We start from the raw sequence: 282,599 nt of genomic DNA, 5'->3' as shown, positions 1-282,599 counted from the left end.
GCAGGAGCTTCTCTTTGCCATTCAGACATGTGCTGGGCTGGCCAAATGGTTAGGTGACAGCACAAAGCATCTTTATCAGGGGGCCTGAAGTTTGCCCAGGGAGCAAATTCTTGACAGCCATCCTCTAATTTCAGTCCTATGACATTTCTGCCGCAAAACAGACATAGATGGCAATAAGATTTATGTAGAGAAGCAAGGTTATTCCATTCAAAATCCCTTGCTTGTCATTACCCTTAGATGCTGCCCATTTCCACCTGTGTTGAAAGCTGCCACCCTGGACAGAGTATGTTTGCCCAGCAGGGAAAACAAATCTGTTGCTATGACTGTGTTCAGTGCCCTAAAGGGAGGATTTCAGTCCAGAAGGGTAAGTGAAGGAACCCAAGTCAACTGGAAATCCCATCGTCCTCTCCAACACAGACATTCATGTCTTAGTCTTATTATGTCTGCTTATTTTCTGTCATAGATCCCAAGCACATGTGTTTATATGTTGCTGATACATATTGTTCTTTCCTCTCCTTCCCATTTGGACAGACGCTCAAGAATATATTGTGTGAAATAAAGTTCACATGGGATTAAACACCACTGAAATCAGGATAACATCCATCTGGATAGAAATGGTTAGGATTGCATGTCATAGATTCCCATTTCTCACCATTGAAACTGCAGCCAACAAATTTTCATCTTCTGTTAGTCCTCTATTATATCCACATATTTTCAATCCTTAGAAACAGTTCATTTTTGTCAAATATAGATTTTCCTGATGATAGGCTATCTGGCAGTTTCATCCACTCCCAAGTTCCATTATGGAAAAGAAACACTTGGGCTACAAGCTTAGCAATGCAAAAACATGGGGCTGGGTGCAGATATAGACATGTTTAAGGGGAAAACGCTTAAATCAACCCGTATAGAGCATAATAGACAGTACCAATAATATTAATAATTACTGCTTCAAGAAATACTAAAAGCATGCTTTTCACTTTCAGATGCAGATCAGTGTGAGAAATGCCCAGATGATCACTACCCAAATGCCTTTCAGGACCAATGCATTCCAAAAAAGTTTAGCTACCTCTCCTATGAGGAGCCCTTGGGGGTGATTCTGGCTTCCTTGGCTCTCCTTCTTTCACTGATCACAGTTGTTGTGATGGGGACCTTTGGTCTGCACTGGAACACTCCCATTGTCAAAGCCAACAACTGGGGCATCACCTGCACCTTGCTCTCTTCTCTGCTTCTCTGCTTTCTCTGCTCCTTCTTATTCATTGGCAGGCCTACAAAGGTGACCTGTGTCTTGAGGCAAACCATCTTTGGCATTGTCTTCTCCATTGCTGTTGCTTGTGTGTTAGCCAAAACAATCACTGTGGTTTTGGCATTCATGGTGACCAAGCCTGGAAACAGCCTGAGGAAATGGCTTGGGAAGAGGCTGGCAGGATCCCTTATCACCTTCTGCTCTCTCATTCAAGCTGGCATCTGTGTTGGGTGGCTGGCATCCTCTCCCCCATTCCCAGAGTTTGACCTGCACTCCCAGGATGGGCAAATCATAGTGCAGTGCAATGAAGGCTCAGACGTCATGTTCCACCTTATTCTTGGCTACATGGGTCTTTTGGCCATTGTGAGCTTCTCTGTGGCTTTCTTTGCCAGGAAGTTGCCTGATACTTTCAATGAAGCCAAGTTGATTACCTTCAGCATGCTGGTCTTCTGCAGTGTTTGGCTGTCCTTTGTCCCCGCTTATCTGAGCACCAAAGGGAAATACATGGTGGCTGTGGAGATCTTCTCCATCTTGGCCTCTACTGCTGGCTTACTGGGTTGCATCTTCCTCCCTAAAATCTTCATCATTATATTTAGGCCAGATATGAACAGTAAAGAGAGGTTAGTAAGGAAGAAGGATGACCATAGTTGAGAAGGTGAAAGAGCCAGGGACCTTATGTTTTGGCAAGGAGATGTTAAATTTGTCTTTATTTCCCTTCTTCCATCCCATCCAATGAGTTCCTGGTGGAATAGACTGCGAGATGGTATCTGACCCATAGTTGAATGGGGATTTGAACCCAGTTTTCCTAGCTCGTAGTACAACACAATAATCACCACATTTTATGTTGAGACCATTTTGTTAATAATAATCTCTGGTAACAATAACATCAGTTAGAAAGCTACGGAATGCAATGCCTAATAAAAATGGATTTGACCCCTTTCCCTATTAGAAACCCAACATTAAAAAATCAGGAAAAGATGGTGGTATGCTGGAATGGGTTACTTCCAGGTTTGGAAATCCCCACATGCGCAGACGCGCCGAATCGAACAACAAGCATGTGCAGATTCGGCACTTCAGGTTGCGTACTGCTCTGGATGCGTACGGGGCTCCAGATCGGATTCTGTTCGCATCCAGAGGTACCACTGTACTGATTTGCTGATTGAAGTAGATTATAAATTCAAATTAAAGTCTTATGAACAGCTTAAAGATAAGTTTAGCGATTGGTTACAAGATTATCAGATAAATGAAATGTTTAAGGTGGATAATAAGAATATAAGCTTCCAAACAGATAAATCTAAATTGGAAACGGAATTCTTAGATACAAAGGGTAAAAATCTTTCTAAGATGTATAATTTGTTGTTGGAGTGGCATACAAAGGATGCGCAAGTGAAATCAGTTATGATAAGACTAGGCTAAATCTTTTTTATTCAAGCAACTCCATATAAGCAGAACTGGAATGATATTTGTCAAAGGATAAAAAGAATAATGGAATCATTTAGAGGAAAGAAAACAAAAAGAAGAGATAACAATACCAACCTTTGAAAAAAATAAGGTTAAAGGAAAAAATATAATGAAAAGTATTGGAAGTGTGATGTGAGATAATCTGTAATTCAGAAACGCTTTCATTTGGATTTTTTTTCTTCCTTTTTGTCTAATTTTTCTTAATTTTTGTTGTTCTTCTATGTAAAGTTTAAAGATATGTTAATGTGAAGGGTGTATATAAGTTTTTTTTTACGTGTGTGTGATTTTTTAAAGAATATTTAATAAACAATATTTAATAAACGGAAATGTAAAGAAAAGGAAGGAACCTTCTACCACATGTGGTGGACCTGACACAAAGTAAAAGACTTATGGGAAAAGATTTATAATGAGATGAAAAAAGTGTTGAAAGACACTTTTATTAAGAAACCAGAACCCTTTTTACTGGGAATAGTGGGGGAGGGAATCCCCAAAAAGGACATTATATTCTTCTGCTTCGAAGTTACTACTTGCTAAGAATTGGAAGAGTCAAGATATCCCAACAATAGATGAATGGCAGATGAAGATGATGGACTTCATGGAACTTGCCGAGCTGACTGGGAGACTCCATGACCAGGGAGAAGAAACTGTAGGGGAAGATTGGGAAAAATTTAAATTATATTTGAAAAAAATTGTAATATTTAATATTGTTTAAGGATGTAATTATAGATTTTTGGCATAAAAGTAGGATATAGATAAATATTCTTTTTAGAAGGTAATAGAACAGAAATCTGTTGAGGGTATAAGTATATCTTTTGAAACTGCCAAAGATGATCAGAAATGGAATTCAGATGGGGGGAACCAGCGGAAGTCATTATGATGTTAAGAAGTTATAAGAGTATAAGAAGTATTTCTGTGTTCTTTGTTTTGTTTTGTTTTTGTATGTTGGTGCTTTTTTCCTATAAAATGAATAAAAATTATGTAAAAGAAAAAGAACGGTTTCAGGTTAAGAACGGACCTCCGGAATGAATTAAGTTCGTAACCAGAGATGTACAAAAGAATATAAGCCGTACCACACCACCCCTCCTCTCTACACCCCTCTTCTTCCCCAACCTTATACTGTGCTCAACACTAATGTCTCACAACAAATGTAACTGCTTTGTAAGAAAGACTGTACAACCTGGGGAGAAAGGCAAGGCATGTACTTTTGTAAACCAATGAAATCTTTAATATTTATTTAGAAAGACATCTGAAGGTAGCACTATATCAGGAGGTATTTAACGCTTTTTGTTTTATGTTTTAAGGTATTATTATTTATACCCCAGCCAGATGGTTGGGGTATAAATAATAAAATTATTATTAATAATAATAAGATTACTAGTTTCAGTAGAGAAAACTGAGCGATTTGCACATTGAAGTACATAGAGATGCTGCTTCCACTGGAGTGCTCACTACAGCACCAAAAGACTGTCAAAATGAATAACACCAAGTATTTTCATATTATTTTACACTTCCCATTCATTTCAGCGCTTCCTGCAGAATGTTCTTGTTGACTGGGCTTACTGAGATCTGTGTGTCTCCTGTTCACTCATCCCTAGTGACATCTCAATCCACCATCTGCAGTGACCATATGATATCCCAACCACCACCCATTGGGCTGTCTCTGATGGCATTGGACATCACACCTGTATGTTAGGATTGGAGTCATGAAATGAAAAGAGGTTAATGGCATAAAAATAGGTAGTGTCCATGGAATAGATCACTCTTATATTATCCAATATTATCAAGAGACCCAGTGAAGAAGATGCTATGGCTTCTATGGGGAGAGACAGGAACCACATGTGTGAGGGAATCGGATGGAAGCAGGAGGGAAGGGATGCCTGGCATGCTATTATTCTTATTTTTATTCCTATTCCTATTCTTATTCTTATTATTCTATTCCGCCCTTCATCTGAGAATCACAGGGCAGTTGACAATATAAACAATGCAGGAGTGCGTAACCATCTAGCTAACAATGAGTGGATATAGCTCAGTAACAGAGCTCAGCTTTCCACGCATAAGGACACAGTTTAATTGCTAACATTTCCAGTTAAAAGAGCTCCAGTTGCTGGCACGTAGCAAGGGAGGGGTGTAGGGGTCGGCCCGCCCCTACCTCCATTCTGACGTGGCAGCACGGGGCCAGCACCCCCGGCCCCTGGCCCGTCCCTCGCCTCCTCCACCCGAGCAGGAAGAAGCAGAGAGCGCTACAGAGTGGGTTGTCAGGCGGAGGCGGAGGCAATCTGCTCTGTAGTGCGCGCTGCTTCAGAGTGGGCTGGCCGAGCGGAGCAGCAGCGCCAACCCAGACTGTGCATGTGCAGACATGCGCAGTTTGTCCTGGCATGCGTGCCAACCCAGACTGCACATGTGCAGACATGCGCACAGTTTGTCCTGGCATGCGCGTCGTGCTTCATGAGGTCAGGACACATGCGCGCTGCAGAGCGATGCCCCGGGGGTGACGCCCCGGACAGCCAAGCAGCACCGTTCGCCCCTGTCCAGTTGAATGAGAGAAAAACACTTTGATGGGCAGGAGAGAATTTTTCCTACTCAGGGTAGACTGTAGTTAGATAGAAGGGCTAATGGTATGAGTCAAAGGAAGGGATATGTACATCCACAATCCCCTTTCTATGCTCTGGCCAAGTTTCACATATTAATTCAGAATGTTAGACCAACTGTCCAAGGCACTGCTTCACAAGGGAGCAGATCTTGGGCTATAGTGAGATGACACTGAAATAGCACTTTGCTTATTCTGAGACTTGAGGACTTTAGCAAAACAGTTCACCCACCCTGTAATTTTTATAATTATTGATCAGCATCACTACTTCTAAATATCCCATGGGAAATCAGCTGCCAGGCACAATATCAGTGACAGAAACAGCCCTTTCCGAATGTGGTGATCCTGTGTTGTGCTCTATATAGGCGGCTGTCCAATCAACTCACCTGAATCCAGTTAGGGAGGTGGATTTGAGGCAGGTGCATGCCTCCCTGCAGCCAGGTTTTCCTATAACTTTAGCCAAGACTGAAATGCTATTGGTAACTAAATGTAAACATGATGGCCTCCAGCTGCAGTTCAACCCAAGAATGGTTAGCGCTCCACCTGCTTTTCCTGATGTTGCGGCTGCATTGTTCTTCTAGCAAGAGTTTGAGCTCTTGCAGATTGAGAAAAACAATTCAAACCAATTCATATGGTCCTTCATCAGACATGATCATTGGTGTATTTGTATCCATCACACAAGCGAACTTCAGAATGCAAAAATTAACAGAGGAACCACAAGCCTCTTTGTTAGATGCTTAGTAAGTAATTATTTCTTTATTGGGAAACTGTCTACTGGGCCCACTGATCATTCTTGACTTGATGAAATAAACAACTGCATCAGCTTCTCCTTTAAGCCTTCTAGGATACATTCAGACTTATGTCCCACCACTCAAATTAGCTTTTGTCATTCCTCCATGGCCTCCTCATGGGACCACTGGTGCCAATGCAGAACACGTGACCATTTAGGGAAGGCTGGAATGAAGTAGAGGGAAGAGAACCAGCAGCAACCACCACCACCACTCTTAACTTCACTCACAATCACACACACAGAGAGAGACATACATGTACCCCACAAGGACACTGAAGGATAATACAGCATGCAAACTAAGGTTCCCCCTTCTCTTATCTGAAAGTGCAAAAATCTGCACACATGTGGTACACATTTACTTGAAAACAAGTCCCTTCATTGTGGTCAGTGAGTTTCTTCTTAGGTAAAAGAGTAGAGGACCTTCAACTCTTAAGGATGGGCTTCAGAATCTTGTTGAAAACCATGGGGATTTCAAAGAGCTTAAATTTGGAATGCTAACTTGCATAAAATATGGGGGGGGAACAGGTAAGCTCCTCCCCGCATAACCGATCAAATTATTTATTTATTTATTTATTTATTTATTTATTTATTTATTTATTTCCTGCCCATCTGGCTGGGTTTCCCCAGCCACTCTGGGCGGCTTCCAACAGAAATATTAAAATACACGACACAGTCCATGCACACCATTTGAATGGCAATGCTTTCGGGGGAGAGGCTTTCTCCAATATTTTGGGGGGTCCGAAGACCCTTCAGCCCCTAGGTGTTGGATCCTATGCCTGTAATCCCATGCATGCTTACTGGGGAAACAAAATGCACTGGGGGGGGGAGAAAAGGAGGGGTTTACTTCCCAAGTATATTTCTTTAAGGCATGCAGCAGTATAAGGAAAGTTTGGATTGAGCTGAGCTGGTTTGCGAAGAGCCTAGAGCAAATGGATCATCATCTCCCAACAGAATGAATGGAGCCTGGGTGACACAGACCTTGCATTTCCCAGAAACAATCTGTTATGTCACTTGCTTTTTTTGGGGGGGGACCCTTTATTGAAGTTCATTAGTATCATACACAATGGTAAATTCACACATACAAGTCCAAAGAAAGAAAAACAATCTTTAAAAAATATAATGTTAAAGATTCATTTAGACGTATACGTTCTCTTTCGACATAAATTCTAACTAAAGTAAAATAGAATATAATAACATAGAATACATAACAACATAACATAACATAACATAACATAACATAACATAACATAACATAACAACATAACAACATAACATAAACTTCCCATCATTTCCCGATGTAATTGACAATGTACTTATTATTTGTACCTTACTCTTAATATGTTTTCTAATACTTTCTTACAACAGACCGTATCTTTTTTTCTTATTTCTCAATGTTTTATATTCCCACAGGTCATTCAAATGGTGCCATAGATAGTATAGTATATCACTGTGTATTTTATAGATATCTCTTGAACATATCCCATTTTTGAATAAATGATTGTTTTGTGTTACCTCTTAGCCTACTTGTTAATTGAGCCATTTCCACAAATTCTGGTAGTTTGTTTTGCCATTCCCTTAATAGTCGGGTGGCAGCTGTTGCGTATAGGAAGATTTCTCTTATATTTTTCGGGATATCGCTACATAGGGTTCTGAGCAGAACGGCATCTAAACTGCATTTTCATCATATATTTTTTTAATTGTGTGACATGCAGTAAAGTTCATATTAATTTTCCAGAGAGGTTCCCATTTACTCATCATAATAGTAAGCCCAATGTTCTGTGTCCATTTAATCATAACAACCATCGCCGCCGCCTCCTTGACTTCCCATGATGGAAATGGTCTTAGTTCATTAGTTAGCAATTCTCTTTTAAAATTAAGAGGGCTCATTGGCAAATCCATTTATTTTGTCTTGTCTGAACGTCACAAAGAGTTGGTAATACTCCAGCTATCCTGATAGTTGACCCTTTACTTCTTCATAATTCTTTAGTCTTAGATGGTTACCATCCTCTGTTAGTAATGAGTTATGTCAGCCAATTTCCTTTCATAATTTTCTTTTTAACCACCTTGGCCTCTAAAGGAGATATCCAACGTGGAGTTTTAGGTTCTAGCAGGTGTTTGTATTTTGTGTATACCTTAAACAGCACGTTTCTTATTATATGGTTGGTAAAGCTTTTATGTACGTTACACTTGTCATAATTGAAATAAGCGTACCAACCATTCTGTCACTTGCTAATGGCTTGGAGTTGCATTAAATCAGCAATTTAGAAGACTTAGCGTGCAGAAAGCAGCGAGGGGGAAATACAGAAGATATTGCTCATATGCTGTTTCTCTGTCTGTTCCTGGAGCTAAAAAGCCCTTGTGTATTGGAGCACACTGGTATACTAAATGGTTGTTCTACAGGTGGAATTGAGAACATATTCCAATGAATAGTTCATGGTTCAGAAATGGAAGGGAGGTGGTGGACAAAGAAGAAGAACAAGAGACAGGCATGGAGATTGTGTTGAAAGAGAGAGGGGAAAGTGTTAACAGAAGAATTTAACAGCTTTTTGTTTCTGGGTTTCCCATATCCAAACCCACCAATTCATCCATAGCACGAAAATGAATCTCTTTCAATTCACCATTTACCTAAATCTAATCAAAATCTATAAGGAGACTGCTCTAGTTTCATTAGTTGGAATAAAATGTTCCTGTCTTATGGGTTGCAAAATTCAAGGTACATAGATTCACAAATCAAAACTGAAACACACTTGTTTCTCTTCCGCCAGTGTTGCAATCATTCTTTGTCTCATTGCAGTGTGATACCGAAAAACTACCAGCATGTTCTTGCCTTCATCTTTGCCCTGCAAGAGATCAACAAGAATGCCAAATTCTTATCCAACATCACACTGGGATCAACATTTTATGAGAATGCTTTTCATCCTTTGCAATCTTGTTGGAACACTCTTGCTCTTCTTTTCATGGGACAACAAAATCCCCCCAATTTCTGCTGTAATGGGGAAGATAAATTAATTGCCGTCGTTGGAGGGCTCACCTCCCAAAACTCCATTCAGATGTCCAATATATTAAACACCTACAAGATTCCACAGGTATGTGTGTAGATAGATACATAGTGTAATGATTTCCAGGAAGCCTTCCAAGCCCCAATAAGAATTAACGAGTCATTGACAGTTTTTATGGTTGCATTTATTTATTCAGTTAATCACAACAGGAAAAGCATGAAGTAAAAGCCTTTCCCCTTTTGCACTTCCATTCCAATCTGACCTTTTCAGCTCTTCAGGATATGGGGAGTAGGGATCTATGCTTTCAAAAAAAAAAAGGTCTGTCAGTCCAATCTAATCCAATTAAACTTTTATTGCACTAGCCATAGGCCATGGCATCATTCAGAAAAAGAACTGAAACAAAAACAAAAAACAACAATAACCATAAAAATCATCGGGCACAGACATCCAATAAAACCATGGTCACGGCTACTAAAATTATTTGTTGCATTAAATAGAATCGAATAGCAGAAGATTCTTAGGTTAGATGTGCCAAATTAAATATCCGAATCCCCTTTGCAGTTGACCACAATCTTGTCTAGTTCCTTCCTCCTGATCTTCTTAGCTGCCAGTGCTTAGAGTGCTACTTTGTAAGCAACAAAGTTGTCGCTGTAGCTCAGGGGTCAGCAAACTTTTTCAGTGGTGGGCCGGTCCACTGTCCCTCAGAAGACCTTGTGGGGGGCGGACTATATTTTGGGGGGGGAAATATGAACGAATTCCTATGCCCCATGAATAAACCAGAGGTGCATTTTAAATAAAAGGACACATTCTACTCATGTAAAAACATGGTGATTCCCGGACTGTCCATGGGCTGGATTTAGAAGGCGATTGGGCCGCATCCGGCCCCCAGGCCTTAGTTTGGGGAGCCCTGGTGTAGCTCTTAGAACGGCAAGTGGAAGCTTTGTCAGGTATCTGGCTCGGGCATGCTCCATTTTGATAAGTGGGAACCATGGTGAGCTCTTGGTAGAAGCAATCATGGTTTGATCCCATTCTGCATCGGACCTAAAGAGACAGTCTCTTAAGTGCCTCTTGTCCATCTTCATGGTCGCCTGAAGATCTTGTAATTGATATTGGGACAAGAGGAGTTGGATGCCAGCCTTCCAGCATTTGGTATGTTCCCTTTCTGTGTAAGACATAGCAGGGAAACTCTCCTCTGAAAGAGATTGAAGTCTTTTCACATATTTTAGGCACAGTCCTGTCAGTCCTCTGTCTATCTGATGTTGGTTGCCTAGCAAACCCCCCACCCCACCCCACTATCTTCCACTCCCCCTTCTTGTGAACTGTCTGTGCCTGCTCTATCTCAGTGAACTCTTGTTGGAGAAGGGGGGGCTGGGCCTGCTTCCTCCAGCAGACTGTCAAATTCAGAGTCAGACTCTATCTCTCATCCCTCTCCTTTGTCGAGCTCCTCTTCCTTACTTGACTCTGCCATGCTCCTGACACATAGATACAGCCACAAAGGCAGACATAAACAGGAAAACCCCAAAAGAGCATCCATCTTAGCTTTCAATCCCATTACGTTATGCTTTCTACACTTGTGTCTACATTAGACTTGGTATGGGTACGAGACTATATTAAAGCCTCCTAGCAATGTGTTGCCTACACTGCCAACTCAATTAGCATTGGGATTTTTTTTGGGGGGGGGGTTGGCAAAGGAAGCCATAATACTAATAACCAAAGTTCTGATTCTTCCAAACCTGACAATGCCACAAAGCATGTAATCATGGGAGCATCCAGTCTCCTATTTAGAAACTTCTCCTAGTTTGAGACTTAATAATGCAAGGGGTGTAGACTTTTAAAAGTAAGAGCAGGTGGTTAACCACCACAATACAGAAGTATTCTTTCTAGGAACAAATAAATGGTCTTCAGATTCTTAAAAATATGGTGCCTTTCACTTTAGCTCAGCTATGGCTCCTTGGATCCAGTGCTGAGTGACCAAAGGCTCTTCCCTTCCTTCTTCCAAATGGTCCCCAGTGAAGAAGCTCAGTATGATGGCATTGTGTGGCTACTCCAGAGGTTTGGGTGGAACTGGATTGGCCTCCTTGTTTCAGATGATGACAGTGGAGAAACCTTCCTTCGTACTCTCAGACCAAGGCTTTTCCAGAATAATCTTTGCATTTCCTGGACCCTGGTGATCCCACTAGTGACAAAATGGTTACCTAATGAGCTACTTCAACATAAATTGAGACCAATTATGTTTGCTCTCACACAGAGGCAAATGAATGTGATTCTTGTCTACGGAGACAGTCAGTCTCTAGAGGCTTTGAGACTGGTTTTAGTCTCCTATGAGGTATACTTAATGTACCCTTTGGAGAGGGTGTGGATTACAACAGCTCAATGGGATTGCACTGCAGTGCTGGTAGAAGACAAATTCCCATCAATATCCTTCAATGGCACCTTGACATTTACACTCCACTCAAATCCAGTTCCAGGATTTCAGGACTTTCTACAGACCATAAATCCATGGCAGCCAAATCTTTATTTCATCCAGCAGTTCTGGGCCAGTGCATTCCTCTGTTCGTTCCCAGATCACAATCTAATTCTGACAACTCAGAAACACTGCACTGGGGAGGAGAAGCTGGAGAAACTCACTGGACCTGTGTTTGAAATGGAAATATCCAGCCAGAGCTACACCATCTACAATGCTGTCCATGCAGTAGCACATGCTCTCCATAGAATATATTCATCAAGAACCAAACAGATAGTACTGGGTGAGAGACGGACGCAGCCCTGGCAGGTACTGTCAATTACTCTCCTCAATGTTAGAAGCAAAGATTATTATTACTGATTTGTATGTTTCACAACCAAGCCCTGGCATGGAGGAGAGGCCTTGGGGATTTTCCCTGGTGAGCTCTATCATTGGGTGGGAATTTATCTCTTATGTTTTGCAAGCTGCACATTCAAACTCTTGAAATTAATCCATCCCAGGATTCTCCAACTTGGGCTGCGCAAGAGGCAGGGGTGTCCTCTGGTATCAAAAATGGGTTGAAACCTCGGATGTATGCCATGTAGCACTATGGCAATTCAAAGTAGACAGTTCTGGGTTACAGAGACCAATGGTTTGTCTCAGCACATGACAGTTTCACATGTTAATGGGTTTGTTTGTTTTTTGAAGTACCCAGTATATATGATAAATTGTAGTAAGAATCCAAAGGTACACTTTGCAAATGGAAGAGAATGAACATATTAGCCTCCAAGGATTGTGTCGTTGTTTTCTCCTGCAATCTAGCTCCACTCCTTCCTGAAGAACATCCACTTCAACAACAGTGCTGGGGAAGAAATCTCTTTTGATGAGAAGGGGCAGCAGGCAGGTGGCTATGATCTCCTCAACTTGGTCACATTTCCCAATGAGTCTTTCCAGAGAGTCCGAGTGGGGAGGGTGGACCCTCAGGCACCCCCAGGAAAAGAGTTCACAGTGGATGGAAGTGCCATTGCATGGAATCCCAAGTTCAAGCAGGTGGGTGGGACAATTTCTTGTTTTCATCATAATCTTTTATGAGAACATCAAGGGATCCAGGAAAGCAGAAGTGGCGTCAAACGAGAAGGGTGAGGAGGCAAGCGCTGGTACTCACTGATGAAATACTATCTTTGTTTCTTTGTTCAAATTTGTTTATCCAGAGCTAGTTTGGAGCTAATTTGGAGTTCATGGTTAAGAACAAGTTATTTATGAGTAAAGAATCTGCAAGTGTTTAAAGCTCTTGAAAAGGGGCTGTTGTGCTCCAAAATGCGTTGTTGGCAATCATCTCCGCCATGCGGAGCCCAGGCAAAAAGAAAATTACCTACCATTACCTACCAGTGTGTGGTCACTAACGTTGATGGACGGAGTGGCTGGCGATAACCTGTACCATCAGGCTTATGGTGGGGTCAAACTCCATGCAGGCTTGGCCATAATGTGTGGGATGAAAGCATCCAAAATGCTCAGGAAAGTGCTGATGCTCAGAAAGCTATGGAAGGCTATATGTGCTGTCATATGCCTGAGGCGATTGATTGATTGATTGATTGATTGATTGATTGAATATACCTAGATCTCTTGTGTTTTGCTTTGATCATTATCCATCATCATCATCTTTTATGGATGGATGGATGGATTGAATGAATGAATGAGTTTATATACTGCCATGTAACTGGAGGTCTCAGGGCACTTCACAGAACAAAATTCACATATAAAACCACAGAATACATAATGAATCCATACATAATACATAATGAAAATACAAAACCCCTACAAACAAACCCTGCACACCTAAGAAGGAGAAGAAGCATCTGCTGCTGGCTCCTTATTTCAGCTCTCCTCTTACTCCAGGAGGGAATCAGCATTGGGTTATGTGGAATCAATCTATCAAGAAGGAGAAGGTTGGCACGAGCTTCTCTTTGCCATTCAGGCATCTGCTGGGCTGGCCAAATGGTTAGGTGACAGCACAAAGCATCTTTGTCTTCTGATGCTTGCCCAGGGAGCAAATGCTTGACAGCCATCCTCTAATTTCAGTCCTGTGACCTTTCTGCCGCAAAGCAGAAATAGATGACAATAAGAATTATTCCATGCAAAATCTCTTGCATGTCATTACCATTAGATGCTGCCCATTTCCACCTGTGTTGAGAGCTGCCACCCTGGACAGAGTATGTTTGCCCAGCAGGGAAAGCAAATCTGTTGCTATGACTGTGTTCAGTGCCCTAAAGGGAGGATTTCAGTCCAGAAGGGTAAGTGAAGGAACCCAAGTCAACTGGAATTCCCATCTTCCTCTCCAACACAGACATTCATGTCTTTGTCTTATTATGTCTGCTTATTTTCTGTCATAGATCCCAAGCACATGCGTTTATATTTTACTGATACATATTGTCCTTTCCTCTCTCCTCCCCTTTTAAGAGTATATTGTATGAAATTACATCCACATGGGAGTAACCACCATTGAAATCAGGATAACATACATCTGGGAAGAAATAATTACACTCCATAGATTCCCTTTTGTCAGCATTCAACCTGCAGCCAACAGATTTTCATCTTCACTTATTTACTAGTAGAGCTAGACATGTTTAATGGGAAAAGACTGAAATCAATCAGTATACTGCAACCATGACAAATAAATATGAATGGATTAATTAGTACAGCTGAGATGCTCAGAGAGCAACCATCACTTATTTGAAAAAATAGGCTTTGGTTAATCAGCTCAGTAATATGTTGTATGTACAGCATAATAGACAGTACCAATAATATTAATAAGTATCACTTCCAGAAATGCTAAATGCATGCTTCTCACTTTCAGATGCAGATCAGTGTGAGAAATGCCCAGATGATCACTACCCAAATGCCTTTCAGGACCAATGTATTCCAAAAGAAATAAGCTACCTATCCTATGAGGAGCCCTTGGGGGCAATTCTGGCTTCCTTGGCTCTCCTGCTTTCTCTGGTCACACTTGTTGTGATGGGGACCTTCGGTCTGCACTGGAACACTCCCATTGTCAAAGCCAACAACTGGGGAATCACCTGCACCTTGCTCTCTTCGCTGCTTCTCTGCTTTCTCTGCTCCTTCTTATTCATTGGCAGGCCTACAAAGGTGACCTGTGTCTTGAGGCAAACCGTCTTTGGCCTCGTCTTCTCCATTGCTGTTGCTTGTGTGTTAGCCAAAACCCTCACTGTGGTTTTGGCATTCATGGTGACCAAGCCTGGAAACAGCCTGAGGAAATGGCTTGGGAAGAGGCTGGCAGGATCCCTTATCACCTTCTGCTCTCTCATTCAAGCTGGCATCTGTGTTGGGTGGCTGGCATCCTCTCCCCCATTCCCAGAGTTTGACCTGCACTCCCAGGATGGGCAAATCATAGTGCAGTGCAATGAAGGCTCAGACGTCATGTTCCACCTTATTCTCGGCTACATGGGTCTTTTGGCCATTGTGAGCTTCTCTGTGGCTTTCTTTGCCAGGAAGTTGCCTGATACTTTCAATGAAGCCAAGTTGATTACCTTCAGCATGCTGGTCTTCTGCAGTGTTTGGCTGTCCTTTGTCCCCACTTATCTGAGCACCAAAGGGAAATACATGGTGGCTGTGGAGATTTTCTCCATCTTGGCTTCTACTGCTGGCTTACTGGGTTGCATCTTCCTCCCCAAAATCTACATCATTATACTTAGGCCTGAGATGAACAGTAAAGAGAGGTTAGTAAGGAAGAAGGATAGCCATAGTTGAGAAGGTGAAAGAGCCAGGGACCTTATGTTTTGGCAAGGAGATGTTAAATTTGTTTTTATTTCCCTTCTTGCATCCCATCCAATGAGTTCATGGTGGAAGAGACTGAGAGATGGTATCTGACCCGTAGTTGAATGGGGACTGGAACCCAGTTTTCCTAGCTCGTAGTACAACACACTAATCGCCACACTTTATGTTGAGACCATTTTGTTAATAATAATCTCTGAAAACAATAACATCAGCTAGAAAGATATAGAATCAATGCCTAATAAAAATAGATTTGACCCCTTTTCCTATTAGAAACCCAACTTCAAACAAATCATGAAAAGATGGTGATATGCCGGAACGGGTTACTTCCAGGTTTGGCAATTTGCGCATAAAATGAATAAAAAGTATTTTTTTAAAAAAAAGAATGGTTTCAGGTTAAGAACGGAATATAATAATATAAGCCTTACCACCCCACCCCTCCTCTCTACATCCCTCTTCCTCCTCAACCTTATACTGTGCTCAACACTAATGTCTCACAACAAATGTAGTTGCATTGTGATAAAGAGTGTACAACCCGGGGAGAAAGGCAAGCCATGTAGTTTTGTAAACAAATAAAATCTTTAATATTTATTTTAAAAAACATCTGAAGGCAGCTCTATATTAGGAGGTATTTAACACTTGATGCTTTATGTTTTAAGGCAGACATCCCCAAACTTCGGCCCTCCAGATGTTTTGGACTACAATTCCCATCTTCCCCTACCACTGGTCCTATTAGCTAGGGAGCATAGGAGTTGTAGGCCAAAACATCTGGAGGGCTGCAGTTTGCGGATGCCTGTTTTAAGGTATGCTGTAAGCTGACCCAGAGTGGCTGGGGGAACCCAGTCAGATGGGTGGGGTATAAATAATAAAATTATTATTATTATTATTATTATTATTATTATTATTATTATTATTATTATTTTCAGCAGTGAAAAGTAAGCCATTTGCACATTCAAGTACATAGAGACGCTGCTTCCACTGGAGTGCTCACTACAGCAACAAACGACTGTCAAAATGAATAACACCAAGTATTTTCATATTATTTTACACTTCCCATTCATTTCAGGGCTTACTGCAGAATGTTCTTGTTGACTGGGGTTAGCATATGAGATCTGTGTGTCTCCTGTTCACTCATTCCCAGTGACATCTCAATCCACCATCTGCAGTGACCATATGATATCCCAACCACCACCCATTGGGATGCCTCTGATGGCATTGAACATCACACCTGTATGTTAGGATTGGAGTCATGAAATGAAAAGAGGTAGATGACAGAAAAATAGGTAGTGTACATGGAACAGATCACTCTTCTTCAACCTTGTGTCTCCAGAGGTTGTTGAACTACAACTACTTTCATTCTCAGCAAGCATGGGCAATGGCAAGAGATGATGGGAGCCGAAGTCAAATATTATCAAGAGACCCAGTGAAAAAGATGATTTGGCTTCTATGGGGAGAGACAGGAACCACATGTGTGAGGGAATCGGATGAAAGCAGAAGGAGGGAAGGATTGCCTGGAATGCTATTATTCTTATTCTTATTCTTTTTCCAATTCTTATTCTAATTCTTATTAATCTATACTGCCCTTCATCTGAGAATCACTGGGCACTTGACAATATAAACAATGAAGGAGTGTGTAACCATCTGGCTTACAATGAGTGGATATAGCTCAGTAACAGAGCTCAGCTTTCCATGCATAAGGACACAGTCTAATTGCTAACATCTCCAGTTAAAAGAGCCACAGCTGAATGAGAGAAAAGCACTTTGAAGGGCAGGAGAGAATTTTTGCTACTTGGGGTAGACTGTAGTTAGATAAAGGGCTAATGGTTTGAATCAAAGGAAGGGATATGTACATCCACAATCCTCTTTCTATACTCTGGCCAAGTTTCACATTACAGTGGTACCTCGGTTTATGAACACAATTGGTTCCGCAAATCTGTTCATAAACTGAAGCGTTCATAAACTGAAGCGAACTTTCCCATTGAAAGTAATGGAAAGTGGATTAATCTGTTCCAGACGGTCCGCGGAGTACTTAAACTGAAACGTTCATAAACTGAAGCGAACTTTCCCATTGAAAGTAATGGAAAGTGGATTAATCTGTTCCAGACGGGTCCGCAGAGTACTCAACCTGAAGCGTACTTAATCCGAAGCATGGGTGTAATTGGTTCCGGAAGTCTGTTCATAAATTGAAGCGAACTTTCCCATTGAAAGTAATGGAAAGTGAATTAATCCGTTCCAGATGGGTCTGCGGTGTTCGTAAACCGAAAATTCGTAAACCAAGGTGTTCATAAACTGAGGTTCCACTGTGTATCAATTCAGAATGTTAGACCAACTGTCCAAGGCACTGCTTCACAAGGGAGCAGATCTTGGGCTATAGTGGGATGGCCTTGAAATAGCACTTTGCTTGTTTTGAGACTTGAGGACTTTAGCAAAACAGATCCCACTCCCTGTAATTTTTATAATTATTGTCAGGCTGATTCAGAGGAGCAATGGACAGAAGAGGCAGAACAGGGGCTCAGGGATACTGAAGAGCCCCACAACCGCCCAGAAACAGAGGAAGTGGAAGAAATGGCAGAGAGTAGCCAGGGAGAGCAGGGGCTCAGGGATGCTGAAGAGCCCTGCAGCCACCCAGAGGCCCAGGAAGGAAGCTCAGACTCAGGAAGGGAGCGGGCTTTTTATTCTTCTTTTTAAAAAAATTAATTTTAATTTAATCTTTATTGAAATTTCAAACAAAATCATACAAATAAAATGCACGCAGACAATAAAATATAAACAATAAAATATGTATGCAAAACGAACAAATCATACATACCTCTTTTTGCAGAAATCTACTAACAAATATCAAAATCATATATTTAAATCAAATAAACCTGTCTTAATATTAATGGCTTCTATTAATTTTAGATAGATTCTTTTTCAGATCGACTTCCACTCATCATCCTCCCAGGCTGATGAATTTACTTCTTTTTGCACTGCTTTCTTTTAACTTTCATCTTGGGATCTCTACAGAATATTTGACGTAAATCCAAGTCTTTTCAAATAATCTCTGAATTTCCCCCAATTATATTTGACCTTTGAATACTACCCCCTCTGACAGAATTTGTTAATTTGGCCAATTCTATGTAACTAATCACCTTTTCTTGCCATTCCCTAATGCTGGGAATTTCTTGTTCTTCCCAATATTTGGCAATTAATATTCTTGCCACTACCGTTGCATAGAGGAAAACCTTTTCATCTTGTTTAATTTTGTCTTCCTCTACCATTCCTAGTAGAAAAGACTCTGGGTATATTCATTTTTACCACCGAGATACGACCCCATAGTGACAGATGCAGTTTATTCCAAGTTTCCATGTTCTTCCTAATTTCTTTCCATGCCTTATTATAATTATCTTCGAACAGATTTAGATTATTGCTTGAAATCCAAATTCCTAAATATTTTACTTTCTTTTTTATTTCCAATTTTGTTCTATCTTGAAGTTTTTCCTTTTCCTCTCTATTTAAATTTTTCGTCAATATTTTCGTCTTTTGATAATTTATTTTTAAACCCATCGAACTTCCAAATTCTTTAATTGAGTCTAAGGCTGCTGGTATACCGTACTCTGGATCTTGCGTTGTAACGATTAAGTAATCCGTGAATGCTTTGACTTTGTATTTGTTTTTCCCCAATTTGATTCCTTCTATTCTTTCCTCATTCCTGATATGTTGGAGAAGCGGTTCTAATGCCATGATAAATAATAACGGGGAGAGGGGGTACCCCTGTCTGGTCCCTTTATTTATTGTAATTTTATCTGTTAAGTTACCATTTATTAGGAGCCTTGCTGTTTGCCGATCGTATATGGCCTCAACTCCTCTCCTTAACTATGTTCCCAACTCCATCATTTCCCACTGTTTTTTCATATACTTCCAGGAGACATTGTCAAATGCCTTTTCGGCGTCAATAAGTAGAAGCACAGCTTTTTATCATTATTCACTTCTAAATATTCTATAATGTCTATGATGTTCCTTGTGTTATTAGAAATCTATTTCCCTGGGAGAAATCCTGCTTGGTACAGATGGATGATGTCTTTTATGGCTTCTTTCAGCCTATTAGCCAGAATATTTGTGAAGATTTTGTAGTCACAGTTTAGTAATGATATAGGACGGTAATTTGCCATCTCTTCAGAGTCTTCTCCTTGTTTTGGTAGGAGCTCCAGTCTGGCGGAGCAGCATGGGGTCAGCGCACAGAGTCAGAGCACTCGGCCCCTGGCCCATCCCTCGCCTCCTCCACCCAAGCAGGAAGAAGCAGAGTGCACTACAGAGCGGGTTGTCGGGTGGAATGCTCTGCTTCAGAGTGTGCTAGCCGAGCAGAGCAGCAGCACCACCCCGGACTGTGCATGTGCGGACATGCGCAGTTCGTCCTGGTGTGCGTGTTGTGCTTCGTGACATCAGGACACATGCGTGACGTCAGGACTCATGTATGACATGTGTGACGTCAGGACACATGCGTGCTGTGGAGCGATGCCGCAGGGGTGCCTTCCCAGGCAGCCAAGCGGCACAATTCGCCCCTGCCCAGTTGAATGAGAGAAAAACACTTTGAAGGGCAGGAGAGAATTTTTGCTATTCAGAGTAGACTGTAGTTAGATAGAAGGGCTAATGGTTTGACTCAAAGGAAATGATATGTACATCCACAATCCTCTTTTTATACTCTGGCCAAGTTTCACATTATATCAATTCAGAATGTTAGACCAACAGTCCAAGGCACTGCTTCACAAGGGAGCAGATCTTGGGCTATAGTGGGATGACACTGAAATAGTACTTTGCTTATTCTGAGACTTGAGGACTTTAGCCAAACAGTTCACCCACCCTGTAATTTTTATAATTATTGATCAGCATAACTACTTCTAAATATCCCATGGGAAGTCAGATGCCAGGCACAATAACAGTGACAGAAACAGCCCTTTCCAAATGTGATGATCCTGTGTTGTAATCTATATAGGCGCCTGTCCTGTCAACTTACATGAATCCAGTTAGGGCGGTGGATATGATGCAGGCACATAGCTCCATGCAGCCAAGTTTCCCTGTAACTGCAGCCAAGACTGAAATTGTGACTACAGGCAAACATGATGGCTTCCAGATGCAGTTCAGCACAAGAATGGTTAGCGCTCCACCTGCTTTTCCTGCTGTTGCTGCTGCATTGTTCTTCTAGCAAGAGTTTGAACACCTCCTCATGCACATTGAGACAAACAATTCAAATCAATTCATATGGTCCTCCGGCAGACATGATCATTGGTGTATTTGTATCCATCACACAAGCGAACTTCAGAATGCAGAAATTAACAGAGGAACCACAAGCCTCTTCGTTAGATGCTCAGTAAGTAGTTATTTATTTATTGGGAAACTATCTACTGGGCCCACTAATCCTTCTTGACTTGATGAAATAAAAAACTGCATCAGCTTCTCCTTTAAGCCTTCTAGGATACATTCAGACTTATGTCCCACCACTCAGATTAGCTTCTGTCATTCCACCATGCACTTCCCAACATTTCCCGATGTAATTGACATTTATAATAGTGAATGTATTTATAAATATTACCTTACTCTTAATATATTTTCTAATACTTTCTTACAACATATCGTACCTTTTTTCCTTATTTCTCATGTTTTATATTCACAAGTGTCATTCAAACGGTGCCATATATGATATATCACTGTTATTTTTTTTTATAGATACTCTTGAACATATCCTATTTTTGAATATATTATTATTATTATATTTATTTATTTATTTATTTATTTATTTATTTATTAATAAATACCCCGTCCATCTGGCTGGGCTTCCCCAGCCACTCTGGGCAGCATCCAACAAAATATTAAAATACAGTAATCCATCAAACATTAAAAGCTTCCCTAAACAGGGCTGCCTTCAGATGTCTTCTAAAAGTCTGGTAGTTGTTCTCTTTCACATCTGGTGGGAGGGCAGGCGCCACTACTGTGAAGGCCCTCTGCCTGGTTCCCTGAAACTTGGCTTCTCGCAGAGAGGGAACCACCACAAGGCCCTCGGCACTGGACCTCAGTGTCCTGGTAGAATGATGGGGGTGGAGATGCTCCTTCAGATATACTGGACCGACGCAGTTTAGGGCTTTAAAGGTCAGCACCAATAACTTTGAATTGTGCTCGGAAATATACTGGACGTCGCAAAGAGTTGGGAATACTCTAGCCACCCTAATAGTTGATCCTTTACTTCTTCATAATTCTTTAGTCTTACTTGGTTACCATCCTCTGTTAGTAATGAGTTATATGGCAGCCAATCTCCTTTCATATTTTTCTTTTTAACCACCTTGGCCTCTAAAGGAGATATCCAAAGTGGTGTTTTATGTTCTAGCAGGGGTTTGTATTTTGCCCGTACCTTAAACAGCACATTTCTTATTATATGGTTGGTAAAGCTTTTATGTACTTTACACTTGTCATAATTGAAATAAGCGTACCAACCGTTCTGTCACTTGCTAATGGCTTGGAGTGGCATGAAATCAGCAGTTTAGAAGACTTAAGTGTGCAGAAAGCAGCGAGGGAGAAATACAGCAGATATTGCTCATATGCAGTTTCTCTGTCTGTTCCTGGAGCTCACTAAAGGTAAAGGTAAAGGGACCCCTGACCATTAGGTCCAGTCGTGACCGAATCTGGGGTTGCGCGCTCATCTCGCATTATTGGCCGAGGGAGCCGGCGTATAGCTTCCAGGTCATGTGGCCAGCATGACAAAGCCGCTTCTGGAGAACCAGAGCAGCACATGGAAACGCCGTTTACCTTCCCGCTGTAGCGGTTCCTATTTATCTACTTGCATTTTGACATGCTTTCGAACTGCTAGGTTGGCAGGAGCTGGGACCAAGCAACGGGAGCTCACCCCGTCACAGGGATTCGAACCGCCGACCTTCTGATCAGCAAGCCCTAGGCTCAGTGGTTTAACCACAGCGCCACCTGGGTCCCCCCTGGAGCTCACTACTGGCAGTCAAAATGTAGCAGGGAGAGAAGGAGAGAAGGAGAGACCATCCCAGTCCTACCCTCCCATCTGTCTGTTGTGATTTTGTCCACCGAGCTTCTACAGCACAGGGTGGTATGATTTGTGTGTCTGGAATTTTACAATGAGAAAGGACTGTGTGTTATCTGCCTTTCTCCCCATGTGATGTTACTGTTCTTCTTTACTTCTTTATTTTCGCTTCTGGCTCGAGACGTGCTGGACGCAACTATGCACAACTCTGAGTATCTGAGCTGCACAGCAGAGATTGATGTTGTGGATAGCCTACAATAAAGCAGTTTAGCCCTACTGTATGGCTCTTTATTACTTGTGTGTGTTGTTCTTCACAAATGAGGACAATCACATATTTTTCTGCCACTGGTCTGTCCTTACAGCCAGGAATGTGCACAGGGCATTGCTCCAGCTCTGGGCAGTCTCATCCTGTCCCCCGGGCACAAATGCTGACACTGTCTCCCTCTCTTACACTGTGATTCAAGGGCCGCTCAAAAGCCCTTGTGTGTTGGAGCACACTGGTATACTAAATGGTTGTTCTACAGGTGGAATTGAGAACATATTCCAATGAATAGTTCATGGTTCAGAAATGGAAGGAGGTGGACAAAGAAGAAGAACAAGAGATAGGCATGGAGATTGTGTTTAAGAGAGAGGAAAACATGAATCTCTTTCAATTCACCATTTACCTAAGTGTAATCAAAATCTATAAGGAGATTCCTCTAGTTTCATTAGTTGTAATAAAATGTTCCTGTCCTATGGGTTGCAAAATTCAAGGTACATAGATTCACAAACCAAAACTGAAAGACAGTTGTTTCTCTTCCTCCAATGTTGCAATCATTCTTTGTCTCATTGCAGGGTGATACCGAAAAACTATCAGCATGTTCTTGCCTTCATCTTTGCCATGCAAGAGATCAACAAGAATGACAAATTCTTATCTAACATCACACTTGCATCAACATTTTATGAGAATGCTTTTAATCCTTCCCGAACTTGTTTCAACACTCTTGCTCTTCTTTTCATGGGACAACAAAATGCCCCCAATTACCACTGTAATGGGGAAGATAAATTAATTGCCGTCGTTGGAGGGCTCACCTCCCAAAACTGCCTTCAGATGGCCAATATATTAAACACCTACAAGATTCCACAGGTATGTGTCGAGATACATAGATACAACCACAAGGGCAGACATACACAGGAAAACCCCAAAAAGCATCCAGGTTAGTTTTCAATCCCATTACATTATGTTTTCTACACTTATGTCCTACATTAGACTTGGTATGGGTACATGATTATGTTAAAGCCTCCTAACTATGTGTCACTGGAAGGACCAATCGTGAAGCTGAGGCTCCAATACTTTGGCCACCTCATGAGAAGAGAAGAATCCTTGGAAAAGACCCTTATGTTGGGAAAGATTGAGGGAAGAAGGGGAAGGGGACGACAGGGGATGAGATGGTTGGACAGTGTTCTCGAAGCTACCAACATGAGTTTGACCATACTGCGGGAGGCAGTGGAAGACAGGAATGCCTGGTGTGCTAGGGTCCATGGGGTCACGAAGAGTCGGACACGACTAAATGGCTAAACAACAACAACAACAACAACAAAAGCTATATGTATTCTACACTGCCATCTGAATTAGCATTGAGATTTCGGGGGGGGGGGAAGGAAGCAATAATACTAATAACCAAAGTTCTTATTCTTCCACATCCAGCCTCCTATTTAGAAACTTCTTCTAGTTTGAGACTTAATGATTCCAGGGGTGTAGACTTTGCAAAGTAAGACCAGGTGGTTAACCACCACAATACAGACGTATTCTTTCTTTGAAGAAATAGATTGTCTTCGGATTCTAAAAAATATGATGCCTTTCACTTTAGCTCAGCTATGGCTCCTTGGATCCAGTGCTGAGTGACCAAAGCCTCTTTCCTTCCATCTTCCAAATGGTCCCCAGTGAAGAAGCTCAATATGATGGCATTGTGTGGCTACTCCGGAAGTTTGGGTGGAACTGGATTGGCCTCCTTGTTTCAGATGATGACAGTGGAGAAACCTTCCTTCGTACTCTTAGACCAAGGCTTTTCCAAAATAATCTTTGCATTTCTTGGACACTAGTGATCCCACTAGTGACAAAATGGTTACCTAATGAGCTACTTCAACAAAAATTGAGACCAATTCTGTTTGCTCTCACACGGAGGCAAATGAATGTCATTCTTGTCTATGGAGACAGTCGGTCTCTGGAGGCTTTGAGACTGGTTTTAGTCTCCTGTGAGGTTTTTTCTAAGTACCCTCTGGAGAGGGTGTGGATTACAACAGCTCAATGGGATTTCACTGCAGTGCTGATAGGAGACAAATTCCCTCCGATATCCTTCAATGGCACCTTGGCATTTACACTCCATTCAAATCCAGTTCCAGGGTTTCAGGACTTTCTACAGACCATAAATCCATGGCAGCCAAATCTTTATTTCATCCAGGAGTTCTGGGCCAGTGCATTCCTCTGTTCATTCCCAGATCACAATATATTTCTGACAAGTCAGAAACACTGCACTGGGGAGGAGAAGCTGGAGAAACTCACTGGACCTGTGTTTGAAATGGAAATGTCCAGCCAGAGCTACAGCATCTACAATGCCGTCCATGCAGTAGCACATGTTCTCCATAGCATGTATTCATCAAGAGCCAAACAGAAAGTACTGGGTGAGAGACGCATGCAGCAAAAAGTTCAGCCCTGGCAGGTACTGTCAACTACTCTCCTCAATGTTAGAAGCACAGGTGTTATTATTACTAGTTCATATGTTGCACAGCTGAGACCTGGCATGGAGGAGAGGCCTTGGGAATTGTCCCTGGTTAGCTCTAACATTGGGAGCAACTATATCTCAGTTAATGGGGAAGGTTTTTGAAGTTCCCAGAATCTATGCCAAGTCCAGAAGCATACAAAGCCATGTCTCCTAATACAGTGGTACCTCGGGTTACGAACTTAATTTGTTCGGGAGGTCCGTGCTTAACCCAAAACCGTTCTTGACCTGAGGCACGCTTTCACTAATTGGGGCCCCCCACTGCTGCCGCAATGCCAGTGCACAATTTCTGATCTCATCCTGGGGCAAAGTTCACAACTTGAGGCACCACTTCCAGGTTAGCGGAGTTTGTGACCTGACACGTTTGTAACCCAAAGTGTTCATAACCCAAAGTACCACTGTATTGGAACTGGAAAGGCTTACAGCTCAATGGCAGAGCATTTCTGTTCATTCAGAAGGTCCCATGTTCAACCCCCAGCATCTCAAGATCATGCTGGGAAAGACTCTGAAACCCTAGAGAGTCAATAACAACCAGTATAGAAATGACTGAGCTATATAGAGCAATGATTTCACTCACTGTAAGGCAGCTTTCAGTGTCCTATAACATACCGGTGAATGGTAGTAAAAAGCCAAAGGTCAAACTGGCAATAGAGAGAGCACATTAGCCTACAAGGTCTGTCTCTCCCCCTCCCCTTGCAATCTAGCTTCACTCCTTCCTGAAGAACCTCCACTTCAACAACAGTGCTGGGGAAGAAATCTCTTTTGATGAGAAGGGGCAGCAGGCAGGTGGCTATGATCTCCTCAACTTGGTCACATTTCCCAATGAGTCTTTCCAGAGAGTCCGAGTGGGGAGGGTGGACCCTCAGGCACCCCCAGGAAAAGAGTTCACAGTGGATGGAAGTGCCATTGCATGGAATCCCAAGTTCAAGCAGGTGGGTGGGACTATTTCTTGTTTTCATCATCATCTTTTATGAGAAGATCAAGAGATTCAGGAAAACAGAGATGGCTACAAAGGAGAAGTGTGAGGTGGCAAACTCTGGTACTCACTGAATAAATACTATTTTTTTTACTTTGTTCAAATTTGGAGCTCAGAGTTAAAGAACGAAGTATTTCTGGGTGAGGAGTTGGCAAGTGTTTAAAGCTCTTGAAAAGGGACTGTTGTGCTCCAAAATGTGTTGTTGGCAACAATCTTTGTTTGAGACTGTGTCCCAACAAGTGGAGTACAGGTAGAAAGAAAATCACCTACCTCCTGAAGTGTGTGGTCACTATTGTTGATGGATGGAGTGCCAGTGATATCCTGTCCCAGGATGTTGGTCTCCATCAGGCTGATGGTGAGGCCAAACTCCGTGCAGGCTTGGCCATAATGTTTGGGATGAAAGCATCCAAAAGTCTAAGGAAACAGCTAATGCTCAGAAGGCTATAGAACCCTTTGCTTTCATATGCCTGATGCAATGGGTGGGTGGGTGGATTGAATTTATATACCACCCTATGCCAAGAGGTCTCAGGGCGATTCATAGATTGAAATAAACATATAAAACCACATAATACATTATCATAATAAAAACAACAACTCAATAGCCCCTGTTAAAAAAATCCCACATTTTAAAAGGGCATAGTTCTGTTGGTTTGTACAGTTATGGCAGTTATTGTAGCAGGGGCCCAAAGGGCCACAATTAAGGTGACAATGTAAATCCTTATGAATCTCAGAATATGCTTATATTAGAAAAGTTATGGTAACCTGATGCTTTAAAGAAACTGATGATTCAGCAAGATGCCGTTCTTTTACTAGAACAGAAGGTCAGCTAATACACAAAGATATAATTCATAAGCTAGAACATAAGTTGTTACATCCACATGTAACACAGGTTCCCATGCATGTAAACTAACAATATGTAACAGATCACGGTGAGAATCAAAGTTTACTTAGAGATGCTTATTGCGCATGCGTATTAAACATGAAATGAGGTAATGATGAATATTGAATATAAAATGAGGTAATGATTTATGTGATTGGTTAAATCGAAATCCTTTGTCTGAAATGTTATAAATTCCTCTGCCCCACCATGGGCGGGGTTGCAGTTTTGCGAAATAATTCGACTGTAGCCTATTGCTTTGCAATAAACAAAATGGACTTCTAACTCCTATTTTCTCTGAGTTTTATTTAACTCAGAAGATGAGCAATTTTTTGGCTTGCAACATTATGAGCAGTTCAAACAGTTAGAGCAGCAGGAAATAATAATAATAATAATAATAACAATAATAATAATAATAATAATAATAATAATAATTTATTTATTTATACCCCGCCCATGTAGCTGGGTATCCCCAGGGACATTGGGCGGCTCCCAACCGAATATTAAAAACACAATACAGCAGAATGTTCTGTTGTGCTGCTGTCAGTCTGTAACAACATTTATCTTAGATAAAAATCTATATAAGATGTATCAGCAATGTAAGTAACACCTGCCTGCATTGTATATTTTAATCTGCAAGTAAAAGTACACTAAGTATTTTTATTAGCTTTATTAATAGTCTTGCAGAGCATTACATCTATAATACATCTCTTAGAATAAATGAAAATTCCAGCTATTTACACAAAGAAGAATAAAAAGAAAAAGAATTTTAAAAAGAATAACCTGTTTTTGTCCTTCCTTACATACTTATGAACAAAAACTTAAAATGTATTCCTACTAGTTTCTATTTGATAATTTACAAAGGCTATAACATAAAAGAAAATAGATTTCCTGTCAAATCCCGTTGTATAATTTAATTCTTATACTGAATGTAAAAGTAAAGGTAAAGGGACCCCTGACCATTAGGTCCAGTCGAGACCGACTCTGGGGTTACAGCGCTCATATCGCATTATTGGCCAAGGGACACGGCGTACAGCTTCCAGGTCATGTGGCCAGCATGAGAAAGCCGCTTCTGGCCAACCAGAGCAACGCACGGAAACGCCGTTTACCTTTCTGCTGGAGCGGTACCTATTTATCTACTTGCACTTTGATGTGCTTTCGAACTGCTAGGTTGGCAGGAGCTGGGACCGAGCAACGGGAGCTCACCCCGTCGCAGGGATTCGAACCGCCGACCTTCTGATCGGCAAGCTCTAGGCTCTGTGGTTTAACCCACAGCGCCACCTGCGTCCCAACCTCATTTCTCCATTCTCTATCCTTTATATACTACATTCTTACAACGATTTATCCCCTTAATCTTATTTTCCTTATCTTTCCTAATCCAAGATCAGTCAAAAGCTGCCATAGTACACTAAGTAAAAATTAATTCTTATTTAAACTTTAAAAGAGAGCGTCTCCAGGAGAGAATCAGCATTGGGTTATGAGGAATCAATCTATCAAGAAGGAGAAGGTTGGCAGGAGCTTCTCTTTGCCATTCAGATGTGTGCTGGGCTGGCCAAGTGGTTAGGTGACAGCACAATGCATCTTTGTCTTCTGATGCTTGCCCAGGGAGCAAATGCTTGACAGCCATCCTCTAATTTCTATCCTGTGACCTTTCTGCACATAGCAGACATAGATGACAATAAGATTCATGTAAAGAAGCAAGCTTATTCCATTCAAAATCCCTTGCTTGTCATTACCATTAGATGCTGCCCATTTCCACCTGTGTTGAGAGCTGCCACCCTGGACAGAGTATGTTTGCCCAGCAGGGAAAGCAAATGTGTTGCTATGACTGTGTTCAGTGCCCGAAAGGGAGGATTTCAGTCCAGAAGGGTAAGTGAAGGAACCCAAGTCAACTGGAATTCCCATCTTCCTCTCCAACACAGACATTCATGTTTCAGTCTTATTATGTCCGCTTATTTTCTGTCATGGATCACAAGCACATGTGTTTATTTTACTGATACATATTTTCCTTTCCTTTCCCCAACCCTTTGGACAGCTATTCAGGTATATCTTCTGTGAAATTACGTCTGCATTGGAGTAAGCACCATTGAAATCAGCATAACATACATCTGGGTAGAAATGGTTAGAATTGCATGCCATAGATTTCCTTTTCTCACCATTGAAACTGCAGCCAACAAATTTTCATCTTCTGTTATTAAAATTGTAAATTATCTCTTTTATTGTATTCACACAGTTTCAAGCCTTAGGAACCGTCAACAGTCTTGTCAAATATAGATTTTCCTGATGACAGGCTACCTGGCTGTTTCGTCTACTCCCAAGTTCCATTGCAGAAAGTGTAAAAAAGAAACACTTGGACGACAAGCTTAGAAATGCAAAAACATGGGGCTGGATTCAGAGCTGGACATGATTAAGGGGGAACACTGGTTGATCACCTTTGGTTCATCAGCTCAGTAATATGTTTCGTGTACACCATAATAGACTGTATCAATAATAATAAAAAAATTTGCTTCCAGAAATGCTAAAAGCATGCTTCTCACTTTCAGATGCAGATCAGTGTGAGAAATGCCCAGATGATCACCACCCAAATGCCTTTCAGGACCAATGTATTCCAAAACAAATAAGCTACCTATCCTATGATGAGCCCTTGGGGGCCACTCTGGCTTCCTTGGCTCTCCTGCTTTCTCTGGTCACTGTTGTTGTGATGGGGACCTTTGGTCTGCACTGGAACACTCCCATTGTCAAAGCCAACAACTGGGGAATCACCTGCACCTTGCTCTCTTCTCTGCTTCTCTGCTTTCTCTGCTCGTTCTTATTCATTGGCAGGCCTACAAAGGTGACCTGTGTCTTGAGGCAAACCGTCTTTGGCATCATCTTCTCCATTGCTGTTGCTTGTGTGTTAGCCAAAACCCTTACTGTGGTTTTGGCATTCATGGTGACCAAGCCTGGAAACAGCCTGAGGAAATGGCTTGGGAAGAGGCTGGCAGGATCCCTTATCACCTTCTGCTCTCTCATTCAAGCTGGCATCTGTCTTGGGTGGCTGGTATCCTCTCCCCCATTCCCAGAGTTTGACCTACACTCCCAGGATGGGCAAATCATAGTGCAGTGCAATGAAGGCTCCAACATCATGTTCCACCTTATTCTCGGCTGCATGGGTCTTTTGGCCATTGTGAGCTTCTCTGTGGCTTTCTTTGCCAGGAAGTTGCCTGATACTTTCAATGAAGCCAAGTTGATTACCTTCAGCATGCTGGTCTTCTGCAGTGTTTGGCTGTCCTTTGTCCCCACTTATCTGAGCACCAAAGGGAAATACATGGTGGCTGTGGAGATCTTCTCCATCTTGGCCTCTACTGCTGGCTTACTGGGTTGCATCTTCCTCCCTAAAATCTTCATCATTATACTTAGGCCTGAGATGAACAGTAAAGAGAGGTTAGTAAGGAAGAAGGATGACCATTGTTGAGAAGGTGAAAGAGATGGCATTAGCCAGGGACCTTATATTTTGGCAAGGAGATGTTAAATTTGTCTTTATTTCCCTTCTTGCATCCCATCCAATGAGTTCCTGGTGGAATAGACTGAGAGATGGTATCTGACCCATAGTTGAATGGGGATTTGAACCCAGTTTTCCTAGCTCATAGTACAACACAGTAATCGCCACATTTATGTTGAGACCATTTTATTAATAATAATCTCTGGAAACAATAACATCAGCTAGAAAGATATAGAATGCAATGCCTAATAAAAATAGATTTGGCCCTTTTTCCTATAAGAAACCCAACTTCAAAAAAAGATCAGGATTACTTCTGGGTTTGGCGATTCACGCATAAAATGAATAAAAAGAATTTTAAAATAAAAAAAGAACCATTTCAGGTTAAAAACGGAATATAAGCCTTACCACACCACCCCTCCTCTCTACACCCCCTCTTCTTCCCCAACCTTCTACTGTGCTCAACACTAATGTCTCACAACAAATGTAACTGCTTTGTAAGAAATACCGTAGAACCCAGGGAGAAAGACAAGGCATCGAGTTTTGTAAACCAAAAAAATCTTTAATATTTATTTTAAAAGACATCTGATGGCAGCCCTCTATCAGGAGGTATTTAACGCTTGATGTTTTATGTTTTAAGGTATGCTGTAAGCTGCCCAGGGTGGCTGGGAAAACCCAGCCAGATGGGTGGGGTATAAATAACAATAATAAAAATTATTATTATTATTATTATTATTATTATTATTATTTATTTATTTATTTTCAGCAGACAAAACTGAGCCATTTGCAGATTGAAGTACATAGAGATGCTGCTTCCACTGGAGTGCTCACTACAGCAGCAAAAGACTGTCAAAATGAATAACACCAAGTATTTTCATATTATTTTACACTTCCCATTCATTTCAGCGCTTCCTGCAGAATGTTCTTCCTTGCTGGGGTTAGTATATGAGATCTGTGTGTCTCCTGTTCACTCATCCCTAGTGACATCTCAATCCACCATCTGCAGTGACCATATGATATCCCAACCACCACCCATTGGGCTGCCTCTGATGGCATTGGACATCACACCTCTATGTTAGGATTGGAGTCATGAAATGAAGAGAGGTAGATGACATGAAAATAGGTAGTGTACATGGAATAGATCACTCCTCTTCAACCTTGTGTCTGCAGAAGTTGTTGAACTACAACTACTTTCATTCTCAGCCAGCGAGGGCCAACGGCCACAGATGATGGGAGCTGAAGTTCAATATTATCAAGAGACCCAGTGAAAAAGATACTTTGGCTTCTATGGGGAGAGACAGGAACCACATGTGTGAGGGAATCTGATGAAAGCAGAAGGAGGGAAGGATTTCCTGGCATGCTATTATTCTTTTTTTGTTCCTATTCCTATTCTTATTCTTTTTATTCTATACTGCCCTTCATCTGAGAATCACAGGGCAGTTGACAATATAAACAATGAAGGAGTGCGTAACCATCTAGCTTACAACGAGGGGATATAGCTCAGTAACAGAGCTCAGCTTAATTAGCAGTTTAATTGCTAACATATCCAGTTAAAAGAGCTCGAGTTGCAGGCACATAGCAAGAAAGGGGCATAGGGGGCAGGCCGCCCCTAGCTCCAGTCTGGTGGGGCAGCGCACGGGGCCAACGCCCCCGGCCCCTGACCCGTCCCTCGCCTCCTCCACCCAAGCAAGAAGAAGCAGAGCACGCTACAGAGCGGGTTGCCAGGCGGAATGCTCTGCTTCAGAGTGTGCTAGCCGAGCAGAGCAGCAGAGCAGCAGCACCAACCTGGAGTGTGCATGTGTGGACATGCGCAGTTTGTCCTGGCGTGCTTTGTGACGTCAGGACACATGCGTGGCGTCAGGACACATGCGCGCTGTGGAGCGATGCCCCAGAGGTGCCACCTCGGGCAGCCAAGCGGCACCGTTCGCCCCTGCCCAGTTGAATGAGAGAAAAACACTTTGAAGGACAAGGGAGAATTATTGATACTTGGGGTAGACTGTAGTTAGATAGAAGGGCTAGTGGTTTGAATCAAAGGAAGGGATATGTACATCCACAATCCTCTATCTATACTCTGGCCAAGTTTCACATTATATCAATTCAGAATACAGGTAGGTAGCCGTGTTGGTCTGGATCGAAGTAAAAAAAAAAAAATTCCTTCAGTAGCACCTTAAAGACCAACTAAGTTTTTATTTTGGTATGAGCTTTCGTGTGCATGCACACTTCTTCAGATATCTGAAGAAGTGTGCATGCACACGAAAGCTCATACCAAAATAAAAACTTAGTTGGTCTTTAAGGTGCTACTGAATCAATTCAGAATGTTAGACCAACTGTCCAAGGCACTGCTTCACAAGGGAGCAGATCTTGGGCTATAGTCGGATGATATTGATTTAGCACTTTGCTTATTTTGAGAGTTGAGAACTTGAGCAAAACAGTTCACCCACCCTGTAATTTTTATAATTATTGATCAGCATCACTACTTCTAAATATCCCATGGGAAATCTGATGCCAGGCACAATAACAGTGACAGAAACAGCCCTTTCCAAATGTGATGATCCTGTGTTGTGCTCTATATAGGCGGCTGTCCTATCAACTCACCTGAATCCAGTTAGGGAGGTGGATTTTGAGGCAGATACATGCCTCCCTGCAGCCAGGTTTCCCTATAACTTTAGCCAAGACTGAAATGCTATTGTTAACTGAATGTAAACATGATGGCCTCCAGCTGCAATTCAACCCAAGAATGGTTAGTGCTCTACCTGCTTTTCCTGCTGTTGCTGCTCCATTGTTCTTCTAGCAAGAGTTTGAACTCCTCCTCATGCAGATTGAGACCAACAATTCAAACCTATTCATATGGTCCTCCGGAAGACATGATAATCGGTGTATTTGTATCCATCACACAAGCGAACTTCAGAATGCAGAAATTAACAGAGGACCCACAAGCCTCTTCATTAACTGCTCAGTAAGTAGCTATTTATTTAGTGGGAAACTGTCTACTGGGCCCACTGATCATTCTTGACTTGATGAAATAAACAACTGCATCAGCTTCTCCTTTAAGCCTTCTAGGATACATTCAGACTTATGTCCCACCACTCAGATTAGCTTTTGTCATTCCACCATGCCCTCCTGATGGTACCACTGGTGCCAATGCAGAACATGTGACCATTTAGGGAAGTCTGGAATGAAGTAGAGGAAGGAGAACCAGCAGCATTCACCCCCACCCTTAACTTCACTCACAATCACACACAGAGAGAGAGACATACATATACTCCACAAGGACACTGTAGGACAATGCAGCGTGATAAATTGCAGCTCCCTCCCCTTACAAGTGCAAAAACCTGCATGCATTTGGGACACATTTGTGTGTCCCAAATGCATGCAAAAAAACTGAAAGTGCAAAAAACTGCATGCATTTGGTACACATTTACTTGAAAACAAGTCCCTTCATTTTGGTCAGTGAGTTTCTTCTTAGGCAAAAGAGCAGAGGACCATCAACTCTTAAGCATGGGCTTCAGAATCTTCATGAAAACCATGGGGATTTCAAAGAGCTTAAGTTTGGTTCCTAGATTTCCCCTGCTTTCCCCCCATATGGGCCACAGATACAACCCAGCTGAAATTTCGAAGCTACTTGAAACCCATAGATTTTGCAACCCATCCCTATGCCAAACTTTACCCGCAAGTACACCTCACTTCCCACCAGCATGCATCGGCTTTTAACCGAAATGGGCAACCCTATCCATGTCTACTCTGAAGTAATCACCACTGACGGGTAAGTGGCTGCAACTGGATTGCTGCTTAAATCATGTTTCTGAGAGCGCCAGTTCAGCCAATGGGATGCTTCCTCTCAAATATTTGGAATCAAGGGCAGCTTTCCTTAACTCATGTATACTTGGGAGGAGGCAATTTCAAATGAAAGCTTTAGCGATCAAACCCTGTAATCAACGATGCTAACTTGCATAAAATATGGGGGGAGCAGGTAAGCCCCTCTCCGCATAATGGATCACATGAAACAGTCCATGCACACCATTTCAATGGCAATGCTTTTGGGGGGAGAGGCTTTCTCCAATATCTGGGGGGGTCCGAAGACCCTTCAGCCCCTAGGTGTTGGATCCTATGCTTGTAATCCTACACATGCTTATTGGGGATGCCAAATGCATTGAATAAAAAAAGAAAAGGAGGGGTTTGCTTCCCAAGTATATTTCTGTAAGGCATGCAGCAGTATAAGGAAAGTTTGGAGTGAGCTGAGCTGGTTTGCGAAGAGGCCTAGAGCAAATGGATCCTCATCTCCCAACAGAATAAATGGAGCCTGGGTGACACAGACCTTGCATTTCCCAGAAACAATCTGTTCTGTCACTTGCTTTTTGGGGGAAGAAACCCTTTATTGAAGTTTATTGGTATTTTACACAATGCTAAATTCACACATACAAGTGCAAAGAAAGAAAAATAATCTTAAATAAATTTAACGTTAATGATTAATTTAGACTTATATGTTCTCTTTCCTCATAAATCATAACAAACTAAAATAGAATACGATAACATGACATAACATAACAACAACATAACATAAAGTAAACTTCCCATTATTTCCCGATGTAATTGACATTTATAATAGTGAATGTACTTATATTTATTACCTTACTCTTAATATAGTTTCTACCGTACTACTTTCTTACAACATATCGTACCTTTTTTCCTTATTTCTCAATGTTTTATATTCCCAAGGGTCATTCAAACGGTGCCATAGATGGTATATTACTGTTATTTTTTATAGATATCTCTTGAACATATCCTATTTTTGAATAAATTATTTTTTTATTATTATTAATAATAATACCCCGCCCATCTGGCTGGGCTTCCCCAGCCACTCTGGGCAGCATCCAACAAAATATTAAAATACAGTAATCCATCAAACATTAAAAGCTTCCCTAAACAGGGCTGCCTTTGGATGTCTTCTAAAAGTCTGGTAGTTGTTCTCTTTCACATCTGGTGGGAGAGCGTTCCACAAGGCAGGCGCCACCACCGAGAAGGCCCTCTGCCTGGTTCCCTGAAACTTGGCTTCTCGCAGCGAGGGAACCACCAGAAGGCCCTCGGCACTGGACCTCAGTGTCCTGGTAGAATGATGGGGGTGGAGATGCTCCTTCAGATATACTGGACCAACGCCGTTTAGGGCTTTAAAGGTCAGCACCAACACTTTGAATTGTGCTCAGAAATGTACTGGACGTCGCAAAGAGTTGGGAATACTCTAGCCATCCTAATAGTTGATCCTTTACTTCTTCATAATTCTTTAGTCTTACTTGGTTACCATCCTCTGTTAGTAATGAGTTATATGGCAGCCAATCTCCTTTCATATTTTTCTTTTTAACCACCTTGGCCTCTAAAGGAGATATCCAAAGTGGTGTTTTATGTTCTAGCAGGGGTTTGTATTTTGCCCGTACCTTAAACAGCACATTTCTTATTATATGGTTGGTAAAGCTTTTATGTACTTTACACTTGTCATAATTTAAATAGGCGTACCAAGTATTCTGTCACTTGCTAATGGCTTGGAGTTGCATGAAATCAGCAGTTTAGAAGACTTAGCGTGCAGAAAGCAGCGAGGGGGAAATAGAGCAGATATTGCTCATATGCAGTTTCTCTGTCTGTTCCTGGAGCTCACTACTGGCAGTCAAAATGTAGCAGGGAGAGAAGGAGAGAAGGAGAGACCATCCCAGTCCTACCCTCCCATCTGTCTGTTATGATTTTGTTCACCGAGCTTCTACAGCACAGGGTGGTATGATTTGTGTGTCTGGAATTTTACCGTGAAAAATGACTGTGTGTTATCTGCCTTTCTCCCCATGTGATGGTATTGTACTTCTTTATTTTCGCTTCTGGCTCGAGACGTGCTGGAAGCAACTATGCACAACTCTGAGTATCTGAGCAGCGCAGCAGAGATTGATGTTGTGAATAGCCTACAATAAAGTAGTTTAGCCCTACTGTATGGCTCTTTATTACTTGTGTGTGTTGTTCTTCACAAATGAGGACAATCGCATATTTTCATGCCACAAGTCTGTCCTTACAGCCAGGAATGTGCACAGGGCATTGCTCCAGCTCTGGGCAGTCTCATCCTGTCCCCCGGGCACAAATGCTGACACTGTCTCCCTCTCTTACACTGTGATTCAAGGGCCGCTCAAAAGCCCTTGTGTGTTGGAGCACACTGGTATACTAAATGGTTGTTCTACAGGTTGAATTGAGAACATATTCCAGTGAATACTTCATGGTTCAGAAACGGAAGGGAGGTGGTGGACAAAGAAGAAGAACAAGAGACAGGCATGGAGATTATGTTTAAAAGAGAGGGGAATGTGTTAACCGTAGAACTTAACAGCTTTCTGTTTCTGGGTTTCCCATATCCAAACCCACCAATTCATCCATAGCACAAAAATGAATCTCTTTGAATTCACCATTTACCTAAATCTAATCAAAATCTATAAGGAGACTGCTCCAGTTTCATTAGTTGTAATAAAATGTTCCTGTCCTATGGGTTGCAACATTCAAGGTACATAGATTCACAAATCAAAACTGAAACACACTTGTTTCTCTTCCTCCAGTGTTGTAGGTAGGTAGCCGTGTTGGTCTGGGTCGAAGTAAAATAAAAAAATTCCTTCAGTAGCACCTTAAAGACCAACTAAGTTTTTATTTTGGTATGAGCTTTCGTGTGCATGCACACTTCTTCAGATACAGTGAAATGGGAGTTTCCAGGCACATATGTAGAGAAGGAGTGGGGAGGGGTGGGGATGGGGTTGGGGGATCACTCAGAAGGGTGGTGGAAATGGGTGATTGACTGACTGATAGCTGTTGATGACTGGAAACGACTGCAAATGGTTTTGCATGAAAAAGCAAGGGTTGAGATGGCTGAAGATCGCTTATCATGTATAATGAGATAAGAATCCGATATCTCTGTTCAAACCAGGTCCCTCCATGGTTTTGAGCTTGGTGATAAGTTGTAATTCAGCAACTTCTCTTTCCAGTCTATTTCTGAAATTCTTTTGTAGTAAGACAGCTACTTTGAGATCTTGTATAGAATGTCCTGGGAGATTGAAGTGTTCTCCTACTGGTTTTTCTGTCTTCTGGTTCCTGATGTCAGATTTATGTCCATTTATCCTTTGGCGTAGGGTTTGGCCTGTTTGTCCAATATAGAGAGCTGAAGGGCACTGTTGGCATTTGATGGCATACACAATGTTAGAGGATGAGCAATTAAATAGTCCTGAGATGGTATGTTGGATGTTGTTGGGGCCAGTAATGGTGTTGTCTGGGTGTATGTGGCAGCAAAGTTGGCATCTGGGTTTATTGCAGGCTCTGGTACCAGTGTCCATGTTAAGTCTGGTGGTTGTATTATTGTGGGTGAGGAGTTGTTTAAGATTGGGTGGCTGTCTGTAGGCAATGAAAGGTCTTCCTCCCAGAGCTTGAGAAAGGGAGCTGTCATTGTCCAGGAGAGGCTGTAGATCTCTGATGATGCGTTGTACTGTTTTAACTTGGGAGCTGTATGTGATGACTAGTGGTGTTCTGTTATTTTCTTTTTTGGGTCTGTCTTGCAGCAGGTTCTCTCTAGGTATCTGTCTGGCTCTGTTGATCTGTTGTTTAACTTCATCAGGTGGATATTTTAGTTCTAAAAAGGTGTTGTAGTCATTCTTTGTCTCATTGCAGTGTGATCCCGAAAAACTACCAGCATGTTCTTGCCTTCATCTTTGCCATGCAAGAGATCAACAAGAATGCCAAATTCTTATCCAACATCACCCTGGGATCAACATTTTATGAGAATGCTTTTAACCCTTTGCGATCTTGTTTCAACACTCTTGCTCTTCTTTTCATGGGACAAAAAAATCCCCCCAATTACCACTGTAAGGGGGAAGATAAATTAGTTGCCGTCGTTGGAGGGCTCACCTCCCAAAACTCCCTTCAGATGGCCAATATATTAAACACCTACAAGATTCCACAGGTATGTGTGTAGATAGATACAACCACAAGGGCAGAAATACACAGGAAAACACCAAAAAGCATCCAGGTTAGCTTTCAATCCCATTACATTATGTTTTCTACACATATGTCCTACATTAGACTTGGTATGGGTACATGATTATGTTAAAGCCTCATAGCTATGTGTTGCCTACACTGCCGTCTCAATTAGGATTGGGATTTCGGGGGGGGGGCAAAGGAAGCAATAATAGTAATAACCAAAGTTCTGATTCTTCCAAACCTGACAATGCCACAAAGCATGTAATCATGGGAGCATCCAGCCTCCTGTTTAGAAACTTCTCCTACCCTGAGACTTAATAATGCCAGGGGTGTAGACTCTGAAAAGTAAGACCAGGTGGTTAACCACCACAATACAGAAGTATTATTTCTTTGAAGAAATACATGGTCTTCGGATTCTTAAAAATATGGTGTCTTTCCCTTTAGCTCAGCTATGGCTCCTTAGATCCAGTGCTGAGTGACCAAAGGCACTTCCCTTCCTTCTTCCAAATGGCCCCAAATGAAGAAGCTCAATATGATGGCATTGTGTGGCTCCTCCGGACGTTTGGGTGGAACTGGATTGGCCTCCTTGTTTCAGATGATGACAGTGGAGAAACCTTCCTTCGTACTCTCAGACCAAGGCTTTTCCAGAATAATCTTTGCATTTCCTGGACACTGGTGATCCCACTAGTGACAAACTTTTTTCCTAATGAGCTACTTCAACAAAAACTGAGACCAATCATGTTTGCTCTCAGACAGAGGCAGATGAATGTGATTCTCGTCTATGGAGACAGTCAGTCTCTGGAGGGTTTGAGACTGGTTTTAGTCTCCTGTGAGGTTTTCGCTATGAACCCTCTGGAGAGGGTGTGGATTACAACAGCTCAATGGGATTTCACTACAGTGCTGGCTGGAAACAAATTCCCATCAATATCCTTCAATGGCACTTTGTCATTTACACTCCATTCAAATCCAGTTCCAGGGTTTCAGGACTTTCTACAGACCATGAATCCATGGCAGCCAAATCTTTATTTCATCCAGGAGTTCTGGGCCAGTGCATTCCTCTGTTCATTCCCAGATCACAATCTAATTGCCACAACTCAGAGAAACTGCACTGGGGAGGAGAAGCTGGAGAAACTCACTGGACCTGTCTTTGAAATGGAAATGTCCAGCCAGAGCTACACCATCTACAATGCCGTCCATGCAGTAGCACATGCTCTCCATAGCATGTATTCATCAAGAGGCAAACAGAAAGTACTGGGTGAAAGATGGATGCAGCCAAAAGTTCAGCCCTGGCAGGTACTGTCAACTACTCTCCTCAATGTTAGAAGCACAGGTGTTATTATTATTACTGATTTGTATGTTGCACAGCTGAGACCTGGCATGGAGGAGAGGCCTTGGGGATTTTCCCTGGTGAGCTCTATCATTGGGTGAGAATTTATTTCTTATGCTTTGCAAGCTGCACATTCAAACTCTTGAAATTAATCCATCCCAGGATTCTCCTACTTGGGGCTGCATAAGGGAAAGGGGTGTCCTCTGTCATCAGAACTGGGTTGAAACCTCAGATGTATGCCGTATAGAACTGTGGCAATTCAGAGTAGACAGTTCTGGACTACAGAGACCAATTGTTTGACTCAGCACATGACAGTTTCATATGTTAATGGGGAGTTTTTTGAAGTACCCAGTATCTATGCCAAGTAAAACAAGAGCTTACAGCTCAATGGCAGAGCATCTGCTTTGAATTCAGAATAGACTAGAGCAACCTTAGAGAGTCAATAACAACCAGTGTAGAAATTACTGAGCTATATAGAGCAATGATTTCACTCACTGGAAGGCAACTTTCAGTGTCCTATAACATACCGATGAATGGTAGTAAAAAGCCAAAGGTCCAACTGGCAAAAGAGAGAGCGTATTAACCTACAAGGTCTGTCTCCCCCCCCCCCCTTGCAATCTAGCTTCACTCCTTCCTGAAGAACATCCACTTCAACAACAGTGCTGGGGAAGAAATCTCTTTTGATGAGAAGGGGCAGCAGGCAGGTGGCTATGATCTCCTCAACTTGATCACATTTCCCAATGAGACTTTCCAGAGAGTCCGAGTGGGGAGGGTGGACCCTCAGGCACCCCCAGGAAAAGAGTTCACAGTGGATGGAAGTGCCATTGCATGGAATCCCAAGTTCAAGCAGGTGGGTGGGACTATTTCTTGTTTTCATCATCTTTTATGAGAAGATCAGGAGATCCAGGAAAACAGAGATGGCTACAAAGGAGAGGTGTGAGGAGACAAGCTCTGGTACTCACTGATGAACTACAATCTTTGTTACTTTGTTCAAATTTGGAGCTCAGGGTTAAAGAGCAAAGTATTTCTGGGTGAGGAATTGGCAAATGTTTAAAGCTCTTGAAAAGGGACTGTTGTGCTCCAAAATGTGTTGTTGGCAACAATCTTTGTTTGAGACTGTGTCCCAACAAGTGGAGTCCAGGTAGAAAGAAAATCACCTACCACCTGAAGTGTGTGGTCACTAATGTTGATGGATGGAGTGCCAGTGATAACCTGTTGCAGGATGTTGGTGTCCATCAGGCTGATGGTGAGGCCAAACTCCGTGCAGGCTTGGCCATAATGTTTGGGATGAAAGCCTCCAAAAGTCTAAGGAAACGGTGAATGCTCAGAAGGCTATAGAACCCTTTGCTTTCATATGCCTGATGCAATGGGTGGGTGGATTGAATTTATATACCACCCTATACCAAGAGGTCTCAGGGCGATTCATAGATTGAAATAAACACATGAAACCACATCATACATAATCATAATAAAAACAACAACCCAATAGCCCCTGTAAAAACAAACAAACCACATTTTAAAAGGGCATAGTTCTGTCGGTTTGTACAGTTATGGCAGTTATTGTAGCAGGGGCCCAAAGGGCCACAATTAAGGTGATAATGTAAATCCTTATAAATCTCAGGATATGCTTATATTAGAAGAGTTATGGTAACCTGATGCTTTAAAGGAACTGATGATTCAGCAAGATGCCGTTCTTTTACCAGAACAGAAGGTCAGCTAATACGCAAATCACAATGATATAATTCATGAGCTAGAACATAAGTTGTTACATCCACACGTAACACAGGTTCCCATGCATGTAAACTAACAATATGTAACAGATCACGGTGAGAATCAAAGTTTAGTTAGCGATGCTTATTGCGCATGCGTATTAAACATGAAATGAGGTAATGATTAATATTAAATATAAAATGAGGTAATGATTTATGTGATGGGTTGAATCGAAATAATAATAATTTATTTATACCCCGCCCATGAAGCTGGGTATCCCCAGGGGCATTGGGCGGCTCCCAACCGAATATTAAAAACACAATAGAGCAGAATGTTCTGTTGTGCTGCTGTCAGTCTGTAACAGCATTTATCTTAGATAAAAATCTATATAAGATGTATCAGCAATGTAAGTAACACCTGCCTGCATCGTGTATTTTAATCTGCAAGTAAAAGTACACTAAGTATTTTTATTAGCTTTATTAATAGTCTTGCAGAGCATTAAATATATAATACATCTCTCAGAATAAATGAAAATTCCAGCTATTTACACAAAGAAGAAGAAGAAGAATAAAAAGAAAAATAATAAAAAGAAAAAGAAAAACCTGTGTTTGTCCTTTCTTGCATACTTATGAACAAAAACTTAAAATGTATTGCTGCTAGTTTCTATTCGATTATTTACAAAGGCTATGACATAAAAAATAGACTTCCTGTCGAATCCCGTTGTATAATTTAATTCTTATATTGAATGTACCCAACCTCATTTCTCTAATCTCTATCCTTTATATACTACATTCTTACGATGATTTATACCCTTAATCTTACTTTCTCTATCTTTCTTAATCCAAGATCAGTCAAAAGCTGCCATAGTACACTAAGTAAAAATTAATTCTTATTTAAACTTTAAAAGACAGTGTCTGCAGGAGGGATTCAGCATTGGGTTATGAGGAATCAATCTATCAAGAAGGAGAAGGTTGGCAGGAGCTTCTCTTTGCCATTCAGACATGTGCTGGGCTGGCCAAATGGTTAGGTGACAGCACAAAGCATTTTTATCAGGGGGCCTGATGCTTGCCAAGGGAGCAAATGCTTGACAGTCATCCTCTAATTTCAGCCCTGTGACCTTTCTGCCGCATAGCAGACATAGATGACAATAAGATTTATGTAGAGAAGCAAGCTTATTCCATTCAAAATCCCTTGCTTGTCATTACCCTTAGATGCTGCCCATTTCCACCTGTGTTGAGAGCTGCCACCCTGGACAGAGTATGTTTGCTCAGCAGGGAAAACAAATCTGTTGCTATGACTGTGTTCAGTGCCCGAAAGGGAGGATTTCAGTCCAGAAGGGTAAGTGAAGGAACCCAAGTCAACTGGAATTCCCATCTTCCTCTCCAACACAGACATTCATGTTTCAGTCTTATTATGTCTGCTCATCTTCTGTCATGGATCCCAAGCACATGTGTTTATTTTACTGATACATATTTTCCTTTCCTTTCCCCTACTCTTTGGACAGCTATTCTGGTATATCTTCTGTGAAACTACGTCCGCATTGGAGTAAGCACCATTGAAATCAGCATAACATACATCTGGGTAGAAATGGATAGGATTGCATGCCATAGATTTCCTTTTCTCACCATTGAAACTGCAGCCAACAAATTTTCATCTTCTGTTATTAAAATTGTAAATTATCTCTTCTATTGTATCCACACAGTTTCAAGCCTTAGGAACAGTCATTTCTTGTGAAATATAGATTTTCCTGATGACAGGCTACTTGGCTGTTTCGTCTACTCCCAAGTTCCCTTACAGAAAGTGTAAAAAAGAAACACTTAGACGACAAGCTTAGAAATGCAAAAACATGGGGCTGGATGCAGAGCTGGACATGATTAAGGGGGAACACTGAAATCAATCAATATACTGCGACCATGACAAATAAATATGCATAGATTGATTAGTAAATCTGAGATGATCAGAGAGGAACCATCACTTTGGTTCATCACCTTTGGTTCATCAGCTCAGTAATATGTTTCGTGTACACCATAATAGACTGTATCAATAATATTAATAATTTTTTGCTTCAAGAAATGCTAAAAGCATGCTTCTCACTTTCAGATGCAGATCAGTGTGAGAAATGCCCAGCTGATCACTACCCAAATGCCTTTCGGGACCAATGTATTCCAAAACAAATAAGCTACTTATCCTATGAGGAGCCCTTGGGGGCAATTCTGGCTTCCTTGGCTCTCCTTCTTTCGCTGATCACGGTTGTTGTGATGGGGACCTTCGGTCTGCACTGGAACACTCCCATTGTCAAAGCCAACAACTGGGGAATCACCTGCACCTTGCTCTCTTCTCTGCTTCTCTGCTTTCTCTGCTCCTTCTTATTCATTGGCAGGCCTACAAAGGTGACCTGTGTCTTGAGGCAAACCGTCTTTGGCATCGTCTTCTCCATTGCTGTTGCTTGTGTGTTAGCCAAAACCCTCACTGTGGTTTTGGCATTCATGGTGACCAAGCCTGGAAACAGCATGAGGAAATGGCTTGGGAAGAGGCTGGCAGGATCCCTTATCACCTTCTGCTCTCTCATTCAGGCTGGCATCTGTGTTGGGTGGCTGGCATCCTCTCCCCCATTCCCAGAGTTTGACCTGCACTCCCAGGATGGGCAAATCATAGTGCAGTGCAATGAAGGCTCCAACATCATGTTCCACCTGATTCTTGGCTACATGGGTCTTTTGGCCATTGTGAGCTTCTCTGTGGCTTTCTTTGCCAGGAAGTTGCCTGATACTTTCAATGAAGCCAAGTTGATTACCTTCAGCATGCTGGTCTTCTGCAGTGTTTGGCTGTCCTTTGTCCCCACTTATCTGAGCACCAAAGGGAAATACATGGTGGCTGTGGAGATCTTCTCTATCTTGGCCTCTACTGCTGGCTTACTGGGTTGCATCTTCCTCCCTAAAATCTTCATCATTATATTTAGGCCTGAGATGAACAGTAAGGAGAGGTTAGTAAGGAAGAAGGATGACCATAGTTGAGAAGGTGAAACAGATGCTGTTAGTCAGGGACCTTAAGTTGTGGCAAGAAGATGTTATTTCCTTTGTATGTATTTTCATAATAATTTCTTTGTTTTTATGTTCCATCTTCTATGCCATCCAAGTGCCAGCCACTCTCCCTCTCACTGTTGTCTTCTCAACAACTCTGTGAAGAAGCTTACATTGAGAGATGGCACCTGACCTATGGCTGAATGGGGATTTCAACCCTAGTTTCCCAGGACCTAGGACAGGCATCCCCAAACTGTGGCCCTCCAGATGTTTTGCCCTACAACTCCCATGATCGCCAGCTAACAGGACCAGTGGTCGGGGAAGATGGGAAGTGTGGTCCAAACCTCTGGAAGGCCAAAGTTTGGGGATGCCTGACCTAGGACAGCACATTATGCTGGGACCATGGGGTATTTGTGCATCTTTTGTAAACTTTGCTGAATATCTGCATTTTTGGCCTGCCTGTCTATACCCTCAAAAGACAAACACAGGCCAAATAAAGAAAATTCACCCTCTGCTCACCTGCTGCTGAGCCGAATGTGAAATGCTGTTACTTACTGTGCTCTACTTCTCCAGGGTGCTGTCTGTGTGGAGAAACATGAGAATTGATCTGGGCCCAAATCCAGGTCAGGCGTTCCTCAGGTCATGTTGTGGCTAATGTTTTCAATATCCGTTCATTTTTAAATGCAACCCTTATTTTCCCTTTGTTTATAGATTTGTACATTAAATTCATGTTACAGTAATCACAACGTTCAAATATTGTATGTGGGTTCCATGATGTGAGGGACAAGGGATACAGGGAAGTCCCTCCCATCTTAAGTTCCAGCCCATCCCCAAGAGCTGGAGAGAGTAGGGAGAGCTCTGCCTCTAACGGAGGGTCAGGAAGTGGGGTCCGAGGCTCAGGCAAGGTTGCGGAGCCCATGCACCAGGTGGGACAGGAAGTGGGGGGCCCGGGGGGAAGGCCAATCCCCCCAACTCCCGAATTGCGACGCAAACGTAGGGGGAAGAGGTTGGGTCTACCAAGGCTTCTGTGCTGGAAGAAAACGCGCCAATCGCCATTCGGAGGTTCTGACACCTCACCTTAAGGATGCATATTTACCGCTCTGAACACTGTAAATAATCAGCACTTAATAAAAGCCTAAAAAGACCATGCTGGAGTCGTTACTCTAGAGTAGCCATATCAGGCCCTCTGACAGCAACCTCCGAATCTTTTTTTGGCTACTTTGGAGTGCCGCGATGAGCGCGCAGGAGGCTGAGCATTGGAGGCTGGAGGCCGAAGCAGCGAAGCAGGAGCTACGGAACCTTACAGCGCAGGCACAGCAGCAATTGCATGCCGCTCAGGAGGAAGCGCGAGGGGCGCAGGAGGAGCTGGACAAGCTGGTGGACCAGGTGAGGACAAAAGAGGAGACTGAGAAACAGCTAAGGGTGATGGTATTGGACCTGCAGAAGAAGTTGGAAGAGGAGAAAGCCGCTAGAGGTGGGGGGGCGCCCCAGCCGCAGCTAGTCCAAGTGAGGAGGGGACAGAGCCTAGTCACCAAGTTTAGCGGCGACACTAGGGAGTACCTAGGATTTGAGACAGAAATAAATTATGCGCTGGAATTGCATGCAGCAGAATTCCCAGATGACGCGCACAGAGTCTCCTTTATCATAGAGCATTTGACGGGGGCCGCCCGAGAATGGGTAAGACCGCTCATCGCGCAAAAAAATCCTTGCATGAAGAACGCAAAACTATTTCTAGAAGCTTTAAAAATAATGTACGCTAGTGACAGTGAAATGGAGGCCACTAAAGAGGAGCTTCATAACTTAACACAAGGAATATCGACAGTTAGGGACTACTGGGCGAGATTCACCATGCTGGTGCACAAACTGGGGTGGGATCTGCAAAGTGAGCCAGTGAAATCAGCCTTCTACCTAGGTTTGCACGCAGACGTTAAGGATGAGCTGGCGAGAGGTCCTAAACCGCGAACTATGGATGATTTAAGCAAAGCGGCGCTAGCGGTGGGGGTGAGACAGGAATCCAGATGGAATGACAAACAAGCGACGCGCGCAGCAAAACCTTGGTTCCCACGCTCCCAGGACAGACCACATCACCAAACCCCACCCCAGGGCCCGCCCCCAGACCCGCCCAGACCAAGCCCAGAGCCGGAACCGATGGAGATCGGTGGAGTGCGCGCGGGGGCTTTTCAAACCCCGGCGGCGCCAAGACGCAAGGAGGGAAGAGGCGGGAATTGCTTTCTCTGCAACTCCCCCCGGCATCGCATCAGAGACTGCCCTCATCGCAGGGAGTGGCAAGGAAAGGCGGGAACGGTTGTACCTTCCCCCACTGAAGCAGCACCACAGCAGGGAAACGAGACAGCCTGGCTGCAGGAGACAAGGGGCAGCAGCCAGGCACAGTTAGCACAAACCGGCCCCACCCCACCCACCCGCACAGCGAGGAGCAGCGACAGCCCACCCACCCCCCAGAGCAGGGGTGGTTCTAGAAGTGACGTTAACGCTCCCAAATGGCTATCCCCTGACGGTACTCGCGTTAATTGACAGTGGTGCATCAGCCAACTTCTTCTCGAGAAACTTTGCAGAAGAGCACCAGATCCAACTTCTGCAGCTGGATTTCCCCCTGCACGTCTCCACCATTGACGGCAGGGAGTTACTGGGGGGGGGCATCACCCACCAGACCCCCCCCCATGAGAATGACGGTGGGATGACACTCAGAGACACTGGCATTCAACGTCACCACCATCTCCGACCCCCCCATCATCTTGGGCATGAGCTGGCTGGAGCAACATGACCCCTCTATCAGTTGGCACCAGAGATGCATCACGTTTGGATCGGACTTTTGTCTGGAGCATTGCATGCAGCGCCAACCTGGGGAGGGGCCTCCCATCGCCACAGTGGCCACCATGCACATCAAGGGGGGTGAGGCAATACCCAAGCCGTACTGGGACCTGCAGGAGGTCTTCAGCGAAGCGGAGTCCGACCACCTACCCCCACACAGGTCCTTTGACTGTCAAATCAACCTGGTGCCAGGGGCCACGCTACCCCCAGCCAAACTGTACTCCATGTCAGATCAGGAACTGGAGGATCTGAGGGAGTTCATCGACAAGAACCTCAAGCGGGGGTTCATCAGAGAAAGCAAGGCAGCAGGGGGCAGCCCGGTCTTCTGGGTGGACAAGAAGGACACGCAACAGCGCCGTCTGGTGGTGGATTTTAGACGGCTCAACTCCATGACGGAACCGGTGGCTTTCCCAATGCCCAGAGTGGACGATCTGCTGACAGCGGCGCACAGGGGCAAGATCTTCACCAAGCTAGACCTGAGGGGGGCGTACAACTTGATCAGGATCCGGGAAGGCGATGAGTGGAAAACCACGATGTTCACGCCACTGGGCTCTTTTGAATATCTGGTGATGCCCTTCGGTTTGCAAGGGGGCTCAGCATGCTTCCAGGCCTTCATGCACCACGTCCTGGGGTCCCTCCTTTTCAAGAACTGCTTGGTATTCCTAGATGACATCCTTATCTATTCCAATGACCCAGTACAACATGTGAAGGATGTCAGGGAGGTGTTGCAGCGCCTGAAGGAGAACCACCTGTATGTGAAGCTGGAGAAGTGCAAGTTTCACACCAGGGAAGTGGACTTCCTGGGCTACAAGCTGTCAGACAAGGGGCTGGCGATGGACAAGGACAAGGTGCAGGCCATCCTGGACTGGCACAGCCCCAGGACGCGCAAGGATGCCCAACGCCTCCTAGGCTTCGCCAACTTCTACAGGAAGTTCATCAAGAACTTCTCTCGCGTTACGGCTCCCATCACTGACTGCCTGAGAGGCAAGCAGAAGTTCAGGTGGACACCAGAGGCGCAAGCAGCGTTCGAAAGCCTCAAGAGGGTATTCGCCTCAGACCAGAACCTGTTCCACGTGGTACAGGATGCGCCCCTTCGCGTGGAAACAGATGCTTCAGATAGAGCTGTGGGCGCCATTTTGTTGCAACTGGACGCCAACAGAGAGTGGAGACCCTGTGCCTTCTTCTCCAGGAAGCTGACCCAGCCAGAGCGCAACTACACGGTGTTTGATAGGGAACTTCTTGCGATCCACTCTGCATTCCAGCACTGGCGACACTTCCTGGTGGGCGCCAAGCACCCCATTCAGGTGTGCACAGACCACAAGAACCTGGAGTTCTGGAGGACGGCCAGGGTGCTCAACCAGCGGCAGATACGGTGGGCAGAGTTCTTCTCGAACTTCAACTTCTCCATCCACTACATCCCGGGGGAGCAGGATGTCAGGGCGGACGCCCTCTCCCGCAAACCAGAGTACATGGAGCAGGAGTTGCCACCAGCACCCAGGCACATTTTCCCCCCATCAGCATGGTCCTGCGGAGCAGCAGTGGTGAGCGAGGCAGAACTCACAGCACTGACGGCAGCAGATGAGTTTGCCACCCACATCTTCAGAGAGCTGCGAGGGGGGAGGGAGCAGGCAAGAGACTTTGCAGAATGCAGGGGGCTGCTTTTCTACAAGGGTGCACTGTACCTGCCCACCACCCAGCTTAGACGTAAGGTCCTCAAGCAGATGCACGACAACCCAACGGCGGGTCATTTTGGAAGGGACAAAACCGCTCACCTAGTCATGAGACACTTCTGGTGGCCAGGGGTGCGGGAAGATGTTCGAGACTATGTAAGGGGTTGTGACACCTGCCAGCGAGCAAAGGTGGTCAGAGCAGCGCCAGCAGGGTTGCTGGAGCCCTTAGCCACACCGCACAGGCCGTGGGAAGTGGTGTCCATGGACTTCATCACAGACCTGCCTTCATCCAGGGGCAAGACCGCAGTGTTGGTGGTGGTGGACCTTATGTCCAAAATGTGCCACTTTACACCGTGTGCCAGAGCGGTCTCTGCAGAAGAGACAGCCAAACTGTTTGTTGACCACGTATTCAGACTGCATGGATTACCTTTAAGAGTTATTTCGGATCGTGGCCGCCAATTTGTTTCCAGGTTCTGGCGGCGGCTCATGAACCTCCTGCAGGTGGAGGTCAGCTTGTCGACGGCTAGACACCCGCAGACCAACGGACAGGCGGAGAGGGTCAACGCCATTCTGCAGCAGTACCTGAGATGCTACGTCAGCCAGAGGCAAACGGACTGGGTGGATCGCCTGCCACTGGCAGAATTTGCCTACAATAATGCAGTGCACGTTTCCACAGGGGTGTCGCCCTTTAAAGCCAACTATGGGCGCGACCTCAGATCTTTCCCAGAGAGGGAGGGGGAGGAGGGGGAGGAGGGCCCACAGGCAGAGGATTGGGCAGAGGACCTGGAGACGGTGCACCAGCAGCTCAGAGAACACTTGGAGAGGGCCAAGGAAGCGTACAAGAAGGGGGCAGATCGCCACAGGCGACCGGGGGAGGTCATCAGGGTGGGGGACAAGGTTTGGTTGTCCTCGGAAGGTCTTCCCACCAGGGGGCGATGCAAGAAGTTAGCACCCAGGAGGCTGGGCCCCTTCACGGTCACGCAACAGGTCAACCCGGTAGCCTTCAGGCTAGCACTGCCGGAGGACATGAGAGTGCACCCAGTGTTTCATAGATCCCTGCTGTCGCCGTACAGAGAAAGCACCAGGTTGCGGGACAGTGATCAGCCTCCAGAGGGAGGGGGGGAGACGGGAGACGCCCGACGACTCAATGAGGCAACTGAGATTTTAGACTCAAGGAGAGGGGTGAGAGGGGTGGAGTACCTTATAGCATGGGAGGACACTCCGCCGTCCCACAATGAGTGGATACCGGCCACGGAAGTACCTGAGGAATTTTTAGTGGAAGAGTTCCACGCCCTTTTCCCCCACAGACCCAAGCCCTGGAACATGGAAAGGGAGGGGGAGGGGCGGGAGTAAGGGATAGCAGGCAGCAGCTCTCCATGGAGATGGGAAGCGGAATTTGAGGATACGGAAGAAGAGGTGTGGGTTTCACCAAGGTCGACTACGTCAGAGGCAGGAGAAGATTGGCAGAACATTTTTACTCCCACCAGCTCTGACGCCACAGACTTTTTGGGATTCCAGTCTTCTCAGGGGGAGAGGGAAAGATCGCCAGATTGGGGGGAAATTTTTACACCCACAGGCTCTGACACCACGGACTTCTTGGGGTTTCACTCGTCCCCAGCAAGCGGAGAGCCCTTAGGGAGGGGGGGAGAGGAGCCTGGGAGGGGGGTGGATGTGAGGGACAAGGGATACAGGGAAGTCCCTCCCATCTTAAGTTCCAGCCCATCCCCAAGCGCTGGAGAGAGTAGGGAGAGCTCTGCCTCTAGCGGAGGGTCAGGAAGTGGGGTCCGAGGCTCAGGCAAGGTTGCGGAGCCCATGCACCAGGTGGGACAGGAAGTGGGGGGCCCGGGGGGAAGGCCAATCCCCCCAACTCCCGAATTGCGACGCAAACGTAGGGGGAAGAGGTTGGGTCTACCAAGGCTTCTGTGCTGGAAGAAAACGCGCCAATCGCCATTCGGAGGTTCTGACACCTCACCTTAAGGATGCATATTTACCGCTCTGAACACTGTAAATAATCAGCACTTAATAAAAGCCTAAAAAGACCATGCTGGAGTCGTTACTCTAGAGTAGCCATATCAGGCCCTCTGACACATGATTGTACCAATATTCCACATACACAACACTGTTGGGGCCCTTGTTGTGTGTGCTCTTAAGAGCTCTCTGGCATATTAGAGAGGGAGGTTTGGAAGAGAAATTCTTACTCTCTCTTTGCATAGTTGACACAATGGGGATTGCTCCAAGCACATTAACATTTGTTTTGATTTGCATCTGCCCTCATCCATCTTCAAACAGATATTCCCCATAAAAATACTGCCTGTCCACGCAATATACTGGTGAAACACAACTCTACTTTCCCTTTACATCTGCAGGTGTGGCTGTGGATGTCTTGCCTCACTAGTGGACTAGTTTAGCACCAATAAACATAAGTTCAATCAAAATATGACTGGTAACTGTTAGTGCACATTTCCCCAAACTGCATGGATGAGAGGAGGCCTGCTCTTGATTGGGTCCCACTCCCTCTGAAGGAGCAGGTATGCAACTTGGGGGTATTCTTGATCCGTTGCTGTCACTTGAGGCTCAGGTGGCCTTGGTGACATGGAGTGCTTTCCATCACCTTTTGCTGGGGGCCCAGCTGCAGCCTTATCTGGACAAGGATAGCCTAACTTTATCAGCCTGGATAAGTCAGTTGCTTAGAGTGTGGTGCTGATAGCACCAAGGCTGCAGGTTTGATCCCCATGTAGGAGGCAGGTGGTTGGACTAGATGATCCTCAGGGTCCCTTCCAACTCCACAGTTCTATGATTATATTAAACTTCTTTTTCCTGTGCTGCTGGAACCTCTAGGTTAGATTATTGCAATGTGTTATACCTAGGGCTTCCTCGAAAGACATTCAGAATCTTCAGCTAGTGCAGAATTTCATGACTAGGTTGCTTACCGTGGCAATACATTTTAAGAATATAACACCAATCCTGGCCCAACTGCACTGGCTGCTGATTACTTTCCAGGTGCAATTCAAAGTGCTGGTTTTGACCTGTAAAGCCTTAAAGCGCTCAGGACTGCAGAACCTGAAGGACCTCTAAAAACCAATTCAGACGCTGTGATCATCATCGGAGGCCCCTTTTTTGTGCCTCAGAGAGTGGCAACACAATAGTGGGCCTTTTCTGTGGTGGCTCCCCACTTGTGGAATGCTCTATCCAGGGAAGCTCACCTGGGAACTTCACTACATATTGCTGTACACCGTCCCTATCTCCTAGCATTGTGAGATTCCAGGGATTCCAGATGTGTTTCCTTTGGAATGAGCTACCACAGAGACTGTGGTGTCCTTATGATATATGGTTTATTTACACATATATACAACCTGGAGGGGTTCAGAGCATTAACACCCCAAGAAGGCCTTGTTTCTCTCATAGTCACACCCATGGATTCAAACAGAAATCAACCACCGCCCTGCCTCTCTGACTTCCCGGCATGAGAGAGGGAGGCCCACACCTTTGCTGTCCCACACAAAACCACTCCCGCTTTGGGGGGGGGGACGAGAATCTCATGTGGGATGGCATCTGATGGAGGTAGAAGAAGGGAAGAGTTACCTGGGATGCTGTTATGAGGGAGAGCTTAACCAAATGGCTTAGAGTAAGGGGCTATTGCTCAGTAGCAGAGTTCAGATTGGATACATAAGGGCCAAAGTTTTAAAAAGCCCAAGTTGCATGACAGAAACATCTCCTTGATACACCATGGATCATAATTGGCAGTACATGGGGGGAAGGGCTGGTTGTCTCGACCAGAAGAGTTTCACGTTGTATCCATTCAGAAAGTTAGACCAACTGTCCTAGGCACTGCTTCACTAGGGAGCAAGTCTTGGGCTATAGTGGGATGGCCTTGAAAAGACCACGTGTATGAGGATATCTGATGGAGGCAGAAGGAGAGAAGGATTGCCTGGCATGCTATTCCTATTATTATTATTATTATTATTATTATTATTATTATTATTCTAATTCTTATTCTTATTCTTATGAAGGAGTAATGAAGGAGTGCTTAACCATCAAGCTTAGAATGAGGAGATATAGCTCAGTAACATAACTCAGCTTTGGTTGCATTAGGACAGGGTTTCCCAAACTAAGGCCCAGGGGCTGGATGCGGCCCAATCGCCTTCTAAATCCGGCCCAGGGACAGTCCGGGAATCAGCATGTTTTTTACATGAATAAAATGTGTCCTTTTATTTAAAATGCATCTCTGGGTTATTTGTGGGGCATAGGAATTCGTTCATTTTTTTCTTCAAAATATAGTCCGGCCCCCCACAAGGTGTGAGGGACCGGCCCCCTGCTGAAAAAGTTTGCTGACCCCTGCATTAGGACAAAGTTTAATTGCTAACATCTCCAGTTAAAAGAGTTCCAATTGAATGAAAGAAAAATGCTTGATTGCTCCTCAGGGTAGACTGTAGTTAGATAGAAGGGTTAATGGTTTGACTCAAAATAAGGGATATGCACATCCACAATCCTCTTTCTATGGGTTGGCCATGTGTAAAATTGTATCAATTCAGAAAGCAATACTCAAGGTGAGAGGCACTGCTTCAGAAGTGAGCAGATCTTGGGCTACAGCTGGATGGCACCGACATAGCACTTTGCGTGTACTGAGAATTGAGAACTTGAGCAAAACAGATCCTCCACCCTGTAATTTTTTATAATTATTGATCAGCACCACTACTTCTAAATATCCCCTGGGAAATCAGAGGCCCGGCACAATAACAGCCACAGAAACAGCCCTTTCCAAATATGATGATCCTGTGTTCTAGTCTATATAGGCGCCTGTCCTATCAACTTACATGAACCCAGTTAGGAAGGTGGATATGATGCAGGCACATAGCTCCATGCAGCCAAGTTTCCCTGTAACTGCAGCCAAGACTGAAATTGTGACTACAGGCAAACATGATGGCTTCCAGATGCAGTTCAGCACAAGAATGGTTAGCGCTCCACCTGCTTTTCCTGCTGCTGTTGCTGCTGCATTGTTCTTCTAGCAAGAGTTTGAACTCCTCCTCATGCACATTGAGACAAAAAATTCAAATCAATTCATATGGTCCTCTGGCAGACATGATCATTGGTGTATTTGTATCCGTTACACAATCAGACTTCAGAATAAAGAAATTAACAGAGGACCCCCAATTCTCTGCATTATATGCTCGGTAAGTAGTTACTTATTTATCAGAAACAATTCCACTGGGCCCACTGATCATTCTTGAGTTTATTAAATGAACCACTGCATCAGTTTCTGTCTTTGCTTCTCCTGGAAGCCTTCTAGGATACATTCAGACCTATTTCCCACCCCTCGAGTTAGCAGAAATAAAGCCATTAGCAGGCTAAGGCGCCAGATGTGGCTGATCAAATCCCTCTCTAATACTTGGGATCAAGAACAGCTTTCATTACCACACGTTTACATGGAAGGAAAAAAATTCTAGTGGAAGCTTGAGTGATCACAACCTTTAAGCTGTGCATGATTATTGGGGAAGCAAATCTCGCTGAATAAAAGAAGAAGAGGAAGGTTTCACTTCCAAAGTTTTTTTTTTTAAAAAAAAGGCATGCAGCAGCATCAGGGCTACAAGCTGCACTTTTCATCTGGCAGGAGGACAGAGCTTAGCTGGTTTCCACAAATATATCATCATCTTCCAATAGGACAACTCTGAACCTGGGGGACACAGGCATTGCATTTCCCATAAAATAATCACTCTTGTCAGTTGCTATTGGCTTGGGATTGCATTAAAGGAACCATTGAAAATACCAATCATGCAGAAAGCAATGAGGGAGAAAGGCAGTAAAGAAAGAAAGGGAGAGAATGTGAAGGAACATCCCACTCCTACTACCCTCCCTCTTTCTCCCTCTCTTAGGCTCAGATTCCAGGGACACTAAAAAAGGCCTTGTGTCCCGCAGGTAAGACCACCCTTGTCTAATGTTTAGTTCTTCTCCAGGTTCAATTGGGAATACATTCCCATGAAAATTTCATGTTTCAGAAATGGAAGACAAAGAAACTAAACAAAAAGTAGGCGTGGACTCTGTATATAAGAAGTTGGGAACATACAATCAGCTTCACTCGATTTTATATTCCATTGCATTTGTGGTTTTGAACCTAGTTAAATAGGAACAGAATTAGAGCTTGACTGAACTTGGCACATTAAGAAATTTTGGTTCGAAGGTTCCCATATCCAAACCCACCAATTCATCCATAGCACAACATGGGATTTCTTGGACTCCACCATTCACATACATCTAATCAAATTCTATTAGGAGACTGCTGTAGTTTCATTAGTTGGAATAAAATGTTCCTTTCCTATGGGTTGCAAAATTCAAGGTACATAGATTTACAAATCAAAACTGAAACACAGTTGTTTCTCTTCCACCAGTGTTGCAATCATTCTTTGTCTCATTGCAGTCTGATCCCGAAAAACTACCAACATGTTCTTGCCTTCATCTTTGCCATGCAAGAGGTCAACAAGAATGCCAAATTCTTATCCAACATCACACTGGGATCAACATTTTATGAGAATGCTTTTAATCCTTTGCAATCTTGTTGGAACACTCTTGCTCTTCTTTTTGTGGGACAACAAAATCCCCCCAATTACCACTGTAATGGGGAAGATAAATTAATTGCCGTCGTTGGAGGGCTCACCTCCCAAAACTCCCTTCAGATGGCCAATATATTAAACACCTACAAGATTCCACAGGTATGTTTGTAGATACATAGATACAACCACAAGGGCAGACATACACAGGGAAACCCCAAAAAGCATCCAGGTTTGCTTTCAATCCCATTATATTATGTTTTCTACACCTATGTCCTACATTAGACTTGGTATGGGTACATGATTATGTTAAAGCTTCATAGCTATGTGTAGTCTACACTGCCATCTGAATTAGCATTGGGATTTCGGGGGGGGGGGCAAAGGTAGCAATAATACTAATAACCAAAGTTCTGATTCTTCCAAACCTGACAATGCCACAAAGCATGTAATCATGGGAGCATCCAGCCTCCTATTTAGAAACTTCTCTTACCCTGAGACTTAATAATGCCAGGGGTGTAGACTTTGAAAAGTAAGACCAGGTGGTTAACCACCACAACACAGACGTATTCTTTCTTTGAAGAAATAGATGGTCTTCGGATTCTAAAAAATATGATGCCTTTCACTTTAGCTCAGCTATGGCTCCTTGGATCCAGTGCTGAGTGACAAAAGGCTCTTCCCTTCCTTCTTCCAAATGGCCCCCAATGAAGAAGCTCAGTATGATGGCATTGTGTGGCTCCTCCGGAAGTTTGGGTGGAACTGGATTGGCCTCCTTGTTTCAGATGATGACAGTGGAGAAACCTTCCTTCGTACTCTTAGACCAAGGCTTTTCCAAAATAATCTTTGCATTTCTTGGACACTGGTGATCCCACTAGTGACAAAATGGTTACCTAATGAGCTACTTCAACAAAAACTGAGACCAATCATGTTTGCTCTCACACAGAGGCAGATGAATGTGATTCTCGTCTATGGAGACAGTCAGTCTCTAGAGGGTTTGAGACTGGTTTTAGTCTCCTGTGAGGTTTTATCTATGTACCCTGTACAGAGGGTGTGGATTACAACAGCTCAATGGGATTTCACTGCAGTGCTGGCTGGAGACAAATTCCCTTCCATATCCTTCAATGGCACCTTGACATTTACACTCCACTCAAATCCAGTTCCAGGGTTTCACGACTTTCTACAGACCATAAATCCATGGCAGTCAAATCTTAATTTCATCCAGGAGTTCTGGGCCAGTGCATTCCTCTGTTCATTCTCAGATAACAATCTAATTGAGACACTGCGGGAACACTGCACTGGGGAGGAGAAGCTGGAGAAACTCACTGGACCTGTGTTTGAAATGGAAATGTCCAGCCAGAGCTACACCATCTACAATGCCGTCCATGCAGTAGCGCATGCTCTCCATAGCATGTATTCATCAAGAGCCAAACAGAAAGTACTGGTTGAGAGACGGATGCCGCCCTGGCAGGTACTGCCAATTACTCTCCTCAATGTTAGAAGCAAATGTTATTATTACTGATTTGTATGTTGCACAGCTGAGACCTGGCATGGAGGAGAGGCCTTGGGGATTTCCCCTGGTGAATTCTATCATTGGGAGGGACATTATCTCAGTTAAAGGCCACATGCTTTGCAAGCTGCACATTCAAACTCTTGAAATTAATCCATCCCAGGATTCTCCTACTTGGGCTGCACAAGAGGCAGGGGTGTCCTCTGGTGTCAAAATTGGGTTGAAACCTCGGATGTATGCCCTGTAGCACTGTGGCAATTCAAAGTCGACAGTTCTGGGCTACAGAGACCAGTTGTTTGACTCAGCACATGGCAGTTTCACATATTAATTGGGGAATTTTTTTGAAGTACCCAATATATATGATAAATTGTAGTAAGAATACAAAGGTCCACTTTGCAAATGAGAGAGAGAGAGCGTATTAGCCTCCAAGGATTGTGTTGTTGTTTTTCCCTGCAATCTAGCTTCACTCCTTCCTGAAGAACATCCACTTCAACAACAGTGCTGGGGAAGAAATCTCTTTTGATGAGAAGGGGCAGCAGGCAGGTGGCTATGATCTCCTCAACTTGGTCACATTTCCCAATGAGTCTTTCCAGAGAGTCCGAGTGGGGAGGGTGGACCCTCAGGCACCCCCAGGAAAAGAGTTCACAGTGGATGGAAGTGCCGTTGCATGGAATCCCAAGTTCAAGCAGGTGGGTGGGACTATTTCTTATTTTAATCATCATCTTTTATTAGAAGATCAGGAGATCCAGGAAAACAGAGATGGCTACAAAGGAGAGGTGTGAGGAGACAAGCTCTGGTACTTACTGATGAAATACTATCTTTGTTACTTTGTTCAAATTTGTTGATGCAGAGCTAGTTTGAAGCTAATTTGGAGTTCAGGGATAAGAACAAAGTATTTATGAGTAAGGAATCTGCAAGTGTTTAAAGCTCTTGAAAAGGGCCTGTTGTGCTCCAAAATGTGTTGTTGGGAACAATGCGGAGCCTAGGTAGAAAGAAAATCACCTACCACCTGAAGTGTGTGGTCACTAATGTTGAAGGACGGAGTGGCTGGCGATATCCTGTGCCAGGATGTTGGTCTCCATCAGGCTGATTGTGAGGCCAAACTCCATGCAGGCTTGGCCATAATGTGTGGGATGAAAGCATCCCAAAGGCTAAGGAAAGAGCTGCTGCTCAGAAGGCTATGGAAGGCTATATGTGTTGTCATATGCCTGAGGCGATTGATTGGTTGATTGATTGATTGATTGATTGATTGAATTTATATATAACCCTATACCCAGAGATCTTTTTTTTAATCATTATCCATCATCATCATCTTTTATGGATGGATGGATGGATGGATGGATGGATTGAATGAGTTTATATACTGCCATATAACTGGAGGTCTAATACAAAGATGTATTAGCAATGTGAACGAAGCCTACGTGCATTGTAGATTTTATATTTATTAATTCTTATTTGAACTTTTAAAGAGAGTGTCTTGCATAGTTTTATAGGAGGAAAAGGGGAACTTCTTAACGGGTCAAATGACCAGGGCTATCTTCCGCATAACTTTAAAAATGGGAACGAGAGTTTAATTCCCACAAAATGGTTGGTGAAAACTTCCTTGGAGAGGACTGTCAAGGTTGTGTGATCTGCAGAGAAAATATGTATAGCAACCATATTAAATATCTTTCATCACCAACAACCAGAACTAACTCATGATGGTCCTTCATTCCCTACTCCTGCACACCTAAGAAGGAGAAGAAGCATTTGCTGCTGGGTCCTTATCTCAGCTCTCCTCTCCCTCCAGAAGGGAATCAGGCTTGGGTTATGAGGAATCAATCTATCAGGAAGGAGAATGTTGGCACTAGCTTCTCTTTGCTATTCATGCATCTGCTGGGCTGGCCAAATAGTCTGGGGACAGCAGAAAGAATCTTTATCAGGGGGCCTGATATTTTCAGTCCTGTGACCTTTCTGCTGCATATAGATGACAATAAGATTTATTCCACTCAAAATCTCTTGCTTGTCATTACCATTAGATGCTGCCCATTTCCACCTGTGTTGAGAGCTGCCACCCTGGACAGAGTATGTTTGCTCAGCAGGGAAAGCAAATGTGTTGCTATGACTGTGTTCAGTGCCCTAAAGGGAGGATTTCAGTCCAGAAGGGTAAGTGAAGGAACCCAAGTCAACTGGAATTCCCATCTTCCTCTCCAACACAGACATTCATGTCTTAGTCTTATTATGTCTGCTTATCTACTGTCATGGATCCCAAGCACATGTGTTTATATTTTACTGATACATATTGTCCTTTCCTCTCGCCTCCTCTTTCAAGAGTATATTGTGTGAAAGTACATCCACATGGGAGTAACCACCATTGAAATCAGGATGACATACATCTGGGAAGAAATAATTAGGATTGCACTCCATAGATTCCCTTTTGTCAGCATTCAACCTGCAGCCAACAGATTTTCATCTTCACTTACTTACTAGTAGAGCTAGACATGTTTAATGGGAAAAGACTGAAATCAATCAGTATACCGCAACCATGACAAATAAATATGAATGGATTAATTAGTACAGCGGAGATGCTCATGGAGGAACCATCACTTAGTTGAAAAAATAGGCTATGGTTCAACAGCTCAGTAATATTTTTTGTGCACAGCATAATAGACAGTATCAATAAAATTAATTTTTATCACTTCCAGAAATGCTAAAAGCATGCTTCTCACTTTCAGATGCAGATCAGTGTGAGAAATGCCCAGACGATCGCTACCCAAATGCCTTTCAGGACCAATGTGTTCCAAAAAAAATAAGCTACCTATCCTATGAGGAGCCCTTGGGGGTGATTCTGGCTTCCTTGGCTCTCCTGCTTTCTCTGGTCACGCTTGTTGTGATGGGGACCTTCGCTCTGCACTGGAACACTCCCATTGTCAAAGCCAACAACTGGGGAATCACCTGCACCTTGCTCTCTTCTCTGCTTCTCTGCTTTCTCTGCTCCTTCTTATTCATTGGCAGGCCTACAAAGGTGACCTGTGTCTTGAGGCAAACCGTCTTTGGCCTCGTCTTCTCCATTGCTGTTGCTTGTGTGTTAGCCAAAACCCTCACTGTGGTTTTGGCATTCATGGTCACCAAGCCTGGAAACAGCATGAGGAAATGGCTTGGGAAGAGGCTGGCAGGATCCCTTATCACCTTCTGCTCTCTCATTCAAGCTGGCATCTGTGTTGGGTGGCTGGCATCCTCTCCCCCATTCCCAGAGTTTGACCTGCACTCCCAGGATGGGAAAATCACAGTGCAGTGCAATGAAGGCTCCGACATCATGTTCCACCTTATTCTTGGCTACATGGGTCTTTTGGCCATTGTGAGCTTCTCTGTGGCTTTCTTTGCCAGGAAGTTGCCTGATACTTTCAATGAAGCCAAGTTGATTACCTTCAGCATGCTGGTCTTCTGCAGTGTTTGGCTGTCCTTTGTCCCCACTTATCTGAGCACCAAAGGGAAATACATGGTGGCTGTGGAGATCTTCTCCATCTTGGCCTCTACTGCTGGCTTACTGGGTTGCATCTTCCTCCCCAAAATCCACATCATTATATTTAGGCCAGATATGAACAGTAAAGAGAGGTTAGTAAGGAAGAAGGATGACCATAATTGAGAAGGTGAAAGAGATGCCATTAGCCAGGGACCTTAAATTTGTTTTTATTTCCCTTCTTGCATCCCATCCAATGAGTTCATGGTGGGATAGACTGAGAGATGGTATCTGACCCATAGTTGAATGGGGATTTGAACCCAGTTTTCCTAGCTCATAGTACAACACAGTAATCACCACATTTATGTTGAGACCATTTTATTAATAATAATCTCTGGAAACAATAACATCAGCTAGAAAGATATAGAATGCAATGCCTAATAAAAAATAGATTCGACCCCTTTTCCTATTAGAAACCCAACTTTAAAAAATCAGGAAAAGATGGTGATATGCAAAAATTGGATGGAAGCGGGTATATTGACTTTGGATCAATTGATAGATGATGAAGGTGAATTTTTAGCATGCTGTGTTTTATGAGATAAATATCAGCTAATGGATGTAACCAAATAGTAACACCTACAGCTTCAACATTTGTTAGCAGCTTTGTTTTGGCCAGCAGCATTTTCAGCTTCTGAGACACTTTTTTTAGAAACCTCTCTCTCTCTCTCTCTCTCTCTCTCTCTCTCTCTCTCTCTCTCTCTCTCTCTCTCTCTGTGTGTGTGTGTGTGTGTGTGTGTGTGTGTGTACACACATACACACACACACATAAAAACAAAAATCAATTTGATATGCAGATATTGATATATATAAATGAAATAAAGGAGGCTCCTAAACTACTGGGCAGTGTTTAAACTTATGTTACAGGAGTGTCATTGCACCTTAAATGATGACTTGTTCAACAGGAAATATTTGATTTGTATTAACTAAAGCAGCATTTTGTTTGAGATGTAATAAGGATAATGCTTCTTTAAAAACACATGTATTTACAATGTCCTACACTTGGGAGAAGGCAGTGGATTGTATAAATATGACTGTAGAGAGAAAGCTGAAGTTCTCAGAGGATTATACTCTTTAGAACTGCATATCTACCATATGGAATTTGCAGTTGGACAATGTGAATGGATTCTCTGTGCCCTTACTATGGCCAGGGTTCAAATCCCCATGCAGCCATGAAGCTCACTGGGTGACCTTGGGCTACTATCTTGCAGCAAAACCTACCTAACAGGGTTGTTGTGGGGATAAAATGGAGAAGGTAGATAACCACATGTGCCACATTTGTGCTCCTCGGAGGAAACGTTGGATATACATGTAATACTAAATAAATAAATAATAACCCACACCATCCTCCTTGGGCCCAGAGGTCCCCAGGCAATCAGAAGCAATGATCCTAATTCTCCTTGGTGGCAGCCTTACATCCTTAGACTATTCCTAATTTGACTCCCTCTGAGGGTTTTGTCCCTACGCCACCAACACTGCACTTGAACCATTCGCTCACTATTTATGTTTGCTGTCGGTTTCTCCACTTGATTCTTCCATTCTTCTCTGGCTTAGCAGAAAGGGGTGGGGATCATCATCAATGAGACAAGTTTCATTTTGCCTCACATCTTCAGGTATATGGAGCATTTGAATCCTGCTGCTGCTTCCAGGTGAGCTAATTTTAAACCTAAAGCAGAAGATTCTGGTACAGATGTTTTCTTTATTATAAGGGGAAATGCTTTGTCTACATGATCAGCATATGCAGTACAAACTGGCATGTGTTTTTACTCATAAGTAAGAGGGACCCAGGTGGCGCTGTGGGTTAAACCACTGAGCCCAGGGCTTGCTGATCAGAAGGTCAGCAGTTTGAATCCCTGTGACGGGGTGAGCTCCCATTGCTTGGTCCCAGCTCCTGCCAACCTAGCAGTTCAAAAGCACTTCAAAATGCAAGTACATAAATAGGAACTGCTACAGCGGGAAGGTAAACGGCGTTCCCATGTGCTGCTCTGGTTTGCCAGAAGCGGCTTTGTCATGCTGGCCACATGACCTGGAAGCTATACGTCGGCTCCCTTGGCCAATAATGCGAGATGAGCACGCAACCCCAGAGTCGGTCACGACTGCACCTAATGGTCAGGGGTCCCTTTACCCTTTACCTTAAGAGGAAGTAGGTGTCAAAGATCAGATACTGTTGACATGCTATAAAATAAGTTGATAGCCTTGGCCAGAGCCCAGAATCAGCTGTGGGTCAATAGTAGTCCTAAACCAGGATTTCCCAAACTTGGGTCTCCAGCTGTTTATGGACTCCCACCATCACTAGCTAGTCAGGGATAATGAGATAATGAGAAGTATAATCCAAAAACAGCTGGAAATCCATGTTTGGGAAACCCTGTCCTAGACTGTTACTTATGTGCCACCCACATCACCAACTTACTATGAGACATGTCTGGAGTGTAGGTTTCCACAGAACTTTTGGCAGGAAGGGGCAGGAAATATGCGGCCCTCCATGTGCTGTTGGACTTCATCTCCCATCATTCCCAGCCAGTGTAGCCAATGATCTGCAATGATGGGAGTTGTAGTCCAGCAATACCTGGAGAGCCACAGGTTCCCTATCCCTGACTTACAGCGTAACAGGGTAGGGGATGTGGAGTGGCTGGAGGCGGCAAGAGACTGCTAAATTCACACCTCAAAGGCTTCTATTTGTCTTTGTCAGCAGTTTTTGACTGTCTTGCAGCAGTTGACAGCCATGCAATTTTGTGTGACCTATTTCTTATTTCCTTCTGATCCCACTGGAGATGTGTGAATATACTGGAAAATGTCCTGTTTCTGAACATGGGGGTTCCAGATCATGGTTCATCCTCTATGAATTTGTCTTCATGAATTTGACCTTTGGTTAACACCCAATAAATTTATTCATCTGGACAAGTCAGCACTATCAGACACATGGAACTGAAGAACCAGTCAGCACTTCAAGATTTTATTTTGGTCGGCTTATCCAGCTCCCCTGAACATCAGAAAATCATATTTTGGGGGTTCACTTTAATCTATGCAACTGCTTTGTCAGCCAACTTCCTCTTCATCTTCACTTTAAGCACTTGCCGCAAGCTCCACACCCCCATGTATTTCCTGCTCATCCATTTGTCCATAGCAAACATGTTTTGTATCTCGGTGACAATTCCCAAGATGCTCCAGACTACTTTGGCCTCCAGGAAGACCATCTCATTTCCCGGCTGCATAGCCCAGGTCTACTTTTTCTTGTGGGCTCTGGGAACAGAGATATTGCTGCTTTCCTTTATGGCCTTTGATCGCTTCATCGCCATCTGCCACCCTTTGCAGTACACAGTCATCATGAGGAGGGAAATGTACATTGGGGTGGTGGCTGGAGTGTGGGTGGTGGGGATGATAAATTCTGCCGTTCACACAGGGCTTGTGCTGCGCCTTTCCTTCTGTGACTCCAACGTCATCAACCACTTCTTCTGTGACTTGCCTCCTTTGCTGATGTTGTCTTGCTCAGACATCAGCCTCAATGAAACCATGGCTTATGTAGCTGATGCAGTCTTCTCCATGGGTAGCTGTTTGCTGACGTTAACATCATATTTGTTTATTCTGACAACCATCTTTAGAATTAAATCTACTGAAGGGAAGAAGAAAGCCTTCTCCACTTGCTCTTCCCACCTCCTTGTTGTCAGCTTCTACTTTTCCACCATCATCTACACATACATCAGGCCTACCTCAACCTCATCCCCAGAAGAAGACAAGGTTGTTGCTATCCTTTATTCAGTGGTGACTCCTGTGCTCAACCCTGTCATATATTCCTTGAGAAATAAAGAAGTTAAAGAGGCACTGAAGAAGCTCACAGGTAGATCCCTGCTGAGAGTTAGTGTTGGATAGTGGTGAGTGCTGGACTTTGACTGAGAGGGACTTGGCTTTAAAGCCTCACTCAGCCACTGAGTGCTTTCTCTCATCTAAACCTATCACATTGGATAAGGTTGTGAGAGTCATGTACATTGCCTGAAGCAGCTTGTAGTTTAAAAGAAAAAAAGCAATACCTAAATAGATAGAATCATAGAATCGGATAGTTGGACCTGGGATCTTTGGTATGGAAAGCCTATGCACTATCACTGAGCCATAGCCCTTCCTAATACTAATTGGGAAAGTAACAAAACTAGACTTGGTGGGTTGCTGTAGGAATATTCCTAAGTGTGCAGTATAAATAATACTATGATTAATCATACCACAGAACCAAGGGATATAAAACCCAGACACAGCAGTGTCTTCCTGAGGGAGATTCATTTGGCCAATGTGACTGATGCCTGGGGAAAGGCCCAACCGGTTACAATAGAGCAGTGTTTCCCAACCAGTGTGCCTCCAGATGTTTTGGGACTACAACTCCCATCATTCCTGACCACTGGTCTTGCTAGCTAGGGAAGATGGGAGTTGCAGTCCCAAAACATCTGGAGGCACACTGGTTGGGAAACACTGCAATAGAGAGCATGTCCCTGTAAATCTGTATCCGTAAACTAAGCTTCAATGTTTATTAGAACATGGCTGTGCAATTTCTTAGTTACTTAGTAGGCAGGGTGCAATTTCCCTACATCCCTGCTTACTAAGTAACCTTCAACACAGCTCAACACAGAGCTGGCTCATTTACTGTCGTGTATGTATTTAATTAGGTAGGCAGGCAGATCATTTTATATACCGTTCTATATTTCAAAGAAACCTCTGAATGATTTACATGATCATAAAAACATTATCAAAAAATAATAATTACTCCACATTTTATAGAAGTGCAAAACACTTGGATAAAACAACCTCTTAAAACAATAGTATAAATGAAAACAACTAATATAGGTGGACCAGAATAAGTACTAATAGTTCCAAAATGTAGCAATACAACAAAGATAACAGTCCCTACCAACCAGGTATGCAAGAGTGTAGCTTTTAATGTTTGGTGTTCTTGTTGTTGTTGGGTTGTTTCCTGTGTTTTTGTTGGAAGCTGCCCACAGTGGCTGGGGCAACCCAGTCAGATGGGTGGGGTATAAGAAATAAAAAGTTGTTGTTGTTGCTGTTGTTGCTGTTGTAATGTTTAAAGGGAGCAGTAGCACTCGAATCTTCTGTCAACTCCCCAACTTAAGCTCACACTACATGGTGAGGCAAAATTACACACTCTCTTCCCTTAGAGCTCCCTGCTCTCACCATGGAGCACCCAGAGTCATTTCTTCCCCCCCTTTGCTGCCTCCAGGTGACCATTCTTGTTAAATGCATCTATTTACATGATTCATGAAAAACATAAATAAACAGTGATGCATGGTGATGTGGCAGTTGTAGGACTCCAGAAGATGCAGCTATCAAAAAGGTATATGGTGGAGAGAGAGAGACCTTGACAGAGAGATAAAGGTGGCCAGAGGATTGTTGAAGCTGGGTGGATGAGAAAGAAACACGAATGGCTCTCCCCATATCACCCCTTGCCTTCAGCCTCTCCCATTTTTTCTCATCATTCTTTTTTGATACCCCTTTTATGCAAGCACCTTCCTTTCACTACATCTGCTGTTTTTCTCATTTAGATAGTGCTTTAACATGAAAATGCAGCACACATCACATCAGCAAATAACAGAATAAATGTCATTAGCACCACTTCAGGAATTTTAACCAGAACACTTGATCCCATTGGCGTGTCATAAACATAGCCAGGCTCTGGATCTGGGTCATGCACTCCTTTCTACATAGGTTTCCACAGCACGCGCACTCTCTCACACACATATTATTGGTGGGAATCTGATCGGTCAATACAAACTTGAACCCACAGTGGACTGAAGTCAAAAACCAACGTTCAGCACCATGGAGAGCTGCCCAGGAAGATTCACAGTTCAACCATCATATTTGGCAAGCTGCTTCGCTCAAGTGAAGGTCACCTCATCATCTAAATTAACGAACCTAAGTTGTCTATGTCCCTTAATTTCAGTAGGTCTACTCTGACTAGCATTGGACACAGTCTATTGTTATTATTATTATTATTATTATTATTATTATTATTATTATTATTATTATTATAGCTTCAATATAGGCTTACATTCGTTAACTTAATAGATGTCTGGTGGATTTTCTAAATGAAGCACCCACACTGCAACTTGCACAATGAATGAAATGCAAACTTTGGGCCACCACACCACATACCCACCTACACACATGAACCTCAGCTGTAGGGTCCAAATAGGATAGCCCAGTCTTCTCTTAGAGTTTTCCTAAGCTACACCTCCTCTGCAGCTACATCCTCTATCCCAGACCACACCACTCACCAGCCCTATTTTTCACCCTTGTTGGGTGTGTTTGCCTGGCTGGAATGTGTCTTTCTATTTTGATAAAGCTCCTTGCATCCCTGGATGGATGATAGATAGGCGTGTAAGAGTGTTCATCGTAACCAGCACACTGTCCAAAGGCAAAATTAACAATCATTGCTCCAACCACTTTTACCCACCACTGGCATGTAGGCCCTGGAAGGTTGCTTGGGAGGGAATGTGACCTTGGGTCTGAAAAATATTCCCCAGCCCTACACAGAATATGTCCAATTCTTCCCTTGCCTGGCTTAAATCAGTGGCATTCATTCTCCTCTTTTGTCATTTCCATGTGGGAATTCTTGCTGGAAACTGCATTTTTCAAAGCATGCCTAAAAGGACCCATTAGACTCGTATTGGAATTACAAGAAAGTTATTTGCATCTCTTCATTTAATTTCTCTAGAGGTTAATTAAAACTCCCCATTGATTCCACAAGGACAGTGCTCAATTGATCACTTTGGAGCTTCGTCCCTGTAGTGTTCAATTTTAGATCAGAAATCAACTTGGAACAGAGAATCACTAATGCAATCCCTCGCAGCCTATCAACTATGAGTACCATATGGTAGTAATGACTCCTGCTTATGTGTCCTTACACTGTTATGCCAGAGTTAGGACACGTAAGCAGAAGTGCTTGTCTAATTAAACATGCATTTGTGAATTTGAAAACCCCACATCAGTGTTCCCATCTGCATAGTTGCCAAGTTTTCCCTTTTCTCGCGAGGAAGCCTATTCAGCATAAGGGAATTTCCCTTAAAAAAGGGATAACTTGGCAGCTATGCATCTGTGAAATACCCATCCACAGGATCACCTTACACGGACTGCCTTTAAAGATGGTTGAGAAAGTACAGGAGCTCAAATACTGATTTGGGGCCAGGCTGTTTGAATATATTACGCAAATATTGTACCATTTGCGGCCAATATGAGAAGAATAAAGGACTTACTTTATGTCAAACTAAAAGACAAATGGTTCCATCCCCTTTTCAGAATGAGTTGTGCCCCTTTTCCCAGAAGTTTCACCTTTTCATATAAATTTTATCAGAGTTCAAGGAGACATTTCAGCCAAGCAAAAAAACAGTTGTGGTATGAAGTAGGACCATAAGCAGGGAGGGCTGGAGGAGGGTGGCCCAGAGAGGGTCCCTGGGCCTGAGGTTCCCCACATCTGACCTAAACTCTTTTAAGGACAGAAGATTACAGAGAGAGACATTTTCAAGACTTTATCAAATGCCATAACTGAAGGTGTCAAACCAATATTAATTGAATGAGAGTTCCACAATTTGGGGCCACCACTGATATGACCCCCATCTCTCACACTCACCAATCTAACGAATTCCAATGATACAGTATGAGTGCACTGGACTGCTGGATAGCTTAAGGTTATTGAGTGTTTAAAAGTTTTAAATTGTGTTCTTTTTGTAATGTCTCTTATATTGTTTAGTTTACATATATTACATTTGCAATGATATTTCCCTGAAATGCCAAATAAAAGATCTGTGTCATCAATTAATTAAACAGCTTGGAATTTAAGTGATGGGAGCAGCGGATAATATCAAAGACATGGCAGTGAAAAAGAGACCTGACAGAATTCAAATACAAAAGATTGGCTTTCTGTAGCTCCAAGCATGGAAAAAAATGGAACTCTGCCCATCAATTTTGTATGGTTCATCATCACAGTGGCAGGATGTCTGCTCAGAAACCAAATACTTAATGGATTCCTTCCCCAATCTTCCCCCTGCCATTTGTTTACCAAATCCTACTGCAATTAACAATGCCTTTGCCTCATGGCTTTGCCAAGAGAAAATCCACCAAGTCCCTTTAGAATTCTGGACCTAATGGGGATTTAAAAGCCCCTTTTCTAACCATGCTTAGTACCATGATGTTAGCAACCAACAAAGTATCTGAAGAAAGATCTTCTCCAGATATAGTACTAACTGAAGAGGCATTGCAGCAAAAGAATCTTCAGTGCTTGGACTTCCCAATGAATGGTGCAGAAGTTCCAGTTTTTTTATTCAGTGGACATTTGTCATCTACCTGAGAATTATCAGAAAGCTAACAGAAATGTAAGGTCTATCTACCATAGGTTACCTAAGGGTGTGGTTGTTTGATCAGCTGGCTGGCTGGTTCCTTCGCTCATAAAAGGAAGGAGATGGTGTTTACATGGTTTTTAAGTAGAAAATTGGTCAACGTATTGTGGGGGGCTTTTTGTTATGTTGTAGGGAGCTATTGTGTAATTTGTTTGTGGAGATGGTTACACATTACATGCCCGAGAGGACTGTACATTAGTGGAAATTTCCATTGTTGTGTCAAGGAGATGGTATAGAAAAAATGTTTTTGGTTTACGAAATATTTTAGCACATGACCTCAAAATTCTCCAACAGGGATCCCTACTCAATCGATAGATCAATCGATCAATCAATTATTTATTAGGTGATCACAGGCTTACAAAAGGCGTGAACCTGGAGTTCATTTGAGTCTTCCTCACTATCTGAACCAAGCACTGATAGATCAGGATAGTTCAAATTATTTTAAAGGTGCCTAGAATTCCAGAGAAACCACATTTAGACTTGAAAGGAGCAATTCTGACATATAAGCCTGAGATCCAGACAAAAGGGAATACAGTACTTATTCACACAGTGCATTGCTAAGCTATGGAATTTCCTACCACAAGGTGTGGTAACCTGGGTGGCTTTCAAAGGGGCTCAGACAAATTCATAAGGCTCTCCACACTGACCTTATGGGTTGTATGGCTCTAAATACCAGTTGCTGGGAATCACAAGTGGGGAGAGCTCTGCCGTGCTCATATGCTACTTGCAGGCTTCCCGTTGGCTGGTCACTGTGGGAACAGGATGCTGGATGAGAGAGGCCTTTGGTCAGATCCAGCAGGACTCTTCCTATGTTCGTATGTCCAACAAGAGTTGATCTTAGGTTAGTTGCAAGACTGCGAAGTCACACAAAATGCATTGTTCACAAATACTAAAACTATTATCCCTTGCATACTTTTCCAAGGGATTGGCTCCATTGAACTCAGCGGGACTTACCGGTAGGTAAAGGTAAAGGGACCCCTGACCATTAGGTCCAGTCATGACCAACTCTGGGGTTGCGGTGCTCATCTTGTGTTATTGGCCGAGGGAGCCGGCTTACAGCTTCCGGGTCATGTGGCCAGCATGACCAAGCCACTTCTGGCAAACCAGAGCAGCACACAGCAACACCGTTTACCTTCCCGCTGTAGCGGTACCTATTTATCTACTTGCACTTTGACGTGCTTTCGAATTGCTAGGTTGGCAGGAGCTGGGACCGAGCAACGGGAGCTCACCCCGTCGCAGGGATTCGAACCGCTGACCTTCTGATCGGCAAGCCCTAGGCTCTGTGGTTTAACCCACAGCGCCACCCGCGTCCCTCAACGGGACTTACCTCTGAGTAAAAACAGAAAAATCAGGATGTAAATCTTCTATTTGACATAGCTAAGGTACTTGAATTACAGGTTGGTACTCATTTTGCAAGCATTCAGTTGATGCGTGACCTCCAACATTTTGGACCCAGAAGAGGGCAGAATGGGGCGGAACAGGGTGTAGCAGGGCGGGTGGGCTTATGTGCATTCCACCAATGCACACGGGGGCCACAAACACGATCGCACACAAATCAGGGGTTGCCTGTAATTCTAACCCTCGTCTCTTTATCTGCAGCTCTTGTTATGTCTCCAGGATCCCCTCTGGATGATGACATGAAAAGAGGCAACCAGTCCTGTTTGACCGAGATTGTGTTTGTGGGCTTCTCAGACTTCCAGAGCATGCAAGCTCTCCTTTTTTTGCTGGTACTCATATTCTACTTGGTGGCATTGATTGGGAACAGCCTGATATTGATCATCACGGTTGCCGAGCCTACCCTTCACACACCAATGTACTTCTTCCTCTGGAACTTGTCCTTTTTGGAAATCGGCTACACCACATCCATCATCCCAAAGACGCTTGAACATTTACTGTCAGAGAATCAGACCATATCCTTTGTAGGCTGCGGGATTCAGATGTATTTCTTTATTTTCTTTGGTATTACTGAGTGTTGCCTTCTTTCCGTCATGGCATTTGACCGCTACGTCGCCATCTGTAAACCTCTGCAATATACCTGCATCATGAGCCCTAAGGAATGTGCTCTGCTGGCTTCTATTTCATGGGCCATTGGTAGTTTGGTGGCTTTGGGCCAGTCCATTTCTATATTTACTCTTCCCTATTGTGGCCCTAACAGAATCAACCATTTTTTCTGTGATATTCTGCCCGTTTTGAGACTGGCTACCACTGACACCTTCAAGAATGAAGTGGCAGTTGCTACGGTAACTGTGTTCTTTATCCTGGTACCATTTTTGCTCATCCTGTTGTCGTACATGCTCATCATCGCCACCATCCTAAGGATGCCTTCAGCCAAGAACAGACGCAAAGCCTTCTCCACCTGCTCCTCACATCTCATTGTCGTTTCTCTTTTCTACGGAACTGTCACTTTCACCTACGTTCGACCCAAATCAGTCTATTCCCTGGACAGCGACAGGATCCTTTCTCTCCTCTAAACAGTAGTGACACCATCATTCAACCCAATTATTTACAGTCTTAGGAACAAAGAGATAAAAGCTGCTTTCAAGAAATCAATGGCAAGGAAGGGAGGTGTTCCTTAGATAATAATCAAGCTGTATCAAACCAATTCCATTTATCTGTTGCACTACAGCAGGAATCCATTGATAATGTATTTTTAAATTGTTATAACCTGCCCAGGGACTTTATAGTGAAGGACAGGTAAGAAATTGAGATGATAAGAATAACAATAACATTTAAGGCGTTTATATACTACCTAATCATTAGCATCTGTAAGGGGTGTATATAAAATAAATCACAGAGAATCTATATATATATAAATGTAAACTGGGTATGTTCCTTCATCTCCTATGTTCTACAAAACCGCTTGCCCAATACCATTGAAATTTGGACACAAAGTCAAATGTGACTGCGCGACTGTCCCCAGACTGTTTTCAAACACAGATGTGTCAGCTACGCCAGGTAAAACCCCAAAAACTCCGTGTTCCAGAACTCACAAATCATCCACAAGTGCATGCTGGGAGCACAGGAGAGATTGCAACACCCTCTAGTGACGACTACACTGGTAATACACCTAGGAAACCTACCCTCTCCACAGGCTCGGCTTTATAGACTAGGCCGCTTTCCAGACTAGGCTGAGTGGAGGTAGGGCGTTGCCTGGGGGGAGAGAATAGGGGCCAGGAATAGGTAATGGATTGGAACAGGGTGTGGGGGGGAGACACAGGGATGAAACCTGCCCTCTCCACAGTATCTAAGCTCGGCTTTGCAGACTAGGCCGAGTGGAGGTAGGGGCCTGCCTGGGCGGGGGATGGGGGGCCAAATAGCTCATGGGTCGGGACAGGGTGGGCCCAAGAGCAGGGATGAACCAGGGGAGGGGGGAGGGGGACAGGGATAGGTAATAGGTCGGAACAGGGTGGGGGAGACACAGGGATGTGCCTATGTAAACATAACACACGAAAAACAGGGGGATTCTGAAGGTGAGGGGAGTCTAAAGTGGGACTCTGAGGCTCCATTTAACAAACTGAGCCCCCACAACGCGTGGCAGGGCCAGCTAGTAAACCAATAAAACTGAACAGATGCCTGAACATTCTCTTAAGACACCTGCAGGAATAAGGATATCTTTGTCATGCGGTTGAGGTTCAGCATGGAGGGTGGCTAAATAATAATGGTGGGCGGGTGGGCAGGTGTGTTGCAATGCATCTTTATTCCCTTTCCTCCACCTCCCAGTGGTTGCCAGTGATGACTCCAGGCTTTGGGGAGTCCTGGGAGAAGATGCTCTGAATGGATCCGTCGCCCCCTCACTGATATCCTCATTGCCTACTCACTTGCCTCCTCTCACCTCCAGCCACACAACCACCCAGAAACAGCATAAGGCAAGTGGAGGTTGCTGCCCTATTGCTTCACTAGTGTCCCTGTTTGCAGAGTGCTGGTGGTGACCAGGAAGTGACAGTGAGCAACAAGGTTTGGGGACATCAAGGGTTACCAGTGCCTCCTCCCTCTGGAATGTGGGCCTCAGTAGAAGCCCAGGGATGCTGACCTCTGACACCAGTCCTAAGAGTTTCTCTTGGATTTAGGAGTGGGTGGGTGATACTTCCTTTGTTGGTTGGTTTTTGTTAATTACATTTATATCCATCCTTTTGTATCCAGGTGGTATGCATGGCTGGACCCATCAAAGAAGCATTTCAGCTAAACACATTGCAAACTTTGTATGAGAAATCAGGTTAGCAAAAATGGGACTCCACAACGCCATCCGGTGTCACGGTGTTGGAATGCATAAAGGGACCCCTGACCATTAGGTCCAGTCATGACTGACTCTGGGGTTGCGGCGCTCATGTCGCGTTATTGGCCAAGGGAGCCGGCGTACAGCTTCCAGGTCATGTGACCAGCATGACTAAGCCGCTTCTGGTGAACCAGAGCAGCACGCAGAAACGCCTTTTACCGTCCCGCTGTAGCGGTACCTATTTATCTACTTGCACTTTGACGTGCTTTAGAACTGCTAGGTTGGCAGGAGCTGGGACCGAGCAACGGGAGCTCACCCAATCGCGGGGTTTCGAACCGCCGACCTTCTTATCAGCAAGCCCTAGCCTCTGTGGTTTAACCCACAGCGCCACCCGCGTCCCCCTGTTGGAATGCATAAACAACACATATAAAGAGATGTTTCTTTGTCAGTGTAGCTGAGTCCCATGTTTCTCCCACTTCCTCATTTTATCCTCACAGCAAACCTGTGAGGTTACGTTAGAGCCCAAAGTCACACAGTGAGCTTCATCACTGAGTGGCGATTTGAACCCTGGTCTCCCAGGTGTTAGTCTGGCACTCTAGCCATTACACCACTCTGCTGTACAGTATAGGCGGTGACCATTCTGCATGTGTTCAATTGACATGTGACCACCAACGTGGGTCATTTTGGGCCTGGAAGAATGGGGGCAGAACAAGGGCTTATGTGCACTCTCCCGATGCATGGGGGGGCTAGGAACACAACCCCCATGCAAATTGGGGCTTGCCTGTATTATTTATTCCCTATGATGCATAAGAGCATAACTACATGTTAGGGAGAATTGAACTCAAAGAGGGTATGCTGTTGGCTTGGTTGATTCCTCAGTTCAGGAAGGCTCTGCATTGGAGCTGGGAATATGAGAGCTGTGTCTCCAGCAGTTAAGCAGCTCAGACTATTAAAAATTGTCACCAACCTTATTATAGATGGAATAGAAAGAATTCTGGTTTCACTAATATACCAACAGAAGTATTTATACCACTGAGATGCAGTGCAGCTCTTTAATAAATAGAGGTTGATGGGGGGATGACTCAATAAATATCATCATCCATGCTTTGTTCCACACGCAGTAGGATCCAGCATGAGCTTGTACACACATGTGTCACTGCATATGTAACCCTGATCAGAATAATTTCTTCCACTCTCCGCTGCAAAACAAGTATGGGGTTTCTGCATGACCTTCCATGTAATGTGATGTAATGTCTTGCCTGTGATGTGATGCCAAATATCACAAAAGCTTTCAGGAGGAATGTGGTAGACATTGGAATGTGTGCTCAAGAATAAGAATTGAAATTGGAATGAAGAAATCTGCTAAGATTAGTAAATAGAAATTATGAACAACCAGGAAGAGGGGATATGAGGAAGTCACTAAGATATTACCAAGGGATTAAAAATAAGATGAGTGTCTTTCTTCTTTTTTGGTTTTCTTATTTTCCTTTTTGTTCTTTTTTCTTCTTTTTTTGCTTTTCTCTCTCTCTTTCTTTTTCTTTTTAGATTTTAAGGCAATTATGGAAAACTAGTTGGGTGGATACCCGCCTCTACTTTTCCTTACCATCCTGGGGCCTCTAGTGGCAGGGGGGGCTCGGGGGGGAGGAGTGGGGGGAACTCAATTACATAATGGATTGCCTTTGACTGTTCTCTGTTCATGGGGCTCTCTTGTGGCAGAGGGGGGCTCGTGGAGGGGAGAAAGAAGAAGGTAGAATGTGTTTTGTATGTCTTTCTTTGCTATATAAAATCAATAAAAATTATTTTATAAAAAAAAGCTTTCATGTTCCCGAGTTGCTCCTTTTAGTTTTTTGGGTTTAGTTAATCTTCTCAAACTATATTTGTTTATGTCACAAATTGTGTTGTATTTGTGCATTTTTTTCACAATTATCAGCAAAATATTGTTACGTGCACCCCAATCTCTCCAAGCAGTGAGAGATTTCAGAAGTGCCAGTGGATCCCTCAGCCTTCTACATACATAGGTGCCAGCTCCCTGGGGCCCTGGGTGCTCAATCACCCACAAAATTCCTCATGAAGGGATCGAGCACCCACAAATTTTAGTATCAGGGCCATGCACACTTCATGACACCCATGGCCCTGGGCACCCACAGTCACGGGGCCAAGCTGGCACATAAACACAGCTCAAAGAATTTTGCTGCACTAATAAGTGTTCTTCAGTCAGCTCCAAACTTCTGAGTCTTTTTCCACATCTAGAATAGGGGTTTGTTTGGTTTCTTAGCCAATTAAATGAAAGTTTCTGAAATGCTTCTTCTGCTCTCAGAATCAAATCAGTGGATTGTACCTATTTTCAGACCTGAAATGTAGAATTTCATCTTGAATGAGCACAGTCAATTTCACTCCAATCCCACGGAAGCACTAGAATGATAAATGACACATCATATTTCAAAAGAAACAAGATAATTTTGAGATGCAGGTGAATTAAGCTCCAGCCTCATAACGCTTTGCCCAAACCTGGGCCTTCCAAAGGAACATGATATCTTTTAAAGGAGAGGTCAGAGAGAAAACTTTTTTCAGCCAAAGGGCCACATTTCATTGTGGGCAACCTTTCAGGGGGCAGGTGCAAGTGATAGGCAGGTCAAGAGATGAAAGTGATCTGCGTAATGGATATGAATCTTATATTTGCACAGTAAGTGGCATTCTAGTCACACAAGGCATAAAGGTTTCTTCTACACACATACACACCACATTCCAGCCAGCATTATCATTACACTTCAAGGTCACATTCTGGCCAGGCAAAAGTGCTTGAGAGGGTACAAACATGGGAACCTGAGCCAAGTGGCCTGGGGAGGGATGGATGTCCTGTATATAGAGATGCCTGAGATTCCACACTCCTCTCTTCAAGACAAATATAAGGGTTGTATCTAGTGCTGGTCCGACTCAAAGCAGAGCCATTGTGGCCAGTGGACATGACAGACTTTGGTTCCTTCATTTCAATGGGTCTACTCTGAGTAGGACTTAGGTGGCCACAGTCCTAAGTAGCCAGACGTCTTAAGCTACAGTTCTGTAAGTGGATAATTTAAGAAGCACTTTACTCAAAGCATTCTGCACCTCCCTGTTTCTCAGGCTATATATGAGGGGATTGAGCAATGGAGTCAGGACTATGTAGAAGAGAGAAAAGACCTTGTTCCAATCTCGCATTGCGTCCGTTCTTGGTAACAGGTAGACAATAATGATCGTGCCATAGAAGATGGACACTACCATGAGGTGAGAGGAGCAGGTAGAGAAGGCCTTTTGCTTTCCAACAGTGGACGGGATTCTCAGAATGGCTCGTATGATAGAACTATAGGAAGCCAGAGTTAAAACAAAGGGTGGCAGGGAGCACACTCCCGCCAGAAGAGTAGTTACCAGCTCCATCATGTGGGTGTCATTGCAAGACAGTTTTAACAATGGGCTGTAGTCGCAAAAGAAATGGTCTATTGTGTTGGGACCGCAGAAGGTTAATTGCTGGGTTAAACATATTGTTAGGTTAATAACCAGCAAACTGATTACCCAAGCCCCTGCCACTAGCTGAACGCAGGTTTTGCCATCCATAACAATCACATAGAGCAACGGCTTGCATATTGCCACATACCTATCGTAAGACATGGCAGCCAAGAGATAACACTCTGAAACTACCAGGAAACCAAAAAAATAAAACTGCATCATGCAGCCTGCCACAGAAATGACTTTGCCCTGGTAGAGGATGAGGCCAGCAAGCATCTTGGGCATAATGTTGGAACTGTAGCAGATCTCTAAGCAAGACAGATTTCCCAAGAAGAAGTACATAGGTGTGTGGAGGTTGTGGTCTGATACCACCAGCACAATGAGGAGGATGTTGCCCACCATGGTCGCAATGTAGATCGCTAGGAAGACGAAGAAGAAGAGGAGATCCAGATGGCCCAGATTCCCAAATCCCAGCAAGATAAATTCAGTAAGGATTGTATGGTTTCCGAAGTCTGTTGGGTTCATGGTAGTAGCTTGAACCTAGGAAGATCATGTGAACATATGAACGTAACCTAGACCAGGGGCAAAGAACCTGTAACTCTCCAAATACTCCTGAACTACAACTTTTATCAGCCCTGACAATTGGCCAAGTTGTTTGGGGATGATAGGAGTTGGAGTCCAACAGCATGACACTTTTAAGAGAATGAGTGTGGGACTGGAGAAGAGAGAAGGCAAGCCTTCAGCTATGAATAGGACTGTGTCGTGGTTCAACACTTGCATTGCATAGGCTCTGACTGCATATCAAAGGAATGAGTAAGTGGGTTAACATAATGTAGAATTATTCAAGGTCCGTGTCCTAGAAGACAAACAAAATGAGCTCATGTTCAGAATCATTCCATTGGCCAACCCACCTGGTTTGCTCTGTACCTAACTGAGACACTCTACCCTCCCCATAACTAGCAGTAGTTAAATAACCTACCCAAAAATTATCAAGCAGCCACAAATGTACTTGATTAACAGAGGCTGCAGAATTCAACCTTACTTGCTGTGGAAGAATGTCCAGCCCTGTTTACAAGATTGGAAGCAAAAAACTTGGAAGTCAGGACCACCCAAACATCAGATCACATAATGCGGTCTGCTCTATGCTAGTTTGTTCCATTTCATCAAGATCCTCTTTCACCCTTGACTCTTCATTCACCATATATGTCCTTCCTTTCAAGGAAAGTCTACAGCTGAGTCCTTCCCAGTCATGGATTCCAACTAATTCTGCATTCCCTTCTCAAGCCACACAAACACCGTTCTCCACCACATATGGAGCCAGTGGTGTAGTGTTGGGCTAGGACCTGAGAGCCCAGGTTTCAAATCCCCATTCAGCTATTAAACTCACTGGTGACCTTAGGCCAGTCACCAACTCTCGGTCTAACCTACTGCACAGAATTGTTGTCAGGATACTATCGAGAGAGGAAGAGCCATGCATATCACCTTGAGCTCTTTGGAGGACAGGTGGGAAGATGGTAAGACTTTCTGCATCTTAATATGGTTGATGATTGGATCTTGGAGTGTAGGGGGAGAAACTCACCCACATCAGAGTTCTTTTCCCATGTCTTTGCCTGATGTGCTTGACTTCAGCTCATACCTCAAGATCTTAACCATTACACAAGGAAATGAAAAGCATGTGGGGGGGGATAGAGGTTCTTAGTTGTCCTTTCCTGCTCAGATGTACTTTGTGGAGAAGATTGAAGATAAATTTCACCAGAAGTCAAAAAAAGCACAAATGCCTTAGACAGATGCAAATGGGATGAGAGGCACAGGCGGTGACAAAACAAGGCTGTGCATTTTTCAAAGCCCTCCAAATGATTCACTCACAATCTGTAAATATCCATTCCTGCCTGCTTTTGCCATGGGTTCCTGTGACATTATCTCCTTATGGAGCCATTAGCTATATCTTCCTTCAACAACTTCCTTTCTTTCCCAGTTCTGTCCCTAATTTCCAGATCCTTCACCAGCCCGATCTTTTTGTCTGCTACTATATCCTCCAGGGTGCAATTTTCATCTTCCTGGTCTTAGAAGTGCGGCTCTCGCTTACTGCAAAAGGACTTCTCCAAGCTTCGCCAGTCTTCTTTAGGCTTCAATCTCCTTAATGGTCTCAAGAAAGGGAAACTGCTTGTATTTCTTCCCCTCAAGCAATTCTTCCTTCTGACTCATTATTTCCCTCGCATTCCACAGGGGATATGAAAGCACACTTTAAGGGCATTTCTAGAACACAAGGAGAAAGAACTTCTTTTCACACAAGGACTATTTCCCCTTGTGAGAAACCTTCCCATGACTGCAGTGGCGAGAGGCGAAAAATAGGCAGAGCAACTGATGGGACTTTGAACTTTCTGCAGTCTGCTGCATTCCAGCAATGCAATCAAAGGTTTTGAATACAGACACATCCATGCAGGCAAACAACAGAGATTATCACTGTTCAAGAACAAACTTGAGTCTGGAAACAGCATTCAAAGCGGATGCAGAGCATATTATTACTATTACTATTATTATTATTATTATTATTATTATTATTATTATTATTAATACCCCGCCCATCTGGCTGGGTTTCCCCAGCCACTCTGGGTGGCGTCCAACAAAATATTAAAATACAATAGTCTGTTAAACATTAAAAGCTTCCCTAAACAGGGGTGCCTTCAGATGTATTCTATTTTTTTAAAAAAATAAGTTTTTATTGAGCATCAATCTTTATACAATTCAACATAAACAATAAACAAATAATCTATAAACCAATGAACATAAAGAATAATCCGTAATATCCATAAATAATAATAGTAACGATAAAAGCAAACAAACCAACAAAAATTTCACCAAATACCAATCACCCCTCATCACCTTCCCCCCTCCCCCACAAACTTCCCTCCTTTATTTACCCGACTTCTGTTTTCACTTCAGTTTCAATTTTATAAATATAATCCATCACTTACATATATTCTCTGCATGCATTCTGTCTTTCCTGTATTCCTCTGTCACTCTTATCTTATATCTCCACTCTTTATCTTTTATATCCCTTCATATCTTTTTATTCTAAGCATGTGAGCATGCCCTCTTTTAGAAAATTTTTTTTTATGTATTCATCATAACTTTCCCATTCGCTTCTTAATTTTAGTTTCGGTTGATTTCTCAAGGCTGCTGTCAGCTTGGCCATTAATAGATACTCACTAAGCTTGTTTATCCACTCTTCTTTTGTTGGTATTTTGGATGTCTTCCAATATGTAGCTATTAGAACCCTGGCTGCTGTGCACGCATACAAGAACACTGTCTTATTCTTTTGGGGGATCTCTTCACTTAATAAACCTAATAGGTAGATCTCTGGTTTTTTCTTTATCGATTTTTTTCATCATTTTCTTTAATTCTTCATGAATCATTAACCAAAACTTTTTTATTTCTTGACACGTCCACCACATATGTATAAATGTGCCAGGTTCCCCATTGCATCTCCAGCATAAATTATTTTTTAATTTATATACTTTGGCCATCTTTACAGGTGTTAAATACCACCTATGATACATTTTGATAAAATTTTCTTTTATATTATAAGAAGCCGTAAATCTTATATCCTGCTTCCACAATTTCTCCCATTGGTCAATTTGTATTGTCTGACCGAGATCCTGGGACCATTTAATCATAGATTCTGTTGTCTCTTCTTGAAATAAATCCCACACCAGTAGAAGATTATATGTTCTGGATAGCAGATTGCTTTTATTTTGAATGACTTCTCTTTCAAATCTGCTCTAAATATACTGACCAACTGTATATACTGCCAATTACTGATACCATAACATTTTAATTCTTCATATGACTTTAATTTATACTCCTCTTGGTGCTCTTCTATTAACTGTTTATATACAGGCCATTTTCTCTCAGTAGTTAATTTTTTAATTGCATAAGCCTCTATGGGAGAGATCCACGACGGCGTTTTCAATTCAATATACCTTTTATATTTGACCCATACCTTGTATAATGCCCCTCTTAGTATATGGTTGGTGAATTCTTTATTTATTTTAGCTTTTCCATAATTCAGGTATGTGTGCCAACCCTAGCTAGAGTTAAAGCTCTCAAGATCCAAAATTTTTGTATTTTCTAATTTCATCCAATCCCGCATCCATATTAAGCATTCTGCCTCATAATATAATCTTAAATTTGGTAATGAGAGCCCCCCCTTTTCCTTCTTTTGTGTCAACAATTTAAATTTTATACGAGGTTTTTTCCCCTGCCATATAAATTTAGTTATGTCTTTCCTCCAGATGTCAAAGCAATCCTCTTTTATTATAACCGGTATAGTTTGGAATAGATAAAGCATTTTTGGTAATATGTTCATTTTGATAACTGAAACCCTTCCCCACAATGATAATTGCAATTTGTTCCACCTATCCAAATCTCTTTTAACTTCCCTCCAAACTCTCTCATAATTATTTTTAAATAAATTGATATTCTTCATAGTGATATCTATTCCCAAATATTTAGCTTTATTCACAATTTTTAACCCCACCACCTCTTCTAATTTCTTTTGGTCTTTTTCCTGTACATTTTTTATTAATAATTTGGTTTTTTCTTTATTTAATTTGAATCCCGATACTTCCCCAAACTTTCTGATTACCTCCAATGCTTTGCTAATGCTCTTCTCTGGATCTTCTGTAGTTATTAGGATGTCATCCGCGAAGGCTCTCACTTAAAAAATTTCCTTTCCTAATGTTATTCCAGTAATTTCCTCTTCAGCCCTTATCTGATTCAACAGTACTTCCAATGATAAAATAAACAATATCGGTGAAAGAGGACACCCCTGCCTAGTTCCTTTTTCCACTACAAACCCATCTGTTTTATCTCCATTTATAATTATATTTGCGATTTGCTTTTGATATATTGCTTTAACTCCCCTACAATAATCTTCCCCTAGCCTTGCCATCTCCAAAACCTTATAAAGAAAGCATCTTGATAGGCTATCAAATGCTTTTTCCGCGTCCACCAATACAAAACCCGCCCTTTTGCTGGGTCTAAGTTCCAAGTATTCTATTAAATCAATAAGTACTCTCATGTTGGTTTTTATATATCTTCCTGGCAGGAACCCTGACTGATCTGTATTTATTACATCTTTCATAACCCTTTTTAATCTATTAGCTAGGATTCCCGCAAAGATCTTGTAGTCATTGTTTAACAGAGAAATGGGTCTGTAGTTGTTTACCAATTCTCCATCCGTTCCTGGTTTGTGTATTAGTGTAATAGAGGCTTCTTGCCAGGATTCTGGAATTGAGCCTTCTTTCATAATTTTGTTCATTAGGATTTTCAGTGGCAACACTAGCGATTCCTCAACTTTTTATAATGTACCGCAGCTAGCCCGTCCGGGCCAGGTGCCTTTCCTATTTTCATCTTTGCAATTGCCTGGTGTACCTCCATTTAAATACTTCATCTTTTCCTGACTTACCATGGGGATTTTCTTCCCTTGTAGATATTTCGTTACCTCTTGTTCTGTTTCCTGGCCTTTGTTATATAATCCTTTAAAGAATTTCAAAAAACCCTCTTTAATTTTCTCCTCTGTATCTAATGCCTGCCCTTCATATACTATTTTGTTCACATATCTTTCTTTCTGTTTTTTCTTTATTTGCCAAGCGAGTAGTTTTCCTAGCCTGTTCCCGCTTTCAAATGTTTTTTGCTTCATCCACTTTAATTTATTCTCTAACTCCTCCGACAAAAGTGTAGATAGTTGAGACTGCAATAATTTGGCTTTGTTTTTTAATTCCTTATCCCTTGGATTCTTGTTTAATAGCCCCTCATTTAGTTCTATCTCTTTCTGTATCTGTTTTAACTTAAACTCCTTCGCTCTTTTCTGTATTATATTCTGTTGAATGTAGAAGCCCCTTATGTATGCTTTCCCCGCATCCCAAACCGTTCTTATATCTATATCTTGAGTCATATTTATTTCAAAATATTCCTTCATTCTTTTTTGTGCCTCTTTTACTATTTTTTCATCATTTAATAACCACTCATTCATCCTCCAACTTTTATTCCTTCTATTACTCCCTTTTAACTCCAGCTTTATCGGATTATGATCTGTGATGGATTTTGGCATTATTTCTACTTTAGAAATTTTTGTCATTAAAATTTTTGAGACCCATATGGCATCGATTCTGCTGCAAGATTTGTTAGCCTCCGAATAGAATGTATACTGTCGCACTTTATCATTTTTCACCCTCCATGCATCCTCCAATCCGTGATCGTCCACCAATTGGAAAAAGGCCACTGGTAACCTTCCTGATTTTAATCTTGATTTAGCATTGTTTGGGGATCTGTCCCACTCTACTGATGTCACCCCATTCCAATCCCCCATTAATATCATGTCATCATTGTTATAATCAGCTAATTTCTTTTGCAATTTCTCAAAAAAGGGTCCTTGGTTCCCATTTGGGGCATATATTCCTACTAGGAGTAATTTCTTATTTTCTTTAGTTACTTGTACCCCCAATATCCTTCCCTCTTGATTTTTAAATTTACATTCAGCTTTTAATTTGGGATTTATATACATGACAACTCCCCTTTTTTTTACCTTATCTGAAGTTATATATTCTTCCCCCAATCTTTTGTTAATCAAAATCCTTTCATGTTTTTGTGCGATATGTGTCTCTTGCAGACAGATCACATCCCATTTTTTCTTTTTTAATATATGTTCTATTTTGTTTCTTTTTTTCTTATCATTCAGACCATTTACATTCCAGGATATTATTCTAAGCTCCATTTCTTATACTCACTACAATCGAAGATATTTAATCACTTTATTTGATTACCTTACAGAGTCACCAACAGAAATTCTAAACCAAAAAAAAGCAAAGTCAATTATAAAATGGTTCTTCGTTTTATGTTCGTTTTACGTTGTTTCCCCCAATCTCTCTACCTCCTCCTCTCCTACTCCTTCCTCTTCCTCTCTTTCCGGATCCCCCTCCTCCCCCAGTTCCTTTTTGTATGTTCTTCTAACCTTCTCCATCGTGTCCACTGATCTGATAACCTTCCTTGTATCTTTAATGGTGAAGGACAGACCTTCCGGGACTAGCCATTTGAATCTGATACCTTTCAATTTCAGCGCATCTGTTAAATCCTTATATTTTTCCCTCTTCTTCAAGATGCGCTTTGGAATTTCTTTATATATAATTACATTGTGGCCATCTATTCTCAATCTCCGTTTTTGCAATATCTTATCCTTTAGCAATCTGGAATTCAGATACACCAGACAATCTCCTGGACCCCTATATTGTTTTTTCCCCTCCGGTCTTACTCTAAATATTTTATCCACATCCATGATCAGATCTTCTTCTTTTACACCTAGCCATTCCGCTAGTTCTTTTATCAATTTACTCATGATGTCCTCTCCCTGCACCTCCGGAACGCCCCTAAATCTCAAAATTAACTCCCTCTGATACATTTCCAAAATCGCAATTTGGTCCAGGATTTCTTCCTGGGCCTGCTTCAATTGACTCATTCCCACATTAGTGGTATCTTGGTATTTCTTTAAATCTCTGTTCTCTTGCTGGATTTTCTTTGTAATGTCTTTCATCATCTCCTCTTGTTTCATCACTTTTGTATTTACTTCCACCACTGATTTTTCAGTCTCCATATTTTTGATTGTTAAATCCTTTATCTGTCCTGATAAGTCCGTAATTATTTTCGAATTTTGTTCAATTAATTTAGAATTCTGTTCTATTTTGAGTCCCATATTGTCCAATTTGTCATTCAATGTTTTATTCATGTTTATTATCAGTTCTCTAATATCTGCATTAAGGTCCATTTCCGGAGTGGATTGTCTTCTCGCCAGAGCTGCTGGGATTGTCATTTGAGATTGTCCTTTTTTGGTTGATGTCATGGTTCTTCCTCTATATACACAATGTACAGAATTAATCAATTGCTGTCCCCACCCTATATTGATTAATTAAATACCACCTTATCCTTCCCCCCTTTTTGAAGGTATCAAAATCCCCCCTGCAGCTAAAACACACAATATCCCACCTTAAATCAAACCACAAATTTAATTAACTGATCTCTATCATTAATTGATTAATTGATTAAATAATCTTTAATTAATCCAATCTAATTATCCAATCTAATTGATCCAATCTAATTAACCTTTCAAACTTTTAATTTTATAAAAATAAAATAATTTTCCTTTTTATCAGTTAAAATTCTTAATTATACACATTTAATTATACACCTTGATTCCTGGGAGTTTAGGGGTAATCACACTCTTAATTCATCCTTTTCATTCCGATATATATAAAAAGAAGAGAGAGAGATACATTCAATACATTAGATTCAATACATTCAATTCATTTTACAGCTCATTCAGTTCCCTTGTCCCTCCACTGGGTGTCTCTGTGAGAGCGTTTCTCCAAGTTTCTGTGAGATTCCTATTGCGTACACTAGACGCCACTGTGTTTTCCTTCCACGTCTGTAGTATGTATAAACTCTATCGTTCCTCTAAGCAAGAAGAAGGCGGAAGTGTGCTCAGCACTTTTTAACTCTCTTTCATCGCCATTAATCCTTTATTTATTTATTTATTTATTTTCTCGGCGCTCTCCTGCGCTCTCCCTCGTATTCCTGATTTCTCCCCTCTTCGATCCCGTCTTCTTTCTCCTCCTCTTGCTTCTCTTTTTAGCTCTCCTTTTATTGCATTTTGGTTTTATTTTCAAAAGCCCTCTCGTTCTTTCTCTCTCCCACCGCCGTTCCCGCTCTTGTTTTCTGCCTTTTGCTATGGTACGCGTGTATTTTAACTTGTATTTCAGCCTCCCCTGCAATCTCACAGTTCCTTTGTTTTGTATATATTTGGCTATTAGTTTCTCTGCCTGGGATTTTTATTTTTGTTTTGTTTTTAAAACACAGTTTTTTCAACGCAGTTCTCTTTAAGCGCTGGGGATTTAAATCCCCTCCTCCGCTTAATGCTCTCCCTAGGCAGTCGCTTACTTTGTCCTCCCGGTTTTTGGACTTCTGCACACAGCGTTATAAAAAGTATGTATTTACCGATATGAAGATCTTTCCTGCACTCCAGCCCATCGAGTAAACACGGAGCTCCGGTATGCTTTAAATCTTTTATTTCAGCCACCGCTTTCTCTTGGTTCAATCTTATCTCTGCCCCCTTTTGTTCTCTTATATTGTATTTCCGCTTCTTAATTAAGTCTCTTATTAGTGTTTATTGATGTTTATAGCCTTATTTGGGGGTCAGCTATGCGCAGCCTTAGAAACGGAGAGTTCAGCACCACTCACCAGATCGTCGCGGCGTCACTTGGCTGAGGCGGCCCTTCTTCCATGTGCTGGGGGGGTCTTCTTTTCCCTTCCACTTTTCAGTGCCGGGAATTCAAAAAAACCCTCATTTTTTGCGCTGCTCTGGTCACCTCTGGTCTGAACTGTCCTCTCAGACCTTTTCTGGGGGGCAGGGGTCCGCCGAAACTGCCCCCCTAGTCCCCAGCCAGGAGCGGAGAAAATTTCCCTGATCTGCCTCGTGAGAGTGCCTCGCTGGAAGTCGCCTTCAGATGTATTCTAAAAGTCTGGTAGTTGTTTTTCTCTTTGACATCTGGTGGGAGGGTGTTCCACAGGGCAGGCGCCACTACCGAGAAGTCCCTCTGCCTGGTTCCCTGTAACTTGGCTTCTCGCAGCGAGGGAACCACCAGAAGGCCCTTGGCACTGGACCTCAGTGTCCGGGCAGAACGATGGGGGTCCAGTATACTCCTTCAGGTATACTGGACCGAGGGCCAACCAAAACTGTGGCCTGGAGGAAAGTCATGGGGATAGTATAATAGTACAACTAAGGGTACAAGAATATTCCAGAGATGTGGAAGACCATGTTGCTTGAGCAAAGTTCTGTTGAAATAAGAAGCCAGTTATATGTCTTCCTGCCATGCAGGATCCAGTGGCCTGGAAATAAGGAGTGAGTCTAGGACCTCAGGGTGCATCACTGAGAAGCTGTTACCTGCAGCTCAGTGGCTCACCACAGATCCCAACAGCTCCTAACCCAGTATTAAGGTATTTCTTCCCGTTGCAGTGGCCTGGCTCCTAAAAGATGAAAAGTTAAATACAGTGGACACTCGGGTTTCGAACGTGATCCGTGCGGGAAGCACGTTCGCAACCCGCAGCATTCGCAATCCACATCTGCGCACACGCGGGTCGCAATTCAGCGCTTCTGCACATGCGCAAAGTGCTATTTAGTGCTTCTGCACATGCACGCATGCCAAAACCGGCAAGTAACCCATTCCGGTACTTCTCGGTTCACCGCAGAGCGCAACCCGAAAAGACGCAACCTGAAGCGACTGTAACCCGAGGTGTGACTGTACATAACTGGTTACCATTTGCAGCAAGTTTCACGGTGACTAGGCTCCCCTGTGTAATCCAGTTCTTGTATGAATGAAGGAGTGTTTTGACAGACGTGTGAACAGGAGTCACCCATGGAGTTGAATGATTGTGTAAAAGTGTCATTATTGTTTCACTGTACCTTTAAGAGTCAGGAAAGATTTAATGACTGGGGCTCTGCAGCTGTGAAGCAGCTCTACAGGTGTTGCTGTGAAGCTGATGATGCAGGGTATATCAGGGGTGTTGTGTGTTGCCTCTGTGCTGGGCGTTTTCCCAGTGTGCTCTTGGTGGGTGGTTTGGTTGTGCGGGTATTTTGTGCAAGCTTAATTTAATTTTTGTTATTTTTACTTTCTCCATTAAACCAAGCATTTGTTTAAGTCTTGGTCTCTATGTGTAAGTTTCTCAACCAGTTTCTGCTGATTTTGCTTTTAACCCTAACATCTTGGTTATGGGCCCAGTGGTTGAGTGTGGAACTGCACATGTTAGTTTTTGGAGAAAGGTTTAGAAAGGTTTTTTCCTCTTTTCTGCTGCAACGGTTTTGTGGGCTGGTGGTTGAAAAGTTCCAGCATGGCAGACCGTGTTGCTGAGGCTGAAAAGGCTTTAACATTCCCGCAGCTAACGGCCGAGAACTACAGTTTATGGTCCTTTCGCATGGAAGCACTTCTAACTTCCCGTGATGTGTGGAAGTACGTGACCGAGGACCCTCCTGCTCCTATGACCGATGCCTGGTCGAAAGGTGATGCTAAAGCAAGGGCATTAATTAACTTGTCTGTTAGTGATCAGCAAGTTGTGTATATAAGAAACAAGAAAACTGCCAAAGAAATGTGGGACAGTCTTACGGCAGTGCACATTAGAAAGGAGTCAGCGTCTGCTCTAACATTTTTTAAACGCCTGTACCAGACAAGGCTGCAGCCTGGAGGCGACCTGGCAGCACATTTAAGACGTCTGGAGGCGATACGCGGCGAACTAATTCAAAGAGACGTAGATATAACTGACATTCAATATGTGTTTATTATTCTTTGTTCTCTTGGTGAAGACTATGATGCCATAGCTAGTCAGATATCTGCTGTACCTCCAGCAAAATTAACTGTGGAAGGGGTAACAGCAAGATTGATGGGCGAGCTGGACAGAAGGGAGGCTTGTGGGATTAGCACTCCTATTTCTAAAAATGAGGAACGCCGCATGCAAGTCTGTGGTGATTTATCTGCTTTCAAAACTTCCAAACATTGCTGGTTTTGTAAAAAGCAGGGGCACCTTGCGAGGGACTGCAGATTTAAAAAGCAAAATGCTTCAGGGTCCGTTCCATTTCGTAAATCACAGACAGCAACCCAGCAGTCGGCAGCACATCGTAAAGATGGACGTGAGCCGCGAGCGTTCCATGTTCGTGAATTAGGTCGTAAAGTAATTAAAGATGACACGTGGAAATCGTTTATAGTAGATTCCGGGGCGTCAATTCATCTTTGTAACGACTGAAGTCTGTTTGTTTCTTTCGAAGAGGAAATTGGCACCATTCATCTGGCCAACTCCGACGTTCTACAGTCGCTTGGCAGAGGTACTGTGAAACTTGACTCCTTAAACATCACAATAGCAAATTGCACTTACTGCCCATCAGTGGACAATTTATTATCAGTAAGTTGCTTTGCACGCCAAGGAGTAACTGTGTGCTTCACAAAATCACTATGTGAGTTCTACAAAGGGGGAAAGCATGTATTGTATGCCAGAGAGTCTGAAGGTTTATATAGACTATATTTTAAAAAGCATTCACAGCCACCTGTGAACTGTAGAGTAACCCAGCCAAGTCAGGGGCTGAGAAATGTAAAGCCTCACTCCGGATGCATTCATGAGGCGCATAGACTTTTGGGACATTTAAATTTCACAGATGTGATAAAGACAGAGAGCCATTTGAACGTGTGCATTGTGATTTAGTAGGGCCACTCCCTCCTTCCTTAGGAAATTCAAAATATTGGCTTACTCTTATTGATCAGTACAGCAGATATTGTTTTGTTTACACCATTGCTGAAAAGTCACAAGCACTTGAGAAGTACAAGATTTTTTGCAACTGGGTAAAAACCCACTTTAACAAACCTATAAAGCATTTGTTTTCTGACAGGGGGGGAGAATTTGTTTCTGAGGAATTTTCACATTTCCTGGAAGCGCAGGGGGCTGTTCACGAGTTGTCCTGCCCTAGAAGTCCTTGGCAGAATGGGATTGTAGAAGTAGTGCAACGTGATTTGCAGGCAGGTGTTAAAACTTACTTGCATGATGCTAATTTGGGGAAAGAATATTGGGCGGAATCTTTTCATGCCTATCTTTTTGTTAAAAACAGATCCTATCATTCTAGTTTAAATGTTACACCCTATGAAATGTTGTTTAAAAAACGCCCTAATTTAAAATACCTGCGAATTTGGGGTTCAGACGTTATTATTCACTACCCTGCTAGACACAAGTTGGATGAGCGTAGTGTTCAAGGAAAGTTTATGGGCTACCAGCAGGGGGCATACAGAGTTTATGTACCAGCAACTGGTAAATTTCATATTACCAGAAGCATGATTGAAACTGTAAATTGGAATAGAGTTGCTATTTTTCAAGATAGTGATGGTTTAGAAAATGCTGATGAGGAGGAAGTAGAAGTAGAAGAGGGAGAAGCTGGAGCAGGGGATACTAGTGAATCTGAAGACGAAAAGCCTGTTGTGTCTGGTGATTTGTTTGAAAATTTAAAGACACAGACACCTAAAGAAAGGTTAAGTTCTTCTGAGTTTTCTAAAAGTAAGAAAAGCCCACAAGAGTCTCATCAGTCTGATGATAGCAATTTACAGTCTGAAGCTAGAAGTCCAAATAGTTCTACTGATTCTGAAGGGCCTAGCTCTTCTTCAGGACTAACACGTTCAGACAGAAAGAGACAGGAACCAAGACGGTTTTCAAAAGAGCAGTTATATACTGTGTATGCCAATAAAGCAGTTTTTGAGCCAAAATGCTAAAACGATGTTCAAAAATTACCTTTGCATGAAGCTGTAAATTGGTACAAAGCTATGGATGCTGAAATAGCTTCTTTAAAAGAGCATAACACTTGGTCTCTTGTACCACAAACCCCAGACATGAGAGTTATTGATTCAAAATGGGTTTATAAAGTGAAAATGAATGATAAAAACGAAGTTGTAAGGTACAAGGCTAGGTTAGTAGCCAGAGGTTTCCAGCAAATCCCAGGTGAAGACTATGATTTGTGTTACTCACCAAGCATAAAGTATGAAACTGTTAAACTTTTGTTAAAAGATGCATCCCAGCGTGGACATTCTGTCTATCATGTAGATATAAAAACTGCCTATTTGTTTGCAGATTTAGAAGAACAAATTTTTATGCGTGTCCCTGATGGCGTAATCGCCACTAAAGGAGTAGTGTGCAAACTTTATGGTTTGCATCAGAGTGGTAAAAACTGGCATCAGACTTTAGTGAAGGAATTGCTGAATTTTGGCTTTACACAAGGCAAGGCAGATAACTGTGTATTTACAAAAGAAAATGGAAATTCTGTGACCAAATTATGTGTGTTTGTAGATGATATACTAATTTCTACAAAAACTAAACATGAATATACACAGATAACAAAATAATTTTTGTTATTTTTACTTTCTCCATTAAACCAAGCATTTGTTTAAGTCTTGGTCTCTATGTGTAAGTTTCTCAACCAGTTTCTGCTGATTTTGCTTTTAACCCTAACAGGATCCAGTGGCCTGGAAATAAGGAGTGAGTCTAGGACCTCAGGGTGCATCACTGAGAAGCTGTTACCTGCAGCTCAGTGGCTCACCACAGATCCCAACAGCTCCTAACCCAGTATTAAGGTATTTCTTCCCGTTGCAGTGGCCTGGCTCCTAAAAGATGAAAAGTTAAATACAGTGGACACTCGGGTTTCGAACGTGATCCGTGCGGGAAGCACGTTCGCAACCCGCAGCATTCGCAATCCACATCTGTGCACACGCGGGTCGCAATTCAGCGCTTCTGCGCATGCGCAAAGTGCTATTTAGTGCTTCTGCGCATGCACGCATGCCGAAACCCAGAAGTAACCCATTCCGGTACTTCTCGGTTCACCGCAGAGCGCAACCCGAAAAGACGCAACCTGAAGCGACTGTAACCCGAGGTGTGACTGTACATAACTGGTTACCATTTGCAGCAAGTTTCACGGTGACTAGGCTCCCCTGTGTAATCCAGTTCTTGTATGAATAAAGGAGTGTTTTGACAGACGTGTGAACAGGAGTCATCCATTTGTCCAAATAGATATCCAAATGGGACTGTTGGTGATGAGATACATGTTCAAATGTGGAAAGGGCAGTAAAATATTCAGACCACTGAGTAAAATAGACAATGAGGATTTAACTTTCCAACACTGAAATATAGATCTCTTTGTTGTAATATATAGTAACCAACTCATGCTTGTATGCATGAAAGGGTTAACCTAAGCCCTGAGCTCAGGTCGCCAGTGGGTGGAGTTTAACAGGCTCCCAGCAGTACAGTGGTACCTCGGGTTACAGACGCTTCAGGTTACAGAGGCTTCAGGTTACAGACTCCAGTGAACCGGAAATAGTACCTCGGGTTAAGAACTTTGCTTCAGGATGAAAACAGAAATCATGTGGCGGCAGTGCGGCGGCAGCGGGAAGCCCTATTAGCTAAAGTGGTACCCCAGGTTAAGAACAGTTTCAAGTTAAGAACAGACCTCCAGAACTAATTAAGTTCTTAACCTGAGGTACCAGTGTATTTGCTTCCTCCCCGCCCACCCCTTTGTCACTTTCTACTGTTGCCTCGAAAAAGGAGCCATGTGGTTTGGGCTCCCAGCACAGCAAATGCTACACGTGAATGAAATGTCTCTCTAAAAGGGCATTTTTACAACCTGAATCTTTGCTAATGCAAAGGAAAGGATTTTGTAAGGAAGCCACTTTCTTTCTTTTTTAATCATTTGGTACATTTTCTTCTTCATTCTACTGCTAACAGATGGAGACTTGTTTGATGTAACTTTTCAAAATCTGTGAGTAAAATCTACACTTGTTTGCAAAGCTTAGTGTCTGCAATTTATTCTAGCCTGACATGACATAAAGTTCTCTAATTACTTGTACGTGATTCTAGGGATTCATACCCTGCTCCTCATGTAGCAGCCTCCAAGGGTAGCCAAAAGAAAAAAGAAAAATAAGTAATATAACATAATTGGGAAAGCGTTCCAGAGCCATAGAATAGGTCCTAGCAAAAGTCGCCAAGTACCTGACCTCTGGTCTGTGACACGTATCTTAGACTCCACTTGGAGGGCTCAGGACATAAGACTCCATGCAGTGTTGCTGGGGGGTGGAGGGACAATGCTTGCATGGTAAAGGGGAAACTTGCAGTGCAATTGATTCACATAATTCAAGTATGGGGAACTGGATGGAGAACTACCCAATGGTGTATGGGTCATTGTACTGTAATGTCAGGTGACAGCATCAAAGGGGCTCATGGTCAGTGCTGATTGATCGTAATTTAAAATAGATTGTCAAATTCTGTTCTTTTTCAGAGTATGGGTTACTTTAGTAGAGAATGGTGTAGGATAGGATCATTGTATCTTAGCCACATCTCCAAACCCCACCCCCCACCCTTCCAGCTTTAGTGGCGTTTAGGAATGATGACCCTCATCAAAGCCCCTTTAACCTCCTTGTTCCTGAGACTGTAGATCAAGGGGTTCAACATGGGGGTTATCACCCCATACAACATGCTCACCAGCCTGTCCTGATCTGAATGGTGGCTGGAGGAAGGCCTTAAGTAAGTGAAGAGGGTTGTCCCATAGAAGAGGCACACCACCGTAAGATGGGAGGCGCAAGTGGAGAAGGCCTTGCGCTTCCCCTCGGAAGAACGGATCTGAAGGATGGTGGAGATGATGTGGATGTAGGAGACTAGCGTCACCAGAAAAGCCCTCACACCAAAAATCACACCAACAATGAAGACAACCATCTCAGCCGCATAGGTGGAAGCACATGATAAGGCCAAGACTGGAGGGATGTCACAATAATATTGATTGACTCTATTAGATTTACAATAAGGTAGAGTAAAGGTCATGACTGTGTGCAGCAAGGAGTTGAGGAACCCTGTGACCCATGTACCACCAACCATCTGAAGACAAAGCTTCTTGCTCATGATCGTGTATCGCAGAGGGTTGCATATGGCCACATAGCGGTCATAAGCCATGGCAGCTAAGAGGAAGGAGAGGTCAGAGAAAACTTTTTTCAGCCAAAGGGCCACATTTCATTGTGGGCAATCTTCCAGGGGGCAGGTGCAAGTGATAGGCAGGTCAAGAGATGAAAGTGATCTGCGTAATGGATATGAATCTTATCTTTGCACAGTAAGTGGCATTCTAGTCACACAAGACATAAAGGTTTCTTCTCCACACATACACACAACATTCCAGCCAGCATTATCATTACACTTCAAGGTCACATTCTGGCCAGGCAAAAGTGCTTGAGAGGGTACAAACATGGGAACCTGAGCCAAGTGGCCTGGGGAGGGATGGATGTCCTGTATATAGAGATGCCTGAGATTCCACACTCCTCTCTTCAAGACAAATATAAGGGTTGTATCTAGTGCTGGTCCGACTCAAAGCAGAGCCATTGTGGCCAGTGGACATGACAGACTTTGGTTCCTTCATTTCAATGGGTCTGCTCTGAGTAGGACTTAGGTGGCCACAGTCCTAAGTAGCCAGACGTCTTAAGCTACAGTTCTGTAAGTGGATAATTTAAGAAGCACTTTACTCAAAGCGTTCTGCACCTCCCTGTTTCTCAGGCTATATATGAGGGGATTGAGCAATGGAGTCAGGACTATGTAGAAGAGAGAAAAGACCTTGTTCCAATCTCGCATTGCGTCCGTTCTTGGTAACAGGTAGACAATAATGATCGTGCCATAGAAGATGGACACTACCATGAGGTGAGAGGAGCAGGTAGAGAAGGCCTTTTGCTTTCCAACAGTGGACGGGATTCTCAGAATGGCTCGTATGATAGAACTGTAGGAAGCCAGAGTTAAAACAAAGGGTGGCAGGGAACACACTCCCGACAGAAGAGTAGTTACCAGCTCCATCATGTGGGTGTCACTGCAAGACAGTTTTAACAATGGGCTGTAGTCGCAAAAGAAATGGTCTATTGTGTTGGGACCGCAGAAGGTTAATTGCTGGGTTAAACATATTATTAGGTTAATAACCAGCAAACTGATTACCCAAGCCCCTGCCACTAGCTGAACGCAAGTTTTGCCATCCATAACAATCACATAGAGCAACGGCTTGCATATTGCCACATACCTATCGTAAGACATGGCAGCCAAGAGATAACACTCTGCAACTGCCAGGAAACCAAAAAAATAAAACTGCATCATGCAGCCTGCCACAGAAATGACTTTGCCCTGGTAGAGGATGAGGCCAGCAAGCATCTTGGGCATAATGTTGGAACTGTAGCAGATCTCTAAGCAAGACAGATTTCCCAAGAAGAAGTACATGGGTGTGTGAAGGTTGTGGTCTGATACCACCAGCACAATGAGGAGGATGTTGCCAAGCATGGTTGCAATGTAGATCACTAGGAAGACAAAGAAGAAGAGGAGATCCAGATGGCCCAGATTCCCAAATCCCAGCAAGATAAATTCAGTAAGGGTTGTATGGTTTCCGAAGTCTGTTGGGTTCATGGTAGTAGCTTGAACCTAGGAAGATCATGTGAACATATGACCTAGACCAGGGGCAAAGAACCTGTAACTCTCCAAATACTCCTGAACTACAACTTTTATCAGCCCTGACAATTGGCCAAGTTGTTTGGGGATGATGGGAGTTGGAGTCCAACAGCACCTAAAAGGTGGCAGACTCGCCAGCCTTAGACCATCAGTCCATCTAGCCCGGTATTATTGACTGACAGTGGAACTCTAAGGTCTCAGGTACATGCCTTTCCAACTATCTTACAAGCAGTCATTTGTAACTGGCGATACCAGTTATTGAACCCGTAGCCTTCTGTATGCAATGCATGGATTCTGCAAGGATTAGGCACACAAAACGGTGGTCCTTGCCTATCAAATACATGACACCTTTAAAAGAATGAGTGTGGGGCTGGAGAAGAGAGAATGAATGAAGCTGTCTCTTGCAAGCCTCTTCAGCTATACATAGGACTGTGTCATGGTTCAACACTTGCGTTGCATAGGCTCTGACTGCATATCAAAAGAATGAGTAAGTGGGTTGACATAATGTAGAATTATTCAAGGTCGGTGTCCTAGAAGACAAACAAAATGAGCTTATGTTCAGAATCATTCCTTTGGCCAACCCACCTGGTTTGCTCCGTACCTAACTGAGACACTCTAGCAGTAGTTAAATAACCTACCCAAAAATTATCAAGCAGCCACAAATGTACTTGATTAACAGAGGCTGCAGAATTCAACCTTACTTGCTGTGGAAGAATGTCCAGCCCTGATCACAAGATTGGAAGCAAAAGAACCCTTAACTTGGAAGTCAGGACCACCCAAATGTCAGATCACATAATGCGGTCTGCTCTATGCTAGTTTGTTCCATTTCATCAGGATCCTCTTTCACCCTTGACTCTTCATTCATCATATATGTCCTTCCTTTCAGGGAAAGTCTACAGCTGAGTCCTTCCCAGTCCTGGATTCCAACTATTTCTGCATTCCCTTCTCAAGCCAAACAAACACCGTTCTCACAGCATTCTGAGTCACACATATGGAGCCAGTGGTGTAGTGTTGGGCTAGGACCTGAGAGCCCAGGGTTCAATTCCCCATTCAGCTATTAAACTCACTGGTGACCTTAGGCCAGTCACCAACTCTCGGTCTAACCTACTGCACAGAATTGTTGTCAGGATAATATGGAGCGAGGAAGAGCCATGCACACCACCTTGAGCTCCTTGGAGGACAGGTGGGATATATATTTTCACATATATATAAGGTAAAGGGACCCCTGACCATTAGGTTCAGTTGTGACCGACTCTGGGGTTACGGCGCTCATCTCGCGTTATTGGCCGAGGGAGCCGGCGTACAGCTTCCAGGTCATGTGGCCAGCATGACAAAGCCACTTCTGGCAAACCAGAGCAGCACATGGAAACGCCGTTTACCTTCCCGCTGTAGCGGTACCTATTTGTCTACTTGCACTTTTATGTGCTTTCGAACTACTAGGTTGGCAGGAGCTGGGACCGAGCAATGGGAGCTCACCCCATCGCGGGGATTCGAACCGCCGACCTTCTTATCAGCAAGCCCTAGACTCTGTGGTTTAACCCACAGCGCCACATGTGTCCGACTCATATAGAGAGAGAGAGCATATTGCTTATTCAACAACTGTCATTTCTGAAAGGAGGATGGTAAGACTTTCTGCATCATAATATGGTCGATGATTGGATCTTGGAATGTAGGGGGAGAAACTCACCCACATCAGAGTTCTTTTCCCATGTCTTTGCCTGATGTGCTTGACTTCAGCTCATATCTCAAGATCTTAACCATTACACAAGGAAATGAAAAGCATGTGGGGGGGGGATAGAGGTTCTTAGTTGTCCTTTCCTGCTCAGATGTACTTTGTGGAGAAGATTGAAGATAAATTTCACCAGAAGTCAAAAAAAGCACAAATGCCTTAGACAGATGCAAATGGGATGAGAGGCACAGGCGGTGACAAAACAAGGCTGTGCATTTTTCAAAGCCCTCCAAATGATTCACTCACAATCTGTAAATATCCATTCCTGCCTGCTTTTGCCATGGGTTCCTGTGACATTATCTCCTTATGGAGCCATTAGCTATATCTTCCTTCAACAACTTCCTTTCTTTCCCAGTTCTGTCCCTAATTTCCAGATCCTTCACCAGCCCGATCTTTTTGTCTGCTACTATATCCTCCAGGGTGCAATTTTCATCCTCCTGGTCTTAGAAGTGCGGCTCTCGCTTACTGCAAAAGGACTTCTCCAAGCGTCCCCAATCTTCTTTAGGCTTCAATCTCCTTAATGGTCTCAAGAAAGGGAAATTGCTTGTATTTCTTCCCCTCAAGCAATTCTTCCTTCCGACTCATTATTCCCCTTGCATTCCACAGGGGAAATGAAAGCACACTTTAAGGGCATTTCTAGAACACAAGGAGACAATAACTTCTTTTTGCACAAGGACTATTCCCCCTTGTGGGAAACCTTCCCATGACTGCAGTGGCGAGAGGCGAAAAATAAGCAGAGCATCTGATGGGACTTTGAACTTTCCAGCAATTCAATCATCAAAGGTTTCAAATACAGACACGTCCATGCAGGCAAACAACAGAGATTATCACTGTTCAAGAACAAACTTGAGTCTGGAAAAAGCATTCAAAGCGGATGCAGAGCATATTATTATTATTATTATTATTATTATTATTATTATTATTATTATTATTACCCCGCCCATCTGGCTGGGTTTCCCCAGCCACTCTGGGTGGCTTCCAACAAAATATTAAAATACAATAGACTGTTAAACATTAAAAGCTTCCCTAAACAGGGCTGCCTTCAGATGTATTCTAAAAGTCTGGTAGTTGTTTTTCTCTTTGACATCTGGTGGGAGGGTGTTCCACAGGGCAGGCACCACTACCAAAATGGCCCTCTGCCTGGTTCCCTGTAACTTGGCTTCTCGCAGCGAGGAAACTGCCAGAAGGCCCTTGGCACTGGACCTCAGTGTCAGGGCAGAACGATGGGGGTCCAGTATACTCCTTCAGGTATACTGGACCGAGAGCCAACCAAAACTGTGGCCTGGAGGAAAGTCATGGGGATAGTATAATAGCACAACTAAGGCTACTAGAATATTCCAGAAGACCATGTTGCTTGAGCAAAGTTCTGTTGAAATAAGAAGCCAGTTATTTTTGTTATTTCTGTTGAAATAAGAAGCCAGTCTTCCTGCCATGCGGGATCCAGTGGCCTGGAAATAAGGAGTGAGTCTAGGACCTCAGGGTGCATCACTGAGAAGCTGTTACCTGCAGCTCAGTGGCTCACCACATGAGGCAGTATCCACAGATCCCAACAGCTCCTAATCCAGTATTAAGGTATTTCTTTCCGTTGCAGTGGCTTGGCTCCTAGAAGATGAAAAGTTAAATACAGTGGACACTTGGGTTGCGAACGTGATCCGTGCGGGAGGCACGTTCGCAACCCGCAGCGTTCGCAACCCACATCTGCGCACATGTGGGTTGCAATTCAGCGCTTCTGCGCATGCGCAAAGTGCTATTTAGTGCTTCTGCGCATGCACGCATGCCGAAACCCGGAAGTAACCCATTCCGGTACTTCTGGGTTCACCGCAGAGCGCAACCCGAAAAGACGCAACCTGAAGCGACTGTAACCCAAGGTGTGACTGTACATAACTGGTTACCATTTGCAGCAAGCTTCACAGTGACTAGGCTCCCCTGTGTAATCCAGTTCTTGTATGAATAAAGGAGTGTTTTGACAGACGTGTGAACAGGAGTCATCCATTTGTCCAAATAGATATCCAAATGGGATTGTTGGTAATGAGATACATGTTCAAATGTGGAAAGGGCAGTAAAATATTCAGACCACTGAGTAAAATAGACAATGAGGATTTAACTTTCCAACACTGAAATATAGATCTCTTTGTTGTAATATATAGTAACCGACTCATGCTTGTATGCATGAAAGGGTTAACCTAAGCCCTGAGCTCAGGTCGCCAGTGGGTGGAGTTTAACAGGCTCCCAGCAGTACAGTGGTACCTCGGGTTACAGACGCTTCAGGTTACAGACTCCGCTGAACCAGAAATAGTACCTCAGGTTAAGAACTTTGCTTCAGGATGAAAACAGAAATCATGTGGCGGCAGTGCGGCGGCAGCGGGAAGCCCTATTAGCTAAAGTGGTACCTCAGGTTAAGAACAGTTTCAAGTGAAGAACAGACCTCCAGAACTAATTAAGTTCTTAACCTGAGGTACCAGTGTATTTGCATCCTCCCCACCCACCCACCCCTTTGTCAGTTTCTACTGTTGCCTCGAAAAAGGAACCATGTGGTTTTGGCTCCCAGCACAGCAAATGCTGCACGTGAATGAAATGCCTCTCTAAAAGGAGATTTTTACAGCCTGAATCTTTGCAAATGCAAAGATTGCATGATTCTTTTGTAAGGAAGCCAAGTTCTTTCTTTATTAATCATTTGGTACATTTTCTTCTTCATTCTACGAATAACAGATGGAGACTTGTTTGACGTAACGTTAGTAAAATCTACACTTGTTTGCAAAGCTTAGTGTGCGATTTATTCTAGCCTGACATGAAATAAAAGTTCTCTAATTACTTGTACGTGATTCTAGGGATTCATACCCTGCTCCTCATGTAGCAGCCTCCAAGGGTAGCCAAAATAAAAAATAAGCAATATAAAATAATTAATCATATACAAGCGGAACGGAGCAGGGAGAGAATGACCACCAAATAAAAATTAAAAAGGGATCTAAAATGGCTGGCAGAATAAAAAAGGGAGTCAAAAGGCATCAAGGTTGGCTTCCCTGGGGAAAGCGTTCCAGAGCCATAGAATAGGTCCTAACAAAAGTCGCCAAGTACCTGACCTCTGGACTGTGACATGTATCTTAGACACCATTTGGAGTGCTCAGGACATAAGACTCCATTCAGTGTTGCTGGGGGGGGGGGAGGGACAATGCTTGCATGGTAAAGGGGAAACTTGCAGTGCAATTGATTCACATAATTCAAGTATGGGGAACTGTTTTCAGCCCAAGGACTGGATGGAGAACTACCCAATGGTGTATGGGTCATTATACTGTAATGTCAGGTGACAGCATCAAAGGGGCTCATGGTCAGTGCTGATTGATCGTAATTTAAAATAGATTGTCAAATTCTATTCTTTTTCAGAGTTTAGGTAACTTTAGTAGAGAATGGTGTAGGATAGGATCATTGTATCTTAGCCACATCTCCCCACCCCCACCACCCTTCCAGCTTTAGTGGTGTTTAGGAACGATGACCCTCATCAAAGCCCCTTTAACCTCCTTGTTCCTGAGACTGTAGATCAAGGGGTTCAACATGGGGGTTATCACCCCATACAACATGCTCACCAGCCTGTCCTGATCTGAATGGTGGCTGGAGGAAGGCCTTAAGTAAGTGAAGAGGATTGTCCCATAGAAGAGGCACACCACCGTAAGATGGGAGGCGCAAGTGGAGAAGGCCTTGCGTTTCCCTTCAGAAGAACGGATCCGAAGGATGGTGGAGATGATGTGGATGTAGGAGACCAGCGTCACCAGAAAAGCCCCCACACCCAAAATCCCACCAACAATGAAGACAGCCATCTCAGCTGCATAGGTGGAAGCACATGATAAGGCCAAGACTGGAGGGATGTCACAATAATATTGATTGACTCTATTAGATTTACAATAAGGTAGAGTAAAGGTCATGACTGTGTGCAGCAAGGAGTGGAGGAACCCTGTGACCCATGTACCAGCAGCCATCTGAAGACACAGCTTCTTGCTCATGATGACCGTGTATCGCAGAGGGTTGCATATGGCCACATAGCGGTCATAAGCCATGGCAGCTAAGAGGAAGACCTCTGTCCCTGCCAAGGCTACCAGGAAGTAGAGCTGCAGCACACAGCCAACAAAGGAAATGGTATGTCTCTCCGACAAGAGGTTCTCCAGCATCTTGGGCACCGTAGCTGTGGGGCAGAAGATGTCCAGCAGGGAAAGGTTAGTCAGGAAGAAATACATGGGGTTGTGCAGGTGAGAGTCAGCTCCTATGGCAAGGAGAATGGTGCCATTCCCCACCAGGGTGACCAGGTAGATGAGCAAAAAGGCAGCAAAGAGGGAGAAGCGGACAGCTGGGAGATCAGAAAGGCCCATTAGGATAAATTCTGTCACCACGGTGATGTTCTCCATTTCTCCTCTGTGAGAGGAACTTTCCTGCAAGCATTTGAAAGCAAAAGTGTGAGATAGTAAGCATGTTGGAGGCTACAGGCATACACAAGTTAAGGCATTCTTTGCTTTTCAAGGTGTTAGGCATATAGCCTTTAGTCATGCTAAGCAGGAATAGAAGGTCCCTGCTTTAGAATTCTGAGAAACAAATATTAGTTCCTAGCGATCACATTCATACATAGAATCATAGAGTTGGAAGAGACCACAAGGGCCATCCAGTCCAACCCCCTGCCAAGCAGGAAACACCACCAAAGCATTCTTGACATATGCCTGTCAAGCCTCTGCTTAAACACCTCCAAAGGAGACGATTCCACCACACTCCTTGGTAGCAAATTCCACTGCCAAACAGCTCTTACTGTCAGGGAGTTCTTCCTAATGTTTAGGTGGAATCTTCTTTCTTGTAGTTTGAATCCATTGCTCCGTGTCCACTTCTCTGGAGCACCAGAAAACAACCTTTCTCCCTCCTCTATATGACATCCTTTCATATATTTGAACATGGCTATCATATCACCCCTTAACCTTCTCTTCTCCAGGCTAAACATACCCAGCTCCCTAAGCCGTTCCTCATAAGGCATCGTTTCCAGGCCTTTGACCATTTGGTTGCCCTCCTCTGGACACGTACCTGGACGTACCTGGACATGTACTTGGACACATACCCTGTAGCTGAATTTCTCAGAGACCAATGTTGGGCCCGTGTGAGAAACACAATGCTTAATTAGATGGTTCTTAGATCAGATCATCTGACAAAGTCATTTTTGGGTCCTTAAATTGCTGAGACTCGTCAGAGCTTCTTTGTACATTACATGTACGGTAAGTGGTGATATTGTCAATGGTGAGCACCCAGTGTGGAAGCTGGAACACGTGTACAGTACTGTAGCTACGGGGCTTGATGGAGGGTTGTTAACTAACTGAGGGTCTCATGGACGCTGCCACAATGCCACTCCACCTATCAGGGTAAGCAGATTTCCATGGGGTGGGAAGGGGAAGCAAGGGGAATGGCAAGGGGGTGATCAAGAAAAGTGAGAGGGGACAAAATCCCTAGCTGAGCAAATTTGTGCCTTCTTTTTACTGCAGGAGGACCAATCTGCATGCAGTAATATTGTCTCAGAAAATCCTGTCCACATCTGTCAGTTCATGTGAATGTCCTCCCTCATTCTATCTGGTGCCTCTCACTAGATGAAGACTTTGTGGCTTCACCCTCAGCCGGCTTTATTCATCCTCCCCTTCCCTCCCTTTGTTTTCTATTCAGCCTGATTAAAAGCTCTGAAAAGCTCATTACATTGTGGTTGTCTTGATAAAATATTGCCCTCATATGGATTTACAAATGTTTTTATACCACTCTCATCTAAACCATTTTTCTGTTCATCTGAGCATCCCTTCTAGATAGCGCTCCTTTCATTTTAAGGAAGAAATGTGCCAGTACTCACTATGAAGTTGTTACTGTAAATGCCACACTTTCAACATTGGGAGGGGGGAGGAAGGCCCCAGTACCCAGTACCCTTGAGTACCCCTAGAAAAGAGCACTGCTTCTAGAACATTCAATGTACCACTCTCATTCCATGTACACTTGCTTCAGTTTATGAGTCTCATTTCTTCGAACTTCAATAGAAACATCACTCTTCCCGTTTTCCCTAAGCCTTGATCTTTGTCACAAGGATAGCCCCATTAAGCTAGTATCTAATAATACTCACTGTCAATGACTGGCGTGTTTCCATTTCTCCAAACAGTCACTCTTAAGAATGCCTCTCATCTGCCTTGAGATCAAGGAAGGATTGTCTGTTCCTCCGGCAGCTCAAAACGCTCCTTTCAACCTCAACAGCAGCTCAAGGGAATAGAAGGCCTCAAAGCTCCTAAGCAATGTCAGGAAACATCTCTGCTCACCACCTATGGCCAATGTCAAGACCAAGAGTGATGGGTGATTTGCCACCACAATAAACTACAGTGCTGTGAATAATTCAAGATATCACTCCCTAGAGGTTAAGGAAATCAGGTCAATGTTTTATGTACTCCAGCTCACCAGAGTAAGGAACTGTTTTAGTCCAGTGTTTACACAAAGCTCAGAAGCTTTAGGGACGACCGTGTTTTCCCGAAAATAAGACACTGTCTTATATTTATTTTTCCTCAAGAAGACACACCATGGCTTATTTTCAGGGGATGTCTTAATTTTATTATGCGTCCAGCCTCGCCTCTTCCTTGGTGCCCTCCAGAACTGCGCCTATCACTATGTCTTATTTTCGGGGTATGGCTTATATTGCACAACTGCTTAGAAATCTTGCTACGGCTTATTTTATGGGTATGTCTTATTTTCGGGGAAACAGGGTAGGTCCTTTTTGGTGGGCTTTGCTCATACCTCATGCATACCCTCCAACACCTTGAAGACAAAATCCAGGATACCATCTTCCCAGACACCATCTTCCTGTTAGTTATCGCGAGACCACGGTGGCCATTTTTGTTACTGTGATCTTGTCACCAACCTCCAAGGTGACTTCCATTCCAAGATACTTGCAATGTGAGCAGTATTTAAAATGTTTTAAAAATGGGGTGGGTGAGTGGATCAGTTCTGAGTGACGCCAGCAGGGAACGGGAGCTAAGAAGATCTGGTTTGTTTCAGTTTTGCATATAGTTTGGTAGCAACGCTGCTAAGTAAAGTTTCCTCCTTATCTATTCACTGTGGATCATTTGTAATCTTGCGAATGCTACAGTGCCAGAGCAGGTCACACTTTTTCTGTGAGTGGAACGGAAATAGTAAGAGAGTTCAACCACGGAGCGGTCGCCCACGGGAGGTTGTGAACTCTCGTTCCTTGGAGGTTTTCAAGCAGATGTTGGGTGGCCATCTGTCATGGTGGATGCTTTAGCTGAGATTTCTGTATTGAAGGGGGTTGGACTAGATGACCCTCGGGGCACCTTCCAACCCTATAATTCCATGATTCTATACACTGGAGTGGTAAAAGGCAGGGGCATAGGAAGATAGGGGCAGTGGGGGTGGGCCGCCCCAAGCGGCGGGCTCCAAGGGGCGCCATTGCGGGCGCCCACCCTGGGAACGTGTGCCACGCCCCTCCGGGAGGCGTGCCATGCCCCCCGGAGGCACGCCACGGCCCTGGAACACGTGCCCAGGCCCTCCAGGAGGCACGCCCGCCCCTGGTGCCGGAGCATGAAACTCCGCCACTAGCATTGCATGAAACTCCGCCCTGACCATTAGGTCCAGTTGTGAACGACTCTGGGGTCGCGGCGCTCATCTCACTTTACTGGCCGAGGGAGCCGGCGTACAGCTTCCGGGTCATGCGGCCAGCATGACTAAGCCACTTCTGGTGAACCAGAGCAGCGCACAGAAATGCCATTTACCTTCCCGCCGGAGTGGTACCTATTTATCTACTTGCACTTTGACGTCCGTTAGAACTTCTAGGTTGGCAGGAGCAGGGACCAAGCAGCAGGAACTCAACCCATCGCAGGGATTCGAACCGCCGACCTTCTGATTGGCAAGCCCTAGGCTCTGTGGTTTAGACCACAGTGCCACCCGCGTCCCACACTGGAGTGGGGAAGTGATTAAAAACTATAGTAATTTACATCAGAAAACTTGTGTGCAACTCGCATTTTCTGGGGTTGGAAATGGAGTGGGTTTTCCCCGCTAGAAGTTGAAAAGTGATAAATGAAGAGGGGAAAGTTGAAGAGACGTTCATGTTCACAGATCAGAAGTAAGAAACACAACTATATATAAAAAAAAACAGTGGTGTGGCAGATTTTATTGAAAGTGAAACTGGATTACACAACACATCTCAACATGTTAGAACAAAAGTCCAAACAGATAATTAATAGTGGCATCTATTTATGTTTGTCATTCCGCTAACATTTCAGTGTGAAGAATTAAGATTACATATATGATTTCATGTTTCTATGATTTATTTACTTCATTTTTATGGCACCCTTCAATCTTAAGGCAATTTACACAAAACCACACAGACACACTTTACCCCCACAATAATCCTGTGAGGTAAGTTGAATTGTGTGATTGGGTGAGTGGGGCTTTGAAAGTGGATTTTCCTGGACTTCATCTGAAACTCAAACTGTGATATCATGCTTGGATACAGCAGAGTTGGACGGTAGCCTGAGGGTCATCTAATTCAACACCCTCTCCTGTAATTCAGGAATCTCAAAGCATCCATGGCAATTTGTCACCCTGTTGTTGTTTAGTCGTTTAGTCATGTCTGACTTTTGTGACCCCATGGACCATAGCACGCCAGGCGCTCCTGTCTTCCACTGCCTCCTGCAGTTTGGTCAAACTCATGTTAGTAGCTTCGAGAATATTGTCCAACCATCTCATCCTCTGTCGTCCCTTCAGCCTCTCCTTTAAACACTCCAGTGAAGGAGGGTCCACCCCCCTCCACTGTTGAACAGCTCTTACCATCAGGAAGATCTTCTTGACAATTAGTTTGACAGTCCTGTCTTGTAATTTGAATCCATTTGTTTCAGTCCTACCATCTGGAGCAGGAGGAATCAATCTTCCTGCATCTTCCATGTGACAGCCCTTTAGATAATTAAAGATAGCTGTCATGTCTCCTCAGTCTTCTCTGGCTGAAGATAGGCTAAACATAGGAGACGGAGAGGATATCTATCTTCAAATATCTAAAGCACTGACAACATAGAAGATGGAGCAAACTCATGTCAGGTGACAACTTCAAAGCAGGTCATTGTCAGTTGATCACTCATAATTTAAAACAGATTAAATTCTGTTCTTCTTTTTCAGAGATTGGGTTAGTTTAGTAGATAATGATATTGTTGTTGTTGTTTAGTTGTTTAGTCATTTATTTCTCCCAAGAGCAAGTATCAGACACAAAGAGAAAAGTAGCAGAAAGCATGCCTCAACCCATCCTGAATATATTGGCCACAGTATCTGAGCAGCATTGGAGAAAGGGACTGCCAGATGGCGACACCTGTTTATAGACCCTATGGGCCAAACTGCATGTTACATCAATCACCTTAAAAGAAAAAACATGACCAACACCACCTCTTGTCCATTGAAAGGGAAAGCTTCTAGCAAGTGTCTTCCATATTTACCTGTATATGTTTCCTGAAAACGTCTCTTTGCTCTCAGGCTTATGGAAGCAATTAAGAAAAACATTTTCCATAATAGCTAGTAATCCTTTTTTAAAAAAATTGTGTGTATACAATTGCTATAAACTGCTTTGGGATGATGATGATGATGATGATGATGATGATGATGATGATGATGAAATAGCATCTTACATACCAGCATGTTGTTGTTTAGTCGTTTAGTCGTGTCCGACTCTTCGTGACCCCATGGACCATAGCACGGCAGGCACTCCTGTCTTCCACTGCCTCCCGCAGTTTGGTCAAACTCATGTTCGTAGCTTCGAGGACACTGTCCAACCATCTCATCCTCTGTCGTCCCCTTCTCCTTGTGTCCTCCATCTTTCCCGACATCAGGGTCTTTTCCAGAGAGTCTTCTCTCCTCATGAGGTGGCCAAAGTATTGCAGCCTCAGCTTCAGGATCTGTCCTTCCAGTGAGCACTCAGGGCTGATTTCCTTCAGAATGGATAGGTTTGATCTTCTTGCAGTCCATAGGACTCTCAAGAGTCTCCTCCAGCACCATAATTCAAAAGCATCAATTCTTCGGCGATCAGCCTTCTTTATGGTCCAGCTCTCATTTCCATACATCACTACTGGGAAAACCATAGTTTTACTATACGGACCTTTGTTGGCAAGGATATAGGATAGGATAATTGTATCTTAGCCATATATCTCACCCCCTTCCAACTTTATTGGCATTTATGAACGATGACCCTCATCAAAGCCCCTTTAACCTCCTTGTTCCTGAGACTGTAGATCAAGGGGTTCAACATGGGGGTTATCACCCCATACAACATGCTCACCAGCCTGTCCTGATCTGAATGGTGGCTGGAGGAAGGCCTTAAGTAAGTGAAGAAGATTGTCCCATAGAAGAGGCACACCACCGTAAGATGGGAGGCGCAAGTGGAGAAGGCCTTGCGTTTCCCTTCAGAAGAACGGATCCGAAGGATGGTGGAGATGATGTGGATGTAGGAGACTGATGTCACCAGAAAAGCCCCCACACCCAAAATCCCACCAACAATGAAGACAACCATCTCAGCTGCATAGGTGGAAGCACATGATAAGGCCAAGACTGGAGGGATGTCACAGTAGTATTGATTGACTCTATTAGATTTACAATAAGGTAGAGTGAAAGTCATGACTGTGTGCAGCAAGGAGTTGAGGAACCCTGTGACCCATGTACCAGCAGCCATCTGAAGACACAGCTTCTTGCTCATGATGACCGTGTATCGCAGAGGGTTGCATATGGCCACATAGCGGTCATAAGCCATGGCAGCTAAGAGGAAGACCTCCGTCCCTGCCAAGGCTACCAGGAAGTAGAGCTGCAGCACACAGCCAACAAAGGAAATGGTATTTTTCTCTGACAAGAGGTTCTCCAGCATCTTGGGCACTGTAGCTGTGGGGCAGAAGATGTCCAGCAGGGAAAGGTTAGTCAGGAAGAAATACATGGGGTTGTGCAGGTGAGAGTCAGCTCCTATGGCAAGAAGAATGGTGCCGTTCCCCACCAGGGTGACCAGGTAGATGAGCGAAAAGGCAGCAAAGAGGGAGAAGCGGACAGCTGGGAGATCAGAAAGGCCAATTAAGATGAATTCTGTCCCCACGGTGATGTTCTCCATCTTTCCTGCAAGTATTTGAAAGCAAAAATGTGAGATAATAAACATGTTGGAGGCTACAGGCATACACAAGTTAAGGCATTCTTTGCTTTCAAGGTGTTAGGCATTTAGCCTTTAGTCATACTAAGCAGGAATAGAAGGTCCCTGCCCAGACACTTTATAACTCTGAGAAGCAAAGATGACTTCCTAGTGATCACATTCATACCCTGTACCTGAATTTCACAGAGACCAATGTTTGGCCTGTGTGAGAAAACACAATGCTTAATTAGATGGTTCTTAGATCAGATCATCTGACAAAGTCATTTTTAGGTCCTTAAATTGCTGAGACCCGTCAGAACCTCTTTGTGCATTACATGTATTTTTTAATAATAATATTTATTCATTTTACAAGCAAAAACAAAGAAACAAACATAAAAACAAACAAACACAAATATTACTAATAAATTCATAATTTTTCTTGGACAGTGGTGTGTGACTCCCCCTAATCCCCTCCATCTGAATTTCATATCAAATCATCTTTGGCAGTTCCAGAATTCAATACCTCATCAAAATCTACCTGTAAAAAAGGATTCTTTAAACTTAAGCTATTATCTATATTTACACCGACAGCCTCTAACACTTTCACTAAAGGATATTGAATATTACAATATTTTCCAAGATATAACTTAAATTTCTTCCAATCTTCCTCCACCTCCTCTTCTTCCCGGTCGCGGAGTCTCCCAGTCAGTTCGGCAAGTTCCATAAAGTCTATCATCTTCATTTGTCAGTCATCTATAGTTGGTATGTCTTGACTCTTCCAATTCTTCGCAAGTAGTAGCCTCGCAGCAGTTGTGGCATGCAGAAAGAATGTAGTGTCCTTTTTGGGGATCATTGTGCATTACCTGTAAGTGGTGATATTGTCAATGGCCAACACCCGGTGTGGAAGCTGGAACACGTGTACTCAAGCTACAGGGCTTGGCAGGGAGTTGTTAACTAACTGCGGGGAACATGGAGACTGATAGTTTTATATACTCACTGCCAGATCCTCTTCCTCCTGGTCAACTGCTGGGTCATTATTTACAACTGGATTCACATTCTCTCTTGTGCGCCTGTCACCACATGAAGACTTTATTGTTCGACCATGAACCTGATTTATTTGTCCTATCCCTGCCGTTATTATTACCTGATGAAAAGTTCTGAAGAACTCAAAGGCCTCCACACCATTTCATTGCATTTTGGTTGGCCTGATCATAGTATTGCCCTTATATGGATTTTCACCTCATCTAAACCATATTTTTATTCAGCTGAGCATCCCTTCTACAACATTCTGTGTACGGCCCCCATTCCATGTACACCTGCCTTGATATATGAGTCTCATTTCGTCAAACTTATAAAATTACCAAACATATATCTTCCTCTCTTAAAAGGTAAAGGGACCCCTGACCATTAGGTCCAGTTGTGACCAACTCTGGGGTTGCGGCACTCATCTCGTGTTATTGGCCGAGGGAGCTGGCGTACAGCTTCCAGGTCATGTGGCCAGCATGACTAAGCCACTTCTGGCGAACCAGAGCAGCGCACGGAAACGCTGTTTACCTCCCCGCTGGAACTGTACCTATTTATCTACTTGCACTTTGACGTGCTTTCGAACTGCTAGGTTAAGCCTTTAAGCCACAAGGATGGCCCCTTTAAGCTTGTATCTTCTAATACTCACGGTCAATGATTTGTGCGTTTCCATTTCATCAAACAGTCACTCTTAAGAATGCCTCTCCATCTGCCTTGAGATCAAGGAAGGATTGCCTGTTCCTCCGACAGCTTCAACCTTCTCTTTTAAGTCTCGACGTGAGGAGCTCAAGGGAATAGCAGGCCCCAGAGCACACCAGCAGTGCCAGGAAGCACCTGTTTCCCTCCCATGACCAATGTCTTTTTTATGAAAACAGTTTTTATTAAATTTTTCAATTACAAACCAATTATATCATATCAATTATTCCAAATTATACAAATGCATATTAATTAAACCAAATATTATGCCAAATCATTAAAAAAATTGACTTCCCATGCTTCAAATTCTGGGGATTCTGGATAACGGTACCTGCTGCCATCCTAGTCCAAATTTCAAAATCTTATCATTATAGTCCATTATATTCCCGATCTTTTCCAACAGTTCTTTCTTGTTTTAATCTTCCTCTTTATCACAGCTTCTGAGATAAATATCAAACAAGATTAAACACAAAGACACTTTTCCTGTGTGGATTTTTTGTCCAGACCAGTCCAGCCTCCCCATAAATCCTTATTTTGCAAACTGGAATGTTTCCCCAGCTGCTCCGACATTCAAACAGGAGCAGGCGCCATCTTGCAGATCTCAAATGTTGTATTCCGGCTTCTGCTCCATAAATCCACCATTTGCAGGGTCACAGTTTTTCCAGACGGAGATCAGCCCAAAACAAATATTAACGATCTTCTCATAACAAATTTATGGCTCCCCCGCCCTTTAACTGCTCCTCTGCCTCCTTCCACGGCTCTTATCTTGTTCGAATTTAAAGTGTGTCAGAGATCGTGAATCCACTTGGGGAGCCTTTGCTCTTACAGACTTAACAAAATAACTTCCAGAAACATACAAAATCACAATCCTCTATTATATAAACTCCAATATCCACACAGTTTGTTTCCTAACTTCTCGTTTGTTCTAAAGTCTACGGACCGTCCGTCAAAGGAAGGTGGTGAGTACATCTTGAAAAAAGAAAAAGAAAAATTCACTTCCCTTTTTGTTCAGTCCCTCTTATCACTCAGCAGCTGGAATTTCTGGCAGTATCTTCTCCCCCGTCTTTTGAAGCATGTCCATAAATTTAAATCCAATTATTCCTCTTAAATTATGGAGATCGCGCTCGAACAGGGTGGCCTCCAAGAGTTCCAGCCCCCATGGGTGCTTGGCCCAGGGCCCCTACCCCTCGAAAGATTGGGGTGGGTTAAGGGGCATCTGCGGGCCTGCGGCCCCTCCCGTCATCCCAGGAGGGTGGGGAGGCTGCTTTACTCCCCTAGCAGCCGCCAGATTCCCCCATGGGGGTCGGAGAGATGGTAAAGGTCAGCCATTCTCCCGACGAGCGAAACCGGAAGTCCTCCCATGACCAATGTCAAGACAAAGTGATAGGTGATTTTCCAGCACCCATAAGCTCCAGTCCTGTGAATAATTGTCCAACTCTACACTTCCATTATTATGACTTTTTGAATACATGACTCCCTAGAATGTCAAGGAAGTCCAGCCCATGTTTTATGTGCTCCATTTCACCAGAGGATGGAACGGATTTTCTCCAGGTTTTACACAAAACCCAGGAGAATAGCAGCCAGGCAGGAGCTGTGACTATGCTTAAGTGGCCTTAGCTTTCAATGGCGAAAGAACAAATTCCATGTAACAGAAAATAAGTGGGGCCTGAGTAGAGAGGTCAGTTTCTGAACCTCCTGCCTAGAATCCCTTAGTCATGTGGGGGTGGCAACAGTATTCAATGGGGTAGTATTCAACGGGGGTAGGCACTTTCTATATGCTCAGAGCCACCTTCTTTCTCCCATCCCAGCATAAGTCACGGCTGAGTCCAGGGACTAAGGGCAAGCATGAAGACTCAACCCGAGGAAGCTGGCCCCATGTGTTTGAAGACTGTCCATAAAAATGTCTATAACTGATGGTACTCAGCGACCTCCAGGATGATGCCCAAGCCCCATAGTGATCCTAAAACCACAGGGAGATTGTGGTGCCTGCAAATATTGATATTGAAATTTAACTATAGCCGTACACACTTCTCTCCTCCAAAAATGGGACCATGTAATTCTTTCTTACTCCTTAATGAGTCCCAAAGAGCATTGTTAACATTTATCTCTGCGTGCATGGTGATGTAAAAATAATGCCACCAAGAGTAATAAGATGTCATCCAAAGTGTATGGATTTGAAGTCCCCAGGACTCTCATAGGGATTAGCACACATAAGGCCAATTTGGAAGGCGCTATGCACCATCCCTAGTGCTTCCTGCTCAATTATGTGGTTACCCGGGGGGGAGGGGCTCTACCATGTCAGATTTCAACTCTAGAAGGAACTCTCCTCTATAGAAGACAATTTCCTCCATATAGAAAAGTAGATGCCAAGGGAGAACAGATGTTTTGTCTTCCATCTGAAATGGCAGGAATCGGACGCTCGCTCGTTCTCCCACCTGTGATAAAAGAAGGATAAATTCCAGTGATGTGGATTTAAAACTTGGCCCAAATTAGGTCTGAAATACCAGGGGATTGTTTGTTTCGTTTATTTAGAAAAGCGTTTATATACAATGGTTCCTCGGTTTAAGTACACAATTGGTTCCGGAAGTCTGTACTTAACCTGAAGCGTACTTAACCTGAAGCGAACTTTCCCATTGAAAGTAATGCAAAGTGGATTAATCCGTTCCAGGCGGGTCTGCGGAGTACTTAAACTGAAAGTACTCAAACCGAAGCGTACTTAAACCGAGGTGCGACTGTATTGTACAACGTAACATGGCTGTGTATAACAATGTATACGATAAAATCTAAAACATCATAAAAGCAAGAAATAATTCTCATTAGAGTGACTGCATTAAACAGTTACGCAGGCCTGTCGACATTAAAAAAAAAGTGTTGCCAGAGTTAGTGGATATTGAATGCTTTATTAATTATCCCTGCTACCGACGTGTGTTTTCCACAGGAGTTTTAGAAATCGTTGTATGGAGGGAATCAGTTCTGAGTGACACCCGCAGGGAAAGGGAGCTAAGAGCATCCTGCTAGTTTCAGATTGTCATGCTGTTTGGCAGTAGCACACTGCTTTGTGAAGTTTCCTCCTCCTAATCTACTCTCTGTGGATCATTTGTCATCTTGCAAATACTTGTTTTTCAGTGTGTGGAGTGGACATGCAATATACCAGAGTGGGGAGGTGATATTTGAAAACGCTGGTAATTTGCATAGAAAGACTTGTGTGAAACTTGCATTTCTTGGGTTTGAAAATGAAGTGAGTGGGTTTCCCCTCTAGATGCTGAAAAGTGGTTAATGAAGAGTGGAAACTTGAAGAGGCATTCATGTTCATAGAAGTAAGAAACACTACTACTGTATTAAAAAAACCCACAATGGTGTGACAAGAGTTTATTGACAGTGAGACTGGATTACACAACACATCCCCAACTCACAACAGTATGTTAACATTATGTTAAGATTGCATTTAACTGTATAGGGGGGGATATATAACAGCATTGGATATCGTAACCTAGGCATATATTATGTCCATAGATTGTGAATGTCCTGTCATTGAGACCTCCTGGGGTACATTCCATAGTATTTTCACCAAAATTAGGGGATATTGTATCCATTCCAATCCTAAAATGCTCCTTCTGGGATATCTAAAAATTCACTCCATGGAAGTTCTATTGAACCCATTAGCAACAGCTAAAGAAATACAGCAGAACAAAAACAAAAACCACATTGCCACCCGCGTCCCACACTGGAGTCGGGAAGTGATTAAAAACTATAGTAATTTACATCAGAAAACTTGTGTGCAACTTGCATTTTCTGGGGTTGGAAATGGAGTGGGTTTTCCCCCCTAGAAGTGGAAAAGTGATAAATGGAGAGGGGAAAGTTGAAGAGACAGATGTTCACAGATCAGAAGTAAGAAACACAACTACCGTGTTTCTCCAAAAATAAGACACCGTCTTATATTTATTTTTCCTCAAAAACCTACAAGGTTAAACTGCCTATCACTATGGCTTATTTTCGGGGTATGGCTTATTTTCAGGGTGTGGCTTATTTTCGGGGTATGGCTTATTTTTTTGGAGAAACACGGTATTAAAAAAACCAGTGGTGTGGCAGATTTTATTGAGAGTGAAACTGGATTACACAACACATCTCAACATGTTAGAACAAAAGTCCAAACAGGTAATTAATAGTGGCATCTATTTATGCTTGTCATTCCGCTAACATTTCAGTGTGAAGAAATAACATTACATATATGATTCCATGTTTCTATGATTTATTTACTTCATTTTTATTGCACTCTTCAATCTTAAGGCAATTTACACAAAACCACACAGACACACTTTACCCCCACAATAATCCTGTGAGGTAAGTTGAATTGTGTGATTGGCTGAGTGGGGACTTTGAAAGTGGATTTTCCTGGACCTCATCTGAAACTCAAACTGTGATATCATGCTTAGATATAGCAGGGTTGGACAGTAGCCTGAGGGTCATCTAATTCAGCACCCTCCCCGGTAATTCAGGAATCTCAAAGCATCCATGGCACATGGTCACCCTGTGTCAGGAGTATGGGCAGGAGTCAGGCACCGGGGCCTGTAGTGCTTTGCAGGACTGGGGCCTGCCTCAGCTTGTGCTGGAGAAGCAAGGAGTGGCCACACAGGTGAAGACCTCAGCTTGTGCTGGAGAGGCAAGGAGTGGCCGCACAGGTGAGGCCACTTGATACCTCACTGCACCTGGTGGCAGGAGCTGGGAGGGATAAAAGCTCAGCATTTCCCTTCAGCTCTTTGCCACAGCAACGCTATCCCTGCCTGGTTGCCTCTGGCCTCTTGCTCCTTGGACCCTCGCCTTGCCGACGCCTTGATCCTCGACCCTTGGACCCTTGCCTTGCCGACTCCTTGCTCCTTGACCCTGCGACTGCCTGCTGCTGGACCCTCAGCCCTGACCTGTTCCTGCTTCTACATCACCATCTTGCCTCTGGTCCTGACGTCCTCAGTCAGGGCTTCACTCGCCCACCGACCGGACCGTGACACCCTGTTGTTCTTTAGTCACTTAATCATGTCTGACTTTTGTGACCCCATGGACCAGAGCACGCCAGACACTCCTGTCTTCCACTGCCTCCTGCACTTTGGTCAAACTCATGTTAGTAGCTTCGAGAATATTGTCCAACCATCTCATCCTCTGTCGTCCCTTCAGCCTCTCCTTTAAACACTCCAGTGAAGGAGTGTCCACCCCCCTCCACTGTTGAACAGCTCTTACCATCAGGAAGATCTTCTTGACAATTAGTTTGACAGTCCTATCTTGTAATTTGAATCCATTTGTTTCGGTCCTACCATCTGGAGCAGGAGGAATCAATCTTCCTGCATCTTCCATGTGACTGCCCTTCAGATAAATAAAATATAGCTATCATGTCTCCTCAGTCTTCTCTTTTCCAGGCTAAACATAGGAGATGGAGAGGATATCTTCAAATATCTAAAGGGCTGACAACATAGAAGATGGAGCAGGTACAACTTCAAAGCAGGTCATTGTCAGTTGATCAATCATAATTTGAAACAGATTAAATTCTGTTCTTCTTTTTCAGAGATTGGGTTATTTTAGTAGGTAATCATATAGGATAGGATAATTGTATCTTAGCCATATATTTTCCCCACCCCCTTCCAACTTTATTGGCGTTTATGAACAATAGGTAAAGGGGCCCCTGACCATCAGGTCCAGTCGTGTCCGACTCTGGGGTTGCAGCGCTCATCTCGCTCTATAGGCCGAGGGAGCCGGCGTTTGCCCGCAGACAGCTTCCGGGTCATGTGGCCAGCATGACAAAGCTGCTTCTGGCAAACCAGAGCAGTGCATGGAAACGCCGTTTACCTTCCTGACGGAGCAGTCCCTATTTATCTACTTGCACTTTGATGTGCTTTCAAACTGCTAGGTGGGCAGGAGTTGGGACCGAGCAACAGGAGCTCACCCCATCACAGGGATTCGAACCGCCGACCTTCTGATCAGCAAGCCCTAGACTCTGTGGTTTAACCCACAGCACCACCTGGGTCGCAAAATAGTTTGTGTTCGGGCTCGTCTGGGATTTGAACCCGGGACCTCTCACACCCAAAGCGAGAATCATACCCCTAGACCATGCATAGGCAACCTTGTCTCTCCAGATGTTTTGGAACTACAACTCCCATGATTCCTAGCTAACAGGGCCGGTGGTCAGGGATCATGGGAGTTGTAGTTCCAAAACATCTGGAGAGCCAAGGTTGCCTATGCCTGTCTTAGACCAACGAGCCGGCTATGAACAATGACCCTCCTCAAAGCCCCTTTAACCTCCTTGTTCCTGAGGCTGTAGATCAAGGGGTTCAACATGGGGGTTATCACCCCATACAACATGCTCACCAGCCTGTCCTGATCTGGATGGTGGCTGGAGGAAGGCCTTATGTAAGTGAAGATGGTCGTCCCATAGAAGAGGCACACCACCGTAAGATGGGAGGCGCAAGTGGAGAAGGCCTTGCGCTTCCCCTCGGAAGAACGGATCCGAAGGATGGTGGAGATGATGTAGATGTAGGAGACCAGCGTCACCAGAAAAGCCCCCACACCAAAAATCCCACCAACAATGAGTACAACCATCTCAGCTGCATAGGAGGAAGCACATGATAAGGCCAAGACTGGAGGGATGTCACAATAATATTGATTGACCCTGTTCAATTTGCAATAAGGTAGAGTAAAGGTCATGACTGTGTGCAGCAAGGAGTTGAGGAACCCTGTGAGCCATGTACCAGCAGCCATCTGAAGACAAAGCTTCTTGCTCATGACGACCGTGTATCGCAGAGGGTTGCATATGGCCACATAGCGGTCATAAGCCATGGCAGCTAAGAGGAAGACCTCTGTCCCTGCCAAGGCTACCAGGAAGTAGAGCTGCAGCACACAACCAACAAAGGAAATGGTATTTCTCTCTGACAAGAGGTTCTCCAGCATCTTGGGTACCGTAGCTGTGGGGCAGAAGATGTCCAGCAGGGAAAGGTTAGTCAGGAAGAAATACATGGGGTTGTGCAAGTGGGAGTCAGCTCCTATGGCAAGAAGAATGGTGCCATTCCCCACCAGGGTGACCAGGTAAATGAGCAAAAAGGCAGCAAAGAGGGAGAAGCGGACAGCTGGGAGATCAGAAAGGCCCATTAGGATGAATTCTGTCACCACGGTGATGTTCTCCATTTCTCCTCTGTGAGAGGAACTTTCCTGCAAGCATTTGAAAGCAAAAATGTGAGATAATAAACATGTTGGAGGCTACAGGCATACACAAGTTAAGGCATTCTTTGCTTTCAAGGTGTTAGGCATATAGCCTTTAGTCATGCTAAGCAGGAATAGAAGGTCCCTGCCCAGACACTTTATAACTCTGAGAAGCAAAGATTACTTCCTCGTGATCACATTCATACCCTGTACCTGAATTTCTCAGAGACCAATGTTTGGCCTGTGTGAGAAACACAATGCTTAATAAGATGGTTCTTAGATCAAATCATCTGACAAAGTTATTTTTAGATCTTTAAATTACTGAGACCCGTCAGAACCTCTTTGTGCATCACATATAAGTGGTGATATTGTCAATGGCCAACACCCGGTGTGGAAGCTGGAACACGTGTACTGAAGCTACAGGGCTTGACAGGGAGTTGTTAATTAACTGCGGGGAACATGGAGACTGATAGTTTTATATACTCACTGCCAGATCCTCTTCCTCCTGGTCAACTGCTGGGTCATTATTTACAACTGGATTCACATTCTCTCTTGTGCGCCTGTCACCACATGAAGACTTTATTGTTCGACCATGAACCTGATTTATTTGTCCTATCCCTGCTGTTGTTATTACCTGATGAAAAGCTCTGAAGAACTCAAAGGCCTCCACACCATTTCATGACATTTTGGTTGGCCTGATCGTAGTATTGCCCTTATATGGATTTTCATCTCATCTAAACCATATTTTTATTCATCTGAGCATCCCTTCTACAACATTCTGTGTACGGCCCCCATTACATGTATACCTGCCTTGATATCATAGCTGCCAAGTTATCCCTTTTTTTAAGGGATTTTCCATTATGCTGAATAGGCTTCCTCGCGAGAAAAGGGAAAACTTGGCAGCTATGCTTGATATACGAGTCTCATTTCGTCAAACTTATAAAATTACCAAACATATCTTTTCCTGTCTTAAAAGGTAAAGGGACCCCTGACCATTAGGTCCAGTTGTGACCGACTCTGGGGTTGCAGCACTCATCTCGCCTTATTGGCTGAGGGAGCCGGCGTACAGCTTCCAGGTCATGTGGCCAGCATGACAAAGCCACTTCTGGCAAACCAGAGCAGCACACGGAAATGCCGTTTACCTTCCCACTGTAGCGGTACCTATTCATCTACTTGCAATTTGACGTGCTTTCAAACTGCTAGGTTAAGCCTTTAAACCACAAGGATGGCCCCTTTAAGCTTGTATCTTCTAATACTCACGGTCAATGATTTGTGCGTTTCCATTTCGTCAAACAGTCACTCTTAAGAATGCCTCTCCATCTGCCTTGAGATCAAGGAAGGATTGCCTGTTCCTCCGACAGCTCAGCCTTCTCTTTTAAGTATCGACATGAGGAGCTCAAGGGAATAGCAGGCCTCAGAGCACACCAGCAGTGCCAGGAAGCACCTGTTTGCCTCCCATGACCATTGCCAATGTCAAGACAAAGTGATGGGTGATTTTCCAGCACCCTTAAGCTCCAGTCCTGTGAATAATTGTCCAACTCTACATTTCCATTATTATGATTTTTTGAATACATGACTCCCTAGAATGTTAAGGAAGTCCAGCCCATGTTTTATGTGCTCCATTTCACCAGAGGATGGAACAGATCTTCTCCAGGTTTTACACAAAACTCAGGAAAATAGCAGCCAGGCAGGAACTGTGACTTTGCTTAAGTGTCCTTAGCTTTCAATGGCGAAGGAACAAATTCCATGAAACAGAAAATAAGTGGGGCCTGAGTAGAGAGATCAGTTTCTGAACCTCCTGCCTAGAATCCCTTAGTCATGTGGGGGTGGCAGCAGTATTCAATGGGGTAGTATTCAACAGGGTTAGGCACTTTGTATATGCTCAGAGCCACTTTCTTTCTCACATCCCAGAATAAGTCACGGCTGAGTCCAGGCACTAAGAGCAAGCATGAAGACTCAAACCGAGCAAGCTGGCCCTATGTGTTTGAAGACTGTCCATAAAAATGTCTATAACTGATGGTACTCAGTGACCTCCAGGATGAAGCCCAAGCCCTATAGTGATCCTAAAACCACAGGGAGAATGTGGTGCCTGCAAATATTGATATTGAAATTTAACTATAGCCATACACACTTCTCTCCTCCGAAAATGGGACCATGCAATTCTTTCTTACTCCTTAATGAGTCCCAAAGAGCATTGTTAACATTTATGGTGCAGTCTCCATCTCATCTGCTACCACAGAGCTCCTTCCAGAAAGATAAATGCTCTGCATGCATGGTGATGTAAAAATAATGTCACCAAGAGTAATATGATGTCATCCGAAGTGTATGGATTTGAAGCCTCCAGGACTCTCACATAAGGCCAATTTGGAAGGTGCTATGCACCATCCCTAGTGCTTCCTGATCAATCATGTGGTTACCTTGGGGAGGGGAGCTCCACCATGCCAGATTTCAACTCTAGAAGGAACTTTCCTCTATAGAAGACAATTTCCTCCATATAGAAAAGTAGATGCCAAGGGAGAACAGCTGTTTTGTCTTCCATCTGAAATGGCAGGAATCATCCCTATAGGACTCGGACGCTCGCTCGCTCTCCCACCTGTGATAAAAAAATGATAATTTCCAGTGATGTGGATTTATAACTTGGCCCAAATTAGGTCTCAAATACCAGGGGATTGTTTGTTTTGTTTATTTAGAAAAGTGTTTATATACAGTGGTACCTCAGTTTAAGTACACAATTGGTTCTGGAAGTCTGTACAGTACTTAACCTGAAGCGTACTTAACCTGAAGCGAACTTTCCCATTGAAAGTAATGGAAAGTGGATTAATCCGTTCCAGGCGGGTCCGCGGAGTACTTAAACTGAAAGTACTCAAACCGAAGCGTACTTAAACCGAGGTATGACTGTATTGTACAACGTAACATGGCTGTGTACAAAAATGTATACGATAAAACCTAAACCTTAATAAAAGCAAGAAATAATTCTCATTAGAGTGACTGCATTAAACAGTTACGCAGGCCTGTCTACATTAAAAAAAATAGTGTTGCCAGAGCTAGTGGATATTGAATGCTTTATTAATTATCCCTGCTACCGACGTGTGTTTTCCACAGGAGTTTTAGAAATCGTTGTATGGAGGGAATCATACCAGCAGGGAAAGGGAGATAAGAGCATCTTGCTAGTTTCAGATTGTCATGCTGTTTGGCAGTAGCACACTGCTTTGTGAAGTTTCCTCCTCCTAATCTACTCTCTGTGGATCATTTGTCATCTTGCAAATACTTGTTTTTCAGTGTGTGGAGTGGACATGCAATATACCAGAGTGGGGAGGTGATATTTGAAAACTCTGGTAATTTCCATAGAAAGACTTGTGTGAAACTTGCATTTCTTGGGTTTGAAAATGAAGTGAGTTTGAAAATGAAAATGAAGTGAGTGGGTTTCCCCTCTAGATGCTGAAAAGTGGTTAATGAAGAGTGGAAACTTGAAGAGGCATTCATGTTCATAGAAGTAAGAAACACATTCTTTTTAAAAAAAAAAACAACCACAATGGTGTGACAAGAGTTTATTGACAGTGATACTGGATTAAACAACACATCTCTCTACATGTTAGAAGAAAAGCCCAAACAGATAATTGATAGTGGAATCTATATAAGCATTTTTACTCCACCTCAAGGTATGTACAAAACAAAACACACACACACACACATGCTTAGGGCCCATTAACTCACCAAGAAATTTGTCTGGCTCCTTCAAAAATGGTATCCCACCCCCACCCCACCCCAAACTCACAACAGTATGTTAACATTATGTTAAGATTGCATTTAACTGTAGAGGGGGGGATATGTAGCAGCACTGGATACCGTAACCTAGGCATATACCATATTATGTACATAAATTGTGAATGTCCTGTCATTCAGACGTTCTGGGGTACAATCCATCGTATTTTCACCAAAATTATGGGATATTGTATCCATCTCAACCCTAAGATGCTCCTTCTGGGATATCTAAAAATTCACTCCATGAAAGTTCTATTGAACCTATTAGCAACAGCCAAATAAATACAGGGAGGGGGACCCTACTACATCAGGGTAGCCAATGTGATGCCCGCCACATGGTTTTGGACTACAACTCCCATCAGTCCCACTCAGCCTGGCCAGTGGTAGAGGATGATGGGAATTGGAGTCCAAAACATCTGGAGCGGACAGCAACAAGTTGATTATCCCTGCACTGTGCTTATATTTTAATTAATATGACCTAAAGACAGGAGTGCCTGCCGTGCTCTGGTCCATGGGGTCACGAAGAGTCGGACACGACTAAACGACTAAACAACAACAACAACAAAGAACTGTTTATGATAGCCTAACATATAAAATTTTAAATGATCTATTTAGATGTAAGTTAAAGTTTTATTTAACTTCAAGGGGGTATAACAAACAAACAAAAGATAGGTGCAAAAAGAATCAGGAGATATTGTATATGTTATCTGCACTTAATTACCATTGAAATAAATGAGAATTAGTTGCAGCTACTTCTGGCTGCAATCTTAACCTTAAAGGTAAAGGTAAAGGTACCCCTGACCATTAGGTCCAGTCACGGATGACTCTGAAGTTGCGGCACTCATCTTGCTCTATAGGCTGAGGGAGCCAGCGTTTGTCTGCAGACAGCTTCCAGGTCATGTGGTCAACATGACTAAGCCACTTCTGGTGAACCAGAGCAGCGCACGGAAACGCCATTTACCTTCCCACCGGAGCAGTACCTATTTATGTACTTGCACTTTGATGTGCTTTCGAACTGCTAGGTTAGCAGGAGCTGGGACCGAACAACGGGAGCTCACCCTGTCGCAGGGATTCAAACCGCCAACCTTACGATCGGCAAGCCCTAGGCTCAATGGTTTAACCCACAGCGCCACCCACGTTAATAAATGAGAATTAATTGCAGCTACTTCTGGCTGCAATCTTAACCTTACTTCACTGCTAGTAATCCCTGCTGAAGTCAATGGAGTTTTCTTCTGATGACTGTTTGTCTGGATAAAATAAAAGATTCTTGTGTGGTCCCACTTATTGTTGTTGTTCTTAATATACTGAGTACATGAGCAAAAGAAAGAAAGAGGATCCCACCCCAAGTTACTTACAATATACATTTTGACAGCGAGTGAGAAATCAGGTAAAAGAGAGGAGGGAAAATCAGTTACAAAAGGAGGAGTGCGAGCAAGAAAAAAACATGTATATTTAGGTTTTCGTTTCAGATGAGGAGTGAGAGTTTAAGCAAAAGTTTTCAGGGAGCAGATGGCTTTGAAGGGGTATTTACAAATGCTGCTTTTCCTTGGTTCAGAATCAGGGTTACATGGGTGCCCATTTCATATTGTTGAGAAATAGACTACATAGCTAAGCCACCCTTTCCCTTCCCAACTTCAATAGCGTTTATGAGCAATTACTCTTTCCAAGGCCCCTTTCACCTCCTTGTTCCTGAGGCTGTAGATCAAGGGGTTCAACATTGGGGTTATGACCCCATACAACATGCTCACCATCCTGTCCTGATCTGGATGGTGGCTGGAGGTAGGCCTTGCATAAGTGAAGATGGTTGTCCCATAAAAGAGGCACACCACAATTAGATGGGAGGCACAAGTGGAAAATGCCTTGCGCTTCCCCTCGGCAGAACGGATCCTAAGGATGGTGGAGATGATGTAGATGTAGGAGACCAGCGTCACCATAAAAGCCCCCACACCAAAGATGCCACCAAAAATAAGTACAACCATCTCAGCTGCATAAGTAGAAGCACATGATAAGGCCAAGACTGGAGGGATGTCACAATAATATTGATTGACCCTGTTCAATTTGCAATAAGGTAGAGTAAAGGTCATCACTGTGTGCAGCAAGGAGTTGAGGAACCCTGTGACCCATGTACCAGCAGCCATCTGAAGACAAAGCTTCTTGCTCATGACGACCGTGTATCGCAGAGGGTTGCATATGGCCACATAGCGGTCATAAGCCATGACAGCTAAGAGGAAGACCTCCGTCCCTGCCAAGGCTACCAGGAAGTAGAGCTGCAGCACACAGCCAACAAAGGAAATGGTATGTCTCTCTGACAAGAGGTTCTCCAGCATCTTGGGCACCGTAGCTGTGGGGCAGAAGATGTCCAGCAGGGAAAGGTTAGTCAGGAAGAAATACATGGGGTTGTGCAGGTGAGAGTCAGCTCCTATGGCAAGAAGAATGGTGCCGTTCCCCACCAGGGTGACCAGGTAGATGAGAAAAAAGGCAGCAAAGAGGGAGAAGCGGACAGCTGGGAGATCAGAAAGTCCGGTGAGGATAAATTCTGTCACTAGGGTGCCATTCTCCATATCTCTGCTCAGAGATAAGGTATCCTGCAAGATGTGGAAAGCATCAGAGATATATTAAGAATGTTGAAGTCTGCACTCATAGATAATTGAAGGCCGCCTTTGCTTGTAAAGGTATTTGACAAATAGTTTTAAGGGTATTTGACTAGGTAAGAATGGAACATCCTTGTTCAGAAGCTTAGTGCCTCTCTTACCAGCTACTGAGTCTCCCTATCACCTTCAAGCACAACTTCTGAAATTGGAGAACTCTTGTGTTTCAAACACAATGCTCAATTAGCAGGATCTTTCCTCTAACTCAGCAGGGTAATTCTTAGGTTCTGATACTACAGCTCTTCCCCTTCCTGGTCATTTGCTTGGTCACAGTGGACAGCTGGATATTCTCCCCCATCCCAGGATTCTAACAGGGCTTTCCCAGCTTGTATGTAACATGCGAGTCTTCTTTGGGGAGACTCTAGCAGGGGCAATGTAGCTTACTGGCAGAAGACATGCTTTGTCCAAGTCCAATCCCAAGCACCTCCCGGTGGGCAGGTGGGGTATGGGGTAACTCAGTATAATGCATCTTCCTATGTTCAATAAGCTCATTCATTTGGTCTGCTGACATATGGTGTGTTTTGTACTTGTTTATGAAGGTGAATTTATTGTTGGTTTTATGCTGTTCACTGCTGTTATATCCCACCACCCCACCACCCCAGTCCTCCTCAATGTCAGCAGTATAGAATTTTTTGGAAATAAATCTTTCCTAATACTGTGGTTTCTTTTTCCCGACTCTCCCTTATTTATGCCCATTTATAACTTGAGCTATCCCATACACCTCAACAAATTAGCATTGTTTTTAAAATGACCTTTCTGTCATCCCTCCCGCCATTATTTATCTCTCTCACACCCATCCACTCTTCCATCCTTCCATGGTGGGTTTATTAAAGATATACCATAAGGTTTACTAAAACAAAAAAATTTCCTCTGAGTTTTTTCCCATTTTGAAACGTTAATTGTACCAGCTTGTACATAACTTGTAACAGCTATGTAGAGCTAAAAAGAAAAAATAGAACTCTGCTGGATCTCATGAAAGGGTCATTTCATCCATCTTCCTATTCATATCCAGCCAGATGTTTCTGGAAAACCCACAAACAGAGAATGAAGAGAACAGCGATCCTAGTTTATTTACACTCAGTCCCTGCTGAACCAGCAAGCCTCTTTAACCTGGCTTTAACCTAATCTTCCACTTAGCTGTTATAGCTAGCAGCCCCTGAGAGATCATGCTTCATGAATTTGCCTATTCTTTCCTTAAAACCATCTAAACCAGCAGCTCTTACTGCAACTTCAGTAATTAATGGAAAATTCCATTAATTAAATACACATTATTGTTTGAAGTACTTTCTATTCTCCTGAACTGATTACAGCCAATCAATTTCTTTGGGTGTTTCTGGATTCTAGTACTGGATTACAAGCATCAACTATTTCTTTCACAGTGTTATATATACATTTCTTCTAGAATGACAGTTGCTATCTTCCCAAGTCTTCCAATTTTTTTAAAACAACAACAACTTGGAAGTTGAGTTCGCCCTCAGTCAACTTCTTTCTTGGCAATTTTTCTGGAGATACTACGTCGTACAGTAACATCGAATTTAGCCTCCCAGCCCAGGGGCTTTTGGTGCACCCTGCAACACACTTAACAGAGGCTCCTTTGCATGTCTGCTCTCTCCTCCTGGCTCACCTCCCATCTTGAGATTGTGACCTGATGCAGACACTGGGGCTCCAGTTTCAGCCTGCTTCTTCCTTCTTCCTTCTTCATTGACTTCGCTTTGTTACCTCCTAGCCGGATAAAGAGTTTTGAAGAACTCAAAAACTGGCACACCATTTCATGGCATTTGGGTTGGCCTAATAAAACAGTGCGCTAATTACAGATTTTTGAATATTTCTGCAAGACGGTTTATTGAAGTCATATTTCTATTCACCTGAGCATCCCTTGTACCACTCCCTTTCCAGGTGTACTTACTTCTATTTATGAGCCTCATTTCTTCCCACCATACTAACTTAGAAACTGAACCTGGGCTTTTTTCCAGGGGGAACTCACAGGAACTCAGTTCCGGCACCTCTCAGGTGGGTGTCATTGCCATTCTAAGAGAACGAGGAGGTGTTCATAGTGAGTTCTGGCACTTCTTTTTCTAGAAAAATAGCACGGAATTTAGCTTTTCCCATATTCCTTAATCCTAGTCCTAGCTATGGCCCCAATACATACTCACTGGCAATGACTGGTGTGCATCCATTTTTCCAAACAGTCACAGTGAAGAACTCCTCTCTCCTATGCCTTGAGATCAAGGAAGGATTGTCTGTTCCTCTGGCAAACCCAACACCCTCCTTTAAATCTCAACATAAGGAGCACAAGGGAATACCAGGCTGCAGAGCTTATTCAGCAATGCCAGCAAATATATCCCAATTGGCCAATGTCAATGCATGATTTCCTAGCACCATTAATGATCTGCATTCTAGATGGTAATCCCCCAGAGTTTGGCTTATTTCTCCCAAGAGCAAGTATCAGACACAAAGAGAAAAGTAGCAGAAAGCATGCCTCAACCCATCCTGAATATATTGGCCACAGTATCTGAGCAGCATTGGAGAAAGGGACTGCCAGATGGCGACACCTGTTTATAGACCCTATGGGCCAAACTTTATATGTTTCCTGAAAACTTCTCTTTGCTCTCAGGCTTATGCAAGCAATTAAGAAAAACATTATCCATAATAGCTAGTGATCCTTTTTTTTAAAAAAAAATGTGTGTATATACAATTGCTATAAACTGCTTTGGAATGATGATGATGATGAAATAGCATCTTACATACCAGCATGTTGTTGTTTAGTTGTTTAGTCATGTCCGACTCTTCGTGACCCCATGGACCAGAGCATGCCAGGCACTCCTGTCTTCCACTGCCTCCCGCAGTTTGGTCAGACTCATGTTCGTAGCTTCAAGAACACTGTCCAGCCATCTCGTCCTCTGTCATCCCCTTCTCCCAACATCAGGGTCTTTTCCAGAGAGTCTTCTCTCTCATGAGGTGGCCAAAGTATTGTAGCCTCAGCTTCAGGATCTGTCCTTCCAGTGAGCACTCGGGGCTGATTTCCTTCAGAATGGGTAAGTTTGATCTTCTTGCAGTCCATGGGACTCTCAAGAGTCTCCTCCAACACCTTAATTCAAAAGCATCAATTCTTCGGCGATCAGCCTTCTTTATGGTCCAGCTCTCTCCATACATCACTACTGGGAAAACCATAGCTTTAACTATGCGGACCTTTGTTGGCAAAGATATAGGATAGAATAATTGTATCTTAGCCATATATCTCCCCCCCCTTCCAACTTTATTGGCGTTTATGAACGATGACCCTCCTCAAAGCCCCTTTAACCTCCTTGTTCCTGAGACTGTAGATCAAGGGGTTCAACATGGGGGTTATCACCCCATACAACATGCTCACCAGCCTTCTTTATGGTCCAGCTCTCACAACATGCGATCAGCCTTCTTTATGGTCCAGCTCTCACTTCCATACATCACTACTGGGAAAACTATAGCTTTAACTATACGGACCTTTGTTAGCACGGTGATGTACCAGCATGTTCAGGGTCAAATAGTCATTGGCATAGTATTTTAGGCAGAAAACGGGAGCAGAGGACCAATCCAAATTGTGAGTGCAGTGCTGGGTTGCAGGCCCTTCCTATGCCTTTTGGTTTCGAGATAAAAATGGCAGAAGTGCAACACGTCCTTTAGACCATTGTCTGTTCTGCACAACAATTTATTTGAACCTCCCTTGCATGTCTGATTTGGGGGCTTTCGTTTTCTTGTTCTCTGTACCTGCCTGCCTGCCTGCCTGCCTGCCTTCAAGCTAGTAGTGCTACCTGACTACCACATTTCATCTATTCTTCTTAGCTGAAGCATCCTGGTGCCCTCATAAGCCCAGTTATCCTTATAGCTGCAAGATCATATGTACTATACATATATTTAATTTGCCTTCGTTTTCTTACAGGAGAATGCTTGGTGAATTGTTTCCATATAACTGAAAATAATCAAGGCCTGTGGAAATGGCTTAATTTCTGTACCTGCTGCTTGGGACCCCTGAGTTATATGGGGGTGTCAGCAGTAATTAAACACTGGCAGAAGACCATTGCCAAGAGCAATGATCTTTCTAATACCCTACCAGACTTCATGAAAGTCTGGGCATTATGATCAAGCTTGAAGGCACACACCTAAGAAGCTAGGAGAGTTTTCATTAAATGTCTGTAGTTGATTTTCACAATGAAAACCCCCAGAAAGGGTAGAAAACTAGGTGGACATCACGCTCCCTGCAGATATTGATATAAAAATGAAGCTATGTTCCTCTCCTCCCAAATATGGCCATTCAAATGTTTTTCCCTCCTAAATGAGTCCCACAGAGCATCATAGCTGCCAAGTCTCCCGTTTTCCCCGGGAAATCCCCGTTTTTCCAGCTGCTCCTAGCTGAAAAAACGGATTTTTTTTGTTTCTTCCCGGTTTATTCTGGCGCGGTGGCCATTTTGGAACTGGGCGGAGCATGCTCAGAAGTGACTTTTGATACTGTTCTGCCCAGTTCCAAAATGGCTGCAGTGCGACTTCTGGCACGGTGGCCATTTTGGAACTGGGCAAAGAATTGAGGGGTTTATTTTGAGACATAAGGAATTGAGTGGGGATTGCTTTACCCCTGTACCCTTTCGTCTCATAATCTATTGGCAACGTCGGCAAGGGGGTTCATCACAGGAGACACTTTGGATATGCTCAGAAACAACTTTATTGTATCCCAACATAAGTCATCACTGAGTCCAAGCATTAAGAACAAGATTGAGGAATCACACATGTGGAGCTGGGCCTACATGTTGGAAGGCTTACCATTAAAATGTCTATAATTCATGGTACTTGGTGACCTCCAAGACAAAGCCCATAGAAGTTATTAAACCACAGGGAGATTGTGCTCCCTGTAGGTATTGAAGTTGAAATATGGTGATGGACATACACATTTCTCTCGTCCCAAAATGGGACCATGCAAGTGTTTTCACCTTCCTCGTGAGTCCCACAGGTCCTTGTTCACAGTAATGGTTCAGTCTCCATCTCATCTGCTACCACAGAGCTCCCTCCGAAAAGGTCCTCAGAAGAAGTATAAAAATAATTATGGTTTCGTCCAAAGTCCATGGCTTTGATGTCCCGAGAACACATGGGGCCAAGCGAGAACACCTCTCCGCATCATCCCTAGTACTTTCTGCTCACAGAAGTGGTTACTCTGTGTGTGGACTCTGCCACATCAAATTTCAACACTTGAAAGGAAAGCCCCTGTAGAGAAAACAATCTATCTTGCGGGGGGGGGGGATCTATAAGTGAAACGGAAAAATAAACCTATAACTGAAACGACCAGAGCCACAAGGAGAACCAAGAAAAGAAGTCTCCATATTACATCAAGCAAAATGTTCAACCAATTTTGTTGTTTAGTCATTTAGTTGTGTCCGACTCTTCATGACCCCATGGACCAGAGCACGCCAATTGGTTCAACCAATTAGAAGTTACTTATCCCAAATGTCTGGAGAGAGTTTTACATTTTCTTTTTTACGTATTCTTATTTATTTATTTTTAATTTAAAATTCAATCTTTATTCAAAAAAATTAGAAAATTACACAAACACACACACAAGGGAATAACTATAATAACATAAATACACACTTAAGCCACCCAACATAAATTAACAAACATAAATTAATAAACAAATTCAACCAAAAATAATTGAAACTTGTTGGGCAAATTAAATCATTTAAACAGTAAATAGTAAACAATATCAAATTAAACGAAACATAACATATCCCCAAACAAATTTATAAAATATAAACATGTAAACATAAAATCTATTCATTGTAATTTAAAATTGACTTCCAATCGCCAATGTATCGTTTCCCTTACTATAATCACATAACTTGCTTTACCTCTTATTGATTTAGAGTCCTAGGCTTATTATTTAGTTATTTCATCCATATATATATATATATATATATATATATATATAGGCGCACCTGACCATCAGGTCCAGTCGTGTCCAACTCTGGGGTTGCAGTGCTCATCTCGCTCTATAGGCCGAGGGAGCCGGAGTTTGTCCGCAGACTGCTTCGGCCATCATGACAAAGCTGCTTCTGGCGAACCAGAGCAGCGCACAGAAACGCCGTTTACCTTCCTGCCAGAGCGGTCCCTATTTATCTACTTGCACTTTGATGTGCTTTCGAACTGCTAGGTGGGCAGGAGCTTTACATTATATATATATATATATATATATATATATATATATATATATATATATATCCCTATGTGTTTTCTTAATCAAAACAAATCACTAGCTCCATTTCTAGCTAGTGGAAATATGTCATCATCAGCAGAATGGAAATATGTTGAAGAGTATTTTTTAAAAGAAGGTATAGAAACAGAGCTAGTTACGTATTTTTATTTTATGTATTCAATAAAATCCCACAAAACTGAGACAAAATGTTACCTTTGTTTCCCCTTTCAAAAAATGGGTATACTATATTTCATTGGCTCAGAATTACTTATGTGTCCATTTTCATCTAACGGAGAAATACTGTACAGATAACACACCTGTCACACCTTCCCTCTTTGAGCACATATGAACTATCACCCTCTTCAAGGTCACCTTGACTTCCTTATTCCTAAGGCTGTAGATCAAGGGATTCACCATGGAGGTAACCACCCCAGAGAGCATGCTCACCATCCTGTCCCGGTCCGGATGGCGACTGTTGAGAGGCCTTATGTAAGTGAATATCATGGTACCATAGAAGAGGAGCACGACAATTAGATGGGAGGCGCAAGTGGAGAAGGCCTTGCGCTTCCCCTCAGCAGAACGGATCCTGAGGATGGTGGAGATGATGTAGATGTAAGAGACCAGTGTCACAAAGAAAGCCCCCACACCCAAAAATCCACCAACAGTAAGGACCAACATTTCAGCTGCGTAAGTAGAAGCACACGATAATGCCTGCACTGGCGCGATGTCACAGTAGTATTGATTGACTCTGTTGGATCTGCAGAAAGTTAGAGTGAACGTCATGACTGTGTGGAGCAAGGAGTTGAGGAACCCTGTGACCCAGGTAACCGCTGCCAGCTGAAGACAAAGCTTCTTGCTCATGATAACTGTGTATCGTAGAGGGTTGCATATGGCCACATAGCGGTCATAGGCCATGGCAGACAAGAGGTAGACCTCTGTCCCTACCAGTGCCACCAGGAAGTAGAGTTGTAGCACACAGCCAGCAAAGGAAATGGTATTGATCTCTAACAAGAAGTTCTCCAGCATCTTGGGCACCGTAGCTGTCGGGAAGCAGATGTCCAGCAAGGAAAGGTGGCTGAGGAAGAAATACATGGGGCTGTGCAGGTGAGAGCTCATTGCTATGGCAAGAAGAATGGTGCCATTTCCTACCAGCGTGATCAGGTAGATGAGCAAAATGGCAGCAAACAGGGAGAAGCGAACCACAGGGAGATTAGAAATCCCCATTAAGATGAATTCTGTCACTTGGGTGCCGTTCCCAATTTCTCCGTTCAGAAAAGAGCTTTCCTGGAAGAGTTTGAAAGCATAAGAGACACAATAGGCATGTTGAAGGCTGCATACATGGTAGGGATTGAGAGGAGCTCTAAGAGGAGCTCTCCAAATTGGGTTTGTGAGAAGTTAAATGGGCAAATACAATTCAGTGTAAGGAAATGTGAATGGATGTACCTTGGGGCAAACAATCCAATGTTCACACTTATCCTGACATGGTTTGGACTGGCAGGGCCTGATCAAGGAGCAGGGCCTTAGGGGCCTAAGTGGACAGTTCAATGAAAATGTTAACTCAGCATGCAGCAGCTGAAGAAAAGACAGACACCCGATTAGGAAGAATAAACCTGCCATTATAATGCCATTATAGAAACCTGTGTTGACCTCACACTTGGATCTGGTCAGCTGGCCTCAGCCTCAAGGTGGCGCAATTGAGCCCACCAAGGGTTGACTGTGGACAGGATCCCTCCATTGCAAGGGGTTGGACCCTTGAGGTCCCTTTCAACACTATAATCCTATGATTCTAAGAAGGATACTGTAGAAATGGAAAATGTTCAGAAAAGGGGCAACCAAAATTAGTAAGCGGTTTCCTATGTGGAGTAAGGTTACAACTAGGACTTCTTAGTTGGGGTGGGGGGAGGTCAAGTACTGTGGGGACATGATAGAGGTGTACACAATAATGCATGGTGCTCAGAGAGTGGGTTTGGAGAGGTTTTTCTCTCCCTTACATAGTACTAAAACCTGGATCCATCCCATAAAGCTGAGTGCTGGTAGAGTCAAGGGGAAAAAAATTAAAAAGGACTTCTTCACACAGTGCATATTTAAACCCTATAATTCACTCCCACATGATGTAGTGATGGCCAACAGCTTGGGTAGTTTAAAACGAGGGTTAGATATATCTACAGTGGTACCTCGACTTACGGACGACTCAACAACCGGATTTTTCGACTTACGAACGGGGGTAATGGCCGCACCCTTACGAATGTCTCGACATCTGAAAGGCAACCGCAGTGGTTTTAGATAGGGATTTTTCGACTTACGAATTTTTCAACCTACGGAGGTGCCTTCGGAACGGATTAAATTCGTAAGTTGAGGAATCACTGTATTCTAAATTACAGGGGCAGAACAATTTTGACAGACCACTTCATCCCTCTCCTGGGTCCAGCTCTAGCTCATTGCTTCCCTCCTCGGGTTCTAATACTTTTTAGCAGCCCAGTTTCACCTCCCGCAGCCTGCTGGGACTCTTCCCCCCAGGTAGTTCAGCTTCAACCCATCTCCCCAGCTGCTCCCACTCTTCCTCTGCATCACACCATCCCCTCCATTGCACGTCCACCAGACTCAAGACATGGTCATTTTGGTGGCCCTATTCTGAACCTTTTCCCACTCTATAACATCCTTTTTCAGGTGAGGCAACCAGAACGGTACACAGTACTGTATTCCAAAGGCAGCCATACCATACATTTGTATAATTGCATTATTATACTGGCATTTTTTATTTCCAGTTTCTTTTCTAATGATCCCTAGCATGGGATTTACCTTTCTCACAACTGCTGCACAATGGGTGGACATCTTTACTGAGCTATCCATTTACAACCCTGAGATGTTGTTCCTGGTCGACCATTGCCAGTTCAGACCCCCATGTGCAAATATGTGAAATCAAGATACTTCTTTGCACCAACATGCATCACTTTACACTTGTTTGCTTTTAATTGTATTTCCCATTTTACGTTCACTCGGTTTGAGGAGGTCCTTTTGGAGGACTTTGCAATCTCTTTGTTTTAATGGCCCTGAACATCTTGTATCATCAACTAACCTGGCCACCTGACTCCTCATCACTTAGGAAGAAGATTAAAAGCACAGGTTCCCGATCCTTGGGGGACTCCACTTTCTAAATCTCTTCAGTTGGAGAAGTCTCCCTTTATTCCTCTGCTTCCTTCTAACATAATCAATTCCTAATCCGCAAGAGTGTTTGCCACCTAGCCAGCTGAAGCCTTCTGGAGAACTCAAACATTTGCTCACCATTTCCTAATATTTTGTTGGGCCTAATACAGTCTTTACTCGAATGTGGATTTTTGAATTTTTCTGTGAGAACGCTCATCTAAGACATATTCCTATTCACCTGAACATCCTTTCCAGAACATTCTATGTATCACTCCCATTCCATAGATCCTTTCTGTTGAGGCGCCTTGCTCCTTCTATCTGTACTAGCTAAGGGCTTATCTACACTTACCTTTCCTCCTCTCTTTCCAAGCACAGTCTGCATTCTAAATCTCCATGTCCAAGCACCGTGTTGTTGTTGTTGTTGTTGTTGTTGTTGTTGTTGTTGTTGTTGTTGTTCCAGAGCTTTGCCTGTGAAAAGCCACTCTCTAAAACTCAGTAGGAACAAACAGCAATCTGTGGAGAACCCGAATTGACATTTGCTCTGATTGAGTACTAAAGAGCATATTTCCGCGGGAAAACTTCGAGGCAAAAAAGGACATAGAGCTTTTAAGTGTGGGCCTGTACCTGGAAAGAGTGGGGCAAAAGATGAGTGTAATTAACCCTTATAAACATTACGTGTTCCCAGCTTCCTTCATCCTTGACCTTAGTCATAACACTACCCCCATTAAACCAATTGCTAATACACACTTGCAATGACTGGTGCATATTCACACTTAAGAATGCCTCTCATCTGCCTTGAGATCAAGGAAGAGTCTGTCTGTTCCTCTGGCAGCCCAGTCTTTCCCTTTAAGTCCCAGCACACAAGGGAATAACATGCGCCAGAGCTCTGCCTCAGTGCCAGCAAACATCTCTTTATGTCTCCAATGACCAATGATAAGACAAAAAGGTGTCCTTGATTTCCCAGCACAATAAGTTGAAGCCCTGTGGAAATTATTCATTCCAAAAGCTGCTCCCATAATGTTAAGGGAATGCAGTCTGTGTTTTATGCAGTCAAGTTCACCAAAGTCTGAAGCAGTTCTGGTCCACGTTCCCACCCCCCAAAAAAAGAAAAAAGTTCAGGAGCTGTAGAGATTGGTTGTTGAAGAGAGATTTTTTGGGGTGGGCTTTTATCATGTATAATAATAATAATAATAATAATAATAATAATAATACTAATAATAATAATATATTATTTATACCCTGCCCATCTGGCTGGGTTTCCCCAGCCACTCTGGGCGGCTTCCAACAGAAAAATAAAACACAGTAATCTATTAAACATTAAAAGCCTCCCTGAACAGGGCTCCCTTCAGATGTCTTCTAAAAGTCTGGTAGTTGTTTTCCTCTTTGACATCTGTTGGGAGGGCGTTCCACAGGGCGGGCGCCACCACCGAGAAGGCCCTCTGCCTAGTTCCCTGCAATTTGGCTTCTCGCAACGAGGGAACTGCCAGAAGGCCCTTGGTGCTGGACCTCAGTGTCCGGGCAGAATGATGGAGGTGGAGACGCTCCTTCAGGTATACTGGACCAAGGCCATTTAGGGCTTTAAAGGTCAGCACCAACACCTTGAATTGTGCTCGGAAATGTACTGGGAGCCAGTGTAGATCTTTCAAGACCGGTGTTATGTGGTCTCGGCGGCCGCTCCCAGTCACCAGTCTAGCTGCTGCATTCTGGATTAGTTGTAGTTTCCGAGTCACCTTCAAAGGTAGCCCCACGTAGAGCGCATTGCAGTAGTCCAAGCGGGAGATAACTAGAGCATGCACCACTCTGGCAAGACAGTCTGCAGGCAGGTAGGGTCTCAGCCTGCGTACCAGATGGAGCTGATAGACAGCTGCCCTGGACACAGAATTGACCTGCGCCTCCATGGACAGCTGTGAGTCCAGAATGACTCCCAGGCTGCGCACCTGGTCCTTCAGGGGCACAGTTACCCCATTCAGAACCAGGGAATGTCTTGTGTGCAGAGGTGTACCTAGGCTCCCTTGCACCCTTCACAAGGAGCTATATTGGGGCCTCTGAAGCCAGAATAGTCCGGAGACCAGAAACTCAGAAAGGTTTCTTTTCATTACCTTTCATGCCCCACCAGTGACTTTCTCCATGGTAATCACGGTCTGGGCTGCTTCCCCTCCTCCTCCTCCTCCATCGGTCCATTTTCTGAGCAGGCAGGCAGGCCCCTAGCCACTCCGAGCAGAGTGGAGAGTCACGGTTTTTGTGCTCCCCCTGGGCCTTGGTAGGGAGGCTGACCTGACCAACTCCTAGGTGCACCCCTGCGTGTGTGTTTGAGTTTGTTCTAAATAAAGTAGTTTGGCCAGCATCCCTCCTGTAAAGAGTGCATCTTACGCTCCCCACAGTTCAGCTACTTCCCTCACGAGCTTAAAAGGCCACACCTAGGGAGCCTGAGACCAAGCCCAGTCTATGTATTTTGAGTCCTTACAAACAAGTGTCTACAGATGCAGCTCAGTCAACTTCTGAATGAACCCCAGAGCAGTTATAAAACTGTGAGGAGATTATGTCGAAGCAGTTATGGAAACAGTTATGGAAGGTCATTGCTAAGGGTAATGAACGTATCCAAAAAAAATTTACACATCACTTGGGAAGATAGGCGAAGCAAAGATCACCAGTGTCAAAGCCATGATTCTTCAACATCAACTTCGTTGGACTGGTCATGTTGTGCAGATGCCTGTTTATCATCTTCCAAAGCAACTACTCTATTCCGAACTTTAAAATGGAAAGCGTGATGCTGGTGGTCAACAAAAGAAGTTTAAAGACTGTCTCAAGGCAAATGTAAACAATATATAGTATAAACACTCACAACTGGGAAACACTAGTCTGCAAGCACTCCAATTGGAGAACAGCCTTTACCAAAGGTGTAATGAACTTTGAAGACGTTCTAACTCATGACGAAAGGGAGAAACTTGCTAAGAGGAAGGCACACTTGGCAAACCCTCACCATGATCAACTTCTGCCCGGAAACCTATGTCCCCACTGTGGAAGGACATGTGGATCCAGAATTATGGAAGACGATCTTACTCGGCTACAAGTGATCGCCAAAGAAAGAAGAAGCCATCTCCAGCTCCTCTACTTAGGGCTTATCCACACTTACCTTTTGTCTCGCACTTTCTAGGCAACAGGTCCGCACGTTCCCAGTCCATGTCCAAGCAAAGGATGCTTGTGTTTTGGTCTCGTGCTCTGGTGTGCTCAGAACCAGAAAATGAGGGTCCTGATTTTGATCAGCAAGGTGCTGGAGGTATGCAATACACAATTGCAGCATGACCCCTCTCCTGCCCCTCTGTGCCTGGCAAGAATTATAGTTAATAATTTGTCTACTTTGTCATGTTTCTCCCAATGAACCTTGATTATCTGAAAAACCATGATCCATCTCCATTGCTCCCCAAAGTACCTAACAGGGGCATTCTGTGGTGCAGATTAAATGATCAGAGCATGACCTACACTTACCTCCTTTTGGTATTCTTGTTAGTGTGCTGGTTGGGTTGTCTCTACCAAACCAACCATAATTTCTTCTCAAGTAATACAGAGCCAGAATCTCTGTGGGAGGCAGTTCCCCTAGCATAGGGATGGAAACCTGTAGCTCTCCAGATGTTGTTAGACTTCCAACTCAGATCAACCTCAGCCAGTATAGCTGAAGGTTAGGATTTATAATCCCACAACATCTGGATTGCCCTTCCCCTGCCTTAACCCATCATTTCCTGAACACAGGGAAGCAGCTTGGAGCTGTTTAGAGGCACAAGTCCCCAGCAAGTGTGGTAAGAATTTAGATGAAAGCAGGTTTTCTGTCAGAAACGTTTTATTTAAAGGTTTATTATATGGGTGGTGCCCTGAGGCACCATCCCAGCAACGATCACTTTTTACATTCCACACAGCATAGTTTCCTACCCATGGTTTTCATCAAGGCCACTTTGACCTCCTTGTTCCTCAGACTGTAGATTATGGGGTTCAACATGGAGGTCACAACTGTGTAGAACAGGGCCAGCAGCTTGTCGCTCGACGCCGAGTAGCTGGATTTGGGCCTAAGGTACGTAATGATGCCTGAACCGTAGAACAGGGAGACGACGATGAGATGGGACGAGCAAGTGGAGAAGGCCTTACGCCTGCCCTCAGCTGATGTCATCCTCAAAATAGAGGTGATGATGTATACATAGGACGTGAGGATCAGAAGGAAAGGGGCCGTGATGAAAAGAACAGCCACCATATAGACTGCAATGACGTTCATTGAAGTATCTCCACATGCTAGCGTCAGGAGGGGAGGGATGTCACAGAAGAAGTGGTTGATCCTATTGGGCCCACAGTAGGTCAGGCTAAAGACATAGTTAGTTTGACCCAGTCCGACCATCACTCCCACCGACCACGAGGCCACCGACAGCTGGGCACAGATTCCTCGGTTCATGACAACACTGTATCGCAGTGGGTTGCAAATGGCCACATAGCGGTCATAAGCCATGGCAGCAAGGAGACAGCATTCCGTGATGCCAAAGAGGGTGAAAAAGTACATCTGGGTAGCGCAGCCCCAGAGAGAGATCCTCCCATTCTCCGACAACAGGTTGGCCAGCATCTTGGGGACAATGGCTGTCGTGTAGCATATCTCCAACAGCGACAGGTTCGTCAGGAAGAAGTACATGGGCGTGTGGAGGGCCGGGTTTAACTTGATCACGGTGGTGATGATGGAATTCCCTGCAAGCGACACGGTGTACATGGAAAGGACCAGCACAAAAAGGAGCATTCGGAACTGCGGCAGCCCAGAGAAACCGACAAAGATGAACTCGCTCACCAGGGAAGAATGATTGGCCATGGCCCGCAACAGAGAATGACTCAGCTGTAGAAGATCAGAGACACAGATGGTGAAAGCTAGCCAGTCGCAAATGATCTACAGTTCTCTTCCCGTTGCTTAGCACAGGGCTTACCCACACTCACCTTTGCCTCTCTGTCCAAGCAAAGTTCTGTGACTAAGTGTGGGGTTTTTTTGCTCCAGAGCTTTTCCCTCAAAAAAAAAAAAACCCTGCTCTTCAGCACTCAGTCAGAGCAAATGTCAATTCAGGTTATCTGCCGGTTGCTGTTTGCGCTGATTGAATTTTAAATAATAATAATAATAATAATAATAATAATAATAATAATAATATATTATTTATTTATTTATTTATTTATTTATTTATTTATTTATACCGCACCCATCTGGCTGGGCTTCCCCAGCCACTCTGGGCGGCTTCCAACAGAAATACTAAAATACAATAATTTATTAAACATTAAAAGCTTCCCTAAACAGAGCTGCCTTCAGATGTCCTCTAAAAGTCTGGTGGTTGTTTTTCTCTTTGACATCTGGTGGGAGGGCGTTCCACAGGGCAGGTGCCACTACCGAGAAGGCCCTCTGCCTGGTTCCCTGTAACTTGGCTTCTCGCAGCGAGGGAACCGCCAGAAGGCCCTTGGCACTGGACCTCAGTGTCCGGGCAGAACGATGGAGGTGGAGACGCTCCTTCAGGTATACTGGACCGAGGCCATTTAGGGCTTTAAAGGTCAGCACCAACACTTTGAATTGTGCTCGGAAACGTACTGGGAGCCAATGTAGGTGTTTCAAGACCGGTGTTATGTGGTCTCGGCAGCTGCTCCCAGTCACCAGTCTAGCTGCCACATTCTGGATTAATTGTAGTTTCCGGGTCACCTTCAAAAGTAGCACCACATAGAGCGCATTGCAGTAGTCCAAGCGAGAGATAAAGAGTGTGTTTTTGTGGGGAAAGCACCAGAGTGGCAGGGAAAGGGTGCTTAGACGCTGTGCTTTAAAGTGTGGGCCTTGCCTGGCAGGGCCGTCTTAAGCATGCCTGGCGCCCTGGCGCGATGGATCCCTCTGGCACCCCCCCCCCGCCCCATTTCCCAGTGCGGCGGGTGGGCACAGCGCGCAGCGCAGCTACCTCCTGGAGGGCTGGCGCCCTGCGCCATCCAGCCTGGCCGCCCCCTGTTGTGACGCCCCTGCGCGCGGCGGAGGTGGCCCCAGGCCCGCGCGCCTCCAGAGAGTGGCCTGAACAGCTGAGAGGCGCGCCTAGGGCTGCGTCCGGCGCACCTGGGGTGGCCTCTGCCGCGCCTCTCAGCAGGCGTGGCGGCGCCCCTGGTGGCCTGGCGCCCTGGTGCCCTGCGCCACCGGACCTGGGCCTAGAGACGGCCCTGATGCCTGGAAAGAGCAGAGGATAGGTAGATAAGCCCTGGCAGAGGTTTCAGGACTTAATTTCGACTTATCTGACACACATACTCCGACTTGGAAGTTCCCCCTTTTAGCATCAGGTGTATGGGGTTGTGGTGTAGAGCTAAGGTGAAGAAAATATACACACAGAGGATTTCAGCAGGAAGTTACGAGGTTGGGAATGAAGCAGCATGTCCTCTTCAAAACTTTTGTGGGAGCAAATAGTATTGAGAGCGGCATCACATATAACCACAGCAATACCCCGATGAGCACAAATAAAGATGAATGCACAACAGAGGGGACTTCGAAGGATCCCATGAATTGAATATGCTGCGGATCTTCCCCCTGCAAGGAACACGTTTTGCCGCTGCTCAAAGGAAAACCCAGCACCTTGGAAAACAAAACTGTTCACTAACCAGGCATTTAATCTGGAAAGAAATAGGCATCTAACACGTTTCTTTCCCAGAAAAACCGACCCATGGAAGACCTCTGATCATCCAATGTGACAGTCGGTGTTTTCAGGGTGGGGAAGGCTGAGTTTTTCTGTTTACAAAAATGAGCTGGCTGATACTTCTGGAAAGCTGGCAGGGAGGACACAAAGACAGGAGCTTCCAGCTGCATTGTTTGTCCCCAGTACCTGATCTTCTCCAGAAGTAGACTGCATCTAAACGTGAAGGTCATGTTTTGCAACCAAGACTAACAGCTGTGGATAAACTCAGCTTCTGTTAATTTGCCTAATATTTGAACTATGACATGGTGATCTTGCTACACTGGAATTACTCCGAGGCAATTTTTAAAACTCAAAATGAAGTTTTGAAATCAAGTTTTGACTGATCAGTCAATGCATACTTTACAGCCTTAGGGGAGTGACTCAGTGGAGCATTTGCCAAGGCTGGCTGCAATGCCAAACCAATTCGTGGGAAAACACTAATCTCCAAATGCACTATAGAATGCAAGTTCTGCTGAAGGAAGCCATTTGGGGCTATTGCTCTCCAGGTGTTGTTGGATTAATATATTATTATTATTATTATTATTATTATTATTATTATTATTATTATTAAAAACAGCATAAAAGACAACACAAATGTAGCACCCATGTCAATAAAAATTTAAAAATTCAGGGTCATTTTTTAGAGCTCCCGCAAGAGAAGGAGGTTGGTCCCCCAACCCTATACCATCCCAACTCAGCCAGAGGACCTCTGTCTTCGAAGGATTTAATTTCAGTCGGCTCCCATGAAGCTATCTAGCCACAGCCTCCAAGCATCTGGTCAGTGTGTCCGGGGCCGAGTCGGGGTGGCCGTACATCAGCAGATAGAGCTGAGTGTTGTCAACATATTGGTGACAACCCAGCCCAAATCTCTGGACAATCTGGGCAAGGGGGCGCATAAAGATGTTGAAAAGCATCGGGGAAAGGATTGCGCCCTGCGGCACTCCACACACTAAGGAGTGACGTGACAACATCTCCCTCCCTAGCGCCACCCTCTGTCCCCGACCAGAGATGTTGGGCTGTGCCCTGAATCCCGTTGGCAAGGCAGTGGTCCAGAAGATCGTGATTGACCATGTCAAAGGCTGCTGACAAATCTAAAAGAATCAGCAATCCCGACCCACTTCAGTCCAGTTGTCTACGGAGGTCATCTGTTAAGGCGACCAGAGCCGTCTCGGTCCCAAAACCAGGACAGAAACTGAACTGGAATGGATCTAGAGCTGATGTTTCCTCCAGAAACCTACCAAGGTGTTCAGCAACCGCTCTCTCAATTACCTTACCCAGATATGGAAGATTTAAAACTGGGGGGTCATTGGCTAGATCTAAAGGATCTAATGAAGTTTTCTTTAAGAGTGGACACACCACTGCTTCCTTCAGCTCCTCTAGGAATGTCCCCGTGCCAAGGGACAAATTGATGATTTCAACCAGGGGGACCCGCACGATGTCTGGACACGCTCTAATCAGCCAAGGCGGCCATGGGTCGAGGAGGCAAGTGGTGGGCCTACCGGCTCGGAGGAATCTGTCCACATCAACAGAGAGTATCCGATCAAAATGGTCCAACACTGGACCTGAAGACAGTCGAGGGGCCTCCAGTTCCATTACTGTATCCAAATTGGCAGGGAGGTCATGGCGGAGCAGCAGGACTTTCTCTGCAAAAAAGCTCGCAAATGCCTCACAGCTATGTGTCGGATTTGTGTTTAAATTTGTGTTTAAATCCCGTCATCCCTGATGGCTGGCCATGCTAGCTGGAAGTACTGAGAACTGAAGTCCAGCAACATCTGCCCAGCAGCCGGTTGCCTCAAGCAAGATTTTTAAGCTGCACGCTATTGCACTCAGATACCATGCATATAGCATTATTCTCTTATTTTGAGTTGGTTCCCTGTAAAATTCTGTGTGAATGACTATCGCACTGTGGTGGACGCTATATGTGTGTTGTTTCAGAATGCATCGTAATTATTCCAGAAATCTGGAAGGAGTAAAACGGCTCTTACGTCTACCAAGCATCCAAACAAGCAACACTCAAACGGATGGCTCCCAAGAGCAGATGTAAATATAACAGATCAAGGAAGAACTGAGCCACAAATGCCTTTAGAAAGGTGCACTGATGTTAAAATTTAAACACCCTCCCTGTTCAGACACACAGGCAACCTGCACTCACCTCTGAAAACATGACCCAACCCATCATCTGCGGAGAAACCTCCAGGCTGATCCGACTGATACCTTTCTACCATCACCTCATCCTCCCCTGGGGCGTCATCAGGACCCTCCCTTTCCCAGAAGCATCCAGGTATAACATGTCTCTTTGGGCACAGCTTCTGCAGGGATCTGCCCCCCCCCACTCCCTTAGATGCTTGTCAGGCACCGCTGTGCTGTTGGCAATTGTCTGAGGACACAATTTCGCTTTGTCCTGTTTACAAGAAGAGAATCTTAGCAGCCCAGAAAGGAGGGTCGCCTCTCTACCTCCGGAAGTTCTTGGACTCCATCTCCCATCAGCCCCAGCCAGCACAAGCCAAAAGTCGGGGAGGATGGGAGCTGTAGTTCAAACACCTGGATGGGCCGCAGGTTAGCCACTGCTGCTCCAGAGTTGCCGATATCTTTGGCAGAGAGTAAGCTAGGGAGACTAATCCTGGCTTTGCGGGTACAGTGGTACCTCGACTTACGAAGACGATCCATTCCGCGGTCGTCTTTGTAAGTCGAGGTTTTTGGTTGTTGAAGCGCCGCTACGGCGCATGCGCGAAGCGTGATTTCGTGCTTCTGCGCATGCGCCAACTGCGTGCACCGCTCTGCGCAGGTGTAGAACGTGCACACCGGGAGGACTTCCGGAGGCTTCGACTTCGGAAGTCGAAACCTTCGGAAGCCGAAGCCTTCGGATGTTGAGGTATGACTGTATCTGCTTTTGCACAAACACACACACACACACAGCACTCACTGTGATTAACAGGAAACCTTTTATTCCCATGGCAAAATGTTTCAACTTCTGCCTTCCTCTGTTGCTCCAATAAAAATGAAATGTTGCTGTTGTCAATGTGGCAGTTATGGAGATGTTCAGAAAGGCATCGTTCGCTGAAGCTACGGGATGTTGGTGCTGCCCTCTGCAGGCTGAGGTCATGTGGCTTTAATGTGTCCTGCATGTACATTCAGAAGTTCCCCCTCTTTGCTAAAGTAGGAGTCTGTGTCTCCTAAAGTAGGAGTTGGCGTCTCTAAATCTGACAGTCTGTTGTTCCCATTTCAGAACCGAAACATTTAGCTTCTGGCTGCTCTACCCCTTCAGTCAAAATTGCGGATGTATGGCTTCTAAAACATGTCTGTAGGTCAGTTGTCATTTTACATTGTCCAAAACTTCATCATTTAGTTTCAAGTCTCTTTTCTGCCCTCCCTCCCTTCTCCTATATAACTATCCTTATCAGGGTCATCTCGAGCAGGTCGCGCACCCTGGTGCTGAGGGGCGGAGATCGCTCCAGCGCCCCCGCCCTTGCAGGGCACAGCATGGTTTCCGCGCGGCGAAGCACCGCGCCACCGGGGGGCTACCTAGAGCTGGCCCTGATCCTTATCCTGATCCTTATCTGTGCCAACCCCAGGTTCTGATGCACCACAGAACAATGCAAGTTCCTATTGTACTTTTATAATAATAATTTATTATTTATACCCCACCCATCTGGCTGGGTTTCCCCAGCCACTCTGGGCAGCTCCCAGCATAAAATAATAATAATAATAATAATAATAATAATAATAATAATAATAATAATAATAATAGAGCAATAAAACATCAAACATTAAAAAACTTCCCTAAACAGGGCTGCCTTCAGATGTCTTCTAAAAGTCAGATGGTTGTTTATTTCTTTGACATCTGGTGGAAGGGCATTCCACTACCGAGAAGGCTCTCTGCCTGGTTCCCTGTAACCTCACTTTTTGCAGTGAGCGAACCGCCAGAAGGCCGCGGAGCTGGACCTCAGTGTCCAGTCTGGGCAATGGGGGTGGAGACACTCCTTCAGGTATACTGGGCTGAGGCTGTTTAGGGCTTTAAAGGTCAGCACCAACACTTTGAACTGTGCTCATTCTTTCATTGGGAAGCTCAGAGCAACTTTGCATGGGGTGCCAATGGTTTCCCAGCCAGGCACCACCTGGTTTAAGACCACTCTAATCCAGCAACTCGACATAAATTAAGACCATTTGCAAACGAAACAGGGTCCTGGTGGGGCTTGATGGGACTTCCAGGTACGGCCCTTGCTATGCCCGCGGGGACAGGAGGTGGAGGGCTTCGCCGTTGAGCCCGTCTTTGTTGACTCCAGGGCTGAACATGGGGTAGAGGCGCTCGGAGAAGATGTCCGAAAAGGTGTAGATGTGGAGCATGGTGTCGGCATCGTAGAAGGAGACCTGCCCCGCTTCGTAGTCCAGGTAGACCCCGACTTTCTGGGGCTTGGCCTTGAGGGACAGCAACTTGGGGGGAGACTCGAGGGCCTTGTATTCACTACCGTTCCTCAGCCAGATGGCCCAGAATCCATTGCTGGGCTTGACTTTCACTTTGGCTTCCTTCCTGTTGACGGACTCCTTGGCCACGCCAATGTCCCAGCTGGTTTTATTCCTCACCTCTACTTCCCAGTAATGGCGTCCTGAGGTAAATCCCTGAGCGCCCAGCACACACACACACTTGCTGAACCTCTCAGGCCCATCAGGGACCTCGTCCTCAGGGTTGTCTTCAAGACGAACGCTATCAAGGTCCTTGGAGAGCACAAGGTTGGGGTGGTTGGTGGCAGGATCCAAGGTGATTTGACAGGGAGCTGTTGGGATACGACCAACGTAATGGTTACCGACACCTTACATTACATTCAGAAATGTTGGATACAGGATAGATCTACTACACTAAACAGACTGTCCAGTTTTTACCTCAGAGGTGCCAAAAGGATTTTCTGGGCCCAGCACACTGCACGTGCATCAGGCCCGCCACCCTTCTCACACAAAGAGGGCATGGATCTGCATATCCTTTGTTTCACATACAAATTTGTATTGTCTTTGGCAAGTAGGGTAGAGGGCCCAGTGATAAATCAGGGCCCACACACAAGAAGACAGACAGAGGAGTCAGCTACATTAGTCAAAATGCAGCGTTATAAATGCGTTATAACCCTGTGACACCGGATGGGACTGTAGACCTAAAATCGCAACTCAGTGATATTATCATTTGTGAGATTTACAATGGTTTCTCAGTGTGTTTTCATAGCATTTTTTTATAGCTGTGTCGATCTAGTCACAATGTCAACAGGATAAACTTTTCCTGTAATTATAGTTCCATTCTTGAAAAGGCATAACCTGTTAAATTCCTGCCTGCCGCATAGTGGTTAAAGCAGGCTTCCTCAACCTCGGCTCTCCAGATGTTTTGATACTACAATTCCCATCATCCCTGACCACTGGTCCATGGGAGTTGTAGGCCAAAAACATCTGGAGAGCCGAGGTTGAGGAAGCCTGGGTTAAAGGCATTCTTATAATTCTTATTATATTTATTTATATTTATATTTATATTTATATTATTTATATTTATATTTATATTTATATTTATATTCATATTCATATTCATATTCATATTCATATTCATATTCATATTTATTTACTGTATATTTATACCCTGCCCATCCGGCTGAGTTGCCCCAGACACTCTGGGTGGCTTCCGACACATATAAAAACATTTTAAAGTGTCAAACATTTAAAAACTTCCCGGTGTAGGGCTGCCTTCAGATATCTTCTAAAAGTTACGTAGTTCTTTTTATTTCTTTATCTCCTCAGATAAAGCCCTGCTCTTCTCTAATGCCCACCCAAAACCACACAAAGAACTCAAGTTTCACAAATGGCAACCCAATTGTGTTAACTGGAGATATTTCATCAGCTGGCACTCGGTACAAGAGCAGGCATGGCACTTCATAGAATCCTAAAACTGTAAAATTGGAAGGGACCCCAAGGGTCATCTAGTCCAGCCCCCTGCAATGCAGGAATCTTTTGGGGCTCAAATCCACAATCCTGAAATTAAGGGTCTTATGCTCTACCAGCTCAGGTATCCCAGTTTGCTTCAGATGGGGCAGGGATCAAAAGAGATGCAAGATTACACACACACACACACTCACTTTTGGATGGATGGCGGCTAACAGATTGAGGTCGTATCCTTACAAGACAGAAGTACTGTTCTTGGGAGACAGAGGGCGGGTGGGTGTGGAGGACTCCCTGGTCCTGAATGGGGTAACTGAAGCCCACTGAAGGTCCTGGTGTGCAGCCTGGGAGTCATTTTGGACTCACAGCTGTCCATAGAGGCACAGGTTAATTCTGTGTCCAGGGTGGCTGTCTACCAGCTCCATCTGGAATACAGGCTGACACCCTACCTACCTACAGACTGTCTTGCCAGAGTGGTGCATGCGCTAGTCATCTCCTGCTTAGACTACTGCAATGCGCTCTACGTGTGGCTACCTTTGAAGGTGACCCAGAAACTACAACTAATCCAGAATGTGGCAGTCAGACTGGTGACACCAGTCCTGAAAGACATTGGTTCCCAGTACGTTTCACAATACAGTGGAACCTTGGTTTACGAACACCTCGGTTTACGAACTTTCGGTTTACGAACTATCCTAACCCGGAAGTTAGTAAACAGAGGTGCCCGAGGCCTGCTGAGCGTCCGATGCCTTCGGGGAGGCCGGGCCTTCGCTCCGATGCCTCCTGGAGGCCCGGAGCGAAGGCCCGGGTTCCCCGAAGGCATCGGAGCAAAGGCCAAACCTCCCCGAAGGCATCAGAGCGTCCGATACCTTCGGGGAGGCTGAGCCTTCGTTCCAATGCCTTCCGGGGGCTGGGGAGCATTTCCGCACTGGGCTGCAGCCGCGAAAGTGCTCCCCTGCCTCCGCAAAGGCATTGGAACAAAGTCCCGGCCTCCAGAAGGCATCGGAGCCGGGACTTTGTTCCGATGCCTCCCAGAGGCCGGGGAGCACTTTCGCGGCTGCAGCCCAGTCGCGGAAACGCTCCCCAGCCTCCGCGAAGGCATCGGAGCAAAGCAGTTAATCCGTTCTAGTCGAGGAAAAACACCCCCTAAAGCAGCAGGGCCTTCGCTCTGATGCCTTCGCGGAGGCCAGGGAGCGCTCCCCGGCCTCCGCGAAGGCATCGGAGCGAAGGCCCTGCTGCTTTAGGGGGTGTTTTTCCTCGTCTAGAACGGATTAATCAACTTCCCATTACTTTCAATGGGAAAGTTCGCTTCGGTTTATGAACACTTCGGTTTATGAACAGACTTCTGGAACCAATTGTGTTCGTAAACCGAGGTTCCACTGTACAGAGTGTTGGTGCTGAGCTTTAAAGCCCTAAATGGCCTCGGTCCTGTATACCTGAAGAAGCATCTCCACCCCCATCGTTCAGCCCAGACACTGAGGCCCAGCGCTGAGGGCCTTCTGGCGGTTCCCTCAGTGAGAGAAGTGAGGTTACAGGGAACCAGGCAGAGGGCCTTCTCGGTAGTGGCACCTGCCCTGTGGAACGCCCTCCCATCAGATGTCAAGGAGATAAACAACTATCTGACTTTTAGAAGACACCTGAAGGCAGCCCTGTTTAGGGAAGTTTTTAATATTTTGTTGGAAGCCGCCCAGAGTGGCTGGGGAAACCCAGCCAGATGAGTGGGGTATAAGTAATAAATTATTGTTATTGTTGTTTGTCTTCACAACCTTGTGAGGTAGGTTATGCTCAGAAACAGAACCTGGCTGAAGTCTGCTTAGTATGTTTCGGGACCAAATACAGTGGTACCTCGGTTTAAGTACACAATTGGTTCCGGAAGTCTGTACTTAACCTGAAGTGTACTTAACTTGAAACGAACTTTCCCATTGAAAGTAATGGAAAGTGGATTAATCTGTTCCAGACGAGTCCGTGGAGTACTTAAACCAGGGGTCAGCAAACTTTTTCAGCAGGGGGCCGGTCCACTGTCCCTCAGACCTTGTGGGGGGCCGGACTATATTTTGGGGGAAAATATGAACGAATTCCTATGCCCCACAAATAACCCAGAGATGCATTTCAAATAAAAGGACACATTCTACTCATGTAAAAACATGTTGATTCCCGGACCATCCGCAGGCCGGATTGAGAAGGTGATTGGGCCACATCTGGCCCCTGGGCCTTAGTTTGGGGACCCCTGACATAAACTGAAAGTACTCAAACCGAAGCGTACTTAAACCGAGGTATGACTGTATAAATTTGAAGCTGGGCATCCCTGGTCCCAATCCAATACCAAACCCAACCTTCCCCAGCTGAAGCTCTCCAGACAGTGTTGATCTACATCTCTCATCATCCCTGACCTTTGACCATTCTACCTGGGGTTGATGGGACTTGTAGTCAAAAAAGTCTAGGGGCATCAGCTTGGGGAGGGGCTGCTCTAGTTACTATGCCACACTGGCTCCTCTGCATGAAAGAACAGTTAAACTAAGACACTGAGGTCCAGCTCCGAGGCACAGCTGTCAAGTTTTCCCTTTTCTCACAACGAATCCTATTTGGAATGAGGGAATTTCCCTTTAAAAAGGGAGAACTTGACAGCTATGCTCCGAGGGCCTTCTGGTGGTTCCCTAACTGCGGGAAGTGAGGTTACAGAGAGCTAGGCAGAGGGCTTTCTCGGTAGTGGTGCCCGCCCTGTGGAACGCCCTCCCAGCAGATGTCAAGGCAATAAGCAACTATCTTACTTTTAAAAGACATCTGAAGGCAGCCCTGTTTAGGGAAGTTTTTAAAGTTTAATGCTGTATTATGTTTTTAATATTTGGTTGGGAGCTGCCCAGAGTGGCTGGAGAAACCCAGCCAAATAGGTGGGGTATAAATAAATATATAGGGACCCAGGTGGCGCTGTGGGTTAAACCACTGAGCCTAGGGCTTGCTGATCAGAAGGTCGGCGGTTCAAATCCCTGTGACGGGGTGAGCTCCCATTGTTCAGTCCCAGCTCTTGCCAACCTAGCAGTTCGAAAGCACGTCAAAATGCAAGTAGATAAATAGGAACCGCTACAGCGGGAAGGTAAACGGCGTTTCCATGTGCTGCTCTGGTTTGCCAGAAGCGGCTTTGTCATGCTGGCCACATGACCTGGAAGCTATACGCCGGCTCCCTCGGCCAATAATGCGAAATGAGCGCGCAACCCCAGAGTCGGTCACGACTGGACCTAATGGTCAGGGGTCCCTTTACCATTATTATTATTATTATTATTATTATTATTATTATTATTATTATTATTATTGCAGAGCAGCTCTGGCCTCAAGTGGCAGATTTTGCCACAGCATCACAGAAACAGTTTATGCCAAGCTGTTGTGGCAATAAATCCTCATCGCTCCGATACTTACAAGGTCTCAGAGCTGGCAGCATCTCCTTCCACACCATGTACTGAATGGGGCCCTTAAACTGGCCCAGGCTGAACTCACGGGCGACCACAGGCAGTGTGGATCCTTTGTCATCACTAGGGCAATATCTGCAAGAACAGGGGGAAATCGTATAAAGTTGAATACATGATTATGCGTGTCACAAGCTGCTCTTTATCTCCACCTAGTGGCCAGATCTGAAAGTGCTGCTCTTTGTACTAATGCTCATTTAGCCCCTAAATATGAGTCATATCACATTATTCAAACACGGGAGTATTTGCTAGTGTGGATTAATCGATGCAAAAGGCACTGGTGTTATATTCCTGATCTAGCAGGGAATGAGCTCTAGTTGTGGATCACAGATCATGAGCAGAAAACAAACAGCAGACAAAGAAAGCTGGAAGCAGAGTTTTTCTTTTTTTAAAAAATCATTTTAAAAAGTGATGGGGAGAGGCAGAAGATCCAAGACCCTGGCCCACCCTCTAACAATACTGCTGACACAGCTCCAGTTGCATCCCCAGATGAAGTCAAGTAAATGCATGTTTGCTGAGAGGGTTAAGAACAGAAGCAGGAGGTTCAGTCGTACGGTCTACTCACTTTTCTGTGAAGGCTTTAATGTCCTGCAAAAAAGAAAAAGGGGAAAGGAAATCTGCAGAAATGTTCCGACCATTTAGAATATTGTTTCCTGTCCTGGATATCACAGAAGCTACTTAAAACAGGGCGTCTTAACTTATTTTTCATCATTGTTATGGGTTTCGTGCCTTCCTCCCACAGGAGCCCAGAGTGTCGTGCAGCAACTGCTATTGACAATCACGATAACACCCATTGCTAAAATAGTAGCTAAAACCTATATCAAAACTCAAAAGTGTGATGCTACAGGCACCGTAAATACAGTAACACTTAAGCTAATGGACTCCTCCCTGCGTCTAAGTACCAAAGGTTTGAATGAATGGCTAAATGCATCTTCAAGTTAGGCTTAACAGTTGTCAACGACGAGGACAGCCAAATTTCCCCAGGGCTGGGAGTTCCATGAGCAGGAGAGCCACCATCGAGCAGGCCCTGCCTCATGACACCATCCCATGGGCCATACCTCTCGATGTGCTGGGCCACAGAAAATGGGTCAGCCCAAATTGAGAAAGGCCATCTTGGGCCCCAAGCCATCACAAAACTGGTTGTAATATCCCAGCCAAGGTCTAAAGCAGGGGTGGGGGACCTCAGGCCTCAGGGGCAAGGGGCCAAAAGTAGCTCTCCAAGCTTTTTTTGGGTGTGAAGCCAGCTGTACAAAGGCAAAGAGTCATATTTGTTGCTCTGCCCACTTTTGCCCCCCTGGCCACACCCACCCCAGGAGGCTGCCCAGAAGGAAATGCAGTCCTTGATAAGAAAAAGGCCCTCCACCCTTGGTCAAACGGAAGCGAGCAATGCAATTGCCTCTCACACGAGGCTTCTCATGACATCATGCCAAATGATGACTGGATTTGTGTGTTCCAGCCGGATTATATTAACTGAGGCAGTCATGGTGACTTTCTGTCGCCTAGGGCTTGCTCAGCAAAGGAAACCCTCTTGCTGGCTTCAGTGGCAATGGGAGGGCATTCCACAGGGCGGGCACCACTACCGAGAAGGTGCTGTGGTGGGGCACTCAGTCGGGCCCTTCCGCTGTGACAGGGTCATACCTGCCAAGTTCCATCTTGAAAACTAAGAGACTGGACCCGAAGTAGCAGACCGGAAGTAATGCTGCCGCCATTTGGGAACTGGGCGGAGCATGCTCAGAAGTGACTTTTGATGCTGCTTTGCCCAGTTCCAAAATGGCCGCCGCACCAGAAGTCGCGCTGCAGCCATTTTGGAACTGGGCAGAGCAGCATCAAAAGTCGCTTCTGAGCATGCTCCGCCCAGTTCCAAAATGGCCGCCACGCCAGAATAAACCGGGGGGGGAACCTGTTTTTTCGGCTGGGGACAGCTGGAAAAACGGGGGTTTCCCGGGGAATACGGGAAACTTGGCAGCTATGGACAGGGGGCTCCATCGGGCCCTTCTGCTTCGGCGGCAACATATGACATCACGCACATGTGTGACATCACACACACGTGCCAGGCACCCACAATGCTGGGTGGAACTCGGCGTGCCTGACGGGCAGATTTCATTGGCTCCACTTTCCACCTATTAACCTGCATCCTTTGCAGGTGGCAGGCCCCCTACGTCCCCTTTCTACACAGGTACAGATTTGCCATACTTTCTGCTCGATCATAATAAGCAAAGAGACACAAGCATATTTCATTTACATGATTAGTGCAGGATCTGGAGTGCCTCTGGGAGACCACACCTGCCTGCAATCCAGAAATGATGCCCTCCCCATATATTTGTTCGGAGGCGCACTGACCTTAAGGAAGGCTTCGGGGTCCAGCTGCTCCTCCAGGCGGGCCTGGATCTTCGCCACTTGTTCCTCAGCCGCGCGGACTTGCTCCTGCCCGTTGCGCTGGTTCCTTTCCAGCTCGCTGAGGAGGAGCTCTTCCTCGCGCCGGATCTCCCTCCTCATCGCTGCCTCCTTCTCCTGAAGCCACTGGTGGAGCTCCGTGAACTGGGCGGAGAGATGCTGCTCCAGGCGGAGGCGCTGGGCCTTGGGAAGGAACAGCAATGGAGGGAAAAGGAGGACATGTGAGCGATGGACACCGACTCTGATCTGGCAGCCCCAGTGGGCTTATAAAAAAGGGACCCTCTCAGGCTGAACTGGGATGCGCAATGCTATTTTTTCCTTCATTTAGAAGCAGCATTAGATGCACTTTTTAATAATAATATTGTATTCTTTTTTCCATATAGAAAATAGTTACTCAACAGTTATATCCCAATTCAACAAAACTAGTGACTTCCCGCTCACCCGATATCAATGTTTATAAGCCAAATTACATGCCATTGCGCTTTAAGGTTCCGTCTTATCTAATGTCATCCTCTCGGACATGTTTCTTAATAGATTCTGCCGTTTCCTCACACTTCAAACCAGGCATTAAATGCACATTCAAAAGCAAAAGTGTGTGTGCTGAAAGTAACATGCAGCTTGGCTCCATGAAACAAGGGCGGAAACATCAAAGAGGCTTGGACTCACAGAGATTTCCGGAAATTTCTGGGCGCTCTGCTCTTGCAGCGTTTTCGCCGCTTGGGCTCTGGATTCCAGCATCGCCTGAGCAGCTGTTAGGACCTCCTGCATGGAAACAGACATGGCAAAGAATGAACACAAAAGGGCAATGTGGATACATTGGCAACCGTCACTCATGTAGGGCTGCCAACTAGCTACAGCGATCAATAGCCTGGTTAGGGGGTTTTGTTGTTGTTGGGGGGGAAGTTTCTGGAAAACCAAAAGGCAACATTAGCCCACTTTACCAGCCATAAGAGGAGACATAAGCTTTATGCTGGGCTTCGCCTCTCAAAGAAACACACCCAGTTTGTTGTTATCAATAGGACATGGCTTTCTACCTGGCAATATTTCAAAAAGTGAAAGGGGGGTTGGTTGGTTGGTTGTTTTTGGCCAATGTTCTGAGCTCTAATTTTAATGCAATTCGCCAAAATCTACACTGCCGACATGGGCTGCCATACGTCTGGATTTTCCCAGACAATTCAGCTATTTCCACCCGGATGCTGCTTATGAAGATTTGTCCGGGAGATTCCGGACTACGGTGATGACTTTTTTACAACCTCATTTCCCTGTATAATAATTTTATGAGCTTTCATTAAAGATTAGATAAAATCTTACTTTCAAAGAGATTTGATTTTTTAAAAAACTCACGCACAAAATGATTTTTTAAAAAAGATTTATCAGTTTTTTGACCATTTTTGAAGTCACTGTAAGCAGATATAAAATGGAACCCAAGCTTTAGAGGGTCATCAAACACACAAGGAAGCTTTCTTTAGCTGCAGTAACAGTATAGACGCCACTAGAGGACGATGTTTTGCTACCTTTACTATAGGTTCTTTTCCCAGCATGCCCTGCAGGGTCTGCTGGCTGAGTTTTGAGGTCCCAAAAAGGGGCTTTTACCTTGCACAGGTGTGACATTTGTATACCCTATGTTGCTAAGAACACTCCCCATTGTGGAATGTGGTGCTGTGTCCAAATTTGATACGAAATATATATAGAATTGTTAATGCAATTTTATGAAATGGTAAAACGGCATACAAAAAAAATTAAAAATGGTTTGTGCGTGACCTTTTTTAATATTTCAATGGAATATACCTCATTTTAGTCATTAATAGGCAAAAGTTCGTCCATTTGTGCTACAGGAAATAATTTGTGAGGAAAAAAATGAAAAAGTCATCACCCTATTCCGGACGTATGGCAACACTAAATTAGAAGTGGTTCCAGCACACATGAACGACACCCTCTTCAAAATAAATTGCCTGCAATCCATTTTTCCCCACCTACTTTCCAAATTTGGCATGTTCCTTTTCACCAGACACTGCCATTTTTTTGAGTGAAGCCTGGATTAGCAGCTTGTATTTATTAAACTGCGTGTTTAACAAAGTCATCATCCTGAGTAACAACTGCCCAGTACGTAGCGATGTCTCAGCTGATTTTCATGGCTCTACAAGTGATCAACACTTACAACAGCTGGAGCAAGAAGGCAAGGCACACCCGGAGGGGCCAGTGCTCAGAGTTCATGCAAACCAGCTCACCAACCAAGAAAGTCAGGGAAGCAGTCCAAAGAGTAACAAGGTACCTGAGAGGCACTTAGAGTTGCCAGACTCAATAGAGGACAGGACTTCTGTGCCTTTAATTGCCCTGCTCTCTTTTGAGTCTGGAAACCTTAAAGAGAAACCAGCAGACCCTTTGTTTAATTTCCAAGCAAAGGGTCTGCTGGTTTCTCTTTAAAGTTTCCAGACTCAAAAGAGAGCAAGGCAATTAAAGGCACAGTAGTCCTGTCCTCTATTGAGTCTGACAACCCTAGAGGCACTGCAGACCTGAAATCGCAGCTAGGGGAGATGTTTGGAAACATACAGCTAAACATAGCTGCCAAGTTTTCCCTTTTCTCGCGAGGAAGCCTATTCAGCATAAGGGAATTTCCCTTAAAAAAAGGGAGAACTTGGCAGCTATGCAGCTAAAGCAGCTTGAGGTGATCATGTGCAGCTCTGAATCACATCTAGGAAAGACTGTTTGCCTAGAGTTGCGAAACTGAGCTTAAGGCTCAAGCAACAGGCATCCTTTTTTCTCTCAAAAATGAGTAATGGTCAGGTGATGTGTGAGCCATTCTTCCACTTTGAGACCCACAGGTAATTCACAGGATTCACAGAATAAATTGCACATTCAGATTAACCATGTGGAACAGCCCCATGGAGATTGCAACACATCAGACCAAAAGGGAAGGAACTCATTGCTTAAAAGCTTCTTGAAGCTTATTCTTCTTTCTTTCTTTTAAACTCCCCACACATACTAAGCTAATATATAAGAGGCCCAAAGGCCAGCTCTTTCCTCTTTACATTGTGTGCCACCCTGAGATCTACGGACGAAGGGTGGTATACAAATGTAATAATAATATGCTTCTTGGGTTTTGGTTTGTTTTTCACAGTAAGGAATCTAAGCATGCAGCCTCCACCTGCATTCTGAAATAGGGCAGTCCGAACAAGGCTTTTCTACATTACGATTCTGAATGTGCCAGGAAACAATCATGTCCAATTGCAAACATCATGAGAAAACCAGGGATTTGATGTAAAAGGCTCTACTGTTTCCACAAGCAGGGGCCAGCTAGGTAACATCTGGAGAACGTGCTTTGTTGAGTTGCAATAATTAAGCTATAATAACGTCCAGCGAAGCAGAATTCTGGTTGCATTGACTGACGCTGAAAACTGGACTGTCCTAAGAAGTGCAAGTTGCGAAGTGGCATGGCGCCCCCTCGTGGCGCAACAGGCTACTGCAGACAGCAATAACAGGCGGTTGTGCAACAGGGTAGAAGTTTGGAGCAGAAATCCCAGCGCCCGCTCAGTAGAATAAACAGAAGCACCACAGCCACCCAGTTCAGCCCTGCTGTCTTGCCATTTTTTGGAAGCCAGTCAAGTAATAGGCATCATCGCCTAAAAGCAGAGGAGGGCAGACGTGACAGATCTAGCCCATTTCCCCCCTTTAAATCTCAAGATCTCCCACAGTTAAATAAAAGCCCTAGGCTAGGGATTTGGAAGCTAGGGGGGTTGTTTTCAGGCTCAGAACTGAACCCAGGCCACAGTTCTTCCACATTTGAGTATTCAAAGGCAGCTGGAAGGCACTAGGATGGGGGAAGTCTGATCTGCCCTGGATTTTTTATCTGAGATTCCTGCATTGCAGGGGTTGGACTAGATGACCCTTGGGACCCAACTCTAGGATTCTATAATCTAGCACTATAGGGTGCTTGAACGCCGCCTACCGACCTTGTAGCGCTCCACAGCCCCGTCCAAAGGGATGCACTGGTGCCCCCAGTGATCCGGCTGCAGCGCCCTCACCAGGCAGCCGTCGTCAGCGCAGAAGAGCAGCTCGCCCTGCACTTCGTCGTCCAGCAGCCCGTCGGGCTCGGCATCATCGTCGCTCGCCCGGGCGGACAGGGTCTCCAGGGTCTTCCGTGCCAGCTGGCCCAGGACGCGGTTGGCCGTGAATTTGCCCCCCGGGATCTCCCGGCGGCACTCCGGGCATGTGGGCAGAGGCGCGTCCTCGCCGTCGCTGCTGCTGCTGCTGCTGCTGCTGCTACTACTGCTGCTTCCCCCGCCGCCGCCTGGCACCTCTGCCCAGTAGCGGGCGATGCAAGGCTGGCAATAGTTGTGCCCGCATTCCAGCATCACGGGGTCCTGGAAGAGCTCCAGGCAGATGGAGCAGATCAGGTCCTCGGCAAATTGCTCCACTCCCGTCGGGGCCGCCATGGGGAGAAGAAGGAAGACTCAGGCCTTTCCTACACAGCGCTGGAATCTGTATTTATCTTTCTCTCTCCTTGCTTTCCTGTTTTAAAGTTATTTTCTTCTACTGCGTGGAGGACACCGCCGCCACCCTCCTCCTCTTCTGACTTTTCTATTTTTCAGTTCTCCCCGCTTTATCGATCTGCTCTTTACTGTATGCGCAGCTTTGTTATTCCTTTAAAAGTGGCTAGAAATTACCTTTTTCTACTTCCTTCTTTCCTTCCTCCTATCTCTCTCTCGTCTTTTTTTCTGTTCCCCTTGGTTCCTTCGTCGGATTTCGCCTGTCCTCCTCGCTTCCACCCCGTCGTCTTATTCTCGCCCCTCTCTTTCACAGACGGTACGAGAATCAGTACAGATTTCTGGACTATTCTTAAAACGGTTTAAACTAAGGTCTCCCGCTCCGAGGTCCTGATTTGCCGCCCCTGCCGTTTCTTCGACCCCCGTCTTTAAAATCTCTCTCCTTTGGGTCAAGGAGCCGCCCCGCCGCTCCTTCCTTGCGCCCGCCCCTTCGGTGCCAACATCCAGATGCATCACAGCCGCGCCCGCCCCGCCCCAGGAAACATCTGGAGGCTGGAGGGCATCAAACCGGTTCCAGGTGAGAGAAGAAAGTGGGGGCTGGGATTAGGAAGCCTCTCTCTCCGAAAGTCCTGAGAGGATACTAGAATCATTGAACTGTAGAGCTGGAAGGGACCACGAGGGTCATCTAGTCCAACCCCCTGTAATGCCAGAATCTTTTTGCCCAACGTTGGTCTCGAACCTATGCCCCTAAGATTAAGAGTCTCATGCTCTATCAACTGAGCTATCTTGTTGAACAACCTCAATCTTGCTGGTAACCTCTGAGAGCAGGGCAGTGAACATGACACTTTGGGTTCTCTGTATACCTGAAGGAGCGTCTCTACCCCCATTGATCAGCCCAGACACTGAGGTCCAGCTCCGAGGGCCTTCTGGCGGTTCTCTCACTGAGAGAAGTGAAGTCACAGGGAACCAGGCAGAGGGCCTTCTCGGTGGTGGCGCCCTCCCGTCAGATGTCAAGGAAATAAACAACCATCTGACTTTTAGAAGACATCTCAAGGCAGTCCTGTATTGGGAAGTTTTTAATGTTTGGTGTTTTATTCTGTTTAATACTCTGTTGGGAGCCTCCGAGAGTAGGCAGGGTAAAAATAATATATTATTATATTATATTATATTATATTATATTATATTATATTATATTATATTATATTATATTATATTATATTACAGTATATTATAATCTGGGAAGAGGCAGGGTCCTATGAGGAAGAGGAGACAATGGGGAAAGAAATAGGGAGTTTGGTGGGTTGGAGAAAAAAACAGAAAGGCGCTCAGTCTGTAACTCTTTACCTCTAGCACCAGGGGAAATTAGGTTTTCAGCTGTTTTTGGACTACAAACTCCCATCATCCCTAGCTAGCAGGACGAGTAGTCAGGGGTGATGGGCACTCCCTTTGTAACGTACTAAGTAAATTTCCCAACTTGAATTTGTATGCAGTGAGATCCCCTTTTCATAAACCTTAAATGCAGAGATTTAGTATTTTTATTATTATCAGCAGCCCGATTAACAGTAGCCCAATACTGGAAACAACCCGCAGTTTGTTTGCTTTTTTGTTTTTTAATTACTTTATTGAGAAAATTTTAAAAATACATCAAATTACCAAATATAAAGTACAAAATACAAAACAATGTCCTCGTACTTCGGATATAATTCAACTCTTACACATGTAAACATAAAATTATATACAACCAAATACAGTCTAAAATGTATTCTAATCTAGGTTCTAAATCTGGATTCGAACCAGTGTTACTTCCAACCCTTTCCATTATACCTGGTTTCTCTAATTGTTGTTTTCACAGGTTTGATGTTACTAAATATACTTCTTTTGTTTTTCTTTTCTTTTCATCTCTTTATTTGTTTTCCATTAAATTGACGGGTTGGGTGCGAGGAATAGAGAACCAGAAGACATCAAAAGAATGGATTATTTTCAGAGAATATCTAAATATGTATAATACAAATAATTCACTATTGACAGAACTAGAATGATATTTGTAATGGAAAACAACCTGCAGTTTTATAAGAGTATATATTTAAAGAAGATGAATAAATGAGCAAAATGGGTTAGTTTGGATATGCAGAAGATATTAAAAATAAATTTAAGGAACCTCAGAAAGAGGGGGAAGAAAGTCAAGTTTTGAAGTGTCAAAATGATTGTAATATTAATGAAATGTATAAAATTTGTGAAATGTATGAATTTGAAAAGGATAATTTTAAAAAAACCAACAACCTACAGAAATCCCCATTAAAATCTGGGGAAATAATGTTTGGAATGTGGCTGTATCAGAATGCCTTACTCATCACAGAAGGCTAATTTCAAGGCACTTCAAGAGTAGACCCTTTTGGTGAGACTTGGCTTCCATTATTTTCCTTTATAAATGAGACAGAATATGCTTTTATTCCTCCCACAGCACAGGATTCTCCGCAGAGAGGAGACTTGAATTGATAGTGCATAAATAAACACCTTGCTTGTCTACTGCATATTAACGTACCACTGGACAAGTTACTGTGGTTATACAGTGGTACCTCAGGTTAAGGACTTAATTCGTTCTGGAGGTCTGTTCTTAACCTGAAATGGTTCTTAACCTGAGGTACCACTTTAGCTAATGGGGGCTCCCGCTGCTGCCCCACGATTTCTGTTCTCATCCTGAAGCAAAGTTCTTAACCCGAGGTACTATTTCTGGGTTAGCGGAGTCTGTAACCTGAAGCGTCTGTAACCTGAAGCGTCTGTAACCCGAGGTACCACTGTATGTTCTTGTATTTACATAAAAACCAACAAAAATTATTTGGAGGGGGAATAAAAGGATATTTCAACAACATTCCTCTTTGTTCAAGCTCTTTGACACAGACGTTTCGGGACAAAGTCTGGTCATCTTTGGAGTCTCTGAGATTGAAGTCTGGAATGCTGGTGTTTTAGATACCAACTTTGCAGCAATTCTAGGCCTGACTGAATGTTTAGCTATATGCTCCCCATACGCTATAGATCCAGAATTAGTTAAAAAAAAACTTTAAAAAAAATCTGGGAAGAGCAGAGCAGTAGAGATAATGGTGTCACCCTAATTCTGGGCAAGCAGAAAAAAAAAGAAACGCTGGCTTTAAATTTCCAAATGACTCATCCTGCCTCACCCCAGAGTGGGAGGATTTGGTTATTAATGCCGCACGCTTCACATCTCTTTTATGGCCGAGGGTATATTGCTAATCCTCTCCGGCATTACAGATTTTGAAAGGTTCCATTCATCTAAACACAAATATTAATCATTCGGCCGCACAGGAAGTGGAGCAAAGGAGTCTCGATCTCTGACTCAGACCCATTCTCTCCCCCCATGACCCAGGACAGCAGAAGGTGAAGTCCAGTGTGTTACAGCAGGTAGAAGAGTCGCCAAATGACTCCACTTCACCCACCTCCTGCCCCATATTCCTCACTTCAGTTGTGCAATATCTGGCACACCCCAGACTGCAGTTGGGTAACTGTTCACGAGCTCCTTGGCAAAACATAACATTATCACCTGCAAGGTGGAGCACTTTGAAGGACAAATCAACCCACCCATATGGACAAGGTGGAACATGTGCGGAGGAGGGTGACCAAGATGATCAAGGGTCTGGAAACCTAGCCTTCGTATGAGGAACGGTTGAAGGAGCTGGGTCTGTTTAGCCTGGGGGAAAAGGAGACTTGAGAGGAGAGACGATAGCCATCTTCAAATATCTCAAGGGCTGTCACAACGAGGAGAGAGCATGCTTGCTTTCTCCTGCTCTGGAGGCTAGGACTCGAACCAATGGCAAGGAAGGAGATTCCAAATAAATATCGGGAAGAACTTTCTGACGGTAAGAACAGTGGAACAGACTCCTATGAGAGGTGGTGGACTTTCCTTCCTTAGAGGTTTTTGAACACCTGTCGTGTGTGATCCAGTTGAGATTCCTGCATTCCTCGGGGTCCCTTCCAACTCTACAGTTCTATGATTCCGGGATACTGAAATGACCTCTGCATGTGGCTGGAATGAAACATCCCGCTTCACTGGGACACAACAAGTCAGCAACAAACAAACAAAAACAGCAGGACGTCCCCTTGTGGAATGGAGACTTCATATTGCTTTTCGGATGAACCCAGTAGTTTCTCTTGAAAGGATCTGGACAGCAAAAGCCTGGTGGAAACAGGAAGGCAAGACCCAAAATACCAGCAAAGGATTTAATCTCTGGCGATGGCTGGGTCATGAGTGTTAACTATCATTTTTATAGGGGTTCTGGCAGAACCAAGTAATCTGGTTCTCATTATTGCAAATAAATATATTTTACCACGGTAGTAAGAAAGTCCTGGCTAAATAAATCACATGAAGTAACATTATGCTACTAAGAACATGGATTTATCATTGTTCCTTTCCGCCCCCCCCCCCGCCCCCCAAAATAAATCCCAGTACGTTTTTTTCCATTTGCTTCTCAAGAAAAGGTGAGGCTTCCCACAGCGATGGCTGGTTCCCATTGGGGCTGGTAGGGTGGAATGCAGGGACTCCACCTGTAGGTGTAAAGGTAAAGGGACCCCTGACCATTAGGTCCAGTCGCAGACAACTCTGGGGTTGCGGAGCTCATCTCACTTTACTGGCCAAGGGAGCCGGTGTACAGCTTCCGGGTCATGTGGCCAGCCACTTCTAAGCCACTTCTGGCGAAACTAGAGCAGCGTACGGAAACGCCGTTTACCTTCCCACCTATTTATCTACTTGCCCTTTTGGCATGCTTTCGAAGAGCTGGGTTGGCAGGAGCAGGGACTGAACAACGGGAGCTCACCCCATTGCAGGGATTCGAACCGCCGACCTTCTGATCAGCAAGCCCTAGGCTCTGTGGTTTAACCCACAGCGCCACCCGTGTACATCCGTAGGTGTAGCCAGAGCCAATGAGGGGTGGAGCCAAACCCTTTTCTCTCCACGCTCCTCCCTGTTGAGTTGGGGGGGCAGTGCCTCATATACCCACGAGGGCAAGCCATGTGGGGCTAATCTTGAGCTATGTCCAGTCTCTACCCTTCAATATCTGCCACCTGAGGCAGCCACCGTCTCTCTGCCTAATGTTAGGGCCGGCCCTGACTGCAGAGCATCAAAGGGGCAGTGCTCCACTTGTCCTAACAGACTAGACTCCACCCAGTGTTGATGCGTTTTAAGGAAGGACCAAGACTTGAAGGTGGTCAAGAAAACTAGTATCAGAACCAACAGGGTAGTGGCATGGAGAAACATCATCCTGAGCCTCAAAAACAACGTCCTGCACCAAAGCTGTTTTTGCTTTATATTTGGGAAGAACAGGTTTACAGCGCAGGTTCCTCTGCTTCTTGTCTTCCACACCACAGATCTCTTTCCGCTGTGAAGAATTAGCTCCTTTTCACAGCACCTGAGGTGGAACGAGCACTCGTACAAGCAGCATATTGCTGGCGTGTTAAGATGAGCCACACACAAGACAAAACAGGTTTTTCCTGCCTGTTTTTTCTTTATTTCTACCCTGCCTCGCACACTGCATTTGAACGAGAATCCGCTGTTGGATTCCTCAGAATTTGGCAAGAAGTTAACTCAGGCATCCCCAAACTTCGGCCCTCCAGATGTTTTGGACTACAATTCCCATCATCCCTGACCACTGGTCCTGTTAGCTAAGGGTCATGGGAGTTGTAGGCCAAAAATCTGGAGGGCCGCAGTTTGGGGAGGCCTGAGTTAACTGAAGGCTTCCTAGTCATATTTATTAACTAACCTTCACCAGAAAGTGCCACAGCAGGCTACAATTTGGAATTAAAAATTAAGCACAGCTGAAACAGATTGCCGTCACAGGAATTGGGTGGGTCTTGAAAACACACATCTCAGATGCCAAAGAAGATGCCTGTTCAGCACTGGCCAAAAGATGTGTAGGGAAGAAGCCAAATACACCTTTGTGGGGAATGAATTCCACAGAAAATGTCCTCTCCTGGTCCATTCCCACCCCTCTGCTGATCTTAACACCTGGTTGGGTCTGTAGGAAAAGGACCAGTCTTTAAAGATATTTCAGGACTCCCATTTCAGAATCCAATTGCATTTCAAACATGTCATTTTCAGTTGCAATCTTTTTGGCATTTAGGGTTGCACAACTGAGGGCTTATGCCTGAGTTTCTGAGAAGGCAGAATTTTGCTGTGGCGGGGGGAACACAAAAGAGTTTAAAAGATATCAATCCCAATGGGGCTCAGGTGAGAAGACCTGGCATAAGCCGCCAGCGGCTCTCTGCTTTCGTCATCCCCGTTTGCAAAATAGTCTGACTTCAGGCCTATAAAAGTCTGACTTCAGGCCTATAAACTTTGCGCCATTTCCGCCATATGCATCCCTCCCAAAGGGGCTTGTCCACACAGGTTCAGTTTCAGTAAAACAACAACTGTCCCATTTAGGCTTCATTGAGCTCAGGTGAGATTTTACCAGCTCCACCTGGGCTGGTTAGGCATCTCTCAGCTGCTTTGCAAAAATTTCCACCCACCTATAATCTATGCGGCTGGTAGATTGATATGAACACTTTTGATCCTCCCCTGGTGCCAAGCTCCTACACTGCAGGAACCAACTGCAGCCACTGCTAGCGTCTGAATCAAAATATAGGTCGATCATTGCCATGCCAGGCTGAAGGCAGTCTGCGTCTATAAAAGGAGCTCCAGGGAAGACTTCAAAGGCCATGTTGTCTTGGCCAGTCACAGAGACAACAGGCTAGAGCAGAGTAAGGGGGGGGGAGTTGTGGCCCTCCAAATACTGATGATGATGAGAAGAAGAGGAGTTTGGATTTGATATCCTGCTTTATCACTACCCGAAGGAGTCTCAAAGCGGCTAACATTCTCCTTTCCCTTCCTCCGCCACAACAGACACTCTGTGAGGTGAGTGGGGCTGAGAGACTTCAGAGAAGTGTGACTAGCCCAAGGTCACCCAGCAGCTGCATGTGGAGGAGCGGGGAATCAAACCCGGTTCCCCAGATTACGAGTCTACAGCTCTTAACCACTACAGTGGAACCTCGGTTTATGAACACCTCAGTTTACGAATTTTCAATTTACGAACGCTGCGGACCCATCTGGAATGGATTAATTCACTTTCCATTACTTTCAATGGAAAAGTTCGCTTCAGTTTATGAACGCTTCAGTTTATGAACAGCTTTCCGGAACCAATTACACCCATGCTTCGGGTTAAGTACGCTTCAGGCTGAGTACTCCGTGGACCCGTCTGGAAGGGATTAATCCACTTTCCATTACTTTCAATGGGAAAGTTCACTTCAGTTTATGAATGCTTCAGTTTAAGTACTCCGCGAACCGTCTGGAACACATTAATCCACTTTCCATTACTTTCAATGGGAAAGTTCGCTTCAGTTTATGAACGCTTCAGTTTATGAACAGACTTCCGGAACCAATTGTGTTCATAAACCGAGGTACCACTGTACACCACACTGGCTCTCAAGTGTGGACAACAATTCCCATCATTCCTGATCACAGGCTATGCTGGCTGAGGCTCATGGGAGCTGGAGTCCAGTAACAGCTAGAAGGTCACAGGTTCCCCATCCCTGGGCTTGATTGGGAATGTTTACTAAGGAGCCAAGAAAGCATTTATTCGGTGCATGGATTTCTGTTTGTGGATTAGATGAGCCTTTGGGTCCCCTTCCAGTTCTAGGATTGTAAAATAGGATTTTTTCCACCAATCCCTTCCCTCGCAAGTCCCCTAAATCTAGCGTGGGGATTTCTTGAAACCCCCCCCACACACACACACACCCTGAGCAGATCTGGGGACATAAAAATTGTGCAAGCAGGAATCCTTGCGTAGATGGGGTGCTTACGTAGAGCTGCATTGAATGCAAGCTTAAATGCTCAGTTTAGGCAACAGGGGGAACTATGGTGCAAAGTATGCAAGCCCACATGGGGTGTCAGGATGCCTCTGAAAACAAGTTGCTGGGAATCAGAACTGGGGGGGGGGAGTTGGTGTTGTGCTCAGGTCCTGCTTTTGGGCTTCCCACAAGCATCTGGCCGGCCCCTGTGAGAACAGGCATCAGCTGGATAGCTCCATTGGTTATGGTGTCCAAACCTTTTTCAAAGAGGGCCAGATCCGATGAATTGAAGGGCCATGGGGGCCCACCAAAGGGCCCACCAAAGTTGTTGAGCTTCTTTTAGGATTGAAATTGTTTTTAGGATTTTACCCCAGGAGATAAACTGCCACAGGGGCTGGATTAAACCGACCAGCAGGCCGGATTAGGCCCCCAAAATGGACTTTGGACATGCCTGATTTACTCACTTGCCAACTGCGATGACACTGGGAAAGGATCCCAGCTGAAATCCTGGAGCTGCCAGCCAGTGCCACTCAGGATTACGCCCCCGAAACAAAACAAAAATTACTTCCAGTAGCACCTTAGAGACCAACTAAAGTTTGTCATTGGTATGAGCTTTCGTGTGCATGCGCACTTCTTCAGATACACTGAAACAGAAGTCACCAGACCCTTATATATAGTGGGAGGGTGGGGATCGGTATTACTCAGAAGGGTGATGGGAATGGGTGATTGGCGGATAGGTGTGGTTAACCTGTTTGACGACTATTAATGACTGCAATAGATCTTACACAAAAAAGAAAGGGGTTGAGATGGCTAAAAATAGCTTTATCATGCATAATGAGATAAGAATCCAATGTCTCTATTCAGACCAGGTCTCTCCATGGTTTTAAGTTTGGTAATAAGTTGCAATTCAGCAACTTCTCTTTCCAGTCTATTTCTGAAATTCTTTTGTAATATGACAGCTACTTTGACATCTTGTATAGAATGTCCTGGGAGATTGAAGGGTTCTCCTACTGGTTTCTCTGTCTTGTGATTCCTAATGTCATATTTATGTCCATTTATCCTTTGGCGTAGGGTTTGGCCTGTTCATCCAATATAGAGCTGAAGGGCACTGTTGGCATTTGATGGCATACACAATGTTAGAAGATGAGCAATTAAATAGTTCCGAGATGGTATTGTTTGATGTTGTTGGGACCAGTAATGGTGTTGTCCGGGTGTATGTGGCAGCAAAGTTGGCATCTGGGTTTATTGCAGGCTCTGGTACCAGTATCCATGTTAAGTCTGGTTGCTGTATTATTGTGGGTGATGAGTTAAGATTGGGTGGCTGTCTGTAGGCAATGAAAGGTCTTCCTCCCAGAGCTTGAGAAAGAGAGCTGTCATTGTCTAGGAGAGGTTGTAGGTCTCTGATGATGCGTTGAACGGTTTTAACTTGGGAGCTGTATGTGATGACTAGTGGTGTTCTGTTATTTTCTTTTTGGGGTCTGTCTTGACCTGGCTAAAAGACTGGTGCACATTGCAGGACCCAGACCTCCTGGATTTGGAAGGTTTTGATATCCAATGGGGATGGCACATTTACCTGATATATGGGAAAGCCAAAATTCACAAAAAAATCATGAATCATATAATTAGAAAGTCACTCTTTGCAGTATGGGGAAAATATAAAGATCTGATGGAGCCTAAAGTCCCGTGGTGGACTTCACCAATAGAAGCCACAGCGGTAAAAAGGAAAAATACCCAGGAAAGTTGGCCAACATATAAAACACTTCTAAAAGATGAAGATAGCCAATTAAAATTAAAAAGCTTCGAGGAAATAAGAGAATACATCTCAGACTGGTTCCAATACCCCCAGATATTTGAAAAATTTAAATCTGATAAACAAAAGGGGTTCTCAACAGAAATTTCCCGATTTGAATCTGATCTTGTAAATTCTAAAAGAAAAAACTCTTTCCAAAACTTATCGAAGGAGAAGGAGGTAACAGTGGCCATGGTGAGATGGTCACAAGACTATGTCCCAATGGGAAAATTTGTGGAAGAATAATAGGAAACTCACAAACTGTTATGCTATTAGAGAGAACTTTCTAAAAATACAACACCGATGGTACTTAACACCCTGGAAACTTTTGAAAATGTATAAAAATGTGCCAAGTAATTGCTGGAGATGCGGAGATAATTCAGGGACCTTCTACCACATGTGGTAGTTATGTAAGAAAATACAGGTATTCTGGGAGAGTATTCATTCAGAACTGCAAAAAATGTTAAAGATCTCCTTTAATAAAAAACCAGAGGCCTATCTCCTGGGAATTACCGATTTGGATAGCCCACAAAAAATGAAGGGTATCTCTTTATCATGAGAAGAGAAGAATCTTTGGAAAAGACCTTGATGTTGGGAAAGATGGAGGGCACTAGGAGAAGGGGATGACAGAGGACGAGATGGTTGGACAGTGTTCTCGGAGCTACGAACATGAGTTTGACCAAACTGCGGGAGGCAGTGGAAGACAGGAGTGCCTGGCGTGCTATGGTCCATGGGGTCACGAAGAGTCGGACACGACTAAACGACTAAACAACAACATCTCTTTATACGCTACAACGGCAGCAAGAGTTCTCATTGTGGCAAAATGGAAGAGTATTGAAATCCCCTCTAGACATGAATGGGTCCAAAAGCTGACACAATACAGTGTGCTGAATTAGATGGTCTATCAGGAAAAATAAAGAATAAACCAAAACAGGAATTTGTTTCAAAATGGGAGATTTTCAAAGAATATTTGAAATATAATTACAGTAGTTTAAACTCTGTTGCAGCATTCGAGGAACTTCAGTAATAGTTGCAAGTTAGCTATAAGAGTTAAGATATATTAAGAAAATGTTAAATTATGATAAAAGTGTGCATTGGCAATAAGTAATATGAAATTGAAATAAGGAGTATATGGGAGATTGGGTCTATAGTGTTAAGACCAACTTACGTTTTATTGTTTGGTAAGAAAATTTTGTGTTTATTGCTATTCTTGTGCGTAATTTTGTATCTACGTTTTCTTTTTGTTGTTGTTGTTGTTGTTGTTGTTGTTGTATCCAACAGGGCCCTTCTTACACGCTAATAATCCTACAGGCAACATGGAAAGACACAATACAAACACTGCAGCGCTCCGGCTTTTTATAAATCACAATTTTAATAGAAAGTTTAATGACAAAAATAATCACGAGATGGCACCATCGCTTTGGAGAAAATCCACCACACTCGGACTAAAGACTATGTACACACAAGTTGTTGTTTTAAACACACACACACACACACACACACTAATCCATTTCAACTCTGACCTCTGAACCTTCAGAGGTGCGTTTTCTATCTCCACCCAGCTAACCTAGCACAGAAAGCATCCGAAAACCAACCCTGCGATCTGGCCCAAATCCCAACCCTCCCCCCCTTTGTAGGAAAATGCAACTGGGCGCAAGGTTACCCTTGACAGGCTAGGACTAAGAAAGAAAGGGCACAGGAATAGCTGAAACCAAAATAATCTCAGTTCAAGTAAACAAGGCCCCCAGTTTAATGTTCCAATGCAGTCCGGGGCTGCAGAGTTTGCCTAGTGGGCCACAATGAACTAAGAGGGAAGGTCACCTTTGCTATGCAATGTTCCCGGTTCCATTGGGTGGGGGGCAGAAGAGAGATCTCTGCCACTGCCACCCCAAACGTGGAATTCTCATCTAGACAGGCGTGTTGAAAGCAAGTAACGTCTTCCAGAGCTCAGCATATGGAAACGAGACATCAAGGCCTGCTGCACACAAGGGAAAGATGGCTGGCTAAGGCACTCCTGGAAATCTGGGGCACCCTCGTCTTGGTGAAAACAGGACCATCACCACCCTACGTTTTTGGCCACACTGCATCTTCCGGGATTGGAAACTCTCAACATGGCAGAGCGGCTCCTGAGGAAGGGAAAAGTCTGGCTCCTCCGTAGCGAATTTGGCACCAAGGTCTCATGGGAAGAAATGGCTGGAGGGTTGGCAAGATGGCAGCTTCAGAGGCCTTCTTGGTGACTAGGCCGGCCTGTTGCAGCCAAACGGAAGCCACCAGAAACCATCTTCATATGAGACTCGCACACAGATCAAGAGCAGCCGGCCAGGCAAGTTAGTGGAGGGCGCAGGAACTCCCATTAGCTCAGTTGTGCACGCAGAAGGTCCCGGGTTCAGATCTTATTTCAAATCCAGCTGGGGACCACCACTCCACTTGAAACCCTGGACAGCTGCTGCCAGTCAGTGTGGACAATACTGGGCTAAAGGGACCAAGGGACGAGGCAAGGCTTCCAACTCACCCCTCTGGAAGGGGGATCCACGGCTGCTGCGTGGAGAGGCGGGCAACGTGGAGGGTTGTCCTGAGCCATCTTCCACGTGGCAGCAGCAGGACGCCAACACACACCTTCACCCAATGGGTCACACTTGCAGGAAGGCAGGCATGTTAGACAGACCCAGGAAAGAAGTCCCAAAGCGGAGGAATGGCCGGGAATTGCAACTCCCCATCAGCCAAAGGCCAGGGACGATGGGAGTTGTAGTCCAGCAACACCACCAGAAGGGCCCATAATTTCTGCGTGTCTGCTGAGGGCGGTTCAGGGTTCAACCCCTGCCATTTCCAGTTAAAAGGAACCCTGCAGAAGAATTCCCCCCCCCAGATCTTGGGAGATGCAGCCCAAGGTCAAAATGCACAGCACCAAGCTAGACAAGCCCCCTTGGTCTACCTCAGTATTAAGGCAGCTGTAAGGTGGCTTCCACCAACTTAGATGGCTTTCAAAGAGGATGAGGCAATAATTTGTGGAAGGTAAGGCTGTCAGTGACTGCCAGTCACATAGGCTAGCTAGCTTATTCCTCTGCTGTGAGAGGCAACATGCCCTCAAATGCTGAGAATCGCTGTTGCGCTTGTGTCATAGAATCATAGAGTTGGAAGAGACCACAAGGGCCATCCAGTCCAACCCCCTGTCGTTCTTGCGGGCTTCCTGTAGGCGTCTGATTGGCCGCTGTGAGAACAGGATGCTGGGCTGATCCACTAGGGCCCACCTTACCTCCTTATTCCCACCCCCCTTTCCCCGCAACAGGGCGATCCTCTCATACAATCCAGTGCTTTCAACACACTTTTTTATAAAAGGCAAAGCATGCCATGGCTGAGCATTTGGCACTCGTGTTTCTCTCCCGTCGTCAGTAAACTTGGAAAAAAGAAAACACGTTTAGACGGATGCTCGCCCCTCAAACAGTTTCCTAAGTGTGAAGAGAGAGAGGTGTCCAGTTCTCAGGCCATGAGGCAAAAGGAAAACACAGTGAGGGGTCAGGAAGGCGTTCCCTCAGCACCTATCCCAAAGACAACAGGTAATGGATCCACCCTTTAGTGTTGTCGGCTGAGGTTGTTACCTGAACAGCATTCAGGAGGAACGGGTGTCGTCTGGGCCACCCTCAGACCTTTTATGTGGAAAGTCCAAACACCAGCTCAACCCAGCTGGTGCTTTTAAAAAAAAGGAAGGAAGGAAGAAAAAAGGCAGGCACTGCGGTGACGTTCCCAGCCAGAGTCGCCAGGAAGGCCGTGAGGAACAGCCAAGCGGGGCTCAGACGTTTTCGCACCCGGTCGAAATGAAACAGGAGGAAGACAGCGGAAGGGAGAGGCAGCTTTTTCACGCGTCCTGCAGGTCTGGAATGTCAGAGAGGATCATGGGAGAGCCTAGCTGCAGTTCCTGCTGGAGGGATTCCATGTCGGCGGGGTTCATGCGATGGACTTCCAGCCAGTCGGCGAGGAGGGAGGCCGAGAGCGGGGCAGAATCGCCTTGACTGAGGCAGGAGGAGGGAAAAGGGGAACAGGTGAAGGACAAGACAATGCGGTGAAGGACAAGACAAGGCAGCTGACCAAACGTGAACCATTTTGCATAATGCTGTGGGTGAAAGAAAAAGTCTGGCTCTTCGTGCAGGAAGGAGGGGATACAAAACAGTGTGGCTCAGTGCAGTGTAGCTCCCTCTTTGGGGTGCCTGGAGCGCAGCCCTTTTTGGCGCTTGGGAGATGCTGTAGGACAGGGTTTCTCAAACTTGGGTCGCCATCCCTAACTGGAAAGACCAGTGGTCAGGGAGTCCAAAAACAGCTGGAGACCCATGTTTGGGAGATCCTACCCTAGGACAATGTTCTTCAACCTTGCCCCTGCAAAAAAAAAAATGTTGCTGGACTACAACTCCCATCGCCCCTGACCATTGGTAAAGGACAATGGGATCTGTAGTCCAAAAACATCCAGAGACTAAATTAAGATCAGGGCTTCCCAAACTTTGATCTGCATGCAAATATACAATTAAAAAAATAATACACCAACTAGCATAGTGCAAGGCAATTGCTACAACCGGCAGGAAAATCGTTAAGAGGTCCACCAAGAACCTCAGCAATTTTAAATTGGTCCATGGAGTGAAAAGCTTGGGGCCCGCCAATTTAGAGCACCTGAATAGTCAGGGCACCATCCCTTTTCCTTTGATTGCCTCTTTAAAAGTTTGAAATTTCTATACAGGTGAAACTCGGAAAATTAGAATATCGTCAAAAAGTGCATTTATTTCAGTAATGCAACTTATTATTTTTAATTTTTATTTTTATTTTTACAAATGCTTTCTTTTGGAAATTCCACAGTAATAAAACAAATAGTTACAATAATACAAAAAACAAAAAACAAAATAAACATCGCTATTAAAGGTAAAGGTGCCCCTGACCATCAGGTCCAGTCGTGTCCGACTCTGGGATGGCAGCGCTCATCTCTCTCTATAGGCCGAGGGAGCCGGCGTCATGTGGCCAGCATGACAAAGCACAGAAATGCCGTTTACCTTCCCGCCGGAGTGGTCCCTATTTATCTACTTGCACTTTTGATGTGCTTTCGAACTGCTAGGTGGGCAGGAGCTGGGACCGAGCAACGGGAGCTCACCCCATTGCAGAGATTCGAACTGCCGACCTTCTGATCAGCAAGCCCTAGACTCTGTGGTTTAACCCACAGCGCCACCTGAACAAAGAGTTACAATAATACAAAAAATAAACATCGCTATTACATTTCATTAATTACATTCCATTTATAATTGACCAGCCTAACGACAAATAATTACAATTACAACAAATAAAGGCTTGACATATCTTGCTTTGCATGTCATGCATCTATCTCATATATTGGTTTCACCTTTTAAGTTGCATTACTGAAATAAATGCACTTTTCGACGCTATTCTAATTTTCCGAGTTTCACCTGTATGCGTTGGAGCACCCTCTAGAGGAGAGAAGGGCAATTTGCAATCCTGCAGGTGTCATTGGACTAAAGCTCCCATCATCCCTGACCACTGGGCCATACTGGTTGGGGCTGAGAGTGGAGGAGGAGACTGCAGAGAAGCGGGACAAATTATTTGCATCTGTCTGCACAGCTGGGGTAGATCCCAGGGCCTGTACTAGCTTTTGCAGGTGGGGAATCCGAGGAACTGCTATCCCATCAACAACAGGAAGGCTCTAGAGCAGGCATCCCCAAACTTCGGCCCTCCAGATGTTTTGGACTACAATTCCCATCATCCCTGACCACTGCTCCTGTTAGCTAGGGATCATGGGAGTTGTAGGCAAAAACATCTGGAGGGCCGAAGTTTGGGGGTGCCTGCTCTAGAGAGCAAGAGCTCTCTTCTTTTCTTTCTCTAGAGAAGTCACAGTTTGTTAACTGCTGGTAAGGAAAGAATACAGCAGCAGGATACCGGGCAAAATCCATCTATTTCAGGAAATCATTTGAACATTAGTCGTGAAGAGCACCTGCCGGTAACTATCCTACGAATCCAAATGAGGCAAGTTGCACTGAGTTTGGACAGAGAAGGAGATGTTGAGAGCAGACATTTCTATCTGCAGAGGAAGTCCGGAGTTCTGAAATGTGTAAGCAATAAGTGCTGTCTGTTTGTAGCTAGGAAAAAAGTCTGAAGTCACTAATAATGTATCATTCCAGAGCTCACAAGTGGCAAGACTTCCAAGCTTTAATTTAAACCACAGAGTTATCCACTGATCTTAGAATTCCAAAGCTAAAGGTCCCTTCGCTTTAGCTCTCAGCTGCTTAGCCCTGAGTGATGTCAGAGCAGGTAAGCCAATGGTAGCTGACCAATCTGTGGCCACACCCCCACAGCTCCATGGTCTTGAAGGAATAGGTTGTGAGCATGCTAGTGAACATCTGTGAGCAAATGGCACATAACTCTGTTCTACTTACAAGCCCAGGCAAGCAGCTCTTACCTCTCTCTGTTCTCCCCAACCATGTCGAAAGATTGGTTCAGAAATTCTTCCAGGTCAAATCCAACCCCATAGCCAGCTCCACTACCTTTTGGGGTGCCAGAGAAAACAGGGGGCAAGAGGTCTTCGACCTGGAATCAAGAAAACAGTGGATTCATTGCTTGTGCAGAGATCAGCTTATCACAGGTCATCATCAGGAACCAGCAGACATCAGAGGACAACATACACGGTAGTAGTCAATTTTAAGTTTTACGCAGAGTACACCCACTGAAATTAATGACTAGCATGACTAAGTTAAGTCCACTATTTTCAGATAGGTCTGCTCTGAGTAAACTTTAGCTGAATACCACCCACAGTCCCCTCTGCCAGGCTATGTAGAGCTGGCAATTTTTTTAAAAAAAATCACATTTGTATGCCACCCTACATCTGTAAATCTCAGGGCAGTTCACAACATAAAACTACAATATAAAAAACACAGAATGCATAAAAACCACCATACAAACCAGGGTCCAAATCCAGATAATTTTGTCGTGCTTAAGATCCATTGAAACCAAACAGGGAAAGTTAGCTGAGGAGATTAAATACTATTAATACTAAATACTATTAATTTAGTCAACAGCAGTGTTCTGTGGATCTTGGCTACAGAGGATTTAGTTGGTGCAAAACGTTGGCAGCATTAAGATAAATTCAACAGTGTTAATAAGTTTTGATGGAAGCAATAATGGAATAATATGGTTTGGTTTATATAAAATATGCAGGGATTTCTGCTATGCAAAATGAACCATGGAAAGAGAAGAATGGGAGTCATTGGTATTTTAAGGTTGTTTAAATGAATATTCCAAATTTTAACACAGAAAATTTAATTAAAAACATATAAACAAAAAGAGAGAGAATTTAGTGAGTGCAGCAGCAAGAGAGCATGGATCAACTGAGCTCTTGGCCTGGAAAAAAGTCAGGTGGCCACGGCCTCCTTGGCAAACGACCCCCAGCTTCTCCAAGCACCAAAAACAAAAAGGATACCGCCCCCCCCACTTCTCTAGAGAGCATCTAGCAAGCGCTTCCCCTTCAGCATACAGAAAAAGGCATCACCTGGGATTTAGACAACTGCTGTGTCACCACGTTGATATCCGGAGGCTCTGACGGCAGTCCCGGGGCCATGTGGGGATGGGCGGGTCCCCCGGCTTCGTCCCCGACCAAACCCTGGGGCGGCAGCTCAGGCTTGCCCCCCACCTCTGCCAGAAACAGGGGCTGCTCCGCGCCGGCCCTGGGCCTGTAGCTGACCGCTTGTTCCGGAAGAGTACCGCTAGGGGGCGCCACCTCCGGCTGAGTCCCTGGCAGCTGCTCGGCCACAGCCCAGTTTTCAGGCGCCTGGGAAACGCCGCTCCAGGCGTTGAGGGCCGCCACGCCATAAGGGCCCTGGAAGATCTGCCCAGAGGTGTACTTGACGCCAAGGAGGCACTCTGGTTTTGGGGGGGCGGCTTTTGGGCACGTCGGAGCAGTGACCAAGAAGGGGCCCGGTTGTCCCGGGAAGAAGTGGACCACGTTGGCACCAGATCCCTGGACAGGGGCCAGCTCCGCCCCCACAGGCACAAGAGTCAGGTTGGGCCCACCCAAGCCAGGCACTCTCTTGTCCGGGAAGGCAAGGAAGTCGGCAGGCGCGCCGCCGGAAGGGGTAGTGGGGACATGGCTGACAGGGAGCGGCTGAGGCGGCAAGGAGTTGGCAGGAGGGGCCTGAGGCAGGATGTGGGCAGCCGCGTTCGCCTGAGGCGGGATGGCGGACCCGTTCTGGAACGGCTTGTTCTGGGTACGGTCAACCATCTTGGTCCACCTTTCCAGAAGGTTCCGGTCGTTCTCGGTCAGCATTCCCTTCCGCTCCTGTTCCTTCTCCTTCTTCTGCTTCTCGCGCTCCTTGGCTCGCTCCTGGCGCCGCTTGCGCTTCTCCTCGCGCTCGCGCTGGCGCTCCTTTGCCGTGACCGGTCTGCGGATATCGGGCGTCTCGGGCACCGTGGAAGGCGTATCTGCGGAAGAATGGGAGAGATTGTGGGGAAGCCTTTACAGTTGCCCTGCATTATGCAGCCACTACGTCTACGGTCAGCGATTCGGTTTCACCTGCGCATCATAGAACTCCAGAGTTGAAAGGGCCTCTGAGGGTCATCTAGTCCAACCCCTTGCAATGCAGATGGCCTATATGGGGATCGAACCCGCAACCTTGGTATTATCAGCACCACACCATGAACAACTGAGGTAACTCTCCATGCTAGGAAGCTTATGCTTGTGGAAAATCACTAAATTTTGAATTCCCCCAATAGTCCAGCTCTGCAGGAATCACTTCATACAGGGCACATCTTTGGAAATATCCCACAAATCACCTAACCTACACTTCCCTTCGTGATCATCAGCTCCAAATTGACAGGAGCTGCAATCCACAACATCTGGAGAGTGTTAAGCAGGGGAAGAGTGGCTTAGATGGTCCTGCTGCCCATCAGCCTCTCCCTTTCTCTGCCTCCCAGAACAATTGGGAAGACTCCGCTCTCATAGGGCAACATTTTCCTCCAAATGTTCAGATCTGGTTTTCATCTTGGGGTTTCCAAACAAACATCTGGCTGGGGCTGATGATCAGGGATGGGGACTGTGTAGTCTTCTGGGTGTTGCTGGACTACAAGTTCCATCAGCCCCAACCAGAGTGGCCAAATCCTCCAGTCCATTGAGGGCTACCTTTGTAGGTGACCCGGAAACTACAATTAATCCAGAATGCGGCAGCTAGACTGGTGACTGGGAGCAGCCGCTGAGACCACATAACACCGGTCTTTAAAGACCTACATTGGCTCCCAGTACATTTCCGAGCACAATTCAAAGTGTTGGTGCTTTAAAGGCCTAAATGGCCTCGGTCCAGTATACCTGAAGGAGCGTCTCCACCTCCATTGTTCAGCCCGGACACTGAGGTCCAGCGCAGAGGGCCTTCTGGCGGTTCCCTTGCTGCAAGAAGTGAAGTTACAGGCAGACAGCCTTCTCGGTAGTGGCGCCTGCCCTGTGGAACACCCTCCCATCAGATGTCAAGGAAATAAACGACTATCTGACATTTAGAAGACATCTGAAGGCAGCCCTGTTTAGGGAAGTTTTTAATGTTTGATGTTTTGTTCTGTTTTTAATCTGTTGGGAGCCACCCAGAGTGGCTGAGGAAACCCAGCCAGATGGGCAGGTATAAATAATAAATTACAGTGGTACCTCGCCTTACGAAGGCGATCCGTTCCGCGGCGCTCTTCGCAAGTCGAATCCTTCAGTTGCCGAAGCGTCCGTTTTGCGCATGTGCTTCTGCACATGCACCAACCACGCGTGCCGCTTCTGCGCAGGCGTAGAACACGCGCGCGGTGAAAAGACTTCTGGATTTGCAGACTTCGTAAGTCGAGGCATTTGGATGTCGAGGTACCACTGTATTATTATTATTATCCCCTCTCACTGCTACCTTACACCAAACTTGAAACCCTTGGGAAATGGCCGTAGCACCGAGGCAAAGCACCTGCCTTGCAAGCAGAGGGTCCCAGGTTCAATTCCTAGCATCTCCAGGCAGGGCTGCAAATGTCCCGTCAGAAACCCTGCAGAGCCGCTGCCAATCGGCGGGGCTAATTCTGACCTAGATGGACCAATGGCGTGGCTCAATATACGTCAGCTTCCTTTGCACCAAACCCTTACCTCTGGCCTTGTGCCGGAGAGCCGACGTTAAAATGGCCGCCCGGAGGGCAGCCTTGGTGTCATCCGAGATAGCGCCTTCCCGCTTAGGCGGAATGGTGGCTGGAGCGCCCTCTTCAGCCTTCACCTCTGGCTGCACAACGGCCGATGGCACCAGCGGAGAGGTGAGGTCAATTGTCTCCGTCAGCAAGTAGGGCCCGGGAGAGGCCATGGCGTAGTCTCCGTCTCCAGCCCGAGGCGAGCCGGCGCTGGGCATGTCAACATCGCGGCAGCAGAGGAGCAACGCCTGGCCGCCTCCGCCGACAACCGCCTGCTTCAGCGCCGGCTTGAAGCTGATCTGCCGCCGAATGCCCTCCCGGCGCTCGTGGAAGTCGTTGATCTCGGCCACAATGGCCTCCTTTATCTGCTCCTTGGTGAGCACCCGCTTGTCGAAGTCGAAGTCGAAGGCTGGGACGCAGTCGGGCTCGTCGTCCGGGTCGTGGTACTTGGCCAGGAAGGGGTAGTTCAGCGCCTCCACCACGGAGATCCGCTCGCGGGGGTCGAAGCGCAGCATCTTGGAGAGCAAGGCCAAGGCCTTGCGGTCGGCGTTCTGGTAGAGGCTCTCCCAAGGCACCGGCTGGCGCGACGGCAGGCTCTGGACGTAGGCGCGCACGCGGTCGGCCCCGATGGAGTGGACCACTTTGGCCGGAGGGGTCCCCAGGACCGTGATGATCAGCTGCAGCTGGTGGATGTAGTTTTTCCCCGGGAACAGCTGCTTTCGCCCCAGCATCTCGGCGAAGATGCACCCGACCGACCACATGTCAATGGCTTCGGTGTACTCGTGGAGGGAGAGCATCAGCTCCGGGGCCCGGTACCAGCGCGTGGCCACATACTCGGTCATGAAATACTTGTACTCGTCGGGCTTGGTGCAGAGGCCACGGGCCATGCCGAAGTCACCGATCTTGAGCTCGCAGTTCTCGTTGATCAGGAGGTTGCTGGGCTTCAGGTCCCGGTGGATGACGTTGGCCGAGTGGATGTACTTGAGGCCCCGGAGGAGCTGGTAGAGGAAGTAGCGCACATGCTCCAAGGTGAGGGGCTGAGAGGAGTGGATGATCTGGTGCAGGTCGCTCTCCATCAGGTCCAGCACAACGTACCTGGGCAAGGTAAGAGCAGGCGTGGTCAGTCAAGGAGAGAACCTGAATATTGTTCCACCACAATATTCACCGGGGGGGGGCGCCTTTTGGACAGACTCTGTGTGTCTCTCTCTCACTCTCTCTTTTCATATCATTTTTAAATATAAAATTTATTTATTTATTTGGTTTTTCAAATTAAAGTTTTACAGAGATATATCAAACATAAATCATAAAAACAAGATTCCAAGCCATCTCCTGGACTTCTGCCCTCCCTTCTGTGGGTCCTATTATTAATTCTTTTCTCCCACATCTTTAATGATAATCCAAATCCTTTACCTCTTCCATTATATCCAGAATTCCTTTTCATATCACTTTCATTCAGTCTCCAAAAATATTTCAAAGAATTTATCAACATACAGGTGAAACTCGGAAAAGTAGAATATCGTCGAAAAGTGCATTTATTTCAGTAACGCAACTTAAAAGGTGAAACCAATATATGAGATAGATGCATGACATGCAAAGCAAGATATGTCAAGCCGTTATTTGTTGTAATTGTAATTATTTGTCATTAGGCGGGTCAATTATAAATGGAATGTAATTAATGAAATGTAATAGCGATGTTTATTTTTGTATTATTGTAACCATTTGTTTTATTACTATGGAATTTCCAAAAGAAAGCATTTGTAAAAATCAAAATAAAAATAAAAAATGATAAGTTGCATTACTGAAATAAATGCACTTTTTGGCAATATTTTAATTTTCCGAGTTTCACCTGTATACTTTGTAGAGTTTAAAAAAGTTTCTTCTTGACTTCCCACCCCTCCTTTCCCGATGTTTGTTTTTTATTCCTTTTTATGAGCTGTTCTGCAGCACATCTGTTTGTCTTGTCTAAAAACCCCACTACCATTAAATCTTTCAATAATCTACTGCTTATATTTCAAATCCTGCCAGCGACTTCATATATGGGTGGTAATTTGATAGATCAGTGGTCTCCATTCTTCCTTAAACACTTCATCATTATGCCCTTTTGATTTGGCAGTTGATTTTGCCATTTCAGCCTAGTCCATATTAATGGATATATTAATGAGGATTCTTGGGGGGGGGGCTGAGATTTATTTATTTTTAAGGGGCCCCCCCTTTATCCAGGGAAAGAATAGCACTTACACAGATTTGAATTCCGCATAAGGCACAGAGGGCTTAAGGATATCCTTGATGGCGATGATGTTGTCATGCTTGAAATGTTTGAGGATCTTCAGTTCGCGCAAAGTGCGCTTGGCGTTCATCACCACATCGAAAGCGTTGGGGATTTTCTTGATCGCCACCTGCTGGCCTGGCAAGGGAAGAGCAGGGGAAACAGGTTCATAGCATTGAATCAGAAAATGATTCATCTCATGCATCCGGACGTGTCACTCACCTGGTCTTTCCCTCCTTCCCCTGGAGTGCATTATGGGATTTCTCCCCCTCACAACAACCATGTGAGGAAAGCTAGGCTAGGCTCAATGCACCTGATATCTCCCACCAAAGTTTAAAACCAACTCTCTCTGCTTCACGTCCAACACCCTGAGCCAAATTAGATGTGAAGGGGCAGCCCAGTTTACTTTGGCGTGTGATTGTCTTGTTCACAAATGGCATGTGAAGAATTGAGGACTGCTCTCTTTATTGGGGGGGGTCCTTTGATTTTTCAGTTTTTTAAAAAATCATTTTTAATAAAAGATTACAGAAAATATAAAGAAAAATTAGTTTAAACATGGTAAAGGGACCTCTGACTGCTAAGTCCAGTCGCGGACGACTCTGGGGTTGCGCCGCTCATCTCGCTCTATAGGCCGAGAGAGCCGGCGTACAGCTTCCGGATCATGTGGCCAGCATGACAAAGCCGCTTCTGGCAAACCAGAGCAGTGCATGGAAACGCCGTTTACCTTCCCGCTGTAGCGGTACCTATTTATCTACTTGCACTTTGACGTGCTTTCTAACTGCTAGGTTGGCAGGAGCTGGGACCGAGCAACGGGAGCTCACCCCGTCGCGGGGATTCGAACCACCGAGCTTCTGATCGGCAAGCCCTAGTCTCTGTGGTTTAGACCACAGCACCACCCGTAAGCTGTCACAATTGTAAATGAAGAAATACTCATTCATTGCATTTCTATCCCACATTCCCTCGCAAAAGTAGCTCAAGGCGGTGTACATGGTTCTCCCCCTCCTCATTCAATCCCCACAACAGCCCTGTGAGATAGGTCAGGCTGAGAGGCAGAGACTGGCCCAAGGTCACCCAGCGAGTTTCATGGCTGAGCGGGGATTTGAACCCTGATCTCTCCCAGGTCCTAGTCCGATGCCACACGATAGGATACAGCTATGCAATTTACCGAGTTGATAACATGCCAAGAGGAAAGTGATGTGTGGCGTATGATCACAAAGGGTACAGTTACAGTTAAGTTTTTAGCATCAATGGGTGCGTCACCACCACCCCCAAACTCTGTTTTTATTCCCAGCCAGGCTCCAATGAGTCAAGCCGGAGAGAGAGAAAAATCCCTGGGGCATCACAGCACAGAGCAGCCAATCAGTACAAGGTCCCAAAGCCTCAATCGTCAGCTGGGGGACGCAATCCGGCCTTACTGGGTAAGGCCAAAGGCTTACCCCAGTCAGACAGTGGGCAACCAGGTGTCTCTAGAGAACCAGAACCTGAGCACAAGAGCATTGTTTCCACTTGGGATTCCCAGGAACTGGTACTCAGAGGCAGACTGCCTCCAACAGTGGAGGGAGAATATAGCCCTTGTGGAGAGACTTATTGTGGAGAGCCAGTGTGGTGTAGTGGTTAAGAGCAGTAGACTCGTAATCTGGGGAACCGGGTTCGTGTCTCCACTCCTCCACATGCAGCTGCTGGGTGACCTTGGGCTAGTCACACTTCTCTGAAGTCTCTCAGCCCCACCCACCTCACAGGGTGTTTGTTGTGGGGGAGGAGGGGAAAGGAGATTGTTAACCGCTTGAGACTCCTTCGGGTAGTGATAAAGCGGGATATCAAATCCAAACTCTTCTTCTTCTTCTTCTATTCACATCCATCCATTTGCACGGGCCCCACCTCTGTGCACAGTTGAGAGACCAAACAACGGCATCCTCTCAGCTTCCATCCAGCCCTGGTGCTTTCCTCCCCCCCTTACCTGTGTCCTTGCGGCGTGCCGAGCTCACCACGCCGTAAGCGCCGGTGCCAATCGTCTCGATGACCTCATATTCATCCCCCACCTCAAAGGTGACGTCGAAGGAGCGCGCCTTCAAGATGGCCAGGTTCTTGGCTGCCACCGTGGCCTGGTGAGCCGGCTCCGGCTTGGCTTGGGCCCGAGCCTCTTCCTCGCCGTCATCTTCGATCGGTGGCTCCGCCATGGTCTGTGGGCTCCTGTCAGAAAAGGCCAAAATTGTTTAAGGAAGGACCACCGCCCTCCTTAGCAAGGGGCACCATCTCCCACCCCCCTTCTCCACCGCATGAGATGTGGCAGACAGTTAAAAAAATAATAATATTAATAATAAGTGTATTATTTGTGCCCCGCCCATTTGACTGGGTTGCCCCAACCTCTCTGGGTGGCGGCTTTGAGGTGTCGGCACGCAGCTTCCAGGAAGAATCCCATTCAGCTCCTTCACTGCACAGCTTCTGACACACAGTGAAAGTATTGCTTTTATAGTGAGCATTATTTGTTTACCAATTAACATTTGTTTATTAAAAAATACTGCTATACAGCCTGCCTCATCAATTCTTCAGGCCATGTACAGCAATGTCCAAATGGGTATAAAAACATTATAATACGGGGCAGCGGGGTGTTTGTGTGTGTGTGTGTGTGTGTGTGTGTGTGTGTGTGTGTGTGAAATTGTAAGACTAGGGCACAGCTAAAATGGTAAGGCCGCAGACATTAAAAACATTGGCAGTCCTGGGGGCCTTCAGGAAGATGAGCATGATATCACTTTGATAAATAAATTTGATAACCCGAAACAGATCTGTGTTTTTGAAAGGAAGACTGAAGATGACTAATGTGTGTGTTTCCCAAGGGAAAGGTAGTCCCACAGCGCAGGAATCACCTCAGGAAACTCCTTCCACTATGACTGTTTACTGCACTTCCATAGGTAGGGATGCAAGCAGGAGAGACTCATCAGTTGATCATAATGACTATGTGGGGCAGAGGTGGGGAAGCTCCAGCCCACAAGCCTAATTAGGCCCAGAATGGGTCACAATTTGGCCCCAAGGCCATTCCCCACCCCACCCCCCAAAAAAACCACCACACCCTCCTATCACACACAGGACATTGTAAGAGATTTCAGGTGTGTAGCAGGTAAGGTCACAGTAATCGGTTGATACCACCCCTTTGAAATTTGTCAGGGGGCCAGTTCCTCACTCCTGGTGTAGGAAAACAGGGAGAAAGTTATCCTGGTCCAAGGTATTTAGAGCTTTCTCGGTTCATACCAAAATATCAAACGTGACCCAGTAGCTTAGTGGCAGGCAGTATAACTCCTTTAAGAGTGGTATAATATGTACAGTAATAATATTTCCCAGTAAGTAGCAAAGTTTTATATCAGTCACAGCCTAAAAAGCCATGTCAGACAGAGCGTGTTAGTGATACTGAGAGGCTTGCTATTTTAAAATATGCTGCTCACATTATGTGTTCCAAACGTTTTAATCAGCATTTAACCGTTATATAGTTCTCTGACTCAGGGTCCTTGATCAACAGTAAGAAGAACTATATTTCAAATATATTGGCATGTGCCAAGGTTACTTAAAGATATCAGCTACCCAATGTGGTTTCTTTACCCACCCCCTGGATAACTGACTTTAATTGCTATAGCTGTCACCTAGGCAAAATATATTAAGATAAGCCAACGGTACAGTGATTTCCAAATCAAGACCCAAAAGGGGGGGGATTAGAAGATGAAACCAAAATATATTAAGATAAGCCAACGGTACAGTGATTTCCAAATCAAGACCCAAAAGGGGGGGGATTAGAAGATGAAACCAAAATATATTAAGATAAGCCAACGGTACAGTGATTTCCAAATCAAGACCCAAAGGGGGGGATTAGAAGATAAATATCTTATCCCTGAATGGGATTATTCCTTATTTTAGAAAACCTGGAACCCCACATTAGACACACACTATCCCACGGAATAAGCATCCTTATCTGCTTGCACAAAGCAAAAAGAGATCAACACACAGGTCTGTGGAGGTTCTCCATCATCACCCAGGATATTGAGGGGGAGGCAGGTGGGAAGGACCACTTCCTTTACAGACAGCAGGGAATGGTGTGTGGAAGGCAAACGGACAATGGTAGCTTCCATTCTTTTTAAATTCATGGGACACAGAGAAAAAAGATGGGGGGGCTGGGGGTGAAATGCCAGCCGGGTCTGGGATAAGCGAAGATTATTATGGGATGGTCAGAGCAAAGACATTCTGCCCCCCCCCCCGTCATGTGGTGGAATGCTGCGAATGGGGGAAAGGGAAAGATGCCAAGGAGAGCATCTTATCCCATCACAACCCCTCCCCCACCAGAAAGTAAATGGGAATAGAGGCTATTATGGGATAGAGAGGGAGAGAAAAGGGCTGCCCCTCCTGATCTCCCTACAAACCAGCTGCGATAGGGATCCATCAGAAGTGGGCGGTGGGGAGAGTTGGGGTTGGAGATGTCACTAAGGAAGAATAGGGAATACTGTATACCGTGGGTGGAGCATAGGGCGGAGAGAAGGAGAGATATTATTGGGGGGGGGGGTGCATTTCGAGGCTTTTGTTCCTGGGGGAGGGCCGAAAAGGGAAAGAGGAGGCGTATCGGGCAGAGGAAAGGAGGAGGAGAGTAATGGCTGTACTGTAATTTTATTATTTATATCTCTCATGGGGAGAAAGAAGCATTGCAAAGGCAGGAAGGGATCTTGCACTGGGAAAGGCTGGACCCTAAACCCCTTCGCCGTGCTTCTTAATGGAGGGGGGGCAGAAAGGAGGGAGGGGGGCAATGAAAGGTGCTTGCTCACCTGCCAGAATGGAAGGGGAGGCGCAGCAGCCCTCCGGCAGACTTGGGCGGTTCCCTCTCCGGTCCGCCACTCCCTCGTCCTCGCCGCCGACACCTCCTTCTTACCTCGCCCCCCCCCCGGGTGCCCGGATGTCACCGGTCAGAACCCGCCTCGGCCAATCAGAACGCGGGAGGGCGTGGCCTCAGCCGGCGAAGATCTAAGCGGCGGCTCTTCCAAAAAAAAGGGGGGGAATCCCGCCTCTCTCGCTCCAATGAGCCAATCGCAGAGCGGCAGAGGGAGGGAACCACTGAGAGGAGAGAGGGTTTTTTTTGGGAGGGAGAACCACAATGGCGGGGGCGGAGCCAAAGCTCTTCTTGCACCTGGAAGCGGTTGCATTGTCAGCAATCAGAAAAGGCGTCGGTCTATTTGCTGCGGATTTGGGGAGCAAGGCGGGGACCTTTGTTTTCTGCGCGGTTAAAAGCCGCTCCTAAGGCGGAGCTCCAATGCTTGACGGTGCAGTAATGGTGGGAATCTTCACCGGTTGGACTTCTGCCTGTCCGGCAGGTGTTGGCAGCTTTTCCAGGGACTATGCGGAGCCACTCGGGGCAGCAGGGCAGGGAAAGCCCCGGTGCAGAGGTCTGCGAGGCACCAAATCTTGTCATTCTGCTTCCCCAACTGAACTGCCTACGTGTTTAATAATAATAATAATAATAATAATAATAATAATAATAATAATAATATATACCCCGCCCATCTGACTGGGTTTTCCCAGCCCTCTGGGCGGCTCTCAACAGGATATTAAAAACACGATAAAATGTCAAACATTAAAAACTTCCCTAAACAGGGCTGCCTTCAGATGTCTTCTAAAAGTCAGATACTGTAGTTGTTTATTTCTTTGACATCTGGTGGGAGAGCATTCTAATGGTTCCCTGCCTCGCTGCCAGGTGTGACTATAATCATCTCAACAAATCATCTCAAGGTTATAGGTGTGGGTTGTTGTTTTTTATCATGCATGTAAAAACTGATTATCGCTGACTGTATTTTCAACTCCCACCTTACCATTTTCTCCCTTACAGTGTATACCAATTTAAGATTTCCCTTCATCCATAGGATGAAGTGGCCTTGAACCCATGAAAGCCTATCTATGAATCTTGCTAGTCTTTCAGGCGACAAAAGATGTCACCTCCCCTGGGATGAGGGATTGACTGTAAAACCACTCTGCGAATTATAGCTCTGCGAGGGCAACATAAAGTCTCCTACCAACCTACAGCACTCTTAAACAACAGTTCCCAAGACACTTTGGGGCAGGCATCCCCAAACTGCAGACCTCCAGATGTTTTGGCCTACAACTCCCATGATCCCTAGCTAACAGGACCAGTGGTCGGGGAAGATGGGAATTGTAGTCCAAAAGATCTGGAGGGCCGAAGTTTGGGGATGCCTGCTTTGGGGGAAAGCCAGGACTGTTTAAAGCAGTTTGCGGCTTTAAATGCAATAGTCTGGAGGCGGCTTGCATTACTGATTGAGCCTCTGCAGTGGGAGTGACTGAATGACCCGATTCAGTAGAATTAGCCACTCCCAAAAAATGCCGATTGGAAATAATGGAAGCAGCCTCATCCTCCTTGGATGGAAGCTTTGACCTCATAGGAAGCCTAGAATTTATTTACTTACCATAGTTAAGAAAATCTACCGTTCTTTCCCCACTGAAGCTTTGGAACAGCTTTTGTTGTTGCTGCTGAATTCCCTAAAGCAGTGGTTTTCAACCAGTGTGCCGTGGCATCCTGGGGTGCCTTGAATGATGATCAGGGGTGCTGTGGTCAACAACACTGGCCTCTTTCGTTTCCTCCCTCCTCTGACGCCCTCTCACATCTCCCAAAGGCTTGCATGGCTGTTTGATGCCGCAGCCCTGGCTACAAGCTCCCCAGGCGAATGGCACCTCTAGGGCTGGCCAGGGAGTACTTCCCAGGCCCCTGTGGGACAGTGTGAGGAGGCGCCTCTCCTTGGGACAAGGGGGGCAGCTCAGAGACCAAGGAGAGGGGAGGAGGCTGAGGGAACACTCCATGGGGAGGGTGTTTGAAAAAGGGTGAAAGGCTGCCAGCTCTACAGGCAGTGGGGGCATAACTGGGCTCCTGAGCCCCACAGGGGTGTCATAGAAAGAAGGCAGTTGGTCAAGGGAGCTGTGGACTCAAAAAAGTTGAAAACCTCTGCCCTAAAGGCTCGTGATAAAATTGCACAGCCAAACTCAGGATTCGTGTTTCTCAAATATATTTTTTAGCTGATTTCTTCAAACAAAAAAGAAAAAAAACTCTCACACATGTTTGCACAGACATTCTCAACCTCTTATTGAATACATAAACAAGATTATTTGATGTTATCTGCAGAACCAAAGCAAAAGTGTTATCAGCTCCAGGGGTACGAGGTAGAGAACATTACACACAGTCCAATTTGAAACTTGTTTTTTTCCAGAGTTAACCTCCTTGGGACAGAACCTGGATTCCAATTTCTAAGGGGGTCCCTGGCATTCTGACACGAGGATAGGAGGACAATACTTAAAACATCTCAATAAGCAGTGGCGGAAGACAGAAACTTTGGTTTCTCTCTGCATTTCGAAAGGGCAACATGGGGCTGAAGAGGTCAGAAAGGAAGGAGAGAGGAGGTGAACCCAGCAGGGTGGCCTTGCAGTGGAATTCAATAGCAGTTAGGGCCCACAAGCCCAAGACTTCTGTGTGCAAATCCCAAATCTGCAATGAAGATATAGGCAAGATCTCGTGTGCTGGGAATTTAGGGTTGTATCCAAGGCTTGGTTCTACACGGTGCAGACCCACTGAAATGGGTCTTAAGTTAGTAGTGTCCATTAACCTCACTGGGCCGTCTCTGAGTCAGACAGGATACACCCCCTTAACCCCTGCATTGTAACCCACCTTTACCCAAACTGCCCTGGCACCCTCCAGATGTTTTGGGACTGCAATTCCCATCAGCAACAGCCAGCAGGGGCAACAGCAGAGGACGATTGGAATTGTAGTCCAAAACGCCTAGAAGCTGCCAGGTTGAGGAAAGATTGTTCTAGCCTTTACCCAACCTTTTATGACCAAGACGCCCTCTACCGAGCATACGTTTAACATCAGGCAATTGAAAAGCACCCTTCCCCACCCCACAAAATCACGAAAAGTATAGAGAGTTCACAGCTGCCTGCCTCTGGCCAGGAACACACGGGAGTTGGTTGTGGTGATGCAGCCACACACTTTGGGAAGCCCCTCCAGGAATTCTGCACATGCTCTTTATTCTTAGGAGATCGCTGTGGCATTCAGGCAGGGCTAATAACTGTGCAATGGGGTTACTGTCTTCGTTTGTTTTTTATGGTACGTATTCTTGTGTTTTCATATTGTAAACCGCCCCTGTGATCATAGAATCATGGAAGGAAACCCTGGAGGTCATTGAATCCAAACCCCCGCAATGCAGGAAACAAGAGGCTTGAACTCACAACCCTGGGATTAAGAGTCGTATGCTCTACCATCTGAACTATGACCTTCAGATGAAAGGCAGTATAGAAATCTAATGAATCATAAGCCATTCTCAGATCTATTAGCCTTGCTCTGACTCCTTGTCCCCACCCACAACCCACAACTTCCCACCCCTGCAGGATTCCTTCATACGCCCTCCGGGCTCCCCGAATCGGCTTGCACCCCATCAGCCCCTCTGGGAGATCCAGGCAACAGGCGATGCACCCGCCGGTGAGAGTCCAAGTGCCCTTTCTTGCCGAAGCAGCGCCCACAGTCCACGCACTCGTAGGGCCTCTCGCCCGTGTGCAGCCTCTGGTGCTCCATGAGGTGCGTGCTTTGGGTGTAGCTCTTCCCACAGTCCCCACAGACGTAGGGGCGCTCGTGGGTGTGCACCCGCCGGTGGCGCGACAGGTTGGAGCTGCGCCCGAAGGCCTTGCCACAGTCCCCGCAGGCGTAGGGTCGCTCGCCGCTGTGCACCCGCCCGTGGGCCAGCAGGTCGGAGCTCTGCCCGAAGGTCTGCCCACACACCTCGCACTTGTAGGCCTGCTGAGCCGTGGGGAGGTGCGATCGGCGGTGCCGCGCCAGCGTGGCAGCCTCGGCGAAGGACTTGCCGCAGAAGCTGCAGACGTAGGGCCGCTCGCCGCGGTGCGTGGCCCCATGCTGCTCCAGGTCGGCCAGGTCCACAAAGCGCTTCCCGCACTCCCCGCAGCGGTGGGGCCGCACGCTGCCTTCGGCGTGGGTGACGTAGTGGCGGGCCAGGTCGGGCCGGCGGGCAAAGCGGCGGCCGCACAGCGAGCAGGCGAAAGGGCGCTCCCCCAGGTGGTTCCTGCGGTGCTGCAGGAGGTTGGAGCTGGTGCTGAACTGGCGGCCGCAGTCAGGGCAGCTGTACGGCTTCTCCCCCGTATGCGTCCGGAGGTGCTGGACGAGGGTGGGCCGGCCGGCGAAGGCTTTGCCGCAGTACTGGCAGGAGAAGGGCCGCTGCCCCGAGTGGACCTGGCGGTGGTTGGCCAGGGCTGAGTTCTGCCGGAAGGTCTGGCCGCACTCGCCGCAGCGGTACGGCCGCTCCTCAGTGTGGATGCGCCGGTGCTGGTTCAAGGTGGTGCGGTGCCCAAACGCCTGGCCGCAGTCAGGGCAGGAAAACGGCCGCCCGTTGACGTGGATCAGCTGGTGTTTGGTCAGGACGGAGAGGTCGGCGTAGGCCTTGCCGCACTCCCCGCACACGTAGGGCCTCTCGCTCGTGTGCAGGGCCCGCTGGTGGCGGACGAGGGCAGAGCGGACGCCAAAGGCTTTGCCACACTCACCGCAGACGTATGGGCGCTCGCCCCGGTGGGCCCGAAGGTGGCGGACCAGGGCCGAGGACTGCCGGAAGCGCCGCCCACACTCTGTGCAAGCGTACGGGAGCTCTCCAGTGTGGATAAGGCAGTGGCGGACAAGGGCAGAGTGGCTGGCCAAGCTGCGGCCGCACTCGCTGCAGATGTGGCGAGGCTTGGAAGGCCGCTGCTCCGCTACCAGCGCCTGCACCGGGACAGCCCAGCTGCTGAATGCCTCCTCGTCGGAGCCGTTCCCAGAAAGAGAGCCCTGCTGAGAGTGGATTTCTTCCTGCTCCTCGCCACTGGATCCCTCCCTAGCCAGAGAACCCTCCTGGTAAACGACGGCCTCCGATTGCCCCGCAAGGTCCACTCCCCCCAGGTGAGCTGCTTCCCAGCAAGGGATCTCTTCGGACTCCTCCCCATTGGACCCCTCAGCTTCAAGGGTCATCTCAGATTCAACCCCAAGAGAGGATGCACCCTCATAACCAATGGCCCCAGTTTCCTCCTCAGAATCCTCCCTTCCCAGAGCTGCCTCTGGACACAGGACCAGTTGGGCTTCATTGCGACTTTCTCTGCGGTAAACTCTTTGCTCAGATTCTTCTGCAGCAAACTCATCGCCCGGCAGAGACCCCTCTGGATAAACAAAAGCCTCTGTGTCTTCCCCAATCTCCCCTATGACTTCCTCCACCTGGGCAGAGGGCTCCTCAACATCCTCTAAATCAGACACACAACCAACATCTCCTTGCTCCTCAATGAAGACCACGGAGCTGCTCTCAGAGGCTTCCTCCTGGTCACGGTCTCCACGATGGTCCAAGCTGCTTTCCAGCCACGGCAAGTTCTCCCACTTGGCTTGGCTGTTCTTCTCCCGGAGCTCCTCCTTGCAGGACACTCTCGAAAAGCAAGCTTCCCCTGTGGACAGAGAGCGTGTTCCCTGAAACTTCTGCTGACGGCGATCCATTTCTTGCTGGGGACGGTTCTCCTCATCCTCAGCTACAATCCCAATTCCTCCTGGAGGGAGGGAGAGAGAGAGAGAGATGAGCACAGCTCATGAATATTAGAATACATTAAAGTCTTCCTAAGCAGTTGCACTATGCAATTCCCTCACAACAGGGTAAATACAGAGTCCTCACTCGTCGGGAATTTGGGGGAAGGGCTTCCAGATCAGAGCCTGAGGTTTGCTGCCCTCACACTCAGCTTGTTGGTTTCCTGGGAATCATCTATCTGACCGTCACCAAAAACAGGATAATTGATTTGATGGACCATTGCTCTGATCTAGTAGGGCTCTCCTTTCTGCAACGAGCTTAGCTACCTTTGAGTACAAATACAACTATTACTGTGCTTCTGTCCAGTGAGCTTGATAGGTGATCAAGCACTTGACAAACGGCCTGGATCTATTACCCGCGGTGGTGCCAGCCTTTGGAATGCAGCCCCCACCAGCATTCGGAGGGGCAGGTAGAAAAATGTTTGGGGTTTTTTTTGCAGTTTGTGGGCAGAGGAAGAACTGTGTGTTGACTGAAGGTGAAGGAAAACTTTATTTATTTAAGAACCTGAGATCAGAGGCTGTGGTGCCTGTTTTAATGAACCTGCTTGCAAAATGCACTGTTTGCGTAACCTTAAGCAAAACAGACACCCGGAAGGTAAGGCACCATAAACCTCCAGTACTGTACTCTCTTCTCTTGTACTCTCACTTAGCTAAGAGTAAGACCAACTTTAAATCAGCAAGGTTCACTTCCAAGGAGATATGTATAGGATTGCACTGTTAGGTTTTGCACACCTATCTCTGCTTGGGGGGAGCAGGACAAAATTTAACATTACCAGTGGGAGCCACAACAAAATGTTGCAGTTTAGGAGCACACTTTTTCAGTGTGTGAATCAAGCCAGACAGGCCATCATTCTCTATGCTCCATTCCATTTCCCCTCTCACTTGTTTTTCTCCCTTTCTCATTGAATCATAGAGCTGGAATTCTGTGGCCATTTAGCACACTCAATCCTTACTGAGCTATTTCCCACCCCTTAGGCTTCTTTTTTAATGTACTTTTACAAACTGTGGGGGGGGGTGTCCAAACCTGCTGATATTTCCCCTGTTCTGAGTTGTTGTTGTTGTTGTTGTTTTGATTTCAATAAGCAATAGCAGTCGCAGTCAGGACTTTGGGGGAAAAGAAGAATCAGTGGTGCTGTCTCCTCAGAGACTTCCAACACTCACAGCTCCTCACGTTACCCTGCAAATAGGTAGCAACTCTCAATCTCACACATAAAGATTATGCAAAGATCCTTGTGGGGTCAAACAAAGCGCCCACATGGTCTTGCACCCAGTTCCCCACACTGGACAAGCTCTTACTGGGAACCCCAGAAGCAGGACATGGGCAATGACACATGCAAACGCACACAAACACATCACCATTTGCCTCCTGGCAACTCAGAGGTGAGGTTACAGGGAACTAGGCAGAGGGCCTTATCAGTGGTGGCACCCGCCCTGTGGAACACCCTCCCACCAGTTGTCAAGGAAATAAACAACAATCTGACTTCTGCTCGGTAGAGGGCGTGTTGGTCCTAAAAGGTTGGGTAAAGGCTAGAACAATCTTTCCTCAGCCTGGCACCTTCTAGTCATTTTGGACTACAATTCCAATCATCCTCTGCTGTTGCCCCTGCTGGCTGTTGCTGATGGGAATTGCAGTCCCAAAATATCTGGCGGGTGCCAGGGCAGTTTGGGTACAGCTGTTTAGGGAAGTTTTTAATGTTTGATGTTTTTTAATGTTGGATTACTGTATATTCCGGCGTATAAGACGACTGGGCGTATAAGACAACCCCCAACTTTTCCAGTTAAAATATAGAGTTTGGGATATACTAGCCGTATAAGAAATCAGCCCTGAGTGCTCACTGGAAGGACAGATCGTGAAGCTGAGGCTCCAATACTTTGGCCACCTCATGAGAAGAGAAGACTCCCTGGAAAAGACCCTGATGTTGGGAAAGATTGAGGGCACAAGGAGAAGGGGACGACAGAGGATGAGATGGTTGGACAGTGCTCTCGAAGCTACGAACATGAGTTTGACCAAACTGCGGGAGGCAGTGGAAGACAGGAGTGCCTGGCGTGCTATGGTCCATGGGGTCACGAAGAGTCGGACATGACTAAACGACTAAACAACAACAACAAATGTTGGATTACTGTATATTCCGGCGTATAAGACAACTGGGCGTATAAGACGACCCCCGACTTTTGAGAAGATTTTCCTGGGTCAAAAGCAGTCTTATACTCAGGAATATAGAATATAGGAATATAGAGTTTTTCTATTCTGTTGGGAGCCGCCCAGAGTGGCTGGGGAAACCCAGCCAGATGGGTAGGGTAGAAAAGAATTGTTGTTGTTGTTGTTGTTGTTATTGTTGTTATTCAGAGGTATCCTATGCCTAACCAAGCCCGTTCAGTTTAGCAATGGCTACCTGCCTTTCTCCAGTCCCGACAGCGACTACTGAATCAACATTCTGGGAGCTGTAGATCAGGCACAGGCAACCTTGGCTATCCAGATGTTTTGGAACTACAACTCCCATGATCCCTTACCACTGGCCCTGTTAGCTAGGATCATGGGAGTTGTAGTTCCAAAACGTCTGGAGAGCCAAGGTTGCCTATGCTTGCTGTAGATTTTTAGGGATGCTGAGCGTTGCTGGAGATCCCTATACCCCCGGCTGAGCTACAATTCCCACCCAGGGCGGTTTAACAATCCGTCTCCCAAGGAGCTCTGGAAATTGCAGCTTTGGGAGGGGAACACGGGCTTCCTATCAACTTTCAGCAACTACAGCTCCCAGGAGTCTTTGGGGGAAAGCCATGGCTACTTAAATTGGTATCACGGGGCTTGAAAGGTAAGTTGGGAGTGTGGCCCAACACCTCCCTTTGTTCTCAAGTTAGTTTGTACAGCTGAATGCAGCTATCCTCCTCTGGGCTGCCTAGCTTGCTTGCTTGCATCCTTCCTTAGCATTCGAATGTTTCTACTGTATGCTTGTTTTGTGTGTATTTTAAGAAATCTTCTTGTTTAATAAAGTTTATTTTACAATAAAAAAGAATGCAAAAAAAAAAGGAAGAGGACCCAATAAATGGAACGCACAAAAGCCTCGTCACCCAAAAATGGAAATGAACAGCGCACACAAGAGACCATCTATAAGGAAACAGCAAAACACTCATACACAATGGACTCCCTAAACCACAGCCTCAAAATAATTCTGGCATTATTATTATTTGCATTAAACGAATCCAAAATTCAACATTTGGAAAAACCTCCCCAAATATGGTGAATACCATTTTGGAGGCGAGCTTCCAGAACGGTTTAACTCCTCCCCGAGGTATTTTGCTACCCATGCCTTATTTTTTTTTGCAATTAAGGTCGTATGGATAAAATAAAAGGCTCATTAACCATAACGGGATTGTGATTCATATAAACAACACAGACCCGTTATTTTTTCACCCCCACCTCCCGAATTTAACCTTTCGCTAAAATATTCGCCGTTCATGAATTCCCACGATAGCACTTACCCAACTCGGTTTCAAATCCATCCCATCTTGCGGAATAAATGCAGCGAAAAAGAAAAGGGAAAGTTACTTTTTCAAAGTAAGAGATCCAAAACCATCAGCACACAAACCGAGATGGAAATAGCCAGCTTCTTCTTTGGAGTCCGTTTCCTTTGCAAGGGAGCCTGGGAAACGAAATGATTAAAAAAATAGCATTCTGGGAGTTGTAGTTTCCTTTTTGACATTTCCCCTTAAAGAAACAGGCTATTTTATCATTCGTTACATTTACAGGTGAAACTCGGAAAATTAGAATACTGTATTGTCGAAAAGTGCATTTATTTCAGTAATGCAACTTTTTATTTTTTTATTTTTATTTTTATTTTCACAAATGCTTTCTTTTGGAAATTCCACAGTAATAAAACAAAGAGTTACAATAATACAAAAATAAACAAAATATAAGCATCGCTATTACATTTCATTCATTGCATTCCATTTATAATTGACCCACCTAACGACAAATAATTACAATTACAACAAATAAAGGCTTGACATATCTTGCTTTGCATGTCATGCATCTATCTCATATATTGGTTTCACCTTTTAAGTTGCGTTACTGAAATAAATGCACTTTTCAACGATATTCTAATGTTCCGAATTTCACCTGTATTAATTGCATTTAAAAAAATCTTTATTGAATGTTCAAAAAGTACATAATTATATGGGCACTAACCATGGTGAGAAGTAAATAAAAGAGAGAAAAAGAAAAAGGAGAAACAGCACCCGTGTAGATGGGGAAATAAGGAGGAATGGGGGGGGGGGGAACCCCAAACTATAAGTTGTTATTGTACTTCACCAGATCTTAACCTATTACAGTATTTGTAAGAATGGGTTCCAATTAATTGCATTTTTTAATTTTAATTTTCCTACCGGTATGCAGCGGGAAGTCCTTTTTAGCCATTGCAAAAGAAGAGACTGAAATAATAATAGCTGCTTGCTTCCTATATGCAACAGCTCTGCAACCCTGAAGAGTTACAGCCCATCAGAATAGACAGCGCTGACCAAGGGTTTTTGGCTGCAGACTTCTCACAAAACTACAATTCCCAGAATCCCTTGCTGGAGAATCACTAGGCTGGAAGTTGCTGCATGGTCGCTTGCAGAGCACCAGGTATCCTATGTTTCCTGTGGCTTCATTCATTACATCACAGCTTTGTGCTGCGGAACTAACCTGCCTAGATTTTTAACAGGTTTGTATGGAGAAATCACAGGAATATTCCTGTTCTGTACATCCCTGAGCATCTCCTGCTCTGAGCTTGAGTCCACATCACAATGCAGGCCAGGCTCCTGAAGCCTTGCCTTGCGATTCTCTGCATGGTGCAAACCAGCCAAACCTGCATTTGGTGGGTGTCGGGGGGGGGGGGGAGGCTGGCTGGCTGAAGTGTATATAAATCAGAGCCTTCTCAGACATCTGAAGGCAGCCCTGTTTAGGGAAGTTTTTAATGTTTTATGTTTTATCATGTTTGTTTGTTTCAGATGGGATTTTAATGGGCTTCGTAAAGCCAAAAACTCAGTACAGGAACTTCCTTATCCACTTCAAATACAATGTCAATTGAATTATGCACATTTCTTGCAGTAAAAAAAGGACAATATAAACAAACATTTTCAAGAACCTCTCAAAGCGTTCAGTTTTGATTTCTGGATTTACTTTTTACAGTAAAATAGCTTTTTACTAAATCAGCGTGAATCATTTATTTCTTTTATTTATTTACCTTTTACCAAGGTAGTTTGCATTTGTTGCCCTCCCTTACTATGCTAAGAGTTGAACTCTTGCACTGCACTATTTTTTTTTTTTTTTAAAAGCTGTTTAAAGTTGTTTAATATTCTGTTGGGAGCTGCCCAGAGTGGCTGGGGAGGCCTGGGCTATAAGTAATTTGTTGTTGTTGTTGTTGTTGTTGTTGTTGTTGTTGTTGTTGTTGTTGTTGTTGTTACATTTTCCCCAGTCTGTTCCTGAGATCTCCATAAAGCCTTTAAGCTGAATCACTCCCTTGGGTGAACTGCTGGGGATCTGTCTCCTCGGCTGAATCACCGCTGAAGACTGGTCGCCTCTTCCACCTGGAATCACCAACCAACCGCAGCCACAACGCCAGGCAGACAGAGCAGACCTGATGGCCACCCAGAGCCCCATCGAAATGGGACTCCTATGCCACACGGCTGGAGTTTTTCCTCGCGGCCAATCAGGTGACTGACGTGAACTGAAGCAGGCCACACTGCTCAGTGTGTGTGGACCTGCCACGTTCGAGATCGCCCAGAGTCTATTAGCCCCGGCCCAGCTGACCGAGACGCCGTTTGACGCAATAATGGAGGACACACTTCGCTCCTCAGCTATCGGAGATTGCCTGCCGGCATGCCTTCTACAGACGGGACCAGGCCCCGGGTGAATCCATAGTGGCCTTTGTTGTGGCCTTGCGGCAGGCCGCCTACCACTGCAACTTCACGTAATTCTCCGTGACCGCCTTACGTGCGGCCTGAGGGACAAGGAGCTACAGCGGCACCTTTTTGCGATGAATGACCTGACCTTCCAAGTTCCCTGAGACAAGGCCCTTATGGCGGAGACAGCCGACAAGATGGGGAGAGCACACACCCCACCCATGGCCCAGAAGGCCGAGGCTGTGCACTCGGAGGAGATTGTGGACAGTGAGGAAGATGAGGCGGTCTCGAGACTGCGCACCGGCTCGTCCAAGCATTTTGGCCAAGAAGAGAGGTGCAGGGGTACCTTGCGCCAGTTGCGGGGGCCCGCATGAACGGCGCTCATGCCATTTCCACAATGCCCAGTGCCAGGCATGTGGGAAGACCAGCCGTATTGCACATGACTCCTGAGCGAAGGAGCAGCTTGAACTCACATATACTTCAGTTCCAACTCTAAAATTCTATGATTCTCTATGTATTAACTAGTTGAGATTTCTGCGTTGCAGGATGTTGGACTAAATGACCCTCAGGGTCCCTTCCAACTCTGCAATTCTATGATTCTCTGTGTTGCATTGTATGATATTTGCATTGACATTTAGCGTTTGTATGGCAATGCAATAAAAAGGGGTTGATCAAGTTGGGGTTGCAAAGGATCTTTCTTTGCTGCCATAATTTGAACTTTGAACACCATAGGATATCAGGTTTGGTCCAGCTCTCCGTTCCCTACCCCTGCTCTAGCCCGATGAACAGCTCTGTGGAACTCAAAAGCTTGCACACTATTTCACATTTTGGTTGGGTCTAGTAAAGATTTTGGAATGCATAGAACTGGCCTGTGAGCAGATTAATTGGTTATAGTTAGAAACCTTTAAAAGCAAACCTAGGAATAAGCCTCATTGAACATAGTAACTCTTGCTTCTGGGCTGTAAACCAGCATACATCTATTTGCATGAATGAGGGAAAATAGCTTTTTTATCTCTTTTAATAAAGAGATGCACATTCATTGCAGGTTTCATCTTAGAGGAGGCGTTCCATCTTTCATGGGGGGGTTCAGATGAGCCCCCTTATGTTTAAAGTCTTATGAGCTAATTCCCTACCACCTGTAACCAATGTACCTGGCAACTATTAATTTTTATTTATTTATGGCATTTGTATACCACTTTTTTTTTCTTCCTATGATCTCAAGGTGGTGTACATGGTCCTCCTCCTGATTTCACCCTCACAACAACCCTGTGAGGCAGGTTAGGCTAAGACAGACATCCCCAAACTTTGGCCCTCCAGATGTTTTGGACTACAATTCCCATCATCCCTGACCACTGGTCCTGTTAGCTAGGGATCATGGGAGTTGTAGGCCAAAACATCTGGAGGGCCACAGTTTGGGGATGCCTGGGCTAAGAGATGGTGACTGAACCAAGGTCACCCAGCAAGCTACATGGCTGAAATGGGGAATTTGAACCCTGCTCTCCCAGGTCCTAGTCAAACACTCTTAACAGTGCAACCCCCTGCCACATGTTTGGCACATGTAAGAATGGTCCCTGCATGTGTAGAATCAGGATTAGGCCAGGATTTGCCCTAGCATGGAAGAGCTCTACGCATGCACATTGACATTTTTCTGTTTATGCCAAACATGCATGACTGGGGTGTGTGATCATGGAAAGGTGTCGTGGCTCCTGACTATGCTGTTATTTTTAAAACCAGGACAGAGGACAGCTCTTTTGCCTATCAAAATAGCTTTATGTCAATTAATCAACTAAAAACGGCAGCCCTAGTATTGTTGTTAATCAACAACAAAAACAGTAGCCCTGGCATGCCTGGTTTTAATCTGTGCCCCCTTCACTTTTATATGCAAAACCGGAGGAAATAATAATGACGCCAACACAAAACAATCTGAATAAACCAATCTTGAGTTTGTATTAGTCTCAGGGTTGATACATTCCTAGAATTACAGAGAAAATTCAGTGACAAACCACAGAATTGAATCCATCAAGGGCGGGGAACCATCCTTGGACAGGGAAGAGGTAAGGAATCTTTGCTACCACAACCCCTTCGAAACTAACAGTCGCAGACATAAATATATGGAGAGATTCCTACAGTTATCATTTGGATGCTACAGGAGACATTTTCGGTGGGGGACGGGAAGATGAGATGTTTGCCCTGAGTTACAAAAGATGAGTGCTTAAGGCTACAATCCAGCGCACACTTACTTAGGAGCAACCCCCCCCCCCACTGAACAAAGCAGGGCTTACTTCTGAGTAGACAGGCCTAGGATTGCGCTGTTGGAAACAAAGAGGACAGCCCCAGCAAATCAGGCTGGGGAGGAAAGGAAGATGATGAGGCCGAAGGAAAGGGAGGAGGGAGACACAAGGGTAAGTATTGATTGAATTAACACTCAATTATATCCCGCTCAGGAGATGCAGAAAGCTTCCAGTGGTCTCTCAACCAAGCCAGGGGCAGGCTGAAGGTTCATTTGACCAGCCTCATTCTCCGTGCCACAAAGGATTCTGGGACACAGAGTCTTCTGTTCTGCGTCTGGGCTCTGCACGAGAAACCAAGGTTTGCATGCTGCTTCAGAGATGCCTTAGGCATCTACTAAGCCTGCCTGTACAATCGTGGCAGGCCCGTTGCAGGGGATCTCCGCAGTGCTACCACAACAAGCAACCCACACGTACAAACGACGATTCAGAGGGTGCCCGTCTTCATTGGAAGTTCAGAAAATAGCAAGAACAATGCAGCAAAGGTTGCATCAGTATTGCTCCCCTGCTTATCTAGAGTAGCCCCATTTAACCGTAGAGTGAACAGGCCAGGAGCCTGCGTAGGTTCAGCTCAAGTGCACTGTGGGTTGAAGGAGGAGGACAACACTGTGAACTATTGCTGTGGGTGGTTTAGAGGAGCTTCAGTCTCAATGCCAAGAGGCAGCATGTGTAAACTGGCTAGTTCTATGTAGCAGCGGTGGGGAACCTCTGGCTGAACTATGTCTCCCATCAGCCCCAGTATGAATGGCTAATAGTCCATGGGAGTCGTAGTCCCAACAACATTCAGATAACCAAAGCTTCCCCACCCTTGCTCTACTACATTTTCCAAGGTGGGTCTTGTACACTGTGCTGGAATCTACCCATGCCATGGCTGGTCTTGTCGTCCATGCTACTATGCTCTCCATCTTACTATGGATATCATGTGGCCAGGAGTTCCACCTGACACAAGAAGCCATTTTTTTCTGCTTTGTCAAGGATCGCGCCTTAGCTCACTTGAATTGGTGAGGTAGATGCCAGCACTGGGGAAGAAGTTTAAAATCAAAGCTGTGCCAGGATAAGGGAGATCTGTTTGCTTGCTTGCTTGAAATGTATTAGGAAAAATCTAACAGCACTTTCCCACTCAGAAGTGAGCCCCACTGAATTAAATGGACCCTGCTCCCGGGTAAAGGAAGTCTAGAAATCCAGCCAGATGGGCGGGGTATAAATAATAAATTATTTATTTATTTATTTTATTATTATTATTATTATTATTATTACAGTGGTACTTCGGTTTATGAACACAATTGGTTCCGAAAGTCTGTTCATAAACTGAAGCGTTCATAAACTGAAGCGAACTTTCCCATTGAAAGTAATGGAAAGTGGATTAATCCGTTCCAGACAGGTCCGCAGAGTACTCAACCTGAAGCGTACTTAACCCAAAGCATGAGTGTAATTGGTTCCGGAAGTCTGTTCATAAACTGAAGCGTTCATAAACTGAAGCGAACTTTCCCACTGAAAGTAATGGAAAGTGAATTAATCCGTTCCAGATGGGTCCGCGGCGTTCGTAAACTGAAAATTCGTAAACTGAGGTGTTCATAAACCGAGGTTCCACTGTATATGATTGCAAACAGGTAAGAAAAGGATTCATAGCTATGAACAGCATTCAGAGGTTCAGAAAATGTGTTTTCGTCTAGATGGGGCAAGTTAAGAATCTGCTGCCATATATTTCCTGTGTCAGGGAGTTCCACAGATTGTGTTTGTCTTTGAGGATTATTACATTATCAACTCTACAGCACTTTCTATGGGCAAAGACCTCGACGTGGTCCAACTTGGATTGGTGAGGTAGACGTTGGCACTGAATGACTAAGCAAACCTAAACTGTAGAGGGATGGGGAGTAATTTTTGTTTTTAAATCTAACCAGGAACCCCCTCTCCCCACAGAGAAAGAAATACAACCAGTAGAAGTCAGAGATACACTGAAGGGTGCAGAAATATGGAAAAACCTGCTTCACTTAAGATGTGCCACGGAGATCCTATTTATTCACACACGTACACAGGAACCCATTTCTGATCATCAGTGTTTTCACCTGAAAGCAGACAGGATGGAACAGTGGAAATGTGAGGCTGCAGAAAAGCTGGTGGGCGGGAGGAGACAGACTGCCAATGAAATATTTTCTCTGGGAAGCAAGCATGTCATGGAAGGAGGAAGCAAAATTCACATTCAAAGTCCTAAAACCACCCTCAGCATCCTAAAAGTGGTCAGAACAGAGAATCAAGCAGGAGCAAGCACATGTGGCAAGCAGGAGATACAGACCGTACCCCAATGAGCCATTCCGGTATGTTGTATTTTCAGGTGATTTTAAAAACAAAAAACCTCCTATCTCACCTTATTTCACAAAATCTGTCTGCACTGGAATAGCTCTTATAGGAAATACCAAAAAAATGCAGGGGGAGAAAGATGGACTTTGGAAACTAGCCCTCCCACCAGATACAGAAATACACACACGGAGAAACCCTTCCACTTTTTGTACAAGGCCACCTGCCGCAAGCTCCTGCCTAATTCCATGTTTTAAAGAGGGGTGGGGGCTAAGCCGAAGCGATCAAGGCGTTGCTAGGACTTTAATTCCCATCAGCCCCATCAGCAGGCATGGCCAGTGGTCAGGAATGATGGGAGCTGTAGTCCAGCAACATCCAGAGGACCTCAAGCTTAGCTACCCCCTTCAAAGAGACTTCAGCTCATCAGACTCAGAGGGAAAAGCAGGGAGGAACGAAGGGAAAACTACCTGAAAAGGAAGAGCCACTGTGTATTTTGCTGGTAAAGAACCTTGAGGGTTTCCCCAGCTTGCATTGTTTGCTGCAGCAGCACCTCCCGTTTCGATTCTGCGCATCTGCACAGACCCCCACCCTAATAATAATAATAATGTCTGTAGTATCTTCTTTCCATTGAGGGCATGTCTCCAACCCTGGGCAGACCGAGTTGCCCCTAGTTTATCCATATGTACACCTCACTCTTAGCTTTGATGATCGAACAGGGGGTGGGGAGCGTGATAGAAGACAGAGCATCGCAGCAGGTGACACCTGCCTCGCGCTGGCCAAATCCCACCGAGACAACCCCCCAGGGCTTCAGGGCTGCTCTGCCGTGTGGTTCTGGAGGTGCTGCAGCAATATTGAGCTGTTCCGGGAGATCTTCCCAGGCTCAGAGTGCCCAAAGTACCTGCCCTTCTCCTGCTGCCCATGGCGCTGGCCCAGCACTCCCCCAGCACCCGAGGCTTTCCCCAAATCAAGGTGGAAGTAGGGCTCCGTGGTCTGCAAAGGGTCGCCTAAACTCTGCTTCCCGTCCCCACCACGATCCTTCGGCCGCAGCGATGCACCCCTTTCGGAGACGTGGTTTCCCCTCTGCAAAAGGACAGCCGAGATCTCCGTGAAGCTCTCCCCAAATTCCAGGGGGCTCCCGGGGTCCCTCCCCTTGCCGCGATGGTTTCTCGGCGGCAGTGTCTGCCGCACGGCCCTGGCTTTCTGTACCGTGTGTTCCATCTGGTGCCGGATCAGAGCCAACCTCTCCGGGAAGCCCTTCCCGCACTCGGGACACTTCAGCAGCTGCCCCTTCATGTGGCCGGCCTGGTGGCACGACAAGCCGCCGGCGTCCACAAAGCTCTGCTCGCAGTCGTGGCACTTGTAGGGCTTGGTGCTCGGGCGGCGGATGAGGGCAGCCATTTCGGTGGAGACCGGAGGAGGTCTGTCGGCAGGAGAAGCTCTCTTCTGCGGCGGAGCGGCAGCCAAGCTGTCTTTAAGCGAGCTGTCACCCAGGGTGCCCAGACCAGGCCCTTCTTCGGGTGGGGTTTGTGAGGCGAGAGCTGAGCTGTCTTGGAGGCCCAGCCCACCCGAAGACGCCTCCTCATGTTCAGGGGTGCTCTCAGGTGTGGAACCGTCCAGAGTCTGGGCTTTCGGGTGGATTCTCTGGTGCAAAGTAGGCCTCAAGGGGTCGCTAAAGGGCTGTTCGTCCAGTGGGGCACTCTCGTGGGGGCTGGGCACCACTTTTTCGTTGGAGGGCTGGTCACCAGAGAATATTTTCTGAGCCGTGGTAAAACCTGTGTCGGCAGGCTCCTCCATGGGATCGCTCAGTTGTGTTACAAGATCTGGGTCGGCCCGAGGAGGTTCTCTGGATTCAAGACATCCGTGCGTTTCGTCCCCCAAGCTCTTCTGGTGGAGCAAGCGGCCTTCACAGTCCTCACAGGCCTGGCCACACTCCACACACTTCTCGCAGACGTGTTCCCCCTGGTGCCGAGTGAGGGCCAAAAGGCCCTCAAAGCTCTGCTCGCACTGGGGACATTTGTACAAATCCTCTTCCATATGGGTCATTCGATGGCGAGAGAGGGCTGCGCCATCGGCAAAGGCCTGTCCACACTTGGAGCAGGCCTGAGGCCTCCGCCGGTGGCTCTGCTGGTGGTTCCACAGGGCCAAACTGTCCTTGCAGCCTTCCTCACGCTCCAGACAGCCCCACGACGCTTCCCCCTCCTGACGCGGCACGAGAGACTTCCCGACAGCAAAGCTCTCCCTGGAATCCACACGCGCCAGCATCTTCGCGGATCCCGGGCCAAACAGGAGCTCGGGGTCCTCCTTGCACCTCCCGCTCTCCTTGTGCTCCTCAAGTGCCTGGCTGTCGACAAAGCTCTCTCCACATGCCCCACAGATGTACAGCGAGTGTGCTTCTTGGTGCTGCACCAGAGCCAAGCGGTCCTTGCAGTTCTGCCCGCAGACGCCACATATCCAAGATTCATGGTTCTCCTGATGGGAGGCTAAGGCTCCGGAGTCCCCAAAGCTCCTCCCACATTCGGTACAGATGTAAGACGTGTGGCTCTCCTGGTGCTGAGCTAACTTGGCGCCATCTTGGTAGCTCTCCCCACATACGTTGCAGACGAGGGAAACGTGGCCTTTCTGGAGCTGCACAAGTCCGGCTGCATCTTTGCACTCCGGCCCGCACATGGCGCAAGTGGTGCCACTCTCCGGGTGCGATGCCGGCGCATGCCTTTCCCCACAGGTTTCCCCCAGGCCCTCTGGCTCTCTGGCACCTCCATTGCCGCTGCATTTCCCGTCCTGTTGCTGCTGGTGGCGCTGCAGCTCCTCCTCCTGGGCGAAACGCCGCCCGCAGCCGTGGCAGACGTGGGGCCGCTCCTCCATGTGGATGCGCTGGTGGGTGATGAGGTTGGAGCTCTGGGAGAAGCGCCGCCCGCACTCCTCGCAGTGGTAGGGCCGCTCGCCCGTGTGCGTCCGCCGGTGCTGCGTAAGGTGGGAGCTGCGGACGAAGGCCTTGCCGCAGTCGGGGCAGGCGTAGGGCTTCTCGCCCGTGTGGATGCGCTGGTGGCGGATGAGGGTGGAGCTCATGCCGAAGCACTTGCCGCAGTCGGCGCAGCGGTAGGGCTTCTCGCCCCGGTGGATGCGCGAGTGCAGTGTGAGGTTGGAAGCCAGCGAGAAGCTCTGCCCGCACTCCCCGCAGGCGTAGGGGCGGCTCTCGCTGTGGCAGCGCCGGTGCCGCTCCAGCGCCGAGCTGAGCCCAAAGGTCTTACCGCAGTCCGCACAGCGGTATGGCTCCACCCCCATGTGCAGGCGCTGGTGCTTGACCAGGGTGGCGCCGTGCCCGAAGCGCTTGCCGCACTCCTGGCACTGGTAAGGCTTCTCGCCCGAGTGCGTCCGCTGGTGCTGGATGAGCTCGGAGCTCTGGATGAAAGTCTTGCCGCAGTCGTTGCAGCGGAAGGGCTTCTCCCCGGCGTGGATCTTGCGGTGCTTGACCAGGTTGGCACTCTGGGTGAAGCCCTTGCCACACTCGTCGCATTTGAAGGGGCGTTCGCCCGTGTGCGTGATCTGGTGCTGGATGAGGTCCGAGGAGCGGTAGAAGCTTTTCGGGCACTCCGGGCAGCGGTAGGGCTTCTCCCCCGTGTGGCTGCGCTGGTGTTTGATGAGGTTGGTGCTCTGGGAGAAGGCCTTGCCACACTCCCGGCACACGTAGGGCTTCTCCCCGGTGTGGGTGCGCTGGTGCTGGGCCAGGTTGGAGCTCCAGGAAAAGGCCTTGCCGCAGTCGCCGCAGACGTAGGGCTTCTCGCCCGTGTGCGTCCGCCGGTGCTGCACCAGGTGGGAGCTCTGGGTGAAGGACTTTCCGCAGTCGGTGCACGTGTTGGGGCGCTCGCCTGTGTGGATGCGGCGGTGGCGCACCAGCTTCGACCACTGGCTGAACGCCTTCCCGCACTCGCCGCAGGGGTACGGGCGCTCCCCCTTCCCACGTTGCGGAGGGGCCGCAGTCGGCGAATCGTCATCCCCGACGCGACCTCCGGGCTCCATACATAAGATGCCCTCTTCTTCTTCCTCCTCCTCCTCCTCCTCCGCTTCCACTTCCTTCAAGGGCTCCATCTTCTCAGCATCACCTGGCAAAGAGGCAAAGAAGGGAGAAGGAATCAGAAACAGGGAGGCCTCAAATAACCTGAAGCAGGCAGAAACTTTAATCTGCCAGGGCTCAGCTGTGCTAAGGTTTGGGACGCCATCCAACAAAAGCAATGCTCCCTCCATCCACACAGGATTCCCTTCAACATACAAAGCAGCCTCAGAGTACAGTCCCATCTAAAGATAAAGGTAAAAAAGGTAAAGGACCCCTGGGCGGTTAAGTCCAGTCAAAGGCGACTATGAGGTTGCGGCGCTCATCTAGCTTTCAGGCCGAGGGGGCCGGCGTTTGTCCACAGGCAGCTTTCCGGGTCATGTGGCCAGCATGACTAAACCACTTCTGGCGCAACGGAACACCGTGGCAGAAACCAGAGCGCACAGAAATGCCATTTACGTTCCTGCTGCAGCGGTACCTATTTATCTACTTGCACTGGCGTGCTTTCGAACTGCTGGGTTGGCAGGAGCTGGGACAGAGCGATGGGAGCTCACTCTGTCGTGGGGATTTGAACCGCCAACCTTCTGATCGGTAAGCCCAAGAGGCTCAGTGGTTTAGACCACAGTGCCACCTGCGTCCCTACAAGCCCATCTATCCCGTTTCTAGCCACCCTGGAACTGAGCTTGTTCCCCAGTACCGTTCTGTTTTGGGGAGACCCCATGGACTGCATCAGCTCGAGCATTTAACTAATCACCCATTTGGAAGCTAGGAAGGGTATTTTCCTCCCCAGACCAGACAAGTATTAAATCGGGAAGCTTTTGTTTTATCTTCTCCTTGTTGCATGCTAATTAATACCTCCCACGCAGACTGGCTGCCCCCATGCAGCTTCCTAGACACACACAAACACACCAACCGGCTGGGCTTTTGGATCCCGTTAGTGCTTCATGCACTTGAGTTAATGATGGAGGTTGCTGTTTTATTCATCAAGTCATTCATCGCCATTTAATACGTTGCCTTTAATTAATATGTCTTTTGCTGGGAAAGGACTTGAAACGTCCTTGAATTATGAGCGGTATCTAAATGTTGTTGCTCTTAAATGAATGCAAATTCTACAACCCTTGTCATCCCTGACCACTGGCCCTGCTGGCCGGGGCTGATGACATTTGGAGTCCAACAAAATCTGGAGGGCTACAGGCTCCCCACCCTTGATCCATAAGTGAGGTTAGAGAGCCTGATGGAAGTGGGAGTTGCAGGAAGTCACAATTGGTCGACTTCTGAGGAAAGGGAAGATTTCACAAGAGTGAAATCCTAGAATTAAAGAAACAACCTGGGGGAAGAAAAGGGGGGTATGGTGGGGGAAATCTAAACCTTTGGAAGGAGAGGGGGAAATATGTGTTGCAATGGATATGAATGGGAGAGAGATGTGGGTCTTGAGCCCTCCAATCCCAGATGAATGGCGTGAGAAGGATGGTGGTATGGACCTTATATCCCCTCGTTTCAAGACAAGTCATTCCGGTTTTATCTTTCCCACCTGCATGGGTGATTCTCAGGGTCTCTCCTTCCTCCGAAGTTCCAGGTCCATCAGGATCGCTTGCCTTCTTTGTTCCATCCATGTGGGATGCTGCAGCAGGAGCATTTTCTAGGGGACCTGCAGAAGCAAGAGTAAAAAACAACAACAGGCTAAGTCCATGTGCCTTACCTGAGATGTTGAAAAATCTCCTTTCTATCAGGGTCAACAGCACTAAGCCATATCAGTCGCTTTCAGGCCGTGTGCTGGGGAAACCTGCGGTTCCTCTACTTAATAGGAGATCAATACCAGTGAAAGGCAGCTCGCTCCTTGGTACCAATCCTCCCCTGATCACAGAGAGCTGCAAGCAAACAAGAGTGTTTGGAATTCGCTCCTGCAGGAAGCATTGATGGCCAACATTGATGGAGTTGCGGAACAACTCCAGGCACGCCTGGAAGAAGCGGACCATTTGGATCCCTTCCAGTCAGGATTCAGGCCTCATCATGGGACTGAAACTGCCTTGGTCGCACTGGTCGATGATCTCCGGCGGGCTAGGGACAAAGGTAAGAGCTGTTTCCTTGTTCTGCTGGATCTCTCAGCGGCTTTTGACACCATCGACCATAACATCCTTCTGGACCGTCTAGAGGGCTTGGGAGCTGGGGTCACTGTCATGCAGTGGTTCCGCTCCTTCCTCCTGGGCCGTGTTCAGAAAGTGGTGGTGGGGGATGAGAGTTCAGACCCCTGGGCGCTCACTTGTGGGGTGCCTCAGGGTTCTGTCCTCTCCCCCATGCTTTTTAACATCTATATGCAGCCGCTGGGAGAGATCATCAGGGGGTTTGGGCTGGGTGTCCATCAGTATGCTGATGATACCCAGCTCTACCTCTCTTTTAAATCAGAACCAGTGAAGGCGGTGAAGGTCCTGTGTGAGTGCTTGGAGGCGGTTGGAGGATGGATGGCGGCTAACAGATTGAGATTGAATCCTGACAAGACAGAAGTACTGTTTGTGGGGGACAGGAGGCGGGCGGGTGTGGAGGACTCCCTGGTCCTGAATGGGGTAACTGTGCCCCTGAAAGACCAGGTGCGCAGCCTGGGAGTCATTTTGGACTCACAGCTGTCCATGGAGGCACAGGTCAACTCCGTGTCCAGGGCAGCTGTTTATCAGCTCCATCTGGTACGCAGGCTGAGTCCTTACCTGCCCAGTGACTGTCTCTCCAGAGTGGTGCATGCTCTAGTTATCTCTCGCTTGGACTACTGCAATGCGCTCTACGTGGGGCTACCTTTGAAGGTGACCCGGAAACTACAACTAATCCAGAATGCGGCAGCTAGACTGGTGACTGGGAGCGGCCGCCGAGATCACATAACACCGGTCCTAAAAGACCTACATTGGCTCCCAGTACGTTTCCGAGCACAATTCAAAGTGTTGGTGTTGACCTTTAAAGCCCTAAACGGCCTCGGTCCGGTATACCTGAAGGAGCGTCTCCACCCCCATCGTTCTGCCCGGACACTGAGGTCCAGCTCCGAGGGCCTTCTGGCGGTTCCCTCATTACGAGAAGCCAAGTTACAGGGAACCAGGCAGAGGGCCTTCTCGGTAGTGGCACCCACCCTGTGGAATGCCCTCCCACTAGAGGTCAAAGAGAACAATTACCAGACCTTTAGAAGGCATCTCAAGGCAGCCCTGTTTAGGGAAGCTTTTAATGTTTGATGGATTTCTGTATTTTAGAATTTGTTTTTTTGGAAGCCGCCCAGAGTAGCTGGGGGAACCCGGCCAGATGAGCGGGGTATAAATAATAAATTATTATTATTATTATTATTAACTTGAAGTGGCTTTTAAAGAAGATTAGACAAATTCACCGAGAAGGTTATTAAGGGCTGGGTAGCCGTGATGAGCTATGCCCTGCCTCCATGGTAAGAGGCAACAATGCTTCTGAATACCACAGGAGGGAAGAGGGCTCTTGTGTTTGGGTTTCCCACAGGCATCTGTTTGGCCAGTGTGAGAACGGGACGCTGGACTAACATGGGACATTGGCTTGATCCAGCAGTGCTCTCTCCTCAAGGACATACCGTATTTTTCGCTCCATAAGACACACTTTTTTTCCTCCTAAAAAGTAAGAGGAGATATCTGTGCGTCTTATGGAGCGAATGCATGGTCCCTGGAGCCGAATTGCCCAGGGGTGAAAGGCACATCATGCTTTTTTATTATTATTTTAAGAAAGAGCTAAAGGCTAACAAGAGGGAAAGAGAGTCTTGAAAGGAACCCACTCAGCAGCTGATTGCAAGAGATTGGGGAGGGAGATAAGGGAGCTAGCTCCCTTCCTGGCCCGCCCAGGCCTCAATAGTTGTCTGCAGAGGGAGGCTGTTTGTTTCCCCAGCGACATGTGACTGGCTGATTAGATTATCTGTCTGGAAACTGTAGACATGGGTCCCTTTCCTTTCCTAGAGAAGCTGCAGAAGTGTGAGTTGAACCCCATAAAAACAGGATTTTTTTCCCTTTGCAAGGTAAGCTCAACAACTTTGAGCTGATCCTCAAAAATGGAGCTTTCCCCCTTTGCAAAAAAGATGCACAACTGTGAGTTGATCCTCAAAAAATGGAGCTTTCCCCCTTTGCAAAAGAAGCTTCCTCAAATATTTAATGGGGAGCGGCGGCGGCAAAGGAACCTAGGCCTCTAGGAGTTGGCTGCTATGCCTAGAACAATTCAAGAAAGCAATTTTTTTTTCTTGTTTTCCTCCTCTAAAAAACTAGGTGCGTCCTATGGTCAGGTGCATCCTATGGAGCGGAAAAATACGGTAATTTCACTCCCCATAAGCAAGACGTAATTGCACTCTCCCCATAAGCAGGATGTAATTGCACATTCCCACCTGAAATTCTCTCAAGACTGATCCTGCAGGTCACATGTTGTCAGCATAACTAGTGGCATGATTTTGGCATCTACAGGCACATCTTTAAAAACAAAAAGTTACATGCACCGCCCAAAAAGAAAGAGACTGGGGAACGTTAGCTCCATAGGTGATACCCACTCCCCAGCATCCTGTTCTCTGCCAGCCCAGCCCATAGAGGGGGGACCATAGACTGAACATTCCTAGGTCCAAGCGATTCCTGGCTCTCCAGTTGCTAACCAAAAAGCGAGTGGGGGGGCAGTGACAGCTGTGGCAACGGCTCGCTCAGGGTGGTTCAAAAATATACCAAACAGCAATGCACACAACATAGCATTCACACCTCCTGTTGGTTCCACTATAGCACAGCAGAATGCAAAAAGCTTGTTTTTATATTGATAAATATAGATATAGATATAGATATCCAGAATGTAAAGCGAGCAGCTAACCTAATGCTCCTGTGATTCTTCGCCCCATCAGGCTAACCCAGGAACAACGGCACAGTCAAGCAGACATTGATGTTTTTACTTGGGACAATTTCTATGAGATTTGATGCCCCAGTTTCAAGCCCTTATCACAAAGACGCCGACAAGCAAAGGGACCCAGCACAGCAGAGGGTCTGTGCAAAACAGGGAAGCCACAAAGGACCCAAACTGCTCTACCACCTTAGCAAAGACATGCCTGCGAGGGACAGGTCCTGCTTCTGCCTTTGTCTCTAGAAGCTACTACAAAACTCAGCCTTGGCAGCTGGGAACTGCCAACAAACGCCCACTTGAGAGAGGGCCAAGTCCAGATACAAAATCCTCACTCCCCGGTTCCTTAGTGCCTTAATTTACGCTGCCCTCGTGATGGGGACTTGCCACAATTTGCAAATGGGGGGAAGTGGGGAAAAGAGAAAAATAATAATGATCAATTTAACTCAGGGAAGTGGGCAGATTCCAAACGGGTTGCAAGTGTGAAGTGCGTACAGACAGACACTTTAGCACTGAAGGTGAAGGCCACATCCACACAGAACATTTAAAGCACTGCTCTACCACTTTAAAGGGACGCAGGTGGCGCTGTGGGTTAAACCACAGAGCCTAGGGCTTGCCAATCAGAAGGTCGGCAGTTCGAATCCCCGCGACGGGAGGTTGTTCAGTCCCAGCTCCTGCCAACCTAGCAGTTCGAAAGCACGTCAAAGTGCAAGTACCGCTTCAGCGGAAAGGTAAATTGCGTGTCCATATACTGGCTGCTCTGATTCGCCAGAAGCGGCTTTGTCATGCTGGCCACATGACCTGGAAGCTGTACGCCGGCTCCCTCGGCTAATAACGTGAGATGAGCGCCGCAACCCCAGAGTCGGTCACGACTGGACCTAATGGTCTGGGGCCCCTTTACCTTTACACGACTTTAAACAGCCCACACCCCGAATCCTGGGAACTGTCATTTATTAAGGTAAGGGTGCTGAGAATTGATAGGGGACCCCTATCCCCCCTCACAGAGATGCAATTCTTTTTCAGTCAGGCTCTTAGTCAGGCATCCCCAAACTTCGGCCCTCCAGGTGTTTTGGACTACAATTCCCATCTTCACCGACCACTGGTCCTGTTAGCTAGGGATCATGGGAGTTGTAGGCCAAAACATCTGGAGGGCCGCAGTTTGGGGATGCCTGCTCTTAGTTCATTAGCACGAGTGAGGTGCATTGTTTATTCTGGCCCAGGCAGTTCTGCAGGGCCCCAAGCCAAGGTCTTGCCCAGCCCTGCTAGATTCCTCATCCCCACACACAAGATCTTTTGCAACTGGCAATGCCAGCAATCGAGCCTGGGACCAAGCCTGCATGCAAAACACTCGCTTTTTGCCACTGAGCAGTGGGCAGCTGGCTGAGCCGGAGACCAGCTGCATCTTAACCGCTCATCCTGGCAGATCTTTCCATAGTGTTGCTCCTTACTCAGGAATAAGTCCCATTGGACACGGTGGCACTTCCTTCTGCGTAAACGAAGTTTAGGATTGTGCTGCACAGGTTTATCTCAGCTAAAGAGTTGTGCAATGGGCTTCACAAATATCCAAAGAGCTCCCTTTCAGGTTTTTTTAAATAAAAAAACAAGGAACCTGTGACCCTCTGGACATTGTTGAACTAATTCTGGCTGACTCCATGGGCTATCCCTGTATATACTCTGAAATGCATTGGTCATTGAGTTTTACTGCTGATCTTATGTTAATGCAAAACTTGCTAATGAAAACTACTATCCACACAAACCTGCCCGAGTTCTGAGCTCTTCAAGGGAGATCCATCTCTCGGTTCCATCACACTCACAGGCAGCAGGGCCTTCTCAGTGGCTGCTCCCAGACTTTGGAACTCCCTTCCTAGAGAAGTTAGACTGGCTTCCTCCTTGTCCTTCTGCCAGCAGGTGAAGACTTTCTTGCTCCAACAAGTGTTTGGGAACCAACTGCTTTTAATAAGGGAGCCGGTGCCGTGCTGTTTTTTGTTGCAACTGTCTGTATGCTTTTAATATATCTTAGAGAGAAAGAGAGTTTTAATTATACTAATGTTTATTGTTTTTCATGATTTTTTTCTGTATTTTTTAGCTGTTCTTATTTTATCTGTAGCCTACGCAGAGTCCCTGCCAGGGGAAATGAGAGGGTATAAATAAACAAAACTATCATTATTATTACTTGGGGAAAGCAACAGAAGAATTGTACAAGAAGGATCAGTGGACTATACAGAGTTAGGGGGTTAATAGATGATGATTCACAGCTAAGGAGCAAAAAGGGTTGTGTCCCTTCTTTTGGCATGAGACAAGGTGTTAGCACCCCACACTGTGGTTCTCTGTCCACAACTGCTTCAGAAGACACACACACACACACACACAAACGCTCATCCTCACCCGCTATATTTCACAAAGCTTAATGCAGAATAAATGGCACTTCCCCTTGTTCTCATTGTTAGAATCAACAACGCAGATCTGGAACGCTTTTTCATCAACTAAATGTGCCTTGCCGAGCAAATACGAAAATCCCGCTCTCAGGCTGCAATCCTATGCACGGATACTTTGGAGTAAACGGCGCTGGAACCTAAGGGCTAGGATCGCGTCGCTAACTCCCTTCCCCAGGCTACGACAAGGAGATCGAAGTGATCTGAAGTACAAGGCTGCCGATCTCCCTGTGCCAGCGCTCTCCAACACTAAATAATGACTTATGTTTTGATCCTTTGCAAAAAAATTAAAAAAAAATCCTGCATTTGGCCTGTCCACACAACCGCCAACGCCAACCCCCGTCTCTTTTGTTTGCAAAATAAAAAAAAAATAGAAATGTACCCATTTCCCAGCTCTTGCAAGACACCCTACAACTTACCATTGCAGCTGCCGCTGCCTCAGAGATCTGCAGCTCTGGCGAGATCTTGTCCCCCACGGGGACCCCCCCTCCCCATAAGGCCAGGGGAGCCCCCCGCCCCGAGCTCCCTGTGCACTGCAGTAACCCTGTCCCCGCTCACCAGCCACCGGGGCTCAGGGTGACTGGGAGGGAGCGAGTCAGAGGAAGTTCCCTCCTCTGCACGGTCCCCTTCTTCCGCCGCTTGCAGGCAGGGAATGGAAAGGAGAAAGAGAAGGTATTCTCTATGGTGGTTAACCATTTCAATTTAAAGAGGCAGTTGGCCGGGGCCGAGCCTCCTGGCTTGCTTTCTGGGACGGAGCAGGCTCAGGGAGGAATCCCTTGGCTGCAGCTCCGGGAAGGCGCATTGCGCCCTCGTGGGCGCATTCGATTTCCAAGGAGCGCAGTGGATTTGGGGAACCAGGATTACCAGATCAGCTCGGCGGTCCTCTGCATAAAACCGGTCCAGAGCAATAAGCACCGGGAGCCAAGATTCCCCAACCCCCCTTCCTCTTTTTTGTATATAAATTTTAATAAGTCTTCTGTTATACAAATTAAGATACTCATTTTCTTTAAGACATAAGTGCCTTCCCTTCTTCTCTTTCCATGGTTCCTTTTACGTATCATATATCCCTGCATATTTTACAAAAACTATACCATTCAATATTCCATTATTGCATCCATCAAAACTGATTTACACTGTTGAATTTACCTTAATGCTGCCAGCGATTTCAGCTATACATAATTATTTCCCATATATTCAATAAATGTTAACCAATCTTCTTTGAACGTATGTTCTTCTTGTTATCCTATTCTAAGTCTGTGAGTTGTGCATATTTTTTTCTTCTTTTTACAGATGCAAAGGACTCGTTTACAAAGCTTTAATACCTCCTCTGGTGAGATATTTAACTCATGGTCCTCCTTTTCTATCTGGCTGGAGAAAGCTGCTCTTGTTGAATTTCTGGCTGCCATGGGGAATTTGGGAGGGTGGGAGGTGGCAGCCGTATTGTGGGAGAGGGCAAGAGTTTGAAAGCTGCCCACCACCAGAGAGAGAGAGAGAGAGAGAGAGAGAGAGAGAGAGAGAGAGAGAGAGAGAGAGAGAGAGAGAGAGAGACTCCTAAGGGTGTGGAAGCAGTTTGTGGTTCTTCTTGGAATTAGCACGGTGTTTCCCCAGGCTAATGAAGAAATTATTTTTTAATCAAGCAATCAGACCAACACACACACTCCTTGAGTGCGTTTAATTGTTTAATTAGCCGGTAGGCAGCCTTGCTTACTCACTGTAGTCAGGCAGGTTGATTTAAGGAAAGCGATGACAGCCGGGATTCCCCAGACCAAAAGACAAAATCCACAGATTTCCTTTGAACATCCTGTTCCATGTGCAAAATGAAAACGTCACGTGCGCTAAGCAGGGTCTTTATTGCAGTTGCCCCCAAGATTTTGGGAAGCTTTTGGTCTGGTGTTTCATTGGTTTTTATATTCTGTTGGAAGCCTGCCCAGGGTGGCTGGGGCAACCCAAATGGGCGATGTATAAGTAATAAATTTATTAAGATGTTTATTATTAACCTCCTGGCGTTGGGTGGTGTTATTGGCACCAGTCTATCATTGTTGGTCTTGTGTGTTCTGATCATATTTTAATTTGACTGCTTTATTCTTGTTACATCTGTTTAGTTTACCCTGATTGTTAAGACTACTGCTATTAATTATAATTATAATTTTAATTTCTTACCCGCCCTTTGTCCTCAGGCCCCTGGAGGGGGGGTTACAATTTAAAACACAACATTAACAACAATGTAAAGGTTTAACATTAAAAATGCAACCACAAAACATAGGGTGGGTCCTGAAAATATATACCTCATGTATCAGAGGCCAGGGTAAAGAGATGCCTCTTCAGCTTTCGCCCCAAAATGTATAAAGAAGTTGCCAGATGGCTGCACCTCTGTGGGGAGGCAGTTCCACAACTTAGGGGCTGCCACAGAGAAGGCCCTCTCCAGGCCCACCCCCACCACCCTGAGCTTCTGAGGGTGGCAGAACCACCAAGAGGCCCCCTCTGCTAATCTTAACATCCATGGGGAGTTTTAGGGAAGAAGGTGGGCTTTTAGGTATATGGGGACAGTCCCGGATTCACAGATGCCGTCCAAGTTTCTGATTTGATCCTGGAATATCCGGCTTTTCATTAGGACGTCCCTTCATCAGAGAAATGTTGGAGGGTATGGAGTTATCCAACCCCCGAGCCATCTGAAGGCAGCATAGGGAGGGTTTTTTAACGCTTCATGTTTTATATATGTTGGCAGCCACCCAGAGTAGCTGAGGCAACTGAGTCAGGTGGGGCATAATTTATTATTGAAGAAAAAGAGTTTGGATTTGATATCCCGCTTTATCACTACCCGAAGGAGTCTCAAAGTGGCTAATATTCTCCTTTCCCTTCCTCCCCCACAACAAACACTCTGTGAGGTGAGTGGGGCTGAGAGACTTCAGAGAAGTGTGACTAGCCCAAGGTCACCCAGCAGCTGCATGTGGAGGAGCGGAGACGCAAACACAGTTCACCAGATTACGAGTCTACCGCTCTTAACCACTACACCACACTGGCTCTCAATTTATTATTATTACTATTACTACTACTACTACTATTGAATTGGACATCCCTATTTTCATCGGAGAAATGTTGGAGGGTATGGAACAACTTGAATTCGGCCCAGAATCGAACTGGCAACCAACACAACTGTTTTAAAACAGAGGTTCCCTGGGAAACCCAGCAGGTGATCTGGCCACTGTTATTTGGACCAATGGGCATTTCTGAGTCACCTTCAAGGGCAGCCCCACATAGAGCACATTTCAGTAATCCAACCTGGGAAAGGGCACTCTAAACCAAGGCCACTTGAGCCTCCAGTGACAGTGGGGAATCTGGGGAATCCCCCGCAGTTGCATGGCCAGGTGGCAACAGCAGCCAGGGATGCTTTCAAACAACTTTGGCTGGGGAACCAGTAGCTTTCTTTCCCAGAGAAAGCATATATAGCTTTGGCCCATAGCCTGGCTGAATTACTGCAACATGCTAAATGTCTTTTAAAAGCATTTTGGAAGTTCTGCTCATGCAAAATGCTAGTTTGGGCCTGTTTTTCATGTGACATGACTGTCTCACCTTCAGTGGCTCCCAGGCAGTTTCCCAGCTCAATTCCAAGTGCTGGTTATGGCTGTTAACAGTACAAATGGTTTGGCACCAAGTAAAAGGTAAATAGGTAAAGGTAAAGGACTCCTGGACGGTTACGTCCAGTCAAAGGTGACTATGGGGTGCGGCGCTCATCTCGCTTTCAGGCCAAGGGAGCCGGTGTTTGTCCACAGACAGCTTTCTGGGTCATGTGGCATGACTAAACCGCTTCTGGTGCAACAGAACACTGTGACAGAAACCAAAACGCATGGAAACGCCGTTTACCTTCCTGCCAGAGCGGTACCTATTTATCTACTTGCACTGGTGTGCTTTCGAACTGCTAGGTTGGCAGGAGCTGGGACAGAGCAACTTGTGGGGATTCAAACCACCAACCTTCTGATCGGCAAGCCAAAGAGACTCCGTGGTTTAGACCACAGCGCCACCTCCTTCTATGCGATCCTACTCACTTGCTTAAGACCTCAGTGGAGGTCTTTTACGCCAGCTTCTTGTGCTCAGCATATATACAGTATAATTGTTTTTAATGTTATTTTAAAACCACCTTAGAGGTAGAAAAGCAGGCCAATAAATAGATGAATGTAAAGAACTAGCAGAGGTCAAGACCGTCGTGTCTGAAACAGAGTCTGGTTACACCATTAAGAATAAGATAATAAATCATTCTACGGAAAGGGCATAAGACAATTGCTCACTTTGTTGGATACTAGGCTAGAACTGCAGGATACAAGTCAGACAAATCAGATAGTGGAATATTTACACACAGTCTTGCTCTGTATTTAAGGCATAGTTGTCCATATACCACGAAGATTCATTGTAAAATTCAAGGTATAAAGACTAACACAGATACAGTACCCTCTTGTAACTAAAATGTGTATTGCTTTTGTAGCTGCATCCTAGCTGAAGGGTGTGCATGCACACATCTCGGCTGATTATTAAAATCTAATTGCATATAATTAAGAACAATGAAGCAAAGGAAAGGCATATCGGCCCCTGCGAAAAAAACCATTTTTGCATGTTCATATAGGGTTAGCCAGCATGGTGCCCTCCAGATGTTGAACTCCAACTCCCATCAGCCACAAGCTGTGTGGCTAATGGTCAGGGATGATGGGAGCTGTAGTCCACAAAATCTGGAGGGCTACCCATTACGAATTCATGGAAATACCTGTCTGAGGGAGGGCAGGTAACTCCAGAGAAACACAGTAGAGGACAGACCCAAAGTTTATGGGTTAGGAGAGCCCCAAGACTCAAACCGTGCAGAGAGACGGCAATCCTGAAGTTCAGTAAATAAGAAATGTACACCCAGGTGTGCCCATAAGTCTTTATTACAAGCAAGTGAAAGAGGCACAAATTGGTGAATGAGATAACACAGTTATGCTACATTCTTAATCGACTGCTCCCTGGGGAACAGGAAGCAGAAGTCCATTCTCTTCCTTCTCAGGGTTTTCGCATCGACATCTTGAAAACAGCTTGATTGCTCAAGAATCTGTGAAGGCGTGTTTCAGCCGCTCCAGCTCTCCTGCTGTTCACAAGAGAGGTGTCTTCCTCTGGAAAGGGCTGCCCAGCTACCTTACCCAGTGTATTGAAAAGCTAATTTCTACCTCTCTTGAGAGAAAGTGAGGCATTGACAGGCTCACAGCGCTGCCCTCAGTTGGCTCTCGGTTCCCTGTTCTGGAACCAGTGACAAAACACAGGAGAATCAGGCTAACTCTGCAATTCCCAACATGGTGCCTGTGGGCACCACAGCACTCTCAAAAAACACCCTGGCTGCTCCCAGCTCCCTGCCGCTCCCAGTTCTCAATGATTTCCCCCCCCCCCCCTTGGGATTTGGTTTGTTGGAAGTTGTTGGGTTTTTGCAAAACGTTGCCTGCTTTTGTGTTTTATTTGTTTACAGGTGTGTGCAGGTGTTCTACCTTTTGTCTGGAGAGGGTGTCATTATGAGGATTGCCGGTTTTTCTTCTGTGAAATGGGCATTTTGTGGAACCCACAACAGTTTTTTGGTTTCCAAACGTGCCTCCTGCACTCTAACTAGTAGGATTCATTGCCTTTCTCCGACCTGGGGAAGGAGTTAAGAATGACTCCAACCTTACCTTTCTCTTAAGAGCCTATTCTCTCAGAGGTTCCCTTTCCTGAATTTTTGAGAAATTCCGTTGTTCCTGCAAGGGGACCATGACAATAAAGATCTATTATATTCTATTCTCCTGGTGTATGTCCTCCAGTCAAAGCTGGAAGTAAAGAACAATGCTTCCTCACAACTTTTTGTCCTCGCCTCAAGGGCAGAGTGAAGAATAAAGGCCCTTCTTCCCAACCAGAAACAATTACGTTTATGTCTTTGGCAAGAGGAGGTGGGCACAGGGGTAGTTTTAACAGGTGCAGGGCATGTGGAAGATCTGCTTGCCAGAAAGCAACTATTTGGCAGAGAATAAAATAACTAAAGAGGAAAATTCAGACTAGTGCTTGGGATTTTTCCCACCTAAAAGTGAAGGGTGGAAGAATGTTTAGAAGGCAGCAATTAAATGTAATTACCTTTGGAAAGCTGAAGATCAGTAGTTGAAACTCTGCCAAGCACCAATTACAACTAAAAAAACACACAAATCATTTATGCCAGCGTTTCAAACAAAAGAAATCACTGGAGTGATTACCAATATGTCCTTAAAATATATGCACTGAGTCCACAGTACATTATTGGCCCAAATACAGTTAAAAGGGCTACCCACCTATCTGGGAGTGTAGGATACTGAACTCAATGGGATTTACTTCTGAAGAGGATTGCAGTGGAAATTCTACTAAAATCAATGCTATGGATTAAGGGTGACGTAGCTCATGCATCCCATTGAACATGCAGGCAGGCCAATCCTATTCATGTCTACTCAGACCGCATTCACACAACACATTTCCAGCACTGTAATTGAGAAGTGAGAGTTTCCAAGGCATGCTCTGGTTCATGGGGTCACAGAGAGCCGAACACGACTAAGACGACTAAACAACCACAAGACTGCTTTAAACAGTTGTGGGTTTCCCCCAAAGAATTCTGGGAGCTGCTGTTTGTTACAGGTGCCAAAAGTTGTTAGGGAACCCCCTCACAGAGCTACAATTTCCAGAGATCCCTTGAAGAGGGCTTGATTGTTAAAGGAGGGGAACGGACGGCATCCTAGCAACTTTCAGGACGCTTAACAAACTACAGCTCCCAGCATTCTTTGGGGGAAGCCATGGCTGCTTAAAGTGGCATCAGAGCATTTTAAAGTGTGTGGTTTGAATGTGAGGTAAGCTCCATTCAGTTCCAGAGAGACATGCAGCTGAATAGCGTACATATTTATTCAGAAGAGACCATAGCTAAGATCAACCATGCAGCCCGATTCACAATTAGCAAAGCCACGGACTGCCTACTTTTGAAATTTTTGATATTTCCATGGTAGTTTTTGTGATGTGAATGGGGCCACGGACTCCTTGGGTGGGTTTCGTGGACCCCCTTGGGGTCTGCAGCCCACCAACAGGGAGCCACTGCTATACAGAAATTAGCTGCACCAAGCCCAAATGACATCAATAAGCCCACCAAAATCTCCCCAGGATCAAGCTGTCTTTAACAACTAAATTTAATTTGACAGGAACCGTTGGGTTGTATCCAATTATTAGTTATGCCCGGAGTAGACCCAGATAAATTAATGGGCATGATTAGGTCCATTAATTTCAGTGGGTTTACGGTATTCTGGGTTCTGCGTTGGTAGAACTCAACGTAGGGAAATTAATCAACAATACTAGAACAATTTAAAATGTACGCTTGCTTCTCTCCTAACTGTATAAAATAGTATTATATGTGTGTCAACCAAATCAGACATAATGTATTAATCATTCTAAAGATGGACACACGGGTCCCACTATCCGAATACAATGCATTTTCAGGAAATCAGGAACCATTTTCATTGATTCCTATGGGGAAATTTCTAATGTGTTCCCAACCATGGAACTTAAGAGTTCAAAATTACAAAAGAACAAAAAACAAACAAACATGAAAACCCTCTGAAATCTTACAAAAGGCAAATAAGGAAGGGAAAAAATGCTCTTATTTGTCTGATTTCTCCCCCCTTTTTTCCTTCCCTGCCACCATGGTTTCTGGCAAAACGACCACGGACCAGCAAAACACAAAAAATAAGACTTGTTTAAGGCAACTTATTTGTTTACAGTTCTACACACAGGTCTGGCTGTTTGGCTACCTGAATCTGCAGTGTGTATGGCGAGATTGGGTACAAATTCCTCATGTTTGGATAAGTGAATTTTCGTATGAGTATTTGGACAGCGGGGCCTATGTGTTTTTACATTTAGCTCTGAATGCCACGAACTACTGCAGCAGTCTTCCATTTTCCTCAGCAATTTCCCCCTAAGTTAATTAAAAATAAATAAATCAGAGGTTTTGGAACAGGAATTAATTGGAGATGCCATGTCCTACTTATAGATCAAGTGCTCTAGAAGGGCTATGAAGAAATCAGTGACAGTAAAATTGACAGGATTATTGGAGGGAAGAGTGTCTCCACAGAGGAACATGTCCTCTTCTGCCTCTTGTACGCCCATGTTAATATTAGGGAGCATTTCTGAGGAAAAAAGATGTTCCCTGAGGACAAACATACAAGAGGTTATGAGGAGAATATTTTTGTCTTCAACTTTCCACCCATTTAAAATGTCCCTCACACAGGATTTTCCTTTTCCTCTACTACATGGGTAGGCAAACTAAGGCCCAGGGGCCCAATTGCCTTCTAAATCTGGCCCATGGAGGGTCCAGGACTCAGCCCGTTTTTACATGAGTAGAACGTGTCCTTTTATTTAAAATGCATCTCTGGGATATTTGTGGGGCATAGGAATTCGCTCTTCTTCTTTTTTCAAAATATAGTCCGGCCCCCCACAAGGTCTGAGGGACAGTGGACCGGCCCCCTGCTGAAAAAGTTTGCTGACCCCTGCTCTACTACATGGGCCTGCTTTCTGCTGACCCTAATTTCCGTATTCACACCTTCTGTGATTCAAAATGGTCTCCCAACTTATGAAAAAGCTGCCCCACTCCCTCTGCCACACCATTCTCCAAAGCAATATTATGATGCCCCAGGATTCGATCCCCACCTAAGTACCATTTTTGCCCGCCACCATTTCCTCAGAATTCCCTTCGCCATATAAGCCTCTGCTATTCCCCTCAGCCTCGTGCCAAATTAATCACTCTCCATGTTCCGCTGTGGAAGAACCATTCAGCGTTCAAGTCTCATCCCCTGCTGAAGGTACCAGCTTGTTCTTCATTGTTAATGTAGCTGCTTCTCCTGCAAGACCTGAGGCCCCTCCCCTGAAATGCGCCTTTTGGTGCCGCGTGTACTGCAGGAGGTATCGGAAGCGCTTCCCGCATTCCTGGCACGCGTACGGCAATTCCCCGGTGTGGATACGCTGGTGCTGCATGAGAGCCGAGCTCTGGCAGAAAGCCTTCTCGCAGCATGGGCATTTGTACGGCCTCTCCCCGGTGTGAATGCGCCGGTGTTGCAAAAGTGCCGAGCTGTGCCCAAAGCGGCGCCCGCAATCCTTGCAAGGGTACGGCCTCTCGCCGGTGTGGACCCGCTGGTGCTCCAGCAGCTTGGAACTCTGGGAGAAGCCGTGCCCACAGTCCTCGCATCGGTATGGCCTCTCGCCGGTGTGGACCCTCTGGTGTTGCGCCAAGTGCGAGCTCTGCCGGAAGCTCTTCCCGCAGTCGCTGCAGATGTAGAGGGTTGGGTGGTGAAGCTGCAGGGCCGTCCCATTTTGGTGGGTCTTTTGATGTAGTGCCAAATGCGCCCTCTGGCTAAAGGCGCGCCCACAATCCGGGCACTGAAAGGGGCGTTCGCCCGTGTGGACTCTGCGGTGCTGCAAGAAGTGCGAACTGACGCCGAAGGTCTTCCCGCAGTCCTGGCACTCGAAGGGCTTTTCTCCGGTGTGGACCCGCTGGTGGCGCAGCAGGGTGGAGCTGAGGCCGAAGGACTTGCCGCAGTCCAGGCACTCATAAGGCTTCTCCCCGGTGTGGGTGACGTGGTGCTGGATCAGAGTGGAGCTGAGCGAAAAGCACTTCCCGCATTCCTTGCACCGGAAAGGGCGCTCCCCGGTGTGGGTCCGCTGGTGCTGGGTGAGGGAGCTGCTCTCGGAAAACGCCTTGCCACAGACGCGGCAGGCGAAGGGGCGCTCCCCGGTGTGCACTCGCCGGTGGTTCAGCAAGTTGGAGTTACGGTTGAAGCACTTGCCGCAATCGGAGCATTTATACGGTTTCTCTCCCGTGTGGATGATCTGGTGCTGGATAAGGGTGGAGCTGAGGGAAAAGGACTTTCCGCAGGTGCCACAGTTGTAGGGCCTCTCCCCCGTGTGGACCCGCTGGTGCTGAACGAGGTTGGAGCTCCGGCCGAAGCACCTGCCGCAATCGGGGCACTTGTACGGCTTCTCGCCCGTGTGCGTCCGCTGGTGCTGGAGAAAGGTCGAGCCCCGGGTGAAGCATTTTCCGCAGGCGCCGCACCTGTAGGGCTTCTCTCCGCTGTGGATGCGGCGGTGCTGGCCTAAGATGGAGCTGGTGCCGAAGTATTTCCCGCATTCGGGGCACCTGTATGGTTTGTCAGGTGCAGAAGGGGAAACCAGCGAGGCGACTGCAAGGGACGACTCGCAGTTGACGTCCCGTTGACTGGTGCTAATGTCAAAGTCTCGGTCACCATCGCTGACATCCAAGCAGAGAACACGGTCCTCTCCATTGTCCACATCAGAATCAAAGTCCTCAATGGAATCTCCATCTGCTTCTTCCTCCACCTCTGGAGAGACACTTCGGATTCCTTCCACATCTGTATGGAAAGCTTGAATAGGGCTTCCACCTGTGTCTTGGTTAATGTCACCGTCCACGTCGGAAGACAAATCTTGGGCACCCTCCTCATCTAGATAGACATGTACATCATTCTCCCCATCTAAATCCCCATCAGCTTCTGGAGGATCATTCCAGTTGCTGCCACAAGTTTGCTTACACTCTGTGTTTGAGTGCAACTCGATTATTTTCTTGATCTCGTCAACGTCCAACTCTGGGTGAGCTCTCTGTTCTCCTTCAGCGTCCAAGCCATCATGACATCTGCTACGGACGTCCTGTTTGGGTACATTTTGTAACCCAGCTTGGTATCTGGTATCCCCACCACCTTCCAAACCTTCGATAAGCTGTTTGCTCTCAGCACAGCATCTGCCCTCATAGCATCTCCCGTACATATTGACTGAAACGCCCACGTTGGTGGGAATGGTGTGCAGTCACAACTCTAGGATGACGTTCCTCATCGCATTGATCCTCCTCACTGAAAGACAGGCACAAGGTACCACTGAAGAGCTCTTGGAATCGGGAATCGGGAATCGGGGTGGCCGTTTTCTTCTTTCAATTAAGAAGGAGCACATCCCTCGCGCATGGTCTGCAGGCAACGAGAATGAAAGGAATCAACAAACTAAGCTCACATTCTTGCCTTGGTAAATGAGTAGGGTTAGTGTGCAAATTCTGCACCAAGCAGCTCAATTCCTGCACCAAGGTGACCCAGAGGAAAACTTGCTCTTTCAGACAAAGATATACATCAGGGATGGGGGAACCTGTGGCCTTCCAGGTGTTGCTGGACAACAACTGACCTCAGCCACTACAGGTTCCCCACCTCTGAAATATTAAATATGCATTTAATAGACCTTTGCAGTTGGTCAAACTACAGTAAATTCCCCCTGATATCTCTCTCTAAAACAGGGGTCCCCAAACTAAGACCCAGGGGCTGGATGCGGCCCAATCGCCTTCTAAATCCGGTCTGCGGATGGTTCGGGAATCAGTGTGTTTTTACATGAATAGAATGTGTCCTTTTATTTAAAATGCATCTCTGGGTTATTTGTTGGGCATAGGAATTCGTTCATTTCCCCTCCCCTAAAATGTAGTCTGGCCCCCCACAAGGTCTGAGAGACAGTGGCTGAAAAGGTTTGCTGACCCCTGCTCTAAAATCTCTCTGCTTATCTTATGGAGCACCAGTCCTATAAACCCTCTGATCTTTCAAGACCTGTGTCAGAAGCACAGTTTAGGGGCTTTCCTCTGTGGGCCCAAATCTGGGGCGGGGCTTCATTGGTGGTGGCTCCAGTTGTCTAGGGCTCACTTCCTATGGAGGGGGGTGGACCCAAACATCTCATCACTGCAGCCTGAAAAAGGAGACTGAAATACGGTATAAACAGAAACAAATTACTTTCATCACATACATTGCCTTAAAAAAGAAGGTGGGATAGCTCAGTTGGTAGAGCATGAGACTGCGAATCTCAGGGTTGTGGGTTCAAGCCCCATGTTGGGTAAAAGATTACTGCACTGCAGGGGGTTGGACTAGATGACCCTCAGGGTTCCTTCCAATTCTATGATTCTATGATTTAGCATTTCTTATATAGCTGATTTCTTATTTTAGTACCGTACTTGTTTGAAATACGTCTTGAAATACATCTTCAAACGAAGCATAAGAACTGCATATACTACATATAAGCGTCCCCTCGCTCTCAAATGTTTCTAGTGCTACTCTGCTGCTGAATTTGTCGAAACTCCTGACCTGGAAATGGATGGTGAAGCAATCAGAGAATAGTTCCTCATAGGCCAGGACTCCCTCACAAGGCTGCTGACATCTCTGGCTGCAGTGGCAGATTGCAGGAGGTGCCAGGGAAGCAGAGGTGTTATCAACCTCACCTGGTCCTTAAGATGCTGTCATGTTGTGCGGATGCCTGATGACCGTCTTCCAAAGCAACTACAGTACTCTATTCCGAACTTAAAAATGGAAAGTGTAATGCTGGTGGTGAACAAAAGAGGTTTAAAGACTGTCTCAAGGCAAATCTAAAAAAAATGTAGTGTAAACACTGACAACTGGGAAACACTGGCCTGCAAGCGCTCCAGTTGGAGAACAGCCTTTACCCAAGGTGTCATGGATTTTGAAGACACTCGAACTCAGGACGCAAGGGAGAAATGTGCTAAGAGGAAAGCATGCTTGGCAAATCAACACCGTGATCAACTCCCGTCCAGAAACCTATGTCCCCACTGTGGAAGGACATGTGGATCCAGAATTGACCTCCACAGTCACTTACGGACTCATTGTTCAAACCGTGTTTATGGAAGACAATCTTACTCGGCTATGAGTGATTGCCAAAGAGAGAAGAGTAACTGCAAAAGTTACAATTCACCAAAAACAGCTTCCGGACTGCAATGTCCTCCTTGCCTAATCTCACTGCGTCTGTCACTCATTACAGGGCAATGGATCCGCATGGCATATTCCTACCATATATAGAAAGGCAATCTCATAGTGAACTTTGGCTCTCCGTGGAGATGGAAAACAGGGTTAATTGAAAAGAGATTGTTCTCCTCCATGCACACAGAACCATAATCACACCACACATCACTATAGATGCTCAACCTCTGTATCCTACAATTGCTAGCGTGAATTTGGAATTATTTGAAGAATTCATGCCATTCACAGATTGGCAGAGGTAGGGGGGCAGGGAAATTTAATTTTTTTTAAGAAACCCACTCTTTGAACACCCTAAATCAGGCATCCCCCAAACTGCGGCCCTCCAGATGTTTTCGCCTACAAGTCCCATCATCCCTAGCTAACAGGACCAGTGGTCAGGGGTGATGGGAATTGTAGTCCAAAACATCTGGAGGGCCGAAGTTTGGGGGTGCCTGCCCTAAATTGAACCTATAACAACATGTGGTGAAAGGAATTTTGAGAGAAAGAATGCAACCTGCAGCATGCAGAATCCAGAATGGGAGAAGACCCTTCTTGCAGCGGCGAAAACATGGACAAAATGTACAAGTGCTCACAAAACCTTTAATTGCCCGTGTGTGCCTTTTTGGGGAAGATGATGGGGGGGGGGGGACAATAGACACGATGTCCACATATTATGTTTTCCCTGTGGGAAATGCGGGTGTTTTCTATAGAAAACGTGTAGGGTTGACACTCTCCTTAAACATTAGATGAGGAATGAAGGAAAGGACGGGATTGAAAAGGAACGATGAAATCAGAAATCCATTGTAATTACAAAAAAGAGAGAACCCTCTAAGAGGAAATGAACCAGATCTCTGATTTCTCATAACAGCAGCATGCTCTTCAAAGCATTCAGCCCCCGCTTCCCTCCTTATACGTAACTTTTGCCCTCTGTCTTTCCCCCCTGCAATTATTTTTGCGCCTCTGACTCACCCAACGCGCCCCCTTAGCGTGGCTGCAGTTCGCTCCGCTTTGTTGTATTGAGGAATCTTCCCTCTGAGCCCCCAAACCTCTTATGTGTCACTAGGTGGGAAGGGGAGGGGGCGAAATCGAGCTTGAAACAGGAAGAAGTCCATCTCTTATTACCTTCCCCCAAATTCCTCGCTGGGGAGAAAGCTGGCAGCCACAAAAATCAGTTCCTCTATGATTCCTTTAACTCTTCCTGCCCCAGATTGCATATAGGATTTTAAACGGTGACTGACCATTCCTCCAGAAGATGGCTACCGGTACATTTGCACCAGGATTCAGCCCACAGTTTGTCTGTCTGTGTGTCTATCTATCTATATATCTGTCTGTTTCTTCCTGACAGAGGTGTGATGCATTTAGCAGATGCAGATGCATTTCAGGCAAGGATTCAACAGGTGGTTAGTTTGCAAGTTTTTAATCTTATTGCTTAGCGCCCTGAGGCAGCATCTGTGCTGAACGCTTGTTGGGTAGACATTCAGAAAATTAGTTGATTAAAGAAACCCAAGCTATCAAAATCTCTGCCGTTCAGAAGTTTTAAATAGTACAGGAGTCTTGCAATTAAAAAACAAACAATTGTAGTGATTCAGTCCAAAACTCAGTACTGTATTGGGAGTGTGCAAAAAGTGAGCAGTAACGAAGACAAGAGAGCCTTTCTGCCCATTGCCACTACATAAGCACATCCAGCTCTATAGACATTCAAGAGATAAAGACAGCAACAGTAGGAGTCTTGGTAGACCACAAACTTGACATGAGTCAACAGTGTGATGCAGCAGCTAAAAAAGCCAATGCAATTCTGGGCTCCATCAATAGGAGTACAGTATAGCATCTAGATCAAGGGAAGTAATAGTACCGCTGTATTCTGCTCTGGCCAGACCTCACCTGGAGTACTGTGTCCAGTTCTGGGCACCACAGTTCAAGAAGGATACTGACAAGCTGGAACGTGTCCAGAAGAGGGCAACCAAAATGGTCAAAGGCTTGGAAACAATGCCTTATGAGGAACGGCTTAGGGAGCTGGGTATGTTTAGTCTGGAGAAGAGAAGGTTAAGGGGTGATATGATAGCTATGTTCAAATATAGAAAAGGATGTCATATAGAGGAGGGTGAAAGGTTGTTTTTTACTGCTCCAGAGAAGCGGACACAGAGCAATGGATTCAAACTACAAGAAAGAAGCTTCCACCTAAACATTAGGAAGAACTTCCTGACGGTAAGAGCTGTTCGGCAGTGGAATTTGCTACCAAGGAGTGTGGTGGAGTCTCTTTCTTTGGAGGTCTTTAAGCAGAGGCTTGACAGGCATATGTCAAGAATGCTTTGATGGTGTTTCCTGCTTGGCAGGGGGTCGGACTGGATGGCCCTTGTGGTCTCTTCCAACTCTATGATTCTATGAGTTTCCAGGATTCTTAAGCTAGAACTATTTAAAGTGGTATGGTACCACTTTAAATGTATTGTGCAGATGGGGCATAAGTCACAACCGCAATCACAGTGGATTAGTGGTGAATTTATACTTCACCCTCTCTAAATCATTCCATGTTATTAGCTGTTCTGCAACGCTTCCTCCATGTGACATTATTGCCATCTGGAGAGACACTCTTGCATTATAGTAGGACACACACAACACCCCAAAACATTTGTGGTATGAAGAAATATAATATTTTAAACTAAGCAGTAGGACCGGCCCAAAACCTGCAGGCACAAATGGTATTAAAAGCGTGGTCATGCATAACCAACAACATATTGAGCACAAATCATGACAATCACTCAATTAAAAACAACATCTGGAAGGGAGCTCAGACTGCATACTGAGCAATTCACTTTCTTGGCAGACATGTATTTGTGAAAGACAGCAGTTAGAAGGGACAGAAGGAGAGACAGAGAGTTGAAGGTATTTTATTGCTGGAACTGAGATGGCAGCCTTCCTACAGCTGCCCTAGGTGTACTCTGGAGACCAGCATTCTGCTGAAGATGCCTTTCTTCCTATAAGCTTGGCTCATATATTGAAGCAAAAATACTGTGGCATCCTAAGTCTCCAGTGCTCTCTCATCCAAAGGATGCTGTGGCAAGAGATGTTACAGATGGAACTACCCAGTGCCTTTTTTCTTTTAAAAAAATGTTTAGGGGTACACTTATTTTGACTCAAGAAAATCACCATATTTTTGGTTCAATTTGGGGGAAATAATTACAGTAAATGGACAAAAGCACAAAGATTCACAAAATGTTTAGGGGTATGCATCCCCCTGAGTCCCCCCAGAAAAAAAGCATTTGATCTACCCAGGGAAATTTGCAGTCATCTTGCACAAAAAGGGAAATGCAGTTGGGGTGCCATTTGCAAAACACGAGTGAATATGCCCTATCTCAGGCACGTCCAACAGGTAGATCGTGATCTACTGGTAGATCACTGGAGGTCTGCGGTAGATCACTGGTAGATCAGTGGCTCCCCCCTAAGAAGCTGAACAACTCTGGCTCCCCTAAAAAAGCTCAACGTTTTGGCCCTTCACCCCCCTCCAAAAAAATGGGCCTTCCCTCCTCCCTAAAAGAAGTTCAACAATTTGACCTGAACCCCACATAACAGGGCTTTACTACCTAAAAAAAAAGCTCAAAAACTTTGACCTGAACCCCCAAAGGGGGGATAGATCATTTCCAGTCTTTAACTCTGTGAATAGATTGCAGTCTCTTGGGAGTTGGCCACCCCTGCTCTATCTGATCCCCGGACCAACTATCATAACACACTTGTATCTCCACATGCCTCAAAACAGGATTTCAGTCCTAAGACACTTTTACATAGAGCAAAAGTTTATTTATTAAGTACTTAGAATACACTGTGGCTTAAAATCCCAGTTCATGGAATCCCTCAGCAGCTGCTGGGGCCCAAGAACCCCAACAACTGGTTAAGTTTCCTAGAAGAGGCCACTGGAAGGCAAATTGCCTGGGATGATACACACCCAGAGCCAAGCTTGCCTGTTCTGGTCCTTTCCTAATGCCAGTGTGTTTGGTTATTGCCTCAACCCACACATCTCTACACAAAGAGCAGATGCCATGCATCTATACTGCCTTTGCTAAGGCTTCTACTGTATGTGCTTCCTTGCTAAGAGATGGGTTGGGTATTGGGGTTCGAATCCCAAGTTCATGAAGTCTGAGAAGTACCGTTTTAAAATCATGTTGCTCCTTAGAGGTGGCAGGCGCAGTTCGGGGGGAAGATGCCTTCTCCTCTGTGATCCCAATCCAGACTTTATTCTTGTGCCTCTTTCAAATGGACTTCGTGACAGTCCCCACTACCAACTGCATTGATAGCTGGGGGACGAACCTCTGTTCTAGTGCAGTCTTTGCATACAGTATATGGGTTTTCCCGTGTAGCTCTTTAAACATAGCAGCAATCTCCAGGGGCTTACCCTTTTCTGCGGATGAATAAATAAGAAACACTGCTGTTTTCACTGAATTAGATTCTCTAGGAATGCCTTGTAGATCCAGCTGTTCTTGTCTGCTTCTTCTCGAGTTGCTTATGGTCTTATAGCTGTGGCATGTTGTGGGCTGGGTGTTTGGGGGTTTATTTTGGGGTTTTGGCTTTTAATTATTATTTTATTGTTGGTTACAGGTAGGTAGCCGTGTTGGTCTTATTGTTGTTGCACTGTGTGCACTTTAATTGCCTTAGGAGGAGTTTCCCCTTTAAAATAAATACAAAAATATTATCTGTACGATAATATTTCCGCTTATGATATGTCCAGGGCATTGTCCTTGCAGAAGCAGGCATTAGTTGAGAAAGGAAAAACAGAACAGGAGATGTTCTTTTTCCTCTACCATAGTGGAAGGTGGCATATTTTTAAGGGGGTTGCATTTTTCCCTGAATTGTACAGCCCAGGGCAAAAATAGGGGAACAACCTCCCTTTGAACCTAGAACTCGCAAAAGTGTAAAGGTGGGCCATGGTAGAAGCATCACAGAAAGACACCAGGCCCCCATTATAGTCCAGATAAACCCCAACTCTCTTGGGGAAGGATGTGGGGCACAGTCTTTGAGGGGGGTCGTCCTTGGCCATTAGCTCCACACCATTTCGCAGCCGGATTACCCAGTATCCACTACCAGGGGAGGCAGCGATTTTCCCTTTGCGGTTGATAGAAACGCTAACCAGGCCTAAGGTCCAAGAGAGCTTGCTGCCAACTTCCACTTCCCAATAGTGCTTCCCCGAGGAGAAACTCTGGCAACCCAACACGGCTACACAGTAGTTGAACCGCATGGGAGTGTCCAGGACTTCCTGCCGCAGGTGACCGTCCCGGACACAAGTGTAGTCATCTGATAGGACAAGACACGGATGTGCTGTTTCAGGGTCCAGGGTTATCCGGGGGAAGTCTGCAAAATGGCCGGGGGGGGGGAGAGAGAGAGAGGAAGAGAGCAAATTTTAAAATCAAGTTGTCCTTGCATTTCATAGCAGCCTGATGATGATGATGATGATGATGATGATGATATTGATTTTATAAACATCTTTATTGAAAGTTCAAAAAGTCTATATGTGCACTAAACATTATGAGACATTAATAAAAGAGAAAAAGAAAGAAAAAGAGAAGCAGAACCTGCGTAGAAAGGAAAGGGGGAGGGGGGAACCCAAAACTGTCGTACCTTGGAAGTCGGACGGAATCAGTTCCGGAAGTCCATTCGACTTCCAAAACGTTTGAAAACCAAATCATGGCTTCTGATTGGCTGCAGGAAGTATTTGTACAGTATTTGTAAGAATGAATTCCAAATATCGTTGAATTTGTCCATTGCAAGACTGATACTGAAGAATTGGGAAAATAAAAATGCGGCTCCCTTCTATGATTGAAGACTTACACAAACTCACAACTGATTATTATTATTATTCCTATAATTTATTAAGTTCCCAGGGTAAAGGTAAAGGTACCCCTGACCGTTAGGTCCAGTCACAGATGACTCTGGGGTTGCAGCGCTCATCTCGTATTATTGGCCGAGGGAGCTGGCGTACAGCTTCCGGGTCATGTGGCCAGCATGACAAAGCCGCTTCTGGTGAACCAGAGCAGCACACGGAAACGCCGTTTACCTTCCTGCCGGAGTGGTACCTATTTATCTATTTGCACTTGACGTGCTTTCGAAATGCTAGGTTGGCAGGAGCTGGGACCGAACAATGGGAGCTCACCCCGTCACAGGGATTTGAACCGCTGACCTTCTGATCGGCAAGTCCTAGGCTCTGTGGTTTAGACCACAGCGCCACCCGCGTCCCTAAGTTCCCAGGGTAGGTTACAGCAGTTAAAATACAAAAGTAAAAACAGTTTGAAACAACTTAAAGCCACAGGAATGGGCGGGGGCGCTAATAATATATGGGGTGCAGCTTCAGCATTCTCTGAAAGTTGTGTAATGAAGGTGCCAGCCGCAATTGTGGGGAGGGACTTCCACAATTTATGAGCTGCACCAGAGTATGGCAGTTCCTTGGCCACCACCCCACTGAGTCTGAGGGCAGTGGGACAACTCAGAGGGCCCCTTCTGCTAATCTTACCCCTCATATGATCTGTAGGGAAGGAGACAGTCTTTCGAGTTTGGGGGATGGTTCCACATTCCTACCATCTGAATCATAGTTAGGGAACCTGTGACCTCCTAAGTGCTGTTGCCTCCCTCAGCACCAGCCAGCATGAACAAGGGTCAGTGTTAGGTAGATCTGCTCTGAAGTAAGAGTTATTCAGGGACAACGAGGATCCTCTGGTACTGTAGCTTTATGTATAAGGAAGGTTTAAACTTAATAGTCTGAGATGACAAGAGTCATAGTCAGGCAACACCATGGGGGTTCCCCATCCTTGGTTCTAAATACTAGACATTTTGTGAGCCAGCACTAATACAAATGACACACCCAGAATCGCCAGATTCAATGAGTTAAGAACTCAACATACATTCCCTGTGAGCATAACAAGGGGGGCCTGCCCCCCTCAATCAAGTAAATACACAAAAATACTCAACTAAAGGTAGAAATAATCACTGGAAAAGAGGAGGAATTCGAGAAGGAAGTGCTGAAAGGGTTTTCAGCAAATCCAAGAAAGCTTATTTTGTTCTTTGAAATTTTGCAAAACGTACTCGATAACTCCCTGGTGTTCATTTTTTTTATCCCACTTCCTATTTTTCAAGTGACTGAAGATTTTGACAGATTTATCCGAGCACTTGGGGGCTCAAAGGAAAGTAATTTAAAACATCTGTTGTTGAGACATTTCATTCCAAATCTGCTAGACGGAGCCAGACAGGGGATGGTGACAGGTGGGTGTCCTGCTCCTGGCCTTAACATAAATCTCAAATCCATTACTCATGATCTGAACTTGACTCATCTTTTTCCTCTGCCATTCTGTTAGGTCATCCCTGAGCCTTATTAGCTCCTGGCCTGATCTATTAATTGGCTTGGTATACACAGCTCTTCCTAGGTCAGGTCATCGCCTAATCATGAAGGTCCTGTTGAATGCAGATTCCTTCATTATCTGTTTTCTCCACATCTACACCTAGGTGTCCTTTCACTGCTCCCTGACTCACTGCAAGGAGCACTCTTAGTCATTCCCTCTCACCTTCTGCATCACCCACAGAATCCCCAGCCAAGCTGAGTGAGCCCACAGATGCCAACCGCTACAGGTGGGTTGAACAGTAAATGCATAGGTACTCAAGATCTCTTAACTGTTAAGCAGAACCAATCTGTGCCAATCTCTTGCTTAGAACACAAGGTGAGTGCCTTGCAAGATCAAAAAGCCCACCTAGTCCAGCACATTTGCAAGAATCCTTTGGGAAGTGATCAGTGGTAGGGCAGAGGTTTTGTGTGCAAAAAATAAATAAATACCACGTTCAATTCCTGGCATACTCAAATACAAAGGGAAAGAAAAATCCCTGCCTGAATGCTGCCCGTCAGTGTAGACCTGGGGTGAGAAACCTGGGGCTCTCCTTCCAGATGTTGTTGTTGTTATTTAGTCGTTTAGTCGTGTCCGACTCTTCGTGACCCCATGAACCATAGCACGCCAGGCACTCCTGTCTTCCACTGCCTCCCGCAGTTTGGTCAAACTCATGTTCGTAGCTTCGAGAACACTGTCCAACCATCTCGTCCTCTGTCGTCCCCTTCTCCTAGTGCCCTCAATCTTTCCCAACATCAGGGTCTTTTCCAAGGATTCTTCTCTTCTCATGAGGTGGCCAAAGTATTGGAGCCTCAGCTTCACGATCTGTCCTTCCAGTGAGCACTCAGGGCTGCTTTCCTTCAGAATGGATAGGTTTGATCTTCTTGCAGTCCATGGGACTCTCAAGAGTCTCCTCCAGCACCATAATTCAAAAGCATCAATTCTTCGGTGATCAGCCTTCTTTATGGTCCAGCTCTCACTTCCATACATCACTACTGGGAAAACCATAGCTTTAACTATACGGACCTTTGTCGGCAAGGTGATGTCTCTGCTTTTTAATATGCTGTCTAGGTTTGTCATTGCTTTTCCCCCAAGAAGCAGGCGTCTTTTAATTTCGTGACTGCTGTCACCATCTGCAGTGATCAAGGAGCCCAAGAAAGTAAAACCTCTTCCAGATGTTGCTGAACTACAACTCCCCAGCCCCAGTAAGCATGACCGGGGCTCAGGGGTGGCGAGAGCTGTAGTTTGGCAATGGGAGGTGGGCCACAGGTTCCCCTCCCCTGGCATTGCACAATACTGAGCTAGACTGACCCATGGTAAAAAGGAGCTTCCTGTTTTCACTAATGTCAGGAACCAGCAGCAGCCAGGTGTCCCGCACTAGGAAATTGCTAGCAATCCACTGCTGGGAGAGTCTGCCTCCCTCTAGGCGAACTAATGCCAGTGTACTGGAAGAAGCAAAGATCGCCAGTGTCAAAGCAATGATTCTTCAACATCAACTTCGTTGGACTGGTCATGTTGTGTGGATGCCTGATTATCGTCTTCCAAAGCAACTACTCTATTCCAAACTGAAAAATGGAAAGCGTAATTCTGGTGGTCAACAAAAGAGGTTCAAATACTCTCAAGGCAAATCTTTAAAAATGTAGTATAAACACCGACGACTGGGAAACACTGGCCTGCGAGTGCTCCAGTTAGAGAACAGCCTTTACCAAAGAGGTCATGGGCTCTGAAGATGCTCAAACTCAGGATGAAAGGGAGAAAAATGCTAAGAGGAAGACATGCTTGGCAAAACCCTCACCATGGTCAACTCCCGCCCAGAAACCAATGTCCCCACTGTGGAAGGACATGTGGATCCAGAATTGGCCTCCACAGTCACTTATGGACCCACTGTTAAGACTGTGTTCATGGAAGACAATCTTACTTGGCTACAAGTGAAGAAGAAGAAGAAGAAGAAGAAGAAGAAGAAGAAGAAGAAGAAGAAGAAGAAGAAGAAGAAGAAGAAGAAGAAGAAGAAGAAGAAAGTCCCAGTGGAGAAGGAATACAATCAGCCTGAGACAAGATTTGTTCATGCATTGCACTCAGAAAAGGCAACAAAGACATTTTTTTGTGTTTCTCCCAAACATCACCTTTACCTATGCCGAGTGCAGATTTCATTTCCCTCCAAGCGGCACACTGTAGAGGCCCCTTGAACTGCCCAAGGGTCTGCAGCATGGGGGGCAGGAGAGGAAACGTTGGTGTGGCTTGTTGTTGCTTCAACCTTAGCCAGGTGGGAGGGAAAACAATCACACACATACAAGTATATGTTAATAACTGAAATAAAAATAGGGGGGGGGTTCTTTATGAATGAGAAATTACTCTTTTCTTTTTGGTTCACTCACCTGTTCAGGAGAGAATGTATTCCCTGTGCATGGGACATGGGACAAAGGGGAAACATATGTTTAGAAAAATACCAGGGAGATTTGAAATTTTAATAATTTCGACCTAGTAGAGCCGGAAGTTCCTAGTTTTGCTGTTTTATGCAAGGAGCAACAAACTGCCTGCTTAAACACCCTCCCTCATCTTGCAATCATAGTATCATAGAATCCCCACCAACTTCAGCAGCAGCACCAGTGGCCTTGTTCCAAGTTATTTGGCAATAAATCTGTGCCTCTATTTAAGAATGGCCATGCTGGATCTGGCCAAAGGTCCATCGAGTCCCGCATCCTGATTCTATGGTAGCTACCCAGATGCAAGCCGGGTCTGAGAGCAACAATGTTGTTCTTTTGGCTGCCAAGGACTTGACGTGATTGAAGAAAGTGTCCTTTCTTCCCCTTCCATTTCCACCCCCACACACCCACACACACACACACACCAGAGTTAAATGCATCAATTTGTGCAAAAACCAGGATGCCGGGGAGAAGGCTCAGCTAGAACCCTTCTCCCTGACATCTATTTTATGTGAAAGGAATTGGTTTGGAGAATCAAGCAGACCTATGACACACTCATACGGTACACACCAAAATAAAAACAAGAAGGTGTTTCATGCTAGGTCAGACTATGGGACCACCTAGCTCGGTAGACAGGAGATTTCCCCAGACATAGCTGGAGATGTCAGGGACTGGACTATGGAAACCAAGCACTATCCCTGAGGCCCAGTCCTTCCCTCAAGTAGTATGGCCTAGTAGGTACAGGTTTGGCGCCTTAGTGAAAACTAGGCTTTGGTTCTGTTATAATAATTTTAAGGTCTCAAATATAGAATAAATATTCATAAATGCACACCTATCTAAATATATGAACCATGTGTCTGAAATAGTACGGGAGAGCAATCCTGAAGTCATTCTGACTCTCCCAATGACCTCGAATATTCCTCTGCAGTAAGGGAGGCAATTGGGGAAAGCCTTCCCATTGTCTTTTTCCTTGCAAATCCTGTCTTAAGGGTGTATTTGTGTATGAATAGGGTGAGCCTGTGACCTGGATTCAGGAGCTAAAGCATTAACCATCACAAAAGAATGACCAGACTGCCCAGGTAATGCAATCAGTGACCATTATCAGGTATCCTGGCAGGCAGGATTTCTGCTGCAGACCGCCTCCTTCTGTGATGTATGTATGATGTTTTGGGGGGTGGTCTTGGGCTACAGGGTGGGCAGTTTCAAAAGTCTATATAAGGGCTTGCGCACCATTGTTCAGGGTTCTCCTCCCTCCTGCGTGTGGCGAGTGAGGACCCTGTTGCAACAGTTCATTGAAGAAAGATTGAGCTTACTAGCAGCTTTGCTTCTTAATATACTCTGGTTGGCCTCTGTTTTCTCCTACCGATAGGGAACCCACTTAAGGACTCTATACGGGCTCTGGAATACCCCATAAGGGAAAGGGAGCAGTTTTCCTTATAACGGTTCCAGCTGTAGAATCTCCATGGGAGCCCGTTTTTCCCTTACCGCTAGGAAGCTTGCAGAGTCTTGTAGCTGCAGGTGGCCCTCGGCTTCCAACAGCAGCTCCTGGCCCAGCTGGCAAGACTCCTTCAACTCTCTCAATCTCTCCTCCATCTCCCGAAGAACATGTGCCCCTTCCTCCTCCAGCCTTGCCTTGCATGCTTTCTCGTGAGCATAGAGGAAGCGATGCAGGTGCTTGTATTCGGTGGAGATGTGGTCATCCAGGCTCAGCAAAACTGCCTAGCAACCAGAGAGAGAGATCTAAGCATGTTTCCCTCCGGAGATGTATAAGCTTATTTCCCTCATCAAGTTTCTCACCACCCCAGTCTTCTTCACCTGATGGTTCTGGAGCTTCTCTTCTTCCTCCCTCGTAAGCAGGAGAAGTTTGGTCAGGTTAGATTCCATCCGCGAAATAGCCAAAGAGAGCTCCTCCTGTTCAATATGGTGAGTGGAAGTTAAAAATAGCCTCCTCCTCCTCTCTCTGCCATACACACACACACACACCACAAAGTAAATGCACATTTAACAGTGACCTAACCATTCCCACACCAGGAAAAATGCTTGCCATGAATTTGACTGTCTCCAATCGCATGGACCTATTCCAATGGTTCTGTGTGATATAAACTCCAATGAGCAATTAAGGTCTTCACAAAAGGGCTGGGTGTCCGTTGATGGCTCCTGCTTTTGGAACGCAACATACCGTATATCCCTTGGCAACTGGGAGGGTATTTTTGCCATTTGAATTTAGGTAGACAAGAAGAACTATTCACTGGCCGAATAAAAAGCCACCCTTTTAAGGGTATCTGATGCAGAAATAGGAAGTGGATTGCCTACTGTGAGGGACAGGGGATATCGCGAAGTCCCTCCCCTCCTAAGTTCAAGCCAATCCCCGAGCACAGGGGGAAGCAGAGAGAGTTCCGATTCCAGTGGGGAAGCAGGAAGTCGTGTCCGAGGCTCAGGCAAGGTAGAGGAGCCAGGGTCCCAGGTGGGACAGGAAGGGGCGAATAAGGGCGGGAGACCCATCCCCCCAACTCCGGAATTACGCAGAAAGAGGAGGGGAAAGAGGATGGGTCTGCCAAAGCTTTTGTGTTGGAGAAAGACGCGCCAAAAGCCATTAGGAGGTTCTGAAACCGACTGACAACATCACTCCGTGTAAATAGCAATGACTTGAGCACTGTAAATACGCAGCACCAATAAAAGAATAAAATGCAGAGCTGCGTAGCGTCGTTACTCTGAAGTAGTCCACTCCGGCCACTGTGACAGCAACCTCCTAATCCTTTTTGGGCTACTTTGGAGTTGCCGGGATGAGCGTGTCAGAGGCGGAGAAATGGCGGCAGATCGCGGAGCAAGCCCAGCAAGAACTGCAGCAGCTGTCGCTGCAGGCGCAGGGGGAATTGAAGGCAGCTAAAGAGGAGACTAAGAAGGTCCAGGACGACCGGCTACAACTTGCGGAACAGGTGAGAGCGCTTCAGGAAAAAGAGCAGCAATTAAGGGCGGTGGCGGTAGACCTCCAAAACAAGCTGGATGCAGAGAAAAACAAGGCGGGAGGGGCACCCCAAGTCCAAGTGCTGCCAGGAAGGAGAGCCGGGACCCTAGTAAGCAAGTTCAATGGAGACCCGAGGGAATTTCAGGGCTTTGAGACTGAGATTGTGTATGCTCTTGAGCTGCACCACGATGAGTTCCCTGATGATGAGCACAGGGTAGCGTTTATTGTGGAGCACCTTACCGGGGCAGCCAGGGAGTGGCTAAGACCGTTAATTGCAACAAGGAATCCTTGCATGAAGAATGTCAAACTATTTCTAGAAGGTTTGAAAACGATGTATTCGTCCGATAGTCATATGGATCAGACTAAGGAGGAACTTCATAATTTACGCCAAGGAAATATGACAGTTCGCGCGTATTGGGCGAAATTCACCATGCTGGTGCACAGATTGGGGTGGGAACTTGAGTCCCCCCCAATGCAAGCGGCGTTCTACTTGGGGTTGCATGAGGAGGTGAAGGATGAGCTCTCGAGAGGTCCAAAGCCCAGTAATATGGATCAGCTGAGCAAAGCGGCTCTGGCGGTGGGGGTGAGACAGGAATCCCGGTGGAGCGACAAGCAAGCAACGCGCGCAAAGCGGGCTTGGTTCCCACGGTTGCAGGAGAAGCCACTCCCCCAACAACCCTTTCAAGCCACGCCTGGGGCCAGTCAGGACCAGGAACCCATGCAGATTGATAGCGCGCGCGCGGGGGCTTTTCAAACCCCAGCGGCGCCAAGACGCAAGGAGGGAAGGGGTGGGAATTGCTTTCTCTGCAACTCCCCCCAGCATCTCGTCAGAGACTGCCCACATCGCAGGGAGTGGCAAGGAAAGGCGGGAACGGTTGTGCCCTCCCCCACTGACGCAGCACCACAGCAGGGAAACGGGAAAGCCTGGCTGCAGGAGACAAGGGGCGGCAGCCAGGCACAGTCAGCAGACAACAGCCCCAGCCCACCCACCCGCACAGAGAGGAGCAGAGCCAGCCCACCCCTCCCAGAGCAGGAGTGGTTCTAGAAGTGACGCTCACGCTTCCAAATGGCTATCCCCTGACAGTCCTCGCCCTAATTGACAGTGGGGCGTCAGCGAACTTCTTCTCGAGAAACTTTGCAGAAGAGCACCAGATCCAGCTTCTGCAGCTGGATTTTCCTCTGCACGTGGCAACCATTGACGGCAGAGAGCTGCTGGGAGGGGCCATCACGCATCAAACCCCCCCCATGAGAATGACGGTTGGAAGGCACTCAGAGACACTGGCATTCAACGTCACCACCATCTCAGACCCCCCCATCGTTTTGGGCATGAGCTGGCTGGCGCGCCATGACCCCTCCATAAGTTGGCACCAGAGATGCATCACTTTTGGATCGGACTTTTGCCTGGAACATTGCATGCAGCACCAACCAGGGGAGGGGCCTCCGATAGCCACGGTGGCCACCATGCACGTCAAAGGGGGTGAAGCGATACCCAAGCCGTACTGGGACCTGCAGGAGGTCTTCAGCGAAGCGGAGTCCGACCACCTACCCCCACACAGGCCTTTTGACTGCCAGATCAACCTGGTGCCAGGGGCAACGATACCCCCAGCCAAGCTGTACGCCATGTCAGATCAGGAACTGGAGGATCTGCGTGCTTTCATCGACAAGAACCTCAAGCGGGGGTTCATCAGAGAAAGCAAGGCAGCAGGGGGCAGCCCGGTCTTCTGGGTGGACAAGAAAGACACGCAACAGCGCCGTCTTGTGGTGGATTTTAGACGGCTGAATTCAGTGACAGAGCCAGTGGCTTTCCCCATGCCCAGAGTGGATGATCTCCTGACAGCGGCACGCAGGGGCAAGATTTTCACCAAGCTAGACCTGAGGGGGGCGTACAACTTGATCAGGATCCGGGAAGGCGATGAATGGAAGACCACGATGTTCACGCCTCTGGGCTCTTTTGAATATCTGGTGATGCCCTTCGGGTTGCAAGGGGGCTCAGCATGCTTCCAGGCCTTCATGCACCACGTCCTGGGGTCCCTCCTCTTCAGGAAATGCTTGGTCTTCCTGGATGACATCCTTATTTACTCCAACGACCCAGTGCAGCACGTGAAAGATGTCAGGGAGGTGTTGCAGCGCCTGAAGGAGAACCACCTGTATGTGAAGCTGGAGAAGTGCAAGTTTCACACCAAGGAGGTGGACTTCCTGGGCTACAAGCTGTCAGACAAGGGGCTGGCGATGGACAAGGACAAGGTGCAGGCCATCCTGGACTGGCACAGCCCCAGGACTCGCAAAGATGCCCAACGCCTACTAGGCTTCGCCAACTTCTACAGGAAGTTCATCAAGAACTTCTCTCGCGTTACGGCTCCCATCACTGACTGCCTGAGAGGCAAGCAGAAGTTCAGGTGGACACCAGAGGCGCAAGCAGCGTTCGAAAGCCTCAAGAGGGTGTTCGCCTCAGACCAGAACCTGTTCCACGTGGTTCAGGACGCGCCCCTACGCGTGGAGACAGATGCTTCTGATAAAGCTGTGGGCGCCATTTTGTTGCAACTGGACGCCAACCGAGAGTGGAGACCCTGTGCCTTCTTCTCCAGGAAATTGACTCAGCCAGAGCGAAACTACACAGTGTTTGATCGGGAACTTCTGGCGATCCACGCTGCGTTCCAGCACTGGAGACACTTCCTGGTGGGCGCCAAGCACCCCATCCAGGTGTGCACAGACCACAAGAACCTGGAGTTCTGGAGAACTGCCAGGGTGCTCAACCAGCGGCAGATACGGTGGGCAGAGTTCTTCTCGAACTTCAACTTCTCCATACACTACATCCCGGGAGAGCAGAATGTCAGGGCGGATGCCCTCTCCCGCAAGCCAGAATACATGGAGGAGGAGGCGCCACCGGCACCCAGGCACATTTTCCCCCCGTCAGCATGGTCCTGCGGAGCAGCAGTGGTGAGCGAGGCAGAACTCACAGCACTGACGGCAGCGGATGAATTTGCCAACCGCATCTGCAGAGAACTGAGAAGGGGGGGGGAGCAGGCAAAAGACTTTGCAGAACGCAGGGGGCTGCTTTTCTACAAGGGTGCACTGTACCTGCCCACCACCCAGCTTAGACGTACGGTCCTCAAGCAGATGCACGACAACCCAACGGCGGGTCATTTTGGGAGGGACAAAACCACTCACCTAGTCATGAGACACTTCTGGTGGCCAGGGGTGCGGGAAGATGTTCGAGACTATGTACGGGGCTGTGACACCTGCCAGCGGGCAAAGGTGGTCAGAGCAGCGCCACCGGGATTGCTGGAGCCCTTAGCCACGCCACACAGGCCGTGGGAAGTGGTGTCCATGGACTTCATCACAGATCTGCCTTCTTCCAGGGGCAAGACCGCAGTGTTGGTGGTGGTGGACCTCATGTCCAAAATGTGCCACTTTATACCGTGTGCCAGGGCGGTCTCGGCAGAAGAGACAGCCAAACTGTTTGTGGATCACGTATTCAGACTGCATGGATTACCCTTAAGGGTTATTTCGGATCGTGGCCGCCAATTTGTTTCCAGGTTCTGGCGGCGGCTCATGAACCTCCTGCAGGTGGAGGTCAGCTTGTCGACGGCTAGACACCCGCAGACCAATGGACAGGCGGAGAGGGTCAACGCCATTCTGCAGCAGTACCTGAGATGCTACGTCAGCCAGAGGCAAACGGACTGGGTGGATCGCCTGCCACTGGCAGAATTTGCCTACAACAATGCGGTGCACGTCTCCACAGGGGTGTCGCCCTTTAAGGCCAATTACGGGCGTGACCTCAGATCTTTCCCTGAGAGGGAGGGGGAGGAGGAGGAGGAGGGCCCACAGGCTGAGGATTGGGCAGAGGAACTGGAGACGGTGCACCAGCAGCTCAGAGAACACTTGGAGAGAGCCAAGGAAGCGTACAAGAGGGGGGCAGATCGCCACAGGCGACCGGGGGAGGTCATTAGGGTGGGGGACAAAGTTTGGTTGTCCTCGGAGGGCCTTCCCATCAGAGGGCGATGCAAAAAGCTGGCGCCCAGAAGGTTGGGCCCCTTCACGGTCACGCAACAGGTCAACCCGGTGGCATACAGGCTGGCACTGCCAGAGGACATGAGGGTGCACCCAGTGTTTCATAGATCGCTGCTGTCACCGTACAGGGAAAGCAGCAGGCTCCGAGACAGCGAACAAACCCCTGAGGGAGGGGGGGAGAGGGAAGGCAGGGAGCAACTCAATGAGGCCACAGCCATCCTGGATTCAAGGTGGGGGGTGGGGGGCCTGGAGTACCTCATGGCATGGGAGGATGCTCCACCGTCCCAGAATGAATGGGTCCCAGCCACTCAGATACAGGAGGAATTCCTGGTAGAAGAATTTCACGCCCTTTTTCCCCATAGACCCAAGCCCTGGCACATGGAAAGGGAGGGGGAGGGGGAGGAAGCACGGGAGAGCAGTTCACCATGGCGCTGGGAAGCGGAGTTTGAGGAACCAGAGGATGAGGTATGGGTGTCACCGAGATCCACCCAGTCAGAGGAAGGAGCAGATTGGCAGAACATTTTTACCCCCACCAGCTCTGACGCCACAGACTTTTTGGGATTCCCGTCCTCCCAGGCGGAAGGGGGGGGCTTGCAGGACTGGGGGGAGGTGTTCACACCAACGGGCTCGGAAAGCACTGAGTTCTTAGGCTTCCAGTCGTCACCGACACCTGGGGGGGACCTGGGGAGGGGTGAAGGAGAGCTTGGGAGGGGGGTGGATGTGAGGGACAGGGGATATCGCGAAGTCCCTCCCCTCCTAAGTTCAAGCCAATCCCCGAGCACAGGGGGAAGCAGAGAGAGTTCCGATTCCAGTGGGGAAGCAGGAAGTCGTGTCCGAGGCTCAGGCAAGGTAGAGGAGCCAGGGTCCCAGGTGGGACAGGAAGGGGCGAATAAGGGCGGGAGACCCATCCCCCCAACTCCGGAATTACGCAGAAAGAGGAGGGGAAAGAGGATGGGTCTGCCAAAGCTTTTGTGTTGGAGAAAGACGCGCCAAAAGCCATTAGGAGGTTCTGAAACCGACTGACAACATCACTCCGTGTAAATAGCAATGACTTGAGCACTGTAAATACGCAGCACCAATAAAAGAATAAAATGCAGAGCTGCGTAGCGTCGTTACTCTGAAGTAGTCCACTCCGGCCACTGTGACACCTACTAACCTGGAGGGGGGGGGGCTTGATTCCGCTCTGCTCTGCTTGTATGTTTGTAAGCGAACATCTCTTACAAAGGCAATAGAGAAGTCAATCTGTAACTAGATTCCTTGCATGGAATAACTGATATTATTTGTGTGGTTCTTCCCAGTATGCTGCCAATCGGGACACGTGTTGCTTGTCTGTTTTCTGTCTTATTTATTTGCTAAATTTATATAGCAAATGCGCAAGCGATCAAACATTTAAAAATAATTCCAATACAGGTCAAATGGGGGGGGGGGGAGAGAGGCAATAGGTTTCCAGTGCTGTCTTATCCAAAGGAAACTCAACCCTTGCTATAAAAGACTTGAACATTTCTCCATTCAAGGGAGCAGGGTATGGTTAACAAACCAGCTGCTGGGGTAATGTTAAATGCATGGGAAACCTCTAGAATGTCTTCATTATTTGCTAATAATAATGATAATAATAGCATTTGCATCCCAGATTTTCCTCCAAGGAGCTCAAGGTAACATACATGGCTCTCCCCGCTATCCACAACAGCGCTGTGAGGTAGGTTGGGTTGAGAGGCCATGACTAGGCAGTCTCCTGACTCCCAGTTCCCACCAATTGTGCTCTCACACACCCCATTCATCTCTATTACTAGCAATCTGGGAACAGGACACAGGGGAAGGTTAAGGGGTGATATGATAGCCATGTTCAAATATATTAAAGGATGCCATATAGAGGAGGGAGAAAGGTTGTTTTCTGCTGCTCCAGAGAAGCGGACATGGAGCAATGGATTCAAACTACAAGAAAGAAGATTCCACCTAAACATTAGGAAGAACTTCCTGACAGTAAGAGCTGTTCGGCAGCGGAATTTGCTACCAAGGAGTGGGGTGGAGTCTCCTTCTTTGGAGGTCTTTAAGCAGAGGCTTGACAGGCATATGTCAAGAATGCTTTGATGGCGTTTCCTGCTTGGCAGGGGATTGGACTGGATGGCCCTTGTGGTCTCTTCCAACTCTATGATTCTAGGGGGCTCTGCCTGGACTCTTTCCCCCGCAACTTATAGAGCTTTGTAGTCTCCTGGACAGAGGTCAGCATGCTGTTCTGGCGCAGCGCAGATTCTCTGCAGCTGGGCTCGGTGCGTCGACCCTCCTCGGCCTCCCCGGTCCTCATCCCACCGATTCGGTGAATCAAGGTCCCCAGGAGCTTGCATGGTGTGTACCTCCTCTCTGGGAACTGCTCCCGGCACTGAGGACAGATGAGCTTGCTGCCAGGGGCTCCCCACGCTGCCTCGATGCAGGCCTGACAGTAGAGGTGGCCGCAAGGGAGGGCAACCGGCTCCCAGAACCACTCCAGGCATACAGGACAGGAGAAATCCATCACAAGGTCCTCAAAGTGTGTGTAGGAAGCCATGGCGAAGGCAGGTCAATCCAAGGAGCTTCAAGAAACTTGGGTCCCAGCCCTCCACAATACTATAGCTGGGAAAAGGACCCAAAAGTCTGCTGTTCAGCCGTCTTTCCTGCTTGCCCCCCTCCCCCCACCAGCACCCAGATGTCTCTGCTAGAGTTAGGAGACAGCAATCCAGTGGTCCAAGCTGTCACTCTCTGCTGTCAAGTTGTGGAGCTTCTGGCTTGATCTAGACCCAGCCACTAGCCTGCGCTTGTCAGAAATCCAATGCTGAACTTTGCTCCCAAACGCCCAAGATTTGCGCTTATCGCTCACAGGGGCGTGGGTGCGGGAACACAGCTGCTCGCAACCCACCCTCTCTGCACATAACACTTTCACGAAAGCAATGTGGGCTCCCCTCCCCTTTAAAAACAAAACAAAACCTGGCTCTACTGCAGTGCCTCTGACAGCACTCTGGCATATTCATTGCACAGCTTTGCCTGAAAAGCTTCCTTTGCTACATTTCTGCACACAAGGGCCAGGCTGCTGCTGTGCAAACACTGCCAGCCCTATGCATTTCAGACCAAATGGACTCAGGAGACAAAGTGCATAGCTCTGCTATAGAGCTTCATCTGTTACTGGTAATCAGTCACCTGCTAGGATATGGAAGCACTTGATTAAACAATAAACGTCAGGCACACCCTGTATCCAAGATCAAGTGGAAGATTTTGGAAGATTTGAATTTTGCATGCTATCGCAATAATGGAGCGGCGAGGGGACTTCATGGGCCAACCTAACTGCCGCGAACACGCAACTTTTAATAAAAAGCCTATTTGCCAGGGTGCAGAAAGAAATGTCCTTAAATCATAGCTGTCAACCCTCCCGTTTTTCACAGGAAACCCCCTTATTTCAATCCGTTTCCCGCTGCTATCCCGGATTGTAGATATCCTGCAAATTTCCTGGGTTTCAAAGCAGCTCTTCTCCCTCCCTGCTGGCCAGCGAGGCTCCACTCGGGAGCACCCCCCCACACACCCCACGAGTGAGCAGCCAGCCGCCGCCCGGTAAAACACCTCACTCGGCGGCTGGCTGCTCACTCACTTGCCGAGTGCTGCCAGAAATCGCCTCTGTGCATGCCCAGGCATGCGCAGAACCGATTTCTGGTGCCGCTCTGCCCATGTCTGGGCACCGGAAATCGCTTCTGTGCATGCCCAGACATGCGCAGAAGCGATTTCCGGTGCCCAGACATGCGGACACAGGCAGCCCGCAGCAGAAGTTGCTTCTGTGCATGTCTGGACATGCGCAGAACCGATTTTCGGTGCCGCGCCGCTGGGTGAGGCTGCTGGTCCCTTATTTTCCAATGCGTAAGTTGACAGCTATGCCTTAAATATGGAGCTGGAGGAGGTGGGAAGAAAGTAGACCAGCCATGTCCTCACAGAGTACGTCCTTATTTGGGATGCATTCCCCTTTAAAGGCTCCCGAAGAGACCCCAGACCCACCTTCCTGCTTATTCCGTTTGCTAGCACCCTGAGTCAGCAGCAAGGATCCAGCCTGACGAAGAAGAGTTCTGTTGGACTCTAAAGCTTACCCATGTTTTTAAACATTTTGGATGTTTCCAAGGAAGGTTTTAGCTTTTTAAAAACTTTTCGAGATTTTTAACTTCTAACGAACTAAAATGTTTTTAAACTTTCAAGTTTTGTCTACTTCACCTGTTTATAAAGGTTTACCTGTCAGAGTTAGGAGCAGAGGCCCCTAGTCCATCTCTGCTAAATCAGCCTCCAGGTCCTACGACTGCTAGTAATATTGATTTCTATAAACCTTCGAGAAACATAATTGCCAATACGTGGTCTAAGAGCAGGTGGGTAATACATAGACCCTCAACCATTCATACAGCTCTAGGAAACTTGCAGTACATTGGCAAAGGGGTTCTGCCTCCCAATTGTATTTTTAAAAGCAAGAACAAAAAAGCCTCCCTCTATTATTATTATTATTATTATCATCATCAAACTGGGTTGTTAAAAAGGAACACTTTGGAGGAAACCAGAAACGAACTTGTGTGCTTGGCTCCACGAATGGTTCAGCAATTCCTGGGCTTACAGCGCATGCTCAGAGCCACCCTGGTCCTTAATTCTTCACAGATATTTGCCCAAATGAGCCACTGTTTCACACCTGGCTCCAGAAAGTGAGGTACACAGGACCACTCGAAAAAAAAGCAAATCCCATAAGCCAGACAATTGCCCTAAAGGTTATGATTGGAACTCTGTGCTGCCAGAAATGGAAGAGTAACCCTTTCATCGCTTTGGGCACCAGATGGAAGGAGGTTGTATGTGTTACAGACAAAAAAAAAATAGTTCAATGGATTAAGCCAGGAAAGCTATGGAAACAAAACAAAAAACGGAAAATATATTTTATTTTCCATATGTACATCAAGCAGCCCACAACTCTTCGCATGATGCTGAATCTCCCAGTAGTTATTGCCACCTTCCCTGCCCAATGGAAAACCATGGCAGAGAGTTCACAGCAGATTAAAAAAACTTAACATGTACGAGACCAAACAAACAAACAGCTGCCATTAGCCATCTCTCAACCAAGTCATTGCAACGGACCATGCTTGAGAACTGAGGAGAGAGCCTTGGAGGTAAGCTGGAGGGTGAAAAATTACAGCCAGGAAGTGACTGGTTGAGCCTCCAATAAAGAGGCATTGCTTTGATCCTGAACCCTTAGAACTCTTTAAGTTTGGGAGTTCTGTTTCTGGGCTGTACCACTTCAGACTGCTGGAAGGGTTACACAGCTCCCTGTAGGGAGAAAAATAACACAATTCCCTGGCATGTTAGGGAGAAAGGTTCTAAAACAATGCTCCCCCCCCTGATGCTTGTTTTCTCTGTGTGCAAGAGATTCGCCTCCACCAACTACTGAAAGATTTAAACACACACAAGCATCCTGCAAGCCGATATGGTACAGGCTTTCCATGTCATCGGTCCTTAGGATGGGGACCATTGTTGTGGCCCTGGAGATGAACCCTCTAAGCTCAGGCATGGGCAAACTCGGCCCCCCAGAGGTTTTGAGACTACAACTCCCATCATCCCTGGCTAACAGGACCAGTGGTCAGGAATGATGGGAGCTGTAGTCCCAAAACATCTGGAGAGCAGAGTTTGCCTATGCCTGCTCTAGCTCCTGAATACCTGTTCCAAAGTGACCGGCACCAGGAAGGTAGCTTTGTTCCGGCAAGTGGGAAGCGCTAGCTCGTCTCTTGGGTTGTTCTAAGCTTTTATCTGTTTATAATACTCATTGTTTGGGGTGCCCTATTACACCGAGCAGAAACCTAAAGACTGTAAGGGCTTTGGAACTGCCCCCCATATGGCTCCCCCCCCCCAAATCCCAAGTACCCTTTTTGGATGTAGGCTTGAACGTATCTTTAGGAGTAAGCTACAACCCCGAATATTTGCAAGCGGGGGCTATTTGGATCTCCAGGCTCGCAGCCGCCCATCCGCAACGGTGTGAACCCCCTCTTTTCCCAACCCTTTCTCCAAAAAACTCCAAGCTGGAATTCTCCACCTGGAAGTCACGGCTCTCAAGATCATGGTCAGAACAAACTGTTAAGCAAGCTAATGCAAATGCGGCTCATCAAAATCTAGGGTCCCAGGGTCCCACCAGAAAGCGGTCGCTTCCCACAGTGGGATTTGCGTGGTGTTCTCGCTCATATAATCATCGCCACGGGGCCAGGCGAGTAAGGAGAGGCATCCCACATGGGAGCCAGCCCCAAGGCCTCAGGCTTGCCGTGGAAGCGCTGGTGCCGACGGAGCGCCGAACGGTCGCTGTAGCTTTTCCCACAATCGTCGCACTGGAACGAGCGCTCACCCGTGTGTATGCGCTGGTGGCGCAGCAGCTTGGATCGGTAGCTGAAGCTTTTGGGGCAGTCGGGGCAGGCGTGGGGCAGCCCCGAGGTGTGCGTGAGCTGGTCCAGGGCCAGCAGCCTGGGCATCTGGGAGGAGAGGCAGCACTCCTGGGACGCGTGGCGGTGTTCCGTGGCATGGATCCGCTGGTGGCGGGAAAGGCTGGAGCTCCGGGTGAACGTCTGCCCGCAGTCAGCGCACTGGGGGACCTCACTCCCTTCCAGCGAGGTTTGGTTGGCGGGCTGCAGATCCAGGCAGGGGTCACTCTCCCGGCTGTCGGAGCAGAGGGGCCCTCCATCGCTGACAAGCAGACAATCGTCATCGTCCTCCTCCTCAATCAATCTGTGCTCCTCAGCATCCCCTACGCACAGCTCTACTATTTCCTCGCTCTCGGGGTTTCCAGCACACAGCTCCAAGCTCTGCTGGTGCCCAGGGGTCCCAGGCCGGAGCTCCATAATTTTGCCGCGGTGGAGCTCCGCGTCCCACCCGTGCTCAGAATCCCCAACACAGAGCTCTAGGGTCTCCTTGTCCTCCTGGAGCTGCAAGCGTGGGTCGCCCTCGCTATTTCCAGCACAGAGCACGTCACCTGCCTCCTCGCCACCCAGCCCATCTGCAATCCACTCATATTCCCATTCCTCCACGCCTGGTCCAACCTCGGCGTCTCCTGCGTGGAGTTCCCCGCTGGGCCCTCCTTGCTGCTGCCCCTGCACCCAGTGCACCCGGAGGTGCTGAATGAGGTTGGAGCGCCGGCTGAAGCCCCTCCCGCACTCGGGGCAGCTGTGGGGGCGCTCGCCTGTGTGCACGCAGCGGTGCTGGCGCAGGTTGGAACTGAGGCAGAAACTGCGCCCGCACACGTCGCAGCGGTATGGCCTCTTGCTCGAGTGGGTCTTCTGGTGGCGGGTCAGCTTGTAGCGGTCACAGAAGCGCTTCCCGCACTCGGGGCACTCGCAGGAGGGGTCCCTGGTGTGGAGGCAGCGGTGCCGGGCCAGCTTCGAGCGCTGGGAGAAGCTCTTGGGGCAGTTCAAGCACCGGTACGGCTTGTCCCGAGAGTGCGAGAGCTGGTGCCGAGCCAAGGCGGATTGCCAAGGGAACATCTTGCCGCAGTCAGGGCATGTGAACCGTGGCTCCGTCCGATGCCAGCGGGGCCTGTTGCTGTCCGTGCTGGGAGGTCTGCTTTTGACAGCACTGTCCGCACTTCTGAGACCGCTTCTGGTTCTCGGCAGAGCCAGTGGGCTGTCCACCGCTTTCTCTTCCTTCCCGGTCATCAGCTCCTCACAGTCAGACTTGCTCGAAAGCTCAGCATCTTCTGGGAAAGGGAAGAAAGAGAAGGATGGGGAAGGATTATGCAGTCATAGGAAAAGGGAAGTATGCCCTCTTGAATTCTGTGGTTCTACATATCAGGACATTGTAACAATCACCTGTTCCTTAGCAGGTCTTAAAATTAGATCAATACAACCTCAGGTGAGCAACAACACGAGACATATGACACCGTGTCATGATTTACTTAACAAAAATAAAGCCAAATTGGAGGAGCCATGTGTGAAAAACTAAGTACAAAGCTAAGTTCAAAGAGAGTGTGCCTTCTTTCCCCCATGACTTTATTTTTTTAATTTTTTAATTTTATTGGGTTTTATAAGCAGGAATAATGTTATACAAATAAGTATACCAAGTTTTCTCATGTCACTTGTATATCACAAAAATAGCATAATAAATGCGGGAAAATATCTACAACATAGGTTTCATTATTAGTGGTGAATGCCTAAATTCTTGGTTTATGAATTGATTCAAACAATTAGGAAGAAGAAGAAATAGGAAAAAAGGGGGGGAAGAGGGGGATGCACCCCTTATGGGACCCATTTTGAAGGCAAGTCGTAGGTCTTCCTGACAAACGGGTTCTCAAGCAGTTGTATCTTTCTCAGAATCCATGTTTAGGACTTGAGAGTAGCCGCTTCATAGAATCTTAAGAGTTGAGAGGAGCCTCAAATGTCATCTAGCCCAACCTTCTGCTGATGCAGGAGAGCCACCACTACAACTCCCTGATAGGTTGGCCATCCGGCCTCTGCTACAAGGTCCCTGATAGGTTGGCCATCCAGCCTCTGCTACAAGGTCCCTGGTAGGTTGGCCATCCGGCCTCTGCTACAACCTCCCTCATAGGTTGGCCATCCAGCCTCTGCTACAACCTCCCTGATCGATTGGCCATCCGGCCTCTTCTACAACCTCCCTGATCGGTTGACCATCCAGCCTCTGCTACAACCTCCCTGATAACCAGTCTAGCCTCTAATGAAGGAGAGTCCACCCCCTTCTGAATACAACTGTATTTTGTTGAAAGAAACCAGATTTATAACACATGGCCTAAGCTTAGCTTGTTTCTAACAAACCATGGTTAAGATTAACCACGGTTTACTGAGTTTGGACAACACAATAAGCTGTGTCCAAATAAACAGAAGTGAAAGCTTTCAAATCTGAATGCAGTAACAGATGCAGTAACATCAAGGGCAGCCATTTGCTCACCAGTATCTCTTGGTGGGACTCCTTTTTTTGACTCCTGGAGATCTTGGATACATGGATCCGGGTTCTTGCTATTCTCCATCTTGGAGATCAGATCTGGTTTGCGAATTGGAAATCCTGCAAAGTGGAGAAGAGAAACAAAATAAAGAATATTTTAAAGAAGAACAGATATTTTTAAAATATAAAAAAACAAGAAACAGTAACAAATCTGTTGGGGCATGTGCAGCGTGCCCATTCGACATGCCAGCTGAGTGGCATGCCAGTGGCATAGAAAAACACCAGGCAGTTCTAGGTAGGGTCAGTCCCTTTACTGACAGTATAATGCAGTTCCACATCTGATAGGTTCCATACAGTTGTAATATACAGTCCTCCTTTCAGCATTCGAACACAGAGCCAAGGGCAGGGGCCACTTGCTTCAAACACAAGTGCATTTACACTTTAGATTCTGCTGAGTCGCTCTCACATGCTTGCTGAGTCACTCTCACGTCACTGAGTTGCTGGTGCAGGACAAACACACGCAACTTAACCCTTCCTTGCCCTTTTCCCTCTACGTCTGTAAACCCTTACTCATTAACAAAATATTCCAGTCCATGAGAACGAAATGCAAAATCGTTAACTTGTGTTACCTAAATGTAACTGCAGGGGCCTTCAAATTGAGCCAATATCATTTAAAGTTGTTAAAATTTTGTATTTGCATTTTCCTTTTTGATTGTATCCTGAACGTTTGAAAGGTGTTCCAGAGCAGGAAGCCATGATGTATGGTATGTTAATCTATGCAGAGAGCAGCTAAGGATGAAAGGTTTATCACCCTGTCTCTACTCAACAGATGACCCATCTGCAAATCACTCTGAGATGGTGGTTTAGAATGCAGTTAATAAATCAACTGTAATTCAAAGGAGAACACCACTACATTTAGCAGTCAAGTCGAGCTAGCAGCCCCTCCAAAGGCTACAACCTCCTGTCATTTTTGATAGGAAAAAGGTTAGGCAACACCTCCCCACCATGAATGTAAACAATGGCACAGCCAAGCTGATTCAGAGATCCTTCGCCAACGACTCTAAGACATCCAATTCTCACCCAGCGACCGGACATTCTCATAATTCTCCAGCATGACCTCTCGGTAGATCTGCCTCTGAGTTTCATCCAGGAATCTCCACTCTTCCTCAAAAAAATACACACCCACCTCTTCAAAGGTCACCAGCGCCTGAAACAATGCAAAAAAAAAAAAATTAAAGCATATGCACGGAAAAATACTACTATAAATATATACATTTTACCAGAGAAACAGTATAAATATGAAGAAAACTTTCCCCAAAATTATTCGATTTATGAAACTGCATTCCAATAGGAAATAAACGAACTCCTTTTTTCAATAAAGGCATTATCACTTTGTTTCTCCCCTGCACTAACCCTAAATATATTTGTGAGTTTAATCACTTGTGAGTTTAATCACTTGACTTTTTTCCGTTTTTGGTACTCATGGCTCCCCTGAAATGACTTGGGATCTGACCTCTTCCAGGCATTCCTTTCCTGACGTGATTAATATCGTGTGAAGGGAGAAGCAGAGGTGAATCTGAATACACAACCCTGCAGGCTGCCCTCCGCAAGTTGTAAAGAAAACACAGATAACACATTCATTTTATTGGGCATTTATATTTGCCGTGCATGAAAAGTGGATCGCAGCTTTGAAAATGCCTGTTTCACCAGTATCATACCCATTTGTTATTTCACTAATTAATGCTTTCTCTTTTTTTTAAAAAAGAAAATTACACACAATTGATAGAAACAGGAAATGTGCTGCGCGTGAAAATAAAACAGTTCTCAGCACACCCAAGAAGTCACCCACCTTTCCCCATATAACCCCCTGCATTTCTTCGGTGTTTCAGTCTGGAAAGCCTTGGGGCTCATCTTCCCAACTCTGGAACTATGTTTCCTGTGTTTATAATTGGCATTTCTGTCACAATGCCACTTTTCAACCCACATCAAATTACTCTGCCATCTCAACCTCACAAGAGCCTTCGAACCCTGGGTAGCCCAATGCTCCACACTGCAATTTCAAGTACCCCACCCAAAAAACCCCACCCCATACCTCATGGCTAACCCCTATGCCATCCCCATATGGGGTATCTCACCTTTTCCCCATGTCTCTGAAGCAGAGAAAGGCCTGTCAGGAAGTTTTCCACCAGGTCCACGGCCTGCACACATGTCTCTGGGTGCTGCTGCCACACCCAGCTCTGAATTTCCTGAGGCAAAATGGCCAGGAATTGCTCCAGGACCAGCAGCTCCAGAATCTGCTCCTTGCTGCGGCTCTCCGGCTTCAGCCAAAGGCGGCAAAGTTCCCTCAGCCGCCCGTAAGCTTTCCGCGGGTCCTCAGCTTCCTGGTAGCGAAACCACCGGAAACCCTGGCGGGCGGTCTCCATGGCGATGCCACCTTCCCCCAAGATGTCCGCCTGGTGTTTCCCACCGCCTCCTTTTTCACTAGCTTCTGGGCTGTTACAAGCCTCTTGTGTTTCTCCTCCTCCTCCTCCTCCTCCTCCTCCTTTAGGGTCCTCTGGTTTCTCGGGAGAAGCCCAACTGGCCTGGCCACCCTCCTTAGATGCCACCTCAGATTCCATTAACTCTTCCTCTATGGAGTTGGCTGCCTTCTGGATAGAGGCCTCACAGCTCTCAGCACTGTCCCTCTGTCTCGGTTCGGTCTGAGTGGCCTTTTCTACTCTAGGGAGACCTGTGTGTTTGAGAGACTCAACGAAGTCCTCAACGGTCCCTCCATCTATGATCTTAGGCTGGGTCTCCTCTTCCTCTCGAGAGCCTTCTTGAGATGACACCACACAGGCCTCAATGTCGTCGTCATCTGACACAATCTCAGGTTCTGGCGACTCCTGCTTTTCAGGGTCAACCTCCTCTTCTTCTATAGTAATCACGCAATTTGGGCCAACCATCACTTCCGTTTTGGTCCCTCTCTCTTCTTTGGGGTCAGCGGCGTTTTCAAAAGACACCACACACGTCTCAATTTTCTCCTCCAGCATCCCCTCAGGTGCATCAGCCTTAGATGCCTCATCTTCTGGAGTGGGGAGAATCACCTGTTGCCGGACTTCCCAGCACTGAGGCTTCACAACAGCTTCCTGCAGATCCATCCGGTCCTTGCGGGAGCGAGAGCGCTTGAGGATCTCCTTGATGGTCCCAATGGGAGGCGAGCTCTCCTCCATTTCGACACTGATTTGGACCCCTGGTTCTAATGGTGAAGGGAAGCGGAGAACCCAATTAGATGATGGACCTTCCTTGGTGGTCATAGTTCAGCCAGCTTCCAGAAGGATGGGTGGTGGCGGTTATCCCACGTTACGTTCCGGAGCCTCAATTTATGTTTGCCATCTCCTGACAGTGGCAAGTTTGAAGCCAGGCAGCTGAGAGGTGGAAAAAGTAAATGTTATGTGGTTAAAAAACATAGGTATTGGGGGGGACTTAAACATTTCACCCTTAAACAGAAGACAAGGGGACTCAAACAGAAATGTCACCTGCCACTTCAGAAATACAGTGGTACCTCTACTTACGAATTTAATGCATTCCAAACGCACATTTGTAAGTAGAAAAAATTTGTAAGTCGAATCCCATAGGAATGCATTGGGAGAAAAAATTCGTAAGTAGAAAAAACCCTATCTAAAAATTCGTAAGTAGAAAAAATCCTATCTAAGCCGCATCCAAGATGGCGGACGGAGCTCCATTCATAAGTAGAAACATTCGTAAGTAGAGGAACCACTGTAGAAAGCGCCTAGAAACACACAATATTGTTGCATTTATTAGCACTTCTGGTCGAAAACTAAATTGCTTTTCCAGTCTGACTTCCACTGCAAAATAATAATAATAATAATAATAATAATGTATTTTCCTGTGCATAAGACTATATTTCCCCCCCCCCCAAATATTGTAAGTTTAAAATTGAGGATAGTCTTATACACGGAATGTTGCAATTATTTATTTCTTAATTTTGGGTTCAAAAAATAGGGGTCATCTTATACATGGGGGCGTTTTATACACAGAAAAATACAGTAATTTATTATTTATTCCCCAGCCACTCTGGGGGGGCTCCCAAAAGAATATTAAAAGCGCAATAAAATATCAAACATTAAAAACCTCCCTAAATAAGGCTGCCTTCAGGTGTCTTCTAAAAGTCAGATAGTTGTTTATTTCCTTGACATCTGATGGGAGGGCATTCCACAGGGTGGGCACCACTACCAAGAAGGCCCTCGGTATGAATGTAGTTTTTATTCATAGAATCATGGAATCGTATAGTTGGAAGGTATCCCAAGGCTCATCTAGTCCAACCCCCTGCAATGTAGAAATCACAGCGTAAAAATAAAAGCTTCAAGTTCATAGTGATGTGTAAAGGGCTTTCCGTGGTCACTCCAGCTCCAAAATGCCAGGAAATGACAGGCATTTACACAGATGCACTATTTACGCGGCAACTGATATGGCATGGAATCTTGTCCCGTGGTTAGTTCCAGCATCAACGCAACCAGTTTGGGACTTAAGCTTGGAGGGTCCTAGAACATTTGCCCAACCAAACGAAACAGGGAAGGCACAGAAGCACACACCAAGTACAAGGGGCAGATTAGGAAGAGGAGATGTGTATCACTGAGCAGCCTGCTCCGTCTGCGGAAGCAAAGAACCTGGAACCTGGGCTATGTCATCAACTGACAAAGGTCAGGAAACTGTTTGCAGAATAACAGAAGGTTTGCCTTCTTGGCTGCCTGCAGCTCTCGAGCCTTTCCCCAAAAGTCTGATCTGTAGGAGCCGCAAAACGTCTCATAGGAACATAGGAAACTGCCTTATACGGATGATTTGTTCATTTAGCTCAGTCAAGTCTACACTGTTGACTCTCCAGGGTTTCATGTTGGTTCCCTCCTAGTCCTACCTGGAATTGGTGGGGATCGCACCCAAGACCTTCTGCATGCAAAGATGCTCTGCCACTAAGCCACAACCCTTCAAGGAAGAAGAGCATTTTCTAACTTAGAATGTAAGAGCCTGCAGGAACAGGCCAGAGGCCCATCTAGTCGAGCAACTTGTCCTCACAGTGGCCAAGCAGATACCCAGAGGAAGCCCACAAGCAGCACTTGAACCTTCTCCTGCAGTTTCCTGGTACAGTGGTACCTTGGTAGTCAAATGCCTTAGTTGTTGAACAAATCGGCTCCCGAACGTCGCAAACCTGGAAGTAAGAGTTCTGGTTTGTGAATGTTTTTGGGAAGCCAAATGTCCAACGCAGCCTACGATTGGCTGCAGGGAAGCTCCTGCAGTCAATCGGAAGCTGCGCCTTGGTTTTCAAACCATTTCGGGAGTCGAACGGACTCCCGGAATGGATTAAATTCCAGAATCAAGGTACAACTGTATTCAGAGGCATTCCTGCTGCCGACCATGGGGGCAGAACACAGCCATTGTGGCTAGTAGCCATTGATAGACTTGTGAATTTGTCTAATCCTCTTTTAAAGCCTTCCAAGTTGGGGGCCAACACTGCCTCTTATGAGAACAAGTTCCATAGTTTTAACTATGTGCTGTGTGAACAAGTATCTCGATACAGGCATACCTCGGTTTAAATACGCCTCGGTTTGAGTATTTTCAGTTTAAGTACTCCGCGGACCCGTCTGGAACGGATTAATCCACTTTCCATTACTTTCAATGGGAAAGTTCGCTTCAGGTTAAGTACGCTTCAGGTTAAGTACAGACTTCCGGAACCAATTGTGTACTTAAACCGAGGTACTTCCAACATTCAATACTTCCTTGGATACCTCAAAATTCTAGTGTCGTGGAGACTTCCGGTCTGCTGCGCCGGACAAAGAAGACACAGGCACTGCGAGTTCCGCAGTCCCTGGCATCGCGGAGGGGGGGGAATTCCGCGGGGCGCGCGGATTCCCCACAAGAACTTCGGGTCGAGCGTCCCGAAGGCTCAGAGACCGGCAGGCTCCGTTTTTTTGGCGACTCCTCTGCTGCCCGGAGACACAGTAGAGTCTCCGAGAGCCAGCGGAGTTGGAGTCGCGGGAGCCATTTTGGTCGACATCGGTTCCTCCGAGAAGCGAAGCCCCGAGTCTTCTACCGGGCAGCGGCAGATTCTCCCAAGAATTTAAAAAGACCTCTTCAAAGTAAGTGAAATCTTCGTTGGGACTTTTTGGACTTTAAAAGCACCAATTTGGAAAAATCGGAAGAGATTTAAAAACGGGAGTCGATCTCTTCCTAATGGCTGATTAAGAGGCGCATTAAACATTCCAAAGCCGAAAAAAAATACTTTGTTATTAGCACCTGAAAGAAACAAAGACTTTGTATCTCTTTACAAATCCCGGTGCCGGCACCTCCTGAGGAACAGCAAGTGCATCAGGGGAAAAAAATTTTTTGACAGCTGTCAAAGCTGTCAAAACTGCTAAAAGACAAGAATTTTTTTAAAAAAATTTGTTGAGAGTTTAATTGGCTGTAAGATTTTATTAAAAGAGAAGCATTTGGACTTAAGAGAGGATTTATTTGTGGAAAAGTCAAAGACAATGGAAGGAATAGCCAAGATGGAGGAAACTGTGAGTGAGTGGAAATTTCCAGTGTGCTCTGCCTCCTAATCTCCTGCCTGTTTGTGGTTAGAAGGAATGAAAACAATGTATTCTCCAAGCTTCCAAGAGACTGTTCTGAACTATTTAGAGATTTTGAAGGACATTCACAGGACACTGCAATACTCCAGATGTGCAGAGACTTTGGTTCAAGATCAGGACTTTGAGGACAATGTGGAAAGTCTACCTGAGACTAAAGAACAAGAAGTGGATTTTGCAAAAACTGAGATGGAATATAAAAAATGTGATCTGGAGGAAGAACAACAAGGATTTGAAAAGGAAAAAGACAGCTGTCAAGAACAACAATATGATTTAAAGACTCAAGAAAAGAAGACTCTTGGAGGGACTAAAAATTGGGCATGGGCAACAGAGGGAAAGGAAAGGCAGAAGGGGGGGGAGACAGAGGCCTGGATTGGGAAGTGGGAAAGAATGGGAGTTGGGTGAAAAATTCTAGTTAAAAAGTATTTTGGTGATTGATTAACGGTTTCTGAAATCTTGGCTTGTTAAAGGACTGCTGATCTAAGGGGGGGGAAGGACACCGGGAGGAGAAAGGAGAGTTAGTAGATATAAAAATTTAGTTTTCTGGAGGGAGGTAGAAGAATGGCTTGGGAAACAATCTTTAGATTTGTATTAGTATTTTTGTGTTCAGATAAGTGTCTGGATGGAGGGCCGCCTTTCCTCCTTTCTCTGCCCAGAAACACCTGGTGGCAGAAGGTGCTCTGGGGGGGGAGGAGGGGGGGAGGGAAGCCCAGACACAAAAATGGAACCTTTGAAGTGCTGCATCCAGCAGGTTCCTCTTGTGGCAGGAGGGGACTTGTGGGGGGGCAGCATGAAGAAGGAGGAGGAATAAGTCAATATTATAAGAATAAGAGTTGAAATTGGAGTAGAAAATTCGCCATATTAAATTACAGAAATTAGGAAAACCAGGAAGAAGAGATCTGAGGAAGTCACAAGGATAATGTGAAGAGTTGGGAATTTTTATGTATTTTTCTTTTCTTTTCTTTTCTTTTCATGTTTTTCTTGGTTTGTTCTCTTTTTTTCCCTTCTCTTTTTTTGTGGGTTTTGGGGTGGGGGGGGCTAGGGACTCTATTTTCCAATTTAGGGTTGGGAATGTTGGTTGGGCGGACCCCCTGCTCAGTCTTCCCCTGTTACTCTGGGGCCCACCGGTGGCAGGGGTGGGCCTTGGGGAGGGGAGGAGGGGTAGGGGAGAAACCCAGCCACTTAAAATGAACCACCTTCGACTATTTGCTCAGCATGGGTCTTTCTTGTGGCAGGAGGGGACTCATGGGGGGGGATGGAAGAAGGTGTGAAATGATGATTGTTTATTTTTCTGTACTTCCTTTTTTTTATTATAAAATTTAAAAAATTATATGAAAAAAAATTCTAGTCTCGTGAGAGAAAAGAAGCTTTTCTCTATCCTCTTACTCTGCAGTATGCATAACTGCATACAGTACACCTCTACGATGTCTAGTTTTCTCTAAACTAAAAAGCCCCAAATGCCAAAACTTTTCATCACAGGGAAGTCGCTCCATCCCCTTGACAATTTTGGTTGTCCTTCAGCACATAGTGTTCATATGTCCCTTATACAGTATAGTGCTGCTCAGAAAACTCTATTGAGTCCATTACTCCAAAAATCGCCTGGGTATCCAACAGTTGCAGCTTGCCTTCCTATTGCAAGACTCAGATTCGTGTGTAACATTACAATTGGCAAAAAAGTTAACCTCCGTTTTGTCTCATAAGAGACGTAACGGATTGTTGTATACAATTTGAAACTCTTTTTATTCATTATATTTTTATTCCCAACTCCTTATTGCTAAACCTGTATACCCTTTATGTTTTGTAAAAAGGTAAAGGTAAACGGACCCCTGACCATTAGGTCCAGTCGTGACCGACTCTGGGGTTGCGCACTCATCTCGCATTATTGGCCAAGGGAGCCGGCGTACAGCTTCCAGGTCATATGGCCAGCATGACAAAGCCGCTTCTGGCAAACCAGAGCAGCACATGGAAACGCCGTTTACCTTCCCGCTGTAGCAGTTCCTATTTATCTACTTGCATTTTGACGTGCTTTCGAACTGCTATGTTGGCAGGAGCTGGGATCAAGCAACGGGAGCTCACCCCGTCACAGGGATTCGAACCGCCGACCTTCTGATCAGCAAGCCCTAGGCTCAGTGGTTTAACCCACAGCGCCACCTGGGTCCCCTTATGTTTTGACTTTTTTACCAATTGTAACTATTCCCGAGCGTCTTGCTCGTTTTGTATGGTCTGTATGTTGTCGTATGTTTATGTTGTTGTTGTTTTATGAGCTTAAAGCTGCAATAAATTTGATTTGAACATCTGATTTGATTTGGTTGTCCTTTTCTGAACTTCTATCCTTTTTCAGATGAGATGACAGTGTTCCTTCCACAGGAGGCTACACCATATATCCATATAATGACATCAAGGTACCAGTAGTTTCGTATCATAAAGCCTTAAACAGCTCAGGACCCCAATACCTCAAGGACAGTCTCTCCCCCCCCCACATGAACCAGCCTGTGCCCCCTCCATGGGAGATTCAGAGCATGGCAGCATGACAACAGGTATGCCTGGTGCCCTCTGAGCCAGTGTGGTGTAGTGGTTAAGAGCGGTAGACTCGTAATCTGGGGGACTGGGTTCGCGTCTCCGCTCCTCCACATGCAGCTGCTGGGTGACCTTGGGCTAGTCACACTTCTCTGAAGTCTCTCAGCCCCACTCACCTAACAGAGTGTTTGTTGTGGGGGAGGAAGGGAAAGGAGATTGTTAGCCGCTTTGAGACTCCTTCGGGTAGTGATAAAGCGGGATATCAAATCCAAACTACTCCTCTTTATCTTAGGGTGCCAGGCAATGACCTCTCTCAGTCCCCTGGGTATTGAAGGGTGGCCTTGCCAGAGGCAGATTTGGGGAACCATGACCGGTTCGCCCGCACTGGGCACAGAGCTGAAAGGGTGTTGCAACAATGACTTAGAACGGACAGCAAGAGGCGGTGCCAAATTTCGGCTCAAAATTGAGAGCCCCAAGTCCACCAGAAGCACTGTAGCTTCTTTGAGTGACGTGCGATTGGTTAATTCTGCTGTATAGTTGGGTCTTCAGATTGTTCTTAATTTGTTTTTCATGTAAGTTGCTTTGGGTGAGAAAAGTATTATGAGACCTGCTAATAGCTCCAGTTCTATTTGCTGTTAAAAGAGGAGCAGGGGCTACTGCTCACCGTCTGATAAGGAACACAGGAAACTGTTGGTATTTAACTCCCAGTAAATTAGCAAAAAAAAAAATTTTTAGCAAAAATATATAAAACAGGGTCAAATGTATGTTGGAACTGTAAGGAAAAAGAAGGCAGCTTTTATCATATATGTTGGAAATTCAAAGTAGTAAAAGAATTTTGGGAAATGATATATAATTGTCACGGTCCAGTCGGCGGGTGTCAGGACCAGAGGCAAGATGGTGGTGTAGAAGCAGGAACAGGTGCATGGCTGAGGGTCCAGCAGCAGGCAGTTGCAGGGTCAAGGAGCAAGGCAGAGACGAAGGTCCAAGGAGCAAGAAGCAAGGCGAAGGCTCAAGGAACAAGAAGCAAGGCGAAGGTCCACGGGTCGAGGAGCAAGGCGAAGGCAAAGCAAGGGTCCCAGGAGCAAGGAGCAAGGCGAAGGTCCAAGGAACAAGAAGCAAGGCGAAGGTCCAAGGAACAAGAAGCAAGGCAAAGGTCCAAGGAACAAGAAGCAAGGCGAAGGTCCAAGGGTCGAGGAGCAAGGCGAAGGTCCAAGGGTCAAGGAGCAAGGCGAAGGTCCAAGGGTCAAGGAGCAAGGCGAAGGTCCAAGGGTCAAGGAGCAAGGCGAAGGTCCAAGGGTCAAGGAGCAAGGCGAAGGCAAAGCAAGGGTCCAAGGGGCGAGGATCAAGACGTCGGCAAGGCAAGGGTCCACGGAGCAAGGATCAAGACGTCGGCAAGGCAAGGGTCCACGGAGCAAGGATCAAGGCGTCGGCAAGGCAAGGGTCCACGGAGCAAGGATCAAGACGTCGGCAAGGCAAGGGTCCACGGAACAGGAAGCCAGATGCAACCAGGCAGGGAAAGCATTGCTGTGGCCAAGAGCTGAAGGGAAATGCTGAGCTTTTATCCCTCCCAGCCCCTGCCACCAGGTGCAGTGAGATAACAAGTGGCCTCACCTGAGAGACTACTCCTTGCCTCTCCAGCACAAGCTGAGGCAGGCCCCAGTCCTACAAAGCACCACAGGCCCCAGAACCTGACTCCTGCCCATACTCCTGACAATAATGAGTTGAAAAAAAAAGTTTAAAATAACTTTTTCTAAAAAACCTGGAGCCTTTCTTTTAGGAATCTTAGATGCTGAAATCCCAAGGGAGCAGAAAAGACTATTTATGCATGCAACCACAGATGTGCGGGTGTTATGGGCCCAGAGATGGAAAGAAGATAAAGTCCCTACCAGAGAAGAATGGCAGATCAAGTTGATGGATTATGCCAAAACTGCTAAAATGACTGGAAGAGTCAGAAATCTGGAAGACCAGAATTTTAACAAGGAATAGGGGAAATTTATAATTTATCTTTAAAACCATTGTAAACAGTTAAAACCATTAGTAGGATTGGAATAACACTTGTGGTGATTTTTGGACACAATGGAGGTGTAAAAGATTTGGGTTATCATAAAAGATGCAGGAAATGATTAACAATAAGACCCACAAAGGGGAGGAGGGAAGTCCAGGAGATCATGGGAATCTTGTTTTTATGTTGTATATTGGACATGTGATTGTAAAACTTTGATCTGAAAACCAAATAAACAAATTCACACACACACACACAAGGAACACAAGGAACTGCCTTCTACTCTACATTGGCACATCAAGATCAATATTGTATACACTGACTGGCAGCTCCAGAATTTCAGACGGGATTATCTCCCAGTGTCATTGCAGCCGGTAAGTAAATAAAACGTTGGCCTGCCAGGACTCAGGAGCCGGGCTGAATCTTGTCTCCTTAGGAGGCTGTTGCAGCGGCTCCGAAGTCAGAAATAGCCGGGTTCCAAAATGGGGAGGGTCGCGGGATTGCCTCCCGTCCCAACCCCAGTCGAAGGAAGGAGTCTCAGCAGGACTCCTGAGCTTTCTCTCTTGAAGGAGGGATGAATGGGTTAAAGCCGAGGAGGGAAAGAGGTGCCAGGACGCCTGGGTTCCCTCCGCCCACCCCAGCTGTGGGAGGGAAGCAAGGGGGCGGGGTTGCTGTTTGGGTTAAAAGGCAGCGACGCCTATGCCTCCCCTCCGTCTCCACGAGCCTGGGAACTTGCTCCATGCGAGGGGGGCGTTGCAGGGAGGGAGGCGAGGATCCGGACTCCTGGGTTCTCCTCCCACACTGTGCCCGAAGTGGGGCAAGGGGGGCGAGGATCCGGACTCCTGGGTTCTCCTCCCACGCCGTGCCCGGAGTGGGGCAAGGGGGGCGTTGCAGGGAGGGAGGCGAGGATCCAGAGTCCTGGGTTCTCCTCCCACGCTGTACCCGGAGTGGGGCAAGGGGGGCGATGCAGGGCGGGCGGGAGAGAGGGAGGCGAGGATCCAGACTCCTGGGTTCTCCTCCCACGCTGTACCCGGAGTGGGGCAAGGGGGGCGATGCAGGGCGGGCGGGAGAGAGGGAGGCGAGGATCCAGACTCCTGGGTTCTCCTCCCACGCTGTACCCGGGGTGGGGGAAGCATGTACAAAAAGCAAACTGCCCCCCCCCCGCACATTTCGTCTCCAGTCGGAAATCCCTATGCATGGAGAGGGTGAGCAGAGCCCTAGTGTCCCCACCGCCACCTACCCAGCAAGGCAGCCCCCCGCCCCCCATTCACTCCTGCTGCTGCGCGTTTCCCCAGTCTTCTTTTTTTTACCTGTGCCAAATGATGATCACGGCGCCTCCTCCGCCGCTGAGAGCTCGAGACTCTTCCGTGGGGAGGATGGGGGGGGGTCCTCTCGCCGGCAAAAGCAAGCCCACCCTTCTCTCTCCCCCTCCGAGCACCGATCGGACCCCCGCCCCTCAGGAAATGAGCGAACAGCCCGCGCTGCCGCGAGCCCCTCCCGACGAGGCGCTGCCTGCCCTCCCCTTCCGTCTCTCTGCACATGGAGACGGGCGCGATGTGTTGGGGAGGGGTCACTGGGAAGAGAGTGAGTAGAATTAACTATTCCTTGCCCGGCCTGATCTGATAAGGGGGCTGGTTTGCCTGCAAAGATCCACCCCTCCACCCACCCCCACTGCATTGCATTGCATGGCATGCGTTGCAACCCTGAGCGCTGCAGAGGGTGCCACTGGGGACCTGAGGCCAGAGGTGTTTACTCGGAAGAAGGGCCTACTGCGTTCGAGAGGGCTTTCTCCCAAGATAAGGGGGCGGACCACTTTGCAGCCAGAAAGAGAAAGAGATTACTGTACTTGCCAACGATCAGCTGCAACAATCGATGGAACAGAGAGAGAATAATCAGTTAAAAAGTTGATCTTCAGGAGTGGAACAATTTTATTGCGGGGGGGGGGGGTTCGGAAGAGAAAGAAAGCGACTTGCAAAACAATGTGGCTTAGGCCATCTTGCAAGAGACAGTCTCTCCTCTCTCAGTAAGGAAGGCCTCTTCCAAGATGATGCTTTGCTGCCACAGGGAAACAAAAGAAATGAAAACAAAGTGTGCTCTTTCTTTCTTTGGAACAAGGATTTATTTGTATGGCAATGTATGCGGTTTTAATGAATTAAAGTCTGCAATCCTAACATCTACTGGGGAGTAAGCCCCACAATTTCACTGGAACAGCTTCTTTTAAAATTAATATTGTGTAACAAAAAGAAAGAAACAGCGGCAGCTCCCATTATTAGTGCAATAGCCATTAATACAGCCCATCTCGGTTGAAATATGTAAGTAGACACAGTCCATCTGGATGTTCTGTTAAGATACACAAACAAAATTGGCATTTATAAGAAATGCATTCAAATGTATCAAGAGCAGTGAGGTCGTCAGACTATTGTGCAATAGATGGTGGGTGTTTATCCTTCCAGGTGATCAAAAGAGCTAATGAAATCTACTGTACTTTTGTTGTCCTGCTATTAGTTCCCTAGCCACAGGGGTGTAATTCTAATGGGATTACCATCTGAGTGCACACGTTAAAATTGCAGCCTTACTTATTCTCACATGGCTCAACTGAGTCAGACCACATTGGTCCATTTAACTCATAGAATTGTAGAGTTGGAAGGGACCCCCAAGGGCCATCTAGTCCAACCCCCTGCAATGCAGGAAGCTCAATGTTGTGTACATATGGGGGACAGGGACGGGACAGAGCTCCACTCCTGGGGGCCAAACGCAGCCCTCCAAGCCTCTCTGCTCGGCCCTTGAAAGTCTTCCTGGGTCACACCCCTCACCATTCACATTCCACATTCTACTGGAGTGCTTTTGACTTGCTAGATTGCGTCCTTGAAGTCCAGTAACACCTCTTGCTTGTCTGGATGGTGTATGGGGAGAAAAGTGTGTGGCTCTGTAGAAACCTCTGGCTTGTGTGTGGCTGGAATGTAGCCTAGGGTACAAAGGGAAGAGTCACATCTCTCGCTCCGCCTACTCTGGCCCTGCCCACCACCAGCATCACACATAAGCACACACAGAGAGAGAGTTTGCACAAGGGAAAATGCTGAAAAGAGCTTCCCCAGTCTTGGTCTACACATTGACTTTGGGCAGCGTTTTCTCCAGCACCACCTCGAGATGTTGACGAGCAAACCTGGAGCCCTCTGCTTGCAAAAGCATGTGCTACCCCCTCCTCACAGCAGTTCCATTAAAGCACATGGGTTCCCCCAAAGAATCCTGGGAGTTGTAGCTTCCTCACCACAGAACTATAATTCCCAGCACCTGTGACAAACTACAGTTCTTTCCAGGTGCTGGAAATCTTATGTGCTCAGATGTATGGTGGGTACTGAACTTCTTCCCACCATTGAAGCTGTGTCCTCTCTCTCTCTCTCTCTCTCTCTCTCTCTCTCCCCCCACTCCCCAAAGCTGATGTTAACTCTGTGCAAAGAAAAGTCATTTATGAAACAGCCCTGATTAAATTTATGTTTTAAAATACAACATTTATGTTGTATTTTATGCTGTTTTTAAAGTCATGTTTAATGTTTCATATTTGCTGTTAGCCGCCCTGAGCCCGGTTTTCAAATTGGGAAGGGCGGCGTGTTATTATTATTATTATTATTATTATTATTATTATTATTATATGCACCCAAAGGCACATACAAAGCGACCAGGATGCTTAGTGAACTGTGCCCGTCTCTATCATTATTAACTTTCAGGAGGAATTTGAAAACATCCCTATTTACCTGGGCATTTGGTGATTGAATAATTCAGTTCCAGATCCTTGGATGGTAGAATGCTTTCAACTAGTGAGAAAGGGCAGGGTATCAATTCAATATATACCATTAATAGTAATGATTCTGAATTATATCAAAGTGTACCTTTTCTCACACATGAACAGACACACACGGGCTCAGGATGAGGAATCTCCTTTATAGACCAAGAGAATTACAATGTAAAATTGCTTATAAAACAATAGGTAAGAAAAGGGGGGGGGGGACATTAACACGTTATTGCTGAAATAAACAATAGCACACTCCCGCTGCTACTAAGGGCTTCACTGAATGAGTGCCTTAAGGGCCTATGTTGAACATTTAAAAGCTCCCACATGGGAATCATTTCCACGCAAGACATTGTGCAAATACCACGTGAGACAAGATGGCCCCACAGTATGACCCTAATGTCTTTTTCAAGGCAAACCCACAACTGGAGTTAACTTATTGGGGCCGGCTGCATGTGAGAAAGTGCATGCACATGGGTCTGTTACATGCAGCAGCCTACATGCAGGATTTGTGCAACTGTCATGTTTGAAGCACACTCCACTTAACCCAGAAAAGGTATTTCCCAGTGAGCCTTGGCCCAGCCACAAGAGGAAGAAGGCGAGAGAGCAACAAGAGAGTATGCATTTCCATATATTCCTGTAGTCCCTTTTTTATCTTTTAAAAAAAAACCCTTTATTTTACTGTTCTTTAATGCTATCCTGAAATTTGACAGCTGAGGGCTGTAAGGATTATCACCTTGCCTATTGGTGGGCATAAGGGCTTGAGTCCTGTTCTTTTCGGCTCCTGCTTGGAGTCGATTTGGGCTGACCTTGAATTCAGAGTTCCTGATTACTGAGATCACTTGAAAGCTGTGTCTTGCAGGAATGATGTGAGGTGCAGATTTCGACTTGAAAAGCTAAACTGGGAGCAAGCAGGTTGCTGGTTTGCAGAAAAGACCCGTGCTCAGAGGGCTAAAGCATGACAACAGCACAAACGGCCAATAGTTTGGGGAGATTGCCCACAGCCCAGGTGGGTAGGGGGTGATGCCAGTAGCCATGATTGGTTGGCATTCTGCCTGCCCCAGGTGGAAAAAGCCTGCTAGCAGAGGGGGGGATCTGAAGCATCCATTTATGTGCTTTATGTACAAAGTTATATCCATGAGAAATGCCGCCCCATAAAACCCGGAGAGGCATTTGAACATTTCATTGTTCAAACAATCAGCACCCCTCAGTGCTCTTGTTACATAAAGAAGTCACAAGAAGGGCATTTTATCAAAGAGCAAAACTAGCAAGGAGTGGTACTGAAGGACTGAACACATCCAATTTGTGGGAGCCTGTCGAGACCAGCATCCTCTGGCATTAAAACGTCCCTCCTGATTATCAGCTGCAGTGCACAGTTATCCAGGAATTATTACATGATGGTATTAAGAAGATACAGTGCTCTTAAGGCACCATATCTCCACCTTAACAGAGTGGTTGGGAAGCGGGGTGGGAGTGAGGAGAGGAAGAACAGAAAGCAGTAGCAAAGCCCAGGCAACCAAAGAAAAAGCTAACAACTTTTGGGGTAAGGTATGGAAATGGGACGCGGGTGGCGCTGTGGTCTAAAAAACCACAGAGCCTAGGGCTTGCCAGTCAGAAGGTTGGCGGTTCGAATCCCCGTGACGGGGTGAGCTCCCGTTGCTCGGTTCCAGCTCCTGCCAACCTAGCAATTTGAAAGCACATCAAAGTGCAAGTAAATAAATAGGTACCGCTGCGGTGGGAAGGTAAAATGGCGTTTCCGAGCACTGCTCTGGTTTCGCCAGAAGCGGCTTAGTCATGCTGGCCACATGACCTGGAAGCTGTCTGCGGACAAACGCCGGCTCCCTCGGCCAGTAAAGCAAGATGAGCGCCGCAACCCCAGAGTCGTCCACGACTGGACTTAACAGTCAGGGGTCCCTTTACCGTTACCTATGGAAATGTGGAAGCCCCTGCACAAACACAGCTTGCTGTTGAACAGCAAACACTATAACGAAAAGAAAGTGTATATATACCACCCAACCCAAAATGCCAATTTATTCTCTACTATTCTACTACTTTTGCCTCCTAATTCCTTCCAATTTTGCATCTGGATTGGGGAGGAGGAAGAACCAGGAGTCCTAGGCTTCCAATGCCCACCTTTCAACTTACGGTACAACATTCAATGCCCTTGTAGCAAAGGCTGGGCTCTATTCAGCCCAATTAGCATGGGCTCAGACACATCCAGCTCCCTCTTCTCACCTCTGGAGATGAGCCTGCCTTCTTCTAGACTAGAGGCAGGAATAGAAGCCAAGGTCCTCTATCTCCCTTGCCATGAGTTATTGAGAGTCAGAAGTCTCTGCCCCCAGATTGTTTCAGTTCTAAGGAATTGAGCTCTACAAACATTAAGGAACAACAATGCAGGGAGTTTTTTTTCTAAGCATATTAGAGTTCCTTTCCCTTTCCCCAAACACAGCCCCTGCATACCTGGGATTAGGCAAAGGAGCTTTCAAGGCAGAGTGCATAACATCTACATACGGTAGCTTTGGCCTCTATGACTTACTGCAGTAATTAATGGCCTATCCTTCACTTGATCTGGGCTCCACAGTATCCTGTGTGCCTAGAAAACGCGAGAGATGCTGCAATTTGCAATTCTGAAAAAGAGCTCACAAACACCTCCACAATCCTCTCCTTCGGAAAAACTAAAACAATACAATTATACGGAAGGAAGCAAAGATGCTTATTTGGCTCTATTTGCCGAACGTTTCTTCCCGGTTGTAAAAACTGGATTTTGGGTGGGTTTGGTGGTCCATGCAGCCTGGCTTTTAAACCCACAGATGCCCTCACTCTCTCTAACCTGGGGTAGGAAAAAAAGAACCTGGGAGCTTTGTGGCTTTCCTGATTGATTGATTTTTTCCCCCAAATCAAGCCTGTGTTCCTTTTTCTTTGGGCTAGTGTGCTTATGCCTCCCCTCCTCTCTCACAGATGATGCATTAGCTCCGCCGGGCCTTTCAGAAAACCTTCCCAATTCCCCACCCATCTTTGCTTGAGCTTTGCTCCTCACCAGCACGTTTGCTTTTAATATTGCGAATCATGCATGCACACTTGGGGGGGGGGGGGCTGCTGAATGTAAACAAACATGGCTTCTGGGGGTATCCAAGGATGGCTGCCATGTTTATTCACCAACAACAGTCTTGCACCAGGGGGCAGCAAGCGCAGTGAAATGGTGACAGTGCCCAGGTGGGCAAGGTGGCATAAAAGTGGGCTGGCCACCATATTTTAGCATAATATGTTAATATATATCTCCCAGCAAGTCCCCTCCCCCTCCCACAACAACACCCCGCCGAAAGAGGTGGGGAGAGCAAAAAGCAGGCCTGAGGTTAAGCATCTGAGGGCTGGCTGGACTCGGAATCTTGGGCCTCACTGCGCATGCGCTTCAATGGCGGAGCCTCGGGCGGCTGTTCTGCCTCAGGCGTTGGTACTTCGAAGGCCTCCTTTGCGGGCTTTGTGGGGCCTGCTGTATCCTGCACCGGGAAGAGAAGGGAAAGGATCGTGTACATGCTATAGCAAGGGGGAAACACCCACTTCTGCCTCTAGCCCTGCCCAACACTCCAGTGTGGCCCCCGGAACACTGCCCAGGAACAAATGTGGCCCTCAATCTGAAAAAAGGTTCCCAATACCTGGCATAAAGCGCACATGTTAGAGGAGCAAGATTAGCATTTTGAGAGTTCCGCTTAAATATCCTAAAGCCTTTTAAATGTGCCTGTGGAAAGCGGGGGGGGGGGTATTGTTTTGTTGTTTTTGGTTTTATTATTTACTCGTGTTTTACCCTGTATTTTATTCTGTGAACTGCCCCGAGATCTTTCAACGGTGGGGGTATAAGAATTTTAAGGTCTCAAATATAGAAAAAGGTAAAGGTAAAGGGACCCCTGACAGTTAAGTCCAGTCGTGAACAACTGTGGGGTTGCGGCGCCCATCTTGCTTTACTAGGTTGCTAGGTTGGCAGGAGCTGGGACTGAGCAACAGGAGCCATGGGCGTACCCAGGATCAAAACTGGGGGGGCAAGGGGAGGGGCCAAGGCACGGAAGGGGAGGGGCCACAAAGTGGGCGGGAACGGCAAACTCGCGCTCCGCCGGGCTGTGCCCCTCCCTAGAAGCAGGGCTGGTGGGCGGAGGCGGAGCCCAGCCCAGCGGAGGCGAGTTCAGCGTTCCCGCCCGCCCCGCCGCGCTCTCTGGTTCCCCACCGCGCTTGGCCTTGCCAGAGGGCGCGACGGGGAGCTGGAGGGAGGGTGCGGTGCGGCGGGAATGGCGAACTCACGCTCCGCCGGGCTGTGCTCCGCCTCTGCCCACCAGCCCTGCTTCTAGAGTAGGGCAGCTGCCCTAACTTGCCCCGTGGTGGGTACGCCCTTGACAGGAGCTCACCCCGTTGTGGGTATTTGAACCGCCGACCTTCTGATCAGCGAGCCCAAGAGGCTCTGTGTTTTAGAATAAATATTCATAAATCCACACCTATCTAAATATATGAATCATGTGTCTGAAATAGTACAGGAGAGCCAATTTGACTCTCCCAACGACCTCAAATATTCCTCTGCAGTAAGGGAGGCAATTGGGGAAAGGCTGCCCATTATCTTTTTGCTTACAAATCATGTCTTAAGGGTGTATTTGTGTATGAACAGGGTGAGCCTGTGACCTGGATTCAGGAACCATCACAAAAGAATGGCCAGGCTGCCCAGGTAATGCAATCAGTGACCATTACCAGGTATCCTGGCAGACAGGATTTCTGCTGTAGATCGCCTCCTTCTGTGATGTATGTATGATGTTTTAGGAGGTGGTCTTGGGCTACAGGGTGGGCAATTTCAAAAGTCTATATAAGGGCTTGCGCACCATTGTTCAGGGTTCTCCTCCCTCCTGCGTGTGGTGAGTGAGGACCCTGTTACAACAGTTCCTTGAAGAAAGATTGAGCTTACTAGCCGCCTTGCTTCACAATAGACTCTGGTTGGCCTCTGTTTTCTCCTACTGATAGGGAACCCACTTAAGGACTCTATATGGGCTCTGGAATACCCCATACGGGAAAGGGAGCAGTTTTTCTTATAACAGTGGTATATAAATTTAATAAATAAAATAAAATATAATAAATCTAGCATTACCAAGAAACAACCCCTCTCCAAGAAACATTCTGCCTTGATTCCCTCCCCCCCCCCAAGTCTCACCCCAAAGGGCCACTGTACTAAAACAGGTCTATTGTATGGCTTCAGCCAGAAAGGAGGAACTTTGTGGAGCTGGTCGGCTGGTCCCACTCAGCCCTAGACTTAACACACTGCAACACGGTCCATTGCCATTTTCAAGGAGATGCAAGAAGCTGACTGAGTCAGGTCACTGGGTCTATCTAGCCGAATATGGTCTACTTGGAAACGTCGCCATCGAACCTGGGAGCTTTGGCATGCAAAGCAGGGCCTCTACTACTGAGCTCCATCCCTTCTAAGGATCAGCAACCTCACCTGGGTCTCTGACATCTTGGAATCCGGCTCTTCTTTGGTAAGCATGGGAGGTTCATCTGTCCCCTCCAGAAGCATCACTCCGGATTCTGCCACCCAGGAGAGAAATGGAGAGATTAAACAAGCACAGTGTAAGGATTTAAAACCTCACCGTCCTAACATCACCTACCTCCTTCCTGCCCCAGCAAAGGAGGCTGAGAGTCCTCCGCCTTGAGCTCCCCTAGTGGGGTGGGAGTTACGGTCTGGCTGCGGTCCAGGGTGGAGCTGGGGCTGGTGTCCCCGCCTTTCAGCAAGGAGGTCTCCGAAATGGAACTCTGATTGCTGTTCTCGTCTGAGGAAAGCAGAAAGCGGAGCATTAGGAATTGTCTGTGGCTGCTGTTATTGGGCAGCTTGGTTTTATTCAGGGGAGGATCCAAACGCCTCTTTGATTTCGCCATCCACCCTTCTTGCATGAATCCACAGGGTGCCTGGTGCCATTTTTAGGCAGGGCTTAAACTGGAACTCATTTCTGGCACCTCTCAGGTGGGCACCATTGGCAAGGATTCTAGGCGTAATGCCAGCATCTCCATGTGCTTAAATAACAGAGCTGCTCCTCCCTCCAATCACATAGGGCCACTCCAGACTGGTTGGTGGTTTTTAAGGGTGTCTTCTGCAACATGTCACTAATAACAGTGTATGATTACCACTGTCCACCCATCATTCTACTTTGTTATTGGTTCTGCTTCCCCAATGTTGTCACTATTGCTTTCTGGCGAGGCACTCCTGCACTTCAGCCCAACAAAAGCAGGACAAAACCTGGAACATTTGCAGCAGAAAAAGGGAAAGGATTTCAGCAGGAAGTTATGGAACCTACGCTGATTGCAAACAAAGCGGTATGACCGCCCCAAAACATTTGCAGGAGCAAAGAGTATCGAAAGAGGAATTGTGAATAGCCACCCCAATACCATCATCAGTTCGATTCAGGGAGGTTCGGCTGGTGCCTTCATTAAACATCTTTAGGCACCAGGGGGAAAGTTTCTTCTTCAGCCTTTGGCTGGTTAACCATCTCTGTCCTTTTAAATGTGGGAGGAGGAGTTATTGGTTTGTTCTTGTTATGTGCTTTGTGGTTTGATTCTGCATTTTTATGCTACGAACCGCCCTGAGATCTTCTGATGACAGGCAGTGTACAAATTTAATAAATAAAAATAATATTTTTTTTAAAAAAATGAACACATGATAATAAAAAAAACATGACAGGAAGGAAGTCCTTCTACCTAAAAATCTCAGTAATTTATGGAAAGTTGTCACACATGAGATGTAAGGAGAGGCCCACTAAGCAATAAAGGGAAACGTCTTCCCGAATTAAGGAGCAGATATGAAATATTTTCCTTTAACTTTGCAGAGCCCTAGTTCAGTGCCACTGCTCAGGCTGGCAGAGTGGCACCTCTGGAAAGAGGCCACAGAGGAAGGGGAGGCAAGCCATAAGTGAGGGGGCAGGATCCTAGACTCCATCTCTGCTGCAAGCCCCCCATTGCTTCTAAAACTGGGTATGTCCCCCTCTAGTAGCCAAGAGCAGGGGTCACCAATCTTTATGGACCAGGGGGCACATTTTGAATTTTTGAGAGAGCGCCAGAGGCACCAGTCACAAAACGGGCTGACATAGACACCAGTGAAGTAAACACTGCCGTGGATATGCTTAAGTTCCAGAAGCGTCAGGCAGAACCTCTTCCCAGAGTTAAATTTCAGATCATATTTGGGGAAAACCTTTGGAGAACTACTGTGCTGGAAGTGGCCTGGGCAGCTATGTGGACGGGGCCTTGTAAGCATCCTTTCTCCCCAGCCTGACAAGTGTTTGTCCCTCCCCTCTCCTCCCTCCCCCCCCCACCTTCCACAATGTACCATTGAGGTCCAGCATGAGGAGGGCTGGGTTCCTCCGAGGGCTGGGCATGCGGGCTCTTCGCTCTTTGGTCCGCTGCTGCTCGCTGTTGCCTGCCAGCCGCCTTTTCTCCTGTCAAGGAAGGAAAGTGAGCCAAGAAATAAGGGAAGACTTGAAGAGGATAGGAAAGGGAGCTTGAGAGAAATCGATGTTTTACTACGGCAGGGCCCCTTCTCTGGAACTCCCTACCTATTGATATTAGTCAGGTGCTGTGGGGTCTCAGGAAAAGCCAAAGAGGCCTCTTCTTGTCCTGTTTTTTTGCTTAGCCTAACTGATGCCATTTTGTTTCTGTAAAAAAAACTGCCTGCTTTAGAACAGGCATAGGCAAACTTGGCCCTCCAGATGTTTTGGGACTACAACTCCCATCATCCCTGACCACTGGTCCTGTTAGCTAGGGATGATGGGAGTTGTAGTCCCAAAACATCTGGAGGGCCGAGTTTGCCTAAGCCTGCTTTAGAATTTAGGAGGGTGAGCCACAAATCTGTGAAGACCAGATAACGTTGCTAGGCGATTTTCAGGAAAACCTCCCTCTGCCAGGCAACTCTCCCCTTCAAGGTCTCCAGGCAGGGGGTCCTCGAAAGGGGGGAAGCCTATAAAAAGTATGAACAAAATCTATCTGGGGCGGCTTCACCATCACACTGGTGAGTGTGGCTCGCCCGCTCTGTTTTACTCAGCTGAATAAAGGAGTGATTATGGGAATCTCCTCTGTCTATGGCATTTATTGGCTTTTTAGTGACCAAGGCAGCTTGGGCCCAATTAGCGGACCCCAATACAGGTAGTGTCTTTGTTGTACTGTTTTCAACACCCTTCTTTGCTTAGGAAAGCCTACCCACTAGACATGTAATTTCATTCCCCAAAATGGAAAGAAGAAGAAGTCCCAGCAAAGGAAGAATGATACAAAAACTTATGGAATATGCAGAAATGGCAAAACAGGAAGAATAAGAAATCAAGATAACGAACCTTTTAATAAAAGAATGGAAATGGTTTATTGAATACTTACAGATACAGATAAGAACATTGGCAGGGTTATTGTAATAACCTGAAGTTTCATAAGAGCATATATTTAAAGAAGATGAACAAATGAGCAAATTTAGTTAATTAGGATATGCAGAAGATATTAAAAATAAATTTAAAGAATCGCAGAAAGAGCGGGGAGGGAAGCCAAGTTTGGAAATGTCAAAATGATTGTAAAATCAGCGAAATGTATAAACTTGAAAAGTAGAATTTTTTTTTTATAAAAAAGACATGTAATTTCATTATGTACTGTTGATTTTATCTATCTTTTTGACCCCTTTTGTTACGTCTACTGTTTTTATTACAGTTTTTAATGAAAATTTTATACTATCTTATGTAAACGGCCTTTTTTATTAAGCGTTATATAAATTGAGCTAAATAAATATAGAGATAGAACTCTTTCCCCTTACCTCATCTCGGGGGTCCACAATAGGTACCCACTTGTAGATCCGAAGAGATGTGTCCCCAACCGTCACCCATCGCTTTTCCCTAGGAAGCAGAGAAGAGCAAATGGAGTGTTATTAATTAATTTATTAATATTGTTAATTATGCAAGTTGCAGCTTCCCATGTGAGCTCCCAGCAGCACCCACTCAATACAACTTCCCGATGTGCAGTCATTTACAGAGAACCAATTGATAGGAACAGGATCCTAAATATTATATTACACATGCATTTATATAAGGAAACATTTAATATCTTGCCATTCCACTAAAGAACCTTCGGTGGCTCATAATGGCAAATATATAAAAGCAACAACAACAACAACAACAAAAACACCCTGAAAACAGCCATAAAAGGGGGGGGGAAATGAGTCAGATGGAAACTGGACCACCAATAGCAACTAAAGTGGGCCAAATGTTTTCCTAAAGAAATACATTTTAGTTCAGGCATCCCCAAACTTGGCCCTCCAGATGTTTGGGGACTACAATTCCCATCATCCCTGGCCACTGGTCTTGTTAGCCAGGGATGATGGGAGTTGTAGTCCCAAAACATCTGGTGGGCCGAGTTTGGGTGTGTGTGCCTGTTTTAGTTGCTCATCAAAAGACAAGCAGCAAGGTGGATGCCACCTTCCTTGGGAATAATATTATACTGTACAGTGGTACCTCTGGTTACGAATGCTTCTGGTTATGAACGCTTCAGGTTACAAGCTCTGCTACCCTGGAAGTAGCTGCTCCTGGTTGCGAACTTTGCCCTAGCATGCGAACGGAAATCGTGCAGCGGCAGCGGGAGGCCGCATTAGTGAAAGCATGCCTCAGGATAAGAACAGTTTCAGCTTAAAAATGGATCTCCGGAACGAATTAAGTTCATAACCAGAGGTATTGTAGTCCAAAACATCTGGAGGGCCGAAGTTTGGGGATGCCTGCCTTAGGCCAAGGATAGCCAAGGCGGTGTGTACCAGGTGCTGTGGACTACAACTCCCATCAGCCCCAGCCAGTATGGCCAATAGTCACAGATGAAGGGAACTGTAGGCCAGCAACATCTGGAGGGCATGAAGTTGGCCTCACTCTGCCTCATCCCACCTAATGTTGTGGCTATGAGGAAGAAATAATGGGAACAAAGCAGTGCTTTTCAACAGCCCTCCCTGGAAAGGAAGCAAATGTGGTAATTTATTGGCTGGCAAATCTAGGATCATCCCACACCACCAATATCAATGGATGGAATAATAATAATAATAATAATAATAATAATAATAATAATAATAATAATTTATTTGTACCCCGCCCATCTGGCTGGGTTTCCACAGCCACTCTGGGCAGCTTCCAACAGAGATTAAAAATACTGTACATTTAAACATCAGTCCTTAAAAACTTCCCTAAACAGGGCTGCCTTCAGGTGTCTTCTAAAAGTCAGATAGTTGTTTATTTCCTTGACATCTGATTGGAGGGCGTTCCACAGGATGGGCGCCACTACCGAGAAGGCCCTCTGCCTGGTTCCCTGTAACTTGGCTTCTCGCAGTGAGGGAACTGCTTAAAAAAATGCAACTCGACAATCCCCATTCAAAAATGCATTTGGCAAACATTCGCAAAATTGCATGAAACGGACCGTGTGCGTCCCAGTGTGAAACTTTGGTTTGGAATACACAGGAGCACAGGCAGCTACAGCTGGTCAGATCACTGGTGCAACTAGTCCAATATTGCCTACACGGACTGGCAGCAGCTCACACAGGCTTCAGACAAGGGGCATTCCCAGCCTCAGCTAGGGTCACCAAGGTTCGAAACTGGGGCCTTCTGCTCTAGCACTGAGCTGCAGCCCAAAACACAGCTGCCAAGCCTTCCGAACGAGACAGGTGTTGTGCCACATGCACCCCAAAGCCCAAACCGACCCCTCACGACCTGCACCATGGCAACCAGCTCACATCCCTTCTAAAAACAGATGCAGCCAGAGATGGCAGGTCCCTCCAAAAGTTCCTCCGGCCCCTATGCCCATTGGCCTCACCATCTGCGGACATGCTCGATGGCTGCCATCACTTTCTTGATGTCATCTTTCGCCCGGCTGCGTGTCTCAGCTCGAACCGCACGTCCAGACATCACCGGGGATAAACTTTGGAGAGCTGAGCAGAGTGTGGAGGCAGATGCAGAGGAGAAATGGAGACCGTTACGACTGGGATTGCTTTGTTTTGCTTTTGTTCTTCTGGCTCTCTTTATCCCATTTCTTTCTTTCTTTCTCTTTCTTTCTTTTCTTTTTTCTTTCTTTCCCTGTTCCTCTGCTCCTCTCCGCCTTCTTTTGCTGACTACCCCGAGCACAGGACTAGAAATATCCCCTGTGCATCACTCTGCCATCCGGATATTCAGCCATAGCCTGCCTCTCCATCAGTCAGTCTTCCTCCTCTGTCAGTTTGCGTCAATATTTTGCTGTTTCTCTCCTCTTTTGGTTTCTTGGTTTTTGGTTTTAATCTGAGCCCTCATCTACTCACAATTCTCCCTTACGGGTTAGTCCACCGTTAATCTCTACTTCCTCCTCTTTGTCTTCTTTTTCCTGTCCTCCGTTTGTCAGGGGGGGAAAGAAAAAAGAAAACGGAAAAAAGGCGGCTCACCATCGGAAGAAAATAATATAAGTTCTTTGGGTTGTTTTTCCTTTTTTCATAGAGATTTGCAGCACAGGGAGCGCCCTCTGGTGACTAGGAGAGCTGGAGAAGAAGAAGAAATTGACAGTCTGAAATAGAGGATTGCATCCTTTTTGATAAATGCAGAGAGGCAGATGATGGAGCAGGTGGAAAGACAGATTAAGGATAGGCAAAAACAGAGCAAGTGATTGTGTACACTTCTCCTTTGAGCTTAGAAGGGATGCCCGGTTGATCATTTATATCAGAGCTGCGGGTTTTAAACATCAGGTGGGACCTCACGAAGGTAACACCTTTTACTAGGACCAGCTAAAATGCAACAAGACAAGCTTTCAAGGGCTGTGTACAGGCTCCAATTTATTCTGCAATCCATTTAGCACTGCCTTGTGAAGCAGCATATGCACGACTTAGCCGCAATCTGTATCTATCCTGTCCTTTCTTATGAAATGCTGCATTTTGGCACGTTTTTCCCAAACCAGGTTTGATCCGAATTGAGAAATAGAACAACCTAACTGCATATTAAGCTGGCAATGTGGCACGCAACCAACTTCTCCAGAATTATTCTTCTTCAAGGTGGATATGAAGCAAAATGAACAGGGGATACGGAAAGAGAGAAAAGATGGAGTGCAGAAAGAAAAGGTTTTAGACAGGCTTAAATTCAGTCCTAAATGAGGTTAAGCGTGTGTAGCGTTGCACATTTACATTGGAGTAAGCCCTACTGAATTTAATGAGACTTACTTCTGAGTAGGATTGCACTGCTAGCGTCCGCTCCTAGGCACATTTTTTCAGTGGTACGCCCCACTGAATTCATTGTCACTTATTTCTGAATAAATGTGCACACAAATCGCACAGGCAGTTAGATTGCTAAATGCAGAACAGATATTGCATCTTCAAGAGGAGCTGCACCTGTTGCATGCCTGCCTGGCACGTGCCTATTAGAACTACAGAGCCTGTACCGGAAATTGTGTGGCGACCTAAAACCTATGACAAAAGGGTGGGCTGGCAGCAGTCATTCAGCCGTGAGAGGAATCTAACACTCTGCACATGCTCAGGAGAACTTCCTCCTCGTTGGGGGGGAGGGCAGGGAGGGAAGAAAGTGGCAAGCAACTGTCAAAAAAGCAGCTGTTTTCACGCAAATGGGGGAACCCCATCTTTCTTTTTTACAATTAGCATGTGTTTTTCTCCACTGTTTCTTTTCTTTTCCCATGCCATTCACCCCACCCCACCCCACCCCGGCCCGCTTTTCAAAGCCTATGAGACAGAACCAGTTAATCTCCGAAAGCTGCTTTCTGGGGATTGGACTTGAGAAGCTCAGCCATGTTCCCACACTGCGCTCAGATCCTTGCGGTGAGTCAGAGGCGTTTTTGGGGGTTGCCATTACCTCAGCCCGGTCTTTGCAAGGCGAAGGGGGGAGGCCCACGTGCTTCCGGGCCCAGTGGTACACTTAGGTAATTTTAGGCTGAGGACTTAATGCTCTTTCGATAGGAGTACCTGCATTCTTTCACTAAGCCCCCCCCTCCCATGTATGCACTGTGCATTTAAGGCACTGCCACGCCACTTTAGACCCTCGTGGCTTTGCTCAACCATCGTTTGTCCAGGGTGCTTAGTTAGAGTTGTGAACAGGCCCCCATTCCCCCCCCCACACACATGGCTCCAGTCCCCAGAGTTCCCTGGATTTGGATTTCATAGCAGCTGTTTTTATTTTATTTGTGGGGGTTTCATATTCTGTGGTTCCTTGAGCAATTGGAAAAAGGGATAAATATATATAGAATCATAGAATCATAGAGTTGGAAGAGACCACAAGGGCCATCCAGTCCAACCCCCTGCCAAGCAGGAAACATATATGCTGTGTACAGTATATTTCTTGGGGCAAGCTTGGCCCCAAGACACTCTCCGCTGCCTAAGATGACAGACAAGATGGAGCGCCTCCCCCCCCCCCATTTTATGTACAAAGGCCAACCGCACTGGCAGCCAGCTCTCACTTTGGAATCAAAAAATGGGACAGGGTCATCTGAAGGCAGCAGGCTAGGTTTGGGGGGGGGGGCGGTTATAGGGCAGGCAGTGGTGGTTGGGACTGGTGGAGCAGAAAGCCAGGAGGCCAATAGTAAGTGGAGCCAGAGCCATTGAGAGGCAGAGTCAACTCATTGCAGTTTCCTCCCTCTCTTCTGTTGAGTTGTGAAAGAGTTGTGAAAGGCTGTGTCACCCTTTCAACTGATTGTAAGTTTTTGGGTTTTTTAAAGGTAGGTCAGTGGGGGCTGCCTGAGGGCAGACTAAGGTTGTTAGGGCAGTATCTTATTAGTAAGGTAAAAAGGTAAAGGTAAAGGGGCCCCTGACCATTAGGTCCAGTCGTGACCGACTCTGGGGTTGCGATGCTAATATCACGTTATTGGCCGAGGGAGCCAGCGTACAGCTTCCAGGTCATGTGGCCAGCATGACAAAGCCGCTTCTGGCAAACCAGAGCAGCGCACGGAAACGCTGTTTACCTATTTATCTACTTGCACTTTGACGTGCTTTTGAACTGCTAGGTTGGCAGGAGCTGGGACTGAGCAATGGGAGCTCACTCCGTCGCGGGGATTCGAACCGCCAACTTTCTGATCAACAAGCCCTAGGCTCAGTGGTTTAACCCACAGTGCCATCCGAGTCCCTATTAGTATGGTAACTAGCATAATATAACCAGCATTCTGAGTCTAATTAATGCATGAAGGGGTTAATGCCATAGAGTAAGCTGTCCTGCCAGGCTTATTAGCTATGCCACTTCCTCTAACCTCTGGAGGAAATGGGCAGCCAAGCCTTTTGTTGTACTCAGTCTACATATGAATTCAGTGTGTGAGGGGCAGCCTCCATACGACACCTGGAATACTGTGTCTAATTCCGGACACCACCATTTAAGAGGGATGATGAAAAGCTGGAAGGTGTGCAGAGGAGAGCGACCAAGATGATCGAGGGCCTGGAAACCATGCCTTATGAAGAACTGTTGAGAGGAGCTGGGTATGTTTTGTCTGGAAAAGAAGTGACAGAGAAGATCTTATGGCCGTCTTCAAATATCTAGATGGCTACCACATGGAAGATGGAGCAAGCTTGTTTTCTCCTGCTCTGAAGGGTAGGACTCGAACCCATGGCTTCAAGTTACAAGAAAGAAGATTCCAACTCAACATCAGAAAGAACTTTCTGACAGTAAGAGCTGTTCAAGAGTCAAACAGACTCCCTTGGGAGGTTGTGGACACTCCTTCCTAGGAGGTTTTTGAACATCTGTCATGTATGATCTAGTCAAGATTCCTGCATTGCAGGGCTGGACTATATGACCCTTGGGTCCCTTCCAACTCTACGATATTATGATTCTATGATTTACTTAATATTTAGGGTGTGACCTGCAAACCTTCAGCACACAGGCACTCTCGGGACAGCTTAACCTCTTGTTATCCTCTTAGGATAAAAACCGATATAAATCAAACAATAAAAACCAGTGAAACAGCAAGAAACAACAGATAAATCATACTGAATACATATAAAAAAATAAGGAGCAGCTAGTAAAAACTATGACTGGCTTAGAAGCCCTAAAAAGTTCTAAATCCGATTGATGGATTGCACTTTCGTACTGCCCACCAACCTGGGCAGTTCAAAAAGTTATTTTGTAAAAAAAACAACCCACACACAATCCAGGAATTTAAAAAACATCAACCCAAAAGACCAGCTGTAAAAAATTTGGAAGAATTGGGCTGCGATCCTATGGCGCTTACTTCTGTGCAGTCATGTACTGTGGTACCTCGGTTTATGAACACAATTGGTTCCAGAGGTCTGTTCATAAACTGAAGCGTTCATAAACTGAAGCGAACTTTCCCATTGAAAGTAATGGAAAGTGGATTAATCTGTTCCAGACGGTCCGTGGAGTACTTAAACTGAAGCGTTCATAAACTGAAGCGAACTTTCCCATTGAAAGTAATGGAAAGTGGATTAATCCGTTCCAGACGGGTCCGCGGAGTACTCAACCTGAAGCGTTCTTAACCCGAAGCATGGGTGTAATTGGTTCCGGAAGCCTGTTCATAAACTGAAGCGTTCATAAACTGAAGCAAACTTTCCCATTGAAAGTAATGGAAAGTGGATTAATCTGTTCCAGATGGGTCTGCGGCGTTCGTAATTCGTAAACCGAGGTGTTCATAAACCGAGGTTCCACCGTATAGGGTTTGCTTTGTAAAAAGCTCCCGAAATCAACACCATGGGTGTTGCCAGGCTTTCCTCCCTGGGGACAGGAGGGGTGCCACTACCAACAAGCCCCCCTCTTCACCACCATGGAGGTGGTTGTGAAAACGTACACTACCCTAAAGCTCTCGGGAAGAAGAGGGAGATGGTTCTTAAAAGTGCAATCTACGAGAATAAATGCACATTCTGTGCAAAGGGACTGTGGGTGAGAACATGAGGATCGTGTTTCTGCGTCTTTCCCACTGCGACCCACAAGGCCCCTCCCTTGTCTCATTGAGTTCAGATAACATTGTCATTTTCTTGGGAAAATGACAGGGAAAACCCCAGCTGGTCAGCCTGCTTCCTTAAGGTAAGTAACCAGCAAAATTTCTTGGGTAGCCCAATGTTAGGGCAAAATTCTGGGTGTGAGAATGCTCAGCCACCCAGCTCATCAGGCAAGGGCCTGTGGTCGTTGCAGAGTATAAAAGGAAGGAGTCCAGCCACGATCCGGAGCAAACAGCAAGGTTTATTACTGCGCAGCAGGTTGAATGCCAGACTGAACCCCGTGAACAGGGCTGCAAGAACTTTTAAAAGTTCCCACCACCATCCCATAATGCACATCGAAAGCATCATACATACATCACTTGTGACAGGGTGAAACGTCAGAAAAGGGGAAGGTGCAAGGGGCATTAGCATACAGGTAAACAGGATTAACATAAGGTAACAATGCATGATGTCCCAGGACATTGATAAGCAAGTACCAGTAAGTATCTGGGAGGGGATCCTTGAGTACCTGGCAGGGGGGGGGGGGAAACAATGGGTCCAGGTGTGTGTATTGCCTCTGGCTTCGGAGGGTCAGGAATGGCAGGAGATGGTACCTGAATGCATTATGGATATGCAGAGGAGCACCACCCTGGCTACGTGACCTCTCGCTTAAAGGATTATGGCTGTTCCCTGCATCCCTGAGAGCCCTTGGCCAGAGTCGCAAAAGGGGGTTTCATTTAGAAATACAGATACACGGTATTCATTCATAAAGAAATATGGTTACATAGAGTCTCAGGCAACAGAGAAAGGGTAGGAAAGGGAGCCTTTATTACACAGGGCTTGATCTTGAGGGGTTCGTGTTGGTGCGATACTAGAGTGGTGTTGTAGGATCAGACGGGATCCCCTTGAGGGCATTTGTGCCAATCTTGATTCCCAAATGAAGCCTCGTTTGGGTGTCCCCCCTATAAAATTCCCTAACACCCAACAAGATGGATTATCGTTCGCAATTTCACCACATAATGTTGCAACCCAGCAAGCATCACTCTTGGCCTCCCAGAGCTGCAGACAAGGCTCAAGTGCCCTCGCTCTGGAGCTAGGCCTCTCTACTCACTGGGCCTCATTTCTCCACAAATCCAACTGTCTCAACGATGGGGTGAGGCCCGAGGGACAAAGGAAACCCCTCAAGCTTCTCTGTCTGGCCAGCAGATCTCTCCCGAGGCCACATCCTCCTCCATGGCCTGGATTCGAATCCTATGTGTTTTTGCCTAGCTGGAATGTGTCCTTGCATTTAGATGATGATGCCTCTTGCTCACCTGCTCAGAAAGGAGAGTGTGTGTAGAAACTGGCCTACCCATACAGAGGGAACATTTGCATCCAGTGCTGTGGATGTGGCCCTCAGAAGGTTTTCCCAAGAGGGGATTGAGGCCCTCGGAGTGGAAAAGGTTGCTCTCCCTGCCCTGATCTATAACATTATGCTGGGGAAATTGCCCCGTCAATTTTGAAATAGTAACAAATTTCCTGAGAACTGTAGTTTGATCAGAAAATTCCTGGAAATAGAAGCTCTGTGAAAAAGAGGGTCTCCTAACAATTAGCTCTGAATAGCTCAGTTGGCACAGCTTGAGACTCTTAATCTCAGGGTCGTGGGTTTCAGCCCCACATTGGATAAAAGGTTCCTGCATTGCAGGGGGTTGGACTAGAGGACCGTCATGGTTCCAACTCTCAGCACCCTTAAGAAACTATAGTTCCCAGGATTCGTTGGTGGATGGGGGGGGGGGGTTGTTAGCGAGACAAAGAAGAAAGACTAGCAAACACAAGGCTAAAGTCACTCTGCACCTGTTGAACAAGGACAGAAGAGTCAGCTCTTTAAGCATGTATAGCACACTCTGTTTAAAAAGAAAAATCTTTTTGGCAAAGAGTTCTGTGTAACCAAAAAGCTTACAGTTGCCGACACCACATATGCATCTTAAACAAGTTAGGTTCATTTGTTCCTGCAAAAATCTGCACCTATCCATTCTTGCTCCCTCATCCTGCACCCTGAAAGGATGTGGGTCATAGGGTCTGGATGGGCATTGTACTCCATTCCTTATGATATGTGTGTTAACTGTGCCCATGTGTGTGTCCAACACCCCAACATGAGATTTTCAGAATGGTGACCGTGAGAATTGGCTTAAAACAAAGAAAAAGGGAAAAAAGAAAACATTGCTTTCTAAACAGAACTTCCGGTATTATTTTACGATAAGCCATCTAAGCTTTTGGGTTTTCCCCCCTGCCCCTGACCTGACTTACTGTAAAAGTAAACTCCGTATTGATTTTAATTTGATAATCTTTTACTATTTTATGACTGTGTGCATTATGATTAACTACCTACCATGATGTACGGGTCTAGGTTTAGAAACTTTTTTTATTGTAGTGTGTGTTGTGAATGTCAGTGTGGGTGCAAACTTCCTGGTGACACAGAGTTCTCGCTCAAACAACTGACAGTTTTGATGAAACCATGCTGCGATACGCCAAGGAATCCTGCTGGCCTGGCATTCTCTCCCTGACAGTGGTCAGCCTAGGTGCCTCAGGGAAACTAAAGTGCAGGGTCGGAGTGGATCAGCCATGTGGGGAAGGATGAAATTATCATTTTGGGGAAGAATATCTGCTGTAAAGATGAATGTGCTACCTAAGATGTTGTTTTTATTTCAAGCAAACCCAGTGATCAGCGGGGTGGGACACTTTAAAGACTGGCAAAAAGCATTATCGAGATTTATCCGGGGGGGGGGGGGGACACACCAAGAATTAAATATGAACTTCTCACAGATATAAAAGAAAGAGGTGGATTCTCCCTACCAGACTTGAAATTATATTATGAGGCGTCCTGCCTTTGCTGGCTGAGGGATTGGATATTGGAGAATACAGACAGGGCCGGCCCTAAGGCAAGGCTGGGTGGCGCAATGCACCAGGGGGCGCTGCGCTGCTGCGCCCGCCAAACAGCCGCGCTGGGAAACAGGGGGGGCAGCAGAGGGATCTTCGCACCACAGCGCCAGATATGCTTAAGACGGCCCTGAATACAGACTTACTAGATTTAGAAGGATATGATAATAGATATGGATGGCACACATATTTATGGTATGACAAAGTCAAAGTTCATAGAGGGTTCCTGAAGCACACAATAAGAAAATCAATTTATGAGGTATGGAATAGATATAAAAACTTATTAGAAGTAGAACGGTGTGGATCAGCCATGCCATTTAAGAGCATAAGAGCCTGTTGGACCAAGCCAATGGCACTCTCTTCTTACAGTAGGCCCGTCAGGGACCCAGGTGGCGCTGTGGTTAAACCACTGAGCCTAGGGCTTGCTGATCAGAAGGTCAGCGGTTCGAATCCCTGCGACGGGGTGAGCTCCCGTTGCTCGGTCCCAGCTCCTGCCAACCTAGCAGTTCGAAAGCACGTCAAAATGCAAGTAGATAAATAGGAAGCGCTACAGCGGGAAGGTAAACGGCGTTTCCATGTGCTGCTCTGGTTTGCCAGAAGCAGCTTTGTCATGCTGGCCACATGACCTGGAAGCTATACGCCGGCTCCCTCGGCCAATAATGCGAGATGAGCGCCGCAACCCCAGAGTCGGTCACGACTGGACCTAATGGTCAGGGGTCCCTTTACCTTTACCTTTCTTACAGTAGGCAACCCA

At 46.0% G+C, this 282,599-nt stretch overlaps 23 protein-coding genes across 25 annotated transcripts; 7 read left to right on the top strand and 16 right to left on the bottom strand.

The window, feature by feature from the left end:
• The first annotated feature begins 285 nt into the window (after positions 1 to 285).
• Positions 286 to 1,894, top strand: LOC132592961 (vomeronasal type-2 receptor 26-like). Its single transcript, XM_060281260.1, has 2 exons — positions 286 to 364; positions 984 to 1,894. Exons 1-2 carry the CDS (start codon positions 286 to 288, stop codon positions 1,892 to 1,894), a joined length of 990 nt encoding a protein of 329 aa, XP_060137243.1.
• Positions 1,895 to 13,735: 11,841 nt separating this feature from the next.
• LOC118095547 (vomeronasal type-2 receptor 26-like) lies at positions 13,736 to 15,288 on the top strand. Its single transcript, XM_035136797.2, has 2 exons — positions 13,736 to 13,814; positions 14,378 to 15,288. The coding sequence occupies exons 1-2, from the start codon at positions 13,736 to 13,738 to the stop codon at positions 15,286 to 15,288; spliced, it is 990 nt and encodes a 329-aa protein (XP_034992688.2).
• A 13,444-nt stretch (positions 15,289 to 28,732) lies between these two features.
• Positions 28,733 to 30,396, top strand: LOC132592960 (vomeronasal type-2 receptor 26-like). Its single transcript, XM_060281259.1, has 2 exons — positions 28,733 to 28,811; positions 29,486 to 30,396. Exons 1-2 carry the CDS (start codon positions 28,733 to 28,735, stop codon positions 30,394 to 30,396), a joined length of 990 nt encoding a protein of 329 aa, XP_060137242.1.
• Positions 30,397 to 42,696: 12,300 nt separating this feature from the next.
• On the top strand, positions 42,697 to 44,448 carry LOC132592959 (vomeronasal type-2 receptor 26-like). Its single transcript, XM_060281258.1, has 2 exons — positions 42,697 to 42,775; positions 43,538 to 44,448. The coding sequence occupies exons 1-2, from the start codon at positions 42,697 to 42,699 to the stop codon at positions 44,446 to 44,448; spliced, it is 990 nt and encodes a 329-aa protein (XP_060137241.1).
• A 14,617-nt stretch (positions 44,449 to 59,065) lies between these two features.
• Positions 59,066 to 60,624, top strand: LOC118095546 (vomeronasal type-2 receptor 26-like). The gene is made up of 2 exons (XM_060281257.1): positions 59,066 to 59,144; positions 59,714 to 60,624. Exons 1-2 carry the CDS (start codon positions 59,066 to 59,068, stop codon positions 60,622 to 60,624), a joined length of 990 nt encoding a protein of 329 aa, XP_060137240.1.
• Positions 60,625 to 63,414: 2,790 nt separating this feature from the next.
• LOC118095545 (olfactory receptor 13G1-like) lies at positions 63,415 to 64,362 on the top strand. Its single transcript, XM_035136795.2, has one exon. It carries the CDS (start codon positions 63,415 to 63,417, stop codon positions 64,360 to 64,362), a length of 948 nt encoding a protein of 315 aa, XP_034992686.2.
• Positions 64,363 to 70,522: 6,160 nt separating this feature from the next.
• LOC118095544 (olfactory receptor 10A4-like) lies at positions 70,523 to 71,356 on the top strand. The gene has a single exon (XM_035136794.2). The coding sequence runs from the start codon at positions 70,523 to 70,525 to the stop codon at positions 71,354 to 71,356; it is 834 nt and encodes a 277-aa protein (XP_034992685.2).
• Positions 71,357 to 76,143: 4,787 nt separating this feature from the next.
• Positions 76,144 to 77,103, bottom strand: LOC132592958 (olfactory receptor 11A1-like). The gene has a single exon (XM_060281256.1). The coding sequence runs from the start codon at positions 77,101 to 77,103 to the stop codon at positions 76,144 to 76,146; it is 960 nt and encodes a 319-aa protein (XP_060137239.1).
• Positions 77,104 to 92,565: 15,462 nt separating this feature from the next.
• LOC132593139 (olfactory receptor 5V1-like) lies at positions 92,566 to 93,168 on the bottom strand. Its single transcript, XM_060282231.1, has one exon. The coding sequence runs from the start codon at positions 93,142 to 93,144 to the stop codon at positions 92,566 to 92,568; it is 579 nt and encodes a 192-aa protein (XP_060138214.1). The 5' UTR covers positions 93,145 to 93,168.
• A 492-nt stretch (positions 93,169 to 93,660) lies between these two features.
• LOC132592957 (olfactory receptor 11A1-like) lies at positions 93,661 to 94,620 on the bottom strand. Its single transcript, XM_060281255.1, has one exon. It carries the CDS (start codon positions 94,618 to 94,620, stop codon positions 93,661 to 93,663), a length of 960 nt encoding a protein of 319 aa, XP_060137238.1.
• Positions 94,621 to 99,858: 5,238 nt separating this feature from the next.
• Positions 99,859 to 100,785, bottom strand: LOC118094771 (olfactory receptor 5V1-like). The gene has a single exon (XM_035135428.2). It carries the CDS (start codon positions 100,783 to 100,785, stop codon positions 99,859 to 99,861), a length of 927 nt encoding a protein of 308 aa, XP_034991319.2.
• Positions 100,786 to 106,595: 5,810 nt separating this feature from the next.
• Positions 106,596 to 107,528, bottom strand: LOC118095542 (olfactory receptor 5V1-like). Its single transcript, XM_060282229.1, has one exon. The coding sequence runs from the start codon at positions 107,520 to 107,522 to the stop codon at positions 106,596 to 106,598; it is 927 nt and encodes a 308-aa protein (XP_060138212.1). The 5' UTR covers positions 107,523 to 107,528.
• Positions 107,529 to 115,475: 7,947 nt separating this feature from the next.
• Positions 115,476 to 116,420, bottom strand: LOC118095538 (olfactory receptor 5V1-like). Its single transcript, XM_035136787.2, has one exon. It carries the CDS (start codon positions 116,418 to 116,420, stop codon positions 115,476 to 115,478), a length of 945 nt encoding a protein of 314 aa, XP_034992678.2.
• Positions 116,421 to 121,831: 5,411 nt separating this feature from the next.
• LOC118094890 (olfactory receptor 5V1-like) lies at positions 121,832 to 122,770 on the bottom strand. The gene has a single exon (XM_035135632.2). The coding sequence runs from the start codon at positions 122,756 to 122,758 to the stop codon at positions 121,832 to 121,834; it is 927 nt and encodes a 308-aa protein (XP_034991523.2). The 5' UTR covers positions 122,759 to 122,770.
• A 3,331-nt stretch (positions 122,771 to 126,101) lies between these two features.
• On the bottom strand, positions 126,102 to 132,585 carry LOC118095536 (olfactory receptor 5V1-like). Its single transcript, XM_035136785.2, has 3 exons — positions 132,553 to 132,585; positions 129,361 to 130,343; positions 126,102 to 126,219 (listed from the first exon to the last, which is right to left on the bottom strand). The coding sequence occupies exons 1-3, from the start codon at positions 132,583 to 132,585 to the stop codon at positions 126,102 to 126,104; spliced, it is 1,134 nt and encodes a 377-aa protein (XP_034992676.2).
• Positions 132,586 to 136,092: 3,507 nt separating this feature from the next.
• On the bottom strand, positions 136,093 to 137,165 carry LOC118094735 (olfactory receptor 10AG1-like). Its single transcript, XM_035135347.2, has one exon. It carries the CDS (start codon positions 137,038 to 137,040, stop codon positions 136,093 to 136,095), a length of 948 nt encoding a protein of 315 aa, XP_034991238.2. The 5' UTR covers positions 137,041 to 137,165.
• A 4,652-nt stretch (positions 137,166 to 141,817) lies between these two features.
• On the bottom strand, positions 141,818 to 155,617 carry LOC118094143 (zinc-binding protein A33). Its single transcript, XM_035134185.2, has 6 exons — positions 154,614 to 155,617; positions 151,330 to 151,425; positions 150,610 to 150,846; positions 148,835 to 148,857; positions 148,223 to 148,347; positions 141,818 to 143,679 (listed from the first exon to the last, which is right to left on the bottom strand). The coding sequence occupies exons 1-6, from the start codon at positions 155,094 to 155,096 to the stop codon at positions 143,129 to 143,131; spliced, it is 1,515 nt and encodes a 504-aa protein (XP_034990076.2). The 5' UTR covers positions 155,097 to 155,617; the 3' UTR covers positions 141,818 to 143,128.
• Positions 155,618 to 165,909: 10,292 nt separating this feature from the next.
• Positions 165,910 to 182,111, bottom strand: MAPK7 (mitogen-activated protein kinase 7). Its single transcript, XM_035134184.2, has 7 exons — positions 182,002 to 182,111; positions 179,160 to 179,392; positions 177,175 to 177,340; positions 174,902 to 176,031; positions 172,301 to 173,229; positions 171,215 to 171,342; positions 165,910 to 168,776 (listed from the first exon to the last, which is right to left on the bottom strand). Exons 2-7 carry the CDS (start codon positions 179,377 to 179,379, stop codon positions 168,623 to 168,625), a joined length of 2,727 nt encoding a protein of 908 aa, XP_034990075.1. The 5' UTR covers positions 179,380 to 179,392; positions 182,002 to 182,111; the 3' UTR covers positions 165,910 to 168,622.
• Positions 182,112 to 184,225: 2,114 nt separating this feature from the next.
• Positions 184,226 to 210,213, bottom strand: LOC118095535 (zinc finger protein 208-like). The gene is made up of 6 exons (XM_060281254.1): positions 210,040 to 210,213; positions 208,946 to 209,203; positions 203,869 to 203,985; positions 199,098 to 202,389; positions 193,926 to 194,152; positions 184,226 to 187,795 (listed from the first exon to the last, which is right to left on the bottom strand). The coding sequence occupies exons 3-6, from the start codon at positions 203,948 to 203,950 to the stop codon at positions 185,625 to 185,627; spliced, it is 5,772 nt and encodes a 1,923-aa protein (XP_060137237.1). The 5' UTR covers positions 203,951 to 203,985; positions 208,946 to 209,203; positions 210,040 to 210,213; the 3' UTR covers positions 184,226 to 185,624.
• A 3,475-nt stretch (positions 210,214 to 213,688) lies between these two features.
• LOC118094145 (zinc finger protein 883-like) lies at positions 213,689 to 224,585 on the bottom strand. Its single transcript, XM_035134191.2, has 2 exons — positions 223,414 to 224,585; positions 213,689 to 220,632 (listed from the first exon to the last, which is right to left on the bottom strand). The coding sequence occupies exon 2, from the start codon at positions 220,436 to 220,438 to the stop codon at positions 218,444 to 218,446; it is 1,995 nt and encodes a 664-aa protein (XP_034990082.2). The 5' UTR covers positions 220,439 to 220,632; positions 223,414 to 224,585; the 3' UTR covers positions 213,689 to 218,443.
• Positions 224,586 to 224,664: 79 nt separating this feature from the next.
• Positions 224,665 to 242,762, bottom strand: LOC118094144 (E3 ubiquitin-protein ligase TRIM69-like). Of its 2 annotated transcripts, XM_035134188.2 has the most exons (6): positions 241,547 to 242,762; positions 234,035 to 234,130; positions 233,705 to 233,938; positions 232,172 to 232,194; positions 231,926 to 232,050; positions 224,665 to 227,781 (listed from the first exon to the last, which is right to left on the bottom strand). In XM_035134188.2, the coding sequence occupies exons 1-6, from the start codon at positions 241,682 to 241,684 to the stop codon at positions 227,231 to 227,233; spliced, it is 1,167 nt and encodes a 388-aa protein (XP_034990079.1). In that variant the 5' UTR covers positions 241,685 to 242,762; the 3' UTR covers positions 224,665 to 227,230. The 2 variants fall into 2 exon arrangements, with proteins under 2 accessions (XP_034990079.1, XP_060137766.1); XM_060281783.1 differs by lacking the exon at positions 234,035 to 234,130.
• A 264-nt stretch (positions 242,763 to 243,026) lies between these two features.
• On the bottom strand, positions 243,027 to 260,774 carry LOC118094141 (zinc finger protein 7-like). 2 transcript variants are annotated; one of them, XM_035134183.2, is made up of 5 exons: positions 260,555 to 260,774; positions 250,241 to 251,509; positions 249,186 to 249,312; positions 248,112 to 248,225; positions 243,027 to 246,903 (listed from the first exon to the last, which is right to left on the bottom strand). In XM_035134183.2, the coding sequence occupies exons 2-5, from the start codon at positions 251,396 to 251,398 to the stop codon at positions 245,405 to 245,407; spliced, it is 2,898 nt and encodes a 965-aa protein (XP_034990074.1). In that variant the 5' UTR covers positions 251,399 to 251,509; positions 260,555 to 260,774; the 3' UTR covers positions 243,027 to 245,404. The 2 variants fall into 2 exon arrangements, with proteins under 2 accessions (XP_034990074.1, XP_034990072.1); XM_035134181.2 differs by having other exon boundaries at positions 243,027 to 246,906; positions 260,555 to 260,773.
• Positions 260,775 to 265,245: 4,471 nt separating this feature from the next.
• Positions 265,246 to 274,525, bottom strand: BCL7C (BAF chromatin remodeling complex subunit BCL7C). Its single transcript, XM_035136555.2, has 6 exons — positions 273,865 to 274,525; positions 271,838 to 271,916; positions 270,377 to 270,485; positions 268,668 to 268,829; positions 268,502 to 268,587; positions 265,246 to 266,528 (listed from the first exon to the last, which is right to left on the bottom strand). The coding sequence occupies exons 1-6, from the start codon at positions 273,954 to 273,956 to the stop codon at positions 266,385 to 266,387; spliced, it is 672 nt and encodes a 223-aa protein (XP_034992446.2). The 5' UTR covers positions 273,957 to 274,525; the 3' UTR covers positions 265,246 to 266,384.
• Positions 274,526 to 282,599: the final 8,074 nt, after the last annotated feature.

The sequence above is a fragment of the Zootoca vivipara genome, chromosome 13 (genome assembly GCF_963506605.1).
Source record: "Zootoca vivipara chromosome 13, rZooViv1.1, whole genome shotgun sequence".
NCBI classification, from domain to species: Eukaryota; Metazoa; Chordata; class Lepidosauria; order Squamata; family Lacertidae; genus Zootoca; species Zootoca vivipara.
This window is presented reverse-complemented; position numbering and strand designations above follow the sequence as displayed.

What these genes read in the sequence shown, in the direction of transcription:
- MAPK7 (XM_035134184.2), bottom strand. Translation starts at nt 179,379, where the DNA reads ATGGCGGAGCCACCGATCGAAGATGACGGCGAGGAAGAGGCTCGGGCC. An exon ending in GGCACGCCGCAAGGACACAG is followed by an intron (nt 177,341 to 179,159) that starts GTAAGGGGGGGA and finishes TTCCCTTGCCAG; the next exon opens with GCCAGCAGGTGGCGATCAAG. An exon ending in AGCAGTTGTCTAAATCCCAG is followed by an intron (nt 171,343 to 172,300) that starts GTGATGCCTTTT and finishes TCTTGATTCCAG; the next exon opens with GTCGAAGACCTCTTGCCCCC.
- LOC132592961 (XM_060281260.1), top strand. Translation starts at nt 286, where the DNA reads ATGTTTGCCCAGCAGGGAAAACAAATCTGTTGCTATGACTGTGTTCAG. An exon ending in GAGGATTTCAGTCCAGAAGG is followed by an intron (nt 365 to 983) that starts GTAAGTGAAGGA and finishes TTTCACTTTCAG; the next exon opens with ATGCAGATCAGTGTGAGAAA.
- LOC132593139 (XM_060282231.1), bottom strand. Translation starts at nt 93,144, where the DNA reads ATGGCTTATGACCGCTATGTGGCCATATGCAACCCTCTGCGATACACG.
- BCL7C (XM_035136555.2), bottom strand. Translation starts at nt 273,956, where the DNA reads ATGTCTGGACGTGCGGTTCGAGCTGAGACACGCAGCCGGGCGAAAGAT. An exon ending in ATCGAGCATGTCCGCAGATG is followed by an intron (nt 271,917 to 273,864) that starts GTGAGGCCAATG and finishes TCTGCTTCCTAG; the next exon opens with GGAAAAGCGATGGGTGACGG. An exon ending in CCAAGATGTCAGAGACCCAG is followed by an intron (nt 266,529 to 268,501) that starts GTGAGGTTGCTG and finishes TTCCCGGTGCAG; the next exon opens with GATACAGCAGGCCCCACAAA.
- LOC118094771 (XM_035135428.2), bottom strand. Translation starts at nt 100,785, where the DNA reads ATGGAGAACATCACCGTGGTGACAGAATTTATCCTAATGGGCCTTTCT.
- LOC118094144 (XM_035134188.2), bottom strand. Translation starts at nt 241,684, where the DNA reads ATGCCTGGAGTGGTTCTGGGAGCCGGTTGCCCTCCCTTGCGGCCACCT. An exon ending in GAGCAGTTCCCAGAGAGGAG is followed by an intron (nt 234,131 to 241,546) that starts GTACACACCATG and finishes CATATTGAACAG; the next exon opens with GAGGAGCTCTCTTTGGCTAT. An exon ending in GAAATCTGCACTCGGCATAG is followed by an intron (nt 227,782 to 231,925) that starts GTAAAGGTGATG and finishes GCCATTTTGCAG; the next exon opens with ACTTCCCCCGGATAACCCTG.
- LOC118095535 (XM_060281254.1), bottom strand. Translation starts at nt 203,950, where the DNA reads ATGGATGGAACAAAGAAGGCAAGCGATCCTGATGGACCTGGAACTTCG. An exon ending in CCTGAGAATCACCCATGCAG is followed by an intron (nt 202,390 to 203,868) that starts GTGGGAAAGATA and finishes CCTCTTTGCCAG; the next exon opens with GTGATGCTGAGAAGATGGAG. An exon ending in CACACGGCAGAGCAGCCCTG is followed by an intron (nt 194,153 to 199,097) that starts AAGCCCTGGGGG and finishes TCCTTCGCTCAG; the next exon opens with GAGTCATGTGCAATACGGCT.
- LOC118095547 (XM_035136797.2), top strand. Translation starts at nt 13,736, where the DNA reads ATGTTTGCCCAGCAGGGAAAGCAAATCTGTTGCTATGACTGTGTTCAG. An exon ending in GAGGATTTCAGTCCAGAAGG is followed by an intron (nt 13,815 to 14,377) that starts GTAAGTGAAGGA and finishes TCTCACTTTCAG; the next exon opens with ATGCAGATCAGTGTGAGAAA.
- LOC118095538 (XM_035136787.2), bottom strand. Translation starts at nt 116,420, where the DNA reads ATGGAGAACATCACCGTGGTGACAGAATTCATCCTAATGGGCCTTTCT.
- LOC118095536 (XM_035136785.2), bottom strand. Translation starts at nt 132,585, where the DNA reads ATGCAGACTGTGCTTGGAAAGAGAGGAGGAAAG. An exon ending in TTGGAAAGAGAGGAGGAAAG is followed by an intron (nt 130,344 to 132,552) that starts GTAAGTGTAGAT and finishes AAACTCTTCCAG; the next exon opens with GAAAGCTCTTTTCTGAACGG. An exon ending in ACAGGTGTGTTATCTGTACA is followed by an intron (nt 126,220 to 129,360) that starts GTATTTCTCCGT and finishes ACCATAAAGAAG; the next exon opens with GCTGGTGAGCATGTTGTATG.
- LOC118094890 (XM_035135632.2), bottom strand. Translation starts at nt 122,758, where the DNA reads ATGGAGAATGGCACCCTAGTGACAGAATTTATCCTCACCGGACTTTCT.
- LOC118094145 (XM_035134191.2), bottom strand. Translation starts at nt 220,438, where the DNA reads ATGTACGGGAGATGCTATGAGGGCAGATGCTGTGCTGAGAGCAAACAG.
- LOC118095542 (XM_060282229.1), bottom strand. Translation starts at nt 107,522, where the DNA reads ATGGAGAACATCACCGTGGGGACAGAATTCATCTTAATTGGCCTTTCT.
- LOC132592958 (XM_060281256.1), bottom strand. Translation starts at nt 77,103, where the DNA reads ATGAACCCAACAGACTTCGGAAACCATACAATCCTTACTGAATTTATC.
- LOC118095546 (XM_060281257.1), top strand. Translation starts at nt 59,066, where the DNA reads ATGTTTGCTCAGCAGGGAAAGCAAATGTGTTGCTATGACTGTGTTCAG. An exon ending in GAGGATTTCAGTCCAGAAGG is followed by an intron (nt 59,145 to 59,713) that starts GTAAGTGAAGGA and finishes TCTCACTTTCAG; the next exon opens with ATGCAGATCAGTGTGAGAAA.
- LOC118094141 (XM_035134181.2), bottom strand. Translation starts at nt 251,398, where the DNA reads ATGACCACCAAGGAAGGTCCATCATCTAATTGGGTTCTCCGCTTCCCT. An exon ending in TTCAGAGACATGGGGAAAAG is followed by an intron (nt 249,313 to 250,240) that starts GTGAGATACCCC and finishes GCATTGTTTCAG; the next exon opens with GCGCTGGTGACCTTTGAAGA. An exon ending in AGTCCCACCAAGAGATACTG is followed by an intron (nt 246,907 to 248,111) that starts GTGAGCAAATGG and finishes TCCCTTTCCCAG; the next exon opens with AAGATGCTGAGCTTTCGAGC.
- LOC132592957 (XM_060281255.1), bottom strand. Translation starts at nt 94,620, where the DNA reads ATGAACCCAACAGACTTCGGAAACCATACAACCCTTACTGAATTTATC.
- LOC132592960 (XM_060281259.1), top strand. Translation starts at nt 28,733, where the DNA reads ATGTTTGCCCAGCAGGGAAAGCAAATGTGTTGCTATGACTGTGTTCAG. An exon ending in GAGGATTTCAGTCCAGAAGG is followed by an intron (nt 28,812 to 29,485) that starts GTAAGTGAAGGA and finishes TCTCACTTTCAG; the next exon opens with ATGCAGATCAGTGTGAGAAA.
- LOC132592959 (XM_060281258.1), top strand. Translation starts at nt 42,697, where the DNA reads ATGTTTGCTCAGCAGGGAAAACAAATCTGTTGCTATGACTGTGTTCAG. An exon ending in GAGGATTTCAGTCCAGAAGG is followed by an intron (nt 42,776 to 43,537) that starts GTAAGTGAAGGA and finishes TCTCACTTTCAG; the next exon opens with ATGCAGATCAGTGTGAGAAA.
- LOC118094143 (XM_035134185.2), bottom strand. Translation starts at nt 155,096, where the DNA reads ATGGCGGCCCCGACGGGAGTGGAGCAATTTGCCGAGGACCTGATCTGC. An exon ending in GGGCTGTGGAGCGCTACAAG is followed by an intron (nt 151,426 to 154,613) that starts GTCGGTAGGCGG and finishes GTTTCCATGCAG; the next exon opens with GAGGTCCTAACAGCTGCTCA. An exon ending in AGAAATTTCCGGAAATCTCT is followed by an intron (nt 150,847 to 151,329) that starts GTGAGTCCAAGC and finishes TTCCTTCCCAAG; the next exon opens with GCCCAGCGCCTCCGCCTGGA.
- LOC118095544 (XM_035136794.2), top strand. Translation starts at nt 70,523, where the DNA reads ATGAAAAGAGGCAACCAGTCCTGTTTGACCGAGATTGTGTTTGTGGGC.
- LOC118094735 (XM_035135347.2), bottom strand. Translation starts at nt 137,040, where the DNA reads ATGGCCAATCATTCTTCCCTGGTGAGCGAGTTCATCTTTGTCGGTTTC.
- LOC118095545 (XM_035136795.2), top strand. Translation starts at nt 63,415, where the DNA reads ATGGAACTGAAGAACCAGTCAGCACTTCAAGATTTTATTTTGGTCGGC.